The sequence below is a fragment of the Chiloscyllium plagiosum genome, unplaced genomic scaffold (assembly GCF_037043375.1).
Source record: "Chiloscyllium plagiosum isolate Xiang-an unplaced genomic scaffold, Cpla_swu_hap1 HiC_scaffold_9, whole genome shotgun sequence".
Classification (NCBI taxonomy): Eukaryota; Metazoa; Chordata; class Chondrichthyes; order Orectolobiformes; family Hemiscylliidae; genus Chiloscyllium; species Chiloscyllium plagiosum.
In genome coordinates, this window is record NW_028270147.1 from 71,483,925 (window position 1) to 71,772,282 (window position 288,358).

At 40.6% G+C, this 288,358-nt stretch overlaps 10 protein-coding genes and 1 pseudogene across 16 annotated transcripts; 5 read left to right on the forward strand and 6 right to left on the reverse strand.

The window, feature by feature from the left end:
- Positions 1-1,465: 1,465 nt before the first annotated feature.
- Positions 1,466-36,341, reverse strand: yipf1 (Yip1 domain family, member 1). Its single transcript, XM_043699628.2, has 10 exons — positions 36,092-36,341; positions 33,247-33,325; positions 22,039-22,202; positions 20,608-20,688; positions 19,796-19,883; positions 19,069-19,185; positions 14,036-14,202; positions 12,340-12,522; positions 6,431-6,540; positions 1,466-4,033 (listed from the first exon to the last, which is right to left on the reverse strand). The coding sequence occupies exons 2-9, from the start codon at positions 33,275-33,277 to the stop codon at positions 6,439-6,441; spliced, it is 933 nt and encodes a 310-aa protein (XP_043555563.1). The 5' UTR covers positions 33,278-33,325; positions 36,092-36,341; the 3' UTR covers positions 1,466-4,033; positions 6,431-6,438.
- Positions 36,342-36,489: 148 nt separating this feature from the next.
- Positions 36,490-93,922, forward strand: dio1 (iodothyronine deiodinase 1). 4 transcript variants are annotated; one of them, XM_087990772.1, is made up of 4 exons: positions 36,490-37,207; positions 40,495-40,638; positions 41,365-41,564; positions 91,175-93,922. In XM_087990772.1, the coding sequence occupies exons 1-4, from the start codon at positions 36,823-36,825 to the stop codon at positions 91,211-91,213; spliced, it is 768 nt and encodes a 255-aa protein (XP_087846898.1). In that variant the 5' UTR covers positions 36,490-36,822; the 3' UTR covers positions 91,214-93,922. The 4 variants fall into 4 exon arrangements, with proteins under 4 accessions (XP_087846898.1, XP_043555567.1, XP_087846899.1 ...); XM_043699632.2 differs by lacking the exon at positions 91,175-93,922 and adding an exon at positions 50,546-52,128; XM_087990773.1 differs by lacking the exon at positions 91,175-93,922 and adding an exon at positions 49,442-50,491.
- On the forward strand, positions 66,499-72,114 carry LOC122554071 (type I iodothyronine deiodinase-like; annotated as a pseudogene).
- Positions 93,917-100,444, reverse strand: hspb11 (heat shock protein, alpha-crystallin-related, b11). 2 transcript variants are annotated; one of them, XM_043699634.2, is made up of 5 exons: positions 100,293-100,444; positions 97,041-97,147; positions 96,427-96,495; positions 96,269-96,312; positions 93,917-94,165 (listed from the first exon to the last, which is right to left on the reverse strand). In XM_043699634.2, the coding sequence occupies exons 1-5, from the start codon at positions 100,385-100,387 to the stop codon at positions 94,061-94,063; spliced, it is 420 nt and encodes a 139-aa protein (XP_043555569.2). In that variant the 5' UTR covers positions 100,388-100,444; the 3' UTR covers positions 93,917-94,060. The 2 variants fall into 2 exon arrangements, with proteins under 2 accessions (XP_043555569.2, XP_043555568.2); XM_043699633.2 differs by having other exon boundaries at positions 93,917-94,168.
- A 28-nt stretch (positions 100,445-100,472) lies between these two features.
- lrrc42 (leucine rich repeat containing 42) lies at positions 100,473-130,577 on the forward strand. The gene is made up of 8 exons (XM_043699630.2): positions 100,473-100,621; positions 112,249-112,734; positions 116,138-116,269; positions 116,814-116,932; positions 119,418-119,506; positions 121,819-121,932; positions 123,350-123,425; positions 130,092-130,577. The coding sequence occupies exons 2-8, from the start codon at positions 112,268-112,270 to the stop codon at positions 130,343-130,345; spliced, it is 1,251 nt and encodes a 416-aa protein (XP_043555565.1). The 5' UTR covers positions 100,473-100,621; positions 112,249-112,267; the 3' UTR covers positions 130,346-130,577.
- A 3,222-nt stretch (positions 130,578-133,799) lies between these two features.
- On the reverse strand, positions 133,800-146,141 carry LOC122554072 (low-density lipoprotein receptor class A domain-containing protein 1-like). Its single transcript, XM_087990237.1, has 5 exons — positions 146,128-146,141; positions 145,298-145,319; positions 135,911-135,974; positions 135,641-135,787; positions 133,800-134,129 (listed from the first exon to the last, which is right to left on the reverse strand). Exons 1-5 carry the CDS (start codon positions 146,139-146,141, stop codon positions 133,966-133,968), a joined length of 411 nt encoding a protein of 136 aa, XP_087846363.1. The 3' UTR covers positions 133,800-133,965.
- tmem59 (transmembrane protein 59) lies at positions 145,621-186,333 on the reverse strand. Of its 2 annotated transcripts, XM_043699635.2 has the most exons (8): positions 186,130-186,333; positions 177,023-177,128; positions 174,072-174,166; positions 164,366-164,515; positions 161,964-162,045; positions 160,317-160,440; positions 149,903-150,020; positions 145,621-146,523 (listed from the first exon to the last, which is right to left on the reverse strand). In XM_043699635.2, exons 1-8 carry the CDS (start codon positions 186,316-186,318, stop codon positions 146,371-146,373), a joined length of 1,017 nt encoding a protein of 338 aa, XP_043555570.1. In that variant the 5' UTR covers positions 186,319-186,333; the 3' UTR covers positions 145,621-146,370. The 2 variants fall into 2 exon arrangements, with proteins under 2 accessions (XP_043555570.1, XP_043555571.1); XM_043699636.2 differs by lacking the exon at positions 164,366-164,515.
- A 291-nt stretch (positions 186,334-186,624) lies between these two features.
- On the forward strand, positions 186,625-196,576 carry tceanc2 (transcription elongation factor A (SII) N-terminal and central domain containing 2). Its single transcript, XM_043699637.2, has 4 exons — positions 186,625-186,772; positions 189,029-189,170; positions 190,501-190,694; positions 196,245-196,576. The coding sequence occupies exons 1-4, from the start codon at positions 186,626-186,628 to the stop codon at positions 196,431-196,433; spliced, it is 672 nt and encodes a 223-aa protein (XP_043555572.2). The 5' UTR covers position 186,625; the 3' UTR covers positions 196,434-196,576.
- A 30,100-nt stretch (positions 196,577-226,676) lies between these two features.
- On the reverse strand, positions 226,677-242,444 carry cdcp2 (CUB domain containing protein 2). The gene is made up of 6 exons (XM_087990238.1): positions 242,264-242,444; positions 237,583-237,930; positions 234,261-234,602; positions 231,640-231,993; positions 230,981-231,159; positions 226,677-228,619 (listed from the first exon to the last, which is right to left on the reverse strand). Exons 1-6 carry the CDS (start codon positions 242,442-242,444, stop codon positions 228,299-228,301), a joined length of 1,725 nt encoding a protein of 574 aa, XP_087846364.1. The 3' UTR covers positions 226,677-228,298.
- A 10,330-nt stretch (positions 242,445-252,774) lies between these two features.
- On the reverse strand, positions 252,775-268,356 carry LOC122554510 (NADH-cytochrome b5 reductase-like). Of its 2 annotated transcripts, none has more exons than XM_087990775.1 (7): positions 267,724-268,207; positions 262,056-262,232; positions 260,835-260,992; positions 257,887-257,974; positions 257,547-257,651; positions 256,724-256,927; positions 252,775-255,498 (listed from the first exon to the last, which is right to left on the reverse strand). In XM_087990775.1, the coding sequence occupies exons 2-7, from the start codon at positions 262,227-262,229 to the stop codon at positions 255,295-255,297; spliced, it is 933 nt and encodes a 310-aa protein (XP_087846901.1). In that variant the 5' UTR covers positions 262,230-262,232; positions 267,724-268,207; the 3' UTR covers positions 252,775-255,294. The 2 variants fall into 2 exon arrangements, with proteins under 2 accessions (XP_087846901.1, XP_043555577.2); XM_043699642.2 differs by lacking the exon at positions 267,724-268,207 and adding an exon at positions 268,242-268,356 and having other exon boundaries at positions 252,776-255,498.
- Positions 268,357-268,558: 202 nt separating this feature from the next.
- On the forward strand, positions 268,559-286,224 carry mrpl37 (mitochondrial ribosomal protein L37). The gene is made up of 7 exons (XM_043699640.2): positions 268,559-268,914; positions 275,223-275,406; positions 277,984-278,099; positions 279,840-280,025; positions 280,342-280,496; positions 281,504-281,710; positions 285,917-286,224. The coding sequence occupies exons 1-7, from the start codon at positions 268,590-268,592 to the stop codon at positions 285,992-285,994; spliced, it is 1,251 nt and encodes a 416-aa protein (XP_043555575.2). The 5' UTR covers positions 268,559-268,589; the 3' UTR covers positions 285,995-286,224.
- Positions 286,225-288,358: the final 2,134 nt, after the last annotated feature.

Sequence of the window (288,358 nt, forward strand, 5' to 3'; positions counted from 1 at the left end):
TATTGCATAATCTAATCCTTACAACATTGAGCACAAGTCTGAAGTTCAAATTCAGCTATGAATAATTGTGAATTAAATAATTGTACTCGTTTATGGGTTGACATGAGAAAATTGACCATGAGTGATGCTGTTCTTCCATCAACATACATTATATTCATTTGCTGGTGGGTTAAGAGGAGAATCTGCCAATTGGTCCTCCTTTCTAGAGTGTGGTTTACATGTAACTCCACTATCACACTTGATTTCCTTTTCAATGCTTTAATGTGCTACAAACATCACTGGCAAGGTCAGCATTTATTGTCAACCCCGACTTGCCCTTGAAAAAGTGGTGGTGAATTAGCTTTTTGAATTGCTGCAGTTGCTGTGTTAGAAGTAAACCCACAATGTTTCAGGTTTTGACCCAGCAACACTGAAAGAATAGTTCACATCAAGATACTGTGCTGCTGCATGGGAACTCGCAAGCAGTGGTGCTCCTTCTAAATGTGAGAGTTAATGGATTTAGAAGGTGCTACCAAAAAAAGCTTTATGTGTTTGCTGCAGTGTGTCTAGTAGATGATACACACTGCTGTCACTGTGTATCGATGATCCAGAATAAATGTGGTGAGTGTGGAATCAATCAAATAAGTTGTTCCATACTGGATGGTGTTGAGTTTCTTGAGTATTGTTGGAGCAGTGTTCATCTAGGCAAGCTGTTAGTATTCCATCACACTCTGGATTCTGTAGATGATGGACAAATCAGATGATGAGACTACTCACTGCAGAATTCCCAGCTTCTTGCTGTATTTATATTGCTAGTCTAGTCCAGTTAGGTTTCTGGGTCAGTGAGGGGGATATTCAGAAATGAGAATGCCATGAATGTAAAGTGACTATATTTGGTCCTGCTTGAAAGTCAAGGGGAGAATTTTTTTGGAATCAAACGATTTAGTTGTGAAGGCATCTATGAATAACCAATCAATAAACCTTCCATTAAATTGCATTAATTTCCACGTGTGAACCTGGGTACCTTTAGCAAACTATCTAATCTGGGCATCAGCCTCAAGCCTGCCCTGAACTGCTTTAAGTTTTACAATAGGACTATTGGGTAGTTACCATGACTAAGGGGTCCAGTTGATTGTATTCTTTGCTAGCCATGGAATGCTGCAGCCAACTGTCAATGGTCGATAGCAGAAATTCATGATTTGAGCAGAAGTCAGACACTGGACATATCAGACCAAGCAATACAGTTATCAAATGAGGTAGGAGAAATGAAAATAAATAAATAAATGAAAATAATTGTGTTTATTTAATTTCTTCCATGATTTTAAGGTGACCTAAAGAACGTCACAAGCAATAAAGTAATTTTGAACTGAAGTCACTGTTGTACAGTAAGTAGGACATGTGGCAGTGAAGTTGCACACAGCAAAATCCCACAATCTGTAGTATGAAAGTCATACCTTGATTGAGTGATAAGTAATAATGCTGAAGAGAATGCTGTTGATTTTTCTTACATTCACCTAAGATAGTTTAACATCGCAAGACATCATTCCTACAGTCCTGCCTTGGATTATCAGTCTAGAGTGGGACTTAACCCCACAATGTCATAGTTAACATTTCGTACTTTGAATTTTGAGCAGGATTTCTTCTCTTAAATGTTCCAGTTGCCCAAATAAATATTTAAGCATAACTAAAACCGAAAACACAAGACACTACTAGCACAATGGAAACAAAATGTCAGAAGCAATATGAAGTTCAACTTCTTCAGAAGTTGCCAATCAAGGATAAGTTTAAATTCTAAAACATTTAAGAGGGGTGTGGATCAGGTTCCTTTATCAGCAAGTGTAGATATATGAGACGAGGTCTGAGTCAAACTTGCACATCTATCTGGATCACAAGTACAGAATATAGATTTACAAATGAGTGACCTGCACTATGCTGGTTTGCTCCTTCTGATGGAGTAAACCAATCCCACTACACTATTCAAAAAGCAACACACAAAAACATTAGCCCATTTGTGGTATCTTACTGTATGTAAGTGGTCTGCCATGTTTCGAATCACAGTGGGGTTTGCTTAGAAGTGCGTAATTGCATTGTAACACGTTAGGATATCCTTCATCATAAAGCTTGGAAACAGACCCTTCGGTCGAACCAGTCCACACTGACCACAGTCCCATGTGCCTGTGCTTGGCCATATCCCTCCAAATCTCTCCTATTCATGAATTTATCCAAATGCCCTTTAAACTTTGTGATTGTAACTGTATCCACCACTTCCTCTGGCAGTTCATTACACACATGAACCACATTGTGTAAACAAGTTGCCCCTCATGCCCTCTTTAAATCTTTTCCCTCTCACCTTAAAAGTATGTCCCCTAGTTTCGAATTCCCCAACCCTAGGGAAAAGACCCTATATAAACATCAATAAAGTCACCCTCAGCCTCCTGCACTCCAGTGGAAAAAGGTCCCAGCCTTTCCAGTCTATTTTTATATCTCCAACCCTCCACTCTCAGCAACATCCTGGTAAATCTTTTCTAAACCTTCTCAGTTTAATAATACTTCTTACAACAAGGTGACCAGACTGCACACAGTATCTCTTCACTGTCTAGTTACCACCAATTTTGGTGTCATCTGCAAACTTAATAACAATGCGGCCTAGAGATAGAAGAGTAGCAACTAGAAACATTGAAAGGTACTCTATTATTTAGGTTTTCTAACTTCCACTGCCTTCAGCTTGAGCAAAAGCATCATAGAATCCCTACAGTGTGGAAAGAGGCCATTTGGCCCAGCAAGTCCATACAGATTCTCCAAAGAGCATCCCACCCAGACTCACCCCCTACCCTATCCCTGCCTTTCCCACAGCTGATCCACTTAGCTTACACATCCCTGGACACTATGGGTAATTTAGTATGGCCAATCCACCTAACCTGCACATCTTTGTGGAAGGAAACCCACACAGACATGGGAAGAACATGCAAACTCCACACAGACAGTCACCCCAAGGCTGGAATTCAACCTGGGTCCCTGGAGCTGTGAGGCAGCAGTACTAACTAACCACTAACTGTATCACCTGCAACTTTGAAAACAAAAAATTGTTTTCCTCAAAGATGGACAGTCTACATTTTCATTTGTTTCTTAGCATGTATTCTTACCCCATCTATTTTATTAATCCTTTGTTTCCTTTTGTTTTGCTCCAGGAGTTGTCCAGTGATGAGCATACTCATTATACAATGAAATAAAAGTCGCTCCTGCTCCTTGAGTCATGATTGGATTTTTGTTCATGGGTCCAGTGGACTGTGATTGGGAAATATATATATATTGTTAGCTCTGGAAGCCAGGATTCGGTCTGGAGCTATAAGAACAGGTGGACATTTTATAATTGGTTTGAAGCTATTAAGATTTCATAGATGATTAAGGGAACAGTTGAAGGACCTTGTCCCTAACACACAGCCTGTAATCTTACTGAACAGCCTCTTGTGCAGCACCTTGTTAAGACCTTCTGGAAATCTGAACAGATCACATCCACTGGTTCTCCTCTGTCTAATTTATATCTGAATTTAATCACCCTTTGTGAAATTCTATTTAAAATCTTGGAATATTATTATTCATTTAATTAATGTACATTCATGAAGATTAGCACTGAGTTTTGGATAAAGTTAGCTTTACAAAAATGTACTAATTAGCTAATATACAAATTTAGCACTAGATAAATCTCTATATTGACATTCAGTAATAGAGCACTGGATTTCTTTGCTAAGAAAGTGAACAATCAAACAAAATTTTTACCAAAATAATTACTGAAGTATTAGAGAAAATCACTTACAGTCAGTAACAAGTATATCTTTCATAAGATCATGAAAACATAGAACAGATAATCCAAGCAGTCACAATGAGAATAATCCCAAAATTTAATTGAGTCAGTTTGGATCTTTGCAACAATCAAGTGTCCCAGTGTCTGTTGAATAAACATCTTTGAAGATTTTTCTTTAATTATGTAACCCAAGTTGCAATGATTGGGAAGGCTCTTCAGACTGAACAATTGCCGAGTCATCAGTAAAATAATCTGCAAGCAAGCACAAGGAGTTTTTCACAAAGAATGCAGAGTGCTAACTTTTGAAGTTTTGAAGATTATGAATGAAATGATCGTAAATTGATTTAGGTGCATTTTCACAATGCCAAAGGGGGGAGGTCAGTTAATAATTTTTGAGTATGGGAACAAAAAATATCTTGAAGTTAAGTAATTAGAGATATGTTGATTTTTATAAGAAGGATAAAAGACTCGTAGAATATTTTAACAGATAAAGCCATTGCAACTGACTGCATTAATAGGTTAAATTGTTTAAGTTAAGAAGCATTTAGAAAAGTTTCTACAGAGAAATATAATTGAGGGATATGGTGAGAATCAATGTTATCAATTAAAATAAGATGAACTTATTAAGATGAAAAACGTTTTCTGTTTCAAACAAGTCTGAGATTGCATCACAATAAACTCATTTAAATATCAATGCTTCCATTAACAAAACTTTCTTTACTGCCTTTGTTTTTTTTAAATCAAATAAAAGAATGCAATGTCATGGAATAAAAGAGAAACAACTTCTAAATGTTGCTGTTTTCCTTGTGTGTCACTGTCTCACCAAAACTGAAGAGTAACGGTTGCTAAACAAACACAGACAACATTTATAAATGAACAAAGATTAAAATGTTTACAGGAGAAAACATCTTACAAAATAAATAACACTTCTGTAAATAACATTTTCGTAATGACAAATAAAATTTCATAATTTCTGACCACACCAAAAAACCCAGCTATTAAATTTCCAAACAGAGACAAGAATCTATTTATCTTAAAACTTTCCTGCCCTCACTTTACACTCAAAAGTCCTAACACTCACCTGAAGCTCTGCACACAATTTTGAAACAATTGATATACAAACTATGTCATTTGCAAATATTTTAAATATAATGTATTTTAAGTCTAGGTTAGGGACATAAGGGATTTTTCTGTTTCTGACATTACTAATGATCTTGGATGTATTTCTATAACCATGGCAATTTATTTTACATCAATTTGTCAGCTACTTTGGCAGCCCTAATGGGTTGTTATTTACTTAAAAGTATTTATGACTTGCAAGGTAGACCATTATGCTTTATGGTCTATTAGAAATTTCTATATTCAGGATTTTTTAAAGCTTGGGGGGAAATACACATAACTCAGAAGGAGACACTTTTTTAAAAAGTTTTATTTTGGTTTGGGCAGTTCTGTGAATGGATGGAGCTTGCACAAAGCAGTGCACCTGAGAAGGGGAATATATAGTAAAACTAGATTACCTTTCAGTAAGAAATTACTAACAGTCCCAAACCAGAAGTGTTAGGAGAAACCCATGAAGATATTAATTGAAGCTGAGTACGTTATAAGTGAACAGAATGGTTTATTCTGTAATTTGTTTTGATGAATAAATTTCTGTTTTATTGCTAAAACAAAATCTGCAACATTGCGTTGCTTATATTTCATTGATAGACCACCTGACTAAAACAAAATCGAAACAATCAGTTCAGGTTTCCATCTAGCATCTGCTGGAAAAGCTCAGGAGGTCTGGCAGCATCTGTAAAGAGAAATCAAAGTTAACATGCTTAAATGTCAACTATTTCTCTTCACGGATGCTGCCAGGCCTGCTGAGCTTTTTCAGCAACTTCTGTTCTTGTTTCTGATTGACAACATCCACAGTTCTTTCAGTTTTTATTCAGTCTAGGACCTGACTTGTTTAGTAATAACATCAGCTGGGATCATAACATCATTGTAACAGTTTAACTTAAAGAGAAAGAAAATAACTTTTGAGAAGTTACTTGCTTTTAAAAGAAAACTGAAAACACTGGTTAGTTTTAGAAACATGCTGTCCATGTAGAAAATCAAATTAATGACATTGAGACAACAATTTCTGTTTCAGGTTTTGTACTGTCCGGAAAGTGCTGAGGTAGGTTCATAGAGAACTAAATATCAACAGCTATTCCACTTTTGGGTGCATCAGATCAAAGCCCAATCTTGTCAATCTCTGACATTCACTGATGCATACTTTCCACAATGCATCACTGCAAAGTTTATGGACAGAAACTCTCACTGATATTTTTTCCACTTCCTCTAATCCAAAAACACTGAAGCCAATTAAATAGGATCTGCTAATTTCCTAGATGAAACAGCTAAACCAGCACAGACTTGGGTTCTCCTGTTGTGCATGAATCAATAACACAGTGCCTGCTTTAGTTAATCATTAAGTCATTAGACAGCGTTTATTACTTTTCTTCTAGATTAGTAATTACTAGCATTAAGGCAGAAATCTATCTGAAACGTGCTTGAAGTTAAAACAATTGCAATCAAATTGAGATGTCGGAATGATACTTTTTGGCCTGCGAAGTACCCAGTCTTAACCTCTTATCCCAGGGTCAGAGACTATGAAACACTCACCTGGCAGATTATGTTCTGTTGGAAGCCAAGGTAGTCCCATTTACAGTAACAGGGGTGGTTGTGGATATAAATGTAGTTTTGACTTGTTCCGGAGGATCAAAGAAATAAGCCTGGGGGACAGCAAGAAAACCATTTAAAATTACAGAAATTTAAATTTTTTGAAGTGTGGTTCACTAAGGCCTACTTTGCATTAGGAAGGAAAAATGTTTCAGCAGTTCTTTTACTGACTGCCTGATATTCCAAGGTCAGAAGTTACATGACACCAGGTGACAGTCCAACAGGTTTATTTGACATCCTAATCTTTTGGAGTACTGACCCTGAAGAAAAGCATACAGGCACAGAATTTATAGGCAGAGAGATCAATGGGCAGAGAGATCAAAAGATCGTACAAATGGTGAGTGGATTGTCAACAGGCTGAATAAGAAGTCTCTACTGGTGATCAAAAGTTTCAGTGTGTGTCAAGTGTCAATAGCTGAATAGTAAGTGAAGGGGATGACTTATACAGCAGAGAGAGATAAAATATAAAAAATTAAAAATAAGGTGGTGCTGGAGACAAACCGAATGGATGGAATAACATGACAGGCATAAAGGTTGCTTGCCGAGCATCTGACCAAAGTAACAGGTAATTCAAAACTGTACAGATTAATTAAGGTAGAGGGATCTTAACAAGTTATTACAGTGATGGTGTTAAACCAGAACAGTATGGTGGGGTTACATGTAACGCAACATGAATCCAAGATCACAGTTGAGCAGCCCTCATATGTACAGAACCTGGCTGTCAGCTCCTGCTCAGCGATTTTGTGTATCTCAAAGGCAGCCTTAGAGGACACTTACCCGAACATCGGAGGCTAATCGTCTTTGACCACTGACGTGTTCTCCAACTGGGGAGAAACATTCTTGTCTGGCCATTGTTGTGCAGTGTCCATTATCCACTGTCGTAGCGACTCTAGTCTCGCTGATACACCATGCCTCAGGGCATTCTTGAGGTAGACAACATTGGCTAAGTTACATGAGTATCTGCCATGTACATGGTAGGTGGTGTTCCCATGTGTGATGGTACTTTCCACATCGATGATTTGACATGCCTTGCAGAGGTTGCTGTGGCAGGGCTGTGTTTTGTTGCGGTTGATGTTGTCCTGAAGGCTGTGTAGCTTGCTGCAAATAATGGTCTGTTTAATGGTGAAAGATGGTTGTTCGAAGGTGAAAAGTGAGGGCATAGGGATGTCCCAGGCGAGATGTTCGATGGCAGTGATAACATTGTAAAGGCTGCAAAGAACTGGATGCCAAAGGGTATTCTCCTGGTCATGTCTAGCATCTGTCTTCTTCGTAGGATGTTGCGACCACAACAGCACACAGCCCTGCCACGACAACCACTGCAAGACATGTCAGAGCATTGACATGGATACTACATCACACATGGGAACACTTCCCACCATGTACATGGCAGATACTCATGTGCCTCAGCCAATGTTATCTATAACTTCTGTGCCTGAATGCTGTTCTTCACTTTACCTGACAAATGGGCAGCACGCTGAAAGCTTATAATTTCAAATAAATTTGTTGGGACTATAACCTGGTATCACGTAACTTCTGACCTTGTCCATCCTGTCCAAACTGGCACCTCCCATCATGACATTTTAAAGCATTCTCCAGCTATTAACTACATTTTGAAATGTAGTTACAGCTGTAAGGACAGGAAACAGACCGTAATTTGCAGACCATAAACTCACACAACAATCAATATGATAATGACAAGATAATCTGGTTATGTGATGTTGACTCTGGGATAAACATTGGCCAAGACACTGGGGCTAACTAGGTGAAAGTGAGGACTGCAGATGCTGGAGATCAGAGTCTAGATTCGAGTGGTGCTGGAAAAACACAACAGGTCAGGCAGCATCTGAGGAGCAGGAAAATTGATGTTGCCAGCAAAAGCCCTTCATCCAGCACCTAATCTAGACTGGGTCTAATTATCCAGCTCTTCAAAACAGTGCCATGAGATGTTTTAAATAACCCAAAAGAGCAGAAAGATACCCAATTTAACAGGTAATCCAAAAGATGATACCTCCAACAGAGAAGCAATCCCTCAATAGTACTGAGGAGTACCAGCTTTAAAATTTGTACTCTAACTGCTGAATGGAAATTGAAATCACAATCATCTAGAGGCAAGATGGCTACAAACTGAACCACAGCTGACACATATTGCATTCTTTAGAAAATGGAACAAAAGTATGAAAATAGAAACAGGCAAATTCTGAAAATATGAAATGAAAATGATACAGGATAAATGAGTTGTCATACAGTTCTAGCATTTGAAAAAAATTGTAGCTTCCATTCAAGAAACAGTATTAGCTTCCCCTTTGATGCAAGTCAGCTGAAACTGTGATATTAAAGAGTAACTTGCTCTGCTGACCTGCAGGAAATTGGACGTCCCGAGGCTAGCATGGAACTTAGATTGTAAGAAATTAAATTATCATCTCCTATTATCCAGAGCCATTTACATGGCCATTTCCTTGCCATTCAAAGCTATTTACATTTCATCCCTATTCTGAAATCAATAAGGACATTATAGTTGGAATTCTGACTACACTCTGGTTAAAAAAAATACAATTCACACCAGATTTGGCCATTAAGAGATGATTTAATTTCATTGTTTCTAAGGATGAAGTGGTCACTGCATTGTGTCTTGAATGGCATGTGACTGTGGGTGGATGGCTGGGTATTGTCTTGTGGGTATTACGTCTGTGATGTAAAGATTTTGTATAAATGAAGGACTGTTTCCTTTGCTTGGGGAGAGCTTTTGCCATGACCCTGTAAGCCCTGCGAGGTGTGTATTAAAGGTTCCTCCAGAAAGTTTGTACTGTACTCTACTTAATAAAATTTGGTTGTTGCTCACAGAAGTTGGTGTGTTGCAGTTGCATCAAGTGTGTAAGAATGTCAGGAAAAAGAAAAATTGGTGACAGCAGTGGGATTCCAACATGCACAGAGCTTCCAGGTGGATTGATTAAGCGATCACCTGAGTGTTGGTTGCGTGAGACGAATGGGCCCACAAGGTAAGATTCACCTAAACGTAACACTCAGTCGATCCCTCATCTCCTGGGTCTTGTGGTGGCGGAATCTTTGAGGTGACTCGCACACTTGCCCACCGAGTTGCTTTGCACAAGTCCTGGGTTTTAATGGGGGTTAGAGTCCCCTGGATTTTAACTGGGGCTAAAGTACCCTGGGTTTTAATGGGGGGTTAGAGTCCCCTGGGTTTAATTGGGGTTAGAGTCTCCTGGGTTTTAATTGGGGTTAAAGTCCCCTGGGTTTAATTGGTTTTCGAGTTCCCTGGGTTTTAATTGGGGTTAGAGTCTCCTGGGCAAAAGGGGTTTGGAGTTCGACAAACACGAGGTTTGAGGCTCCAGAGCATACAAAAAAAACTAGAAACCAGGAACTTCAAAGAAAAACAGCTAAACAAAATTTGATACTTCTTAAAGTTATCGCCTTTATCCTCCACACTTCCCCTCAGAAGTACTTTTAGGATAACGTGGCGTCACCGGGAAAAGGGGGAGAAAGTGGAGCTGGTCCACCCGGATCCTGACAGTAAAGTACACTGACTGCTAGGGAAGCTTTGCCTGGGTTTTTATTGGGAGAGTCTCAGTTTCTGGGCTGTGGACTCGACTCAGCGAGTCTTTCTTCTGGGGGAGGGAGTGGAATGGACTGCAGCGTAGTGTGGTCCAATGAGAGGGTTATTTTTTTTTTTAAAAGTGTAATTTCATCAAGAGGATGCGAAAAAAACGAGAAATGTTGAAATTAAGGTTATACTAATACTTGGATCGAAAAAGGAAGTTTCGATATAAATTATGCCATACTGAAAATGTTTGATATTTAAACATTTTGGTTTGTTAAAATATTGGTTCAGAAAATCCTTTTAAGCAACTGTTTTACGTTATTTGAATTAAGATCTCAATGTTGTTGTCTTCTTGCTGTTCCAGGTTTTTGAAATACTTTTCCTGACAGCTTTCACATTAGCCAAGTATTAATTTGTCAAAGGAAATAATTTCTGAATGACCTGAATGGGGTCCCCGAGTTTTTGATATTAGGACCATTAATTGTTGTTTAACGACTGAACTGATTGGACATTAAAATTCAGAAGTTTATGGATTGGATAAGACTTGATAATGTCATAAATAGTGAACAGAGTAACAGACTTCAAGACCACTGAGAAATGCTGAAATAGGCAGACACAATTTAGTGTACTTAAATGTGTGACTGTCTTTATACTGATAACCACCTTGACCAGGAAGGAATGAGAGAGGAAATGCAAAGATACTTTCAGCAGCTAACATCTTCTCTAGAGTTTCTCCATTCATAGGTAAAGCATACCTTCAGACCACCGCCAACACCTCCACAACCTGATCCAATGGATTCAATCAGCTCATGAGCATGAAAAGTGAAGAAGCTAACAACAGTGAAGAGGAGGTCGGTACGCTTTTTGTCAGTGGCCTTCCTACAGACATTAAACCACACTAGCTTCACCTTCTCTTTCGATCTTTTAAGGGATATGATGGTTCACTGATGAAACTAACATTGGACAGCAGAATGGGAGCAAAAGCAACAAAGAGTGCTGCATTCACCTAACCTGCTGCACTGCACACTCAGATGCGCTGGTATCCTCCATCTTAAGCACCTTCGCAAGGATGGAGATCTCATCAGTTTTGTTAAGTAGTTAACTACCTTTATCCAAGAATTCAGATTTCTCCATAAAGTGGTGTGCAAGGACAGACTGAATATTGTTTTCAGGTTGGTCTTTACTGAAGGAGAATTTGGATAACTGTCTTGTTTCCACTCGACTTGGAGGGGATGGAGTGGTCACTGAGGACTGTGGCTTTAAGAACTTTACTGGTGAACACTTTTTCAATGAGTGAGGATCCTGCAGATTCTACCTACTGCATGGACTAGTAATATTTTCTTGTTATAATAATTGTATGCTGGTGTCAATAACTTGCTTAAGTAATGGCAGTAAGATTCTTATGAAAGCTGGTCGTACCATCTAGGTGGTTATCATGGAATGATAAAAGGAGGGAATGTGATATTCTAGAGTTAACTTGCTCTGCTAATCTGCAGGAAATTGGACATCCCAGGGCTAGTGTGGAACTTACAAATAGATTGTAAGAAATTAAATTATCATCTCCTATTATCCAGAGCCATTTACATGGCCATTTCCTTGCCATTCAAAGCTAATTTACATTTCATCCCCTATTCAGAAATCAATAAGGACATTATGGTTGGAATTCTGACTACTCCCTGTGGTTAAAAAAAAATTCACACTAAATCTGGCCATTAAGGGATGATTTGCATTACATTGTTTCTGAGGATGAAGTTGTCACTGCATTGTGTCTTGAATGGCATGTGACTGTGGGTGGATGGCTGGGTGTTGTCTTGTGGGTATTACTGACTGTGACGTAAAGATTTTGTACAAAAGAAGGGCTGTTTCCTTTGCGTGGGGAGAGCTTTTGCCAAGACCCTGTGTGTAAAAGGTTCCTCCAGAAAGTTTGCACTGTACTCTGCTTAATAAAATGTGGTTGTTGTTCACAGAAGTTGGTGTGTTGCAGTTGCATCAAGTGTGTAAGAACCTCAGGAAAAATAACTTAACCGTACAAGTTACGTATTCTTTCTAGAGACTAAAACTGCGGCGCTGAAAAAGCACAGCTGGTCAGGCAGCATCCGAGGAGCAGGAGAGTCGACGTTTCAAGCATAAGCTCTTCATCAGGAATAAGAAAGACTAGAAATAATCCTAATTTACAATTTTACTGTCTTAATGTGAAACCGAATTTTAAAAAAGCACTTTACAAAGCTTGACTTCAGGTTTCATAACAATTTTTGTTTTAGAAATGTGAACATTTATTATTCAGTAGAACAACTCGTACCTTACAGCCAACTGCAAGCAGGGCATGAAGGATCAGAATTACTGCAATGGTGGCTATGGCAATTCTCTGGTTATCATCACGGACAGCTGGCCAAAAGGTCATCAATAGCACGGTGCCCGAGAGGCACATTGCAAGTACAATTGTGATCCAACGAACTACTTCGTTAGGAATAATCCACAGCACCTACAACGCAGAGAGAAGTTATTTGCTCACATCAGAACTGTCTTGAATCAATCACAAATTTAATTCTTTCTTCCTCTTTGCTACAGTTGATTAGATTTCTGAAACATTCATTCCAATTAAAGAGTTTGTAGCAACAACCAATATGAACTTAATTTTAAAAACCCTGGCCTTACATGCTGAATTGGGCAATGTGCCATTAGGCCTGACTTCTACCCACATAACTCCCATATGGTGTTAACATTCAAAGTTATTCAGATTCACAGACATCCTCATTTGCAAAATCCTTTGGGACAAAAAATTCTAACTTGGAGTAATTCAGAAATGCATTGACCTTCAAGAGATCTTCTGATCTATTTCCCACCTATTATCGATGCCAGCCTTTCGATCTTTCCTTTGATCTGTGCTGTTCCGCTCTGAGGTTGATTATGATTTCAGCACATTTTTAGGTTTGAAGCCAGCATTAAAATAACGATCAGTTTTAGTTCACATATTAAAGATACACTCAGCTTAGCCCAAGTTCAGTTTTTCCAAGAGTCTTTAAATTCTTCAACTATTGTTTAATACAGAACCTCAAATTGTACGTAAAAGTCCAATATTAGGGGACATAGTATCTTAAATTCAGCCAGCCCAAAACCACTGAGGTATCTAGCTGTTAAAATGTGCACAAGATCATCTAATACCGACATTTGTACTTCTCTTTCTGATCTGCCATTCTTTCACCTTTCTATTCCTCCCTTGCAGGAATTTAATATAAACAGCTTCCAATGCTGAAGATCATAGTTAAAACCAGACAATTCGACTATTTCACAGCACCCTAAAACCTCACGTCAACAGCTTTTTTGTGTTTGTACTTTATTTATATAATTTCCACACCTTTAAGTATTTCTATCCTATTCTTTTGAAGTTTCAAAGGAAAGATATAATTTCATTGGAGGCAGTTCAGAGAAGGTACACTAGGATGATCCCTGGTATTGAGGGGTTGTCTTATGAGCAAAGGCTAAAGAGGTTTGGACTCAATTCACTGGAGTTTAGAAAAACGAAAGATTATCTCACTGAAATATACAGTATTCTTGAGGGGTAATTGCTGAGAGGATGTTTCCACTTGTGGGAAAGTATAGGACCATAAAGTATATCTCAGAATTAAGGGCATCAACTTAAGACCAACATGAGGAATTTCTTCTCTTGGAGGGTTGCGAGTCTTTAGAACTCCTTCCCTTAGAGAGAATTATGGGGTCACAGGCCTTGTGTACACTTAAGACTGAGAAGATTGATTCTTCATCTGTTAGGGAATCAAGGTTTACAGGGTAAACTCAGCAAAGTGGACATGAGGAATGTTGGATCATTCATGATCCTATTGAACTGCACAGCAGGCTCGAGGGCTCGGTGACTTACTCCTGCACCTATTTGTTATGGTCAAATGTGTCAATCCACACATACTTATGTGTTCACACCCAGACTTATCTCCTATTTCCCAACTGAACTTCCTCTTTCATAGGAGGGAAGACACACTTACCGCAGTGGGAATGTAAATAAACAGCGAGTATCCATAAACGCACACTATCTCCAGGAATGAATATGAGACGATGTTCATCACTTTGTTATTTCTCCACATTAGAAAGCCCCAAAGGGCGAGAGGAATAAGCCAGGCATAGGTATAGATAGCTGTAGCTGCTATAGAAACTACAAAGAGAAGTGTAGTTACATTGTAACATTTACAAATTTATTATACTATTTATTATTTATTATACTATTTACTGAAATCCATGAGAAATTAAATACAACTCTTTTATAACACTAATAGTGACTTCACAATCTTTAGTTCTTGTTTCCTGCTTTTGCCATGTTGTGAATTTGATCTGAAATGAAGTAAAACTGAGTAACCAAGTAAAAACAAATTTGCAATTCTGTGGCTTTGTCTAGTCTGTGACCCGGAATGAATGCCTTCTTATTAAAAAATAGTCGCATTATATAATGGTGATTCCATATTTTATGACTGGGGAACACAGTTTGTATTAAACAATGAAACGTGTTTCACAATACATATTGGTTAAACAAAGAAAAAATAATGTACAGATTTTTCATATTTTTAATTTCACAATAACAGACTACTTTAATTTTGCTTCATGATAATGGAATTTAGGGATTTTTGGAAGAGGGGATTATGGATTTTTGCTCAGTTGGGTCTGGGCAAAGCTTGCTCAGTGTTCTTCCATTTAGGATTCTTACAGAATACACAACTGAACTGGAACAGAATACTCTAACACTACATCACGCAGTGTCATGCAGCTTATTTAATAGAGAAGAGTGTGTTGCAGGAAAAGGTCAGGCAGCATCCAAGGAGCAGAAGAATCCCCCCTCCCCACCACCCCCTTCCCATTCATCTCACAGCCCCGGCCCACAAGCCTCATTCCTGATAAAGGGCTTATGTGTTTTGGACATAAGCCCTTTATCAGGAATTAAGCTTGTGGGCTGGGGCTGTGTGATGAATGGGAAGGGGGTGGGGAGGGGGGAGTTTTCTGAGAAAGCGATAGGTGGATGAAGGCGAGGGATAAGGTGATAGGTCAGAGGGAGGAAGTGTTGGACAGGTCTAGAGGGCGGTGCCGAGTTGGAGGCTTGAGACTGGGATAATGTGAGGGGAGGGTAAATGAGGAAGCTGTTGAAATCCACATTTATCCCGTGTGGTTGCAGGGTTCCAAGATGGAATATGAGGCATTCTTCCTCCATGCATCACTTGGTAACGGTTTGGTGATGGAGGCGGCCCAGGACTTGCATGTCCTTGATGGAGTGGGAGGTGGAGTTGGTCTTCAGCCATGGGGTGGTGGGGTTGGTGGGTGCGGGTGTCCCAGAGATGTTCTCTGAAACAATCCGCAAGAAGGCGCCCTGTCTCCCAGATGTAGAGGAGACTACACCGGGTGCAACAGATGCAGTAAATGACATTGGTAGAGGTACAGGTAAATTTATGGTGGATGTGGAAGGATCCCTTGGGGCCTTGGACGGAGGTGAGGAGAGTGGTAGGGGCACAGATTTTACACTTTCTGCGGTGGCAGGGAAAGGTGCCAGGAGTGGGGTGTGGGCGTGGACCTGACAAGGGAGTCGCGGAGGGAATGGTCTTTCTGTAATGCTGATATGGGTGGGGAGTAAAACATATCTTTGGTGGTGGGGTCCGTTTGGGACTCCAGGCATCTTTCCCTGCCACTGCAGGAAGGGTAAAACCTGTGTCCACACCACTCTCCTCACTTCCGTCCAAGGCCCCAAGGGATCCTTCCACATCTGTCAGAAATTTACCTGTACCTCTATCAATGTCATCTACCATATGCGTTGCATCCAGTGTGGTCTCCTCTACACCAGGGAGACAGGATGTCTTCATGTTTCAGAGAACATCTCTGGGACACCCGCATCCACAAACCCCACCGCTCCGTCGCTGAACATTTCAACTCCCCCTCCCACTCCGTCAAGGACATGCAGGTACTGGGCCTCCTCCACCACCAAACTGTTACCACCTGATGTCAGGAGGAAAAACATCTCATATTCTGCAACCACGTGGGATAAATGTGGATTTCAACAGCTTCCTCATTTACCCTCCCCTCACATTATTCCAGTCCCAAGCCTCCAACTCGGCACCGCAAACTGGACTTGTCCATCACTTCCCCCTCTGACCTATCACCCTCTCCCTCACCTTCATCCACCTTTCGCTTTCTCAGCTACCTTATCCCAAATCCCACCCCCCCCCCTCCCATTTATCACGCAGCCCGGCCCAAAAGCCTCATTCTTGATGAAGAGCTTATGTCCAAAGCATCGATTCTCCTGCTCCTCAGATGCTGCCTGACCTGCTGTGCTTTTCCAGCAACACACTCTCGACTCTGATCTCCAGCATCTGCAGTTCTCACTTTCTCCTAGATCATTTAATAGTATTGACAAGTTGAAGATTATATTTTTTCTTTTCCCATGGCATATTTGAAAATGTGTTAGGTTAACATTTTTGTGTTAACTATTCTGGTATACATTAAAGGCAGAAAACTGCATGAATACCCCTTCACTGTTAAGTATATTTTATTGTTTATTTTCTTTACAGTAAATGGTAAGTAGGTCATCCACATTTGTAGATCAGCCATATATTACATAACTGAATGTAATAGAAGAGGAATTACATACCTACAATTAAACCAGATGTATCCTTGCTTCCAGCTAGCTTTAAATCTTGTTGAAAATAAAACTCTAAATTTATGAAACCTCTGCAGGAGTCAACTTGTGGAGGACAGTATTTTTCTTTTAGTTTCAGCAAGTAGTCCCTTTACTCACAATTTCTGTCATGATGATTGCAAATGGAAATCGAATTGTTTTGATTTTTAGTCCCCTTTCTTATCAGAAGAATTAACAGATGTGAGGGGCACAGTTCTACCTCAATTAGCAGGGATTTGTCAACCCTGGAGATTCCTTCAGGGTAATGAAAGTTCAGGCCAGGTCTTTCTGACTAACAACAAGGGTTAAAAGGGATAGGTGGACATATGGAGCTGAAGTCACAATGAAGAGCAGAGCTAACTTGGGGGACCGAATAGCCTATGGTCTACTCCGGTTCCTAATTACTACATTTGTATGCTTAGAAGAGCAATACAGCTTTAACCACTTAAGCGTTTGTTTCCTGTTATTTTTGAAAATAAAATGTAGAGGTTTACACCACAGAAAACAGTCAATAAAGTAATTGCACTTGGCTTGCTCTCTGAAAACCTATCAGTTAGCTCCAGCCCTCTACCCTTTCTCCTCGTGAGGCCTCTTCTGGAGTACTGTAGCCCTGCTGTGGATATTATTAAACTGGAGAGAGTTCAGAAAGGATTTACCAGGATGTTGCCAGGAATGGAGGGTTTGAGTTATACAGATAGGCTAGGATTCTTTTCACTGGAGTGTAGGAGGTTGAGGGGTGACCTTATAGAGATTTATAAGATCATGAGGGACATAGATAAGATGAATCGCAAAGGTGTTTCCCCTCAGGTAGAGGAGTTCAAAACTAGGGAGCTTTTTTTTAAAGTGAGAGGAGAAAGATTTTTTAAAAAAGACATGATGGGAAACTTTTTTACACAGAGAGTAGTGTGTGTGTGGAATTAACTGCCAAAGGAAGTGGTGGATGCAGGTAGTTACACAATTTAAAAAGACATCTGATAAGCACATAAATTGGTAAGATTTGGAAGGATATTGGCCAAACACAACCAAGTGAAACGAGTTTGCTTTGGGAATATGGTCAGCATGGACTAGTTAGACTGAAGGGTCTGTTTCCATGCTGTATGACTCTATGTGACGATACATCTCCAGATATCAATCCAAATCCCTGTTAAAAGCTGTTGATGATTCTACTTCCATCGATAAGGCATTTCATGTCTTACAGCACTCTCTATAGTGATAATCTTAAATTTATAGTCTCAAGCTGTAGATTCATATATCAATGCAAATTCTATTTACCTATTTATCTTAACAAATGTGCACAGACAGCTTTACCACCAAGTGTGCCAATAATATCCTTCAGATATTACTCGCTTAATTGCCCTACGTTTCAGCAGTAATCACATATCAAAAAGTACTGAGAAGATTGGAGGAGTCAATTCACTATCCTCACCAATATTTATCCCTCAATCAGTACAACAACATAGTGTCTTGTCAATATCACACTGCTGGGAGTTTGAAGTGTACAAATTGACTGCCTGCCATGTGTTCTACAGTACAACAGTGACTATACTTCCTGGTCTGTAAAGTGCTTTGAGATGTCTGATGGTCGTGAAAGGTATGGTATATTGTAAATGCAAATCTTTAGAATTGACTCTGATATGCTGTCAGACATCCTCAGTTTGAAACCAAAGTCCACAGTCAGGATATTGTCAGCACTGGAAAACAGTGCAAAGGATTAGGGAATCATGAAGTAGTGGGTGGGTTTTAAAAGCACGTAGATTATAGAAAGTCTGAAGATGGTAGAGAATTCCAAAGGTTCTTTGTGAACTGAGATTTATTTTCATTAAAACAGTGAAGATGCCAGAGGAGGGACAAGCATGCAGTACAGGACATGAGGCCTCACCTCCAGAAACAGAGCAGCCTTACCCTATCAGTTACTGCACTTTCCTCATGGTGATTTCAAAATGGAATTGGCAGTTGACAGAGATTGAGGAGCTGTCTTCTGCTCATGCTCTTAGCAGGAGATGCAGCTTGATGTATATGACCAGATAAAGAACTTTGCAAACAATTTTGTCACTACCACAAAGTTCTTTATCTCATCATGTGCATCAAGCTCCATCTCCTGCAAAGAGTGCGAGTATACAACAGCTCCTCATCCTCTACCAATTCCATTTTGAAATCATCATCAGGAAAGTGCACTAACCGCTTATGTGGGGTCGCTCCTTTGCCAGAAGAAATTCAGTACTAGCCCAATATGGAATTGTAGAGTTGGGGAATTAAAAGCACACAACAATGCTCGTTATCCAATAATTTGCTGATTTGTGCAGTGTAAATAATATTCCTCAATTAAATTATATTTTCATATGATTTAAGAAAGAATTTTCCATTTACCTTTATGGAACTCAGGGACATAGCGGTAACCACGCTGGCCATGGTGAGTCAAGAAATTTGCAAGATTGCCACTTATTGCTATTGCAAACACAAGTGTGGCACATATCCAGAAGGGACCTAATTAAGACATTTCAAAAACAAACTGTTATATCAATAAACGAGACAACACCTTTAGTCGAATGTGCTCTTCCATTTTTCTTAATCATAAATATTACAAAAGAACAATTCCCTTTAGATTTGAAACTTTCACCAACTGAATATTCATGAGCTTTGCTCCTCCTGTTGGTTATCACGATGCAAATACATTTTCAATTTCAGAATTTCCTGTTGGGAGGCTTAGGCAAAAGGCATGATAAAATAAACAAAAACAACTTGTAAATGAACTTAGTTTTTGGTCATGATTTCTGCTTTTCATGAAGTCATCCATGGATTTATCCTTCTTACCTCATCTAACTATATAAAGTTCTATTCTGTTCTTTTGAGCCTCTCCAATTTCCTTTCAAGAAGTGCAGTAATGTTCTTGCATCTGTGTTTTAATTTTATTTTCAGAAAATACACTGAGATTTATAGAACCCATATACATCCTTCATTCAAAGTTAGCATCTAAAACTTCTGCTTACACATTGTATATGTTAGGGAGATGAGATAGGTTTATTTTGAAAGTAGTAACAGGACATTCCGTATTCATGTGAATTGTTTTCTAATAACAATTACAATTCATACTTACCATAAAGATCTGGATTACTCCGAATATACAACCTCACAAAATTTTTGCCAGGCAATGGTAAAAGGGAACCTTTTATTCTGTCCAACACCTGTTAAGCAGAGAATAAAATTACCAATTCAACCTCCAGAAGTAGAAGCCATTCATCCGAAAACCGACTGACATATGTGGAGCTTCTAACTGGCTGTGCAGCTACGCAGCTTAGATGGGATATTGAACATCACCAGTTGCAAGTTTCGTTCCAAGTTATTCCAGACAGGGAAATAAACTGCCATTCCTTCAGTGTCACTGGGTCAAAATCCTCAAAGTCCCTCACCAGTGGCACTGTGGGATTACCAATACCAAATGGACTGTAAAGGTTCAAGAAGGCAGCTCAGTACAACCACCTTCTGAATGTCAACTAGGGATAGGCAATAAATGCTGGCTCATCCAGCAATGCCCCCTTTCCATAACTGAAATTAAAAATAGTTGATGCAAAGCATTTGGACTTAGTACTCTATGCAAGATTAAGAAACAAAAGACGCTAGGATTTCCTTCCCCAATCATTGCCTGTTTGAATGTGGACAGTGAGTAGGATGAGATAAGACTGTTCCACCACCAAACAACATTCTGCTGTCACTCACTGAGTGAAGATGGTAATTTTGAGAATGCACCAGAAAGTTGTTAACATCCATAGAACCAAGCAACAACACAAATCAGTGCTTACATTGGGCAGAATGGGAGAACAGGATGAGAGAATGTAATAGTTAAGATGTTGCCATTTTTATTATTTTTTTTATTAAAAGCACCTGCTGGAGAAACCAAAATGCAACTACCTGGTAGGTGTCTACATCAAAAAATGTTTGATAATAATCAAATGTCCAAAATGGTGCACTCTTCTTCTGTCCTGCAAGCAACTGTATATAAAAAAAGTAAAGACAAACTTGGTCACAAAGATTCTAATACATTATTGTCAAATTTTCTTTCCAAAATAAAACCCAGACAATTTAGTTCTGAGAAATGGCACATTTTTTCAAGTAAATGCAAATAGAGGAGCATATAGGAACACAGCTGAAGTCAGAACTTAAATTACATTTACCATTAATATCAGTAAACAATCAAAGTTTGTGCGAAGATTTGTAGCTCGGGTGCTCGTTGTTGTGGTTCTGTTCGCCGAGCTGGAAGTTTTTGTTGCAAACGTTTCGTCCCCTGGCTAGGCGACATCATCAGTGCTTGGGAGCCTCCTGCGAAGCGCTTCTTTGATGTTTCCTCCGGTGTTTATAGTGGTCTGTCCCTGCCGCTTCCTGTTGTCAGTTTCAGCTGTCCGCTGTAGTGGTTGGTATATTGGGTCCAGGTCGATGTGTTTGTTGATGGAGTTTGTGGATGAATGCCATGCCTCTAGGAATTCCCTGGCTGTTCTCTGTCTGGCTTGCCCTATGATAGTAGTGTTGTCCCAGTCGAATTCATGTTGCTTGTTGTCTGCGTGTGTGGCTACTAAGGATAGCTGGTCGTGTCGTTTCGTGGCTAGTTGATGTTCATGTATGCGGATTGTTAGCTGTCTTCCTGTTTGTCCTATATAGTGTTTTGTGCAGTCCTTGCATGGTATTATGTACACTATCATAGGGCAAGCCAGACAGAGAACAGCCAGGGAATTCCTAGAGGCATGGCATTCATCCACAACTCCATCAACAAACACATCGACCTGGACCCAATAAACCAACCACAACCACTACAGCGGACAGCTGAAACTGACAACCGGAAGCGGCAGGGACAGACCACTATAAACACTGGAGGAAACATCAAAGAAGCGCTTCGCAGGAGGCTCCCAAGCACTGATGATGTCGCCTAGCCAGGGGACGAAACGTTTGCAACAAAAACTTCCAGCTCGGCGAACAGAACCACAACATCAGTAAACAATATCATGATTCTTCTCAAAAAACCACAAAAAAACCGTGATTCATTTCTAATGTAATATTACAAGTAAAGAAATCAAACAGTGAGATGGATAGGTAAAGTGAAAGAAGACCACTTGGAAGCATTAAGAAGCATATAGGATAGTTGATGCATTTCTGGAGTAAGATTGCACAGATATTAAGGTGTACACATGAAATGATCAGTGAAAGGTTTTAAGGTATTTTAGGCCTAATATACTTGTTCTAAAATTCAAGTGTCTTTACCTTACAACCATTAGAATATAACTATTTCATATTTTGAGATATACAACATGAATTTAATTTTTGTATATTTGCCATTACAAAGTTACTCACCTCTGCTTTATCAGAGTCTTCATTCCCGAGCAAATCTTCATCCTCATCTCTTCCCAACTTGCCTGGTGGGCCTCTCTGATTTTTAGGTTTATCATTGGTGTCCGTTATGCTTATTGTGGTAGCATCTGGATTTGCTGCCAGCAGATTTGTGGCATCATCAAACTCTGTTCATTATAAACCATTTGGAAAATTAGACAATGATAAAGGCACAATACAATGCAAGTTGATGTTGTAAATTAATTAAGAAGTTCTATTACTTTTGAATTAATAAAGTTAGGAACATTGGGCTCTCCAAAAGTAAATACTGAATCAACAGAGGGAACCATCAGTGAATTTTTTTATTCACTGTCACTGTTCCATGCCTTAGAGTTTCCAACTTTCACCCATTTCACCAATAGCTGTCATAAACATGTAGTCCTGTTATAGATTTCATAACGCACTCTAATCTCCTTTTAAAAATGGACGTGGCTCCAAAGAAGGATCATGTCCACAGGGTTGAACAGAATCTCCATACAGCACAGAAGCAGAAATGGGCTATTTAGCCCATCAAGTCTGCTTTATAATTCAATGTGATCATGGCTCATTTATCAATCCTTAAATCCACTCTCTTGCCCTTTTCCCCATAATGCTTGATTTCCTTCCTAATTAAGTGTTTGCTTATTTAGGCCTTGAATATAATTACCCACCCTGAACAGCCCTCTGTGGTAAGGAATTCCACAGATTCACTATCCTCAAAAGAAAAAAAATTCCTCCTCATCTCTGACTTAAATATGTGACCCCTTATTCTCAGATTATGCCCTCTGGTTCTAGACTTGTCCACAAGGGGGAGCAACCATTCCTGTCAAGTCCCCAAAGAATCTTAGAGGTTTCAAAAAGGCCACCTATCATTCTGCTCTATTCCAACAGGTACAGGCATGGCCTATTCAACCTCTCCTCATAAGACAGTCCCTCCATACCTGGCATCAGTCTGGTGAACCTCCTCTAGACTGTCTGCAGTGCTCGTACATCTTTTCACAGATAAGGAGCCCAAAACTATTCACAGTATTCCAGCTGTGGTCAGAGTAGCGACTTGGTAAAAACAATGACTACAGATGCTGGAAACCAGATTCTAGATTAGAGTGGTGCTGGAAAAGCACAGCAGTTCAGGCAGTATCCGAGGAGCAAGAAAATCGACATTTCGGGCAAAAGCCCTTCATTAGGCAGAGTGCCTGCAGAGTGAAGAGATAAATGAGAGGAGGGTGGGGGTGGGGAGAAAGTAGCATAGAGTACAATAGGTGAATGGGGGTGGGGATGGAAGTGATAGGTCAGAGAGGAGGGTGGGGGAGGGTAGCAAAGAGTACAATAGGTGAATGGGGATGGGGATGAAGGTGATAGGTCAGAGAGGAGGGTGCAATGGATAGGTGCAAAGGAAGCTAGGCAGGTAGGACACGTCATGGGGACAATGCTGAGCTGGAAGTTTGGAACTGGGGTGAGGTGGGGGAAGGGGAAATGAGGAAACTGGTGAAGTCCACATTGATGCCCTGGGGTTGAAGTGTTCCGAAGTAGAAGATGAGGCATTCTTCCTCCAGGCGTCTGGTGGTGAGGGAACGGCGGTGAAGGAGGCCCAGGACCTCCATGTTCTCGTCTGAGTGGAGGGGGAGTTGAAATGTTGGGCCACAGGGCGGTGTGGTTGATTGGTGCGGGTGTCACAGAGATGTTCCTGAAGCACTCTGCTAGGAGGTGTCCAGTCTCCCCAATGTAGAGGAGACTGCATCGGGAGCAATGGATACAATATTGGTGGATGTGCAGGTAAAACTTTGATGGATGTGGAAGGCTCCTTTGGGGCCTTGGATGGAGGTGAGGGAGGAGGTGTGGGCACAGGTTTTGCAATTCCTGCGGTGGCATGGGATGGTGCCAGGACGGGAGGGTGGGTTGTTGGGGGGCGTGGACCCAACCAGGTAGTCACGGAGGGAATGGTCTTTGCAGAAGGCGGAAAGGGGTGGGGAGGGAAATATAACCCTGGTGGTGGGGTCAGTTTGGTGGTGGCGGAAATGTCGTTGGATGATTTGGTTTATGCGAAGGTTGGTAGGGTGGAAGGTGAGCACCGGGGGGGGGGGTTCTGTCCTTGTTACGGTTGGAGGGGTGGGGTCTGAGGGCGGAGGTGCGGGGTGTGGACGAGATGCGTTGGAGGGCATCTTTAACCATGAGGGAACGGAAATTGTGGTCTCTGAAGAAAGCGGCCATCTGGTGTATTCTGTGGTGGAACTGGTCCTCCTGGGAGTAGATACGGCGAAGGCGGAGGAATTGGGAGTACAGGATTGCATTTTTGCAGGAGGTAGGGTGGGAGATGGAGGTGTCCAGGAAGGGGAGGGAGGTGTCAGAGATGGTCCAGGTAAATTTAAGGTCAGGGTGGAATGTGTTGGTGAAGTTGATGAATTGCTCAACCTCCTCGCGGGAGCATGAGGTGGCATCAATGCAGTCATCAATGTAGCGGAGGAAGAGGTGGGGAGTGGTGCCAGTGTAACTACGGAAGATCAACTGTTCTACGTAGCCAACAAAGAGACAGGCATAGCTGGGGCCCAAAAGGGTGCCCATGGCTACCCCCTTGGTCTGGAGGAAGTGGGAGGATTCGAAGGAGAAATTGTTAAGGGTGAGGACCCGTTCAGCCAAACGAATGAGAGTGTCGGTGGAAGAGTACTGTTGGGGGCGTCAGGAGAGGAAGAAACGGAGGGCTTGGAGGCCCTGGTCATGGCAGATGGAGGTGTAGAGGGATTGGATATCCATGGTGAAGATGAGGCGTTGGGGGTCGGGGAAACGGAAGTCTTGGAGGAGATGGACGGCATGGGTGGTGTTTCGAACGTATGTGGGGAGTTCCTGGACTGGGGGAATAGGACAGTGTCGAGGTAGGTAGAGATGAGTTCAGTGGGGCAGGAGCATGCTGAGACAATGGGTCGGCCAGGGTGGTCAGGCTTGAGGATCTTGGGAAGGAGGTAGAACCAGGCAGTGCGGGGTTGGAAGCTGTGGGTGGGAGATCTCCTGAGGTGATGAGGTTCTGTATGGTCTGGGAGATGATGGTTTGGTGATTGGAGGGGGGGGGGGGTCATGGTTGAGGGGGCGGTAGGAGGAGGTGTCTTCGAGTTGGCATCTGGCTTCAGCAGTGTGGAGGTCAGTGCGCCAGACTACCACTGCACTCCTTTTATCTGCTGGCTTGACATTGTTTTTACCTTACAGAGTAGTGACTTATACGGTTTTAGCAAAATCTTCCTACTTTTACACTCCATTCCCTTTAAATGGCCAACGTTCCATTTGCTTCCTAATTACCCACTGAATTTGGATGCTAACTTTTTGAGATTCATGGACAAGGACTCCAAAATCCCTCTGTTTAGTAGCTTTCTGCAGTCTTTCTCTATTTAAATATTCTCTTCCTTTATTACTCCAGCCAAAGTGTATAATCTCACATTTCCTCATACTATATTCCATCTGCCAAATTATGTCCATTTGCCTCATTAGCAATAGCCTCTCTGGAGTTGTGTGTAGCTCTTCCCTGTCATTAAACCTTGAAGAATGGGAACCATTCAAGTTCATGATTGAGTCAGTTTTAAAAAATGTTTGTCTAAAAACGTACATAGAACTACACCAAGATCCAGGCTAATCCAATATTTAATATGGAATTTGCTTAAAAGAGCAGCCATTTTCCATTTTGAACTATAGTAAAGTCTGACTGGGAACATCCATTGTGTGCAAGATCTGAGATTTCAGAAGATCTGAGATCTCCAGGCCCTACACTCAGCTGAACTACTGTGAACAGCATGTGGGAGTTGAATTTTCTCTCTGACATTGGAAGTTACACAGGGCTGACCATAAATCCTCTTTGTTTTGCTGAAAAGGAATTGGCAGATCAGTAAAGAAAAGGTATTTCCACATGCTCTGTAAACTACTCCACCCACTGAGTTTATTACAAAGGCAATATTCAACTTCACAAGCCACCATAGCTGTTGAACACAACTTCTTATTCCAAACAACCAAGACTTCAATTGAGAGTTGCCACCTGCAACATCCTAACACATGACATGAATTTCACCTTTATAAATATATTTTATCCTCAGCTCCATTTCAATCTTGTACATATTTACCAAGTAATTTTATTACTTGTACTTAAGTAACAAACAACAATATTTTCCAATAAACTCACTTTCATCTTAAGACTAAAACTTTTTTAGAATTGAATCACTCATAAATTAAACAGAGGTTATGCACACATACATACATATTATCTCAAGAACCACTGAGGAAATGCCTTGTGTATGCTTTTGACAACTGGTGTTTTGTGTCTGGTATTGTACACATTGCAAAATGAGCCAATGCCAAATAGGGGAACCTTGATTATCCGAACGAGATAAGCGGGCACTATTTCGTTTGGATAATCAATTATTCAATTAATCAATTAAATGCCTTCCCTCTGGGGCTCGGAGTTTTTAAAAGTCTGCTCCCCCATTCAGGTGACTGCAGCAGCACACAGCGCACGAGACCCCGCCCCTGACCAATACCACCCCCACTCGCTCCTCAACCATCCAAAACCTCCCCCGCTCTCCCCCAACTGTCCAACACCTGCCCCGCCCCCTCAAAACCACCCATGCTCCCCAACCGTCCAACACCGCCCTCCCACCTCCCAAATCCGTCCAACACCGCTCCCAGCCTCCCAACCCCGTCCAACACTGCCCCCCCCACCCCCTCTCTGGGACAGCCGGACTGGACACCAACAATAAGATAGCTGCTGCTGCCGCCTTTGTGGGGTAAGTCTCCAAATAGCGCGCACACGTGCACACACAGCCACACACACAACTTATTGACAGGTTCCAACTCTGCCCTGTACAGGACAATGTTGTTCGGATTATCTGGGGAAGGGTGGGGGGGGCGTTTAGGGTACACCCCTCTGTAGAACTCCAGGTGTGGAGAGAGAGAGAAGAGAGAAGAGAGAAGAGAGAAGAGAGAAGAGAGAAGAGAGAAGAGAGAAGAGAGAAGAGAGAAGAGAAAGAAAAGGAGGTCAGTCACTTGGAGACGGTGCCTGTTTAATCGCTGTAAACAAAAGACGCGACCACTGTTGGAAACATGTCTTTGATGTAACATTTCTATCGGGACCTCGTGGTCTCCTTCAGATAATCCAATTTTCGGATAATTGGTATTCGGATAATCAAGGTTCCTCTGTATACTAAAAGCCGAGATACAGTCTGCTTTTAAAAGAGCCAAAGTTTGAACTGGACAGAAATTGGAAGTTGAAGTAAAAGTCAAAATTGTTTGCAACCAAAACAGCTGTTAACTTTGTTTATAAAAATACTAACAATAATAATTAAGATGGCAATTCTTCACGCGCGAGATTCTATCAGTCAAGAAAGTTTAAATTTTCAGATAAGAGGAGTTGAAGGGTCTGTTCCTGTGCTGTTCCATGAGGGTGAAACATAAACATGGAACAATTAAATACTATTGTTAAGCATGTAAGATTTCAAATGTTCAATAAGACAAACAGACAGGAATTCTTGAAAACTTTGGCTGAGTACTTTGAATTCACTCCAGAGTCAAAACAAGCAGCAGAAGCTAAATCAGAAACAGTCCAGGTTCTTTAGTACAAATAGAATAGAAAGAACTGAACATTGAACTGGAGTTGTCAAGCCAAAAAGGAGTCACAGAATTGCTACAGTGCAGAAGGAGGCTTTTTGGCCTATTGTGTCTGCACTGGTTTCATTACCTAGTGTCAATTTTCAACCTTTTCCCCATATCCCTACGTACTATTTCTATCGAAATGACATCCAGTGCTCTCTTGTATGGCTCAATTGAATCCACAACATTTCCAGGACATGCATTCCAATCTTTGCTATCTTAAAAGTATTTTGTCCCATCATCCTTGCTTTGTTTGCACATCACTTTAAGACTATGCTCTTGCTCTCTCTTTCTTTTACAAGCTGAAACACTTCTCCCATTTACTCTATTGAGCCTGCTCATGAATTTGAAACCTCTGTCAAATCTCCTTTCAGCCCTCTTCTTTCCAAGAGAACAATCCCAACTATCCTAATAACTGATATTTCTCACTCCTGGAATCATTCTTGTAAATCACTTCCGCACTCTCTCCAACGTGTTCACACCTTTTCCGAAACATGGCACCCATTACACAACTGTACACAACACTCCAGCTGAGAACTAGGGCAAGTTGAACATCATCTCCTTGCTCTTATACTCACTCTATGCCCCTTTTAATAAAGCCGAGAACACTGCATGCTTTATTAACTTCTCTCTCCATTTATCCAGCCATTTTCAGTGATCCGTGCACACCTAGATCCCCCTGCTCCTGCAACCCCTTTAGAATTGTACCCCCTATTTAATATTGTCTTTCAAAATTCTTTCTGATGAAAGCTCATTGCCACACAGTTCTTTGCACTGAGCCTCACGTAGCACCGGCCCACCCACTCTACCAACTTGTCAATGTTCTTTGAGTTCCACATTGCCTCCCTCACAATTTAGAGCTTGTCGAAGTTTTTGCCGGAAAGCAGAGTCAAAGTTTCAAACTCTGAAAGAAAAGAGTAGAGTAGTAGCTTTTTATTTCTACCACATACAAATTATACACTAAAAATGAGACAGCATTCCTCCTGGACTGAGGGTGCTACATGGACAGCACAAACTACACAATCGTATACGGCATAAAACACATAAGAAGTTCAAAAAACACAAGTTGCAGTGTAATAGAAGAATGATAAATAATAGAAATTTTTCTAGCAGCAATTCGAAGCCGTGCAAAGAATTTCAGATGGGAAAGAGTCCGATCATACGGTGTTAAGGAGCCTGATGGCTTTGGGGAAGAAAGTGTCACAGAGTCTGACTGTGAGAGACTGAATGCTCTGATATCTTCTGTCAGATGGCAGGAGGGAGAAGAGTTTAAGTGAGGGGTGTGTGGGGTCTTCCACAATGCTCTTAGCCTTTCGGATGCAGCATGTGGTGTAAATGTCTGTAATGGAGGCAAGAGACACCACGATGATCTTCTCAGCTGTCCTCACTATCCGTTGTAGGGTCTTACAATCCGAGATGGTGCAATTCCCGAACCATGGAGTGATGTAGCAGCTCAGGGTACTGTCAATGAACCCTCTGTAGAATGTGGTGGTGGGTGGGCTTTCCTCAGCCTGTGCAGAAAGTAGAGCAGAACAGACAAGAAAGAGAGAGAAAGGGATTTGCACCGATAAAAGCTAGAATTGGAGCTGCAAGTGAAGAGAGATAGACGTGAAAGGCAGTTGGAAGGGGGAGATGTGAATTCCTTCTTTACTACTTTCGAAGGAATCTCTGTAAAAGTATCTGGAGTTTGAAAGAAGTAAACAAATCATGGTCATCTAATAGGTGTGGTCTTTAAAAATTTAAAAGATTGACAAAAATGCAAATATAGGAGCAGGAATGGGCTACTTAGTCCCTTCAGTCATGCAATTCTAGATTATGATTGATCATCTACCTCAATGTCAATTTCCTGCATTTCCATATCCCTTGATGCCAGTAGGATCTAGAAATCCATTGATCTCTGTCTTGAACATATTGCCTCCACTGTCTTTTGGGATAGAGAATTCTAAAGATTCAGTGTCCTCTGAGGGAAGAAATGCCTCTTCATCTCATTCCTAAATAGCCAACCCCTTATGTAGAGATTGAGTTCCCTGGTTCCAGACTGTCAGCCGGGAACATAAAGGGCTGAATCATACACTTTTTGGCTAAGCCCAAATAATGCCAGTTTTACCAGGCGGCTTTACTAAGTTGCCTCACTAGCCCCAACAGCATCTGTCACAATCGATTCCAGCACTATCCTTCACACACTGTTTGCAGAACAACTTGCCACTCAGCGGATAGCCACCAAAATACCAACATCCCTTGCAATTCCACCACCTTTAAAAGAACATTATTCATCCAAAAGAGTACTGGCGCTCAGAAGCTGCTCCACTCAGTTAAGGATGTTTCCAGGAGATGTCAGGGAAGGAGAAGATGAAGCTACAATTTTCCAACAGGGACCCAAAGGTACTCGTTGAAGGGGTGGTGCGAAGGAGAAGAATCTTCTTCCTGGAGGACTGGCAGGGGAGGCCATGGCACCTGCCTCTGGCAGCCTGATCACACAGGTCATTGACATCTGTACAGAGCAGAAGAATGGCAGCAGTACCATAAGGTCAACAACATTCTCTGCTGCACCAGCACAAGTGCCAGACTCTTCTCTCCTCACTCACTCCATTTCTGCTACTCCATCTATCCCGATTAAGGCTAATGTTCTGCCACTTTCACTGTTGCCCGCAACATCTTCTCTCACCTGTTCTCCCACACCACTAATCCAGCAGGCCCTCTGTGCTGCCTACTCAGTCTATCAGAACTCCTCATTACCTTACCGCCACCTTCACCAGCACTAACAGTTGTACTGTCACTTTCATCTCACGTAACACCACCCTTATTACCACTCTTATTACAGAAGATAATCCATAATAGGGCAGAAAGGATGGATGAAATACACCATGCAAGAGAATTGTGGCCCATACAGAAGACCAGGACTTCTCCTGCATTGACATAGGACATGCATGTTTCCACTGCAACTCCCACCTTAACCCTGCTATCAGTGTCATCCATTGCACGTGGACTTCTAACCATTTGCTGCAACTCCTCCTCTCTCTTTTGTCTTGCAGGTACTGCCAACATGTCCATCATCTCCACGATGAGATGGCTGGCTCCCCCGACAGCCACGATCTGACCCCTGAGAACAAGAGCTCGAAGACCTCAAAGAAAACATTGTCAAGATGGTCTTTTGTACTCCCAACCAGCGTAGATACTGACATTTCAGAGAGATCACTAGGCTTAGGGAGAGCTGAACCATAATCAGGTGAGCACCTCACCAGCGATAGTTCTGAACGGTGATGGTGGTGGTGGTGGTGGGGGGGGAGCTGAGGGGGTTGGGGAGCGGATGGGAGGGCGGGGCGGCTTTGGAGGGGGCAGGCAGGGGCTCACGCGCGGTGCGCTACCAACTAGCCTCCTGAACAGGGAGCAGACTTCACAGAAAATCAATTAACCAAATAATCAATTATCCGAAATAAACAGTGCCTGCCCATCACGTTCAGATAATTGCAATTCCCCTGTAATAGGTTTAAGTCTGGGAAATGTACAGAATATGCTTCCAAATAAAAAGCAGCAATCAAGTATGTATATGTCTGTCAGATTCATTCTTCATTCTTTTCAGCTCTGAATGATAAAAAAAGCTACTGATAGAGAGTCCAGTAAATTTCCAAACTCTGGAAAAAAAATGGGAATCTTCCAATAAAACCTAAGGGAAAGATGCAATCATCAACTATCTGTGCATATCCATGGAGAAAAAAAATCTTGTATATTTATTCTCTTCTGTTTCCACAAAACCTTTCTGTAAAGCAAAAACTTCAGTTCCTGAAAGGTGGGAGGTCACAAAAACGTAGTTAGAATTTTACAAATTTCTAATGTACTGCAATTTCCTTCTAAAAATTAATAGAAAGGGAACTTTAAAGTCATCTGACTTTTCTTGTGGATTCAATTATGGTTAGAACCACACTGCACTTATCTCCAGAAGGATTGAAGATTTTTGAAATTTAATAAGTATTTCAATAGGGTTGAATAAAAACTCAATTGGAATGAATTCCCTGAAGGTATGACTAGTTCTTTATTACTTCATCAAACCTGGGAAGATTGCGAACCATTCAAGTTGATGGCAAAAATAGTTAATTAAAAAAAACTACTTCAGCTAAAATTAATAGATGGGAATATGCTCCAAACCTGGGCTAAACCAATAACTGATCTGGACACATGGCTTGACAGTTTAGGATAGCAACCAAGGGGAATTTTGAATGTCTGACTGGAAACAGATATTTTATGTAGAGATCTCAGGAGAACTTGTGAAGACAACTCCATCCATTGTTCTGAGTTAAGCCATCCCATGAGAGTTGGACTTTCTTCTTGACACCAGAAATTACAGAGAAGGTATTCAGAAAACCAAATAGTTTTCAAATATTTATGCCAGTGTAACCACTAAAGAAAAGGTACTTCACTCGAAACTGAAAATGCCCCACCTAAGGAGTCCAAAGGCAAACTCTTGAGTATTTGACTTGGGAAGCCATCTCAGCTCCTGAACACAACTTTTGAATTTCACCCCCACTTCAGAAAGCTAATACTCCAATTGTAAGCAATGAGCCTGAACAACATCTTAATGGAGTGAACTGAATTTCATAACTTAGTTTTATTCTCATCTTCATTTCATCATGTATTTAGTTAGTAATTTATCAGTTTTATTTGCAACATTATTTTGTATTAAACTAATCTTTAACTTTTTCATGACTGAAGCCTTGTTTTTCGTTAAAGTCACTCACAACCAAAATGGGCTATACATTCACACTCAAACTCTTAGCTCACTGACAAATTTGAGGCAGTGCCTTGCATGTTATGCATTAATAGTTAAATTCCTATTTCTCTTTAATATTTAGATGGATCAAACACAATGCATTTATCAACAATGAACATAAGTTAAGAAACCACAGGTTCCAATATTAGTTAAAATAGAGCTTAATCCATCTAAATACTAAATAGAAACAGGAATTTAACTACTTGTAAAGAATATGAAAAGTTAAAGATAGGAAGGGAAATTGATTAAATTATGGCTGAAATCAGGTGGTCAAAAATGAACTAAGTGACTACCAAAAAAATGGGTTAAGAGGTTTCCAGTTCTGCCAATCATTAAGTGAGCAATCCAAAAATCAATATTCCCTATTAGAAATATTTATGTATCAACTTATGCTTTAATTTACTTTAATCAATTCATAAACATTATTGTTAAAAGCTGGATTGGAAAATTGCCATTAAAAAACCAAACGTTTGTGTTGAAGAAGATGCATATAATGGCACATGTTTGGAATTGTTATTAATATAACACTGCAGTATTCTCCATTAATTCAGATGCTTTCAAGAAGAATTAAAAAGTTTGATAATGTTGATTCATACCATCTTCTGATCTTGATGAAAGTTCTAAAAATAACAAACTTAATTTTAAAAAATAGGAGTAAGGAAGGAGGAAAAGTAAAACTGTTTCCATGAAGAATAAATATAAATAGCTTCAGAAGATAATCATAAATGTGTAAGAGGTATTATCGTACAATGGTAAAAAACTGAAGCAAATATCATTGCATTCAAAACTCAATCATAAAGTTCAATTACCTTGAAATTGTAAATCATCTGCAGCTGCCATTTACTTGATTGACAGAACAATGAAATGATCAACACAAAGACTTTTTGTCTGAAAAATAAAAATAGTTCCAGTCCAAAAACAGATGACATCACATTCAAACCCTTATAAAATTTACCTGTAACACAAAGCATGGGAATATTTTGATATAAAATGTCCAAATTAATATGCATCAAAATCCAAAAGAAACATTACAAATTTTAAGTTAATAGAAAAATTGTTAGATAAATTGGCAAAAGTAAACAAATGGGTTTACATTATAACATACAGTATCGCTCCTATACAGTGTACAAGCTAATATTAATTTAAATGTACAGAAGTCTTGTTGATATCCTGATAACTAAAGAGATTAAGCACTCTTATACAATAGTTAAGCATGGAACACAATAGCATGGGTAATTTTCAATATTGGTTCCCCAAAGATGATTTAGGCTCAACTGAATTGATCAAAACATCCCTTGTTCTAACCTTTCATGGTGTCAGGTTAACCAATCTTTTTTATCACCCCTAGTTTGGGGAAAGGTAAATGTTTCCACCAGTGACGCTTACTAGAACTGTATGTACCTGAGATAGTAGATGAAATAAAGGTGCAACTGAGCTGTGATGTCTTGATTGTCAAATAGCCTTCCAATCTGAATTTATATCTCAATCACACATGATGAGCAAAATCATGAATAAGCCATGAATGCAAGTGGAACCAATGGGATTGTACTCCTGGCAAATGAGTCAAGACCCTTTCGAAAGCAAGGAAAATTAAGGTACTATTCAATATAAGAGGCCACCAGAATCTATCTATTCTAAGTTGATTACATTTTCCTATACCTTTTGAAACATTACTCTGGTTGGTGCTACGGCAATGACATAATAATTATAGGACATAAAAGCTTGGCTTAGATTTTTAATGGAAAAATAATATTAAGTTAGACTTCCAATCTACTAAAACATTATAGTTAGTTAAGATTTAAGTGAAATCTGTAATGTAACTGATACCTGCTTATTTTTCGTATTGTTACTCTGCTTATATCTGACAAATTATAGTATCTTCCATACAGAAGCTATCCTTTCATGATGTGCAAAGTCATGATTTGAAGGTTAGAATGTTAAGTTACTTAAGGCAAGGATGATAAATCAACAATGTGCTGTGAACAACAGCAGAGGGTCTTTTTTGATACTACTACAGATTGTCTCCTCATCAAGTCCATTGGTTTCAAATTATTAGCTCCACTGGGATGACCTGATCTTGAATGTACCTTAAAACTGATGGTCCTATCCCCGGGAAGTTACAAATTATTAGCTGTGTGTAGATAGCATCCTATCCAGATGCACCATAGCTTGGTATAGCAATTGCTCTTCCCAAAACTGCACAAAATTACAGAAAGTTCCCTCCACTGACTCCAACTACACTTTCCACTACCTTGGGAAAGCAGCCTGCCCAGTTATATTCTCTTCCACTGGGCAGAAGATACGAAGGTTTGAAAACATGTAACAGATTTATGAACGGACCTCTCATATATTAGATTTGTGCTTTCTCTGCAGCTGTAACACCTATATTCTGCATTGCGTTCTATTTCCCTGATCTACATACATAAGGTATGATTTGGCTGGTTATCACAAAACCCAGTTATCACTGTATCCCAGTACATGTGTCAATAAAATTTTTTTTAAAAAAGGTGCTGCCGTTGGGAGAACTGAATTTTGAGGGAATTAACAATAGTCAATGCTGGAGAAACTTGGCAGGTCTGGCAGCATCTGTGGTGACTTGAAACAGAGGTAACGTTTCAAGTCTGATAGGACTCTTCCACAGTGGCTACCAGACTTGTGGGGTTAATCCAGCATTTTAGCAAATATATTTTTAAATGTCAGATTTCCAAGCAGCGTAGCATTTAGCTCTTGGTAGACAAGCAGGAAGTTGGAAGAACACAGCATGCCTGGCAGCATCAGGAGGTGGAGAAGTCAACATTTCAGGTGTAGCCCTTCTTCAGGACTGGGGATGAGTGTAAGGGGAGCTGCAGATAACAAGTGGGGGTGGGGGCAGGATGGTGAGGTGGTGATGGGTGAACACAGGCAAAAGTGAGGACTGCAGATGCTGGAGATCAGAGTCGAGATTAGAGTGGTGCCGGAAAAGCACAGGTCAGGCAGCATCCGAGGAGCAGGAAAATAGACGTTTCGGGCAAAAGCCCTTCATCAGGAAGGTAGAGGGTACGACATGGTTGGTCGATAGAAGGCATGATAGTTGGAAAGCAGGGTCAATGAGAGGAAAGGAAGGGAGAAAGTCGGGTGATAGGGAAGGCGATTATTTGAAATTGGAGAACTTAGTGTTGAGTCCTCTGGGCTGTAGGCTGCCCAGGCGGAAGATGAGATGCTGTTCCTCCAATTTGCGATTTGGTTCCTTGTGGCAAAGGAGAATGGTCATGTCGGAAATGGAGTGGGAAGGGGAAATCAAACAGCCCTTACGGATTTTAAAAGAGCGGTTACTACGGTGATAATTTACTCACTTTCCCTGTTTATAATCATGGGAATGGTAAGGTTCCACTGTGTTGACATGGAGGGGGCACGCCCAGACCACCCCCACCCCAGTGTTTACATTGGCCGTTTAAATCCGGATCCAGGATGAGGGACCTAGTCCGGATCGGATTCGGAGCCGCACTGATCTTTCTTAAAGGCACTGTCAGACCCCACCGACAGATTATTTTTAAAAACTATGCGACCCTCTCCATCACTCTCTGCTGATTCATTTAATGTTTACTGTTGTTCTAACTTGATCAATGGAAGCTGACGGCTCGACTACAAATGTATAATGTGTCCAGTTTTACTCACTTCAGTTGTGTTTGGAACTCCACTCAATACATTGCCTTTATTTTTGTTTTCTCTGGATCGGATGATTTTCAGTTTACATCTCTTTTATACCCGAGGAGGCCCTCCCCGCCGACGTTTCCACCCACTGAGGAAATGATGTAATTTGAGGGTCTCACTGTCAGAGGAGGCGGCGCAGGCGCAACAAGTGGAGCAGACTCGCGCAGGCGCATCAAGTGGAGAGAGGGTGCGAGCAGACTCGCGCAAGCGCAGCAAGTGGTGAGAGCGGGCAGGCTCGCGCAGGCGTAGCAAGGGGAGGGCGAGCAGACTCGCGCAAGCGCAGCAAGAGAGAGGGAGCAGACACAACAAGAGGAGGGCGGGGTGGAGGTGAAGAGAGAAGAATGGAAGCGGGGTTTGGAGAGGGTCGGTAGAGCACACTAGATTAGATTACTTACAGTGTGGAAACAGGCCCTTCGGCCCAACAAGCCCACACCGACCCATTCCCCTACACCTAACACCTGACCTGCACATCTTTGGAGTGTGGGAGGAATGTGCAAACTCCACACAGTCAGTCGACTGAGGCGGGAATTGAACCCGGGTCTCTGGTGCTTGAGGCAAGCAGTGCTAACCACTGTGCCACCGTGCCACTCGTGCTGCAAGTGGAGGAGGAGCCCGGTGCAGGTCCATCGAGAGAGAGAGAGAGAGAGAGAGCGCGCGCGTAGGCGGAGCAATGCAGCGAAAGCAAGAGGAGAGGGATGGAGAGCAGGAGCAGTAGTTTCTCCGCAGTCATGGAGAAGCTAGCTGTGTATTTGTGGAAAGTGGTTAGCTGCCTAGCGTCATTGGTCCAGCTGCTTGTGGCTTGTCTTTGTGTGTCCGTTGGCAAAATCTTGATCTACCTCTTTCCCGAGATGGTGAAGAAGTTCGTGCTGAAAATGGGATTGAAAATCACCATGTCACAAAACCCCAAGTTCAAATATGAAGACTGGGGGCCAACGTTCTTCAGCTTTCGCTTTCTCAAAGTCGTAATGCAAATCTTAATCATGAATTGTGGAGATGATGCTTTCAAAGGTTATCCCGCTCCCAACACACGGGTCATCGATTTGGAGAATAAAGAACATAAACTACTCGATTTCGCGAAAGGTATACGCTATTAATTAAACTGTTAACACTCGGGCAACGGTAAGAATTAAAATTGCTAGCAGGAATAGGTTATGGGCTATGGGATTTATGGACTCTTTCTCCCCCCCCCCCCTTTGGTTTAAAATGTAACTGAATTCCTCGATGGTAAATCTCGAGATAGTTGTGAGAAAATCCGAAAATCTTTCCGATATCTTTGGGATACTTTAACGAACTTCTAGTTAAAATTTAAGCCAAGTAAATTCCGCTTTACATAGACCAACCGTAACTTATGTGTGTTCCATTGTTCCTTCTGAAGAATTTAGTTTTGTACAGACTCTACACGCAATACACGTTAAGGTAAATGTCGAATTTCTAAAATCAGAGTTTGTAATCAAATAGCAAGGCTGAACATTTTACACGTCGAGAATGTGTTTCTGGGAAAGTATAAGCGAGTAATTTTTTTGGAGAAGCTATATGTACTGGGTGCCTTTATTTCGCTTTGTCAGAGTTGCCAGGTCGGAGATTGTTAGCACAAATCTCAAAAGTAGCGCAAATGGATGAGAATGATTTTATTTATAAATAACCTCTATATGGTTCTTTAATTTGTGTCCTAAATTCGTGAAGTTAATTTGATTCTTGGAAAACAAATGCCATGGATATATTTGCCTAGAGATGAAAAAAAACTGCAGATCCAGCTTTTTAATGATATAGAGGTGCTGGTGTTGGACTGGGGTGGACAAAGTTAAAAGTCGCACAACCTGATGTTGAGATTTATAACTTTATTCTTTTAAAGCATAGAAAATAATGTTAGTATTAAAGTCCATAAAATCACCCAACTATTCATTTTCTGAACCAAATAAACCCGATTGTTTTGCAAGATAACATCAGTCTGAAAACAAGCAGTAACTTCATCAGGAGGCTTAATCTCAGTACATCATAGATGAGACCTTTTCCCCTACAGAATCCTCTTTGTCAGAAACAACTTTCTTGAGTCCTGTTTCAAACCACCTTCACTCATCTGCCCTCTGTCCTGAACATGAGCAACCACTCCTTCTTCTGAAAGTTGTTTTAGGATGTTTTCTTCTGAATTTCCATTGAACGTATGCACAATTTTGTATGTATATACTATTTTCATGATCAGTTCACTTCACAAACAGTGCTTTCCCCTATACTTCATTCACCATTTGACTAGTTGGGGTTTTGATTTATAAAGCATTGAAATATGATGAGCCTGTTTTTAATTTTAGTGAAATCTTGGTCATCTGTCACAGTAAAAACTAAACTGTTTCTCTTCAAACTCCTGTACCATCCAGAGCTGGCTTTGAAATCTGCAGTGCTTAATTTGCTTGTTTTAGACCGGAATTCAGTTAGTTTCTCAAGGAACCATCTAATGATTTTAATTGACCACTCTTGCAACTACACCCCTTAAAACCAACATATGTTAGGCACTCCTCTGATTGCACATTTATTTTTGGATATTCGCCTAAGTTGTAGAGAGAGCTTTCTCCAATCTCTAATGTTCTCCTTTTGATACCTTGTGCAGCAAATACAGAATTCAATGGTTTGTCTTGTTTACAAGCTCAAGGACTTTAAGTTTGAACTGGACTGTGTGCCTGCTGTTCTGACTTGATGCTATGTTGCTCTGTTAATGGGATACCAGAAGGTTAATGACCATTACATTAGATTAGATTACTTACAGCATGGAAACAGGCCCATCGGCCCAGAAAGTCCACACTGACCTGCCGAAGCGCAACCCACCCAGACCCATTCCCCTACGTTTACTCTTTCACCAAACACTACAGACAAATTAGCATGGCCAATTCACCTAACCTGCACACTTTTGGATTGTGGGAGGAAACCGGAGCACTCGGAGGAAACTCACGCAGACACGGGGAGAATGTGCAAACTCCACACACGGTTGCCCAGTGTGGGAAATAAACCCGGATCCATTACATTACATGCTGGCGTGCACAGATGTGAGCAGCCGAACAGTTGCCTTCAATGGTGTTTTGTTCTATATTTCTATCAAGTAGCTTTGCACCAGGTGAGTTTGATTTCAGCAGTGAGTAGGCGGCGCGTACACAAAGTTTGGATTTTTTTGTTAAAAGTTATGGTCACTCACTACTTGAGGATTTGTTTTTATGGCCGAAGTTTGCATGAGATTGACCTTTACGTGAATATATAAGGTAAATAGTTCACACAAGTGTGCCCCTCCCTATCTTCTATCTTGGGTAATAAGGTGGCACTGCCTTTGAGGAATGTCATTTGTAATAATACTAACATTGGGAAATTATGCCAATAAATAGGGTGAAATGTTTCACTAGCACTGAATGATCAAGCATGTAATACTATATATAGGGAGGCAGCATGTTCAACTTCATTGTCCTCCTAATGGCCCCCTGTTTTGTATATGATTACAATAAGCTGTGCATAGGTCACAATGCACAAATGCCTAGTGTTGCTGTTTGCAAAGGGCTGCTTGAAAGATCTGTCCCCAGTGTTGAACAGGATGCTCTATTCTGCAGGATCATGTTGTACCATCTGTCCCTTGTGGAAATAATTATGCAGAAGAATGCCTTTGACTGCAAGTGGTCTGTACATAACATTTTAGAAGCTCTGAGAAAAGGACATGGTGGATCCTGTCAAGTGCTTCCTTGAGCAGTCTGTCAAAAGTCATTTGACAGATGGCCTCATAACCAGATCTATAAAACAGACTGCTGTATGTCTGGAATCTCAACCCTCTTGCCCTTGAGGTGGCTGTGCTGGGGACAATAACTGTCATCCATTTCTAGGAATGTGCCTTTTGCAAAGCATGCCCAGGAAAAGACAGTGGTTTTTGCCAAGGTTCATCCCAAGTAATGCATGACTCTGCAGCATGAGCTGTTCTGAGGGGCTCAGATAAATATTAGCTGACCTGGAGAGCCATCAACTAGGTGAATGACCAAAGATGTTCTTTGGTCTGCCTGATGCTTGTTAATCTTTCACTGCCTATTACGTTACATGGTAAATGTTTGTGCATAATTCTGAGTACCCATCAGTAAATGTTTATCCACACTGATGGTCTTTGTTTAGTGTAGCTCAGCAACCTCTCTGTCACTAACCTTGGAACATGCTAAATGACCACTATATTTTTGTCAGAAACCACACAAGACCAGGTTATGGTCCAACACATTTATTTGAAATCATAAGCTTTTGGAGTGCTACTCCTTCATCAGGTTAAGGAACAGTTTATATTCTTGCTAAGTTGAACTTTAAATCTATCCATTGTATGTATCAACACTCATAGATTTTATTTTCTCTCTCTTTAGACAACAGACCACTGATCTTGAATTTTGGCAGCTGCTCCTGACCCCCATTTCTTTTCAAGTTTGCTGAGTTCAAGCAGCTTGTTGAAGAATTTACATCTGTAGCTGATTTCCTTATTGTCTACATACCAGAGGCTCATGCCACAGGTACAAAAAAACTTGTGAATTTGCTAATCCTTATCAAATTTTTATCTTTCATATTTACCCAAGACTAGGTAGTAAGTGATTCTACAATGACCCAGGTTCCAGTCCCAGACTGCTGGCTAGTCCATCACGGCTGAAGCTGATTTATGTAAGTCAGTCACCTATGACGAGATAGCATAGTAGGATTTTCCATCTGATTTAATAACAATTGAACCAGTTGGAAATTGCAAGTGTTAGATGTGTAAGGTTAGCTATTACTTCCTATTGACTAAATACTGCACACGAGAGATGAATTCCATGAGAAAATATAAAGCAAAGCCTGGTGTTACCTGTACCACTGCTTCCTTAATTGCTTTATAGACCCTTCAGTCCATGCCACCCATAATCCCAAGTTAAAGTACTCCCACCTGCCTGTGCTTGGCCCATATCCTTCCAAATATTTCTTATTCATGTATTTATCCAGATGTCCTTTAACACTATCAATCATTATGGTCTCCAGTGGAATGTACTCAGGCCTTTACCTAGATTTTGTTTAAACAGATTAAATGTAATATGTTTTGCTTTCTCTCTACGTAAATAGAGTCTGGTGTTTTGTCTTCTGTCAAGCTTGACTAGTTCTACTCATTCCCAATTTGAAAAGTTGCAGTTTTCCATATCATTTACAGCAAAATGACAGGTATGATACAATCTTTTCAATTTTTGCCCGAGTTTCTATTTTTTTATTTCTAGATGGCTGGGCTTTCAAAAACAACGTGGATATCAAACAGCATCAGAGTTTAAGTGAGCGATTGGATTCAGCAAGGCTATTGCTAAATGAGAAGGCACAATGTCCAGTGGTAGTGGACACTATGGATAATACATCTTGTGTCAAATATGCAGCTATGCCAGAAAGACTCTATGTGGTGCTCAATGGCAAAGTCATTTACAAGGTATCTGGTATTTTGACATTCATGATGAAATCCATGTCTATTTAAACATTTCACCTCATTTCTCTATTTTGAGTTGATATATTCTTTCTACTGAAACCTTGGAACACAATGATTAATTTCACTTTCAGCCATCTGCTTTTTCTGAAGAAGCCTATTCCTACTGGGTTACAATTCTGCATGTGCGTGGTTCTCCAATAATTCAGTTCAAAGCTGCCTTAATGTAATTACTGTACTCTGGTCTTGCTATGCTTTCAGTCTCTCTCTTCCTCAGTCATAGCATTATTTTCAATCTTTTTAAAAGAAATAGTATGCTCATAATGGTGTTTATTTACCGAACTCCCACGACTTTAAAAAAAAAAACAGCTTGGGACCTGGCTTGTTCTTTGCACCTATTGCTTGAATCAAGTATCATGTATTCAGACAAATGAGTTAGATTACGATAATATGTGGTAAATGGAAGAAAATAAATGAATTAACAGAACAAATAAATGTTCATCGGTATGATATTCTGACCGTTATGAAGACATATTACAAAGAGAGCAAAGCTGGTAATTAAATATTCTGGAGTGTGTGACTTTTTGAAAGGACAGGTAGGAAGGAAAGAATGATGGGGTAGATTTGTTAGTATGGAATTGAATAAGCATGCTAGCAAGAAATGATCTTAGAAAGTAAATTACAGAATCTGTAAGAGTGGAAATGAAAAATAAGGGGAAAATTGCAGTGCTGGGAGTAGTCTGTAGGGCCCTAACAGTAGCTCTACTGTTAGACAGAGAAAATAAATCTGAAGGTAATGAAGACATGTGAAAAAGATGTACATTAATCGTATGTGACCTTTCATGTGGATTGTGAAAATCAAACTGGCAGGGGTAGCCATAAGGAAGCATTCAGTGTATTCGGGAGAGTTTCTTAGAGCAACATGTTGTGAATCCAACCAGAATCAGGTCATTTTGAGTCTGGTAATATGTAATAAAGCAAATGAAGTAAATTACCTCAGAATAAAATATCTCTTAGGAAACGGTGACCATAATATGGTAAAGTTTTGCATTCAGTTTGAGAGTGAGAAACGTTTGGAAACAACCATGGCAAACGTAAATAAGATAATTTCAAAGGAATGAAGGCAGAGATTTAACAGAAAAGATGCTTGATGAACAATAGCAGATATTTAAGAAAACAGTTTGACTCAGTAAAGAGAAATCCCATTTAGGAAAAATGATACTAGGGAGGGAATAAACCAATTGAGGTTAGACATGTCGATGGACAGATAGTGTCGAGGAAGTCTGAATGCAACAGAGGGTTAACAAGCTAGGAGAGCAAAGAAACGAAAAATGTAATATAATGTGAGAATGTGTGAAGTTATGCACTTTGATAGGAAAAATAGAGGTGTAGACAATGTCTAAATTGGGAAAAGCTTTGGAAATCTGAAGCACAAAGGGTCTTGGGTTACTAGATCAGGATTCTCAAGGTTAACATGCAGGTTCACTTGGCAATTAGGAGACCAAATGCCATGTTAACATTCATTTTTGAGAGGGCTAGGATACAAGAGCAGTGTTGTACTGCTGAGACTGGAGAAGGCTGAGTACAAACTGTATTTAGAATATTGTTTTGGGTCACCAGTCTAAGGAAGAATGTGTAGCATTGGAGGGGGTCCAGAGGAGGTTTTCAAGAATGAAGGGCTTGTCCTATGAGGATAAATCTGGACCCTATGGAGTTTAGAAGGATGAGGGGCGATCTCATTGAATCTTACAGAATACTGAGTGACCTGGATAGAGTGGACATGCAAAAGATGTTTTTGCTAGTAGAAGACTCTAGAACCCAAGGGCACAACCTCAGACTGTAGAGCTGACCCTTCAAACTGACAGAAATTTCTACAGCCAGAGGGTGGTGAATCTGTGGAACAGGTTGCTGCTGAAGGTTGTGGAGGCCAAGTTGTTTAAGACAGGTTCTTCATTAGTAAATGCTCTGTTATTACATTCTTTATAATTGGTCACTGGAAAGATGTTAAAACCAATGTCAAGGAGATACAGTCTACTAGATTAGATGGAATTGCAGTTGACAAAGAGGAAGTTTTAGCAATTTTGTAAGATCTGACAACACAAGGCCCCTAGGCCGAATGGGATTTATCCTCTGATTCTTTGGGACGCCAGGGAGGAGATTGCAGAACCTTTGACTTAGATCTTTATCTAGTGCCAAAAGACTGGAGGATAGCAAATGTTGTTCCCTTGTTCAAGGAGGGGAGTCGGGACAACCCTGGTAATTATAAGCCAGTGTGCCTTACTTCAGTTGTGGGTAAGGTATTGGAAAAGGTTGTGAGAGAGAGGATTTATAATCATCTCAAAAGGAATAACTTGATTTGGGATAGTCAACAGGGTTTTGTGAAGTGTAGGTCGTGCCCAACTAACGTTTTGAGAAGGTGACAAAACAGGTTGAAGGTTGATGTGGTGTATATGGACTTTGGTAAGGTGTTTGATAAGGTTCTGCATGGTAGGCTATTGCACAAAATATGGAGTTTCATAATTGAAGCGAATTGGATCAGAAATTGGCTAGCTGAAAGAAGACTGGGTGGTGGTTGATGGAAAATGTTCATCCTGGAGCTCAGTTACCAGTGGTGTGCCACAAGGATCTGTTTTGGGGCTACTGCTGTTTGTCATTTTTATAAATGATCTGGATGTTGACGTACAAGGGTGTGTTAATAAATTTGCAGATGACACTAAGCTAGGCAGCATTGTGGATAGTGCCAAAGGATGTTGTGGGTTACAGAGGGACATAGATAATATGCAGAGCTGGCAAATGGAGTTTAATTGGGCAAAGTGAGGTAGTTCACTTCGGAAGAAGCAACAGGAATGCAGATGACTGGACTAATGGTAAAATTCTTGGCAGTGTAAATGAACAGAGAAATTTGTGTCCAGGTGCATAAATCCCTGAAATTTGCCACCCATGTTGATAGAGGTGTGTTGGTGTTTATCGGTAGGGGGATTGAGTTTCAGAGGCACATGGTCATGCTTCAGCTGTAGAAGACATTGGTAAGGCCACATCTGGAGTATTATGTACAGTTCTTGTCACCAAATCATAAGAAGGATGTGGAAGCTTTGGAAAGGGTTTAGAGGAGACTCACTAGGATGTCGCCTGGTATGGAAGGAAGGTCTTACAAGGAAAGGCTGCAGGAACTGAGGCTGTTTTTGTTGGAGAGAAGAAGGTTGAGAGGTGACTTAATCAAGATGTATAAGATAATCAGAGGGTTAGATTGGGTGGACAGTGAGAGCCTTTTTCCGAGGATGGTGAAGGCTAATGTGAAGGGCTGTTGCTTTAAATTGAGGGGTGATAGATTTAGGACAGATATCAAGCAATAGTAGGGGCATGGAACGGCCTGCCTAAACCATCAGTAGACTCGCTGACGTTAGGGGCATTTAAATGGGCATTGGACATACATATGGATAGTAATGAAACGGTGTTGGCTAGATGGGCATCAGATTAATTTCACAGGTCGGCGCAACATGGAAGGCCAAAGGGCCTGTACTACGCTGCAACGTTCCATGTTCTATGAATCGAGAGAGATGGCAGGAGAATGAAGTTGAGAAACATATCAGCCACGGTGGAGAAGGCCTAATTCTGCTCTTATATCTTATGGTCTTCTAGTTAACCAAGAAAGTTAAGGATTGTATCAAATTTGAAAGGAAAAAAATCAATGTTACAAAAGACTACTGATAAACTAGAGGATTGGGAAAGTTTTAAAAACCAACAAAAGATCGTCAAAAAAGGGAGAACATAACAGGGCAAATGAATAAGTAACAAAAACACAATAAGAGCTGCTTCAATTAGATAGAAAGGAAGAGAGACGCCAAAGTAAACAAAGGCTCCGAAGAAAAGGTGGTTGGGCAAATAATGGGGAACCAAAAAAATGACAAGTTGAATAGATAGCTTTTGCATCAGTCTTCATGATGGAGGATACCAATATCATTCAAAAAATACTAATCAAGGGGAAAAATGGGGAGAAAATTACTATCGGTGAGGAAAAGTACTGGGGAACCTAATGGGACTAAATGCCCATGTCCCTTGGACATCCTAGAATACTGAAGGCAATAGCTAAAGATTACATTCCTTTATTACTGTACACTCTTTCTTCTTCACTTGCCTTCCCATTTATTTTTGTCATCTACAGGCTTGACAAAACATTCATTTTCCCTTATTCATAGAGAGGAACCTCAATTATCTGAATTTCAGATAATCGGAAGATCTCAGGATCCCAATAGAAACATTATTATCAAAGAGGTGTCAGCAACACTGATCGCATCTTTTGTTTACAATGATTAAAAGTGAATTCGGCTTACTGAACTGCTGCCAAGAACAGTCCTGGACATTGATGGGAGCCCAGGCAACGTCTCCAAATGACTGATCTCCTGTCCCCACCCTCTTGTGGGGGTGTGCTGGGGGAGGGGTGGCAGGGGGCTGTTGCGCCGTGTGCTGCTGCCTAGTCTCCTGAACGGGGAGCGGACTTGGTAAGTGCTCACTCTGTCAATCCCCATTGAAGTGAAGCAACAGCAGGGAGAGACTTCAGCAATGCTGCGGGTCCCTTCCAAACAAGTGTCTGCTCCGAAACAAACCTTGAGACAGAGAGGGTGAGCAAGGCAGACAGCGAGAGAAAAAAGGAAACTTCAGAAAACCCCAAGCCCCAGAGGAGAGCCATTGAATCAGTTATCCGAATAATCAATTATCAGAACTGAATACTGCCTGCCCATCTCATTCGGATAATAGAGGTTCCTCTGCATATTGTAAAGCTACAGTGATATTGAATGCATTAGTAATCTTCTAAGAATCCTTAGATTCTACTAAGTCCTAGAGATTTGGAAAACTGCCAATGTAACGTCTTCATTCAAGAACGAAGACAAAAAGAAAGTACAGGCCAGTTAGCTTAATATCTGTTATTGGGAAAATTTTAAGAATCCATTATAAAGTGTGTAATAGAAATGCATCATAAACAAGCAGTTGTCATATTTCATGAAGGGTCAAAGTGTAGCGCTGGAAAAACAGCAGGTCAGGCAGCATCCAAGGAGCAGGAGAGCCGATGTTTCGGGCAACATCCCTTCATCAGGAATGTGGAGGGTGGAAGGGGGTTAAGAGATAAATAGGAGGACGGGGATGAGGGTTGGGCAAGGTAGCTGGAATGGCGATAGGTAAATGCAGATGGGGGGGTGATAACTGTAGGTCAGAGGGGAGGATGAAGCAGACAGGTAGGACAGTTCAAGAGGGTGCTGCCAAGTTGGAGGGTTGGATCTGGAATGAGGAGGGGTGCCAAGGAAACTGGTGAAGTCAGCATTAATGCCGTGTGGTTGGAGGGTGCCAAGGTGGAAGATGAGGTGTTCTTCTTCCAGTGTTCAGGTGGCTTGGATTTGGCAGTGGTGGAGGCCCAAGTCTTGCCTGTCCTTGGCGGAGTGGGACGGGGAGTTGAAGTTGTCAGCCACAGGGCGGTGGGATTATTTGGTGCATGTGTCCCAGAGATGTTTCCTGGAATGTTCATGAAGGGAAAATAATACATGACAAATGTATCAAAATTCTTTGAGGAGGTAACATTTAGGATTAATAAGGGTGAACTATTTGACCTAATATATTTAGATTCCCAAAATGGATTTAGTAGGGTATCGCCTATAAGGCTACAGATGAAGGTCCATGGTGTTGGTGTTGGCATGGACAGAGGATAGGCGAAGTAATAGAAAAGAGAATTGTGATAAGTGGGTATTATTATTATAATGGCAACTTGGAACTAAAGGATTTGCTAAATGGATCTATGCTGGGACAATTATTTACAATACATGAGGGAAATGAATGTCCTATTATTTTTGTCAGACATAAGTGGGGAGGCAAGTGGTGAGGAGAAGAAGGTAGGGATGAAGACAAGTTGAGTGAGTGGACAAAAACTTGGCAGATGGATTATAATGTAGAAATATGTGAAGTTATGCACCTTGGTAACAAGATGAGAAGAGTGTGTATTATTTAAATGGAGAAAGCACAGATATGGGATCCATCATGTAAGAATCACAAAGTTAAACATGTTTACTATGCAACAGGGCAGGCAAATGGAATGTTGGCCATTATTTCAAAGTGAGCAGAGTTTAAAAATAGGGAAGTCTTGCTCAAATTATGCAAAATACTAGTCAGTCTATACCTGGGATACTGTGAACAGTTTTGGTTCATTTAGCTAAGGAAATGGTATTGGAAATAATCTAGAGATGTTCACTAGGTTAATCCTAGGTTTGGAAGAATTTTCTTGCATTAGGTTGGGCATGTCCTATTTGGACTTGGAATGAGCGCTGACCTAAGATACTTAGGGGTGTTGACTGGGTAAGTGTGGTGAGGTTGCTTTCACCTTTATAGGAGTCTAAGACTAGAGGGTACAATCTCAGAAGGGAGTTGTCTGTTCTAGGACCAATGAAGAATTTCTTTTCTTGAGAGTTGTAATATGTGGAATTCTTTACCAGAGAACTATTGAAATTTGGTTATTAAGAATATTCAAAGCTGAGATAGACATATTTTTGAATTAGTCAGAGAGTGGTGCTGGAAAAGCAGCAGGTCAGGCAGCATCCAAGGAGCAGGATAATTGATGTTTTGGGCATAAGTTTCCTGATGAAGGGCTTATACGCAAAACATCGATTCTCCTGCTTCTTGGATGCTGCCTGGCCTGCTGTGCTTTTCCAGCACCACACTCTCAATGCTGATCTCCAGCATCTGCAGTCCTCACTTCCTCCTAGATGTTTAATTAGGAAGGCAATCCGGGGTTATGACGATAGGAAAGTGAAGTTGAGCATTACCAGATGAGTAATGATCCCATTGAATTGTGGAACAGACTTGATGGGCCAAATAGCCTATTTCTGCACCTATGCCAATGGTCTTAATTTGATTGCTGCTTTTTAAAATATCTAACCAATCAGGAGAAGATGTACAGAATGCCAGAGATGCTCATGAGGCCTGAGGTTTTGAGCTATGCAGATCAAAGCTGTTGGAATAATTTGAAGACAACTTGGGTAAATTTATAAGCAAATTTGTGGGTTTAATTTTCTGAATTATTGAATATTGTGCTAGAGATAATTCTGAAGAATTAATATTTGAAGTAAAGTAGAAATTTTGTTTCTTGTCTGAAGAGAAATTGAAATGGGGCAGCATGGTGGCTCAGTGGTTAGCACTGCTGCTTCAGTGCTAGGCACCTGGGTTAGATTTTAGCCTCAGGCGACTGTGCAAACTCCACACAGACTTTCTCCCTGTCTCTGCATGTGTTTCCTCCCACTATCCAAAGATGTGTAGGTTAGGTGAACTGGCCATGCTAATTTGCCCATAGTGTTCAGAATGTGTAGGTTATGTTCAATAGTCAGGAGTAAATGTCGAGTAATAGGGTAGGGGAATGGGTCTAGATGGGATACTCTTTGGAGGGTCGATGTGGACTTGTTGGGCCAAAGGGATTCAAAGAATGTGGTGCAGAGTTGTCTATTTTGTTTAAAATTGTTTCTACTCTGTTCTTTTCTCAATCAATGGTTAAAAAAGAATCAGTTCAACAGTTGCAACACAGATGAGAAACAGTGGAGATTTTATTGTAAAATTTTCCATTAAGTTGGCATTTGACCTTCAGCCCAGGTTCAGTAATATCAGTCTAATTAAACTATGAAATAAAATGTAAAACAGTGAATGACAAAAGGGCTGGTGGTAAAGCTTCCTTGTGGAACTAGATATTCCCCCACATAATGAGAATGAGAAACCTATCACTGAGTGGACACAGCTAAGTTTATGAATACTACTGACCATAACAATTGTTTTGATGCATCTGTATGCGAGAATACATTGTGGTATTATCACTAGACTAATAAGAGACCCAGGTTCAAATCCTGCCATTGCAGATGGTGGAATCTGAATTCAATAAAGATCTCTAAGTCTGTTAGAAAGTGAGGACTGCAGTTGCCTGATGAAGAGCTTGTGCTCGAAACACTGACTCTCCTGCTCCTTGGATGCTGCCTGACCAGCTGTGCTTTTCCAGCACCACACTCTTCGACACTTAAGAGTCTGATACCAACCATGAAAACATTGTCGATTGTCAGAAAAACCTATCTGGGTGACTATCCTCGTTTTGGAGAAGGAAATCTACCACCCTTGCCTGGTCTACATGCACCTGCAGACCCACAACAATGTGGTTGACTCTCAACTGCCCTATTGCCAATTAGGAATGGTCCTTAAATGCTGATACAGTATTTAATACAGCAATAAATAGTGACATCCTCACCTCATGAATAAAAAGGATGGTCACATTGCTGTTCCTGAAGGCAAGTACATGACTCATTGCTGATTGATTTTGATCCATTTTATTGTGGTTTTTACCTCCTTTTTTCAGTAGTAGTTTATAAATGCCTTCCACTCCTTTGGCAGGATAAGGAAGTAGGTCCCAAATCCAGCTCTAGCCGAATGCAATTAAACCCTTGTTGTTAATGTTATTGTATTCTGAAACACATGCTAGCCATCAATCTAATATGGCCCAACATAAGGACTGACCAGAACTAACCAAATTTATTAATATATCATTTGTTTTGATCATTTTTAATTTAGAATTTTATTGTGAAGGATAACATAAGCTTAAAGGAACATGGGGAAAAAAACGCAAGCAGTATTTTGGTTTGTTTTTTTATAGGAGAAAGTGAGGACTGCAGATGGGCTTATGCCCGAAACGTCAATTCTCCTGCTCCTCAGATGCTGCCTGGCCTGTTGTGTTTTTCCAGTACCACACTTTTCAACTTTGTGTTTTATACTCCTGACTCTGAATGGAGCAGAATAATCGCAGTTGTACAATCTCATGGATGAGAAAGTTAGAAAGGGAGAGTAGAGTATGTTATGAAGAAAGGGAGTAGAGTTTGTTAAACCTGGGTCACAAACAAAGTTGATGTATCATCGTCTTTGGCAGAGATTCTGTTAATTCATCCGCCTAACTAATTTTCTTTCTTTTTGTTTTTCAGGGTGGAAGGGGGTCTTGGGGATATCAACTTGAAGAAGTACGATTACTTTTACAAAATCTAAATAAAAACTCTGGTGGAACCACACTCAGCAGGAAGCTTTGAGATGGTTTTCATTGGCACTCTTAAATGCAAACAAATGATATAATACAAGCAAATCAAATAAGGGTCTTTCCATATTTATAATTTCCTTAAAACTCGCACAACACCAGGTTATAGTCCAACAGGTTTAATTGGAAGCACCAGCTTTCGGAGCGCCGCTCCTTCTGGTGATTGTGGAGGACACAATTGTAAGACACAGAATTTATAGTAAAAGTTTACTGTGTGGTGTAACTAAAATTATACATTGAAAAATACCTTGATTGTTTGTTAAGTCTCTCCCCTGTTGGAATGACCATGATTATTTCACTTCTTTCATATGTAAATCACAAAACGTTTTAAAAAGTTACATTCTCAGGTTAGCTGTAACAATTGCTGTCAGCCAGATGAGATGTTGAAGGTGTTAGCCCCCTGTGTTCTGTTGTGTGTGCCATAATGTTTAGACTGCTTCTAATCTAAGAAGAGTTAACAGAGTCTTACATGGATTCATGCAGTTTTTGAGCAAAGCTCAATGTAACTCTGCAAGTACAAATTCACCCCACAAGTGTGTGTGTGTGTGTGTGGGGGGGGGGGGGGGGTTGAGTGTCTGTGAGGAGAAAGTGTGTATGTGTGTAAGTGTAAAGGGGTCTAAATCTGAGATTGTGTATGTGTGTGTGGTGCAATGGTGGTCACCTGTAGTGTGACAAGAAGTTGAGGTCCTCCCTATGGGTACCGAACTTAGCTATCAGCCTCTGCTAGGCCACTTTTCACTGCTTCCTGTCCCGGTCAGACTTGGAGGATGGTCATTCCAAGGTCGAATGTCCTGGACCGCTGAAATGTTCCCCAACTGGGAGGAAACACTCCTGTCTGTTTGTTGTGCGGTGTCCATTCATCCATTGCCTTAGCCTCTGTTTGGTTTCACCAATGTACCATGCCTCACGGTATCCTTCCCTGCAGCACGTGAGATAGACGATGTTGGCTGAGTCACATGAGTACCTGCCACGTACATAGTGGGAGGTGTCCCTACGTGTAATGGTGGTATCCATGTCCACACTCTGACATGTCTTGCAGTGCCTACCGTGACAGGGTTGTATGGAGTTGTCCTGAAAGCTGGGCTGTTTGCTACAAACATTGATTTATTTGAGGTTTGGTGGTTGTTTAAGACATAGCAAAAGTTTACACTGTAATGGGGCGGGGAGGGGGGGAGGAAGGGGAAGGGCTTGGCGAGATGCTGATCCTCATTGATGATGTCTTGCAGTTTGTGAAGAACATGGCGTAGTTTTTCAGCTCCTACTGGACAACGAACGGTACCCTGTCGGTTGCAGCACAAGTCTTTCTCCTGAGGTGGTCATTACGGTTCCTTGCTGTGGCCCGTTGGAACTGGCGGTCGATGAGTTGAGCATCGTACCCCGTTCTTATGAGGGCATCCCTGAGTACTTCCTGAGTACAGACATACACACTCCCACCCTCTCACAGACTTATACCCTTTTTGTCTTCTTCTCCCCCCCCCCCCCCCGCTTCTTCCCCCCCCCCCCCCCCCCCCCCCCCCCCGCCGCTTCTCCTCCCCCCCTCGCTTCTCCTCCTCCCCCCCTTGCTTGCTTCTCCTCCCCCCCCCCTTGCTTCTCCTCCCCCCTCCTCGCTTCTCCCCCCCCCCCCCCCGCATTCCGTAAAGACCACTCCCTCCGTGACTCCCTCGTCAGATCCACACCCTCCACCAACCCAACCTCCACTCCCGGCACCTTCCCCTGCAACCGCAGGAGGTGCAAGACTTGCGCCCACACCTCCCCCCTCACCTCCCTCCAAGGCCCCAAAGGAAACTTCCATATCCGCCACAGATTCACCTGAACCTCCACACACATCATCTATTGCATCCTCTGCACCCGATGTGGCCTCCTCTATATTGGGGAGACAGGCCGGCTACTTGCGGACCGTTTCAGAGAACACCTCAGGGGCACCCGGACCAACCAACCCAACCACCCTGTGGCTCAACACTTCAACTCCCCCTCCCACTCCACCAAGGATATGCAGGTCTTTGGACTCCTCCATCGCCAGACCACAACAACACGACGGTTGGAGGAAGAGCGCCTCATCTTCCGCCTAGGAACCCTCCAACCACAAGGGATGAACTTGGATTTCACCAGTTTCCTCATTTCCCCTCCCCCCACCTTGTCTCCGTCAAATCCATCGAATTCAGCACCACCTTCCTAACCTGAAATCTTCTTCCTGACCTCTCCGCCCCCACCCCAGTCTGACCTATCACGCTCACCTTGACCTCTTTCCACCTATCACATTTCCGACGCCCCTCCCCCAAGTCCCTCCTCCCTACCTTTTATCTTAGCCTGCTGGACAAACTTTCCTCATTCCTGAAGAAGGGCTTATGCCTGAAACGTCGATTCTCCTGTTCCCTGGATGCTGCCTGACCTGCGCTTTTCCAGCAACACATTTTCAATAATTGTTACAGCCAACCTGCGAATGTAACTTTTTAAAAAGTTGGTCCACCCCATCCATGCTGACCAGATATCCCAACCCAATCTAGTCCCACCTGCTGCTACCTGGTCCATATCCCTCTAAACCCTGCCTTTTATGTACGCATCCAGATGCTTTTTAAATGTTACAATTGTACCAGCCTCCACCACTTCCTCTGGCAGCTCATTCCAAACACGTACCGCCCTTTGCATGAAAACGTTGCCCCTTGGGTCTCTTTTATATCTTTCCCCTCTCACTCTAACCCTATGCCCCCTAGTCCTGGACTACCTGACCCCAGTGAAAAGTCTTTGTCTATTTATCCTATCCTATCATAATTATGTAAACTTCTATAAGATCACCCATCAGCCTCATACGCTCCAGGGAAAACATCCCCAGCCTGTTCGGCCTCTCCCAATTGCTCAAATCCTCCAATTCTGGCAACATCCTTGTAAATCTTTTCTGAACCCTTTCAAGTTTCACAACATCTTTCCGAAGGAGACCAGAATTGCACGCAATATTCCAACAGTGGCCTAACCAATGTCCTGTACAACCGCAACATGACCTCCCAACTCCTGTACTCAATACTCTAACCAATAAAGGAAAGCATACCAAACGCCGCCTTCACTATCCTCTCTACCTGCGATTCCACTTTCAAACTCCAAATCTTGTGATTTACATATGAAAGAAGTAAAACTATCATGGTCATGAGAGATTTAACAAACAATCAAGGTATTTTTAATGTATAATTTCAGTTACATCACTCAGTAAACATTTGCTATGTCTTACAATTGTGTACTCCGCAACCACCTGATGTAGGAGCAGTGCTTCCAGTTAAACCTGTTGGACTATAACCTGCTGTTGTGATTTTTAACTTTGTACATCCTAGTCCAACACCAGCATCTCCAAATTATAACTTCCTTAGATTTAAGTTGTTAACTGTGATGTGATGATCTGAATATGGAAGAAAAACAACTTCGTGTAATGCTTATTTATTTTCATTTATTTCAGATAACTGAAAATTGTAATGTCATTATCCTTACAAATCATTGTAATCGCATTTGAAAGATAGGATTTTACATTCCACAATTTTTTTTTTGGGGGGGGGTTAATTGCACTAGCAGCGGCAGGGTAGAAGACAAATAAAAAAATACTGAACACTGTATGTAGTACTCTTAAAACATTCAGCAATGACAGTGTTAAAAACATTTGCCAAAGTGCAGCCTTTTTCCAAAATGAACAAGGTTCATGGATTCTTGCAAATTGTAGTCCTTAAATACTGTCCCTTGGTCTTGTTTTACTATGTAAATCAAAGGTTAGAGTGGGCTTTTCAGATTTATAAGTGACAGTCCATCTGTAATCCTTCCTATTCTCTTCTGTGTTCTTTTCAAGCAGATCAAAATGATTTTTGTTTTTTGTGGAAGCACATGTAGCAATCACTTAAACGTGGTAGCATTTTTATACTGAAAAATTTCCCAAATTAATCAGATTTGATAATAGACATTGGTTCGATCCACTTGTTCAGTTTACAGAACCATGTATTATATCCAAAAGGGATGTGTAGTTCATGTTCAGGAACTTAGTATAAAAATCAATGATCTCACTTTTAATGTTGCATCATTAGTGTGCAGTTATGATTTCTGTGCAGTTATATCTTCAATGAGTACCTAATATGATTATTTTAAGAGCTGGAAACTTTGTATTTCCAATGTGATTTCTTAACTCATTTAGTTCAGCATTAATTCTTCTAGTTGCAATATTTCTGATTTGTTACAGTAAACAGACAAGATATAAGGCAAGTACTCAAAAGGGTTATTAAGAATCAAAATTAGAGAATACTTGTACATTTGTTTTTGAAGTTATAAAAATAGCATAGTAAACAGCTTCACAAAATTGACTAATTTGACCAACTCTACAATGCAACAAGTGGCAAAATTATAGTTGTAGCAAGTATTACTGAAAAATAATTAAATAATCTTAATATCCTCGTTAGTGGGAATTAAATCAGATTGAACAAATTGGTAAAATTTAAATATTTAGCAGTATGCCACTTCAGACAGGATTGGGTAGTTATCACTTTTTTAATAATATTGAGGTTTTATTTTGGGTAAAGTATCACCAATATTTCCCATGAAAATATTAGTTCCTTGACAGGATTTAGTGAAATTGGTTGCACCATAATTATTGATATCTAATCCTTCCAGCTGGGAAAATAAGACAAGTATTTGTAGAATTTTAACAATGTTTAAAATTCTAAACAGCAAAGTAAATCAATTTTCGCTAAGATCTGAAGTATTGATATTCTCTGCTTTTCAACTTTCCAGCATGAAAATCATGTGAACTTAATATGTCACTTTGCCCTATTTGTCAAGATCTATAGCATATAGTCACAGTAGGTGCATGGTTTTAGCTATATTGTTTATGAAGCTTACAGTCAAAACCCAGGGAAAGCTGAGGGCTGATGTTCTGAAATGTAGCTAAAAGTGTGTAACTCTGGGAGGCAATGGCCTTTAGTATTATCGCTGGACTGTTGATCCAAAGACCCAGATGATGTTCTGGGAACGTGTGTTTGAATGCTGATGTGGCAGATAGTGGATTTTTAAATCAATTAAAAGAAAATTGGAATTAAGAGTCAAGTGATGATCATTAATCCAGTGTCGATTATTGTGAAAAGCCCATCTAGTTCACTAATGTCCTGTTCGAGAAGGAAACTGCTCTCCTTACCTGGTCTGGCCTACATGTGACTCCTGTTCCACAGCAATGTGGTTGACTCTTTGTGATGAAAGGGCTTGTGCTTGATTCTCCTGTTCCTCTACTGTCTGACCGGCTGTGCTTTTCCAGCACCTCACACTCTAGTCTGATCTCCAGCATCTGCAGTCCTCACTTTCTCCCTGAATCTTAAATGCAATTAGGGATGGGCAAAAAATGCTGCTGAGCCAGCGACATGTTCAAAAACAAGAATTAATAAACTAAGATGATGATTTACAATCTGTACTATTAAATGATTACGGCTTAACAAGTTTTTTGAAAGTTTTTACTCCCTTAAGCGGAAAAATACAATTTAACTAACTAATTCCCTTTCAGGTAATGGTCCACATGGTTTTAATATCCAAGTCATAACTAGAAGTAAATTGACATGCCTTCATTCTAAAGATTGAAAATTTCTCCCTGTATTGGTTCAAACGTCAGAATGACCATTAAATAAGGGCCGTGGAATGGTAGAATGATGTAAGAGACTGGACAGTAATAAAGCACTTTGCAAATACTGACAGTAGGTCCAGAAGTGACTTATGTCAGAGAATGATCACGTACCAGAGAAAGACCCTTCAACAGTGTAAGAGGAAGATCTTGCACTGGTTCTGATGGTTCATTCAGATGTTAACCAAGTACTTTCAGGAGTTAACAATGAAGATTGTAGAGACTTACAAAACCAAAATAATTTATTCACAACAATAACAATCCAACATGTATGGTTTATAACAAATATACTGCAGAAGTATGTACACTAGGTAAATTTTCTCAACATCAGTGTTCCATATAAAGTCTTGTTAATAGTGTGCAATGTAGACTCGGGCATCTTCCTCTGCACCTTCCACTGTAACCTTGTGCACTGACACAGTGATCAAAACCAGACTTTATGACTAATCATAGATGTGTAGCTCTAGTTCCATCCTGCTATATAGAGAATATAATTTGTTAATTCTCATTCCTTTTTTTAAAAAGGTAAGCACACTGCTAAGTTAAAATACAATTTTCTAGATTCTATGATGATATAATGTGATTCCTTAACTCATGTCACTGGACTCATAAGCCAGGATACCAGGCTTAATGTTCTGGGTTTGAATGGCACCTTGGCAGATTGTGAAATTTAAATTCAATAAAAAGCTAGCCTAATGGTAACCATGTAACCGCTGTCAATTGCTGACAGAAATTTGGTTCACTCATGGCCGTTTGAGAAGAAAATCTGTCCTTGACTGGTCCACAAGTGACTCTGGATCCACAGTAATATGGTTGACTCTTACATGCCCTCTGGGGAATTAGGAATGAGCATAAAATACTGTCCTAGTCAGTGTTGTTCACATCTCGAGCATGAATTCAACAATAAACACAGATTGTCCATATCTAGTTGCCCTTAAAGTACTGCAGCTAACCTGGATCACTGCAATCCATAGGGGTAAGTAAACCCACAGAAAGGGAGCACTAAATATTTAACAACTATAATAGTGAAGGAATGGCAACATTCGTTCTAAGTCAGGATAATTATGGTCTGGGAGAGAATTTGCAGGTGGTAGTGGTTCTCCCACGTGTTTGCTTTCCTTGGTATAAGTAGTAGAGGTTGCAGGTTTGGAACGTGCTATAAAAGGAGCTGCATTGCACCTTGTAGAAGGCACCCACTGGGTGGGATTGCCTTGCTCTTTATGTATAGGACATGTCTAGTAAATTTTCCACATATTTGGGTAAATGTCGGTGTTGTAGCTGAACTGGAACAGCTTAGCTACGGTGCGGCAAATTCTGAACTCTTCAATACTATTGCCAAAATGTTGTCCGGGCCCAGAACCTTTGCAGTATCCAGTGTCTCCAACCATTTCTAGATATCACGTGAAGTGAATCTACAGGTTTTTCCTTAAAAAATTTAAGATTTTTTACAAAATTACAAAAGTAATTCAAGCAAGTATAAACACCAATATAAAATTAAATACATAAGAAAAAAACAAGAAATAAATAATAACCAAAAAGAAAGAAAATAAAACCTAACTACTCGATCCTACAAACAACTAAAATGTAAAATAGAATATCATACATTCCTAGCAATAAACAACAAAATAATTAAATAACCAGATACATGCTCAAAATAGATTTACATCAAGTCATAATAAAACCCCTATTTATACGGATTCCTCCTCCCAGGGTTCCCCGAACCAGCCAGAACCATTACCACATCTAGACAAAAGCCCTGGACAGTATGGCAGACATACCTATGTCAATATAGGGCTGTCGTGTTTGATAAAATAATTTTGTTCTTTGGTGCACCATATTTGTGAGGAAGTCAAAGGAGATATATTCCATGATTAACCTGTGCCAGTTCGAAACTCCTGGAGGGCCTTCAGCTTCCCAATTCACTAAAATATTTTTCCTTGCACAAAAGGAAAGAGTGGTAAATAGTTTCTTCCTGTACACATCCAGGGAGGGAAAATCTGAAGGAGCCCAAAAGTAGGGACACAGAATCCAGTCTTATCTCCATACCCAAGATCTCTGTCAAGGCATTCGCTACTATTTCCCAATGCCTGCAGATCTTATGGCATGTCCATAGACAACGCATGAGAGCGCCAACTTCTATTTTACATTTAGGACACATTGGGGATGCTCCTGCCTTGATTTTGCAAGTCGTTCAGGTGCCATATGAGCCCTGTAGAGTTTCTTTAATTGAATAGCCTGAGTTCTATTACAAATAGAAATCTTTCTGGCATACTCCCAGATGTCCTCCCACATTCCTAAGCAGACTTTCAACCCTAATTCTTGATTCCAGGTTATAAATAATTGTTCCATGTCCTTCGATACCTTATATAATGAGTGATAAAGAGTACTGACTGAAGGGGGCTCCATCAGCCATAGCACTCTCCTTTCCCTATCCGATTTGTAGGGGTTAATTATCAGTGTGGTCTTCTTTTGTATATAGTCTCGTATTTGGAAATACCGAGAAAGGTCCCTGTTGGGCTCTCCAAACTTCTGGTGCAACTGCTCAAGGGACATCATGACCTCCCCATGGAACAGGTCTCCCAAGCAGGAGATACCTCTGGATTTTCAAGTTTTAAAAATAGCATCTATCATCCCTGGCTGAAATCCTGATGCACCCAGCATAGGCTTATAAGGGGAGGTTTTTTGCAGGTTACCCTCATCTTGTCGCATTATCCTCCAGGCTTTAATTGTATTTAATACAATAGGGTTTTTACAATAGTCCATAATAGCTCTCATCTTGTCCATAAATAAAATATTGATGAGGGGACATTTTGCTTGGGAGGTCTCAATATCTAACCAGATTGATTGTGGGTCACAAGAGACCCAATCAGCTACATAAGATAATAAAGAGCTCAATTGATACCTCCTAAAGTCTGGAAAGTCCAATCCTCCCCTTGCTTGTGGAAGCTGCAGCTTTTCTAATTTGATAAGGGGTTGTCTATGATTCCAAATAAAGGAGCCGAGCCAGCCGTAGAGATTACATAACACCAGTCTCAGCAGCATCGGGGGAGCATTCTCATAGGATGTAGAAGACGAGGTAGAATATTCATCTTAACTAGGGCTACTCTGCCTAACCAGGATATTGGGAGATCTCTCCAGCATTGAAGGTCCTGTCTTATTTTCTCTAATAAGTGCACAAAATTGGCTTTATACAGCTGACCAAATACTGGGGTGATAAAAATACCTAAGTACAAAAAACCTTCTAGTGACCACCGAAAGGGAAAGCAAGACCCATTCAGTAAATTTGATATATTGGCTAGACCTCCCAACGGCATGGCCTCAGATTTCACAAAATTGATTTTATAGCCTGAGAACATACCAAATAGATTGACCACTTGAATATCCGAGGCACGGATATCAAAGGATCACTTAAAAAGAGGAGGACATCATCTGTATATAGAGTGATTTTATGTTTGCCCGGTCCAACCCTCAGAGCCGTGATGTTAGGGTCAGTTCATATAGCTTCCGCTAATGGTTCAATTACTAGTGTGGGATATAGGTGAATTAATGTTATTTCTGCAATTATAAGTTCTGATACAGAGTAAATGAATTCACATTAGTTTGGGATTGTTTCGGCCGAGAGCTGAATTAGCAAGAATGAGGAAATATATAATCCATTAAAAATGATATGTCAGTATAAGACATGATTACAAAACAATGGTAGAAATACAGGCGCTAGATAAAATGCTGTGAAGAGAGGCCTGTATAAACAGTAGGTTTCCCACTTGTACAGAGACACAGGAACAAACCCCAATTAAAAGGGCTTAGTGATCAGATGCTGTGAGGAGCAGCGCAGATGGAGGGAGTAGATAATGGTAAGCAAAGGATGGGATGACGTCAAACAACCTTATGGGGGCCAGAGATAGGCACTTGTCACGGACAAGGCCGGATAAACAGAAGTTGTGGGATCAGTCTTAAGGAAATGAGTGACGTAAGCGGAGGACAATGAAATAAGAAAAAAATATGGGGATTCAAATTGTATAAATTTCGAGAGTTTGTTGGATTTGATGTGTATTTGTCATTGCCTTACCTGGCTTTAGACATTGCACCCACTTGCAAGTGTACAAATAAACGACACTACTGTTTCAGATTTTTGTCTCGGACTGAAATTATTGAAGTGAGTGAGCTTTGATTCTCACAATTGGGGGCTGTCCGGGATTTTCTTCCATCGCCGGGGGGAGTGGCTGGCCTTGGACACTGGGAAGACGCGTCCCGTTCCCCATTGAGGAGTAGTCTTGTGTCCCGGTTTGGTCTGCTCCCTTGGGCGACTGGTACGAATCCCACAAGAGAGACATCTGAATCAGACAGTGACGGGAGGTTGATAGACAATACGACAAAAAGGGGCCAGGCAACTCTGTGCACAGACCAAGGTAAGAAAATTGACTTTTAAGTATTGCCTTGGTGGCCGGGATTGAGTTTTAGTAGTTAATGAGGGTGTAACGAAGGAATTCAATATGGATTATGCTGTGGGTGAGGAAAAAGCCTCCGGGAAAACAAAGTAAGAAAAAGGCAATGGAAATGGAGGCGGGGTCCCTTACAACATACCTCCAGAAAGTCCTTTGGGCAGGATGTTGTGGAATTGGCAAAATAATACTTGTACAAGGGAGAAAGATGATTAAATATTGTTGCTTTGTATGGACTAAGGAATCCATTCTTCGTCCTGCTGTCTTCTGGCCAAAGTACAGATCGGACGAAGACTGGGTTTTTAAATATCTGAATTTATATGTCAATGTGCGAGAGAGAGAGAGAATGAAAAGAGCTGTACAGCTGGTAGGAAGTTTAACCCTTAGTGATTTGGTTTGAGTGAACATTTGTTTGTTGGTGATTGAATGTTTGTGTTTTATTCCCTGGAGCTTGAGTTCCAGGACTGTTTTGAATCTGATTTTTATTATGGAAACTTAACATGATTTCTTTTAAGGTTAGGGATTCTATCGAGATTATGAAGAAAAAAAAAAGAATGGTAACTCCTGTTCTTTTTACAGATCATGACTGCCTTACTATCAGTTTCTAACTAATCTCTTTTATCTTTACATAAAAGTGATTTATGGAGGACAGTTGAAGTTTCAGTTCAACATTAGATTGTAGTAAAAACAAAATTCTATGGTTAATATCTGTGACCTTGGATTCAGCCATTGTTCATGCATTAGAAGTTTTTTTTTAAACTTGAACAGACAAATTCTTTTAAGGCAGCTCTGATTATTTTACGACTTATAGTATTGTAATTGAGCAATGATTGGTCAGGACTATTTAAGAAAACTAATTTGGATTTAAATTAAAGAACTAAAACTGGGTAATTACAGTGAATTTCAAAATTGGGAACTGTATGCATTTTGCATTTTAAATATTAAATACTGAAGAAATTAATGTAAATATATAAATATATTTATAAGTTAGGAACCGGCTTTAAAGGTTAGTCAAGCATGAATTGATGAATTGGTGTTTGAAGTTATGGGGAGCTAGAAATATTGCAATATTTCTTTAAAAAAAAAGGGAAGAACGTAACGACTTATCCCCTTCGGGAGGTACCCATAGGGGACAAAGAGATTGGGTTTGTAAGTGCCCCCCTCACAAGTGGGGAGGTCAGAACATTTAAAAAGGAAATGAAGGTCCTGGTTGAGGATCCGGTGGGGTTGTCTGAACAAATTGATCAATTTCTGGGGCCCAGTCTGTATGCCTGGGCTGAGTTAATGTCTATTTTGAATATACTATTTACTGGGGAAGAAAGGGGACTTATACGAGGAGCTGCCATTAAAATATGGGACAGGGAACACCCGATTGGAAATGGGGATGCTGGACAGGGAGAGGTGAAGTTTCCCCTCAGAGACCCCCAGTGGGAAAACCAAAACCCGGAGCATAGAGAAGAAATGAGGGAATTGAAAGACCTGATTCTAAAAGGAATAAGAGAGGCAGTTCCGAAGTCACAGAATTTGACTAAAGCCTTTGAAGTTAGACAGGAGAAAGATGAGACTCCCTCAGCTTTCTTGCTAAGATTAAGGGACTCAATGCGGAAATATTCTGGAATGAACCCTGAGGACCCAGTGGCACAGGGTCTTTTGAAAGTACATTTTGTGACAAAAGCATGGCCAGACATACAGAGAAAGATATAGAAGATAGAAGGGTGGAGTGAAAAACCATTAGATGAATTGTTGAGAGAGGCACAGAAAGTGTTTGTAAAGAGGGAGAATGAGAGACAAAAAAGAAAAAGGGGAAAATGGAAGGGGGTAGTGGTTTCTATCCTTACTTCCCTGATAGTAGTAGTCGGGGTATTGGTGGCCATTGGCTGTTGTATCAAACCCTGTATACGAGGGCTCACCCAAAGACTGATTGAAACAGCCTTGATGAAACAGATGCCCCTAAGAGGGACTCAGACAGAGGAACTTTATCGACTAAATAATGAGGAGATGAGTGAAACCAAGATGGATGAAATCTCTGGAATGATGCTTGCGAATTTCGGGAACGATGTTTAAAAAAAAATGCAGAAGATAACAAATGGTAATTAAAAAGAAAAAGGGGAAATTGTGGGATATAGGTGAATTAATGTTATTTCTGCAATTATAAGTTCTGATATAGAGTAAATGAATTCACATTAGTTTGGGATTGTTTCGGCCGAGAGCTGAATTAGCAAGAATGAGGAAATATATAATCCGTTAAAAATGATATGTCAGCATGAGATGTGATTACAAAACAATGGTAGAAATACAGGCACTAGATAAAATGCTGTGAAGAGAGGCCTGTATAAACAGTAGGTTTCCCACTTGTACAGAGACACAGGAACAACCCCAATTTAAAGGGCTTAGTGATAAGATTCTGTGAGGGGCAGCGCAGATGGAGGGAGTAGATAATGGTAAGCAAAGGATGGGATGACGTCAAACAACCTTATGGGGGTCAGAGATAGGCATTTGTCACAGACAAGGCCGGATAAACAGAAGTTGTGGGATCAGTCTTAAGGAAATGAGTGACGTAAGCGGAGGAGGGGGCAAACAATGAAATAAGAAAAAAAATATGGGGATTCAAATTGTATAAATTTCGAGAGTTTGTTGGATTTGATGTGTATTTGTCATTGCCTTACCTGGCATTAGACATTGCACCCACTTGCAAGTGTACAAATAAACGACACTACTGTTTCAGATTTTTGTCTCGGACTGAAATTATTGAAGTGAGTGAGCTTTGATTCTCACACTAGCGTGAATAATAATGGTGAAAGAGGACATCCCTGATGACAACGCCTGCCAACACTAAAGCTATCCGAACCTAAACCATTGGTGATCACACCTGCTTTGGGATCATTATATAAAACTGACACCGAACCTTTCCAGTGTATAAAAAAGATATGGCCATTCTACCCGATGAAATGCCTTCTCTACATCCAAGGAGACAATTAAACCCGGTAGTTTTCCCTGTTGACAGGCTTGCATCATATTTAAGACCCTTCTAATATTATTAGTTGACCTGTGGCCCTTTATAAACCTCGTCTGGTCTTCTTTTATGATGTATGGTAAGACCCTCTCCAGTCTTAATGCTAACACTTTAGAAAGAATTTTGAAATCCACATTTATCAAGGATATGGATCTATATGATGAGCAATCTTCTGGATCTTTCCCTTTTTAAGAATAAGAGAGATATTTGCTTCTCTCAACGAAGGTGGGAGGCACCCCTGACTATGTGAATAATTGTACATATTTATGAGTGGCCCGGCCAGTTCCTCTATAAATTTTTTATAGAACTCAACCTGGAATCCGTCTGGTCCAAGCGCTTTGCCACTTTGAAGCTGTCTAACCGCGTTGAGTACTTCCTGGGTTGTCAGGAGGGCATTCAAGATCGACACCTGCTCTGAGGTTAAGCCCGGAAGGGCCAAATCTTTAAGGATTCCATCTTCTCAGTTCTATCCTCACAGTCCTGCGATTTATACAGTTCAAAATAGAACTTTCTAAAGATTGTATTGATCTTTTTACAATCACAAGTCAAGGTACCAGCACTTTCTCTAATGACGTAATGGCTTGAGAAGTCTTTTTCTTTCCAGTAAGGTATGCTAGGTATCTGCCAGGCTTGTTGCCATATTCAAATAATCTCTGCTTTGCAAATAATATTTCCCTCTTTGCTGTTTGGGTAAGTGTGGTATTTAAGGCTGCCCTAAGAGCTCTGATCCTTTGTAGCTTAGTAATGGAGGGCCTGTCAACATACACTGTCTCGGCTGCCTTCAAGTGAGCCTCGAGCAGGCGCTGTTGCTCTCCCTTTTCTCTTTTCCGGGTCGCAGAATAAGAGATGACCAGGCCTCGCGCATATGCCTTAGTGGTCTCCCATTTCATCGATGGGTTACTGGCTGTACCTGAATTAATTTCCCAGAAGGTTTTGAATTCCTGCGAAAAGTACTTTATAAATTTGCAATCCTTCAATAAGAAGGGATCCATACGCCAATATCGGGAGCCTATCCTATCATCCCTAATCCTCCAGGGTCTGGATTCGCTGCTCGAGAGCCAGATCGGACCTGACCCATGGGTCACTCAGCAGAAGTCTCCGATGCCGCGGCTCGTTGCTCTGCCCCTCCGAAGCGCTGCTCAAGTTTTTTGATTTCTCAGTCATGCTTCTGCAGCATGACCGAGATTCCCTCCCACCTGGACTGGGACTCCTCAATAAAAGCGTCGATCTTCTCTTGGAGTTTGGCGATGCCGGCGATCAGGCTCGCCTCTGCAGGTAAGTCCCCCCAGGTGGCCGCAGATGTCTCTGCCTGCTGTGGTAGGGGGTGGGGGAGGGGTCCCTGCCTGTTGCGAGCTGTGGGAGATTATGCCCTTAGTCATTTTAAAAACAACACCAAACTATCCAAGTTTGATGTAAAATGACTGATTACGCTGGGAAAAGGCTATTTTAAATGATTTAAAGGGTGGAGTGAAGACGGGTGCCCCACTTTGCCCGAGTCTTAGGCAGAGCACTACAGACTCAGACTTGCTGGGTCACAGCCATCTTGAATCATCTTGAATATGTATTCATGATGCCAAATGCATTAAATTTTGTTAAAGTTCATGAATAAGAACCGCTGTTCATTGCATTTTATTTTTTGGACACATACAGAACTAGGTAAAATAGCCTGTAGGAACAAATTACTGCAGATGCTGGAATCTGAACTGAAAACAACAAATGTTGGAGATTACAACAGGTCAGACAGCTTCCATGGAGAGAGATCCAGCCTGATGAAGACTCATCTAGACTCAAAATGTTAGCTTGCTCTTTCTCCATGGATGCTTTCTAGCATGCTATTATCTCCAGCATTTGTTGTTTTTCGGTAAAATATCCTGTTTATCACAGTAAATAATTTTCCTATTCAAATAAAGTGATTAAAATGCAGCAAAAAATCTTACCATTGTAACAGTGAATTTTCATTGAGCTAATTTTTATAAGATGAGCAAAACCTAGGATAAATTCTTGTGGGAACATTCCTGTTGTAATCCAAAATGTTTCCGTATTACTGTAAGCAGAAGTACAATGAGACTTAGCATTTTTGTTTATCCATTTTTTTTATGTCTTATTAGTGTCACAAATAGTCAGTCCTTGCAGAAGCCAAGATGGAAACAACTTGCATTTCTATCTCACCTTAACTGTGACAGAATAGAACATAGAACATAACAGTGCAGTACAGGCCCTTCAGCCCTCGATGTTGCACCGACCTGTGGAACCAATCTGAAGCCCATCTAACCTACACTATTCCATTCTCGTCCATTTGCCAGTGACCATTTAAATGCCCTTAAAGTTGGCAAGTCTACTATTGTTGCAGGCAGTGCATTCCATGCCCCTACTACTCTCTGAGTAAAGAAACTACCTCTGACATCTGTCCTATATCTATCACTCCTCAATTTAAAGCTATGTCCCTGTGCTAGCCACTGCCATCCTAGGAAAAAGACTCTTACTGTCCAACCTATCTAACCCTCTGATTATCTTATATGTCTCAATTAAGTCGCCTCTCAACCTTCTTCTTTCTAATGAAACAGCCTCAAGTCCCTCAGCCTTTACTGGTAACACCTTCCCTCCATACCAGGCAACATCTGAGTAAACCTCTTCTAAAACCTTTCCAAAGCATCCACATCCTTCCTATGATGCGGTGACCAGAACTGTACACAATACTCCAAAGGAGAGGGAGCAATAACAGGAGAGGGATGGAGAGCAGGAGCAGTAGTTTCTCCGCAGTCATGGAGAAGTGAGCTGTGTATTTGTGGAAAGTGGTTAGCTGCCTAGCGTCATTGGTCCAGCTGCTTGTGGCTTGTCTTTGTGTGTCCGTTGGCAAAATCTTGATCTACCTCTTTCCCGAGATGGTGAAGAAGTTTGTGTTGAAAATAGGATCGAAAAGCACAATGACACAAAACCCCATATTCTGTTTCCATGCTGTACATTTCTATGACTATGACTATGACTGGGGGTCAACGTTCTTCAGCTTTCGCTTTCTCAAAGTCGTAATGCAAAACTTAATCATGAATTGTGGAGATGATGCTTTCAGAGGTTATCCCGCTCCCAACACACGGGTCATCGATTTGGAGAATAAAGAACATAAACTATTCGATTTTGCAAAAGGTACCTAACGCTATTAATTAAACAGTTAACATTAATGTAATAGGTTCTGAGCTATGGGATTTATGGACTTCCCCCTTTTGGTTTAAAATGTAACTGAATTCCTTGATGGTAAATCTGGAGATGATTGTGAGAAAATCCGAAAATCTTTCAGATATTTTTGGGATACTTCAACGATCTTCCAGTTAAAATTTAAGCTTTACGTGGACCGAACATAACTTTTGTAAGTGTGTTCCATTGTTCCTTCTGAAGAATTTAGTTTTGTGCAGACTGTACATGCAATACACATTAACGTAAATATCGAATTTCTAAAATCAAAATTTGTAATCAGGTAGCAAGGCTGACCTTCTACACATTGAGAGTGCGGTGCTGGAAAAGTACAGCAGGTCAGGCAGCATCCGAGGAGCAGGAAAATCGATATTTCGGGTATAAGCCAAGTAATGTTTTTTGGAGAAGTTAAATGTGCTGTGTACCTTCATTTCGCTTTGTCAGAGTTGCCAGGTCGGAGATTGTTAGCACAAATCCCAAAAGTAGCGCAAATGGATGAAAGTGTTTTTATTTATAAATAACCTCTATATGGTTCTTTAATTTGTGTCCTAGCTTCGTGAAGTTAATCTAATTCTTGGAAATCAAATGCCATGGATATATTTGCCTAGAGACAAAAAAATTTCAGATCCAACTTTTTAATGATGTGGAGGTGCTGGCATTGGACTGGCGTGGTCAAAGTTAAAAGTTGCACAAACTGATGTTGAGATTTATAACTTTATTCTTTTGAAGCCAGGAACCCCATCTAGGACAAACATATAAATAGAAAGCAGGAGACAATAGCTTTGCTTCACTTGGAGGTTGCCACTGATGTCATCCGAGCCAGGTAATGAAACATCTGGATATCAAACCTACAGCTCAGCGAGCAAACTTACACCCTAAACACCCCAGATTGTTTTGCAAGTTAACATCAGTCTGAAAACAAGCAGTAACTTCATCAGGGGGCTGAAACTGAGCACATAGTAGATGAGACCGTCTCCCCTACAGAATCTTCTTTGTCAGAAACTTAACTTTCCTGAGTCTTGTTTTCAAACCACCTTCACTCATCTGCTCTCTGTCCTGAACATGAGCACCACTCCTTCTGAAAGTTGTTTTGGGATGGTTTTCTTCTGAATTTCCATTGAATGTATGCACAATTTTGTACATACATACTAGTTTCATGATCAGTTCACTTCACAAACAGTGCTTTCCCCTATACTTCGTTCACCATTTGACTAGTTGGAGTTTTGATTATAAACGATCGAAATATGATGAGCCTGTCTTTAATTTTGGTGAAATCTTGGTCACCTGTCACAGTAAAAGCTAAACTGTTTCTCTTCAAACTCATGTACCATCCAGAGCTGGCTTTGAAATCTGCAGTGCTTAATTTGCTTGTTTTAGACCGGAATTCAGTTAGTTTCTCAAGGAACTATCTAATGATTTTAATCGACCACTTTTGCAACTACACCCCTTAAAATCAACATATGTTAGGCACTCCTCTGATTGCATATTTATTTTTGGGTATTCGCTAAGTTGTAGAGAGAGCTTTCTCCAATCTCTAATGTTCTCCTTTTGATACCTTGTGCAGCAAATAGAGAATTCAATGGTTTGTCTTGTTTACAAGTTCAAGGACTTTAAGTTTAAACTGGACTGTGTGGCTATTGTTCTGACTTGATGCTATGTTGCTCTGTTAATGTGATACCATTAGGGTAATGACCATTACATTACATGCTGGCGTGCACAGAAATGAGCAGCCGAACAGTTGCCTTCAATGGTGTTTTGTTCTATATTTCTATCAAGTAGCTTTGCACCAGGTGAGTTTGATTTCAGCAGTGAGTAGGCGGCACGTACACAAAGTTTGGATTTTTTTGCTAAAAGTTATGGTCACTCACTACTTGAGGATTTGTTTTTATGGCCAAAGTTTGCATGAGATTGACCTTTACGTGAATATATAAGGTAAATAGTTCACACAAGTGTGCCCCTCCCTATCTTCTATCTTGGGTAATAAGGTGGCACTGCCTTTGAGGAATGTCATTTGTAATAATACTAACATTGGGAAATTATGCCAATAAATAGGGTGAAATGTTTCACTAGCACTGAATGATCAAGCATGTAATGCTATATATAGGGAGGCAGCATGTTCAACTTCATTGTCCTCCTAATGGCCCCCTGTTTTGTATATGATTACAATAAGCTGTGCATAGGTCACAATGCACAAATGCCTAGTGTTGCTGTTTGCAAAGGGCTGCTTGAAAGGTCTGTCCCCACTTTTGAACAGGATGCTCTATTCTGCAGGATCCTGTTGTACCATCTGTCCCTTGTGGAAATGATTATGCAGAAGAATGCCTTTGACTGCAAGTGGTCTGTACATAACATTTTAGAAGCTCTGAGAAAAGGACATGGTGGATCCTGTCAAGTGCTTCCTTGAGCAGTCTGTCAAAAGTCATTTGGTAGAAGGCCTCATAACCAGATCTATAAAACAGATGTATGTCTGGAATCTCAACCCTCTTATCCTTGAGGTGGCTGTGCTGGGGACAGTAACTGTCATCCATTTCTAGGAATGTGCCTTTTGCAAAGCATGCCCAGGAAAAGACAGTGGTTTTTGCCAAGGTTCATCCCAAGTAATGCATGACTCTGCAGCATGGGCTGTTCTGAGGGGCTCAGATAAATATTAGCTGACCTGGAGAGCCATCAACTAGGTGAATGACCAAAGATGTTCTTTGGTCTGCCTGATGCTTGTTAATCTTTCACTGCCTATTACATTACATGGTAAATGTTTGTGCATAATTCTGAGTACCCATCAGTAAATGTTTATCCACACTGATAGTCTTTGTTTAGTAAACTCAGCAACGTCTCTCTCATTGCATACTTTCAATGGAAATTCAGAAGAAAACCATCCCAAAACAACTTTCAGAAGGAGTGGTTGCTCATGTTCAGGACAGAGAGCAGATGAGTGAAGGTGGTTTGAAAACAGCAACCTTGGACATGCTAACTGACCATTATATTTTTTTGTCAGAAACCACATGAGACCAGGTTATAGTCCAACACATGTATTTGAAATCACAAGCTTTTGGAGTGCTACTCCTTCATCAGGTTGAGGAACAGTTTATATTCTTGATAAGTTGAATTTAACTCTATCTATTGTATGTATCAACACTCATGGATTTTATTTTCTCTCTCTCGAGACAACACACCACTGATCTTGAATTTTGGCAGCTGCTCCTGACCCCCATTTCTTTTCAAGTTTAGAGTCATAGAGTCATAGAGATGCACAGCATGGAAACAGACCCTTTGGTCCAACCCGTCCATGCCGACCAGACATCCCAACCCAATCTAGTCCCACCTGCCAGCACCCGGCCCATATCCCTCCAAACCCTTCCTATTCATATACCCATCCAAATGCCTCTTAAGTGTTGCAATTTTATCAGCCTCCACCACATCTTCTGGCAGCTCATTCCATACACATACCACCCTCTGCGTGAAAAAGTTGCCACTTAGGTCTCTTTTATATCTTTCCCCTCTCAACCTAAACCTATGCCCTCTAGTTCTGGATTTCCTGACCCCAGGGAAAAGACTTTGTCTATTTATCCTATCCATGCCCCTCATAATTTTGTAAAACTCTATAAGATCACCCCTCAGCCTCCGATGCTCCAGAGAAAACAGCCCCAGCCTGTTTAGGATCTCCCTGTAGCTCAGATCCTCCAACCCTGGCAACATCCTTGTAACTCTATTCTGAACCCTTTCAAGTTTCACAACATCTTTCCGATAGGAAGGAGACCAAAATTGCATGCAATATTCCAACAGTGGCCTAACCAATGTCCTGTACAGCTGCAACATGACCTCCCAACTCCTGTACTCAATACTCTGACCAATAAAGGAAAGCATACCAAATGCCTTCTTCACTATCCTATCCACCTGCACTCCAAGGTCTCTTTGTTCAGCAACACTGCCTAGGACCTTACCATTAAGTGTATAAGTCCTGCTAAGATTTGCTTTCCCAAAATGTAGCACCTCGCATTTACCTGAATTAAACTCCATCTGCCACTTCTCAGCCCATTGGCCCATCTGGTCCAGATCCTGTTGTAATCTGAGGTAACCCTCTTCGCTGTCCACTACACCTCCAATTTTGGTGTCATCTGTAAACTTACTAACTGTATCTCTTATGCTCGCATCCAAATCATTTATGTAAATGACAAAAAGTAAAGGGTTTGTTGAGTTCAAGCAGCTTGTTGAAGATTTTACATCTGTAGCTGATTTCTTTATTGTCTACACACTAGAGGCTCATGCCACAGGTACAAAAAAAACTTTTGAATTTGCTAATCCTTTTTTTATCTCCTATCTTTACCCAAGACTAGGTAGTAAATGAATCTATAATGCCCCAGGTTCCAGTCCCAGACTGCTGGCTAGTCCATCACGGCTGAAGCTGATTTATGTAAGTCAGTCACCTATGACGAGATAGCATAGTAGGATGTTCCGTCTGATTTAATAACAATTGAACCAGTTGGAAATTGCAAGTGTTAGATGTGTAAGGTTAGCTGTGACTTCCTATTGACTAAATACTGCACACGAGAGATAAATTCCGTGAGAAAATATAAAGCAAAGCATGGTGTTACCTGTACCACTGCTTCCTTAATTGCTTTATAGACCCTTCAGTCCAACCAGTCCATGCCACCCATAATCCCAAGTTAAAATACTCCCACCTGCCTGTGCTTGGCCCATATCCTTCCAAATATTTCTTATTCATGTATTTATCCAAATGTCTTTTGACACTATCAATCATTCTGGTCTCCAGTGGAATGTCCTCAGGCCTTTACCTAGATTTTTTTTATCAGATTAAATGCAATCTGTTTTGCTTTCTCTTTACGTAAATAGAGTCTGGTGTTTTGTTTTCTGTCAAGCTTGACTAATTCTACTCATTCCCAATTTGAAAAGTTGCAGTTTTCCATATCATTTACAGCAAAATGACAGGTATGATGCAATATTTTCAAATTTTGCCAAAGTTTCTATTTTTTTTTCTAGATGGCTGCGCTTTCAAAAACAATGTGGATGTCAAACAGCATCAGGATTTAAGTGAGCGATTGGTTGCAGCAAGGCTATTGCTAAAAGTGAAGGCACAATATCCAGTGGTAGTGGACATAACTTGTGTCAAATATGCAGCTATGCCAGAAAGACTGTATGTGGTGCTCAATGACAAAATAATTTACAAGGTATTGTGAGAAACGAAGCTCATTCACTTCAATAATTTCAGTCTGAGACAAGATCTGAAGCAGTAGTATAGTTTATTATGCGCTTGCAAGAGGGGTGTGGTGTCTATTTACAAAATAGTCACACATACACCGTGTTTAACGAGTATACAATATTTATATAATTCGTTCCTCTTCCCTCCTCCATTTGCTCCTCCCCTGTTTACATCTCCCACTTCTCTAAGACCAGCGCCCATTACTCTTGTTTATCTCTTGCCTTATTCAGCCTTGTCTGTGACAAAATGCTTATTTCTGGCCTCACAAGGCTGTTTGACCACATCCTGCTGTGGTCCATTGTTAGGTATACCCTCCTTCTCTACCGTCTGTTTCCCTTACTTGTAACATTTCCTCCCATTCCTCATCCATATTGAGCCTTATGACCTTTTAATTGAGGTTTGTTTTTGTTTTGCAGAAGTGGGAAACAGATGCTAATAACTACTGTTTGTATAAGCATATCTGGCTTAACCTATACCCGCACAGCACCTTATCTATTTGTCTGTAACATCTACCATTGTTTGCAGGCACATTTCATTCTTGTATGTACATTTTAGCTAATACAAAAACAATTATATATTTCCTTCACATAGTTTTCATTCTTGTTAACTCAGCTCTTGGCTGAAACAATTATACACTGGTGTGAGTTCGTTTACCTTGTATAAGCAATTTATGATTGCAGAAGTAACACTGATTTACCTATATCCCACAATTTCCCCCTTTTTCTTTAATTATCATTTGTTACCTTCTGCATTTTTCTTATATGTCGCTTCCAAATTGACGAGCATCTTACCAAAATTTCTTTTATTTTGGAAATTGGAGGTTACTTATTCCTTTATTGTTTAACAGGTAGAGCCCTTCTCTCCGATTGCTCTTTCGGGGCATTTGTTTCATTAAGGCTGTCTCAATCAGTCTTTGGGTGAGCATCAGGGTATGATGCAACAGCTAATGGCTACCAATACCCCGGTTACTACTATCAGGGAAATAAGGATGGAGTACACCACCCCCTTCCATTTTCCAAACCATGATTCAAGCCATCCCGTGAGAGATGTGTCTACTTCTGAATTCTCAGCCAGTTCCTCTACTAAGGCAGTCAATCCCCTTACGGCCCGAGTAATTGAATCATCAGGTGCAGTGTTATTAGGAATAAAGGTACAACAGCTTCCTCCTAACATCACACACACGCACACACCCTTTTTCCGCTAGGATCATATCAAGGGCCATTCTATTTTCCCGTACCATCCTACTTGTTGTGGTTCTGTTCGCCGAGCTGGGAATTTGTGTTGCAGACGTTTCGTCCCCTGTCTAGGTGACATCCTCAGTGCTTGGGAGCCTCCTGTGAAGCGCTTCTGTGATGTTTCCTCCGGCATTTATAGTGGTTTGTATCTGCCGCTTCCGGTTGTGAGTTCCAGCTGTCCGCTGCAGTGGTCGGTATATTGGGTCCAGGTCGATGTGCTTATTGATTGAATCTGTGGATGAGTGCCATGCCTCTAGGAATTCCCTGGCTGTTCTCTGTTTGGCTTGTCCTATAATAGTAGTACTATTACTATTATTATTATACTATTACTATTACTTCACAGGAGGCTCCCAAGCACTGAGGATGTCACCTAGACAACACAAATTCCCAGCTCGGCGAACAGAACCACAACGATGAGCACCCGAGCTACAAATCTTCTCACAAACTTTGAACATCCTACTTGTTCTGATATTCCTTTAACCACATCTCTTGTATAATTTATAAATCACTGTTGATTATAGCAAATGTAATTTATCCAATCTACATTTTTATTAATTGTTACCCATCAGAAGAGAGCTGACTCAAAGCCTGCTGCAATCTGGTTACGAGCCTTGAACTCATCAGGTACCCATCTTGGAACTCCTATAGAGTCTAGATAAATCCTGCCATCGAAAGAGGTGTCTAACAGTGATCTCTTATTCCTTCCCTTTTTCTCTACAATCTTTTCCTTCTCAAATGCCAGGGTAAATAGAATTGCCAATTGTACAATTGCACATATCCCTCTCCAATCCGGAGGTAGGGTGGGTCTCAATATTTTGCCTCCACAGTACCACCACAGATCCACTCGGGGAACCTTTAGTGCCTAGTAGTTCCCTCCCTTGTCCACTTTGGTGACATTCTTAATCTCTGTACATAATTTCAGCTCCCCCAAGTCTTTGGACCAATTTGTACCTCGTCTATGGACACACACGTGTGATTTCCGACTGCGGCTGAAAACGTAGGGGGGTGCTTTTAAGTCTTTCTTCTCCAGGGGAGGGAACATCCGAGATAGGGAGGTACAGTTCCTATCATTCCATGCAGTCTCATCCTGCTACAGGGCTATCATACATTTCATGCCTTTCCTGTCTCGCTTCCACCCGAGCGGAAAGGGAACCACCTGGGCCACTGGCCTACCGAGGCACATGCATAGCAATTGCTCTTGTTCAGACTTTTTACAGTATACTTTACCCATTCAACCCAGGCATTTGCATCCCCGTACCCAGTTTCTATTTCAGTTTCAAGTCCTTCACCTCTATAATTTTTACTACTTTAAGGTCATCGGGAGGGGTGAAAGGTTGTACCTTATTATCCAGTAGTTCTGTCCGTTTTCCCTGTCCTACGCTAATTCGAAAACAACAGCCCGAGAAATCCTTCCCGTTTGTTTTCATTCCTATCCCAAATGTTTCATCTAATTCTATATCATAGTTCCCCCCCCCCCACCTCCAGAGTTGCTTTGTGCCATGCGTTTTCCTTTATCGTTAGGTATATTGGGTTACGCTCTTTATCGGGACAATCGAGAGCTGATCGGAAGGGGGCCCGGTGTACTGTGACGAAATGATTATACCAAGTACCATCCCCGAGATATTCCCCAAAGGACCTAAGATGTATCTTTGAGCTGCTGTACTGTCTCTGATTATCTACATCCCCACATATGAAAATAATGTTTGACAAAATCCCAATACTAAGAGAGGTAGTATCATAACTCTAAGCATCCCAGCATTCTAAAAATCATGCTGAAGCACCAAAGGACTTAATATACAATCCTACAGAAATAATCCCATGCTCGCGTCGCCACTGTGTAATCAGTTACTCAAGGTCTCTTTAGCCTGAGTTTCAGTGGTTCTTCCGTTGATTCGGCTGTCCAGACGACTTCCTCAACTGGAGATTCCATTGGCCCTTTGATCCGAGTGTAGTGAATCCAACCTTTCCCCGCCATTCTTATCGCTGTTTCAGTGGTCAAAAGAGCTGAAAATGTGTTGCTGGAAAAGTGCAGCAGGTCAGGCAGCATCCAAGGAGCAGGAGAATCGACGTTTCGGGCATGAGCCCTTCTTCAGGAATCATGCCCAAAATGTCGATTCTCCTGCTCCTTTGATGCTGCCTGACCTGCTGCGCTCTTCCAGCAACACATTTTCAGCTCTGATCTCCAGCATCTGCAGTCCTCACTTTTTCCCAGTAGTCAAAAGAGCCTGGTACGGCCCTTCCCAGTCCGGTTGCAATTTAGTCTCTGTCCATGATTTTACTAAGACCCAATCTCCCGGTCGAATCGGATGAACAGCGAATTCAAGGGGCGGAGTCTGTGCCAATAAACCCTGTTTCCTGAGGAAAAACAAAGAGGAGGACAAGCCCAGTATATACTTCTTAAAGAACAAATCTTTAGTTTCTGGGATTGGCAGTGGCCAGAGATAGGAGCTTCCCGAGGACCCTTGTCAGTAGGTATTAAGGAATAAACCACCACTTCCTGTGGATTCAGGGCTGCTTCTTTAGTTACCTCATCAGCCAGTAATGTAGCTTTCCATTCTTTAACTAACAATGAATTAATGCAGTCATGTTTTAAATTAACCATGAATCAATATGACAGGTCACTGAGAATGTGTGAAGGGATCCTGCCAATTAATATTGATTCAGGCTAGCACAATCGATTTATTATAAGTGTTAATTATTAATTATCTATTATATAAATATAAAAATCATTATCTGTAATTCAGGGTGGAAATGCATCAAATGACCAAAACATTTTTAAAACTGTAATTGCGCAGTTCTGTTTGTTTACCAGTCACTTGTGACTTCTCATTCTGTTTCTGTAATTGTTTTGCTCGAGCACATTCATTTTTAAGACCCTCAACAGATTTCGTAGCACCATTTGCAGTTAATTCAATCCTCAATTTGGTGGCAGTATCTTGTCATGAGCACAAAACTGATTCTTCGTGCCTCTCATCACAAAACTGTCGCCATAATCCAATTAACTCTTTCGTTCCTGCTGCCTTGGGCTTAAATTTTAAGTTGAAACTTTATTGCTGGAACAGCACAGCAGGTCAGGCAGCATCCAGGGAACAGGAGATTCGACGTTTCGTGCACAGGCCTTTCTTCAGGAATGAGCAGAGAGTGTTCAGCAGGAGAAGATAAAAGGTAGGGAGGAGGGACTTGGAGGAGGGGCGTTGGAAATGTGATAGGTGGAAAGAGGTCAAGGTGAGGGTGATAGGTCGGAGTAGGATGGAGGCGGAGAGGTCAAGAAGAAGACTGCAGGTCAGGAAGGCGGTGCCGGGCTGGAGGGATCCGGCTGAGACAAGGTGGGGGGAGGGGGGATGAAGAAACTGGTGAAGTCCAAGTTCATCCCCTGCGGTTGGAGGGTTCCCAGTCGGAAGATAAGACGCTCCTCCTCCGACCGTCGGGTTGTTGTGGTTTGGCGGTGGATGAGTCCAATGACCTGCATATCCTCGGTGGAGTGGGAGGGGGAGTTGAAATGCTGTGCTACGGGTTGGTTGGGTTGGTTCGTCCGGGTGGCCCAGAGGTGCTCCCTGAATCGCTCCGCAAGTAGGCGGCCTGTCTCCCCAATATAGAGGAGGCCACACCGGCTGCAGCGGATGCAGTAGATGATGTGGGTGGAGGTGCAGGTGAATCCGTGGCGGACACGGAAGTTTCCTTTGGGGCCTTGGAGAGAAGTGAGGGGGGAGGTGTGGGCGCAAGTGTTGCACCTCCTGCGGTTGCAAGGGAAGGTACCGGGAGTGGAGGTTGGGTCGGTAGGGGGTGTAGATCTGACAAGGGAGTCGCGGAGGGAGTGGTCTCTACGGAAAGCTGATAGGGGAGGGGAGGGAAATATATCCTTGGTGCTGGGGTGTGTTTGGAGGTGGCGGAAGTGACGGCGGATGATGCGCTGTACATGGAGATTGGTGGGGTGGTAGGTGAGGACCAGTGGGGTTCTGTCCTGGTGGCAGTTGGAGGGGCGGGGCTCAAGGGCGGAGGAGCGGGAAGTGGAGGAGATGCGGTGGAGGGCACCGTCGACCACGTCGGGGGGGAAATTGCGGTCCTTGAAGAAGGAGGCCATCTGTGTTGTACGTATTTTGAACTGGTCCTCCTGGGAGCAGATGCGGCGGAGACGAAGGAACCGGGAGAATGGGCAGGATGGGAGGAGGTGTCCCAGACCATCCATAACCTCATCACCTCAGGGGACCTCCCATCCACCGCCTCCAACCTCATAGTCCCACAACCCCGCACCGCCCGTTTCTACCTCCTGCCCAAAATCCACAAACCTGACTGCCCCAGACGACCCATCATCTCATCCTGCTCCTGCCCAACCGAACTCATCTTGGCATACCTCGACACGGTCCTGTCCCCATTAGTCCAAGAACTCCCCACCTACGTTCGTGACACCACCCACGCCCTCCACCTCCTCCAGGATTTCCGCTTCCCCGGTCCCCAACGCCTCATCTTCACCATGGACATCCAGTCCCTGTACACCTCCATCCCCCATCACGAAGGACTCAAAGCACTCCGCTTCTTCCTTTCCCGCCGTACCACCCAGTACCCTTCCACCGACACCCTCCTTCGACTGACCGAACTGGTCCTCACCCTGAACAACTTTTCTTTCCAATCCTCCCACTTTCTCCAAACAAAAGGAGTAGCCATGGGCACCCGCATGGGCCCCAGCTATGCCTGCCTCTTCGTAGGGTATGTGGAACAATCCATCTTCCGCAACTACACTGGCCCCACCCCCCATCTTTTCCTTCGCTACATTGGTGACTGTGTCGGCGCTGCCTCGTGCTCCCACGAGGAGGTTGAACAGTTCATCCACTACACTAGCGCCTTCCACCCCAACCTCAAATTCACCTGGACAGTCTCGGACTCCTCCCTCCCCTTCCTAGACCTTTCTGTTTCTATCTCAGGCGACCGAATCAACACGGACATCTACTACAAACCAACCGACTCCCACAGCTACCTGGACTACACCTCCTCCCATCCTGCCCCCTGTAAAAACGCCATCCCATTCTCCCGGTTCCTTCGTCTCCGCCGCATCTGCTCCCAGGAGGACCAGTTCAAAATACGTACAACACAGATGGCCTCCTTCTTCAAGGACCGCAATTTCCCCCCCCCGACGTGATCGACGGTGCCCTCCACCGCATCTCCTCCACTTCCCGCTCCTCCGCCCTTGAGCCCCGCCCCTCCAACCGCCACCAGGACAGAACCCCACTGGTCCTCACCTACCACCCCACCAATCTCCATGTACAGCGCATCATCCGCCGTCACTTCCGCCACCTCCAAACACACCCCAGCACCAAGGATATATTTCCCTCCCCTCCCCTATCAGCTTTCCGTAGAGACCACTCCCTCCGCGACTCCCTTGTCAGATCCACACCCCCCACCGACCCAACCTCCACTCCCGGCACCTTCCCTTGCAACCGCAGGAGGTGCAACACTTGCGCCCACACCTCCCCCCTCACTTCTCTCCAAGGCCCCAAAGGAAACTTCCGTGTCCGCCACGGATTCACCTGCACCTCCACCCACATCATCTACTGCATCCGCTGCAGCCGGTGTGGCCTCCTCTATATTGGGGAGACAGGCCGCCTACTTGCGGAGCGATTCAGGGAGCACCTCTGGGCCACCCGGACGAACCAACCCAACCAACCTGTAGCACAGCATTTCAACTCCCCCTCCCACTCCACCGAGGATATGCAGGTCATTGGACTCATCCACCGCCAAACCACAACAACCCGACGGTCGGAGGAGGAGCGTCTTATCTTCCGACTGGGAACCCTCCAACTGCAGGGGATGAACTTGGACTTCACCAGTTTCTTCATCCCCCCTCCCCCCACCTTGTCTCAGCCGGATCCCTCCAGCCCGGCACCGCCTTCCTGACCTGCAGTCTTCTTCTTGACCTCTCCGCCTCCATCCTACTCCGACCTATCACCCTCACCTTGACCTCTTTCCACCTATCACATTTCCAACGCCCCTCCTCCAAGTCCCTCCTCCCTACCTTTTATCTTCTCCTGCTGAACACTCTCTGCTCATTCCTGAAGAAGGGCCTGTGCCCGAAACGTCGAATCTCCTGTTCCCTGGATGCTGCCTGACCTGCTGTGCTGTTCCAGCAATAAAGTTTCAACTTTGATCTCCAGCATCTGCAGACCTCACTTTCTCCTCTTAAATTTTAAGGATGACCTTGCTGCCCCTGTATCGACTAGGAAAACTACGTCCTCTTTATAAAGTCCCACCTTTAAATTTATCAAGGGTTCCTGGTGGGTCCCCGGGGGCAGGAACCCTTGACATCCCTATTTTTCATCAAGGTTCATAAACAGTACTGCCTTTACTTCCTTTTTCAGATCTGGACACTCTCTCTTAAAGTGACCCGTCCTTTCACAGTAACAACATCCCGCCTGTGGGGATTTCCACTTCGATCCTTGTTCCTGTCCACCAGACCCCTTAACATCTCCTCCCTGACCATTCCGGTTTCTTTCTCCTTTCAGTTTGTCCTTTTCTTTATTATCTCATCAACCATGGGATAGCATTATTTTTGTTTCTACTTCTCATGTTACATTGCCAGATCAATTGCTGAGCCGATTTAACCAATTGAACAGCTTTAGGGCCACCTAATGGCCATTCTTCATCACCCAATGTTTTGATTAGACCTTGAAAATTTGTTTTTTAAGAAATATTGCAATATTTCTTGCTCCCTATAACTTCAAATACCAATTCATCAATTTATGCTTGTCTAACTTTAAAGCATGTTCCTAACTTGTAAATATATATTTATATATTATAAATTCATTTATTCAGTATTCAATATTTACAATGTAAAATGCATACAATTCCCAACTTTGAAATCCACTATAATTACCCAGTTTTAGTTCCTTAATTTAAATCCAAAATTAGTTTTCTTAAGTAGTCCTGACTAATCATTGCTCAATTACAATGCTATAGGTCGTGAAATAATCAGAGCTGCCTTAAAAGGATTTGTCTGTTCAAGTTAAAAAAAAACTTCTAATGCATGAACAATGTCCGAATCCAAGGTCACAGATATTAACCATAGGATTTTTTTTATATTACAATCTAATGTTGAACAGAAACTTCACTGTCCTCCGTAAATCACTTTTATGTAAGGATAAAAGAGATTAGTTAGAAAACTGATCTCCTGTTAGAAAACCTGTAAAAAGAACAGGAGTTAACATTTCATTTCATAATCACTATAGCATCCTTAACCTTAAAAGAAATCATGTTAAATTTCCATAATAAAAATCAGATTCAAAATTGTCCTGGAACTCAAGTTCCAGGGAATAAAGCACAAACATTCAATCACCAACAAACAAATGTGCATTCAAACCAAATCACAAAGGGTTAAACTTTCCATTAGCTGTACAGCTCTTTTTTCTCTCTCGCACACTGTATCCCACAGACACTTTCTGAGTTCCCAACAACAACACCTCTAAGTGCTTCTCGCTTCACCCCTCTATCTTTTGAATATTTTTCTGGATGTCAGGCCATGATTTAGTTACAAAATATACTCTCAGTAGTCCTCCAGCTACTAGCCCTTCTGACTTGAAGCATAATCTGATTCCTCCTGACTGTAAGGCTGTTTTTCGTTGACATATAAATTCAAATATTTACAAACCCAGTCTTCGTCCAACCCGTACTTTGGCCAGAAAACAGTGGGACGAAGAATGGATTCCTTAGCCCATACAAAGCAACAATATTTAATCATCTTTTTCCTATCTCTTTCCCTTGTACAAGTATTATTTTTCCAATTCCACAACATCCTGCCCAACAGACTTTCTGGAGGTATGTTGTAAGGGACCCCGCCTCCATTTCCATTGCTTTTTTCTTTTGTTTTCCCGGAGGCTTTTTCCTTATCCATGGCACACCCCATATTGAGTTCCTTCATTAGTCCCTTATTCACGACTAAAACTCAATCCCGGCCACCAAGGCTGTACTTAGAAGTAAATTTTCTTACCTTGGCCTGTGCACAGAGTTGCCTGGCTCTTTTTGCCGTATTTTCTATTGACCTCCTTTCACTGTCTGATTCAGATGTCTCTCTTGTGGGATTCGTATCAGTCGCCCAAGGGAGTGGACCAAACCAGGACATGAGACCGCTCCTCAATCAGGAACGGGATGTGTCTTCCCAGTGTCCAGGGCTAGCCACTCCCCCCGGCATTGGAAGAATATCCCGGATGGCACCAATTGTGAGAAACGAAGCTCAGTCACTTCAATAATTTCAGTCTGAGACAAGATCTGAAGCAGTAGTATCGCTTATTACGCTCTTGCAAAAGGGGTGTGGTGTCTATTTACAAAATAGTCATACACACACCATGTTTAACGAGTACACAATATTTATATAATTCGTTCCTCTTCCCTCCTCCATTTGCTCCTTCCCTGTTTACATCTCCCACTTCTCTAAAACCGGCGCCCATTACTCTTGTTTATCTCTTGCCTTATCCGGCCTTGTCTGTGACAAAATGCTTATTTCTGGCCTCACAAGGCTGTTTGACCACATCCTGCTGTGGTCCATTGTTAGGTATATCCTCCTTCACTACCATCTGTTTCCCTTACTTGTAACATTTCCTCCCATTCCTCATCCATATTGAGCCTTATGACCTTTTAATTGAGGTTTGTTTTTGTTTTGCAGAAGTGGGAAACAGATGCTAATAACTACTGTTTGTATAAGCATATCTGGCTTAACCTATACCCGCACAGCACCTTATCTATTTGTCTGTAACATCTACCATTGTTTGCAGGCACATTTCATTCTTGTATGTACATTTTAGCTAATACAAAAACAATTATATATTTCCTTCACATAGTTTTCATTCTTGTTAACTCAGCTCTTGGCTGAAATAATTATACCTTGCATAAGCAATTTATGATTGCAGAAGTAACACTGCTTAAACTATATCCCATAGTATCTAGTATTTTGACATTCATAATGAAATCAATGTCTATTTAAATGTTTCACCTTATTTCTCTATTTTGAGTTGATATATTCTTTCTACTGAAACCTTGGAACACAATGATTAATTTCACTTTAAGCCATCTGCTTTTTCTGAAGAAGCCTATTCCTACTGGGTTACAATTCTGTATGTGCGTGGTTCTCCAATAATTCAGTTCAAAGCTGCCTTAATGTAATTACTTTACTCTGGTCTTGCTATGCTTTCAGTCTCTCTCTTCCCCAATCTTTTAAAAGAAATAGTATGCTCATAATGGTGTTTATTTATCGAACTCCCACGACTTTAAAAAAACAGCTTGGGACCTGGCTTATTCTTTGCACCTATTGCTTGAATCAAGTATCATGTATTCAGACAAATGAGTTAGATTACAATAATATGTGGTAAATGGAAGAAAGTAAATGAATTAACAGAACAAATAAATGTTCATGGGTATGATATTCTGACCATTATGAAGACACGTTACAAGGAGAGCAAAGCTGGTAATTAAATATTCTGGAGTGTGTGACTTTTGAAAGGACAGGTAGGAAGGAAAGAAAGAACAATGGGGTAGATTTGTCAGTATGGAATTGAATAAGTATGCAATCAAGAAATGATCTTAGAAAAGAAATTACAGAATCTGTATGAGTGGAAATGAAAAATAAGAAGGGGAAGATTGCAGCGCTGGGAGTAGTCTATAAGGCCCTAACAGTAGCTCTATTGTTGGACAGAAAATAAATCTGAAGGTAATGAAGACATGTGAAAAAGACATACTTTAATTATGGGTGACTTTTCATGTGGATTGTGAAAATCAAACTGGCAGGGGTAGCCATAAGAAAGCATTCAATGTATTCAGGAGAGTTTCTTAAAGCAACATGTTGTGAATCCAACCAGAGATCAGATCATTTTGGGTCTGGTAATATGTAATAAAGCAAATTTAGTAAATTACCTCAGAATAAAAGCTCTCTGAGGAAACAGTGACCATACTATGGTAAAGTTTTGCATTCAGTTTGAGAGTGAGAAACTTTTGGAAACAACTGTGTAAACTTAAAATAAGATAATTTCAAAGGAATGAAGGCAGAGATTTAACAGAAAAGATGCTTGATGAACAATAGCAGATGTTTAAGAAAACAGTTTGACTCTCAGTAAAGAGAAATCCCATTTAGGAAGAATGATACTAGGAAGGGAATAAACCAATTGAGGTTAGACATGTGGAGAGACAAATAGTGTTGAGGAAGTGGGGATGCAACAGAGGAGTTAACAAGCTAGGAGAGCAAAGAAACGAAAAATGTAATACAATGTGAGAATGTGTGAAGTTATGCACTTTGATAGGAAAAATAAAGGTGTAGACAATTTCTAAATTGGGAAAAGCTTTGGAAATCTGAAGCGCAAAGGGTCTTGGGTTACTGGATCAGGATTCTCTTAATGTTAACATGCAGGTTCACTTGGCAGTTAGGAGACCAAATGCCATGTTAACATTCATTTTTGAGAGGGCTAGAATACAAGAGCAGTGTTGTACTGCTGAGACTGTATAAGGCTGAGTACAAACTGCATTTAGAATATTGTTTTGGGTCGTCAGTCTAAGGAAGGATGTGTAGCATTGGAGAGGGTCCAGATGAGGTTTTCAAGAATGAAGGGCTTGTCCAATGAGGATAGGTCTGTACCCTATGGAGTTTAGAAGGATGAGGGGCGATCTCATTGAATCTTACAGAATACTGAGAGACCTGGATAGAGTGGACATGGAAAAGATGTTTTCGCTCGTAGAAGATTCTAGAACCCAAGGGCACAACCTCAGACTGAAGAGCTGACCCTTCAAACTGACATGAGGAGACATTTCTACAGCCAGAGGGTGGTGAATCTGTGGAACACATTGCTGCTGAAGGTTGTGGAGGCCAAGTTATTTAAGACAGATAGGTTCTTCTTTAGTAAATGCTCTGTTATTACATTCTTTATAATTGACTCTAACATTTTCCCAATCACCAATGTCAAGGAGATACAGGCTACTATATTAGATGGAATTGCAGTTGACAAAGAGGAGGTTTTAGAAATTTTGTAAGATCTGAAAACGTATAAGACCCCTAGGCCGGATGGGATTTATCCTCTGATTCTCTGGGATGCCATGGAGGAGATTGCAGAGCCTTTGACTTTGATCTTTATCTAGTGCCAAAAGACTGGAGGATAGCAAATGTTGTTCCCCTGTTCAAGAAGGGGAGTCGGGACAACCTTGGTAATTATAAGCCAGTGTGCCTTACTTCAGTTGTGGGTAAGGTATTGGAAAAGGTTGTGAGAGAGAGGATTTATAATCATCTCAAAAGGAATAACTTGATTAGAGATAGTCAACAGGGTTTTGTGAAGGGTAGGTCATGCCCAACTAACCTTTTGAGTTTTGAGAAGGTGACAAAACAGGTTGAAGGTAAAGCGGTTGATGTGGTGTATATGGACTTTGGTAAGGTGTTTGATAAGGTTCTGCATGGTAGGCTATTGCACAAAATACGGAGTTTCGTAATTGAAGGTGACTTAGCGAATTGGATCAGAAATTGGCTAGCTGAAAGAAGACTGGGTGGTGGTTGAGAAGTGTTCACCCTGGACTTCACTTACCAGTGGTGTGCGGCAAGGATCTGTTTTGGGGCTACTGCTGTTTGTCAGTTTTATAAATGATCTGGATATTGACGTAGAGGTGTGTTAATAAAGTTGCGGATGACACTAAGCTAGGCAGCGTTGTGGATAATGCCAAAGGATGTTGTGGTTACAGAGGGACATAGATAATATGCAGAGCTGGCAAATGGAGTTTAATGCAGCAAAGTGAGGTAGTTCACTTCGGAAGAAGTGACAGGAATGCAGATTACTGGACTAATGGTAAAATTCTTGGCAGTATAGATGAATAGAGATCTGTGTCCATGTGCATAAATCCCTGAAATTTGCCACCCATGTTGATAGAGGTGTGTTGGTGTTTATCGGTAGGGGGATTGAGTTTTGGAGGCACATGGTCATGCTTCAGCTGTAGAAGACATTGATAAGGCCACATCTGGAATATTATGTACAGTTCTTGTCACCACATCATAAGAAGGATGTGGAAGCTTTGGAAAGGGTTTAGAGGAGACTCACTAGGATGTCGCCTGATATGGAAGGAAGGTCTTACAAGGAAAGGCTGCAGGAACTGAGGCTGTTTTTGTTGGAGAGAAGAAGGTTGAGAGGTGACTTAATCAAGATGTATAAGATAATCAGAGGGTTAGATAGGGTGGACAGTGAGATCCTGTTTCCTTGGATGGTGAAGGCTAATATGAAGGGCTATAGCTTTAAATTGAGGGGTGATAGATTTAGGACAGATATGAAGGATAGTTTCTTAGGGAATAGTAGGGGCATGGGACAGCCTGCCTATAACAGTAGTAGACTCGCCGACGTTAAGGGCATTTAAATGGGCACTGGATATACATATGGATAATAATGGAACTGTATTGGCTAGATGGGCATCAGATTAATTTCACAGGTCGGCGCAACATGGAAGACCAAAGGGCCTGTACTATGCTGCAACGTTCCATGTTCAATGAATCAAGGGAGAAGGCAGGAGAATGGAGTTGAGATAGAAAGTTAAGGATTGTTTTTTCCCCTTTTCATTTTGATACAATGTTACAAAAGACTACTGGTAAACTAGAGGATTGGGAAAGTTTTAAAAACCAACAAAAGACCGTCAATAAAAGGGAGAAAATGAGCAGGGCAAACGAATAAGTAACAAAAAGAGCGGCTTCAATTAGATAGAAAGGAAGAGAGACGCCAAAGTAAACAAAGGTTCTGAAGAAAAGGAGGTTGAGGAAATAATGGGGAATGAAAAAAATGACAAGTTGAATAGATAGCTTTTGCATCAGTCTTCATGATGGAGGATACCAATATCATTCAAAAAATACTAAATCAAGGGGTAAAAATGTGGAGAAAATTACTATCAGTGAGGAAAAAGTACTGGGAAACCTAACGGGCCTAAATGCCCATGTCCCTTGGACATCCTAGAATACTGAAGGCAATGGCTAAAGATTACATGCCTTTATTACTGTACACTACTCACTTGCCTCCCCATATATTTTTGTCATCTACAAGCTTGACAAAACATTCATTTTCCCTCATTCATAGAGAGGAACCTTGATTATCCGAAATTCAGATAATCAGAAGATCTCAGGATCCCAATAGTAACATTATTAGCAAAGGTGTTAGCAACCCTGATCGCGTCTTTTGTTTACAATGATTAAAAGTGAATTCGGCTTACTGAACTGCTGCCAAGAACAGTCCTGGACATTGATGGGAGCCCAGGCACCGTCTCCAAATGACTGATCTCCTGCCCCCACCCTCTTTTGGGGGGTGGGGGTGCTGTTGCGCCGTGTGCTGCTGCCTAGTCTCCTGAATGGGGAGCGGACTTAGCAAGTGCTGACTCTGTCAATCCCCATTGAAGTGAAGCAACGGCAGGGAGAGACTTCACCAATGCTGCGGGTCCCTTCCAAACAAGTGTGTGTCTGCTCAGAAACAAACCTTAAGACAGAGAAAGGGAACAAGGCAGACAGCGAGCGGGAGCAAGTCAGACAGCGAGAGTAAAAAGGAAACTTCAGAAAACTCCAGACCCCAGAGGAGAGGCGTTGAATCAATTATGCAAATAATCAATTATCTTAACTGAATACTGCCTGCCCATCTCATTCAGATAGTAGAGGTTCCTCTGCATATTGTAAAGCTACAGTGATATTGAATGCATTTATAATCTTCTAAGAATCCTTAGATTCTACAAAATCCTAGAGATTTGGAAAACTGCCAATGTAACGTCTTCATTCAAGAACGAAGACAAAAAGAAAATATAGGACAGTTAGCTCAATATCTATCATTGGGAAAATTTTAAGAGTCAGTTATAAAGTGTGTAATAGAAATGCATCATAAACAAGCAGTCGTCATATTTCATGAAGGGTCAAAGTGTAGCGCTGGAAAAACAGCAGGTCAGGCAGCATCCAAGGAGCAGGAGAGTCTATGTTTCGGGCAAAAGCCCTTCATCAGGAATGTGGAGGGAGGAAGGGGGTTGAGAGATAAATAGGAGGAAGGGGATGAGGGTTGGGCAACATAGCTGGAATGGCGATAGGTAGATGCAGTTGGGGGGGTGATAACTGTAGGTCGGAGGGGAGGATGAAGCAGACAAGTAGGACAGTTCAAGAGGGCGGTGCCAAGTTGGAGGGTTGGATCTGGAATGAGGAGGAGCAGTAACGAAACTGGTGAAGTCGACATTGTGCCGTCTGGTTGGAGGGTGCGAAGATGGATGAGGTGTTCTTCTTCCAGTGTTCAGGTGGCTTGGTTTTGGCAGTGGTGGAGGTCCAGGTCTTGCCCGTCCTTGGCGGAGTGGGAGGGAGAGTTGAAGTTGTCAGTCACAGGGCGGTGGGGTTGTTTTGCGCATGTGTCCCAGAGATGTTTCCTGAAATGTTTATGCAAGGAAAATAATACCTGACAAATGTATTAGAATTTTGAGGTAACATTCAGGATTAATAAGGGTGAACTATTTGACCTAATATATTTAGATTCCCAAAAGGGATTCAGTAGGGTACCGCATTTAAGGCTACTTAAGATAAAGGTCCATGGTGTTAGTGTTGGCATGGACAGAGGATAGGCGAAGTAATAGAAAAGAGAATTGTGATAAGTGGGTATTACCATAATGGCAACTTGTAACTAAGGGTGTGCTAAATGGATCTATGCTGGGACAATTATTTAAATACATAGATTTAGATGCGGGAAATGAATGTCCTATTATTTTTGTCAGACCTAAGTGTGGAGGCAAGTGGTGAGGAGAAGAGGGTAGGGATGAAGACAAGTTGAGTGAGTGGATAAAAACTTGGCAGATGGATTACAATGTAGAAAAAATGTTATGCACCTTGGAAACAAGATGGGAAGAGTGAGTATTATTTAAATGGAGAAAGCTGCAGCACGGAGATATGGGGTCCATCATGTAAGAATCACAAAATTAAATGGAATGTTGGCTTTTTTTCAAAGGGAACGGAGTTAAAAATAGGGAAGTCTTGCTCAAATTATACAAAATACTAGCCAGTCCATACCTGGGATACTGTGAACAGTTTTGATTCATTTAGCTAAGGAAAAATACACTGGTATTGGAAATGTTCACTAGGTTGATCCTAGGTATGGAAGAATTTTCTTGAATTAGGTTGGGTGTGTCCTATTTGGAGTTAGAAGTTTGAGAGCTGACCTAAGATTATTAGGGGTGTTGACTGGGTAAGTGTGGTGAGGTTGCTTTCTCCTTTATAGGACTCTCGGACTAGAGGGTACAGTCTCAGTAGGGAGTTGTCCGTTCTAGGACCAATGAAGAATTTCTTTTCTTGAGAGTTGTGAATATGTCGAATTCTTTACCAGAAAACTATTGAAATTTGGTTATTAAGAATATTCAAAGCTGAGATAGACATTATTTTTATTAGTTCGACTGTGGCACTGGAAAAGCACAGTAGGTCAGGCAGCATCCGAGGAGCAGAAGAATTGATGTTTCGGGCATAAGTTTCCTGATGAAGGGCTTATGCTCAAAACATCGTTTCTCCTGCTCCTCGGATGTTGCCTGACCTGCTGTGCTTTTCTAGCACCACACTCTCAACTCTGATCGCCAGCATCTGCAGTCCTCACTTCCTCCTATATTTTTTAATTAGGAAGACAATCCGGGGTTATGACGACAGGAAAGTGAAGTTGCGCATTATCAGATGAGTAATGATACTATTGAATTGTGGAACAGACTTGATGGGCCAAATGGCTTATTTCTGCATCTGTATCAATGGTCTTAACTTGATTCCTGCTTTTTAAAATATCTAACAATCAGGAGAAGATGTACAGAATATCAGAGATGCTCATGAGGCCTAATAGGTTTTGAGCTATGCAGATCAAAGCTGTTGGAATAATTTGAAGATGACTTGGGTAAATTTATGAGTAAATTTGTGGGTTTAATTTTCTGAATTATTGAAGATATTGAATATTGTATGAGAAATTATTCTGAAGGATTAATGTTTGGAATAAGGTAGAAATTTTTTTCTTGTGTCTAAAGGAAAATTGAAATGTGGCAACATGGTGGCTCAGTGGTTAGCACTGCTGTTTCAACAGCACCAGGCACCCAGGTTCGATTCCAGCCTCAGGCGACTGTGCAAACTCCACACATTCTCCCTGTCTCTGTATGGGTTTCCTCCAGGTGCTCCAGTTTCCTCCCATAATCCAAAGATGTGCAGGTTAGGTGAATTGGTCATGCTAAATTGCCATAGTGTTCAGAATGTGTAGATTATGTGCAATAGTCAGAAGTAATGTCGAGTAATAGGGTAGGGGAATGGGTCTGGGTGGGATACTCTTCGGAGGGTCGGTATGGACTTGTTGGGTCAAAGGGCCTGTTTCCTCACTGGAAGGATTCAAAGAATGTGGTGCAGATTTGTATATTTTGTTAAAAATTGATCGAGAAAAGAATAGAGTGGAAACAATGGTTAAAAAAGAAAATCAGCTCAACAGTTGCAACATAGATCAGAAACAGTGGAGATTTTATTGTAAAATTTTGCATTAAATTGGCATATGACCTTCAGTCCAGGTTCAGTAATATCAGTCTAATTAAACTAAAATTTAAGTAAAATGTAAAACCATGGATGACAAAAGGGCTGGTGGTAAAGCCTCCTTGTGAAATTAGGTATTACCCCCACATAATGAGAATGAGAAACCTATCACTGAGTGGACACAGCTAAGTTTATGAATACTACTGACCATGACAATTGTTTTGATGCATCTGTATATGAGAATATTTAGTGGTATTATCACTAGACTAATAAGAGACCCAGATCAAATCTTGCCATGTCTGATGGTGGAATCTGAATTCAATAAAATTCTGAGTCTATTAGAAAGTGAGGACTACAGATGCCTGATGAAGAGCTTATGCTCAAAACATTGACTCTCCTGCTCCTTGGATGCTGCCTGACCAGCTGTACTTTTCCAGCACCACAATCTTCGACACTTAAGAGTCTGATACCAACCATGAAAACATTGTCGATTGTCAGAAAAACCTATCTGGGTGACTAATCTCGTTTTGGAGAAGGAAATCTACCACCCTTGCCTGGTCTACATGCACCTCCAGATCCACAACAATGTGGCTGACTCTCAACTGCCCTATTGCCAATTAGGAATGGTCCATAAATACAGATACAGTATTTAATACAGCAATAAATAGTGACATCCTCACCTCATGAATAAAAAAGATGGTAATTGGACTGATTAATATCATATCACATTGCAATTCCTGAAGGCATGTACATGGCTCTTTGTCTGCTGATTGATTTTGATCCATTTTGTTGTTTTTTTTTCTCCTTTTTTGTCAGTGGTGGTTTTTAAATGTCTTCCACTCCTTTGGCAGGGTAAGGAAGTAGGTCCCAAATTTAGCTCTAGGTCAAGTGGCAATTAAACCCCTGTTGTTAATGTTATTGTATTCTGAAGCACATGTTAGCCATCAATCTAGCCTGCCCCAACATAAGGACTGACCAAAACTAACTGAATTTATTGTTAATATATCATTTGTTTTGATCATTTTTAATTTAGAATTTTATTATAAAGGATAACATAAGCTTAAAGGAACAAGGGAAAAAAAACAAGCAGTATTTTCGTTTGTGTTTTATACTCCTGACTCTGAATGGAACAGGATAATTGCAGTTGTACAATCTCATGGATGATAATCTTAGAAATAAGCATAGGTATTTGTTCTGAAGAGAGGGAGTAGAGTTTGTAAATCTGGGTCACAAACAAAGTTGATGTTATCAATGTCTTTGGCAGAGAGATTCTGTTAATTCATCCGTCTGACTAATTGTTTCTTTTTTTTGTTTTTCAGGGTGGAAGGGGGCCTTGGGAATATCAACTTGAAGTATGATTACTTTTACAAAATCTAAATTAAAACTCTGGTGGAACCACTATCAGCAGGAAGCTTTGAGATGGTTTTCATTGGCACTCTTAAATGCAAACAAATGATATAATACAAGCAAATCAAATAAAGGTCTTTCCATATTTATAATTTCCTTAAAATTCGCACAACACCAGGTTATAGTCCAACAGGTTTAATTGGAAGCACCAGCTTTCTGAGCGCCGCTCCTTCATCAAATGGTTGTGGAGGACACAATTGTAATCCACAGAATTTATAGCAAAAGTTTACTGTGTGATGTAACTGAAATTATACATTAAGTCTCTCATCTGTGCCATAATGTTTAAATTGATTCTAATCTAAAAGAATGATTTAACAGAGTCTTGCATGGATTCATTTGAGCAAAGTACAATGTAACTCTGCAAGTACAAATTCACCCCACAAAAGCATGTGTGTGTGTGTCTGGGGTGGGGTATCGTGAGTGTTTGTGTAAAAGAGAGTCGATATGTTTGTATGTGAGTGTAAAGGGGTCTAAGTCTATGAGAGGATGCATGTGAGTGTGGGAGTGTGTGTGTCTGTACTCAGGGATGCCCTCATAAGAACGGAGCTCATCGACCACCAGTTCCAACGTGCCATAGCAAGGAACCGTAATGAGAATATCTCTTCTGTGTTCTTTTCAGGCAGATCAAAATGATTTTTTGTGGAAGCACATGCAATCACTTAGAAACGTGGTAGCATTTTTATACTGAAAAATTTCCCAAATTAATCAGATTTGAAAATCGACATTGGTTCGATCCACTTGTTCAGTTTACAGAACCATGTATTATATCCAAAAGGGATGTGTAGTTCATGTTCAGGAACTTAGTATAAAAATCAATAAACTCACTTTTAATGTTGCATCATTAGTGTGCAGTTATGATTTCTGTGCAGTTATGTCTTCAATGAGTACCTAATACGATTATTTTAAGAGCTGTAAACTTTGTATTTCCAATGTGATTTCTTAACTCATTTAGTTCATCATTAATTCTTCTAGTTGCAATATTTCTGATTTGTTACAGTAAACAGACAAGATATAAGGCAAGTACTCAAAAGGGTTATTAAGAATCAAAATTAGAGAATACTTGTACATTTGTTTTTGAAGTTATAAAAATAGCATAGTAAACAGCTTCACAAAATTGACTAATTTGACCAACTCTGTACAATGCAACAAGTGGCAAAATTATAGTTGTAGCAAGTATTACTGAAAAATAATTAAATAATCTTAATATCCTCGTTAGTGGGAATTAAATCAGATTGAACAAATTGGTAAAATTTAAATATTTAGCAGTATGCCACTTCAGACAGGATTGGGTAGTTATCACTTTTTTAATAATATTGAGGTTTTATTTTGGGTAAAGTATCACCAATATTTCCCATGAAAATATTAGTTCCTTGACCAGCATTTAGTGAAATTGGTTGCACCATAATTATTGATATCTAATCCTTCCAGCTGGGAAAATAAGACAAGTATTTGTAGAACCTTGACAATGTTTAAAATCCTAAACAGCAAAGTAAATCAATTCTCACTAAGATCTGAAGTATTGATATCCTCTGCTTTTCAACTTTCCAGCATGAAAATCATGTAAAATTAATATGTCACTTTGCCCTATTTGTCAAGATCTATAGCATATAGTCACAGTAGCTGCATGGTTTTAGCTATATTGTTTATGAAGCTTACAGTCAAAACCCAGGGAAAGCTGAGGGCTGATGTTCTGAAATGTAGCTAAGAGTATGTAACTCTGGGAGGCAATGGCCTTTAGTATTATCGCTAGACTGTTGATCCAAAGACCCAGATGATGTCCTGGGAACCTGATTTTGAATCCTGATGTGGCAATTAGTGGAATTTTAAATTAATTTTAAAAAACTCTGGAATTAAGAGTCAAGTGCTGATCATTAATCCATTGTCGATTATTGTGAAAAGCCCATCTGGTTCACTAATGTCCTGTTCGGGAAGGAAACTGCTCTCCTTACCTGGTCTGGCCTACATGTGACTCCTGTTCCACAGCAATGTGGTTGACTCTTCATGATGAAAGGGCTTGTGCTTGATTCTCCTGCTCCTCTGCTGCCTGACCGGCTCTGCTTTTCCAGCACTTCATACTCTAGTCTGATCTCCAGCATCTGCAGTCCTCACTTTCTCCCTGAATCTTAAATGCAATTAGGGATGGGCAATAAATGCTGCTGAGCCAGCGACACGTTCATCCCAAGAATTAATAAACTAAGATGATGTTTTACATTCTGTACTATTAAATGATTACTTTTCAACAAGTCTTTTGAAAGTTCTTATTCCATTAAGTGGAAAAATACAATTTAACTGTAACTAATTCCCTTTCAGGTAATGGTCCACATGGTTTTAATATCCAAGTCATAACTAGAAGTAAATTGACATGCCTTCATTCTAAAGGTTGAAAATTTCTCCCTGTATTGGTTCAAACGTCAGAATGACCATTAAATAAGGGCTGTGGAATGGTAGAATGATGTAAGAGACTGGACAGTAATAAAGCACTTTGCAAATACTGACAGTAGGTCCAGAAGTGACTTATGTCAGAGAATGATCACGTACCAGAGAAAGACCCTTCAACAGTGTAAGAGGAAGATCTTGCACTGGTTCTGATGGTTCATTCAGATGTTAACCAAGTACTTTCAGGAGTTAACAATGAAGATTGTAGAGACTTACAAAACCAAAATAATTTATTCACAACAATAACAATCCAACATGTATGGTTTATAACAAATATACTGCAGAAGTATGTACACTAGGTAAATTTTCTCAACATCAGTGTTCCATATAAAGTCTTGTTAATGATAGTGTGCAATGTAGAGTCAGGCATCTTCCTCTGCACCTTCCACTGTAACCTTGTGTACTGACACAAAGTGATCAAAACCAGACTTTATGACAAATCGTAGATGTGTAGCTCTAGTTCCATCCTGCTATATAGAGAATATAATTTGTTAATTCACATTCTTTTCTTTTTTAAAAGTTAGCACACTGCTAAGTCACAATACAATTTTCAAGATTATATCATCATAGAATGTGATTCCTTAACTCATTCACAGGATCTGGGCATCACAGGCTAGACCACCCATAAAGTGAGGCTGTAGTAATGTCACTGGACTCATATACCAGGATACCAGGCTTAATGTTCTGGGAATATGGTTTGAATGGCACCTTGGCAGATTGTGAAATTTAAATTCACTAAAAAGCTAGCCTAATGGTAACCATGTAACTGCTGTCAATTGTTGACAGCAATTAGTTTCACCAATGGCCATTTGAGAAAAAAAATCTGCTGTCCTTGACTGGTCCACAAGTGACTCTGGATCCACAGTAAAATGGTTGACTCTTAAATGCCCTCTGGGGAATTAGGAATGAGCAAAAAATACAGTTTTGCTCACATCTCAAGAATGAATTCAAAAATATACATGGATTGTCCATATCTAGTTGCCCTTAAAGTACTGCAGCTAACTTGGATCACTGGGTAAGTACACCCACAGAAAGGGAGTACTAAGTATTTAACATCTATAATAGTGAAGGAATGGCAACATTCGTTCTAAGTCAAGATAATTATGGTCTGGAAGAGAATTTGCAGGTGATGGTGGTTCTCCCACATGTTTGCTTTCCTTGATATAAGTAGTAGAGGTTGCAGGTTTAGAACATGCTATAAAAGGAGCCATGGTGAGTTGCTGCATTGCACCTTGTAGAAGGCACACACTGGGTGGGATTGCCTTGCTCTTTATGAATAGGACATATCTAGTCAATTTTCCACATATTTGGGGAAATGTCAGTGTTGTAGCTGAACTGGAACAACTTAGCTATGGTGCGGCAAATTCTGAACTCTTCAATACTATTGCCAAAATGTTGTCTGGGCCCAGAACCTTTGCAGTATCCAGTGTCTCCAACCATTTCTAGATATCACGTGAAGTGAATCGGATTGGCTGAAGACTGGCATCTGTGATGCTGGGGCCCAATGGAGGAGGCCAAGATGGAACATTCACTCAGTACGTCTGGTTGAAGATTACAGCGAATGCTTCTACCTTATCTTTTGCACTGATATGCTGGACTCTGCCATCGTTGAGGATGGGAATGTTCGTGGACACTCCTCCTCTGATGAATTGTTTAATTTTCCACTCATGATTTGATGTTGCAGGACGGCAGAGCTTAGATGTCATCCATTGCTTGTGGGATCGTTTTGTTCTGTCTATAATTAACTGCTTATGCACTTTGGTACACAAATAGTCTGTTTGATAGTTTCATCAGGTTGACAATTCATTTTTAGGTATGCCTGGTGCTGGTCCTGCACTCTCCTTTGAACCAGGGCTGATCCCCTATCTTGATGGTAATAGCTGAGTGGGGGTATGCTGGACCATGAAGTTGCATATTGTGTTAGAGCATGATTCTGCTGCTGTGATGGGCATAGCACTTTATGGATGGCCAGACTTGAGGTGCTAGATCTGTTCAAAGTCTGTCCCATTTAACTCAGTGGTAGTGCCACATAACACGATAATGGGGTTTCTCAATGTGAAGCAAAGGTAATGCTATGGAATGTCAAGGGACAATGGTTAGCTTATCTCTTGTTGGAGAAAATCGTTGCCTGACATTTGTATTGCATTGATGTTACCAATACAGCAAGAAACAGACCATTTCGTCAAATCAGTCTATGCTGGTATTTCTAATTAATTCAAGCCTCCACCCATTTTTGACCCGTGAATTGTTTTTGTTACTTTACTTACCGAACTAGGTTGCAGTGCACCTTGCACTCCCAAACTAATGAATATTATTTTGGACTAGCTGGTTAAATTTAGTAATGTGTATGCATACAACATTATTTGAATTGCCCCCATTTTCCAACGTGGGAAAGTGATTGTCCTTCACTCAGAAGCTTGCTGCAACAGCACCATAGAGATCAAGAAGTGCAGTGGATGGGGAAATCAAATCACTATAACACCACTCACTCCTACTTTGGGGAGGAACTGACCTATAATGATTTCATACAGACTAATATGTTACCTCAGCTTTTTGCAAAATTTACTTACTGTAAATTCCTCTACTTGAAGCTGTTCGTCAGAGCGCTCAAGTTCTGGGAAAAAGACAGCATCACAGGATGAAAACCATCAAATGAAATGGAACAGAAGCCATTATTTTCCACAACAATCTTGGTGATATCATCAAAATATTTGTTGAATACACTTACCGGTGTTAGTCATTGGTTCGAAATCTACAGGTTCTCCTGCTATACTTCTCTCAATACCAAGGCTGCGCACTGGAATAGCACATCAAAAAGATACTTATTACTTTTGGAATATTTATAATGATTGTGAGTAGCTGGTGAATTGCTTTATTCTTATAAACTTGGCAATATAGTTCAATGTTTACTCATGCATTTACACTGAAACATATCCACAAAATATATTTCAAACCCAAATATGTATTCATGATGCCAAATGCATAAAATTTTTTTCAAGTTCATGAGTAATTAAGAACTGCTGTTCATTGCATTTTATTCTTTGGACACATACAGAACTAGGTAAAATAGCCTGTAGGAACAAATTACTGCAGATGCTGGAATCTGAACTGAAAACACCAAATGTTGGAGATTACAACAGGTCAGACAGCTTCCATGGAGAGAGATCCAGCCTGATGAAGACTCATCTAGACTCAAAATGTTAGCTTGCTCTTTCTCCATGGATGCTTTCTAGCATGCTATTATCTCCAGCATTTGTTGTTTTTCGGTAAAATATCCTGTTTATCACAGTAAATAATTTGCCTATTCAAATAAAGTGATTAAAATGCAGCAAAAAATCTTACCATTGTAACAGTGAATTTTCATTGAGCTAATTTTTATGAGATTAGCAAAACTTAGGATAAATTCTTGTGGGAACATTCCTGTTGTAATCCAAAATGTTTCTGTATTACTGTAAGCAGAAGTACAATATGAGACTTAGCATTTTTGTTTATCCATTCTTTTCTATGTCTTATTAGTGTCACAAATAGTCAGTCCTTACAGAAGCCAAGATGGAAACAACTTGCATTTATATCTCACCTTAACTGTGACAGAATAGAACATAGAACATAACAGTGCAGTACAGGCCCATCGGCCCTCGATGTTGCGCCGACCTGTGGAACCAATCTGAAGCCCATCTAACCTATACTATTCCACTCTCATCCATATGCCAGTGACCATTTAAATGCCCTTAAAGTTGGCAAGTCTACTACTGTTGCAGGCAGTGCATTCCATGCCCCTACTCCTGAGTAAAAAATTACCTCTGACATCTGTCCTATATTTCTCACCTCTCAATGTAAAGCTTTGTCCCTGTGCTAGCCACTGCCATCTGAGGAAAAAGACTCTTACTGTCCAAACTATCTAATCCTGATTGTCGTATATGTCTCAATTAAGTCGCCTCTCAACCTTCTTCTCTCTGATGAAAACAACCTCAAGTCCGTCAGCCTTTCCTCCTAAGAACTTCCCTCCATACTACATCCAAGTAAATCTCCTCCGAACCCTTTCTAAAGCTTCCATATTCTTCCTATAATGCGGTGACCAGAACTGTACACAATATTCCAAATGTGGCCACACCAGAGCTTTATACAGCTGCAGCATGATCTCATGGTTCCGAAACTCAATCCCTCTACTAATAAAAGCAAACACAGCGTATGCCTTCTTAACAACCCTATCAACCGGAGTGGCAACTTTCAAGGATCTATGCACATGGACACCGAGATCTCTCTGCTCATCTACACTACCAAGAATCTTACCATTAGTCCAGTACTCTGCATTCCTGTTATTCCTTCCAAAGTGAAGCACCTCACACTGTGCCGCATTAAACTCCATTTGCCATTTCGCAGCCTAGCTCTGCAGCTTATTTATGTCTCTCTGTAACCTACAACATCCTTCATCACTATCCACAACTCTACCAAACTTAGTGTCATCTGCAAATTTACTAACCCATCCTTCTATGCCCTCATCCAGGTCATTTATATAAATTACAAACAACAGTGGACCCAAAACAGATCCTTGCAATACCCCACTAGTAAATGAACTCCAGGATGAATATTCCCATCAATCACCACCTTTCAGCTAGCCAATTTCTGATCCAAATTGCTAAATCACCCTCAATGCATGCCTCCGTATTTTGTGCAAAATCCTACCATGGAAAACCTTGTCAAACGCCTTACTGAAATCCATATACACCACATCAACTGCTTTATCCTCATCCACCCGTTTGGTCACCTTCTCAAAAAACTCTTAATAATGTTTGTGAGGCACGACCTATCCTTCACAAAACTGTGTTGACTATCCCTGATCAACTCATTAATCTCTAGATCATTATAAATCCTATCACTTATAACCCTTTCCAACACTTTACCCACAACCAAAGTAAGGCTCTCAAGTCTACAATTACCAGGGCTGGCTAAACTTCCCTTCCTGAACAAGGGAACAACATTTGCTATCATCCAATCTTCTGGCACTATTCCTGTAGACAATGACAACATAAAGATCAAAGCTAAAGGCTTGGCAATCTCCTCCCTAGCTTCCCAGAGAATCCTAGGATAAATCCCTTCTGGTCCAGGGGACTTATTTTTACATTTTCTAGAATTACTAACACTTCCTCCTTATTCACCTCCATCCCATGTCGTCAAGTTGCCTGTATCTCAATATTCTCCTCGACCACATTGTCTTTTTCTAGTGTGAACACTGACAAAAAGTATTCATTTAGTGCTTGCCCTAACTCCTCTGACTCCACGCGCAACTTCCCACTACTATGCTTGATTGGCCCTAATCTTACTCTGGTCATTCTTTTATTCCTGATATAGCTGCAGAAAGCCTTAGGCTTTTCCTTGATCCTATCTGCCAATGACTTCTCATGCCCCCTCCTGGCTCCTCTTAGCTCTCTCTTTAGGTCTTTCCTGGCTAACTTGCAACTCTCAAGCTGAGCCATCACATCTCATCCTAACATAAGCCTTCTTCTTCCTCTTGACAAGAGATTCAAATTCCTGAGTAAACCACAGCTCTCACGCTCGACAACAGGTCTTCCCTGCCTGACCGGTACATACTTATCAAGGACCCGCAGTTGCTGGTTCTTGAATAAGCTCCACATTTCAATTGTGCTCATCTCCTGCAATTGTGCCCATCTCCACATTTCAATTGTGCCCATTTTCTTCCTCATCCTATGCATCCTAAATCTTGTCTAATTGCATTGTAATTGCCTTTCCCTCAGCTATAACTCTTACCTTGCAGTATATACCTATCCCTTTCCATCACTAAAGTAAACATAGCAGAATATGGTCCAAAGCTTTAGATAGTTGGTAAGAAAAAAAAATTAGGCAAAGTTTCTTTTCCAGTTTTTGGCCTATAATGTGGCAATTCTTTGAATAAGCTTAGTTACATTTTCAATTTTGGTGCAATCTCTGTATTTAATCAAAGGTGGGGGGAAGGGGTGGCAGAAGAGAACAGGGGAGACACTGGCATTTGAAGAAGAGCAGGCAAATTATACCAAGTATCTTGACCAATATTTATCACTCACAAAAGCAGGTAGTCTGTAATTTCTATGTTTGTGGGAGCTTGTGGTGCGTACAGTTAGCTGCTGTATCTCCTACATTACAAGTGTGACTACACTTCTTGGACCTAATTAGCTGGAAAATGTTTTGAGACATCTGGTAGTTGTGAAATATAAATTAAAGCTCTTTTTATAATTGACTTTATTTTACAACCTCCAGCAAAGCAGGGGTGTTCGCTATTGAGCGTGGAATAAGTCCCAGTAAGCGATCTACTTCTCCGCCAAGAATTTTATCTCTTATCACCTTACACTGTTACTGCAATGAATTGATGCATTTTTATTGCACATTCCAGGCATGGAGCTAAAGTCATAGCGTCAGGCTGTCAAAGCAACCAATCACATTTTAAAAGAATGCTCACTAACAGTCCATTTTGATGGGATTTCTCACAGAGCAATGAGAACCTTGAAGTTTTCAACGTGAGGCACTATATCAATGCAGTGTGTTGTTATCTAGGGTGAAGACCCTGTTCGCCAGCCGCAGAGACAGATTGAAGGCCCTCACCCGTCCAGAATGTTCTCCGGCGGGTGTTTCTCATCCCCAGATGCCGCCAACACAACCTGCGTCCCCGCCACCATCAGACCGAAATCCCGTTTCATGTCCCGTCCCCGTTACCACAGCAACCCGCCACTTCCGGTCCTTCACATACGCCCCACACGCACAATCCGGAACTGACTTCCGGTCCTTCCCACAATCACCTTCCCTCAATTTTCTGTTTCATGGTTCCGTGCCCAGGAAGTGCTGGGAGAAGGAGGTTTGGTAAATTTGTCAGTTTTACAGCTCATTTGGAAATCTTTGTGACTGCAGTCGGGTGCTAGCAGTAACCAGTTAAGGTAAGTGTTTGGGGAATAAGTGGGGAGAAGTTTAGGGGAAAGGGATTGATTTTTTGTTTGTCCAACCACAGTTTTCTCCCCATCCCCGAATGCCTCATTTTCAGGATGTGGCATTTGAAGCCACTTGTGAGAGCTGGAAGAGTTATTACTGTAGAATGGGAAGAGCCCAGTGAGTTGCTGGGTTAATTGCTTTTGGACTCATCCAGATTCTGTATTGCCTATCCCTCTCCCAAATAGATATGAACGTTTGTTTTCAATACTGAAGATACTTTTGTGGTTAAGTTCAAAATTAACTTGATATGAGTTATAAGAAATTTAAGGATGTTAGTATTTTGTTTCATCATGTAATTAATTATATGGGATAGCAATAACTGAGATTATGCACATGAGGCAATATGTTCGTTGTGATGATTCACAACTGGTTTAATCAAAAATGGACACGAATATGTGACTTTTAAAACAAACTTCAGGGAATAAAGATTGTTTTGACTGCCTCCTAATAAACTATGTGTTCAGAATGTAGTTTAAGCCTGAAAAAATACACTGGATAATTACAATTGAATACGATTAAAGATTAGTGGGGTTTTTTTGCATAGTGATCTGAACATCATAAATGTTTTTGTTTAAACTCAATGTTTTTGTGATAAATTTTGGAAATTTATTTTTTTAAATAGTTCATAGTGACCACATCTGTAGCAACTGTTGATTGCTTGAGGAACTCTGGCTCATAGAATCGTCCCTTTGGCCCATTGAGTCTGCATTGACACATGAGAAACACCTGACCATCAACATAATCCCACTTGCCAGCTCTTGATCCATAGCCTTGAATATTATGACATTCCAAGAGCACATCCAAGTACTTCTTAAAGAATGTAGAACAATTGCCTCTACAACTCTCCCAGGCAGCACATTCCAGACTGTTACCAAAGACGTTTTTGCTTTCATTCCTCTGGCATCCCTACCTCCCCGCTCCTGCTCCTCATCTCAAACAGTGTCTCCTTGTCACTTCAAATAAGGGGGAAAATTGCTCCTTATCCACTGTGTCCATGCACCTCATAATCTTGTACATCTCGATCAGACTTTCCTTCAGTCTTCTCTGCTCCAATGAGAACAATGCAAGCCCATCAAACTTTTCTTCATAAGTTAAATTTTACATCCCAGGCAGCATCTGGTGAATCTCTAGTGCCCCAATAGTAGCTGTTTCCAGCATTCCTTAGCCAGATCCTGCCTTATTTTACTAAAATCTGCTCTCCCCCCAATCTAAAACTTTTTTTTGATGAACTGGAATCTGAACTCTGTAACACATCAGGGAGTAGGTGATATACCTGGCTGCTGTGTTTCAGGAGGCAGTCACACCCCTTAAATGAACTCCCTCAAATTCAGTCAGGGACAGGAGGATGTGACTGCAAATGAGGCTGGTAGAGGGATCCAGAATGTAATGATGAAGGTATCTCAGCACTTGAGCTATCTAACAGGTTTGCGATTCTTTCTTCATGTGGATGAGATTGCAGGCTGTAGGGAGGATGAGCAAACTGATCAAAACATTGTGGTACAGGGAGCCATTCAAGAGAGGGGGAGAAAAGAAAAATGTAGTTGTAATCGGGCTTAGTATATCCAGGGAAATAGATATTTCTCTGTGACCATGATCGAGAGTTGTGAAGGTTACATTGCCTGGCTGGCACCTAGGTTCAGGGTATTTCATCTGGGCCGGAGAAGAACTTGGAGTGGGAGGGAAATATCCAGTTGTCATGGATAGGTACCAACGATATAGGTAGAAAGATGTTCTGCTGAGGGAATATGAGCAGTTTAGGGGCTAAATTAAAAAGCAGAACCAGTTTAGTGGTTATAACATAGTGGATAAAATTAGAGAATTAAGCAATTTAAAAGTACTATCAGAAATTGGAGTCCCACAGGAAGAATTCCAGCACGAGGAACCATTATGAATATAATCGATGAATATGCAGTAACCTTTGGATTACTAGCTGAGCCAAGAGGAAATTGGCAGGGAGTCAACAAAATTAAAGAAATAAACACATGGCTGAAAGATTGGTTGGGAGAAACCGGTTCAAATGCATGAGACATTGAGACCAGGACTGGGGAAGGAGGGAGCTCTTCCAATGAGAAGGGCTTCACCTGAATCATGTTGGGACCAGTATCCTGGAGAATTGCATTACTAGGACTGTGGATAGGGCTTTAAACTATAAATATTGGGAGGGTAGGATCAGTTGCGTGGAAAATTATGGAAAACGTTAAAAGCAGCGAGGGCTCAGCAGTGATTATTAAAGTTTCCAGAACAAGTAATAGGACAGATAGTATAGAAAAGCTCAGGAATCTAATTTCAGTCATAGCAAATAAGAGGACAACTATGAGAAGCGGCAGTCAACGTAGGACTGAGGGTGTTGTACTTAAATAAACACTGTATATGAAACAAGGTAAATGAGCTTTTTGATTAGATTACATTACAGTATGGAAACAGGCCCTTCGGCCCAACAAGTCCACACCGACCCGCCGAAGCGCAACCCACCCATACCCCTACATTTACCCCTTACCTAACACTACGGGCAGTTTAACATGGCCAATTCACCTGACCTGCACATCTTTGGACTGTGGGAGGAAACCGGAGCACCCGGAGGAAACCCACACAGACACGGGGAGAACGTGCAAACTCCACACAGTCAGTCGCCTGAGTCGGGAATTGAACCCGGGTCTCTGGCGCTGTGAGGCAGCAGTGCTAACCACTGTGCCACCGTGCCGCCCACATTGTAGTGCAAACTGAAATTGACAGGTTTGATGTGGGTATCTCACAGATTTGGCTGCAAGGAGATCACGATTGGGAGCTAAATATCCAAGGATACTGCAGAGGGGGCAGGTTGATGTGTTACTAAGAAGTCAAATCAAATGATAAGACAACAAAAAGGATTGCTGAGGGCAGAGCGGTAGGTGTAATCAATATGGATTTCAGTAAGGTGTTCGGCAAGGTTCTCCATGGGAGACTGATTAGCAAGGTTAGATCTTATGGAATACAGGGAGAACTAGCCATTTGGATACAGAACTAGCTCAAAGGTAGAAGACAGAGGGTGGTGGTGGTGGAGGGTTGTTTTTCAGACTGGAGGCCTGTGACCAGTGGAGTGCCACAAGGATTGGTGCTGGGCCCTCTACTTTTTGTCATTTACATAAAATGATTTGGATGAGAGCATAAGAGGTACAGTTAGTAAGTTTGCAAATGACACCAAAATTGGAGGTGTAGAGGACAGCGAAGAGGATTACCTCAGATTACAACGGGATCTTGACCAGATGGGCCAATGGGCTGAGAAGTGGCAGATGAAGTTTAATTCCGATAAATGCGAGGTATTGCATTTTGGGAAAGTAAATCTTAGCAGGACTTATACACTTAATGCTAAGGTCCTAGGCAGTGTTGCTGAACAAAGAGACCTTGGAGTGCAGGTTCATAGCTCTTTGAAAGTGGAGTCGCAGGTAGATAGGATAGTGAAGAAGGCGTTTGGTATGCTTTCCTTTATTGGTCAGAGTATTGAATACAGGAGTTGGGAGGTCATGTTGTGGCTGTACAGCACATTGGTTAGTCCACTGTTGGAATATTGCGTGCAATTCTGGTCTCCTTCCTATCAGAAAGATGTTGTGAAACTTGAAAGGGTTCAGAAAAGATTGACAAGGATGTTGCCAGGGTTGGAGGATTTGAGCTATCGGGAGAGGCTGAACAGGCTGGGGCTGTTTTCCCTGGAGCGTCGGAGGCTAAGGGGTGACCTTATAGAGGTTTACAAACTTATGAGGGGCATGGATAGGGTAAATAGGCAAAGTCTTTTCACTGGGGTCAGGGAGTCTAGAACTAGAGGGCATTGGTTTAGGGTGAGAGGGGAAAGATTTAAAGAGCATCTTTTTCACACAGAAGGTGGTACGTGTATGGAATGAGCTGCCAGAGGAAGTGGTGCAGGCTGGTACAATTGCAACATTTATGAGCTATTTGGATGGGTATATGAATAGGAAGGGTTTGGAGGGATATGGGCTGGCAGGTGGGACTAGATTGGGTTGGGATATCTGGTCGGCATGGACGGGTTGGACCAAAGGGTCTGTTTCCATGCTGTACATCTCTATGACTCTAAGTAATATAGATTTGAAAGGCATAGAATCTGTGTGGATAGAACCTCAAAGGGGAAAAAAGACCCCAGTAGGAATTATGTTCTTGCAGTAGTCAGGATGTGGGGAAGAAAATAAATTAGGGAATAGAAAATGTATGTAAGAAAGGCACTATTACAATAATCATGAGGGATTTAAATATGCAGTTGGACTGGGAAGCTCAGATTGGTAGTGGATCTCAAGAAAAGGAATTTGTGGAATGTCTACAAGATGTTTTCTTTTTAGAGTAGCTTGTGGTAGAGCCCACTAGGGAACAGGCTTGGGAATGTGTCATGAGGCAGACATGGTTAGGGAGCTTAAGGTGAAGGGGAGCCTCTAGAGTTCAGAGAACATAACATGATAGAATTCACCCTGTAGTTTGAGAGGGGGAAGCTGGAATCAGATGTAATAGTATTAAAATTAAGTAAAGGTAACTGCAAAGACATGAGGGAGGAGCTGGTCAGAGTTGACTGTCGGGGAGCCCAGCAGGGAAGACAGTGCAGCAGCAATACCAGGGGTTTCTGGGAGTAATTTGGGAGGCACAGTAGAAATTCATCCCAAAGAAGAAGAAACATACTAAGGGGAGTACAAAGCAACCATGGCTGACAAATGAAGTCAGGGACAGCATAAAAGCAAAAGAGATAGTATACAATGAGTGAAGATTAATGGGAACCCAGAGGATTGTGAAGCTTTTAAAGTCAGCAAAGTATAACTAAAAAAACAGTAAAGGTGAAAAATGGGGGTAAACTAGCTAGAAGATTGCAGGAGATTTTTTTAGATACATAAAAGGTAAGAGAGAGGCAAGAGTGGACATTGGACCGCTGAAAAGTGAGGCTGGGGCTGTAGAAATGGCGGAGGAACTGAATAGGTACTTTACATCAATTTTCACAGTGGAAGAAACCAGCAGCATGCCAGACCTTCAAAGAGAGTCAGAGGGCAGAGGTGAGTGTAGTGGCCATCATTAAGGAGAAGATGCTGGGGAAGCTGAAAGGTCTGAAGGTGGACTAATCACAGAGACCAGATGGGACTACACCCTAAAATTCTGAAGGAAATTATTGAGGAGACTGTGGAAGCATTGGTAGTGATCTTTTAGGAATCACTGGTGTTAGGGAGAGTGCCAGAGGACTGGAAAATGACTAATATAACACCCCTGTTCAAAAAGAGAGGGAGGCAAAAGACTGGAAACTAGAGGCCAATTAGACTGACCTCGGTTGTTGGTAAGATTATAGAGTCCATTATTAAGGATGAGATTGCGAGTACTTGGAAGTGCATGGTAAAATATGGCTGAGTCAACATGACTCCCTCAAGGGGAGGTCATACCTGACAAATTTGTTAGAATTCTTTGCAGAGGTAATGAGCAAGTTAGACAAAGGAAAGCCAATGGACATGATCTATTTGGATTTCCAGTAGGCCATTGACAAGCTGCCACTGGCTAAGAATGCTCACCGTGCATGGGAAATTGTGTCTCTTGAAACTGATTGAGATTTTTGAGAACGTGACTAAGAAGATAGATGAGGGCAGGGTGATGGACGTTTCCGACATGGACTTTAGCTAAGCCTTCAACAAAGTTAGAATAGATCCTGGAATCCCTACAGTGTGAAAACAGGCCAATTGGCCCAACAAGTTGTTTTAAAAAATTCTCAAGGTCAGGTTCGTAGGAGAGTAGTCTGACACAGAACAAACGACCAAGAGGCGAGTCTGCTAGAATATGGGCATTTTATTCCCCGCAGCGTCGCCACAATGGGTCTGGCTTATACTCACTCTACATGTTACCGGAACTGGGAGCCGTCAGTTCTCGTAGAGCGGTTGCCAACAACCCACGCTCGGCGGTTAAACGTAACCCCGGAGCAGACTCTCCGAACTGGAGACTTTTCCAGCTGATATACTCTTTTCCAGATATAAACATTCATGTGAACAGCAGAGCAAGGCTAAAAAACACATTCCATTCTGGTTACATACAGATAAGAAGATTCACACGGGGAGGTGTGTAATAAGATTCACACGGGACTAAGCAACACCTCCATTCCGGTTAGATTCACACATGTATTGGGACATAATTTTTAACCGTTTCACCACATTCCACTGCTTGGAATTTTACACCACACAAGTGCACACTGACTCTTCAAAGAGCACCCCACCCAGATTTACCCCCCTACCCCTGTCCCTGTACCTCTATATTTCCCAATGGTTAACCCACCTAACCTAAACATCCCTGAACACTATGGGCAATTTAGTATGGCCAATTCACCTAACCAGCACATGTTTGGACTGCAGGAGGAAACTGGATCACCCAGAGGAAACCCACGCAGAAACAGACTGGTTAGTAAAGTTAGATTACATGGGATCCAGAGAGAGCTGGCCAATTAGATAGAAATTGGCTTGACAGTAGGAAATGGAGATTGGTGGGGGAGGATTGTTTCTTGGACTGGAGGCCTGTGACTAGTAGTATTCCAGAAGGATCAGTGCTAGAACCATTATTGTTTGTCATTTACATAAAACGATTTGGATGAGATTATAGGAGGCATGGTTAAGTTAGTTTGCAGATGACACCACAATAGGTAGTGTAGTGGATAGTGAAGAATGTAATCTCTGAATAAATAGGATCTTAATCAGCTGGGTTAATGGGCCATGGAGTGACAGATGGAGTTTAATTTAGATATGTGTTTCATTTTGGGAAGACAGAGAAGGGAAGCATTTGCACTATTAATGGTGGGGCCCTGGGGAGCGGTGTTGAATAGGGGTTCAGGGACACAGTTCTTTGAAAGTGGTGTCACAGATTGGTGAAGAAGGCATTTGGCACGCTTGCCTTCATTGGTCAAACACTTCAGTATAGGAGTTGTCATGTTGCAGCTGTACAGGACATTGGTGAGGCCACTTTTGGGGTACTGCATAGAGTGTGGTTACTCTGCTGTAGGAAAGATGTTGATAAACTGTAAAGAGTGCAGAAAAGATTTACAAGGATGTTACCGGACTGGAGGGTTTGAGTTGTAAGGAGAGGCCGGATTGGCTTGGACATTTTTCCCTGGAGTATAGGAGGCCACGGGGTGACCTTAAAAGTTTAGAAAATCTTTTATAAAGTCTTTTCCCAAGGGTAGGGCAGTCCAAAACTAGAGGCATAGGTTTAAGGTGAGAGGGGACAGATTTAAAAGGGACCTGAGGGACAGCTTTTTCACACACAGGGTGGTTTATATGTAGAATGAAGTAGTAGATGCAAGTACAGTTAAAAGACCTTTTGGACTGGTACATGAATAGGAAAGGTTTGGAGGGATATGGGCCAAAAGCTGGCAAATGGGACTAGTTTAGTTTGAGAAACATGGTCGGTGTGGACGAGTTGGGCCAAAGGGTCTATTCCTGTATGGTATGACTCCGTTACTCTGTAAGATGAGAGCCTGTGGTGTTAGGGGTAAGGTATTTGACATGGCAAGAGGATTAGCTGATTGGCACAAGTCAGAGAATGGTGATAAAGTGGGGATTTTTCAGGATGGCAATAGGATTTTAACTTGCCAAACATAGATTGGGACTGCCATAGTGTTAAGGGTTTAGATGGAGAGGAATTTAAGTGTGTACAAGAAAATTTTCCGATTCAGTATGTGGATGTACCTACCAGAGAAGGTGCAAAACTTGACCTACTCTTGGGAAATAAGGCAGGGCAGGTGACTGAGGTGTCAGTGGGGGAGCACTTTGAAGCCAGTGACCATAATTCTATTAGGTTTAAAATAGTGATATAAAAGGACAGACCAGATCTAAAAGTTGAAGTTCTAAATTGGAGAAAGGCCAATTTTGACAGTACTTGGCAAGAACTTTCAAAAGCTGATTGGGGGCAGATGTTCGCAGGTAAAGGGACGGCTGGAAAATGGGAAGCCTTCAGAAATGAGATAACGAGAATTCAGAGAAAGTATATTCCTGTCAGGGTGAAAGGAAAGGCTGGTAGGTATAGGGAATGCTGGATGACTGAAGAAGTTGAGGGTTTGGTTAAGAAAAAGAGGGAAGCATATGTCAGGTATAGACAGGATAGATCGAGTGAATCCTTAGAGTATAAAGGCAGGAGGAGTATACTTCAGAAGGAAATCAGGAGGGCAATAAGGGGACATGAGATAGCTTTGGCAAATAGAATTAAGGAGAATCCAAAGGGTTTTTACAAATACATTAAGGACAGAAGGGAACTAGGGAGAGAATAGGGCCGCTCAAAGATGAGCAAGACGGCCTTTATGTGGAGCCACAGAAAATGGGAGAGATACTAAATGAGTATTTTGCATCAATATTTACTGTGGAATAGGATATGGAAGATATGGAATGTAGGGGAATAGATGGTGACATCTTGAAAAATGTCCATATTACAAAGGAGGAAGTGCTGGATGTCTTGAAATGCATAAAGGTGGATAAATCCCCAGGACCTGATCAGGATACCCTAGAACTCTGTGGGAAGCTAGGGAAGTGATTGCTGGGCCTCTTGCTGAGATATGTGTATTATCGATAGTCACAGGTGAGGTGCCGGAAGACAGGAGGTTGGTTAACGTGGTGCCACTGTTTAAGAAGGGTGGTCAGGACAAGCCAGGGAACTATAGACCAGTTAGCCTGACGTTTGTGGTGGGCAAGTTGTTGGAGGGAATCCTGAGGGACAGGATGTGTGTGTATTTGGAAAGTCAAGGACTGATTAGGAATAGTCAACATGGTTTTGTGCGTGGGAAATCATATATCACAAATTTGACTACGTTTTTTGAAGAAATAACAGAAGATTGATGAGGGCAGAGCAGTAGATGTGATCTATATGACTTCAGTAAGGCGTTCGACAAGGTTTCCCATGAACACTGGTTAGCAAAGTTAGATCTCATGGAATACAGGGAGGACTAACCATTTGGATACAGAACTGGCTTAAAGGTGGGTGACAGAGGGTGGTGGTGGAGGGTTGTTTTTCAGACTGGAGGGCTGTGACCAGTGAAGTGCCACAAGGATCAGTGCTGGGCTCTCTACTTTTTGTTATTTACATAAATGATTTGGATGTGAGCATAAGAGGTACAGTTAGTAAGTTTGCAGATGACGCCAAAATTGGAGGTGTAGTGGACAGCAAAGAGGGTTACCTCAGATTACAACAGGATCTTGATCAGATGGGCCAATGAGTTGAGAAGTGGCAGATAGAGTTTAATTCCGTTAGATGCAAGGTGCTGCATTTCGGGAAAGCAAATCTTAGCAGGACTTATACACTTAATGCTAAGGTCCTAGGCAGTGTTGCTGAACAAAGAGACCTTGGAGTGGAGTCGCAGGTAGATAGGATAGTGAAGAAGGCGTTTGGTATGCTTTCCTTTATTGGTCAGAGTATTGAGTACAGGAGTTGGGAGGTCATGTTGCAGCTGTACAGGACATTGGTTGGTCCACTGTTGGAATATTGCTTGCAATTCTGGTCTGCTTCCTATCGGAAAGATGTTGTGAAACTTGAAAGGGTTCAGAATAGATTTACAAGGATATTGCCAGGGTTGGAGGATTTGAGCTACAGGGAGAGGCTGAACAGAAGCGTTTTCCCTGAAGCGTTGGAGGCTGAGGGGTGACCTTATAGAGGTTTACAAAATTATGAGGGGCATGGATTGGATAAATAGACAAGTCTTTTCCCTGGGGTCGGGGAGTCTAGACTAGAGAGCATAGGTTTAGGGTGAGCGGGGAAAGATATAAAAGAGACCTACGGGGCACCTTTTTCACACAGAGGGTGGCACGTGTATGGAATGAGCTGCCAGATGATGTTGTGGAGGCTGGTATAATTGCAACATTTAAGAGGCATTTGGATGGGTATATGAATAGGAAGGGTTTGGAGGGATATGGGCTGGGTGCTGGCAGGTGGGATAGATTGGTTTGGGATATCTGGTCGACATGGATGGGTTGGACCGAAGGGTCTGTTTCCATGCTGTACATCTCTATGACTCTAACCAGTAGAGTTTGGCAGAGGTCACAGTTGAGACCACAGCTATTAACATTATACATTAATAACCTGGACGAAGGAACCAAGAATTTTTATTTTATTCATTTACGGGATTTGGTTTCACTGGCCACACCAGCATTTATTACCCATCCATGGACAAAAGAGCTAAATTCCAGTGGTGAGGTGGGAGTGACAGCCCTTGACATCAAGGTAGCAAAACTGGAGTCAGTGGGATTTGGTGAGAGGCATTCTCCTCTGGTTGGAGTCGTAGCTGGCAACCTGAAGATGGTTGTGGTCACTGGTCAGTCATCTCAGCTCTAGGATATCACTGTAGGAGTTCCTCTGGGCAGTGTTCTCAGCCCAACCATTTTCAGCTGTTTCATTAATGACCTTCCCTCCATCATAAGGTCAGAAGTAGGGATGTTCGTCATGACTGCACAATGTTCAGCACCGTTTGCAACTTCTCAGCTACTGAAGCAGTCCATGTTCAAGTACAACCTGGACAATATCCTGGCTTGGGCTGACAGGTAACATTTGTGCCACACAAATGCCAGGCAATGACAATCTCCAATAAGAAGCAATCTAACCACTGCCCTTGACATTCAGTGGCATTACCATCACTGAATCCACTGTTATCAACATCCTGGGGTTACTGTTGACCAGTTGCTAGGAGAGCATTGTGGGTCTACCTACAAGACTTGGACTGGAGCGGTTTAAGAAGGCAGCTTGCCACCACCTCCTCAAAGGCAATTAGGGTTAGGCACTAAATGTTGGCTAGCCAGCATGCACACATGCCACAAATGAATTTTAAAAATCTAACCAGCACAATGTTCAATCAATTTTTGGACAAATGCCAAAATCTTTGCTTTGACATTAAATCTCTCTCTTCCCCGTTACATTATATTTAAAATCATCATCCTCTTGTACAAATGTCTTCGTAGATTTACTGATATTACCTCTGTATCTGCAGTCTGACATCCTGTTTTATGTTCAGCCTTCTTTGAACCCTCCAACGTACATACTATTGATGTCAGAGCCTTTATGTTGCAATGGTTATACTCTGGAACGTCCTCCCAAAAGCTCTTGACATTTCTAGTCTTTTAACACTTTGAAAAGCCATATGAAACCCATATTTTGTCCAAAGTTTCATTCATTTTTTCTAATCACTGTCTATGTGAGTTCACTGGTACTGATAAAGGAATGTGAGGAAGATGATAAAGGGCTCCAGTCTGTTATTCTCGTGAATACTTCCTGTATACATGTAAAACCAGACTGACAGAGGAATAGGAGATAACTGATTGGGTCATTGGAAAATTAAGGTACTGGATGGGAAGTTGTCTTGTTTGTACAGCTTTGAGATCAGTGTCAGACTGAATCAGAAGAACTCATTTTGTATGAAATTAATTGTTACCATTAACTTGACATCAAGAATAAAAGCCATGCGTATGAGTTTAAACCATACATCGAAAAAAGTAGTTGTTTTAAAATGTGTCCTGAATTATGGGTTTTTTAAAATATTTTTGCTTGAAGTTTTAATTGTTTTAAAAAAACATCAGATATGCCTTAATTTATTTAAGTTTATGGTTAGTTTTTCAGATTGTCCTCCAATGTCTTCACACACCAGTACAAGACCTGCATTTGAATTTGGACCTATCTATGTACGTGAAAAAGGACAATTGCGCCTGTTGAATGGTGCTCCAAACCTAAAGCCAAGCACTGAAAAATCCAAGTCACTGCGACTGTTTCAAAAGGGCTTCACTGTTAAACTGTGTATCGAGGATGGAGACAAGCCAAGCACTTGCAGGACTGATCACATTGTCTTTACATATACTAAGGAAGGCAGTCTTCGTTATTCTCCCAAGTCGCTTTTTGATGTGGTGCTTGGCTTTATAGCTGATAATATACAGCATGTTGACTCATTAATTGGCTTTCCAGAGCAGATTGCAGAAAAACTTTTTATTGCAGTAGAAGCGAGGAAAAAATTTATTGACCCTGACACAAGTACCAAGGCTCTATTTAAATTCAGTGAAGCTTACGGAAGTCTAGTGCTCCAGTCCCTGTGTTTACGAAACAGGTATAAACTATGTTATCTGATATGGCAATATTGAGAATTCTAGATTGTACAAGTCAGCACCATTCAGAAATTAATCTGAAACATTTCTGTTTACCTATATTTGCTAATCCTGCTGCATTTTCAACATCTTAAATAAATGGTTTACTGAAACATTATGATAGAAATAACACAAGCAATAATAATTCATAACATAGTTATTGATAATTCAAATAAAATGAATTATAAAATAATATAGGACTGCACAATCATGAACATTTCAGTACAAAAACACACAGTATGTTGCGAAATGCAAATCACATTAATTTACAGAATGAAAGTGAAAAATTTAATGCACCCTGTGTTTTGTATTAAAGTCCTTAGATCATACATTGTTGTGCAGACTTAATTAAATTCCCAATCATTTATAGTGCTGAAAGAAAATAAACATGCCGTTGAGGCTTTTCAGCTTGAACAAGAATGTCAAATTTCAAAGGGAACAGTATTTATACTGGAGAAAAGCTGTGGTGAGGCATTGCTCTCAGGAAAGTAGCAGGGAATAGTTGTTCCCAAGGTTTTATTTAAATTTAAAATGGCAAAACAAAACTGTTCTGATATTGTATCTATTCCAGTTTGATGGTTTTACATCTGTCCTGATCAATGCAGGCCAAAAGATTTATCAATATGTCTTTTTTAAATCAGTATTCAAGTTCTGTATAACCTAGTGATTATTTATACTGTTTGACTATTGTAAATTAGGGAATTGTGCTGCTTCATGTTCTATTTGTTTGTGTCTTATTTGCAGAATTGTCTTTTCTCCTTAGTTCTGTCACACATTTCCTTTTATGTGATGGTAGCAATGGGATATGGGATGTCTTTGTTTCAGCTAGTGTTACTTGTATTAATCTCTGGGTTCGAGTGCACATTGTCACAGAGGCAAATATTGACAAGTCAGCTACTACCTAGGGGCTGCCTCTGGAAGGTCTACAGATTTGGACACTTGTTAAAAATGGTCGTGTTTGTCTATAATGTGATTCCTCCAATTGCATTGAACAGGCTGATGTCATTCAATGTTTTACACACAAAGGTGATCACTTGGTAAAAAGCAATTCTGAGCTCTCCAGTGTTGAGGCAAAGATGCAAATTGATTTGTTGTTCCAAAGTAAACACATTAGTGCAAAGGGGTAGGAATAGGGCTAGATAGGAATGTTGGCAGGAAAGCTGGAGTTGGACAATGAAAGAGGAAATGGTTCAGGCACAATCAAACTATAATACCCTGAAAAAAGAGCAAACAAATCCAAAGGTGCCTGGGTGAGAAATGAGGGAGAAACTGAGTTAAAAAGAAAAGATGTTCTTATGCTCAAAATTGCCTGTAATATTTTTTCCGCCATGCAGATGTCCAAGGTCCATGTATGACAATAGCGTCCACTTCTAGAAGCCAATGTGTTGGCACGCTGATCAACATGGGCAGCACCTTCCAGCTGCCTTGCAGCTTAGAGGGAATGTTGCTTCTGCTCAATATCAGGGGGAAAAGATTTAACAGCAAAGCTGAATAGAAGGTTCAGAAAGGAGGCGAAAAGGGTAAATGGTGCAAACAATGAGAAATAGTTGTCAGTAACAGAAGAGGAAACTCTGTTGCTGGAAGGGTTTTATAAGGAGGAGGTATTGGATAAGCTGTAGTAGAGGTACTAGCAGTTATCTTTCAGTCTTCCCAAGATTTGCATGTGATGCCAGAGGACTGGAGAATTGCAAACATTTACCCTTGTTCAAAATAGGTTATAAAGATAGGCCCAACAAATTACAAACCAGTCAGTTTAACTTCTCTGGTGGGGAAACTTGTAGAAACAATAATTTGAGATGGAACTTGTACTCTCAGAAAAAGATGGGTTGATTTGGAAGCGTCAGCATGAATTTCTGAAGGGGAAAACATGTTTAACTAACTTGCTGAAGTCGTTTGAAGAAGTAACAGAAAGGGTTGATGAGGGTAATGCTGTTGATGTAGTCTACAAGGACATAAGGCTTTTGATACGATGCCATACACAGACTTGAGGAAGATAGCTCATTGAATAAAAGGATCAGTAACAACACAGATACAAAGTTGGCTGAGCAATAGGAAACATGGTAGAAAAATTGTAAACTGTGAAGGGGACAGTAAGAATTTCAAAAGGACGTTGACATATTGTAGAGTAAGCAGATGATATTCCATGTGGTCAAGTGAGAAACGATACATATTGGTACAAATTACATGGAGAGTCAGTATAAAATGAGAGGTATTATTCCAAAGAGTGAGCAGAGCAGAGGGACCTGGGTGTCTATTCACTTGTCATTGAAGATGGCAGGCTGCAAAGAGCTGTTAATCAAACATACAGTATTCTACACTTCATAAATAACAGTATAGAGTACAAGAGTAGGGAGGCTGTGCTGAATCTATATAGGACAGTGATTAGATTAGATTAGATTAGAGTAGATTAGATTCCCTACAGCGTGGAAACAGGCCCTTTGGCCCAACCAGTCCACACCGACCCTCCGAAGAGTAACCCACCCAGTCCCATTTCCCTCTGACTAATGCACCTAACACTATGGGCAATTTAACATGGCCAATTCACCTGACCTTCACATCTTTCAACTGTGGGAGGAAACTGGAGCACCCGGAGGAAACCCATGCAGACATGGGGAGAATGTGCAAACTCCACACAGACAGTTGTTGAGGCTGGATTTGAACCTTGGGACCCTGGTGCAGTGCTAAACACTGAGCCACTGTGCCGCCAACTGGAGTACCATACAGTTCTGGGTATCATACAACAAAAAGGATGTAAGTGCATTGGGGACAGCACAGAAGAGGTCTACACAAATGGTTCCACAGATGAGCAATTTCATTTATAAGCATAGATTGGAGAAGATAGGACTGTTTTCCTTGAAAAGGGGAAGACAGAGGGAAGATTTAATGGAAGTTTTCAAAATCATGAAGAGTTTGGACAGAGTAGATGGCAAAGAACTGTTAATGCTTGCAAGAGGAATGAGAACAAAAGGGAACAGATTTAAAATGATTTGCAACGGAAGCAAATACAACACAATAAAACTTTCAGGCAGTGAATGGTCTGGGCTGGAGGATTTCTATCTGAAAATGTGGTTGAGGCAGTTTTGATTGTAACATTCAAGAGAGCATTTGATGATTGTTTCTATTTAAATAATGTGCAAGGTCATGGAGAACTGGCAAGAATTTGACACCAAGTCAAAATGCTGAGAGAGCCAGTGCGTACTCAATGGTACAAATGGCCTCCCATCATTCTGTTATCTTTGTATTTACCAAATCTGTATCATAGCAGGCTTGGGAAGTGCTTGTTGCAATGAAGACATGAAAATCCCTTACCTCCATGGTCTCCAGATTCACTCCAGCATTTTAATAAAGTATCTTACGTTCTCACAGATTTTTGATGGTGTCAGAAAAATTGGAAGAAATCCAGTCTTTACGTGGTTTGATAAGCTTGGATCTGTCGAGCTGTAAACTGGGGGATGAACATGAGCTCCTAATACACTTAACATCTGAAACTTTAGCAAGGTACAGTATGGGATAGTATTTCGTTAAAAGTCCTTTAAGATATGTTTATCAATTCCATACAAACAAAGTTCTTATGGAAATGTCTCACAACTTGAGCAGGTCCAACCCTTTAGCTGCATACAAGACCAATAGTCCTAAGTGATTTGAGAGCTTCAGAGCAAAAACCAAGTGCAATAATCAATCATTTAATGCTAGCTATATGAAGATATTTCTAAAAGAATCATTTTAATCCAGTCACACAGACCAAGCAACATAATTCTGCTTCTGCTTTTATTTCTCATTTGCTGCGAGTAATATAGGAGTCATAAAATTACTTACGCAGGAGTCCGCAGCTTTGTAAAATTTTGTGATCGATTTCCCCTTCCCCAGCTTAATGGCCTGACTTCGTGAAAAAGTATTTTTAATGTCTTTCCTTGTAAACTTTGTTGCCTTGTGTGTTTGTGGTAGGGTTATTTTTGAACTGAATGATAATTTAAGTGGTTGTGGTAAAATTATTTTCTTCCTCACTTTACACACTGATCTTTGTTGCCTTTTCTTCGTCCAGTCTCACTTGCTTATTCCTTAAGGATAATGGCCTCTCAGACTCTGGTCTACAAAAAATGACTGCATCTGTTCGAGTAGTAAAGAAAGGTTTGGGGAATTTGGAAGTGCTAGATCTATCTGGTAAGTTTTTATGGACTTCCAAATTATTCTGGTTGACTTTCTGCATTTATACAACAGGAACTTTGTTGCATGGGTTGTTGGTATCGCTGACAAGCCCGGCATTTGTCTTCATCCTTAGTTGCTCTTGAACTGATTGAAATGGCTTACAGAGTCAGAGAGCAGTAAAGAGTCAACCACCTTGCTGTGGGTCTGGTGTAACATATAGGGCGGACCAGTTTTTACTTTCAGATTAATAAATTCACATTTCACTATCATGGTAGAATTCAACTGTATATCCCCAAATCCATTAGATTAGCAGCCCAGTGACATTATGCCACCAGCTACCCCTTTCATTTGCATATAGCTTTTCTCAAGGTACTTCAAAACCAATTAAGTACTTTTGAACTTAATGTTGTGGTTGCTACTATAAGGGCTTAGTTTAATGTCTCATCCAAAAGCCAGATATAATTGGTTTAATGTCTTGTCCAAAAGAGAGCACCTCAGCTCTCCACTGCAGTGTTGACCAAAACAATGCGCTCAAGGCTCTGCAGCAAGGCTTTAATCACAACCTACTTACTGAGAGGTGAGGATGCTACCAATGTGCAAAGGTTGACTCTTCAGCACAGATGGAGATAGTATTTCTAGTTGGATGCATTCTAAAAGAAAGGAATCAATACATTGTGGATTTAGACTGCAGTGGTAAGTCTCTGCACAAGTTTAAGGCACCATCCACAGTGGTAATATATCCTAATTGATGCTGTAATTCATCATAAAGTTAGGGAAGGCTGATCATTTTCAATAATTCAAGAACATCTGCATTGAAGAACTACAAGTTCAACATACAGTACACTAACCTTGGTGTCACCTCTGGCTAAGTTGGTAGCGCTTTCATCTCTGAATCAGAAAGTTGTGTTTTCAAATCCCAATCCAGGACTCAAGAATAAAAATCAAACTGAAATTCTAGCGCAGTACTGACGGAGTGCTGCACCACTGAAGATGCTGTCTTTTGGATCTGATGTTAAACTACGTATGCCCGTTCAGGTGGGCTAATTTGACAGTGTTTGTCCTGCTGTGTGTAAATTGCTGCCATGTTTCCTACATTACAATATTTATTCCTCAGTCAGCATCACATAAACAGAAATTTCTGGTCATTATCACATGATTGATTGTGGTACCTTGCTGTGTTAAATTGGCTGCCATATTTCCTCCATTACTTTCAAAGTTAAGTCATTAGTGTAATTTGTGAACAAAGCAGTCTGAACATTTATAGTTATAAAAGTTGCTATATAAATGCAAGTTTGTTAAAAATGTGGTATAATTTCTGTATGAGAGCACTATACAAACCAAAATTACACTGAAAAATCAGTATTACATTACGGTAACATAGTAACTACAGACCAATGATCAGACTTTCAGTCTCAAGATATGAATTCTGTACATTGAGTAACTTGTGAGTCAGCATTGGAAAGCACTATCATGAATGCTGCTATATATTAGAAAGTTAAAAATCACACAACACCAGGTTATAGTCCAACAGGTTGGACTATAACTTGGTGTTGTGTGATTTTTAACTTTGTACACCCCAGTCCAACACCGGCATCTCCGAAATCATATATTAGAAAAGTCCCACTGACTCAAAACCCTCAAATGTGTTGTTGGAGTTTGTCATCTTTTGAGTGTCACTAAGCTGGTCTCTTTTTTTCTAAAAGCTGTTCCTTTTCTCAAGGATACTGTGTCCTTGATTTTTTTCCAGAGGGATCATAAACAGGCCGGGCTCCGATTAAAACTAGTTTGGTACAGAGTTGAAAAGGATTTTGAGAAGCCTTATATGTAAACAGATGAGACTTCATGCCAAAGTGGTTATGTTTTACAAGTGACCTGTATAATGAAAGGGGAGTGGTCAGCTCTCTAGTTGAGCAGTTCAGTCCAGAACAAGTTGGGAGTTCAGCAGGGGACTGTGTGAACAAGCTGTCTCTCTTTCTGGCCTGTAAGCATCGGTTCCATTTCTTTTACTGTGTTTTAAGGGGGTTTGCTTATTGGGACTGTTGTTTATATTTGGAACAGCATAATTAAGTCTAGTTTGGATAGACTGAATTCTGTAGGGGTTCTTTATTCTGTTCTTTGTGTTTCATTGTATATTTTGTAAATAAATGTCCGTTTTAAAACCTGGTAGTCAACCTCGCTAACTTGGGGTAATTTTCACTGTATGCTTACCCAAAACAAATTGCAAAATTATGGTCTGGGCTGCCTGCTTAAGATTGTATTCTGTGGTCTGGTCTAGTCCATAACATGAGATTTAAGCTCAGCAACACCTTCTCAGGGATGGGTAATAAATACCATCATCCACAGCCCAAGAACAAATACAAAACACTGGGGTGTTGTCAATTGATTTCAAAAATTTAAACATTTCTTGGAATTAACCTACAATTTGTTCTGAGAGTTCTCACAGTAGGATCCTTAAACAAAAAAAAAAATATTACCTGTATTGTTGTTTCTTCTGCACCAGATAACTCCAGAATCAGTGAGCACGGTATGCGATATTTGTGCTGCTTTTCAAAACTGAGGGCTCTGGATATCTCGGGAACTGGTATTATGGTGAGGATGGATCGTAGTTTCCATATAATATACTGTTAATTTCATGATATCCATAACTGAAACTCTTATGTGGTATTTGATTTAAAAATATTGGAAATAAGCCACGGATTTCTAAGTGATATCTAACATGTTTAACAGCATTGCCTGTCTGGAATAATAACATTTTTAAAAATCAGCAACAATCAACAAACTTTTAAAATTGAATTAAATTCCCATATCAAGTGAATTGGTAAATACAATAGAACAAATCAAAATAAATCAGACTGCTCATAACCTTTTATGATTTATGTTCACCCACATTTCCCCTCCATCTTGTGGGCGGCATGGTGGCACTGTGGTTAGCACTGCTGCCTCAGAGCGCCAGAGACCCGGGTTCAATTCCCGCCTCAGGCGACTTACTGTGTGGAGTTTGCACATTCTCCCCGTGTCTGCGTGGGTTTCCTCCGGGTGCTCCGGTTTCCTCCCACAGTCAAAGATGTGCAGGTTAGGTGAATTGGCCATGCTAAATTGCCCGTAGTGTTAAGTAAGGAGTAGATGTAGGTGTATGGGTGGGTTGCGCTTCGGTGGGCAGTTTGGACTTGTTGGGCCGAAGGGCCTGTTTCCACACTGTAAGTAATCTAATCTAATCTTCAATCCTGCCTACATCCATCTCCTTTTTACTGCTTGAATCCATCTCTGCCTCACCTCATCTGTTGCTGAAACACTAATCCACGCATTTGTTACATCTGTTTCAGTGCTGTCCTAGAAGCAGGCTTCCCATTTCCACCACATAACCTCATCACAGAATCGCCTATCCTTTTTTGAAATTGCACTAGGTCATGTTGACCGATCAGCCCTATGCTTACTGATCTATGTTAGCTTCTGGTCTGGCAACATCTTAATTTTAAAATTAGTAATTTTCTCTTCATCCATACATGGCTTTAGCCATTCCTATCTTTGTAACCTTCTCCAACCCAACAACTCTCCTCACTCTTGGTGCCAGTTCTGGCATTTTTTGGTATCTCAGTTTTAATCACTCCACCAGCCCAGCTGCCCAAGGTCTCTGCTCTGGAATTCTACTTTTTCCTTGGTTTTGGATACTCCTTAAATCCTACCCCCTTTAATCAAACTTATGGTCATCAACCCTTGTATTTCTTAATATGTTTCAATACAAATCAATTGATTTCAATCAATCTTGATTGATAACACTCATGGAATCTTTTTCTAAGTTATTGATTTAAAAAAAGGACAAATATTGTGATTTTTGGTCATAATTTAATCTCTTCCTTTGACAGTTAAACTGCTCAAGTTTGAAACAGAGTTATGTAATTATTGTTTTCCAAATTTAATCTGGTCCCATTTGCCTGCATTTAGCCAATATCCCTCTAAACCTTTTCTATTCATGTAATTGTATCTACCACTTCCTTTTGGCAGTTCATTCCATATACACACCACCCGCTGTTTGAAAAGGTTGCCTTTTGGGTTCCTTTTAAATCTTTTCCCTCTCTCTTAAACTGCACTCTAGTTTTGAACTTCCCTACTGTAAGGAAAAGACCATTGCTATTCATGTTATCTATGCCCCTATGATTTTATAAACCTCTATAAGGTCACCACTCAACCTCCAGAGGAAAAAGAATCTCCCTGTTAGATTGCAACACTATAGTTATTTGTGTAAAATTTGTTCTGCTTTTGATGCCATATCACTGTCGTCCTTGTTTCACTGTCCTCCTTGTTTCACATTCCCTCCCTCTCTCTGCTTCTGAAAGGCACTGATTCTTGCAAGACAGTTTCACTTGCACCAACAATTATTTTTTTTAGTAACTTGCCTAAATAGCCAGCTTTCTTATTTAAGTCTCATGAATGTTGACTCTCTAGTCTACCCACTAGTACAAAACAGTACTTGTTGAACCTGAATCCATCCTTACTCACTGTCTAGACACAATTTGCAGTGAATTTTGTTTGATGCAGATCAGGAGCAGAACGTTTGACATTTTTATTCTTCCCATCTTCTCCTTTTCCACTAGTCATGTGATAATGTAACAGCAATGCCACAGCTACTGCCCTGCCACTGATCGGCTACCTCGATAAAATTTGGGGGGCCAAAATAGTCAGTGTAATGTTGAGTTATGTGTTGACTAATCAAATCAACAGAGCAAGCTGTTATCATTATTGTAATCCTGGGTACAGTTTTCTTCCAATAACCTAACATTCTGCATGCACCCCTGCTTAATATATCCAAACAACTGAGATTCCCCTCTAATTTTCCAAATTACATCATTCGATGGTGTAAAAACATTTCTCAATTATTTTAACTCTTTTTTTTAATGTAATAGCCCAATTGTTCATCAGTCCAAATGATTCAGAACAAGTTGTCGCTTTATCCTGCTGGGGAACCTCTGGAGGTGTTTAAGCATACCTGCTGCAGAACAGAAGGCTGGGCAGAGCAGGTACTGTGCATTTGGGGCATTCTGGTTTTCTCAACATGATTTTGACAAATAATGAGCTTGATTTTTAAAAGATGTAATTTGCAGATTCTTATGTTTAGTAGTTACAAGACCTAATTCCAACCCTCTCCTGATTAATAAAATGAAAGACTTCTTTTAATCTGCCCAAAAGGAATCCTGTGAAACTAAGTCTTTCTGGCTGTTAACCTACAGCACAAAATTACTGCCACATTGAATCAAATTTGACAAGTTCAGCCAAGTCATCTAACACTGTTGAGTTCAATTCTCAGCTTGATTTGTGGTACATTGTGTGGACAGAGCAGAGAGAACTTTACCCAGCATCTGGTGAGTACCAAACATGATTGTGGAGCTCTTCATGCTGGTACAAAACATCTTAAACAGAAAGTTCTTCATGCTCGAATGAAAACATGATTGGCGATGTTTCAATGGTTCTGTCAATAACACAGGAGGTCGGTGCTCTGAGTTGCTGAATTTGCCATTTGAACATGTTTTAATTGGACGCGTTCCAGGAATTTGCAGGATGAAGCTTTCCCAGCGATTGATCTTTTGCTGAAGTTGCTTCCGATTTGAGGGAGGGAGATTTTAACAATTATTTCTGCAGAATTGCACTTCCTGTCAAACCATCATAGAGTCTACAATGTAACGCTATGAACAAACATTGTGATTAAACTTGCCCTTTTTAACTGTACATTTAAGAAAATATATTCGTACTTGAGTGTTTTCACTTCCAAAATATAAATTAAAACCTTTATTCCATTTCCTCTGTGCTGTTTCACTACATTCAAGACAGAACTCACTTCCTGTAAATAATATAATGGTGCAGTCATAGTAGAATCTTCTGACTCTGGATGTGCAACATTGGAATTTATAAGGTCCCAATACATTAAGTTTTAAAATGGAATTCAATAAACCTGGTAATCAGTGGACCGGCAATGGAAAGATGACTATGAAAATCTGAATGCTATGTGGAAAACTCAACACAGAGAACTAGGTGCATTTTTAACTTTAAAAACTTTACAAGTGAAACAATAACCCCAACCCAGACTTTCTTTATCACCTTGTTGCTGCCCCCCAAGTGGCTGTTACAGATCTGGGATCACAGAAAATGACACAATGGGAAAAGGTTTGAGAAGCACTTGGTTAAGGTCTGCAATGAACAGCTAGATATTGTGATATAAGTAGGTTTAACCAAAGCATTCAAAAGTAAATTAGACTGTTAGCAAAAAGAGATAGAAAAGCAGAATGTAGAGCAGAATTTTGGGGAAAGGAGGAGGGTAGAACATTTTTAAGTGTTTTGCTCATTTTGTATACATGGAGTATACAAAAATAATGCCTTGTGTGTTGTGATAATTGTTTCTTTTGCCTATTTGTTGAAGTTTTGGCTTTTTTTGCACTTCAGGTGGTTTATCAATGGGAACGTGTGTCTGTTAGACGATGCGAGAATATTAGTGGCAGAACAGTGGCACAGCGATTCTGTAAGTATCTTGGAGGAAGTGTGCAACAGAGCCACTGACTTGGTAAATGAGAAGTCTTGTGAAACCAGTATAACCCTGAAATTCACCTAAGTCCTATTCAATTGGAATTTCTACTCAATTAGAACCTGCTTAAACAGTTCTGATTGAGTTTCTGTAAAGATTTGTAGCTCAGGTGCTGGTTGTCACCAAGCTGGGAAGTTATAGGGTATGTTCACCAAGCTGGGAAGTTGATTTGCCCTGTCTCGGTGACATCTTCAATGCTTTGGAGCCTCCTGTGAAGTGCTGCTGTACTGTGTCTTCTGGAATTTATTTGGTTCCGTTCCTGCTCCTTCCAGTTGCCAGTTCCGGTTGTTCGTTGTAGTGGCCGACTATTGGGTCTAGGTAAATGTGCTTGTTGATGGAGTCCGTGGCTGAGTGCCATGCTTCTAGAAATTCTCTGGCTGTCCTCTGTTTGGCTTGTCCTATGACCATTGTGTTGTCCCAGTCAAATTTGTGGTCCTTGTCATCTGTGTTTATGGCTACTAGGGACAGCTGTCAAACCAAATAAATGCCATAAGAGACAGTACAGCAGTGCTTCACAGGAGGCTCTAAAGCACTGAAGATGTCACCGAGACACAGGGCGAAATGTCTGCAAATCAACTTCCAGCTTGCTGAACATACCCACAACTCTGATAGTTCTGATATTTAACAGATTTGCATTGTTTAGGGGGTCTTGTGGTGACTTGGTAGTATCCCTACCTCTGAGCCAGGAGAGCTAGGTTCAAGTGCATTCTCTCCTAGAAGTGTGTCATAACAGCTTTGTGCGGCTTTGTTAAAAATAACTGCATCATCAGTTATATGCTTCCACATTACTATTTGAATTTTTGGGAACAGCTTTGGAACCAACAAGCTTCCACCTAAACCCCTTCTACCTTTCTTCTCACCATATATTTCAATTCTTTCTTGAAAAAAGTGTCTAATTGTTTATGCAACACATTTATACTGTCTGCCTCAATGGTGACAACTATGTAAATAATAAAATCAGTCTGACTAGTTTCACCCTCCTTCCAAATATTCTCTTTCTTCAGAAGAGAAAGGAAGAACTTCCATTAACAAGGACCTTACCATATCCCCAATACTTTACAACCATTGATATACTTTGCCTAATAAATTAGTAACTCCACAATCACAGCACTCATTTCAACAACAAAGTCCCATGGTTAGTCTTTTTTTGGTGATGTTGGTTGAAGGACATCAGGTGCACTCCTTGTTCTTCATATAACACTGAGGTTCATTACATCCCCTAAAGTGGCTAAATCATTGGTTTAACATCTCAATTAAAATACTCTTTGGAATTTCCATTAACAATATATTGAGGTTTTGTTATCAACTGCCTTCATAATCATGAAATATCCATGAAGATCTCATTCCTTCAAACTCCAGAGAATCCAAGCTTGGTTTCCTAAATCTTTCCTCATAAAACAATTCCTCCATCCCAGCGACTTAGTCTGGTGAACCTTCACTACGCTGTCTCTCTTTGGCAAGTGTTTCCTTCCTTATATAAGGAGGCTAGAACTGTAGAAAATACTCAGAGTATACTCTCACCAAGGCTCTATACAACTGCAAGGTATCTTTACTCTATACGCTAATCCCCTTGTGATGAAGGCTCAGAGTCCCATTTACTTTATTGATTGTTGTACCTGCAAGCAAACTTTCACTAAGTCAAGAACAAGGACACCAGGTGCCTTGGAACACTACTGTTTCTTAACCTCTGTGAGAGTGGAGGTGCAGGTAGACAGGGTAGTGAAGGCAGCATTTGGCATGCTTGCCTTCATTGGACAGAAGATTGAGTGTAGGAATTGGGATATCATATTGCAGCTGCATAGGACAAAGATGAGGCCACTTTTAGAATACTGCGTACAATTCCAGTCGCTCTTCTAAAGGAATGATGTTGTTAAACTTGAGAGGGTACAGAAAAGATTTACAAGGATGTTGCTGGGACTAGAGCGTTTGAATTATAGGGAGAGGCTGAATAGGCTGGGAGGTGACCTTTATAGCAGTTTATAAGATCATGAGGTACGTGGAGAGGGTGAAAAGCTGAGGTCTTTCTCAGAGGCTGGAAGAGTCCAAAACTAGAGGGCATGGGTTTAAGGTGAGAGGGAAATAATTTTAAAAGGACCTGAGGTATAACTTTTTCACACAGAAACTGGTGTATATGGAATGAGCTGCCAGAGGAAGTGATGGTGGTGGGTACAATTATAACATTTAAAAGGCATCAGGATCGGTACATGAGTAGGAATAGTTTGAGAGAGATATAGGCCAAATGCTCATAAATGGGACTATGTCTGATTGGGATATCTGGTCAGCGCAGACAAGTTGGACCGAAGGGTCTGTTTCATGCTGTGTAACGCTGGCCTGATTACTCTCAACATTTAAGAAATGTTCTTTGTTTTTTTTCCCCTACGAAACTGAATTCTTCTTTCTTACTTTTCTTTCATCTGCCATTTTCTTTCCCATTCACTTAGCCGGCCCAAGACTGCTTGAAGCCTCCTTTCACTTTCCTGACAGTTGACGTTCACAACTAGTTTTGTCATCTGCAAACTTTGGAACATTACATTTGGTTCATGCATACTTATATAAATTGTATGAGCTATTGTGGAACTAGCACTGATCCTTGTGTTACTCCACTAGAAATAGCCTACTAACCTGTGGGTGGCCTATTTATTTCATTTGTCTTCTTTGTCCTGTGTGGGAACTTATCAATACACTTCTGAAAATCCAAATCCACCACATCCACTGGTTCTCTTTTACCTATTCTATCGAACAGGTTTATCAAACATGATTTCCCTTTCATATATCCATCCATGTTGATTTTGCCTAATTTTACCATTATTTTCTAAGTGTCCATTTGTCAGGTCCTTAGGAATAGATTCTAATATTTTCCTGATTAGTCATGTCAAACTAACAGCTCTGTAGTTTTCCATTCTCCTACCCCAAGCATTATGAAATATAAAGGTTTTTTTTCCTAGTTTCCAATCTGCATGAATTCTTTCCAGAATCTACAAAACTTAGAAAGATAGTCACCAAATAGATCCATTATCCCTATAGCCACCACCTTCAACATTCTGGACCAGATGAGCTGCACCCGAGTGGATTGTCAGCCTTCAATCTAGTTAACTTTTCAAAAACCACCTTTTTATTGATACTAATTTTCCTCAAGTAGGGATTGACAAAATCCCTACTGTCTTTACCTAACATATGCTTCCTCTTTTTTCTTGATGAAAACCTCAATTATTCTAGTCATCCAGGATTCCATATACATACCAGCTTTGCCCTTCACCCTAACAGGAACATAATGTCTCTGGACTCTCATTATCTCATTTTTGAATGCTTCCCATTTTCCAGCTGACCCTTTACCTGCAAATATCTGCCCCCAATCAACTTTACCTAATTCTGTCAAAATTGGCCTTCTTCCAGTTTAGAACTTTAACTTTTAGATCCAATCTATACTTTTCCATGACTATTTTAAAACTAATATAATTATGGTCACTGGCCCCAAAGTGCTCCCCCACTGACACCTCAGTCACCTGTCCTGCCTTAATTCCCAAGCGTAGATCAGGTTTTGCACCTTCCCTAAAAGGTACATCCACATACTAAATCAAAAAAATTTCTTGTGCACACTTAACAAGCTGTTCTCCATTCAAACCCTTAACATTATGGCAGTCCCAGTCGTATGTTTGGAAAATTAAAATCCCCTACCATAGCCGCCCTATTATTCTCACAGATAACTGAGACCTCATTACAAATTTGTTTCAATTTCCTGCTGACTATTAGGGGGTATATAGTACAATCCCAATAAGGTGATCATCCCTTTCTTATTTCTCAGTTCCACCCAAATAACTTGCCTGTACAAATTCCCAGGAATATCCTCCCAAACTACAGCAGTAATGTTATCCTTAATCAAGAACGGCACTCCCCCACATCTCTTGCTCTCTTTTCTATCCTTCCTATAGTACCTTTACCCTGGAAGATTAAGCTGCCAGCCCTGTCCATCCTGGAGCCATGTCTCTGTAATAGCTACCATATCCCAATCCCATGTTCCCAACCATGCCCTGAGTTCATCTGCCTTCCCTGTTAGGCCTCTTGCATTGAAATAAATGCAGTTTAATTTGTCAGTCATACCTCATTCTCTGCTTTGTTCCTGCCTGCCCTGACTGTTTGACTTACTCCTTTTCCCAACTGTATGACTGTCAGACTGCTCTTTTTCCTCACTATCACCCTGGGTTGCCCCCTTTGCTAGTTTAAAGCCTTCCAAGTAGCTCTAGAACTTCTATTCCAGAAGAGATTCCAATGATTGATAAATGTGAACCCTTCTCCCCTGCACCAGCTCCTCAGCCTCACATTCATCTGCTCTATCCTCCTATTCCTATTCTCATTAGCTTGTGGCACCAGAAGTAGTCCAGATATTACTACCCTCATGGACCTCCTTTTTAAACTCCTGCCAAACTTTCTATATTGTCTCCTCAGAATCTCATCGTTCTCTCTTCCTATATCGTTAGTTCCAATGTGTACAACAACCTCCCACTGAACCATCTCGCGTTTGAGAATATTCTGCACCGCTGAGCTATCTTTGATCCTGGCACCAAGGAGGCAACACACCATTCTATGCCACGGAAGCATCTGTCTGTGCCTCTGACTAGAGCGACTCCTATCACAATTGAATGCTTGGAACCTGATGTGCCTTTTGTTATATTAGAATCAGTCTCATTACCAGAAATTTCCCCAAAAAGTCCATCGCCCCCTACATTTTTCAAAACAGCATACTTGTTTGAGATGGGGATAGCCATGGGAGACTACCTCAATGCTGAAAATGTGTTGCTGGAACAGCGCAGCAGGTCAGGCAGCATCCAGGGAACAGGAGAATCGACTTTTCGGGCATAAGCCCTTCTTCAGGAATGCTTCAGACTACTGCAATACCTGCCTCCCACTCCTACCTGACTGTACCTTCAGTTTATCTCCCTTCCTGCAACTGCCATCCATCTCATGTAAATTCCTTGTTGCTTCTAACTGGCAGTTCAGCCAATCCATGTGATCTTATAGGATTCTCAACCAAGCACACTTCTTACAGACATAATCATCAGTAATATGGAAATTCTCCCTCATCTCTAACATCTGACAGGAAAAGCGTATCGCTCTACTAAAGGCTATCTTTGCACCTTAACAATCTACAGTCCCAGAAAATAGCACAGTTTTATTACTCTTAAAAACACTGCTCCAGGCTAACTTAGTACCTATGATTTTTTTAGTTTAAGTTTAATCAAGGGACAGATCACAGTAAAAATGTATAATTAAAAAGGACTCACTATTATAGATTTGTAAAAAAAAAACTAGTCACTTAGCTGTTTCCCTGCTGTGATCGCCCAACATTGGTTTCTCCAAGGTCAGCTGTTTGTTTATTTTTCATAGATTAATTCCAATGTCCAGAGATACTTGAAATCAAATAGCTGAGGCAATAGGTTTCTTTCTCCATTGATTCACTTCCCACCACATGATTGCTGTCTTTGTCTCCCTTCCTCCTCTTTTAAAGTGCTGTTAGTTTGATTTTTTTTCCCCAAAGTTCCAAAACAATGCAACAGCTTATAAAACAGTACTTTGTAATCCTATAATGAGGAAATCCACTCCAACACTGAAAATACCTCAAAAAAAGGAGCAGCTCTTACAGCCACAATTTTTTCATGGCCTCCATCTTGGATTACCGAGAATCCTTCCAACAGTGATCACTCCTGACATCTTATCAGAAAATGACCCTCATTTTTAGCTTGTTACTAAACTTTAGCTACTATTCAGTGCCCATCATGAACCATTAATTGCAAGGTGAAATTTTATCAATCTTTGAGGTGATATAAAATGTTTTTATCATGTGTGTTAAAAAAGCTCCAGTTTAGCTAAACATTACCTCTGATCCCTGAATCAATGCTGATTGCCTTTTTAGCATGATCTTTCTTTCTGAAATATTAATCCACAGTGGTGTTTGTCTAAGAATTTCTTTGTAAATGGTGTTAAACTGTTGGTCTATAGTTTGTGTTTGTGCATTAGCAGAAATTGGTATATGGCTTTGCATTGCATAATGCTAATGAAGGTTAAGGCACCATGTACAATTTATCTCAGGTTTTGAAGATAGAAAGTTACATGCATGAAGCACATTAGCCTCTAATCCTGAATTCCCAATATAAACATGCCACACAGGCTTTGTGCTGAAAGCCTTCCAGTTATTAGTTAGTCTCTTTCACATCCATATATGGCATATCAACTTCAACTGTGTGTAGTTTTTAAAATTTGTCTATTCTCTCCCCTGAATGGCTTCTTTTTGAGAAACACATTTACAGGTACTTTCCATCTTCTAGAATCTCTATCCATTGTTCACATTTCAACCTCAGGAATGACTGTGAGTAGGAACTCGTCCAAATACACCTCCCCATTGAAGTATAATCTGTGTGGCAATCAATTATAGGAATTGAAGCTAATCTGTTTAGACTTTCCTCTCCACTGCCATTTCCAGTGAAAATAATGACTTTACTAACTCATCCATCTTCTATTGCACAGTGACACCACCTATTTAGTTTGTAAAATAACTTGCAACTCTTTGATTACATTCATGTAACTCTGATAACTTCACTTGTTTTGTAGATGGAGCAAACAAACTAATCAGTGTAGGAACTGATGGACTTTCAAATACTGTGCAAGTCAACGAACCAATCAGAATACAGTTTCACAAAAAACCCAATAAGGATCACAGTGTGCAGTCCACTGTAACCTCCACTCTAGGGGCCATGAAAAGAAGTGGTGGACAATCTGAAGTGACTGGTTGTTCTTCCCTTCCTGTGAAACGTAAGCATGCTGAGCTGACCTTGGATGACTGGGACATCTTGAACTGTTACTGAGAAGGACTCAGTAATTTTCACAAGTCATGTGAAAAAGAATTATGATTCCCTGGTTTAATGAGGCCTGGATGGTTGAACTACAATATAAAGGTTTTAACGTTCAGCCTTTGTCTAAGATGAAAAGTATCATGTTATTTTACACCATTTTTCATCTTGATTTCTGAATTTAACTGCACTTTGAGTTGGATGATAAATTGGAATCATGTAATAAATATTTTTAGATCACAAGAGATCTGACAGTTTCTCAATTACTATTTTTTATTTAGTCTCATTGGCTGTTTAAATTTTCATTTTATATAAATAATTTCCTGAGAATGACATGCCCGTTCAGTTTTCACATCTTCTGCAGACAGATGTCTGGCATCTAGAATGTTTTTCACTATGGTACAGGTAAAATCAGAGGGAAGATGGAGGAGGGAGGAATTGAATGTCTCTCATGAGGGTCTTTCCAATAAATGTTTGTTTATTGAGTATTTGTCTCATTGAAAGGATTGTCAAAAATGGTTATCACATGGTCCTCGATGCTAGGAAAATTGACCATATTTAGGAGAGGGTTCAGCCATAGACTGCAATAGATGATTTGAAATTCTTTATTTAACCTGGACACCATTAGGAAACCTACTGACTAGGGTGGCACGGTGGCTCAGTGGTTAGCACTGCAGCCTCACAGCACCAGGATCCCATGTTGGATTCCAGCCTTGGGTGACTGCCTGTGTGGAGTTTGCACGCTCTCCCCGTGTCTGCGTGGGTTTCCTCTCACAGTCCAGAAGTGTGCAGGTCAGATGAATTGGCCGTGCTAAATTGTCCATAGTGTTAGATGCATTAGTCAGAGGGAAATGGGTCTGTGTGGGTTACTCTTCGGAGGGTTGGTGTGGATTGGTTGGGCCGAAGGGCTTGTTTCCACACTGTAGGGAATCTAATCTAAAAAAACTCAATTTCATTCTGCCTTTTCAGAGTTTATTGAAAAGAAAACTATTGGAGTAATGACGTTTGTGTAGTAAGGAGTACAGCCTTTTTTCAGGACAGTGTAATTTGACTTCCAAAACATTACATTCAATTCTACCTGGCAATTGAGCAGGACCTGTTTTAAGGATTTTAAAAGGTCCCCCAGGACAGTTTGGGACTGAAGGTGAGAAACTGAAAGACTGTGCAAAAGCAAGAAAAGCAGGCTTCATTTTAGGCAGGGTTGTGGTTAGCTCCACTGCTTAAAAAAAACTGATCAGGTTCGATATGGCTGGGGATCAGGGAAGTCCGAGTGTTGTAGTGTTGAAGTCCTAGTCCTGGTATAATAGTTGTGTAATGAGGGGCCAGGGAATTCAGAGGAGCTGCAAAGGGCTCAAAAGAAGCCAGTGCACAGTTAACAGCTTAGTAGAGCAGAGATCAGGGATTGAAGGCTCACAAATAGTATTTGCTTTTGTACAAGTGAACCAGATTAAAACAAAAAGAGGCAGTACTGGCTTGATATCTCCAAATGCTTTTCAATAATGAGCTTTGGCTTAAGTGCTGGAGTGCAGTTTCCAGGAATCCAGAGAAAAGAAGGTGAACTACAAAACGAGCAATCATTGAGGGAGTCCATGATGGAACAGCTTTTACAGGAGTTTCAAAAGTCAGGTCATCAAAAGTGATGAACTGTAATCCTTCTGGTTTTGGTAACCCACTATTTCACTTAACCTCTGGTGGGACAAATGCAGGGTAAACAATAGCCTGTGATTTGAATAAATCAGGGCCAAACCTGCACAGCTAGTTTCTCAGCTGTCTTATGTGGACTGGAAGCAATCTGACATTTCCCTGTGTTTGTGAGGAGGCTCTCTATGCTGGGAGTTTTAAGCTCTTAAATTGGATAAATCTGGAGGTTTAAAGTCAGGTCTTTTAATGCCTACCTCATTTCTCAAGCTATCTTTCTGGATTACTGATTAGATTAGATTAGATTACTTAGTGTGGAAACAGGCCCTTCGGCCCAACATGTCCACACCGCCCCACCGAAGCGCAACCCACCCATTCCCCTACATTTACCCCTTACCTAACACTACGGGCAATTTAGCATGGTCAATTCACCTGACCTGCACATCTTTGGACTGTGGGAGGAAACCGGAGGAAACCCACGCAGACACGGGGAGAATGTGCAAACTCCACAGTCAGTCGCCTGAGGTGGGAATTGAACCCGGGTCTCTGGCGCTGTGAGGCAGCAGTGCTAACCACCATGCCGCCCACATTATGACCTCCAACTGTATACACTGTTGCCTGGCAGAACAATTATAATCTCACATACAGAAAACTTAAGTTTTTTTTAAACTACTGTTTCCCATCAAAAGACATTTCATGTAATGAATGTGTATTTCAAGGAAGCTTGACAATACAAGTAAAAAAAAGCACAGAATATGCAATTGTGAAATATAACAACAATAGGGGGAAAAAGGCACAAACCAATTACAGTTTAAGTAACATTGATTCTTGTTATGCTGGAGAGTTTGAACATAGATACCATTTTAATAGACAATAATGCTGCACAACTGTTTCACAAGAATGGGATGGATGCTTGCATCTGTGTAAGTTTGAGTCTGTAACAGCTTAAAATATAGTGTATGCAGTGAGATGCCGTAATTTCCAAAGCCATTTGCAGGTCAAAGATGCATTTTGTAGATAAAAGAAGCACAAAACAGAAATCTGCTGTCCTTGTTAAGCAATATGGGATTACTGATACTCAGGCTGTCATCACCCTTGGTGTTATGCTATTCCTTCCCACTTCTGACATCAGTTTGCAGGACAGGTGTACTCATCTGACCAATCCACACAGTGTTGTACATCATCCCTGCACAGTTCTCTGGGAATGCAGTTACAGTACTGAGAGACAACAGATTTGCAGCTCCAGTACTGTGGCCCACACGGAAGACAGTTGGACACTGAAATTAAAATTAGATCCAAAAATATAGCAATAGTTTGACATCAACCATATTTAAATCTTAACATAGAAAATGTGCTGCAGATGGTCAGGTGACATTTAGGGCTAGAAACAGTTGTTATGTTTAAGAACTATTAACTATATCAAATACTTGAGATTGCATATAGTACGGTTAGATATGCCATAAAACCTTAATTGGAGATAGTTGCAAGCTCATAAATGGGGGCACTCATGTTTTCCACACCAGTCTTACTCATGCAGCACCCCAAGGACATAAGCAGAAGGAAATACATTCTCCAGCTGCTAGTGTGTTAACTAACAACCTATCGAGAACGATCTTATTGCCATACCCCACATATACCTTCCCCAGCCAAAGTGCAGTGCCCTGAAACAACGTCCCTTTCCAGCTGTGTGGAAGAGTTTCTAATGCATCAGAAATATTGTTTAACTATTTTCTTAAAACGTTGCAACAAACTCAAAACACTTTTTTAAAAAATATCCCTAGGTTGTTATTGATTTACTGGATTCTGATAAGAATCAATGCTCACGTGGTCCTGATTCATCTGAGCAATCTCCACAGTTGTTGAACCCATTACACACTTGGTCAGTGTAAATCCATGAATTAGGATTGCCACATCTAAACACAAGATAGCTTGGTAGATTGTGCGGCAAGTCACCTGGCAAAAGAGTGGGGCATCAGCTAAAGTCATTTCAAAGGAAATTAAATACAAAAAGAAATATAACGATACCTACTGCACATTGCAGGTTCATGAGCATTGTCCAAACAATCCTTGATCCTGTGGCAAACTTGAGAAGATTGCAAACAGGTGACACGGTCATCACACAGGAATCCTGAATGATTATTTGCAGTTATACAAAATCTGTCTGGAAAGGGTATATTGAGTTTTAACAGTTTGATTCTCCAGTCACCACTTATCCTGCACACAACATTGTAAAGAGTCTTGAACTTTGATTATTTACCATTTCTCCCCACTCTGGCTCCAATTTCTACTGTGCTCTTTTGCTTATATTTTCTTTCCTATCACACTACCTTGCACTTCTGCTCTTGTATTTCTTTTCGATTTTTTAAAAGCCTCCCTTCAATTGAGCACACCCTCTCCTCCAACCGCCCCTACCTAGCCCAGGGTAAGCAGAATACAAAGTCCATGCAGCACAGGTTTACTCAGGTCAGTTAGAACTCAAGGAAACCATAGGAAGCTAAAGGCCTCAGAAGCACACTTTTTCATGCTGTTGACAGTTAGGGCTCAGAAGCTCAAGAGCCGTTTACAGCTTGTTGCAACCAGGAGATTGGAGTTTGGAGAAACCAGGGGCAGCCCCAGTTTAATAAATCTAGTTGTCCATGGAAGAGGGAGGGAACCATGCCAATGGTTTGCTGGAGCACAGCTTCATGAATCCAGTGAAATGTGACGCAAACCATTAGGTGTGCAGTCTAAAAAAAGAGTGGCTTGAGGAAAATCAAAAGGATAAATCTTTGAAAGAGTTGAAGTTACTTGTGAGGAAGGCAGTGTTCATGAGATTGAGAACTTCATGATATTTATCTTGGTTACATCTGCTATTTAATATGCCCAAATGACATGTTCTTCACAACAATTTGCCTGTTATTTCTTATTTGCTGTGTTAATTCTGGATGCCAGAAAGAGGTACATACTGTAGAATTTACTTTTTGACTATGTAGTAAAATTTGTATCAGTTTTTTAAACCAGTAGAATCTAATGGCTTTATTTTCTTACCAAGTACCCAAAATTTCAAGTTCCATCCATTCTAATCAAACTTAGGGATCTAGTCTGAGATTATAAATTACATTCAGGATTTCAGACAAATTAACGTAGCCTGAAAGCAAAATTTTGTTAATCAGTATAAACTATGAAATAATTATTAATTTGTGAATGGAACATGGCATTTTCCAGCATCACAAAGAGAAGTGCAATTTGCAGGAAATGAGTCATACTTCAGCTGACTGATTTAATTGCCTTGACCTGAGTTTTCAAATTTCCTTTGATCAGCTCTTGACACAATTCCTGTGACCAGTAGTCAATTGAAATTACAAATGTGGGCCCTGCTGTAGTTTATCCAATTTAGTCTAATTTGCATTGTTGCTGCTGGATTCAAATACAACTGAATAATAATCAAGAAATGGCAACGTGAATAAAATGCCAGGGTGTAATCACCAGAAATTCACCATGCCAAACTCAGGACATTACCAGTGTTGTGAGAAGGGAACTTCTTTGTACCAGTTAAAATACTACATGGATATAGTTAGACATAATATGGTTTATAGATACAACTCAATTTAAAAAAAAAATCCACAACCTTTAATATTGCTGGACAACAGATATCTGGGAGCAAATTGGAAAGCTCCACCTCATGAATCTAACCTTGAATATTTTTTGGAATGCCAAAGACCACAGCACATGCCAGAGCAGCAGCAGTAACTCCCAATAACAGCATCACAATAGAGATCCAGCAGCACTGCCTGGAGCACCAGCAACGAGGTGGATCACTCTGACTGCAATCCCAACAATCTGATGGGAGGGTGAAGGGAAAACAACATCATTTCATATCCTCCTGCAAAATCCATCCATCAACAAATTACAGAGTGCAACAAAATTAAAAGTAGCGCACATTTTCCATTCCCACACATTTACCTTTCTTGCTGTTGTTGGATGTCACAGAAAGTGTTGAACCAAAAGAAACGACATCAAAACTTCGCTATATGTTGATGGAATGGATAACAAAGAAAGAAACGTTAGTCAAGTGTATACTATCCTCCATTGAACATTGTGATATTAATCTGTCAATTCTCTTCAGTACCATGCTGGTATTTTCCGGGTATGTCTTATTAAATTTCATTTTTGCCAGTTCCTGCTGCACGATGTTAGTCTTTATTACTGGGAAGATTTTGGTTTGGAGAAATGATCCAGTGATGTCAGTTCTTTCAATACAAATCCGTTACTTAGATACTAAGTGTAACATAGATAAATAAAATAGATGGATGTAGTTTGTGCCAAGACTTTATCAAAGTCAATACTATAAATTTTGTTCAGTACAGCAGCACATAAATCATGAGCCTCTAGCATCTGCCAACAATGCTTCAAAGTTGAATAGAAATGGAACCTAGATTTAAGGAATAAGATAGAGCTGATAAAGTCTGAAAAACAAAAACTTACTAACAAGTTGATTTTTTTAAACTCTACCCCCTATATTTAATTTGGCCTATTTGGTTTCTCAAATGAATAAAAAATCCTGTGATGCTATTTTGAGGAGGAGTAAAGGCATTTTCCCTTTTGGTTATATTGTTTTAACCATCACCACCAAAACAAACATCTGGTCATTCTCATTACTGTTTACCAGAACCTGCTGTCTACAAATGGTTGCATGTACCTTATACATTATATCAGTGACAGCAATTCTAAAGGACTTTAATAACTAAAACCTCCCTCTTCAACTCTTCAACAGTAATCTCTACAAATAGTCAACTAGCATAGAGTCATAGAGATGTACAACATGGAAACAGACCCTTCGGTCCAACCTGTCCCTGCCGACCAAATATCCCAACCCAATCTAGTCCCACCTGCCGGCATCCAGCCCATATCCCTCCAAACCCTTCCTATTCATATACACATCCAATGCCTTTTAAATGTTGCAATTGTACTAGCCTGGCAGCTCATTCCATACACATACCACCCTCTGTGTGAAAAAGTTGCCCCTTAGGTCTCTTTTATATCTTTCCTCTCTCACCCTAAACCTATGCCCTCTAGTTCTGGACTTCCTGGCCCCAGAGAAAAGACTTGTGTATTTATCCTATCCATGCCCCTCATAATTTTGTAAACCTCTATAAGGTCACCCCTCAGCCTCCGAGGCTCCAGGGAAAACAGCCCCAGCCTGTTCAGCCTCTCCCTGTAACTCAAATCCTCCAACTCTGGCAACATCCTTGTAAATCTTTTCTGAACCCTTTCAAGTTTCACAACATCTTTCCGATAGGAAGGAGACCAGAATTGCATGCAATATTCGAACAGTGGCCTAACCAATGTCCTGTACAGTTGCAACATGACCTCCTAACCCATGTACTCAATACTCTGACCAATAAAGGAAAGCATACCAAACGCCTTCTTCACTACCCTATCTACGTGCGACTCTACTTTCAAGGAGCTATGAACCTCCACTCCAAGGTCTCTTTGTTCAGCAACACTCCCTAGGACCTTACCATTAAGTGTATAAGTCCTGCTAGGATTTGCTTTCCCAAAATGCAGCACCTCACATTTATCTGAATTAAACTTCATCTGCCACTTCTCAGCCCATTGGCCCATTGGGTCAAGATCCCGTTGTAATCTGAGGTAACCCTCTTCTCTGTCCACGACACCTCCAATTTTGTTGTCATCTGCAAACTCACTAACTGGAGCTCTTATGCTCGCATCCAAATCATTTATGTAAATGACAAAAAGTAGAGGGCCCAGCACCAATCCTTGTGGCACTCCACTGGTCACAGCCCTCCAGTCTGAAAAAACAACCCTCCACCAGCACCACCATCTGTCTTCTACCTTTGAGCCAGTTCTGTATCCAAATGTCTAGTTCTCCCTGTATTCCATGAGATCTAACCTTGCTAACCAGTCTCCCTTGGGGAACCTTGTCGAACGCCTTACTGAAGTCCATACAGATCACATCTGCTGCTCTGCCCTCATCAATCTTCTTTACTTCTTCAAAAAACTAAATCAAGTTTGTGAGACATTATTTCCCACAAAACCATGTTGACTATCCCTATTCAGTCCTTGCCTTTCCAAATATACGTACATCCTGTCCCTCAGGATTCTCTCCAACAACTTGCCTACCACTGATGTCAGGCTCACTGGCTTGTCCTTACCATCCTTCTAAAACAATGGCACCATGTTTGCCAACCTCCAGTCTTTTGGTACCTCACCTGTGACTATCGATGATACAAATATCTCAGCAAGAGGCCCAGCAATCACTTCTCCAGCTTCCCACAGAGTTCTAGGGTACACCTGATCAGGTCCTGGGGATTTATCCACCTTTATGTGTTTCAAGGCATCCAGCACTTCCTCCTCCATAATGTGGACATTTTGCAAGGTGTCACCATCTATTCCCTACAGTCTATATCATCCATATCTTTTTCCACGGTAAATACTGATGTAAAATACTTGTTTAGTATCTCCCCCATTTTCTGCGGCTCCACATAAAGGCCACCTTGCTGATCTTTGAGGGGCCCTATTCTCTCCCTAGTTACCCTTTTGTCCTTAATGTATTTGTAAAAACTCTTTGGATTCTCCTTAATTCTATTTGCCAAAGCTATCTCATGTCCCCTTTTTGCCTTCCTGATTTCCTTCTTAAGTATACTCCGACTGCCTTTATACTTTTCTAAGGATTCACTCGATCTATCCTGTGTATACCTTACATAGGCTTCCTTATTTTTCTTAACCAAACCATCAATTTCTTTAGTCATTCAGCATTCCCTATACCTACCAGCCTTTCCTTTCACCCTGACAGGAATATACTTTCTCTGGATTCTTGTTATCTCATTTCTGAAGGCTTCCCATTTTCCAGCCATCCCTTTACCTGCGAACATCTGCCCCAATCAGCTTTTGAAAGTTCTTGCCTAATACCATCAAAATTGGCCTTTCTCCAATTTAGAACTTCAACTTTTAGATCTGATCTATCCTTTTCCATCACTATTTTAAAACTAATAGAACTATAGTCGCTGGCCCCAAAGTGCTCCACCACTGACACCTCAGTCACCTGCCCTGCCTTATTTCCCAAGAGTAGGTCAAGTTTTGCACCTTCTCTAGTAGGTACATCCACACACTGAATCAGAAACTTTTCTTGTACACACTTAACAAATTCCTCTCCATCTGAACCCTTAACACTATGGCAGTCCCAGTCTACGTTTGGAAAGTTAAAATCCCCTACCATAATCACCCTATTATTATTTCTCAGTTCCACCCAAATAACTTCCCTGGATGTATTTACGGGAATATCCTCCCTCAGCACAGCTGTAATGGTATCCCTTATCAAAAACACCACTCCCCATCCTCTCTTGCCTCCCTTTCTATCCTTCCTGTAGCTTTTGTATCCTGGAACATTAAACTGCCAGTCCTGCCCATCCCTGAGCCATGTTTCTGTAATTACTATGATTTCCCAGTCCCATGTTCCTAACCATGCCCTGAGTTCATCTGCCTTCCCTGTTAGGCCCCTTGCATTGAAATAAATGCAGTTTAATTTATTAGCCCTACCTTGTCCCTGCCTGCCCTGACTGTTTTACTCGCTTCTGGAGCAGCTCTAGCAAATCTCCCTGCCAGTATATTAGACCCCTTCCAATTTAGGTGCAATCCGGCCTTCTTGTACAGGTCACATCTACCCCAAAAGAGATTCCAATGATCCAAAAATGTGAATCCTTCTCCCGTATACCAGCTCCTCAGCCATGTATTCATCTGCTCTATCCTCCTATTCCTGCCCTTGCTAGCTTGTAGCACTGGGAGTAATCCAGATATTACTACTCTCCAGGACCTCCTTTTTAAATTTCTGCCTCTCTGTAATCTCCCTTCAGAATCTCAACCTTTTCCTTTCCTATATCATTGGTTCCAATGTGGGCAATGACCTCTTGCTGGCCCCTCTCCCCCTTGAGAACATTCTGTACCCTCTCTGAGGCATCCTTGATCCTGGCACCAGGGAAGCAACACACCATTCTGATTTTTCACTGCTGGCCACAGAAACATCTGTCTATACCTCGGACTACAGAATCCCCTAACACAATTGATCTCTTGGAACCCAAAGTACCCCTCGTTGCATTAGAGCCAGTCTCAATACCAGAAACTTGGCTGTTCATGCTCCGTTCCCCTGAGAATCCATCACCCCCTACATTTTCCAAGACAGCATACCTGTTTGAAATGGATTGAGCCACGGAAGACTCCTGCACTAGCTGCCTACCTCTCATACCTTTCCTGGAGTTAATCCATCTATGTGCCTGTATCTGAGACTTTTCCCCCTTCCTATAACTGCCATCCATCACATACTGTTGCTGTTGCAAATTCCTCATTGCTTCTGTCTCTCCAACAGATCCATTCGATCTGATAAGATAATGAGCTCCATTGTATAATCCATGCACAATTGTTTCCTCAGGTATTAAAACGGGATTTCAACACCAAGGACATCTCCAAATACAACTGAAACATTTGTTGATAGACAGAGATGCCTTAAATTTATATACATTTTTTAAAAAATGGATACAATCACCAAGTTACGAAACCAATTCAACTACCTGCACTGTTACTGCTGACCTGCACAGATACTGCTTTTGCTGTTTTGAATTCATGTATGGCTGGACAGAGTGCGTCTGGTAAAATTAACAAATAGTGAAATTCACAACTAATCTTGGAGAAACCTGTTTGGGCAAAGTTCACAGCACGGAATCAGATAAGTCAATCATTGTTTTAAGTGTGTCCAACAGAAAGGCTGCAGTAGTGATTAGAGAGGGTTCTTTCTTGGTTAATGTTTTGAGAGATATGTCTCTTGATTAAACTTAAAATATAACCATAACTATTCATTTAACCTGGGGCAGTGTTTTGTAGAGGAATAAGACGTTGGTATTTTCTAGGAATGTAGATTGTGAAGGAGTAAAAATGGCCTTTAGTACAGTGATACGTACTTCTTGTCAGATGTGGGAGTTTAAAGAGAGTTCAAGGGTTACTGCGGATGATATCTGCCATAAATGCTGTTGGATGCGAATCTTATCCGATTGAATGGATCGGTTGGAGAGACAGTTAGAAGCAATGAGGAATTTGCAAGACAACAGTATGTGATGGATGGCAGTTGTAGGAAGGGGGGAAAAGTCTCAGATACAGTCACATAGATGGGTTAACTCCAGGAAAGACGCGAGGTAGGCACCTAGTGTAGGAGTCTTTTGTGGATATACCCATTTCAAATAGGTATGCTGTTTTGGAAAATGTAGGGGGTGATGGATTCTCAGGGGAACGTAGCACGAACAGCCAAGTTTCTGGTATTGAGACTTTCTCTAATGCAACGAGGGGTACTTTGGGTTCCAAGAGATCAATTGTTTTAGGGGATTCTGTAGTCTGAGGTACAGACAGACGTTTCTATGACCTGCAGCAAAAAAGCAGAATGGTGTGTTGCTTCCCTGGTGCCAGGATCAAGGATGTCTCAGAATGTTCGCACGGGGGAGAGGGGCCAGCAAGAGGTCATTGTCTACATTGGAACCAACGACACAGTAAGGGAAAAGGTTGAGATTCTGAAGGGAGATTACAGAGTTAGGCAGAAATTTAAAAAGGAGGTCCTGGAGAGTAGTAATATCTGGATTACTCCCAGTGCTACAAGCTAGTGAGGGCAGGAATAGGAGGACAGAGCAGATGAATACATGGTTGAGGAGCTGGTGTATGGGAGAAGAATTCACATTTTTGGATCAGTGGAATCTCTTTTGGAATAGATGCACCTAAATTGGAAGGGGACTAATATACTGGCAGGGAGATTTGCTAGAGCTGCTTGGGAGGATTTATCCTAGTGGGTGGGGGAGGGGTGGGGGGGGGGGGGGGGGTGGGTGGGAGCCAGGGGGATAGTGAGGAATGAGATCAATCTGAGACTGGTACAGTTGAGAACAGAAGCAAGTCAAACAAATCACAGAAAGAAGGGACAAGGTAGGACTAACTGCATTTATTTCAATACAAGGGGCCTAACGGGGAAGGCAGATGAACTCAGGGTGTGGTTAGGAACACAGGACTAGGTTATCACAGCAAATACAGAAACATGGCTCAGGAATGGGCAGGACTGGCAGCTTAATGTTCCAGGATACAAAAGCTACTGCAAGGATAGAAAGGGAGGCGAGAGAGGATGGGGAGTGGTGTTTTTGATAAGGGGGGCGGACAGGAGGAGAGAGAGCGAGTGAGGAACAGACAGAGATGGACATAGAGACAGGGGTACCGTGAGAGAGGGGGGGGACAGAGAGAGACAGGGACACAGCTGTGTCCTTCAACATTACAGCTGTGCTGAGGGAGGATATTCCCGTAAATTCATCCAGGGAAGTTATTTGGGTGGAACTGAGAAATAAGAAAGGGATGATTACCTTATTGGGATGGTATTATAGACCCCCTAATAGCCAGAGGGAAATTGAGAAACAAAATTGTAAGGAGATCTCAGCTATCTGTAAGAATAACAGGGTGGTTATGGTAGGGGATTTTAACTTTCCAAACATTGACTGGGACTGCCATAGTGTTAAAAGATTTCGGTCAGAGGAATTTGTTAAGTGCGTACAAGATAATTTTCTGATTCAGTATGTGGATGTACCTACTAGAGGTGCAAAACTTGACTTACTCTTGGGAAATAAGGCAGGGCAGGTGACTGGTGTCAGTGGGGGAGCACTTTGGGGCCAGCGACCATAATTCTATTAAATTTAAAATAGTGATGGAAGAGGATAGACTAGATCTAAAAGTTGAAGTTCTAAATTGGAGAAAGGCAAATTTTAAACAGTATTAGGCAAGAACTTTCAAAAGCTGATTGGGGGCAGATGTTCGCAGGTAAAGGGACAGCTGGAAAATGGGAAGCCTTCAGAAATGAGATAACGAGAATGCAGAGAAAGTATATTCCTGTCAGGGTGAAAGGAAAGGCTGGTAGGTATAGGGAATGCTGGATGACTAAAGAAATTGATGGTTTGGTTAAGAAAAAAGCATATGCAAGGTATAGATCGAGTGAATCCTTAGAAGAATATAAAGGAAGGAGGAGTATACTTAAGAGGGAAATCAGGAGGGCAAAAAGGGGACATGAGATAGCTTTGGTAAATAGAATTAAGGAGAATCCAAAGGGATTTTGCAAATATATTAAGGACAAAAGGGTAACTTGGGAGAGAATAGGGCCCTTCTTCATGGCTTATGCCTGAAACGTTGATTCTCCTGCTCCTTGGATGCTGCCTGACCTGCTGCGCTTTTCCAGCAACACATTTTTCAGCTCTTATCTCCAGCATCTGCAGTCCTCACTTTCTCCTAGAGAATAGGGCCCCTCAAAGATCAGCAAGGAAGCCTTTGTGTGGAGCCACAGAAAATGGGGAAGATACTAAATAAGTATTTTGAATCTGTATTTACTGTGGAAAAGGATATGTAAGATATAGACTGTAGGGAAATAGATGGTGACATAATTGCAAAATGTCCAGATTACAGAGGAGGAAGTGCTGGATGTCTTGAAACGGTTAAAGGTGGATAAATACCAAGGACCTGATCAGGTGTACCCGAAAGCTCTGTGGAAAGCTAGAGAAGTGATTGCTGGGCCTCTGGCTGAGATATCTGTATCATCGATAGTCATAGGTGAGGTATCAAAAGACTAGAGGTTGGCAAAACGTGGTGACACTGTTTAAGAAAGGTAGTAAGGACAAGCCAGGGAACTGTAGACCAGTGAGCCTGACCTCAGTGATGGGCAAGTTGTTGGAGGGAATCCTGAGGGACAGGGTGTATATGTATTTGGAAATACAAGGACTGAATAGGGATAGTCAACATGACTTTGTGCATGGGAAATCATGTCTTACAAACTAGATTTAGTTTTTTGAAAAAGTAACAAAGAAGATTGATGAGGGCAGAGCGGTAGATGCGATCTATATGGACTTTAGTAAGGTGTGCGACAAGGATCCCCACGGGAGACTGATTAGCAAGGTTAGATCTCATGGAATACAGGGAGAACTGGCCATTTGGATACAGAACTGGCTCAAAAGGTAGAAGACAGAAGGTGGTGGTGGAGGGTTGTTTTTCAGACTGGAGGGCTGTGACCAGTGGAGTGCCACAAGGATCAGTGCTGGGTCCTCTACTTTTTGTCATTTACATAAATGACTTGGATGAGAGCATAAGAGGTACAGTTAGTAAAGTTGCAGATAACACCAAAATAGGAGGTGTAGTGAACAGCGAAGAGGATTACCTCAGATTACAACAGGATCTTTACCAGATGGGCCAATGGGCTGAGAAGTGGCAGATGGAGTTTAATTCAGATAAATGCAAGGTGCTGCATTTTGGGGAAGTAAATCTTAGCAGGACTTATACACTTTGGTCCAACTTGTCCATGACCACCAACTATCCTAATTTAATCTAGTTCCATTGGCCAACACTTGGCCCATATCCCTCTAGATCACCTCCTATTCATGTACCCATCCAGATGCTTCTTCAAATTGTTGTAATTGTACCAGCCTCCACCACTTCCTCTGGCAGCTTATTCCATATGCACACTACCCTCAAACAAAAAGGATGCCTCTTAGGTCCCTCTTAAATCTTGCCCCTCTCATCTTAAACCTACGCCTTCTAGTTTTGGACTAGTCTATCCTGGAGAAAAGACCTCTGCTATTCATCCTGTTCCTGCCCCTCATGATTTTGTAAAATCTAAGATCACCCCTCTATAAAGATCCCAGGGAAAAATAGCCCTAGCTTATTCAGCTTCTCCCCATAGCTCAAACCCTTCAATCTAAGTAACTCTTTTCTAAAACCTTTCGAGTTCCACAACATCTTTGTGGAATTGAGTGCAATAATCCAATAGTGGCCTAACCAATATCTTGTTCAGCTGTAACATGACCTTCCAACTTCTTGAGCTATTTTCAAAGGGTTTTGAAATACATGCACAATAGACAGAATAGCCAATTCAAATAGGATTACTATTGTTATAATCTTAGGTAATCAGTTAGGCAGTGAAAAGATTAAGGCGCAAACAATTTACTAGAATGATTTAGCTAATACTGGTGTAATCAAGTGATTGCTAAAGTTAAATCGAACATTTAAAAAAAATTCAGAACCAGCAAGGGATTAGAAGAACGTTATGGTTAAAATAATCTGATCACCATAAACAAGATGAAGAGGAGATGCAAATTCTTCAATACTTTTCCATTCAGAGAAACTGGAGGCTAAAAGTGATTGGTAACTACGATGAATATAACATGGTTGCCTAAATTTAATCAATCAAAGGGTTAAAAAGAGTTTATTTCTAAATACTTTCATAAAGCGGCTTTCTCCTTAATATGCAATTAAAGTATATCTAGACTGTACACTTACTATTGAAGATCTTTTCCAATAGCTAATTATTCAGATACTGCAGAATTGTGAAAGGTAGCACATCAGCTTTATCCATTCCTCGGAGGCAGCAAATCTGACAACAGAATTTACTCAGTCTGATTTGTTGAACAGCAGCCAAATAATCCATCCTCATTCCATTCTATCCAATCATTTGCTGAGCGCACCACTCTCCAACATCCTACAGGTCACATTGCATTATTGCAAACAATACAAAGATCTGCAAACTTTGTTTTCATTTGGGAAAAATGTTCAAATATTTCACATTTTTAAAGAAGTAGAATAAACAGCATTGCATCACTTGATGAGGTGATTAAACCAATGTTTATTTTATAATTCCTTGAACAAAAAATGTTGTCCACAAAACCCATGAGGAAATTACATTTGGATCAAAACTACAAACAGTACTAGAGTTTGATTATAATAAAGATTTTATAAATCAAAGCAAAAAAATGTTTAACTTGAAGAAAACAATGGAAGTGCACTAAAAGAAAACACAGCTCAGTTGTAAAATAGCCACGAGGTTTATTATCAATGAGTTACTGAGAAATGGGAAAAACTTAAATTGCGTTCTGAGGTTACTGTGGCTCAATATTTACATAATGTGTGCACACAACTTTTTCATATATCCAAGAGCAAGGTATCCATGATGCAGGTACAGAAAAAGGAAAAGATGTTAATACATAAATTGATTAAAACTAGAGTTAAATATCCAGATTGTAGAAATAACAATCGTAAGAAGTGTTACAAGCAGTGACATTTAATCTGTACAAAGGAACAACCAGTGCGAACAAAAAGGGTCAGCTGCTTACAAGTTTTCAAACATGCAGACAAGTGTGTTGTGCAACACTAAGAGCTATTTAGAATCGACCCCTTTAATAAAACAGCTCAAATCTATGTCACCCTAAAGTTCCAATTATTGTTTGCATCCCAGGAATGTAACAAAAAACAATATTTATCTTAATTTTGAAATTTCACCTCAACTAGACATTTGGCAAAAACTACCACTTTAAAATTTCAGAACACAAGGAGAGTCCAAATTTCATCCACATTGTCTAAATCGTCGAGTGATCCAGGTTCACTTTAGTAGGTATGGGTCCTGCCATGTCCTTTTCATCCTTGGATTTGATGACAATCAATGAAGATGCTGGATATGGAGTTAGCTTCAATTCATTCATAAATTCCATGTCTCCATATATGCTTAGTTTCTGTAACGGAAATGCACACCTGATCACTGAAAACTTGTCACAGAGTCATAGAGCACAGATGTAGACCCTTCAGCCTAACCATATTGAAAATAATCCCAAACTAAATTAGTCCCTCCTGGCCCATCTCCCTCGAAACTCTTCCTATTCATGTATTTATTCAAATGTCTTTTAAATATTGTAACTGCATCCACATCCCCCCGCTTTCTCAGTATGATGTTGGGATTATGGAAGGAAGTCAGAGCAACCCAGAGGAAACCCACAAAGACACGAAGAACATGCAAACTCCCCACAGACAGACAATAGAGGGTGGAATCAAACCCGGGTCGCTAGAGCTGCGAGTCAGAATTGCTAATTACTGAGTCATCAGGCCACCCTAGAATGATGGAGTTGAGCAGACCAATGGCCTGCTTCTGTTTTGATGAGAATGGCAGCTTACTCTCGATCATTGACCACGTCCAAATCAAAGGAAGGTGATTTTTAATTTAATTTCCCTTTTTATGTAAAGCAGCATTTTAAATTTCTTCCTTAGCATTCATGAATGCTGAGATTCATCATGCTGAATATTTCCTTAGATTAGACCCACAGTCAGATGTACAGCATGGCAAAAGACCTTTGGTCTAACTCATCCATGCCAACCAGATATCCTAAATTAATTAGTCCCATTTGCCAGCATTTGGCCTAAATACTAAATGTTGCTATTGTACAAACCTCCACCACTTCCTCTGGCAGCTCATTTCATACATGCACCACCCTCTGTGTGAAAAAGTCACCCCTTAGATCCATTTTAAATTTTTACCCCCTCACCCTAAATCTATTCCCTCTAGTTCTGGACTCCCCTACCCCAGTGAAAAGACTTTGTCTATTTATCGTATCCACATTCCTCATTTTAAGTCTCTGTGAGATCATCCTCAGCCTCCGACACTCCAGAGAAAACAGCCCCAGCCTATTCAGCCTCTCCCTATAGCAAGTTTTGAGAAGATTTGTAGTTCAGCTCTTCCTATAGCTCAAATCCTCCAACCCTGGCAACATCCTTGTAAATCTTTTCTGAACCCTTTCAAGTTTCACAACATCCTTCCTATAGGAAGGAGACCAGAATTGCACACAATATTCCAACAGTGGCCTAATCAACGTCAAAAACACTATTTCAAAAGTGGCCAAACCAACATGTGCAGGACAGTTCCTGACAAACAGTCGAAATGGGGACACTTCTCAGTTTCCAGCACATCCATCCATTCTCACTACTCTGCAACCCATGAACACTGCATCATCTGCAAAATATGGCTCCACTAGACGTAATCAAACATTCAACCTCTGATTTGCTGACTCAATAAGTAATTGAACTACATTTATAGATTGATCCTTCTGCAATCCTGAAGGTCAAAAAGGCAAGATGGGAAGATTTATCTGTAGAAATTTTTAAAAGTCTGAAAGCCTGTATCCATATTGGTGCGTTAAGAAAACCTAGCTTTGAATGTTCCTTATAGTTTAACAATTAAACACAGCACATGCTATGACAACAGCAATGTAGAGAAAGTTTAAAAAGTTCTTTAAACCCAACTGTGTACAGGTACAAATCAGTACGAGCTCGCCACACATTAAGGATTTCCCATTCAAATAGTTAGGCCTTGGCAACTGGCTGCGTGAGAATCTCAGATAAGGTTGCTATCAATACTGAGCGTTAGAACTTGCCTTCACTGTGGAAGCTCAGACAAAGAATAAATGCCTAAGCAAGGTACCAGGGGCTATAAGCAGCTATACCTCAAAAATCACCCTCAACGCAAGCTTTTATCTACAACAGATGAGTAAATAAAATGAGAGAGAGAGAGGATATAAATTCATGCAAGCTTAAATGAAAATAATTAAAGCTAGCATGAATGCAAAGATGGCTGTCAAAATGGCCACGTGTGCCCGCACACAAGCCTGGTGATATCAGTAACTGGCATAAAACATCTCCCCTTCTCAAAAGGAAAAAAATTAATCTGCAAGAGCAGTCAATGTCACTATCTTCTATGCATTACATTTGGGTATACAAGTGCAGATAGTCCTATTGAGGCTCAGGTACTGTACAGGAGCATGTAATTCTCCACCAAATAACATGAAAGTAATGCCGGCACAGAGTAGTGCAGCTAGTTTGCTCTTCATGCTGGAAAAGCGAGAGACAGCAATTTTAGGATAAATTCGGACTTCAGGAAGCACTGAGTACATAAGTCTTTGTCCCCAGCTTCATCGAATTCCCAAGGGTTGGATCAACAAACTTTTTCCTAGTTGGAAGACAGCTTTGTTTTAGCACTGCCACGTGAAGTCTGTGCCTACATGCTCCTTGCGCCACCTCGGAGATAGTGTTCATATGAAACACAGCCTAAAATAAACAAATTAACACCTAACTAGATAGTAGAGATGACAACCTACTAATTTTTAGTCTTGATGGAAGAACTGAAAAGCAGGCAAAGTACTAATTTAAGGAGGAACCGAAATGGGATTTTTAAAATAATTTATTTCTGAAAATCAATGCAACATTTGAAGAGTCAGACAGACAGATAGCATAGCTTCAGAATGGGAATATCATCTAACTTATTTGAGTTTTTGAGGAAGCATGTGAAATGCCACCACCCTCAAATTTACCGATTCTCAGATGCTGCAGTCTGGTCTGGGATCATAAGTGTCACAAGATTCACTGCCGAGCCTCAATATACAATTTATACCAAGGGCATGGATGAAGGATGCCAAATTTACTGATACTAATATAGAAAAGTTAGTTACGAATAGGACATAACCAATCTATATCCCAATGCAGGCTCCTTGCAAACATTTGCCAGAGTATAATAGAGGGAAATGTGAAAATGGCATGAAGAATAGAAAAGCAGTATATCACTTAAATGGAATGGGGGGCGCTCACAAAACTGAAATACAGGAATCGGAAAATCCTATACGTGAACCCAAAACTTTACATGCAGATGCAGGTAATCGGGAGGGCAAATTTACATGCTAAGTGCAAGGAGAATGGAACAGAAAAAGGACATATTTGCTCAGGGTGCTGGAATTATTTTTTTGCCACTGGAACAGAGGCAAAATTTTAGGGGGACTAGAATTAGTGTTTAAAAAATAATGGATGTCCTATTTAAGATGGAAATTTTTTTTCCTCTCAATGTTGACAGCCACTGAATATTTTTAAGATAGTGGTGGTTCCTCTCAGTAGTCCAGTATCCAAGGTTATCTACAGTAAGCAAAATGGAGAGGAGGTCACAATCTGTCAAGCCATGATTTTATTAAATGGCAAAGACGACCAAATGGCAGATATATATATTGGTGAGCCCTGCATTCAAAGTGCAGTTATTTTCTTCAAATATGATAGCATTAGGGTGTTAAAGCTCAGTCTTACCTCTGATGGAATGTGCTGCTCCACAGCAGTGGCAGCAGTAGCACAACAGATCCACAACAATACTAGCACAGAGAGTACCAGGGTGGTGGTTAATATCCAGCGAGGGATTCCAGCATTCCTGAAATATCAATGATTTATTAGGAGGTCAATAATTCTGTACTTATAGCCCTTTGACTGGAGTTGATTAAACATCAGTGAACAAAAATGTTTGCAAATATATTGCTTTTTCTGTGCCTTCATTCCTTGCCTATGAACTAACAGCTCTTTATGACAAGGTTGAAGCAAGGAAACTGGTAAAGTGGCCACAGATCACCTCCTCTCCTTCCATTTTTGTCTCTGCTCAATGACACTGTTGGATTCCAGAAATTACATTGCCAACTTGGAAAGTAACCTCAGTCCCTGGTTGGCACATGACAAAGCACCACAACTTATCCATTGTAATGAGCCTGATGTTCACAGGAAAGAACTAAACCAACATCAAATTAAAAAAAAAATAACAAATTCAACAGGTAAAATGATATGATCCCCCACAACACATCAAGTTGATGAAAGCAGCCTTTCTTTCTGATAAAGACATAATTGTAAACATCTAAAATTATTTGTGCTAACACTTTTCTGAAAGTGTTCATTTGCTTTAGGTTAGTTTTATGGTCATTATGGATTATTGAATTGCTCTAGCTCAAATCTAAGCCCAGAGGGGATTTTAACAGTTACTGTAAAGAAGAATGCCTGGGATGGTTTCCTTGGTCAATACATTGAGGAATAGTCTACAGAACCTGCTAAAAGAAAGGGTTATAGACTCAAGATGTTTACTCTGCCTTTTCTCCAGATGCTGCCAGACCTGTTGAGTTTCTCCAGCAATTTGTTTTATTTGCAATTAAATATATATTTTGGTTCTGACTTCATAAGGAGGACGACGCAATGCCCTAAACATATCATTTCTAGTTAGAGTGATGAACTAAGGGGGAAAAAGAAATTTGGTATTTGTAGGGAAATGTTGTTACAGAAATTTATGAGATTAAAGGCCATTAAATTTCCAGGTGTCAGTAATCTACACCCTAGACTGGCCCTAAAATAATGGATGAATTGATGGTCATCATTTAAGATTCTATTGATTCTGGTATAGATTCAATGGATTAGAGGGCTGCTAATGTAACACCACTAGTTATAAAGAAAACAGGGAATTCCAGGCTTATTTTGGTGGGGGAGAAAAAAAGACTGAGAAAGCAAGAGAGCAAGACAGGAGGATGATGCAACAAGAGCTGGATGTCCGATAGGTGCAGCAGGCAGTGACAACAACAAAAAGCATCTGGACTTAGTGAGAGGATGGGTAGAGGAGCAGGGATGTCTTGCTGCTATTGTACAGATAGATAAGTGTGGCACTAGAAAAGCACTGGTCAGGCAGCATCTGAGAGCAGGAGAATCGATGTTTTGTGCCCTTTATCAGGAACATATGAGGGAGTTAAGGGGGTTGAGAGATAAATAGGAGGGAGGGTGGGGCAGGGTAACTGGGAAGGTAATAGGCAGATGCAGTTGGGGGGGGGGTGAGAGATGGTGATAGCTCGGAGTGGAGGGCGGAGTAGATAGGTGGGAAGGAAGGTGAACATATAGGACAGTTCAAGAGGGCAGTGCCACGTTGGATCAGTGGGGAGGGGTAGAGAAGAGTCAGAGAAATTATGAACTCAACATTGATGCCATGTGGTTGAAGGGTCCCAAGGCAGAAAATGAGGCATTTTTCCTCCAGGTGACAGGTGGCTAGGTTTTGGCAGTGGAGGCAGCCCAGGACTTGGCAGAGTGGGAGGGGGGAGTTGAAGAAGTCGTCAGCCACAGGGCAGTGGGATTGCACAGAGCCTTGGTGAGACCACGCGTAGAGTAGCGTATGCAGTTTTGTTCTCAGCTTCTGAAGATGGATATTCTGGCTATGTACAGAGAGTAACAAAGATTTACTAGACAGATTGATGGGATGGCTGTACTTGGGCATGGAGAGATTGGATTAATTGGGACAGAATTGCTGTGTGTATCTTGAAGGGCTAGCAGAGACAGTTCACAGAAGCCTGCAAGATTAAATGAAACTTAAAACAGGGTAAATGCATAAAAGATGTTCTTGATCACTGGTGAATCCAGAACCAGGGGCCACAGATTAAAGGATACTAGAGCAGCCATTTAAGACCAAGATGAGGAGAAATCTCTTCAACAATGGTAAACCTGTAGTTGAATCAAAAACACTGAACACTTTCAAAAAGCAGTTAGTCATAATGCTGAGGGCTAAAGGGATCAAGAGGGTATGAGGAAAACCAGGTACAGGATATGGAGTTGAATGATTAGCCAATGGATAATATTGAATAGCAAGCAGGCTTGAAGGACTAAATGGCCTGCTCCTATTTTCTAAATTGATAGGTTGGTAGTTGTTTAGACATGGAGGACTGAGATCCAAGATGGCGGCGACCCAGCAAGTCTGAGTCTGCAGTGCTCCTCCCAAGACTTGGGTCACCCACCCCCACCACACTTACCAAATCATTTATAATAGCTGTTTAATTTAATTAGTTGTTTAATATCAAATTTAAACAATCTATTCTTTAGTAAAAATGACTAAAGGGAAGGGAGCCCGCAGCTCTCAAGCAGGAACCCCACCCCCACCTTCTCCAGCTGCAGCTGAGGCATACACACCCGCCCCGGGGGACTGACCTCGTGGAGATGATCTCCAAACTGGGCGTGAAGATCGACGATTTCATCGAAGTATCCCGAAATCGATGGGACACACTCTCAGCCGCGCTGCAGAAGCACGACCGAGACATCCAGGAAATAGAGTGCCGAGTCGGAGGGCGGAGTTAAAGGTCGCGACCTCCGAAACTACAGCTCAATCGGCCGTGGATCAGGTCCGGACTCTCGAACAGCGAGTCCGGACCTTAGAGAATCACATTGACAACCTCAATAATCGAGGTCGCCGAAAAAATATTCGTTTGCTGGGCCTTCCCGAACGGGAAGAGGAAGGCTAGCTTACAGCGTTCCGAGAAGTGGCTGCTACAGCTTTTAAATTTGGAAGCTGGATCAGGCCAGGTAAGGGTCGCAATACGCGGGCCCGGCTCGAACCAGCGCCCACGCCCGGTCCTGTTCCGGCTGCAGAGCTACAAGGAGGCAGATACTCCTAGAAGCCTCTAGAAATCTTGGAAAAGATCCCCAAGCTATGATCTATAAAGGATCCAAGATCATGTTATTCCAGGACTTTTCCCCAGCTTTGGTCTGGAAGAGGAAGACATTTGACGAGGCGAAGCAGCGTTTAAGGGACTTCAATATTCAGTACTCCTTACGCTACCCAGCGACACTACGCTTTAACCATGAAGGATCCGTATATAACTTCGGATCGCCAGAAAAGGCTAAGGAATTCTTGGACTCTCTTAGATAAACTGTAAGAGATAATGGATGTCGGTTTGCCTTTCCCCCTGCTTTGGTTTATATCCTCCCCTTTTTTTTCCTCATATCTTACTGTTTAATATTATCATGGGGGGTGGGGAGAGGGATTTGATTTTCTTCCCCCCCCCCTTTTTCTTTTATTATTTTATGTATATATGTGGGATGCATGTGTGTGTGTGTTGGGGGGAGGTGGTTACCTTATTCAATTTTACCTCTGTCTTTAGGTTGTTTCTCCCTTGTTATTTTGTATTACTATATTTATATTTAATTATTATTTGTTGAGGTTGTAATTTTATAGTTATATGTTTATATATGGTATTAACATTACCAAATATATCCAGGTGTTGGTATGGGTGGGGGTAGGGTACTCACTGTTAACTCTAGCTTTGTATTATATCTGAATTCTCCTCATTTTATTGAGGAGCGCCTGGGTCAAGGGTGGGGCATTGGTTGGGAGAGGATATGATGGACTTTGAGAGAAGTGACACCCCCTGGGAACAAGGGGAAAAATCTCCACTTAGATACATTTTATATTTTTTTTATTTAGAAATATTTTTTTTATTGTATTGTTGTGAGTGTATTAGAGAGGCTTTATTTTTGTAAATTTTATATGCTCTACGCTCGGGATGTTCTGGATAGGGTTTCCCCTCCCGAGGGGTCTCGGATTTGCCCAGATGATTATGGTTGATCAGTCGGTTAAGTGGTACACCTGGAATGTCAGGGGGAGTAATTCGCCAGTCAAAAGGAAGAAAATATTATCAAATCTTAAGGAAGGAAGGAGTTGATATAGCTCTCCTACAGGAGACACACCTGTCGGATAAAGAACACTTGAAATTACGACAGGGTGGATTTGATCAGGCCTTTTTTTCTTCTTTTAGCTCAAAAAGCAGGGGAGTTGTTATTCTTGTTTGGAAGAATTTCCCTTTCAAAATTCTAAAGCAGATAAAAGACGAATCTGGACGATATATTTTGATTAAAGCCCTCATAAATGGAGAGGAATATAGGATTTTAAATTTGTACTGCCCCCCCGGCACATCCCATTAAATTTATAATGGAAGCCTTTTCAAAATTGATGGCTTTTGGTGCCCGTCATACAATCATAGGGGGAGACTTTAATTGTATTATGGATCTGGAAATAGATAGGATTCCCAAGAGTACTGCAGGAGTATCTCCCAGATCTAGACAATTGATGGATCTGAACAAAGAATTAGGATTAGTAGATGTATGGAGATGTCTTCATCCACAGGGTAGAGATTTTTCTTTCTACTCCAATCCACATAAATGTCATACCAGAATTGATATGTTTTTTGCCCCCTCGATTTTTTAAAATTCCATATCATCCTGTAAAATAGGTAGTATAGCAATTTCCGACCACACTGCTGTATATATGGAAACTAAGGCGAGGAACAATGGGACATCCCCTCAGCATTGGCGTATGGACCCCTTCCTAATGAAAGATAGTAAATTTGTAAAGTACTTCTCTCAAGAATTTAAAACTTTTTTAGAAATTAATTCAGGTACAGCTAGCAACCCATCAATGATGTGGGAGACCATCAAAGCTTACACGCGAGGTTTGATCATCTCCTACTCAGCGACCCAGAAGAAATTGAAGAGAGAACAACAGCGTCTGCTTGAAGTTTGTTTAAAAGCAGCTGAAACAGCATACACTGATAGACCTTCTATTATTAAATTGCAAAGGATTACGGCTCTTAGGACAGCTCTAAACACTACGCTTACTCAAACGGCTAAGAGGGAAATATTATTTGCAAAACAAAGGTTATATGAATATGGCGACAAACCGGGTAGATACTTAGCATTTCTTGCAAAGAAAAAAAAGGCACCTCAGACTATTATGTCTATCAAGGAAAGTACAGGTATTTTGACTCATGATCATAAAAAGATTAATGCGATCTTTAGAGAATTTTATTCTGAGTTATATAAATCGCAGGATTGTGAAGATAGGACGAGGAGGATGCAGTCAGTTTTTAAAAATTTGACCTTTCCAGGCCTAACTCCAGAACAGGTATCGGTCCTAAATGCTCCTCTAACAGTCCAAGAAATACTTGATGCAATTAGGCAACTTCAGAGTGGTAAGGCACTGGGCCCAGATGGTTTTCAAGCTGAATTCTATAAAGAATTTACAGGAATATTGGCGGGTCCACTTATGGACATGTATAACTATGCATATAGTCAGGGCTGTCTCCCGCCTTCGCTGGAAGAGGCAAATATTTCTCTTATCCTTAAAAAAGGAAAGGACCCAGAAGATTGTACATCATATAGACCAATATCCTTGCTAAATGTAGATTTTAAAATCCTTTCTAAAACGTTAGCACTGAGACTAGAAAGGATACTGCCACATATTATAAAGGAGAATCAGATGGGGTTTATTAAGGGCCGTAGATCATCCAATAATATTAGAAGGGTTTTGAATATGATTCAAGCCTGTCATCAGGGAAAAATACCAGGAGTAGTAGTTTCATTAGACACGGAAAAGGCATTTGATAGGGTTAAATGGTCATAATTGTTTTACACATTGGAAAGGTTTGGCATTGGACAGGTGTTTACCAAATAGGTCTCAACATTGGGATCATTATACAAAGCAGTTGTGGTTACCAATGGATTAGGCTCGGATAGCTTCAGTGTGGGTAGGGGCTGCCGTCAGGGATGTCCCCTCTCGCCATAGTTATTTACGCTAATAATTGAACCACTAGTAGATGCTATACGAGCTGATCCTAATATAACGGCCCAGAGGATTGGTACAGGTAAACAAAATTACCCTTTATGCAGTTGATGTTCTTCTATTCCTCAGTAATCCTCTGATGTTCGTACCTCGCCTAATCCAAGTTATTAATACATTTAGCACATTCTCAGGCTATAAAATTAATTTTTCAAAATCGGAGGCTATGCCAATGGGCGGCCTTGCTATGACACCCCACTTAGTGGACGGATCCCTTTTTCCCTTTCGTTGGTCCCTGGAGGGCTTCTTATATTTAGGCATTTTTATTACTCCAGTATTTGGTCAGTTGTAGAAGGCTAATTTTGTGCATTTACTGGAAAGGATAAGGCAGGACCTCCAGCGATGGGGAGACCTTCCAATTTCCTGGTTGGGTAGAATAGCGCTAATCAAAATGAATGTCCTGCCCAGTCTCTTATATCCTATGAGAATGCTTCCGGTGATGCTGCCGAGGACGGCTCTACGTAAATTATATGGCTGGCTGGGTTCCTTTATCTGGAAGGATAGACGGCCCCTCATTAAGCTGAAGAAGCTACAGCTTCCACTGACAAGGAGAGGATTGGACTTCCGAGATTTTAGGAAATATCAGTTAAGTTCCCTATTAAGTTACATAGCTGATTGATTGTGGATCAGACAAGACCCAATCTGGTTGGACATCGAGGCCTCTCAAGTAAAATACCCACTTATTAACCTTTTATTTTCAGACAAGAGGAAAATCATCACAGATCACTGTAAAAATCCTATAATACTAAACACAATTAAGGCTTGGAATATAATGCAGCAAAATGAGGGCAACTCACATAAAACATCCCTCTATGCACCGATAGTGGGAGCATGGGGATCCAACCGGGGTTTACGATCTGCTTAAAACATGGGATCAGGATTTGGGACTAGAAATCTCTATAGAAATGTGGAATGATATTTGGGAAAACGCTAGAAGAATTACTATCTGTAACAGAACCCAGGCTATCCAGCTGAAGATACTTCATAGGGCCCATATAGCACCGGTTCGATTGGCAAAATTTAAGGCAGGAGCATCTCCAATGTGTCCCAAATGCAAAATAGAGGTGGGCACTCTTGTACATTAGATTAGATTAGATTACTTACAGTGTGGAAACAGGCCCTTCGGCCCAGCAAGTCCACACCGACCCGCCGAAGCGCAACCCACCCATTCCCCTACATTTACCCCTTACCTAACACTACAGACAATTTAGCATGGCCAATTCACCTGACCTGCACATCTTTGGACTGTGGGAGGAAACCGGAGCACCCGGAGGAAACCCACGCAGACACGGGGAGAATGTGCAAACTCCACACAGTCACCTGAGTCGGGAATTGAACCCGGGTCTCTGGCGCTGTGAGGCAGCAGTGCTAACCACTGTGCCACCGTGCTGCCCACATTGTCGATGGCCCTGTCATAAGATCCGTAGATATTGGACTAAAGTAGCAAGTACCCTGACAGAAATTTTAGGAATGGAAATTAAAGTGGACCCTGTATCTCTCCTTTTGGGCTTTTTGAACTTTCCCTCCCTGGACACGTACAGGAAGAGACTATTTTCTATTCTTTCTTTCTGTGCAAGGAAAAATATTTTGGTGAACTGGGTGGCTGAGGGCCCCCCGGACTTTCAAATTGGCACAGATTAATTACGGAATGTATTCCCCTTGACTTCCTTACAAATATGGTGCACCGAAAGACCGAATTATTTTAAGAAATATGGCAGCCCTTCTTGAATTACATAAATACACATATTTCGGCTATCCTAACAAGGGTTTTTATTTAATTGAGATTACAAACCTGGCTGGTCCAGGGCCCCTTAGGAGAGGAATCCCGCACGAATACGGGTTTTATTACATCTGATGTTAACACATTCCGAGCATGTAAGAGACTTAAATCTACACTCTGGTTAGTTGTAGGTTAGATTAGTAGATAATTGAGTTTTGTTTCTGTTTTTCGGTTTTTTTTATTCTTTTGTTAAATTTTGGCTATTGTATATTTGATTAATTGTATATCAATGTTTACATTTGAGAGTTTTGTCTATTTTTGTAAACTTGTAAAAATGTTAAATTTCTAATAAAAATATCTATATAAAAAAAAAGACATGGAGGACTATCACCTACATTTTAAACACTCAGGCAGATTTTCCACTGGCCAGTCAGTTTGATTTGATTTGATTACTTAGATTTGATTACTTACAGTGTGGAAACAGGGCCTTCGGCCCAACAAGTCCACACCGACCCGCCGAAGCGCAACCCACCCATACCCCTACATTTACCCCTTTAACCTAACACTACGGGCAATTTAGCATGGCCAATTCACCTGACCTACACATCTTTGTGACTGTGGGAGGAAACCGGAGCACCCAGAGGAAACCCACGCAGACACGGGGAGAATGTGCAAACTCCACACAGTTGTATCTCAACATCTAGGAATTGTAGATAGGGACTCTGGAATTGCCATTGTGGCATACTCTTAAGAAACTGCCCTGGAAACTGAATTACCCACTACACAAGTCCTCCATGCTCGGATCCCTTTGAAAGTCTTCATTTAAATTGGAGACTTTTGATGGCTCCCATGAAAGAGTAAAACGGTTAAAGCATTGAATACTTAGTCTAACTCCCAACTAGTAACTATTCATCTAAATACCACACATCCCTCAACTACACCTCCTGAGACTCCATTCTCCCTCTACTCCAAGAGGCCAAACTCAACATCCCACTATCCAATGGATTCAAATCAGGCAGATCCTACTGCCAGACCCACCCCATGTCCATTCCATGACAGCAGCTTTCAGAGTGGTTGTCAAGACCTTAAAATATCAGAAGAATACAGCAGCAAAATGCTGTGAAAGGAGAAGTGGTCTCCTTCCTCTGACAGTTCTCTGCTACAAAACAACTGGCTCCATTAGTTTAGAAGGAGCCTCAAGTGGTATCGCATTTCAGAAATGCCAGGTTACCTTCTTTAATAGAAAGAGGTGTCAGAGTAACATTGCTACTCCCTGGAAAATCTAGCTCACTATTTTCAACCAAAGTTTGAACCTGTTATCATCCAACTCTGCTCCCCTCTTGATCCTGCAGGATCAAGAATTCTCAACTGATCAATTATAACAGAATTCTACAGCATTACAGATCAATACCATAGGAAAAAGGAATACGCTATCCTGTCCCTAAAACCCATTTCACCATTCAATGACGAAAAGGAACTAAACTTACAGAGCCACATTTATGACCAAAAGTATCTCAAAGCACTTCGCACACATGTACTTTTGATGTCTCACTATTGCAAGAGGAAAAAAATGCCAATTTGTCCTATTGATAAAATGCATATCACTAATAACTGATTTAACATCTATTCCCCATAATTAACATCAGGTTGTCTAGGTGGAGAAACGGATCGTCAATGTCTCTATTCTGTAAAGTGCTCAAGTATGGATAGTGCAAGCTACTAAGGCTTACTGATGAGACTTTCAATTTTCTACTTTCAAACATGGCATAAATTATCTTCCCTGTTACAGGATGCCTTAGCAAAGTGGCAAAATGTTACCAGACTAGTAATGCAGTGTGTTGGCTCTAATGATTCAGAGGCAAACTAAAATACAACCACAGCAGCAGGGGTAATTTAAATTCAATACATTAATAAACCTGAAAAAAGATTCGTATTTATGAAAGAACCAGATGTACATATGAAACCCACCCTGATTTACTGACACTGTTTGGAGAGGAAATCTACCATCCTTACATGTCTGGCCTACATGTGACTCCAGAACTACAGCAATTTGGTTTACTCTTGACTGTCCTCTGACATGGGCAAAAAAGTGAGTGAAGGGTTTTTGCCCAAAACAGATTTTCCTGCTCCTCAGATGCTTCCTGACCTGCTGTGTTTTTCCTGTACCACACTCTTGTCCTCTGAAATGGCCTATCACTTAACTCCTACAGAGAAAGTGCGCTGTGTAGCGTAACTGCGACAATTGCAATGACTCAAGGTGGTCACTCACCACTACCAAAGGCAATTAAGGAGGGGAATAAATGCTGGCCTTGCATTCAAATATTTGTTTCAAAAATAAAGTCTCAATTTAGATTGGTGATTGAGTGTAACTTGATTGATTTCAGGACATCCATTCTTACACTAGTATGCAAGTTGGAGAATCATCTTAACTATAGTTAGGCTGTATTTCTGCACACATTAAATAACTCACTATACAACTATTTTTGAATGGATGGAAGATGATTCATTCTCAATTTTGCCGAGGCACAATTCACCAAAACACCTACCTTGACAAACATTCCAAGACACTCTGGTACTCCTGTTCATGACCTTCTTTCATATACAAGCCAGTTCCATGTTCCTTTCTGAAAGTTTTGCGAGTATCATCATAAATAGCCTTGGCTATGTGATCTATTGATAAAGAACACAAAAGATAGTATTGTTGAGAATTTTGAAAAGCATTAGAAACTAACCAGATGTTAGTTTTCTGGGTGATGTTCAATTCCAACACAAGGAAATCTGTATAAAATGGTGCATTAGGAGGAGTAGTCAGGAAAACTCAGCATCAATGACTACAACAGCAGCTTGTAGACAGAAACAAATAGCAAGACATCAGAGCACTAAAGATGAATACAACAATAATAATTCAAACAATCCTGGAGAAAATAGTACAGAAAGATCATTTGTGGATATGAATACAGTCTTTCGAGTCCAAGGCAATTTGCTGCATCACAATTAAACAGCATGCATATGATACTCCAGGGAAAAAAAAATCCTTATTATTATGTTAATGAAGTAATTTGATGAAGTGGCAAAAGGGATTTCAGGAGGACAACTAAAATTTAGACAAAACAGATTTCAAGAGGTTTTAAAAAAAAAAAAAGATGGAAAAGTCAAGAACAGAACCTCCGTAGCAAGGATCTTAAATGAACTGAAGACTGAACTGTCCGTGGGGAGGCAAAGAGTATGAGAATTGGAGGAATAGACAAATCTGGGGGAATTACTGCAGGGCTTCAAGTCATACAGCATGAGGCGATAAACTATGAAGGATTTAAAACACAAAAGATCAAAAATTTGAAATTTGAAGTATTTATGGACTGCAAGCTAAAAATAGCAGATCTTTGGAACTCAGTGGGAACGGTGAACAAGCTGGAGAGAGAAGTCAGTAACCAAACTTGAATCACAAAATTGAATTCTAAGAGCAACACCAAGCATGAGCAGTCCTAGCAAGCTAGGCTGCACAGAAATGACAAATTGTTGAATAAAGTGTTGATTAGACTAAAGAAAACACAGAAAAAAAAATTAGATCAAAGATGATAAGGAGGATGGATACATTCAGTCAATAAAAATGTTACACCTGACTTGTAAAGGGGCCATCCCTATACCATGGGAGGGAAAGTAATCTATTCTGACAGATTCAAGAAAACAAAGTTACTGTAAAGTTGAGAATGAATTACAATAATATTGTAAGACAATTGAGGGGAAGAAGAGCTGGATAAATGGGTACAAGTTTACAGAGCTGTTTTTTTTTCGATGCAAGCATAATGACACCACTTGAAACGGGAGGATGACTACCCTGCCAAGATCAGTTATACCAGCACAGACCTGAATTCACACTTTGATATTCTGTTTCATAGGTTTTAAAGTTGGTAACATTCAGCTAAAGAGTCACTAATAAGTAAATCATTTTTAAAAAAAAACTCAACAGTGTTAAGTCCGTAATGCACCGATGGTAAGGATGCTACTCTGCTCAACTGGTGGTGGTAGCTGCGCTTCAGGTTTGAATACTGCTAGACATCCTACCTGGGTGATTATCTCAAATATCTGCTACCAAAGCAAATAAAGCAGGTTTGCTGACTACCTGAAAATTATCCCCTTTAACAAAGGCAGTCCTACAACAGGAATTTATCACAGTTGGTTAAAAAAAAGTTTACCTGACAGTGCCTGAGAAGTTTCTTTTGAATTTTCTGTTTGCAGTTCAAATTGTGGGACCATAAACTGCACATCTGGTTCAGACTGGAAGGAAAAGGCAAAGAATAAATATTTTAAAATTCGACAGTTTTAACTTGCAGGTAAAAACAGGGCAAAGTATTTGCAAATCATCCTGGACATCAAACCCATACTTGGATAGAAGAAATTCGGAATATTGGGCTGAGAAATAAAACAGATCATAAGTGCCAGTTTACTCAGATTCTACACCTTCACTAGGATGCTGATTCAAAAACTAAATATGACAATCAAACTAAACCAAGGACAAAGTTTTTCTACATACTAACCTCAAGATACAAGTTATCTAAACCAATTTTAATATTTTGAAAAACTACCTACATCTTGCCCTCCATCTTTTCTGCCTATAAAAAATTTAATAACTATACCTTTTTTCTCGAATTTTTTTTTAAAAAATGGAAGCTCCTTTCAAATTAGTCAAAGGGTGATAGATTAGTTTTATATTTTAAAACTCATTTCCAGCAAATTATCCAATTGCATCATACATATCTTTACGTAATTTGTTAAAAAGGCCATCTGCCTGGCTGATTCAATTCATATACTGTACATTGGTGTATCCCTTCTGTCAAATACACTTCAGGATGACCAAAGTAGTTGAAAACATTCTAGTTGTTCATTTAAACACTTCCCTTATCCAAAAGGATGATAAAAACACTTAAGAATTGTTCAAAGGAAATTTTATGCATATACATTCACATATATAAATCAAATGAAAGTGCAAATGATAGGATCACCGTGCAGTTTACGGCTGCTGACATAAATGATTTATTTCAACATTCAGTCATTTGTATCCAATTCATAGATCACAATCTTAAAACTTAAATCTTAAAGACTGCAGAAATATAGTATGAGACGTGGCTTCGGAGTTTAAATTTTAATTTCCATACAGCATCAGTAGTCAGTACATGCTGACAAATGCACATACGTAAATTATCCTCCAAGGACTGCAAAACACATGATAGCTTTGCCTGCTTGACAACTAATCAAAGGACTTTGCACTATTTACACCTACAGCTGATAACTTATCAAACATCAAGTTGCAAGTGTTATTCAAAGCCTTATAGATAAGAAGCTCCTGCTGTCAATCCCTAGTCCATGTAAAGATGATGACCTCAGCAAGGGGAGAATTGGGCAGTGACCTGATAGAATACACTGGACCGGAACCTTATTCCGGATAACCACTGGAGGAGGAAGAACAGTGTCCCTGTGCCATCTGCAAAATAAGGCTTGGTACGCTGTAAATCTGCAACAATTAGTGTATATCATTAATTATCTACTGGCATTTGGACAAGATAAGCAAGGATTGAAGGTACTATGTAAACATAAACACAGGAAACATTTGGCAAAGGACAGAAGCAAGCAGTTTTACAATGACATGCAATAATCAAAACTCTGACATACAATGCAAAAGTAGTAATTTTAATCAGATGCAACGATTATAAACTGACCAGATGTCATTCTGAAGGGTTTTATGTTCACTGTAGCTTAAAATGGCAGCTGATGAGTTTATGAACATTTAGTTACAGGTAAAGCTTGCTTGCTTCAAGGGACAGATTAAAAAGTAAGAGTATATAGCAGTTGGAAGGATTTCCAGATAATTTGGTGAACCTTCGTTTGAAAGCAAGATTTCAGTACATAAAAGTTTGCTAAGGCAATAGAACTTAGTGTTCAAAATTCTATTAATTTTTGTCCACTTGTTCATTTTTCTAACCATCTACACTCACTTTCTTCTAATTGCTTGATTATCATCCATAATGCCACCTATTTCAGAGTCATATAGCACGAAAGAGACTCTTCGATCCAACACCAGCCTGATACCCAAAACTGATCTAGTCTCATCTGCCAGCATTTGGCCCATATCCCTCTAAACTCTTCCTATTCATGTACCCATCCAGATGCCTCTTAAAATTATGTAATTGTACCCACCTCCGCCACCTTCTCTGACAACTTGGTCCATACACTCACCACCTTCTGTGTGAAAACATTGCCCCTCAGGTCTCTTAAATCTTTCCCCTATCATCTTAAACCTATGCCCACTAGTTTTGGACTCCCTACACTGCCTTGGTAACAACTTCCTTCTCAAAAAAGATGCAGTGAATGAAATCTTTCTGTCAGTTAAAAAAAAAATCCATAACAGCATGCATTAGAGAAACACAGAATCCACTAAGTAGAAAAAGATAAATCTGGCAAAAGGTTAACAGTTCTCTCCAAAGAATCAATCCACAGATGTGAGCTTCTTATTTCAGATAAGGCACACTTGCAGCACCATTTGCATTTATTCATGCACTAAATTTAATTAACAGCAAATGTTCGAGTGCAATACTGTTACCTGGAATACAACTACTTTGCCATCATCGGTTTGCAAATAGAAGGTCCATGAAGTGAAGAAGCTCTGAGCTGAATTCATCAAATCACTGTAGAAAGCAGACATTATGCTGATGGGGTAAACGAAGTGGATTTTTGGAACCATGGACATGAGCTGTGGGAAGATGATCATTTATAACTCAAAAGTGTAATAAAACTATCCCAAGTTAAAGTAGAATAAGGAAATTATATTTAGTGCTGTGACTCATTAACTTACAATTGCACAGGGATTGTCAATGAAATAGCTAACATGCATTTTGGATTAGATCTAGAGATCCTCAGAACTCGCATTAGGTTGGCATCAAATTCTCAGCTTCTGTAGCGGATACATTGCAGATACGATCTGAAAAGTTTTCACTATGTTGATATCTTTTAGTTCTATTACTCCAGTCCTCAACCATGAATCTTATTTTCTTACCCATTAGCTTTTGTTCAAAATTTTAAAGCCGTACAAGTTTCTGCAAACTTTAGATTAGATTAGATTACTTACAGTGTGGAAACAGGCCCTTCGGCCCAACAAGTCCACACCGACCTGCCGAAGCGCAACCCACCCATACCCCTACATTTACCCCTTACCTAACACTACGGGCAATTTAGCATGGCCAATTCACCTGGCCTGCACATCTTTGGACTGTGGGAGGAAACCGGAGCACCCGGAGGAAACCCACGCAGACACGGGGAGAACTTTTTTCACATTTAGTTGAAGTTTTCTGGAGGAAACTGCACATAATGAAATTAATTAGCCAGGAACAGACTGGATAGGATATTTTATAAATCCACCTGAATCTCTGCCATCAAAAGTGAAGAATCAGCCAACATAACCAAGGATAGCCTGCACCCATGGAACTGCCCAGCACTAGCACATTTCCTGGTCTTCTGAAGGCAAAACTTGAAACTTTAGCCCCATTTTAAGGCAGAAGGGAAGCCAGCAACTGCGCTCTTCCCCATGAAGTACAAACAGAAATAAGGTGCAGTTCCCACTTTTGGGAAAGTCTTTTAAACCTACAGGGCTCCCAATTACAGGAGCCAGGACAATTTGAGTACTCAGTCTTCTCTCGAACAGCAGATTCTTAAGGAATTATATCATCACTTACTGGGAGCAGCATCCAAATAAAGCAACATCTATATTGATTGCAATGGTCACCCAATCAGCAAGCATCAGCAATAAAGTTGAAGCTATCTGGCATTACACAATGAATGTTCTTTACCTTGTTAACCCACTACCCTTCCCTCCACATCTCATTGTTTACTGCATGCTCTTATCTGGTCAAAGCCATGCTACCTGAGCCTTTGTCACATAACCCTAAATTTAACTTTCTCCCTACTTGCTTATACCTTATGCACATTCTCATAAGTTCCCAACTGCAGATGCAAAAAAAAAAGTTATGGTGTCTTTTCCACTCAACAGTTGAGACAGGATGCAAGCTGGCAGACCAAATGCATTTGAGTGTATTGAATGAGGATTTACTGGCTCTCAATGAAAAGAGTCTTGTTCACAGAAGATACATGCATAGGCATATGTACATATTTGACATCAGCATTAAACAACAGATATCTGGTGACTGAAGTCTAGGCATGTGAAGCCTCGACGTGTGAAGCCATCAACATCCTCCAGCATCATATTTGACAATGTTGATAGATGGTAGTACAGAAATATTCTACGGTATTTGTCTTGCTGATGATGATCAGACCAAACATTACACAGATGTGTTCATTTGCAAAAGCTGTTCCTTAATATGGAATACCAGTGGAGTGCAGTCAATGTACAGCAACTCCGAGAACTTAGGCATGCAGGGCCAAGGAATTTTTCATCAGTCTGGCATGCAAGTAGACACCCTCTGAAGATGGCATGAAGGCACATCAAAAGCATAAAAAAAACAAAGATAACCTATGCAATCCCAAAGTTGATCTAGTGTATTATGTTGCCATAAACAGCTTCAGTAGCGAGCTGGTTTCTTTTTCCAGCAGTTTAACAGACCCATCTCTACTCAGATGGGACAAATGTCATGGTGAGATCAATAAGGATTTAAAATGGTCTCTTTTGCTCACAGCAATTCTTTTGCAGCTGTCAGACTAAGAAAATCACATCAATTAGAAATTTCCCAGTACTGAAACAACACTGGAATACAAGGTAGATATTTTCAGCCAGGATTTGCAATGTACCAACGGCAACATAGACAAATACTTTTACCACAATCTTCAGCAGGGAAATCATTTGATAATTTGTTACAACCATTTCAGTCACTCTTATTCTTTCACAGGGTCCGCTTGCGTGATGCTAGAGGACAGGGATGTCCTGTACTACATCAGAATCTTGATCTTTGTCTTTGCCAAAATGAATCAATAACTTTGTTCATCTCCTCCATTGTGGATGTGATGTCCAACTCTGCCATGACGAGTGAGCTTTCATGTTTCTAACTTCAGTGAGAATGTTCCCCACGAAGAGGGGCACAATTCAAGGTACTATTTGACTTCATGCAAGAAACAGGTGGAAAGATTAGTTCTCCTGCTTTTGTGCTCAGATCAGTTTACTTTGTTGATTGACCTCTTCTTTTCTGATTTTTTTTTTTCAGATGTCCCCCTAACATTACTTAGGTCAAAGGATACAAGAGGATTGAAGCTATCCTGATGAGGAACAAAATCATGCAATCTTTTCTAAGTGTTTAGACTTGGCTCACACACCACTTCAAGAAATAGGAAATAAAAGGAAAATGGTGTCAAATGTTCAAACATGGATTGCACTATGACTTCAAAATTTACTCTAGCTCAGATATCGCCATCAGCATGAATGGATTTACAAAAACCCTTAACATTCACTAGCAAGGTCATTTGTTAAACCAAATCTCCCTTTGTAAAAGGTAGCATTGAGCCCTTTTCCTGAATGCTGTATACCAAAAGGTGAAGGTACTCCCATCGTCTGTATTATAGGAGCTGCATCATTTGAAGTGTGAAGGAATGGCAATATATTTGTAAGTCAAGATGCTGCGCGACTTGCCAATGATAGCATCCTCAAGTACCTACTACACTTGTCCTTTTAGGTGGCAGTAGTCATGGGTTTGAGAAGTACTTTAAGCACCATAGACAAGTGATGATACAGAAAGAAGCCATCCAGTCAGTAGGTCTTCACAGGTCAGAGAAAAAAATTACTACTCACCCATTCTAATCCTACTGTAAAGACAGCACACTGGTTAGCACTGCTGCCTCAACACCAGGGACCCATGTTCAATTCCAGCCTCGGGTGACTGTGCAAACTCCACATAGACATTCTCCTTGTGTTTCCTACCTTTGAGGCCATATGGTCTGATTCCACATTGAATCAGAACAGAATCATGCAATCCCTACAATCATTTATCACAGCCCTGCAGGTCAAAACATGACAAGCACAGATCCAGGTACTTAAATGAACAACTGAAGATTTCTGCTTCACCAACAAACTTGACAGCAAATTCTAGATGAGCACCAATTGCTGGGCATAAATATTTTCTTCATGTCCCTGCTATCTTTCTACAAACCACTAGAGATATGTGCCCTGGTAACTGACCTCACCAGAAGAGTGAAGAGATCTTTGTGTACTTGGTTGGAGTCCCTCAATAATGCCACTCCTCAGTTTTAAGAGAAACAACTGTAGTCCAAGCAATTTTTTGCATCACCTACAATTTTCAAACCCTTGTAACATAGGAATAGGAATAGGCCACTTGACCCTTTCAATATGATTGTGGTTGATCATCCAACTTACTCCCCATATCCTTTGCTCCCTTTAGACTCAAGAAGTACATATACCTCCTTAAAAAACATTCAATGTTTTAGCCTCATCTACTGTGAGACAGGAACTCCACAGGATCACTACGCTTTAGGTGAAGGAACTTCTCCTTAGCTCAATGGCCTACTCAGTACCCAGTGACCGTAACCACTGGTTCTGAACCCAGTTTTGGGAATATCCTTCCATTGTTTATTCCATCTAGTCTTGATGGAATTTTTAAGTTTATAAAGATTTCCCTTCCTCATTCTTCAAAATTCCCATAAACATTGCCCTTAAAAAGTAGTAAATCTTTGTTGCACTCCCTTTATTGCCAGAACATTTTTCGCTCGTGAGACCAAAACAGCATGGAATATTCCAAGTGTGGTCTCAGTTTTTGCAATTACAGCAAAAACATGCCTGCGCCTGCACTCATCCTCATGCCACCTGCTGCACCTGCATGCTTATCTTCAGCAACTGGTGTACAAGGATTCTCCCTTTCCCAATCTATCACCGTTCAAATAATAAAAATTGGTCTTCCAGCTTTGCTAACAAATTGGATAACATCTTATTTACTCAGATTATACTTCATTTGCATTTGTCCAATCACACTACATTCTAAAACCTCATCCATATTCTTTCAAGGGAAATTGCATCCTCCTGTACCAAAGCAAACAGGATTGGACACAAAATTCCATGTGTGGCCCATCCAGCTTATTATTAAATATAGTGCCAGCATTATACCCTGCTTTTGTTTTATCTACCTCATCCAATGCTCATGCTTTACCTTCTTATTGGCTGGTCTTGTCATCTCCAAGGACATGTAAACATGCAATCCAAGATCTCATCATTCCTTTATCCCTTCGGTATCTTTGTGCATTACAGAGGGACCTCGATTATCTGAATACTGGATTATCCGAAGGAGATCGAGGTCCCGATAGAAGCTTTACATCAAAGAACAGTTTCAATCTTGATCGTATTTTTGTTTAGTGATTAAAAAAGATCTCCGCTTACTGAAATGCTACCGAGAACAGTCCTGGACATTGATGGGAGCCCAGGCACCATCTCCAACTGACTGACCACCCCCACCCCCGACACTCTCCCCCCACACACACACATACTTTCCCTGGAGTTCTACATAGGGTGAACCCTAAATCCCCCTTCCCCAGATATTCTCTCTAACATTGCCCTGTACAGGGCAAAGAGGTGGAACACGTCAAAGTTGTGTGCATGCGAGCGTGTGTGCGCGCACTCACGCACGCAATTTGGAGACTTACCCCACAAAGGCAGCAACAGTCTTATTGTTGGTGTCCACTCTGGCTGCCCCGGAGGGAGAGGGGGTGCTGACAGGGGCAGGGGTGTACAGGGGGCAGGGGGACACTGGTGCAGGATGACCAGGAGCACGCCACTGGCCGGGGTTGGGGTTACACAGGGGGGCTGTGCTGGATGGGGTTGGGGCTCGCGCGCAGTGTGCTGCAGTCTCCTGACCAGGGAGCAGACTTAACAGAAAACTGAGCCCCAGAGGAGAGGCATCGAATCGATTAATCAAATAATCAATTATCTGAATGAAATAGTGCCCACCGATCTTATTTGGATAATCCAGATTCCTCTGTACTTAGCTTTGTTCATCCTTCCCAGATGCATACCTCACGTTCTCTGGTCTGAATTCCATTTGCCACTTTTTACATTTCTACAATTGACAGCCATCCTCTTCACTAGGAAGATCATGTCCAATTTCAGTCATCTGTCAACTTTCCAGTCACACTGCCCAAACTTAAGTCCAACTCATGAATAAAACCAAACAGCAAGGGATCCAACACTAAGCCCTGCTAAACATCATTGGAAACTGCTTTCTACTTGCAAAAACATTAACTGTTATCCTTTGTTCTGCTTTTGTTACCAAACAATTCCTCTACAGCCCACAAGGTTTTATTTTGCTGACTAATTTAGATTAGATTAGATTACTTGCTGTGGAAACAGGCCCTTTGGCCCAACAAGTCCACACCGACCCTCTGAAGAACAACCCAACCAGATCCATTCCCCTGCATTTACCCCTTCAACTAACACTATGGGCAATTTAGCATGGCCAATTCACTTAACCGCACATTTTTTGGACTGTGGGAGGAAGCCAGAGCACCCGGAGGAAACCCACGCAGAGATGGGGAGAATGTGCAAACTCCGCACAGACAGTTGCCTGAGGCAGGAATTGAACCCTGGTCTCTGGCACGGTGAGGCAGCAGTGCTAACCACTGTGCCACCGTGCCACCCACTAATGGGTTCTTGTCAAATGCTAGCTTAAATCCATATCATCAACATCCATTGCACATCCTCTATATTACTTTGCTCCTATCTCAAAACTATTTTTTTGAGCAAGTTAACTTTTACTCAATGCTTTGCAACTATCGTGATTAATTCCGGCATTTTTAGTAACTGCTTAACCTCCAAGAACAGTTGTAATAATTTGCCCAGAAGATCCCATAATAAATTGCTCTATCCCTTGCACATAACATGATACCATGCTCAGAGCTGCAATTGATATACAAGATGTGGTGAAGGAAGGAATGATTGCCCCCCATCACACTCAGGATATGGGCTGGACAACAATTCAAACCAAAGGAGTAGCCATAGGCACCCGCATGGGCCCCAGCTATGCCTGCCTCTTCATAGGATACGTGGAATAGTCCATCTTCCGCAGCTACACTGGCACCACCCTCCACCTTTTCCTCCGCAACATCGATGACTGTATCGGTGCTGTCTCGTGCTCCCACAAGGAGGTTGAACAGTTCATCCACTTTACCAACACCTTCCACCCCAGACTTCAAATTCACTTGGACTGTCTCAGACTCCTCCCTCCCCTTCCTAGACCTCTCCATTTCTATCTCGGGTGACTGAATAAACACAGATGATATTTACTATAAACTGACCGACTCCCACAGCTACCTAGACTACACCTCCTCCCACCCTGCCCCCTGTAAAAACGCCATCCCATATTCCCAATACCTTCGTCTACGCCGCATCTGCTCCCAGGAGGACCAGTTCCAATACCGAACAACCCAGATGGCCTCCTTCTTCAAAGACCGCAATTCCCCCACCCCCCCCCCCCCCCAGACGTGATCCACGATGCTCTCCACCGCATCTCCTCCACTTCCCGCTCCTCCGCCCTTGAGCCTCCGCCCCTCCAATCGCCACCAGGACAGAACCCCACTGGTCCTCACCTACCACCCCACCAACCTTCATATACATCGTATTATCCGTCGTCATTTCTGCTACCTCCAAACAGCCCCACCACCAGGGATATATTTCCCTCCCCTCCCCTATCAGTGTTCCGAAAAGACCACTCCCTCCGTGACTCCCTCGTCAGGTCCACACCCCCCACCAACCCAACCTCCAATCCCGGCACCTTCCCCTGCCACCGAAAGAAATGCAAAACTTGCGCCCACACCTCTCCCCTTACTTCCCTTCAAGGCCCCAAGGGATCCTTCCATATCCGCCACAAATTCACCTGCACCTCCACACACATCATTTACTACATCCGCTGCACCCAATGTGGCCTCCTCTATATTGGGGAGACAGGCCGCCTACTTGCGGAACATTTCAGAGAACACCTCTGGGACACCCGGACCAACCAACCCAACCACCCCGTGGCTCAACACTTCAAGTCCCCCTCCACCAAGGACATGCAGGTCCTTGGACTCCTCCATTGCCAGACCATAGCAACACGTCATCTTCTGCCTAGGTACCCTCCAACCACAAGGGACTAACTCAGATTTCTCCAGTTTCCTCATTTCCCCTCCCCGTCTCAGTCCCAACCCTTGAACTCAGCACCACCTTCCTGACCTGCAATCGTCTTCCTGACCTCTCCGCCCCCACCCCACCCTATCACCCTCACCTTAACCTCCTTCCACCTATTGCATTTCCAACGCCCCTCCACCAAGTCCCTCCTCCCTATCTTTTATCTTAGCCTGCTTGGCACACTTTCCTCATTCCTGAAGAGCTCATGCCCAAAACGTCGCTTCTCCTGCTCCCTGGATGCTGCCTGACCTGCTGCGTTTTTCCAGCAACACTTTCAGTTCTGGACAACATTCATTACCCATCCTTAACTTGCCCTCAAGGTGGCAGTGGTGAGCTGACTTGAAAACTACAGTCTATTTGGTGTTAGTATATTCACAATGTTGTTATGGAGGGAGCTCCAAGGGTTCAATCAAGCAACGCTGAAGGAATAGCAATATATTTCTAAATTAGGACAGAGAGTGGCTTGCCATATTCTCATTTATCTTCTGCCCTTTTCATTTTAGACGATGGCGATTGTGGGTTTTGAAGTTAAAAATCACAACACCAGGTTATAGTCCAACAGGTTTAATTGGAAGCACACTAGCTTTGTGCGTCCAATTAAATCTGTTGGACTATAACCTGGTGTTGTGTGAATTTTAACTTTGTACACCCCAGTCCAGCACCAGCATCTCCAAATCGTGGGTTTTGAAGACTCTGTCCAAGGAACATTGAGGAATCCCGGCAATGCATTTTGTAGATAGTAAATACTATCTGCCGCTGGAGTCCTGGTGGTGGTGGTGGTGGTGGAACGAATGGAACCACATTCACAAACAATCAGATGGGCTGCTTAGTCTTGGGTCACGTTAAAGCTTCTGGAGTTTAATTGGAGCTGTACGCATTCAGATGTATTCCATCACAGTCCTGACTTGTATTTTGTAAATCTTGGGGTGTCAGGAGGCAAGTTAACCACTGTAAGATTCTCAGCCTCTAATGTGCATTGGCAGTTACATACTTAAGATGACTAGTCCAGTTCAGATTCTGGTCAATAGTAACTCCCAGGATGTTGATAGAGGGGGATTCAGTGATGGTGATGCCATTGAATGTCATTAAATGTTGGTTAGATTCTCTTTGTTGTGGTGGTCATTGCCTGGCATTTGTGGGGTGCAGAGGTTACTTGTGATTACCAGACAAAAACTGAATGTTCCCCAGAGAATGTTATAGTTTTCAAATGGTTTCACAATATGAAGTTGTGAATGGAACTGAGCAGTGCACAATTAGAATATATCCCCAGTTCTGATAGAGCGACAGTCATTCATAAGCAGCTGAAGATGTTGGGGGCTTGGATGCTATCTTGAAGGACCCTTGCAATGATGCTCTGGGGCTGAGATGACTTATCTCCATAAACAACCATCTTCCTTTGTACTAGTTACGACTCTAACCGATGGTGGGTCTTTCCATCGATTTCAGCTTTACTTGGGCTCCTTAACATCCCACTTAATCTAAACTCGCACTTCTTTTTAAGGACAGTCACTTTGCCTCATGTCTGGAATCCTGCATGCAGGGCCACCCTTTGCCTGTTTCCATTTCTCAGAATGAGCATATTTAATGACACATTTAAGGAAACAAAAATATTCATCTCGATAAATGTAGCTTTAAAATTTAAAGATAAAACTGTGGGAAAGCATAAACAATACCAGCCATAGGACATCATAATCAGATAACTTTCAAATCTGAAATGTGGTATGGAAATGATCTACTGGGATGTAGATTTATCTGTATGAGCATTCCACCATTCTTGTAACTGATTATTGGTTAATAACTACAAGTTTTGTTAGGGTGGGGAAGTTGCATTTGAGTTAACATAAGGTTATGTCAGACATCAGATCTATTTAGGTTTCTCTTGCAATAGTTCTATAAACTTGTTCGTTTCAGAACTTTCAATCCATAATTTCTCAGCCTTTCCCATTACATATGTAAATGCAAACATTGAAACGGTCAATAAAAATTTATTCACAGGTTCCATTAGGACTTCGTACACTTGTTATGCAGTCTTCTCTTTCCCAACTTGCTTCCAACCCTCCATTTTCACATTATAAATATTTCTAGTCTTCTATTAACTTTCATTATTCCAAATTGGTAACCAGTTTATTTCTCTTTCTCTTACCTGTTTTTGTCTCTGCTCAGCAAATGGCAGCTGGTTTTCACATCCCAGGTTGCAAGCAAATTGCTCACCTTGTTGTTTATATGCTTCTGCACAAGCTGAAAAGATAATGTAAATTGTAAAACAGAAGGCACTTATGTTTGGCCGAAGTTAGACTCAGATGACCTATGCAACAATATCATATGAATAAGTATGTGCACATTTATAGACAATGTAGGAACCTGATTACCATTTATGCTCAATATGGTAATGAAGCTACTCTTTACATTTAATTATCAGCAAGTACTGGTTTTGTTTCACAACGTAGTTTATTAAGTCAAGAGTTTGCCAAAACACACTCACAACTGTGCATTTAGATGTTTACCCTTCTAAAGCATTATTCGAATGAGATTTCAGCCCCATTTGTTCAAATGGTGCTGCTATTACATGATTTTCTTATAACATGGGATTGCATGAACTACTGTATTTATATCAGAACTAATTAAAAATTACAGCTATCCATACCAATAAAAGTACATTATCTTCAATGCATCGTTCCTGTAGTGCATTTATAGTAACATACTAAATAAACTCAACACCTACCTCTGTAATCTATAGTATTCTGAACAATTAAAATCAAACCTGCAGTGGAGGAAGAGGCACTGCATGATTCAGGAATATACTAAATTACTCAAAGAGCAACGAAAATTAATTCAAAATTAAGCAATGCAATCCAGTTTCCTGTTAACTTCCAGGTAAAGGGGTATACATTCAAAATAAACAAACATTGTATTTAAAAACAAAAAAATGTTAATGCATTAAAAAGTGAAGCAGCCTAATGCACCCATTAAAAACACTGGTAAAGTTACTTGTTAAGGACCATGTCTGACCCCCTCTAAAATATTTTAAGAATGTAGCCCAGAACCTAACCTTTCTAGCTGTTTTAAACAGATGTAAGGTGAACATTCCAGGAGTGACACAGCTGGTCAAATTCTATTTTGTTTAAAACTGAATCATTTATTTACACACTAACAAGAGAAAATTGAATTTAGAATAGCATAACAATTTGAAAACCCAACGGACATGAAAAAGCTACTTAAAGAGCTGTTCTGATTTCCTGCAATATCCCATAAACACACCCCTTGGCACAAAGGTAAACACGAACATGTTCTTACAGGAGAGATGTCAGAGCGAGCGAGAGCGAGAGAAAAAAAAGAGGATCAGCTTGGAGCTGCTTCTTTGAGTCCCCAGCTAAAAACTACCCCAAAACTAGAAAAACCCTGAAATGGGAGAACTGGCCACTCCCCTTTCATTATACAAGCGTTTTTAAAATAAAAACCTGAAAGCCTTTTGATTGGACTTAGGCAGCATCTGTTAGCCATTATTAAAGTAGCCAGTTCAGACAGTTCAGCACTTCTGCCTTTAATGACCCCTCAAAAAAAAAACAGAATAACCTTAAAGGAGTAGCATTGTCACACACAACTTCCAGATGTTGCCTTAAGTATTTGTTAAGCATGTAATATTGCTTTAGCAAACAAATCTTTTCAAAAAATTGTGTTGCTATGTTAAAACTTTGTTCTGACATTTTAAGTACTCTATTTCTGCATGGCCATAATTTCTCTACAAAACAAAATCGCGAGAAGCGCATCTAGTTTCAATAAAAGATTGCCCATTTTTATTTCAGTGAAACAAAATCATATTTTTAGTATGGTAAAAGCACAGATCTTGAAACTTCTCTCGAAACAGAGAAGTACCCTAAAACAGCCCAAATCCAATAATCCATTTAATTAATCAATGATACTGCAAAAGCCAATAACAGAAGCTCCGATAATGTGCGCATTTGGAAGACTTGAAGGTTTTCAATGCTTTCTGCCAAGCAACAGTTCCGAAATATCCAGAGCCAGCAAACAGGGCACTGTAACATATATATGTTTTTGCATCTATCACTAAAACTGCCCACATTTCAATATATTTTTAAAAAAAATCAACTTCATTATTGCCTCATTTCATCTGTTGCTCAAAACCTCATTACTGCTTTTATTATTTCCAAACTGGACTTTTTCAAAGCTGTGCTGGAGGAGAAAGTTTATAAAGAGTATACTGTACACAGAGGTCAGCCAAAACTTTCAGCCTAACTTTCACCAAGATTCTTACCCATCATTCCTACTGCTACTGTTATATAATGATACCAGGTTAATAAACAATTCTCATGCTGGTTTTCAAATGCCTCAATGAACACTATCCTACCCCTGTAACCTCATTTAAATTCTAATATCTTCAGATATCTGGAGTGTTCTAATGCTAGTATTGAACATCCTGGATTTCAACTGAAAAGCAGTTTACTATTGGTCAACCCCAGAATTCTTTCCTTAAAGAAAATCTTCCTGTATCTCTAGCTTCTCTTTTAAGAAATTTATGAAAATTTAATTATTTCTTGAATAAGCTTGTAGTCAGCTTCTCCAACTCTATACACCTGTGTCAAATGTTGATTGAAGGCATGGGACATTTTGTAATGCAAGGCATTTATATAAATAAGTACAGATTTCATGAAATGTAATGAAGAGCAGAATGTCTAATTTAACAGGTCATCGAGCCATACATTGCAGAAACATTCCTTCAGCCCATCGAATCTGCACTAATATAATTACTATGGCGCCAATCCCAATTACTTGCACTGGTCCCATATCCTTGAATATTATGATATTTCAAGTGTTCATCCAAATTTTTGTTCTGGAAGGTTTAAGTTTCTGACCTCCAATATCTTCCCAGGCAGTGCATTCCTGATTCCCACCATGCTCAGTGAAGGTGCCAGTCTTAAAACTGATTTTTGCAGTACAAATTTTAAGATGTGGGCTTAACTAGGTTCCTTTTACAATGTAAAATGTAACATGATTTATACATCAGTTTCTAGTTTGCCAAAATGTTCTATTGGATCACAGTGCATCCGTGACAAGCTACAGAGTTTAAAATCTTACCTGATTCACATTCGTTTTTGGTCTTGTTTAAGTCTGTGCCTTCATCAACAAATTGACAAATAGAGAAGAGTCTGCATCCTCTCTGGCAAGCATAGAGTTCCTCCTCCTGTAATTATGGAGGAAGGAAAATTATTAAAAAGTCACTTCTACTGGTACATCCAAACAGAGTCAAAGAGTCAGATGTACAGCGTGGAAACAGATCCTTCGGTCCAACCCATCCATGCCAACCAGATATCCCAACCCAATCTAGTCCCACATGCCAGCACCCGGCCCATATCCCTCTAAACCCTTCCTATTCTTATACCCATCCAAATACCTCTTAAATGTTGCAATTGTACCAGCCTCCACCACTTCCTCTGGCAGCTCATTTCATATGTGCACCACCCTCTGTGTGAAAACGTTGCCCCATAGGTCTCATATATCTTTCCCCTCTCACCCTAAATCTATGCCCTCTAGTTCTAGACTCCCCGACCCCAGGGAAAAGACTTTGCCTATTTACCCTATCCATGCTGCTCAAATTTTGTAAACCACTATAAAGGTCACCCCTCAGCCTCCGATGCTCCAGGGAAAACAGCCCCAACCTGTTCAGCTTCTCCCTATAGCTCAAATCCTCCAAACCTGGCAACTTCCTTGTAAATCTTTTCTGAACCCTTTCAACCTTCACAACATCTTTCTGATAGGAAGGAGACCAGAATTGCACGCAATATTCCAACAGTGGCCTAACCAATGTCCTGTACAGCCACAACATGACCTCCCAACTCCTGTACTCAATACTCTTGACCAATAAAGGAAAGCATACCAAACGCCTTCTTCACTATCCTATCTATCTGCGACTCCACTTTCAAGGAGCTATAAACCTGCACTCCAAGGTCTCTTTGTTCAGCCACACTTCCTCGGACCTTAGCATTAAGTGTATAAGTCCTGCTAAGATTTGCTTTCCCAAATTGCAGCACCTCGCATTTATCTGAATTAAACTCCACCTGCCACTTCTCAGCCCATTGGCCCATCTGGTAAAGATCCTGTTGTAATCTGAAGTAACCCTCTTCGCTGTCCACTACACCTCCAATTTTGGTGTCATCTGCAAACTAACTGTACCTCATACTCACATCCGAATCATTTTATGTAAACGACAAGGAGAAGACCCAGCACGGATCCTTGTGGCACTCCACTGGTCACAGGCCTCCAGTCTGAAAAACAAGTCTCCACCACCAATCTCTGTCTTCTACCTTTGAGCCAGTTCTGTATCCAAATAGCTAGTTCTCCCTGTATTCCGTGAGATATAACCTTGCTAATCAGTCTCCCATGGGGAATCTTATCAAATATCTTACTGAAGTCCATATAGATCACTTCGACCGCTCTGCCCTCAATCCTCTGTTACTTACTCAAAAACTCAAATCAAGTTGTGAAACACGATTTCCCACGCACAAAGCCATGTTGACCATCCTTAAATCAATCCTTACCTTTCCAAATAAATATACATCCAGTCCCTCATGATTCCCTGCAACAACTTGCCCACCACCGACACCAGGCTCACTGGTCTTTAGTTCTCTGGCTTATGCTTACCACCCTTCTTAAACAGTGGCACCATGTTAGCCAACCTCGTGTCTTCCGGCACCTAACCTGTGATTAATTGACAATACACATCTCAGCAAGAGATTCAGCAATCACTTCTCTAGCTTCCCAGAGTTCTAGGGTACTCCTTATCAGGTCCTGGGGAGACTTCCAGCACTTCGTCCTCTGTAATATGGACATGCTGCAAGATGTCACCATCTATTTCCCTACAGTCTATATCTTCCATATCCTTTTCCACACTAAATACTGATGCAAAATACTTGTTTAGTATCTCCCCCATTTTCTGCAGCTCCACACAAAGTCACCTTGCTGATCTTTGAGGGGCCCTATTCTCTCCCTAGTTAGCCTTTTGTCCTTAATGTATTTGTAAAAACTCTTTGGATTCTCCTTAATTCTATTTGCCAAAGCTATCTCATGTCCCCTTTTTGCCCTCCTGATTTCCTTAAGTATATTCCTACTTCCTTAATACTCTAAGGATTCACTCGATCTATCCTCTGTATACCTTACACATGCTTCCTTTTTTCTTAACCAAAGCCTTAATCTCTTTAATCATCCAGCATTCCCTATACCTACCAGCCTTTCCTTTCTCCCCAAAAGGAATAGACTCTCTCTGAATTCTTGTTATCTCATTTCTGAAGGCTTCCCATTTTCCAGCCGTCCCTTTACCTGTGAACATCTGCCCCCCCGTCAGCTTTCTAAAGTTCTAGTGCTATCAGTAACTGTTTGTATGCATTTTTACAGCATATTTTTTCTTATATTGACTTTGAACAATTGAAAATTTAAGATTCACTTTTGTGCAAAAGCAAAATGCAACACTTTTATTACTACCAACGGCAGAGGGGAACAAAGAAAATACAAATACTGAAATTGCATCAAACAGACAACATCTGAAAACATTGAAATGTTTCCTGTGTTCCAGTGAAGGCAAGACTCATTTAACTCAATTTAATGCCTTTCAAAGACTAGCAAAGCAAAGAAGGACATAAACCTACAACCTGCTGACAAGAAATGCATGAATTACATTTGAAATACAAAAACAGCTTAGTCAATTTTTATCATCTCAAATCTGTCCAGATACAAAAAAAATTCATGAATTCTGAGGAGCAGGGTCATGCATTTTTTTTCTCTCAAATACAAACCTTGCAAGTATTTTGTTTAAGTTTTAAAAATGCTGGTATTGTACACAGCATAAATGTGGGGCATTGAAATTTTTTAAAAAATTGGCAAGGACTCGTCTCAAATTTTAACTTCAAACAGAACTACATACAGAAAGTATTAGCGAGAAGAAAGCAAAACCTAGTCATAGTCATATCAGAGAGACAGGTCATAAATCAATACAGTTTAATCCAAAAAAAAAAACACACAAAAGTACTATTTCAAACATGAAGGGTCACTAGGGAGTATTAGACAAACCACAGATGTGCATTTTGGCTATACTGTTGACAAGTCACATCGGCTGGCAGAGGAATCTCACTAAAGGAACTATAAAAGGTGGCTTCACTTGGGTGAAATACAGAACCGCATAGGGTGGTCTGAATCATGACAAGCTTGACAGTGAACTCAACTAGAAAAACTGCAATAAAGTGTGCAGCTATAATTCTTTATAGAAAAAGGAAAGGAAAGAAAAGGAAGGAATAATATAACCAGACAGCAGACAAGAACAAAGATAAAGATCAACTAAAATGGAATAAAGGTGGAGAGAATTAACAATTTCACATTGGTCTAGGAATAACTGAATGAACCATTTTTAATGAAGTTCTAGAAAATAACTTTGTTCCAATTATTTCCTGGAACCTCAAAATTTAAGGACAGATAAATGCAGATCAACATTATCTCAAGAGCAAATCAGGGACAGGCAACAAATATGATAGCCAACTCCCAAGGTTTAAAAGAACAAAACTTCACTCGCAGAAAGTGTTTTGTGGGGTTTAGGACACACAGGTAAAGTTAAATTTCTGTATCAGGAAATTCTTGATCCTGACACTAAGAGCTTGAAACAGGAAGATACTCAATTCTTCAACAGTGCCCCTGATCTTGAGCACTACACCATGATATTTCTTAACTGTTAAAAATCACAAAAATTGCATTTGCAGGTTCTAACGTTGATATTTATGGCTGTATTATACATTTTCAAGGGCAAAGATCTTTTGGATATTGTCTGTAGTAGAACTGACGAGGTTTCTACTGCTAAACAATTACTGGGAGGTATGTAAAATTTCTTTTAAAAAAAGATAGAGCTAGTTTGTATATTATGATTTCTTACTTCCAATCAAACAAATAGGTACTTAGAATTTGAACAATAAGAACCCAAGAAACAAACAAGTAGACAAATGGATTCCAAGCCTGCTCGCAGCACATTTAGATATCATATTCCTGCACACTTCTCATGTCCCTAGATTCCCTCAGTTTGTAAACCGGTCAACATTCCCAACTGAACCAATCTAACGACCCAGAACTAACTCAAAAGACAAGTACTTGCACATTAAAGTTGAGAGAGACTCTGGTGTTCCTGTACAGGGGTAGAGGAAGTTAAGTGAAATTCTACTTTGTACCTGTAGTTGGTGAATAATTTAAAACACCCACCAACATTATAGCCCCTTTTTGTGACCTTGTTGCGTGAACATGCACTATCTGACCTCCTCAGTTTACATTCAACCTAACTTTGTTAACAAACTTCAATACATTATTCTTGGTTTCTCTGTAAGGAGCTACAGAACCAGCACTGCTTATATAGCCTGTTGACCTGAAAATTCCAGGTGGTTCCCCACTCCTGTCTGTTAAGCAATCCTTCATCAGTTTTAATTCACAGGCGCAACTTCAGATGTTAGCATCAGTCTACTAACCTTGCACTTCTAATGCCTGCAAGGATGCCTTAATTGTACTAGTTCCCTTTTGTATTCTAAAAAAAAAGTGTACCCCTACGAGATTTATCTTAAAAAAACTATTACAACTGGAGTCACTGGACCCAAAAATGCTGACTGTTTTCTCCACAGCTGCTGCTAGATCTGCGAGCTTCTCCAGCAATTCTGGTTTTTGTTTCAGATTTCCAACATCCTCAGCTCTTTATGTGGCAAAAGTCACATGTACTGGCCAGAAGTCAGTACAATAAGTGTATATCAAGCATACTCCACCGTAAGAACACAGTTTCTAATTGTAGCCTTGACTTTTCTTGACCCTGTGCATAATTCCAGCCAGAAATTATGGGACCAGGTTTTGACTATGGGACACAGTGAAACCATCTGCAGCCAGATCTATTTCACACAGAAATCTGAAATTACAAAATCAAGATAATACAGAAACATGGACTGATTCACCGACATCTCCTTTGCTTAGGGCAGAACAATTATACTGCTTCACAATCATGCTACCTTAACAACAGCCATTACAACCAACAACCAACTGACTGAGCACTTAGGTGGGCATCCTAACTGAGTTCGTCTGATTTACCTGAAGTTTCAAAAGTCAAAAAATGATTCAAGAGTTATAAATGCAATGAAATGTGTTAAAAGGATAGGCAAAATCTTTGGTCTATTGTTATAGATCTTGGTGATACATGCAATTGTCACAAATATCAGATTACTCAAACTCATTGCCCACAAAGCTCAAATTTATTACATTTGCACAATTATATTGGAATACAATAAACCAAATTTCCTCTAGGAGCTCCAATAGAGATCATTTATCTCTAACTTTTTTCTAATCCAATCCACCAAAAACAAGGTTATATAGAAACACTAGAGTGTGTCTGAAGGGTCTCAGACTGTATTAAAGTTTAGTAAATTATGCAACATGTCATGCTGTTTAGAAGCACTGCTTCCTTCTGCACACTATAGGCGCTGATGTTTTTAAAAGGACTATCCTAATTGTTGCACTGAAGAGATTTCACAATTGCCAATATACTTGTATGTCAATCTTGAGGAAGGGTCTTCACACTGATACTTCAACTGCTACCTCACCTCTCTCAGTATTTATTTCCAAACTTTAAGCAACTACAGAATTTCTCTTTTCTTTACTATCATACTTGCACAGAAATTTTAAAATCGAAGCTATCTTTTAAAATCTCCTACTTCAGCAATGACTTCCAGTTCTGGCAGCCAATACCACACATGGACCTTAGAGGTCTGTGCAGAAGAAAAATTATAGAGGGAAGGGCTACGGTAAACCTAACTTTTGAATGATCCAATGGGCTTGGTAGTGTCACTGGACTAGTTATCCAGAACCCCAGTTAAGATGATATGGGTTTGAATATCACCAAAAGACATACTGAATTAATCTTCTTAAATTGAAACAGGAATTAAAAAGCTAGTCAGTCAATTGCTGCATACAAACACTCATCTGTTTCATTAAAATCCTTAAAAAGGAAGTCAGCCATCCTTACTTCACTGGCCTTTGTGACTCCAGATCAATAGCAAGTACAAGGATATTATCAGGACTGGAAAATTTGAGTTACAGCGATAGGCTGGATAAGCTGGGACATTTTGCACTAGTGCATAGGTGGTGGCTGAGGAATGACCTTAGAGGTTTATAAAATCATGAGGGGCATAGATAAGAATAGCAATGGTCTTTTCCCCAGGGGTTGGGGAATTCAAAAGTAAAGGGCGTAATTTTAAGGAGAGAAGAGAAATATTTAAACAGGGACCTGAGGGGCAACTTGCATATGGAATGGACTACCAAAGGAAGTGGTAGGTGCAGGTGCAGTTACAACATTTAAAAACATTTGGATAGGTACATGAACAGGAAAGATTGAGAGAGAGATATGGGCTGAAAATGTGTTGCTGGAAAAGCACAGCAGGTCAGGCAGCATCCAGGGAACAGGAGAATCGACGTTTCGGGCAGAGAGATATAGACCAAAATGTAGACAAGCGACAGTAATTCAGTTTGGGAGAGTTGGTTAGTATGGGTAAGTTGGACTGAAAAGTCTGTTTCCATGCTGTATGTATGACTATAACTCTGTGGTTGACTCTTAAATAGCACTCCAAGCAATTAGGAATTGGCAATCAATGCTGGCCTAACTCGCACTCCATAATCCTTAAATCATGCAAGAATTTAAATTTAACTACCATTCACAAGAAAAAAAAGTGTTCAAAAACAATGCTGTTAAACTTGAAAATACTGACATTTACAGCTCAGGTGTGACATAGACAACTTATTTGCATAATTTACTTCCTAACAGCAATGGAAGGATTTCTCATGGGTTGCAATGGTTCAACCTATGTTTCTCATCAACCTGTTCAGAGATGTTATTATACACCTCTGGAGGAGTTGGGACTTAAGCCCAAGTCTCAAGTTCAAAGTTAGGGACACTACCACTGCAGCACACGAGAGCCCCGATAAAAGGTTCAAGGCACAGGCTCACTGCTTCTATGACTAAGACTGTCAGCATCTGACAGCCAATTATGCCTTGGGCAATAAATGCCAGCAACACCCATTTTCCATGAAAAATTATTGAAAAAAAATAGATTACGTGATGGCATTATCAGATGCTTACTTAACCATGATCATGTCATGTTTCCTCCCCAAACTCAAATCAGTAGTCTGACAGACTTAAATCCAACATTTTCCTTTGCAACCAGTCTCCAAATCAAGCTGAGAAACCCTCCGATATTTAAAAAAACTTCCCTGGCCATCATGGTGGTCATTCACACATGATTGCATTCCAATTCCTAAACCCAAAGAGGTTAGGCCACATCAGCTTAATATACCAAGAGTACTGGTTGAACATAGTTACTCGAATTACAGTAAGTAAAATAACTCAATCAATCACAATATATTTTACAATTACTTTAATTGCATATTTTGTTAATCCAACCAGTTCTCAAACTCTAAACTTGCAAGATAATGTAATTCAGACATCCACTGATAGCTGTCGAATAGTGTGGCGCTGGAAAAGCACAGCAGGTCAGGCAGCATCCGAGAAGCAGGAGAGTCAATGTTTCCGACATAGGCCCTTCATCAGGAATGTTCTTTTTTGGGGGGGCGGTTGGATGGGTAAAGCATTAAGTAGAAGCAGATGGGAGAGTGGTTGGATGGGTTAGATAGGTTGGAGCAGATAGGTGAAGAGAAGGATGATAGGCAGTTCAAGAGGCCGAGTTGAATAGTTGTATCTGGAATGAGGTGGGGAAAGGGAAGATAAGGAAACTGGTGAAGTCAACGTTGGTACTGTATCATTGGAGGGTCCCAAGGCAGAAGACGAAGCATTCTTCCTCCAGCTGTCACATGGCTTGGATTTGGCAGTAAGGGCAGCCCAGGTCTTCCATGTCCTTTGCAGAGTGGGAGGGGGAAATGAAGTGGTCAGTCACACTTAGGTTTATTGGCGAGTGTGTCCCAGAGACATTCCCTGAAACAGCCCTGTGGCCGACCAATTAAACTCACCCTCCTACTGACATGACATGCAAGTTCTGGGCAGCTTCTCCACCACCAAATCCAAGCCACCAGACAACTGGAGGAAAAACACCTTATCTTCTGCCTTGACACCTTCCAACCACACAGCTACATCATCAACTTCACCAGTTTCCTTACCTTCCCTCACCCCACCAATTCAGCACCACCCTTTTGAACTCTTAACCGTCAATCTTCCTTCCCATCTATCCAATCTACCCTCCCCTCCAACCCATCACCCCCCACTTACATCTACCTATCACCTTCCCCCACCTCCAGTAATTTATCTCAGCTCCCCCACCCCCTCATTCCTAGTGAAGGGAATGTGCCCTAAACATAACTTCCCTGCTCCTTGGATGCTGCCTAACCTGCTGTACTTTTCCAGCACCACACTTTGACTCTAATCTCCAGCATCTGCAGTGCCCACTTTCTCTCATCCACTGATACCTCACAATGCAAAGGCATGACAAAGTGGTGACTGAGAACCTGATCACTGTACAAGGCAAAGCATGGGTAACCACATTTTTGCATATATTTTGACCTTTTCAAAACAAATAAACAATTCTTATTTCAGACAAAAAAACCTGCAGTGTTCGTCAGTTAAATGAGAAAAATCTTGTCACGAATTGGTCATTAACATGCTTCACAAAAATATCAACAGTGCAAGTTATGAATAAGTGGAGAGTGGCTGTTATAGTCACAAAAACCATATACCGTAACACGGATCGAAAACATTCGAGTAAACGAAAGCCAAAGCAACTGTCAAGAGGCCAGAGCAGAGAGAGGAAAAAAAAACGATGCCACGCGAACATTTTATGAAAAGCCTTCACTGCAATGTTAAAGCATTTTTAAAAAAAGTTCTTGTCCCTCGAGTAGTACAATAACTTTTTGATCACTCAGCGTTAATTATTACCCTGGGCAACTAGTCGCCCTTTTTTTTTCTGAAACGCCCTAGGATCCGTCAACTCAGTTCAAAAGCTCCAACAAATAAACTGCAGATTTCAAACTGTCTGGATCACACAAGCACTCCATGACACGAAACACGAACCCAAGATGACTAATAATTAGAAATATTAACAAAAGGATCAGCCTCGTTAAAAAAAAAATAAACACAGGCCTCTGTTCCTACCCCTTGCCTGCCGGCCGGTCTGCCCTACCTTCGGGTAAGTGTGCAAGCTGTAAGTCATCTCGCAGCTTTTTTGACACGACGCAGTGTCACCCAAAACCGCTTCGAAGGCATCGGAAGCCAGTGACAAAGTGGAGAAGAAACATAACGCGATTCCCAAGTATAGCAGAAAACTAAGGGCAGGAGCTCTACAAACAACCCCTCCAGCTACCTCCGCCATCTTCAGTCTGTTTGTTATGATCCAACCCTCAACGCACATGCGCTCTCCAACCACCCTCAGTGACCTCAACCCTTATTGTCAGGTCTTTGTTTTAAAATTTATATTAGCCCTCCTTTGACCGAGATGGAGTCGAATTCCATGGCCAAGGCTGGTTTTTGGAGCCGGTGTTATGAATAGATGACTCCGTTTTTGGAAAAAAATTGTTTTCCCTTTAGAAAAAAACCCCGCCGGAAGTCGCCTCTGGTTTCGCGCAGGGGACGCTGGGATGCGTAGTTTACCCCGGCGATTGCGGCCTGCGGCTCCCAGCATGCACTGGGTGGGCCGGTTTGTCTCTGAGTCCAGGAGTGGGGTGCTGTTGCTGCTGATGGATCACTCTGTGGGAAAGGGCAAGGATCAAGGCCCAGTGCAGCACGGCGCCAAGGTTTACCGCCAGGTCACTCTCGAGTCTTTAAAGGTACATTCCTGGTCTCTTTTGGGGCCGTTGAATTATATGGTTTATTGCAAGGCCAGGCTTTGTTTGCCAGCTGGTCTCCCTCATTTCCTAGCGATCCCTTGCTGCTCGGGGGAAGAGAAGGCACGTTTTTCAGGATAAGTGAAAGACTGGAGATGGGAGAGATTTTGTTACAGTCGCAGGTCGATGTCTGTTTCATCACACAAAAAAAAACCCACCCACGTTGGTGGAGAAACTCAGCAAATCTGCAGCATCTTTGGAGAGAGAAAAACAGAGTTAACTCTTCTGGTCCAGTTCTGAAGAAGTCACACTGGACCTGAAACGTTGACTCAGTTTTCTCTCCACAGATGCTGCCAGACCTTCTGAGTTTCTCCACCAACTTCTGTTTTTGTTTCAGATATCCAGCATCCACAATTTTTAAAATTTTGTTTTATTTTATATTTTCCACAGTGCCAAACTACTGCCCTAGCGCCACCCTCCCTTTTCTCCCCCTCCAAAGTGCTTGAATTGTTCTCATCCTCCAAATCTATGCCCGTCCATTTCTGGAGTTCCATGTTTTAATTCTTCTGCTCAAGTTTCCACCTTTAACACATGAGCAAATGACATCCTTTGCGAATGACAAAGGGGAAACTTTCCCTCTTGGTCTTTATCAGATTCTCCCTAACTTTGACTGCATGGTTGGCTGCACCATCCTCCTCTAATGCTACTTAACTCATCCAGTTGGGTAGGATTATATTCACCTGATTATGTTCTTATCTATCTAACCACAGCCAGAGAATCATCTGTTCTGGAAATACCCCTTCTCTATTTCTCTGCTCCATCACTTAGCTGTTGAACTCACCCCTCCTCCAGTTATCTGTGTGAGGTTAAATCAGACTTCTCTAACGTTGGTGTAGTTTTTAATCTCAAGATAAGCTCTTAACTGTGTGTGTTGGCCATCACAGTAAGATTCCCATTTTTATGTCCATTACATTGATTTTACAGGAGAGGATTAAATAGCTTTGAAATATGAATTTTGAGGAAAGTTCGAAGGATCTGCTGGACAGAGAAAACAACGTAAGATGAAGAATTACATTTGTTGAACATAATTAGGGAAAGTTAGAGAATTTCCAGAGGCACATTTTGAGACAAAAAGGACCAATAAGTGATATGGGGAGACTTCCAAGAAAGAAGAGTAAGGAAGAAAATATTAGTGTTGGATGGCTTGAGATGATGACAAATGGAAAAAAAAGTAAAAATTATGGAAAGATTACAATGATCTACAGTCCTGTCTTTGGACAAAAGGAACATGCTGATAATGAAAATTGCCCCCAACGCTCCTGCCCAAGCTCATCTGCTGCTAAAAGTCTTGCCTCTGCCTATGTTTTCATTTAGATTTGATTATCCCGATGCATCCCTGAAAAAAAACCCAGATTCCACCCTCTGTGAGTCAGAAAGTGTGGTGCTGGAAAAGCACTGCCAGTCAGGCAGCATCTGAGGAGCATAAGTCCTGAGACTCATCCAAGACTAGGTTGGCCATGCCCTCTGCTAACTTGGCTCCTGGTCAAGTTATGTCTTCAGGTTTAAAATTCCTCACTCTCTTTATGACCTCTCTCCTCCCCGTCTCTATAATCTCTGCTTGCCCCTCAACCCTCCAAGATATCTGCATATCTAATACTTGCCTCATGAGGGTGTCCAATTTTAATTACGCTACCATTGGTTCGTGTGCTTTCAGCTGTAAACTCTGAAATTCTCTCCTTTTAAGCTCTCTATTTGTTTTCTCATTTAAACTACTCCTTAAAACTTAACTCTGACCAAGGTTTTGACCATCTGCACAAATATAATACACCGTTAAAATTAAAGACATTTACTTTTTGTTTAGCTGATGTACCATTTGCCTGTTGCTTAATGTTGAATTACGTTGCTTCTACTTTGCTTGTTAAAGCAAAAGTCTTTGTACAAAATGAAATCTTGTCTTTCAGTTCTCATTTATATTTTGAGACATTTGTTACTTTAAAAAATTCAGTTTTTAGCGTTATCATAACAAGTCTAAATGCTGTTCTTGTTTTAAAGCATGTGTATAACTTCGGACAATCTGCATTTTTGTCAGCGTTCACATTTTTGCAATTTTAATCGATAATATTCATGGCTTTATATCGGCAAGTATGTTTGATTGATTTCTTCCAAAACCTCAAACACCGCAGATTTATTGCATGACTTTGATCTTTATGCTGAAATAGTTTTTGGGTCATGACTAATTTTTTTTTATTCTCAAAATAGAGAGTTGTGGTGATTGAAGATATTAAGAGATACAAGACTATTTTGGAACTGCCTAGTCAAACAAAGGAAAACTTAATGGAAGCATTAAATGAATTAAAGAAGAAAATACCTTCACAAGAAGTATTGCTCTCAACTAAAATAGGTAAAACTTTTAACTGCACAGTTCTTACTTTGAAGATTGTAATTTTGCTTCTAACAAAAGCTTTTAAAATCCTGATATTATTATAAGTTGCGTTTTGCAACTTTCTAATGATCTCTAATGGAATAGTGTTCTGTTCCTCATGACTTTCAAATTCAATATTTTGAAGTGTGGCTCTTTCCACTGAACCATTTGAGAGATTTAAACTGGGTTGATGGATTTTCTGACACTTCTGATGTCATCGTTTGAGGAATATGTACAGTTTCAGAATTTTCCAATTTCTACTTGCTGTTTTTCCTCTTCCTAAGGGACGTATGTCCTAGTATTTTGATTCAAGTTACTGATGCAAACATATGTTTCATGTTCTAGTTAGAAATGTATTAATCAGTGATGCCATAGATCTTTCTAAACATCATATTGGAAAAAGCATAAAGTAAAAAATAAATGTCATCACAAATGGACATGAATTCAACATTTTTTGGATTTTGTCATTTTAAGAAAATGCAGGAAATACTGAAAATTAGGGAACATTTGTGGAGAGAGAAACAAAAGAATCTCTGCTGAGCAAGATGTATAAGATTCAGTAGGAGATACAAGGGACCCAAATGTAGAAATTGTCTTAAAAAGAACAGGCAAAAGGTTGACAAAAATAACTAATTTCTCTTCCGAAGTTTGAAGCACAGAAAAAGAATTTCAAAATCTTTGAGTCATATCATGTAATAAGATTGAAATGGTAATAAACATGTAGTGACCAATGCAAAATTAGACCTGTGGAGTTCCTTAATAGCTCAATGAAATTATATATTGCGTGGTGTGGAAGCTGAATTGCACTTAACAGCAAGTTGCCACATTTGATCTTGAGATCAGTACTATTCTGGCTCAAATCTCAACAGTGCTATATTTGGTATTAGTTTGTCCCTCCTGGATGGAAGTACCTGTAATAGAAATCTGCTAAATTAGTTAAAATCAGTTAAAACATTTCTTCTATTCTGTTCTTTCAAACTGAGAGCTTATTGGCAAAACAAACTTGCTTCTGTCTTTGTGTTCTGAGGAAGGTTCACTGGACCTGAAATGTTTCTCTCCACAAATGCTGCCAGACCTGATGAGTTTTTCAAGCAGTTTTTGAATTCCTGTATCCACCGTTCTTTCAGTTTTTATTTGCTTCTCTCTTTGAGGTTTTCATCTTGAAAAGATCAAGAGTGTGACCCTTTTTCTACAGAAGGTCCAATGGTTGTGATTGTTTGCAGTGAGCAATAGCTAATTTTTGACTAGAAATGGAATCATCATTTGTCTGAGTAAAATCCTGTTTACACTTACTTCCTGGATTTCTCAGGACACACCGTAAACAAGATGCGTAAAAATTCGGACCCTGAAGTGGCCACGCTTGCTCAGTCCATTTACACAACGTGGAAAACTTTCATGAAAGAAAATAGAAATAAGCAATCCATTGAGGTGCGATGTGATCCTAAAACAGAGAGTCTTAGGAGTAATGCTCGAAAACTGTTATCTGAAGCCTTGGAACTGAAGGTAATTTAAAAAATAAAACTTTATACTGAGAATAAAACAAGATTGTTATAGTATTATTATTTTCACATTTGTAAAAGTTTGCATGAAGTAAAAGAAATCCAGTAATGTCACAAACAAAATGTATGTTTATTGTCCATGTTCAGTATGTTTTGTATGAAAAAGGTGCGTTGTTTCTAACTCTTGGAATGTATCTCCCAATGTAATAATCAAACAAGGAGCTTTTGAGGGTTTGAAAATGGAAGTTCATACATTTATCTTAAGTGCAACATCTCATATATCTGTTTTTTTCTCTCTCTCTCACACACTCACACTCACTCACACACACTCACTCACTCACTCACACAAAGATACAGGACGTGGTAATATACTGATCCCAGTTATCCCAGTCACTGATTTATGATCTCAGATCTCATTAGGCAGGTCAGGAGTGTCTTGGACTGTTTCAGTACTTTAAGGTTGAAGTGGCTGGTTAGTTCAGTTGTTCAGAGCATGGTGCTAATAACAGCAAGATTATGGGTTTGATCCCTGTACAAGCCAAGTTACTTTTGGGCAGTCTGGTGGCTCAGTGATTAACACTGCTATCTCACAGCACCTGGGTTTGATTCCAGCCTTTGGTCACTGTTTATGTGGAGTTTGCATGTTCTCTTGGTGCTCCAGTTTCCTCCCACAGTCCTAAAGATGTGCAGGTTAGGTGGATTGGCCATGCTAAAAAAATTATCCCTCATGCTTAGGGATGTGTAGGGCTGGCTGCATTAGGTAGGGTAAACATAGGATTACAGTGAGAGCTAGGGCTTGGTGGGATGCTGTTCAGAGGGTTGGTGCAAATTCAGTGAGCTGAATGGCCTCCTTCTGCACAGGAGAATGATTTATGATTCTGTGATAAGTGAAGGCCTTGTAAAGTATTCACAGCAGATAGTGATGTTTCTTATAGTTAAATTTCTGGAAAGTTGATTCTCAGGTGAGCCTGAAAATGGAGCATGTATGGTGGTTTCCTCTCTGGGAAATCTTGTTTTCACAATATTATTGTTTATTACCTTGGCTGCTTGATGACTTGAAGCTTGCTTGTTGGTATGGTTTTCTGGCCAACTAAACTATTTTGATCTGGAAATGTGTTGCTGGAAAAGCGCAGCAGGACAGGCAGCATCCAGGGAACAGGAGAATCGACGTTTCGGGCATAAGCCCTTCTTCAGGAATGAGGAAAGTTTGTCCAGCAGGCTAAGATAAAAGGTAGGGAGGAGGGACTTGGGGTAGGGGCGTCGGAAATGTGATAGGTGGAAAGAGGTCAAGGTGAGGGTGATAGGTCAGACTTGGGTGGGGGCGGAGAGGTCGGGAAGAAGATTGCAGGTTAGGAAGGCGGTGCTGAATTCGATGGATTTGACTGAGACAGGGTGGGGGGAGGGGAAATGAGGAAACTGGTGAAATCCGAGTTCATCCCTTGTGGTTGGACGGTTCCTAGGCGGAAGATGAGGCGTTCTTCCTCCAACCGTCGTTTTGTTGTGGTCTGACGATGGAGGAGTCCAAAGACCTGCATATCCTTGATGGAGTGGGAATTGAAATGTTGAGCTACAGGGTGGTTGGGTTGGTTGGTCCGGGTGTCCCAGAGGTGTTCTCTGAAACGCTCCACAAGTAGCCGGCCTGTCTCCCCAATATAGAGGAGGCCACATCGGGTGCAGAGGATGCAATAGATGATGTGTATGGAGGTGCAGGTGAATCTGTGGCGGATATGGAAGTTTCCTTTGGGGCCTTGGAGGGAGGTGAGGGGGGAGGTGTGGGCGCAAGTCTTGCACCTCCTGCGGTTGCAGGGGAAGGTGCCGGGAGTGGAGGTTGGGTTGGTGGGGGGTGTGGATCTGACGAGGGAGTCACGGAGGGAGTGGTCTTTACGGAATGCTGATAAGGGAGGGGAGGGAAATATATCCTTGGTGGTGGGGTCCGTTTGGAGGTGGCGGAAATGACGGCGGATGATGCGCTGTACATGGAGATTGGTGGGGTGGTAGGTGAGGACCAGTGGGGTTCTGTCCTGGTGGCGGTTGGAGGGGCGGGCCTCAAGGGCGGAGGAGTGGGAAGTGGAAGAGATGCGGTGGAGGGCATCGTCGACCACGTCGGGGGGGAAATTGCGGTCCTTGAAGAAGGAGGCCATCTGGGTTGTGCGTTTTTAGAACTGGTCCTCCTGGGAGCAGATGCGGCGGAGTCGAAGGAATTGGGAGAATGGGATGGCGTTTTTACAGGGGGTAGGATGGGAGGAGGTGTAGTCCAGGTAGCTGTGGGAGTCGGTCGGTTTGTAGTAGATGTCCGTGTTGATTCGGTCGCCTGAGATAGAGATAGAAAGGTCGAGGGAGGGAGGAATCTGAGACTGTCCAGGTGAATTTGAGGTCGGGGTGGAAGGTGTTGGTGAAGTGGATGAACTGTTCAACCTCCTCGTGGGAGCACGAGGCGGCGCCGATACAGTCATCGATGTAGCGGAGGAAAAGTTGGGGGGTGGGGCCAGTGTAGTTGCGGAAGATGGATTGTTCCACATATCCTACGAAGAGGCAGGCATAGCTGGGGCCCATGCGGGTGCCCATGGCTACTCCTTTCGTTTGGAGGAAGTGGGAGGATTGGAAAGAGAAGTTGTTCAGGGTGAGGACCAGTTCAGTCAGTCGAAGGAGGGTGTCAGTGGAAGGGTACTGGTCGGTACGGCGGGAAAGAAAGAAGCGGAGGGCTTTGAGTCCTTCGTGATGGGGGATGGAGGTGTACAGGGACTGGATGTCCATGCTGAAAATAAGGCGTTGGGGACCGGGGAAGCGAAAATCATGGAGCAGGTGGAGGGCATGGGTGGTGTCCCGAACATAGGTGGGGAGTTCTTGGACTAAGGGGGACAGGACGATGTCAAGGTATGCGGAGATGAGTTAGGTGGGGCAGGAGCAGGCGGAGACAATGGGTCGGCCGGGGCAGTCAGGTTTGTGGATTTTGGGCAGGAGGTAGTAGTGGGCGGTGCGGGGTTGTGGGACTATGAGGTTGGAGGCGGTGGATGGGAGATCCCCCGAGGTGATGAGGTTATGGACGGTCTGGGAGATGGTTTGGTGGTGGGGGGTGGGGTCATGGTCAAGGGGGCAGTAGGAGGAGGTATCTGCGAGCTGGCGTTTGGCCTCAGCGGTGTAGAGGTCGGTGCGCCAAACTACTACCGCGCCTCCCTTGTCTGCTGGTTTGTTAGTGAGGTTGGGGTTGCAACGGAGTGAGTGGAGGGCTGCGCGTTCCGAGGGTGAGAGATTGGAGTGGGTGAGAGGGGTGGGGGAGTTCAGGTGGCGGTTAATTTCACGGCGGCAGTTAGCTATGAAGAGGTCGAGGGCAGGTAGGAGGCCAGCACGGGGTGTCCAGGTGGATGGGGTGTGTTGGAGGCGGGAGAAGGGGTCGTCAGAGGGTGGGCGAGAGTCTTGGTTAAAGAAGTAGGCACGGAGGCGAAGGCGGCGGAAGAATTGTTCGATGTCACGCCGCGTGTTGAACTCATTAATCCGGGAGCGTAGGGGAATGAAGGTGAGGCCTCTGCTGAGGACTGATCTTTCATCCTCAGAGAGGGGTAGGTCTGGAGGGATAGTGAAAACACGGCAGGGCTGGGAGCTAGGACCAGGTCTGGGGCTGGGGCTGGGTGTGGGGGCGGGGTTAGGTCTGGGGGCGGGGACGGGGATCGGCGTGGGGGAGGAGTTAGGCGTGGTGATGGCGATAGGTGAAGGGGCGGGGTTAGACGTGGTGACGGAAATAGGCGTGTGGGACACCCGGACCAACCACCCTGTAGCTCAACATTTCAATTCCCCCTCCCACTCCACCAAGGATATGCAGGTCTTTGGACTCCTCCATCGTCAGACCATAACAGAACGACGGTTGGAGGAAGAACGCCTCATCTTCCGCCTAGGAACTCTCCAACCACAAGGGATGAACTCGGATTTCACCAGTTTCCTCATTTCCCCTCCCCCCACCCTGTCTCAGTCAAATCCATCGAATTCAGCACCGCCTTCCTAACCTGCAATCTTCTTCCCGACCTCTCCGCCCCCACCCTAGTCTGACCTATCACCCTCACCTTGACCTCTTTCCACCTATCACATTTCCGACGCCCCTACCCTAAGTCCCTCCTCCCTACCTTTTATCTTAGCCTGCTGGACAAACTTTCCTCATTCCTGAAGAAGGGTTTATGCCCGAAACGTCGATTCTCCTGTTCCCTAGATGCTGCCTGACCTGCTGCGCTTTTCCAGCAACACATTTCCAGCTCTGATCTCCAGCATCTGCAGACCTCACTTTCTCCCTAAACTATTTTGATGGCTTACGTGGAACTACCTGTAAAACAACTTTTAGCTGATTCTTAAAAGCAGACAAGAATATGGCTGCCTCATCAGATGTTTTTTTTTAAAGAACTTCAAAATCCCTTCCAAATTAAAGAGTGATGTTCACTTTGTACATCCTGTATTGTGGATTAACATCTCTAAGAGTTTTAGAGAGTAATGTCACAGCTTTAGAAAGGCCCATCCAATCTGACAAGATACTTTTTGATTGGTTTCAGGGAAAGGCATTGATCTGCAATCCTGCAAGACTTTTTGTTGCTTACATTTGAGGGGAATTATTTCAATATGCAAAAGAATTGCAGCTGTCTTTTTTCCAGTTTTTGTGTCCAGTTTTAAAAACATAAAAATAGTTTGAAGTTCAGAATAGGAAATGTCAGTACTGGGTATGACAGTAAAATAATTGGAAAATGAAAACTGTATAGTGGCATCCCATTCATTTCCAACACGTTCACCAAGTGTGTGTGGAGTCTAAGTCGTTCAATGGTGATATTGCACTTCACTAGCTTCAAGGCTGCTTAACACTAGGACAAGAAATACGTAAAAACCTCCTGAGTTCAGGGAAACAGCACACGAGATATTTTGCTTTGAAAGCTCTGGGCAAGCTTATATTTATTTGCCAGCCTTAGTTTCTTTTTAAGACATTAAGAGTCAGCTATATAGTCTGGGATTGATGTCAAGGCTCCGTTTCAAGGGATGTTGGCATATTCTATTGTGAAAGAGACCCAGGGAAATGCTTCAGAAACCCACCACAATTAAAATCAACTAATGAATAAGTCTGGTGGAAAAAATTGTGAGGAATGATTAAATTACCAGATTCTATTTCTAAAAACCCATCTGGTTAACTGGCTGCCTTTATTCTTGGAAATCTGCTGTCCTTAATTGGACTAGCCTACGTGTGAATCCTTGTCACATATTTGCTATTTGTAATGGAGATCCGGGAGATATTTTTCAGTAGAGGTCGCAAAAGCAACCTGTGAGTGAGAGAAGAGAACCTTAATCAGAATTAGCATTTCTTTCACATCACTTTATAAAGGGCACAATCATTTTTGACATGTATAGATGGACTTGTTTTGTTCTTTCTAGTCATTGACTGTGCTATAAGCTCTTCTTGGTTTGTAATCATTATTTCGGGTACTTTGTGAATATGTAGCTTTTAGCATTTAAAGGCATAATGTCATTTGTTACTTATTTTTTACCACTCATTATAAATTCATAAATACACTGTTTAATTTTTCTACAGAATGATGACCTGCTGATTGAAAATATAGAGCGAGAGATTTTTCATCAGTGTTCTCGTTTGATCAACATCCCCTACCGACGGACAGTACGAACTCTGGTCTTTACTTTAAAACAGAAGTCTGAAGTCCGAGAACAAGTTAAAACCTACAGACTGCCAGTGAAACAGCTCATTGAAAACCACAAGAAATGATTCATTCTGGGTTGTTAAAGAATTATGCATAAACTTAAAAATTGTGAACTTTTTAAACTGTGGCCTTTTTTTATTTAAATCATAAGAATATGAATATGTCAAATGTGTGATCTTTATTAATAAATTCCTGGTTTTTGTACACAGCTGTTGGAGAATTCTTTTGGTTTGTTTGTGACTCACTGTCTATAATTGCATAATGACAAAGTTGCCAATGAATGCAAAATTTGCTTTGCCAGAGTCTCCTGAGAGAATATTTTTGGGCCAGTGATAATTAGTTGGGCAGATTAAACTGGCTGCTTCATTGTAACTTAAATGTATTTTAAAAAATTTTTTAAGGTATTTGGTGCATTTGACTGAACCTGTTCTGTCACATTATTAAGTTCGGGTTCTTCATGATACTGCAAAGATATAATCATGCTTCTTAAGGTGTGTAGACTAATTTTGGCTTCAGTTTTTGATCATTAGATTTATTTATTCCTGCAGCAAGGCTATTGTTGGCTCTATCAGCATTTATTGCCAATCCTTTGCCCAAACATAGTGGTGAGATGCCTTCTTGAACCGTGGGTTGTAGGGATACCCTCTGTTGTTAAGCTATTCCATGATTTTGACCAGCAATAGGGAAGAACAAAATTGATAAAAGCAGTGCAATTGGCATGAAAACCTTGGTTATGGAAAGAAACATTATCCAAGATTTAGCTGGTATATTCTTAACCCCTATCTGAAAAGTGTGCATTCATCCAAAAATGGATTAGACTGAGCTGCAATGTCCTCCACAATAATGTACAAAAGGCTGATAACTATCTGAAGCACCACATCTATACATTCTTAAGGAAAAGGCAAACAGGACAAGATGATTGCAGCTTTGATGGTTTCATAGCATTATTCCATCTACCATACTTGCCATATTTTTCAGTCTACCTTTTACAAAATTTATGTACAGTAGTTGCTTCTTGAACCAGTTTACTTTTGGCCATGCCACGCCATTGTTGTCCATTCCTAGTTGCTCTGAAAAAGTAGGTTTGGACCTTGCGAGGTCCTTTCAATGGTACTTCCACAATAGTACTGGCTTGGGAAACCTAGGTCTTTGATCCAGTGACAAAGAGGCAGTGGTGATTACATATTCAAATCAGGATGGTAGGGAATTGAAAGCAACATTTCCAGCCTTGCTAGAAAGTATCTTACCTTTTAAATGCTAAGTTGCAATAATACTTTTTGACTTTGTAATAAAATTCATTGATTTCTTTTGTTACCTAGTGATGATTTACAGTGAATTATTAATGAGGAGCTGAGTTGAAATAATTTTCAATCACACACTGAGTTCACTGGTTTACCAAAAATTGAGTGACATCTAATTGAAGGACAAAGATAACTGTCCTTACCTGGTTTTGCCACATATTGAACATTGTAGCATAATTGTTTTCTTCAGCTTAATTTTGGGAGCACTAACAAGGGAACTGTACTACTATGGAAATTCAGTTTGTGGGCAGGTTAGATACTATGTATATTTTACAGCAGTTAAAATCTTATCTTATTCTATCATTCCTATGATTGATAGAGTAGCTTATCAACCCTTATTAAATCCACTAGATCTTTGTTAACTGGTTTTTAAAAATGTGTGGAGGTGGTTTCATGAGATGTGTGCATTGCAGGCTAAGCCAACATTTATTACAAATCCCTAATCACCTGGAGAACAGTTAAACATCAGCCATATAGCTGTGAGTCTAACATTACATGTAGACTAGACCAAACCAGATAAAGGCAACAGATTTTGTTCCCTAAAAGACATTGATGAACCAGTTTGGGTTTTTTTTTTGTGGCATTTGCTGGTGTTTCTATTAGTCAAGCTTTTAAGTCCAGACTTTTATTAAATTCAAATTCACCATCTACAGTGGTGAGATTCAAATCCATGTCTTCAAACGTTAGCCTGGATTCTGGATTGCTAGTCCAGTAACACCCCCACTCCAGGCTATGGCCAAACTTTAATATAATAAATAACATGAAAGATCCTTAATTTCTGGAAATACATTTGCTCGCTGAGCTGGAAGGTTTGTTTTCAGTAGTTTTGTCATCACACTAAGGAACATCAGTGAGCCTTCAGTGAAGCATTGGTGGTATGGTCCACTTTATATGTTTAGGTTTCCTTGGATTGATAATGTCATTTCCTGTTCTTTTTCTCAGGAGGTGGTAAATGGGATCTAAATCAGTGTTTGTTGATAGAGTTCCGTTTGGAATGCCATGCTTCTCGGAATTCTCATGCGTGCCTCTGTTTGGCTTGTCCTAAGATGGATGTGTTGTCGCAGTCAAAGTGGTGTCCTTCCTCATCTGTATGCAAATATACTAATGGCAGTATATTTTTTTTTGTGGCTAGTTGATGTGCAAGTATCCTGGTGAGTAGTTTTCTGCCTGTTTGTCCAATGTAGTGTTTGTTACAGTTCTTGCAAGGTATTTTGTAAATGACATTAGTTTTGCTTGTTGTCTGTATAAGGTCTTTCAAGTCCAGAACCGCAACTTGAGCTACAAATCTTCTCAAAACTTGCTAACATCTATGGGCGCAATGCGCTAAAACTGATAATGGGAAACCAATGTCATCCGACAGAGCACCACCCACAAAGAGCTGTACTTCCTGCACGAATGTCTAAGGAAACCGGTACGACCTAAATGTCTTAAATTTAAACCTCACCTTAACACCCCACTAGCCAAAAGAATAGCAGAGCAAAATGGCTGCAAAATGCTTAGAGAAATGATTAATGATGCCCACAACAGACTCTGTGAATACAACCAAGAAATTTTGCACCAAAAAACTTTACTCATTATTGCAACAGACCATGAATGAACAGACACAGTACAAGCCATAGATACTAGACAGCAACAAACACAGAAAATGGAAAAAACTAGACCTGCAGTAAAAAAACTAGACAAACTTACACAAAGTAACAACACGAAAGCTTAAAAAACGTATCTGTCCGACCCATAACTTCTGTAAATTCTACTTCATTTAACAATATATTAGTTCTTAAAAACCATGCCCATCTTGATAACCATGCATCTTGCCTTTTTTTCCCTACTCTATTTTGAAACCTTTAGCTTTGCTTATTTGCGTCTTGAATGTTGATTGATGATTTAATAAAAAAAATTCATTGGATGTGGGTGTAGCTGGCTAGGCCAGCATTCATTGCCCATTCCTAATTGCCCAGAGGGCAGTTGAGTGAACCATATTGCTGTGGATCTGGAGTCACACGTAGACCAGACCAGGTAAGGGTGACAGTTTCCTTCCCTAAAGGGCATTGATGAATCAGTTGGAGTTTTCCTCTGACAATGGTTTCGTGGTCATCATTAGACTTTTAATGGATTCAAATTCCACCATCTGCTATGGCCACATTAAAACCCCAGGCCCACAGAACATGACCAGGGTTGCTGAATTAATAGTCCAGCAGTAATACCACTAGGCCGCTGCTTTCCCTTGCTTCTCTTGATGCAGAATGTTGCTCATTAAGTGTACCGAGCTGTTTTGGCGCAATGTTGCTTTGCTTAACTCCTTTGTTTTCCTTTATGGTTTACAGGTTAGGTGTGGCAGACGAGTGAAAACATTTAAAATCCAATAAAAACCTTTCTCAGTGCTTGAAGGACATATCTTAAGTTACTTCTCTTAAAGCATTTGGCATGGAAAGTGAGGTGATGCATATGCCTTGTATAATTCATGTCCTTTGTATATGTTGCATACTTACATCAATACACATTTAACAATGGCTGATAGACTATTATATGATCCCAGCCTTGCTACATTGTGTCACTCAAAGTAAATATTGTTTATTTCAAACCCTCATTTTATATCCACTTTTATTTGATCAAATTTGTAGTCCTATTCTAACACTGAAATCACTTATTCCCGCATTCCATTGGATTTCAAGTGGTCAAGTGATGGGAGAATAGAAAAAAGACTTGTATTCATGAAGCACCTTTCACAATCACCAGCCATCTTAAAGTGCTTTACCTTTTGAAGAAAAGTTGCTGTTGTAATGTGTAGAAAATATAACCAACGGTTTGCATACTTTCAGCTCCTACAAACTGCAATGTGATAGCAGATACTTTTAAAAAAATGTTAATTGAGATTGTTGATTAAAATTTGATCAGAATATCCAAAATAATTCCCCTAGTCTTCTTTTAAATGTCACTGTGAGAGCTTTTACAACCACCTGAGAAGACAAGTGGAGCCTCAGTCAAATGTCTCATCTGAAATGTAGGATCTCTGACAGTGCACCAGTCCCTCCCTCACTTCTGCACCACAGTCAAACAGGGTTTATTGCACTGAAGCCCTAGAGTAGGACAAAAAGATTTCTACCAAATATCCTTGCTTTTATCTTAAATACTTTTAAAATAATTAATACCAACTGACTTTCAGACATTGGTTGGATAAAGAATTGTAGTAAAGAATATCTGAAAGTCTGAATGTTCAATTAATGCTGGTAAAGCTTACTGGTTCTCCAATAAGTTGTAGCTTTGACTAGTGAGACATAGATTCATTCCTACATTGTGCAAATGACAGATTTTGAAAGTAACTTAGAGGGTAAATTGCTTTCAGTGTAATGCACTTCTCACCTTTCCCAAAAAAAATTACTTCTGCTCTTCACAAAGGGCTCAATTTGAACTGAACGCCCCCCCCCTCCCCACTCCTCAACTGCTGCAACTGAGTGCGTTAGCCCACAGATTATGGAAAAATAACTATTTCACACTGACCTCAGGTGAAAACCTGCCCATGTTCAACATCAACGTTCTTCTGTTTCCAAGCTCTGCACCATCTCCCAAGATTAAATGGCCTGAAGAAAGGTCACAGGACTCCAAACATTAACTCTTTTTCTCATAGATACTGACAGATCTGCTGAGTTTTTCCAGCAATTAATGGTTTTTTGTTTCTGTCAAATGACTTCTTTGGTCTTCTGCCAAGGCTTTACTTTTAATAAAAGGATGAAGAGAGACAAGATAAGTTTATTTGGCCAAATATCATTCATTGATTTGAATGAACCAACAATGTTTTGCTTAAAATAACTATGACTTCCATTCTTATACTTCACTTTCCAACGTTGAAAGGTACAAAAATAGAATACTGCTGATACTGGTAAAACTAAAATAAGGCTTGAAATAAGGGTCTACAATTTTTAAAAAATGACAAGCAACACCAATTTTAGGAAAAGGTGGTTACCCAGAGAAGTACATTGACCACAGGGCATTTTCCTGGATGGTGAAAGTGAGTACTGCAGATGCTGGAGATTAGAGTCAAGAGTGTGGTGCTGGAAAAGCACAGCAGGTCAGGCAGTATCCGAGGAGCAGGAAAACCGGTGTTTCAGGCAAAAGCCCTTCCTGATGAAAGGCTTTTGGCCAGAACATAATTTTCCCAGATGGTCATTTAAAATATCTCCCAATGTCCCCCATCAACAAGTACAACTTCTGGGTGGATCCAAGATGGCGGCGACCCAGCAAGTCTGAGTCTACAGTGCTCCTCCAAGACTTGGGCAAAGTGGTCACCCACCCCCACCACACTCACCAAATCATTTAAAATAGCTTTTACTTAATGTAATTAGTTGATAGTATTGAATTTAAACAATTTAATCTCCAGTAAAAATGACAAAAGGGAAGGGAGCACGCAGCTCTCAGCAAGCAGAAACCCCTCCCCCACCTTCTCCAGCTGCAGCAGAGGCGTCCGCAGCAGCCCCGGGGGACTTACCTACAATGGCGAGCCTTGTGGAAATTATCTCCAAACAGTATGCGAAGATCGACGCTTTTATTGAAGAATCCCGAAGCCGATGGGACTCATTCTCGGCCGCGCTGCAAAAGCACAGCCAAGACATTAAGGAAATCAAGCGCCGAGTCAGAGGGGTGGAGCTAAAGGCCGCGACCTCCGAAATTACAGCACAATTGGCCGTGGATTGGGTCCAGACTCTCGAACACCGAGTCCGGACCTTAGAGAATCACATTGACGACCTCGAGAATCAAGGTCATCGAAAAAATATTCGTTTGCTGGGCCTTCCCGAACGGGAAGAGGAAGGCCAGCTTACAAGGTTCCTTGAACAGTGGCTTCCACAGCTTTTAAATCTGGAGGCTGGATCAGGCCAGGTAAGGAATGGGCCTACCGGGTTGCAATACGCGGGCCTGGCTCGAACCAGCACCCCCGCCCGGTCCTGTTCTGGCTGCAGAGCTATAAGGAGGCAGATACTCTTAGAAGCTTCTAGAAATCTTGGAAAAGATCCCCAAGCCATGATCTATAAAGGATCCAAGATCATGTTATTCCAGGAGTTTTCCCCAGCTCTGGTCCGAAAGAGGAAGGTGTTCGATGAGGCGAAGAAGTGTTTAAGGGACTTAAATATTCAGTACTCCTGCGCTACCCAGCGCGCTACGCTTTAACCATGAAGGATTCGTGTATAACTTCGGATCGCCGGAAAAGGCCAATAAATTTTGGGACTCTCTTAGATAAATTGTAAGAGATAATTGATGTTGGTTTGCTTTCCCCCCACTCCGGTTTACATCCCTTTTTTTTATATATTCATCCTTTTTTTTACCTTACTGTTTAATATTATCTTGGGGGGTGGGGAGTGGGATTTATTTATTTGTTCTCTACTTAACGATTTTCTCCCTCGCTTTTTTTTATTATTCTATATATATGTATATAGGCAGGGGGGTCTAGTTAATGTTGGTGGGGGGAGGTGGTTACCTTATTCTATTTTACCTCTGTCTCTAGGAGCGGGGTTGTTTTCCCTTATTATTTTATATTATTATATTTAATTATTACTTGTTGAGGTTGTAATTTTATAGTTATATATGTTTATACATGGTATTAACATTACCAAATATATCCAGGTGTTGGTGTGGGTGGGGGGGTGGGGGTAGGGTGCTCACTGTTAACTGTAGCTCTGTAGCATATTTGAATTTTCCTCATCCTATTGAGGAGTGCCTGGGTCAAGGGTGGGGCACTGGTTGGGAGAAGATACGATGGACCTTTGGAAAGGAAGTGATACCCCCTGGGAACAAGGGGGAAAATCTCCATTTAAATATGTTTTTTTTAATTTAGAAATAGTTTTTTATTATACTGTTGTGAGTGTATTAGAGACGCTTTATTTTTGTGAATTTTATATGCTCTATGCTTGGGATGTTGTGGATAGGGTTTCCCCTCCCGAGGGGTCTCGGATTTGCCCGGATGATTATGGTTGATCAGTCGGTTAAGTGGTGCACCTGGAATGTCAAGGGGAGTAATTCGCCAGTCAAAAGGAAGAAAATATTATCAAACCTCAAGAAAGAAAGGGTTGATATAGCTCTCCTACAAGAGACACACTTATTGGATAAAGAACACTTGAAATTACGACAGGGTGGATTTGATCAGGCCTTTTTTTCTTCTTTTAGCTCAAAAAGCAGGGGAGTTATTATTCTTATTCGGAAGAATTTCCCTTTCAAAATTCTAAATCAGATAAAAGACAAATCTGGACGATATATTCTGATTAAAGCCCTTATAAATGGAGAGGAATATAGGATTTTAAATTTGTATTGCCCCCCGGCACATCCTTTTAAATTTATAAAGGAAGCCTTCTCAAAATTGATGGCTCTTGGTGCCCATCATACAATTATAGGGGGAGACTTTAATTGTATTATGGATCCGGAAATAGATAGGATTCCCAAGAGTACTGCAGGAGTATCTCCCAGATCTAGACAATTGGTGGATCTGAACAAAGAATTAGGATTAGTAGATGTATGGAGATGTCTTCATCCATAGGGCAGAGATTTTCCAATCCACATAAATGCCATACCAGAATCGATATGTTTTTTGCCCCCTCGATTTTTTAAAATTCCATTTCATCCTGTAAAATAGGCAGTATAGCACTTTCCGATCACGCTGCTGTATATATGGAAATCGAGGAACAATGAGACATCCTCCCGGCATTGGCGTATGGACCCATTCCTGATGAAAGATAGTAAATTTGTAAGGTACTTCTCTCAAGAATTTAAAAATTTTTTAAAAATTAATTTAGGTACGGCTAGCAACCCATCAATGATGTGGGAGACCATCAAAGCTTACGCGCAAGGTTTGATCATCTCATACTCAGTGACCAGAAAAAATTAAAGGGAGAACAACAGCGTCTGCTTGAAGCTCGCTTAAAAGCGGCTGAAACACCATACACTGACAGACCTTCTATTATCAAATTGCGAAGGATTACGGCCCTTAGGACAGCTCTAAACACCACGCTTACCCAAACGGCTAAGAGGGAAATATTATTTGCAGAACAAAGGTTATATGAATTTGGCGATAAACCGGTAGATACTTAGCATTTCTTGCAAAGAAAAAGAAGGCCCCTCAAATTATCACGTCTATCAAGGAAAGTACGGGTATTTTGACTCATGATCATAAAAAGATTAACGCAATCTTTAGAAAATTTTATTCTGATTTATATAAATCGCAGGATTGTGAAGACAGGACTAGGAGGATGCAATCATTTTTAAAAAATTTGACCTTTCCGGACCTAACTCCAGAACAGGTATCGGTCTTGATTGTTCTCCTAACAATCCAAGAAATAATTGACGCAATCAGGCAACTTCAGAGTGGTAAGGCACCTGGCCCAGATGGCTTTCAAGCTGAATTCTATAAAGAATTTACAGGAATATTGGCTGGTCCACTTATGGAGATGTGTAACTACTCATACAGTCAGGGCTGTCTCCCGCCTTCATTGAAAGAGGCAAATATCTCTCTTATCCTTAAAAAAGGAAAGGACCCAGAAGTCTGCGCGTCATACAGACCAATATCCTTGCTAAATGTAGATTTTAAAATCCTCTTCAAAACATTAGCATTGAGGCTAGAAAGGGTATTGCCACATATTATAAATGAAGATCAGACAGGGTTTATTAAGGGCCGCAGATCATCCAATAATGTTAGAAGGGTTTTGAATATGATTCAAGCCTGCCATCAGGGAAAGATACCAGGAGTGGTAGTCTCATTAGACGCGGAAAAGGCATTCGATAGGGTTGAATGGTCATATTTGTTTTACACATTGGAAAGGTTTGGCGTTGGAAAGGTATTTACCAAATGGGTCTCAATATTGTATAGTGATCCCAAAGCAGTTGTGATTACCAATGGATTAGGCTCGGATAGCTTCAGTGTGGATAGGGGCTGCCGTCAGGGATGTCATCTCTCTTCATTGCTATTTACGCTAATATTTGAGCCACTAGCAGAAGCTATACGGGCTGACCCTAATATAACGGCCCCGAGGATTGGTACAGGTAAACATAAAATTACCCTTTATGCAGATGATGTTCTCCTATTCCTCAGTAATCCTCTGATGTCCGTGCCTCGCTTAATCCAAGTTATTAATACATTCAGTGCATTCTTAGGCTATAAAATTAATTTCTCAAAATCAGAGGCTATGCCAATGGGTGGCCTTGCTATGATATCCCACTTAGTAGACGGATCCCACTTTCCCTTTTGGTGGTCCCTGGAGGGTTTCTTATATTTAGGCATTTTTACTGCCCCAGTATTTGGTCAGTTATACAAGGCTAACTTTGTGCATTTACTGGAAAGGATAAGGCAGGACCTCCAGCGATGGGGAGACCTTCCAATTTCCTGGCGAGGGAGAATAGCACTAATTAAAATTAATGTCCTGCCCCGTCTCCTATACCCTATGAGAATGCTTCCGGTGATGCTGCCGAGGCTGGCACTTTGTAAATTATATGGCTGGTTGGGTTCCTTTATCTGGAATCATAGACAGCCCCTCATTAAGCTGAAGAAGCTACAACTTCCACAGGCAAGAGGAGGATTGGATTTCCCAGATTTTGGGAAATATCAGTTAAGTTCCCTATTAAGTTACATAGCTGATTGGGTCTTGTCTGACCCACAAACAATCTGGCTGGACATCGAGGCTTCTCAAGTAAAATGCCCACTTATTAACCTTTTATTTTCAGACAAGAGGAAAATCATTACAGATCACTGTAAAAACCCTATAATACTAAACACAATTAAAGCTTGGAATATATTGCGGCAAAATGAGGGCAACTCACATAAAACATCCCCCCTATGCTCTGATAGTGGGAGCATGGGGATTTCAACCGGGGTTAACAGATGCCACTTTCAAACTCTGGAGACCCAGGGGTATCTCTCGTTTCGGGGATCTATTTAAAGAGGGGGTCCTGATGTCTTTTGAACAGCTGCGTCAGAAATTCGGATTACCTAATGGAGACCTCTTTCGATACTTCCAAATTCGAGATTACATACAGAAGAAGACTACATTACTAGATGGTCTTTATAAATCAGATAGAGAATGCAGAGTGCTACAGCCAATGGGGGTATCTTCCGTCAGTACTATTTATCATTTACTACGATGAAGTATTGGGAGATATGGACAATCTGCTCAAAACATGGGATCAGGATTTGGGACTAGAAATCTCTATAGAAATGTGGAATGACATTTGGGAAAATGCCAGAAGAATCACCATCTGCAACAGAACTATCCAGCTATCCAGCTGAAGATACTTCATAGGGCCCATATAGCACCGAATCGATTGGCAAAATTTAAGGCAGGAGCATCTCCAATGTGTCCCAAATGTAAAATAGAGGTGGGCACTCTTGTACATTGCCTATGGACCTGTCATAAGATCCATAGATATTGGACTAAAGTAGCAAGTGCTCAGACAGAAATCTTAGGAACGGAAATTAGAGTGGACCCTGTATCTCTCCTTTTGGGCTTTTCGAACTTACCCTCCCTGGATATGCACGGGAAGAGATTATTTTCTATTCTCTCTTTCTGTGCAAGGAAAAATATTTTGGTAAACTGGGTGGCTGAGGCCCCCCTGGACTTTCAAATTGGCACAGATTAATCATGGAATGTATTCACCTTGACTTCCTTACAAATATGGTGCACCAGAAGACCAAATTATTCCATAAAATATGGCAGCCCTTCTTGAATTATATAAATACAGATATTTCGGCTGTCCTAACAAGGGCTTTTATTTAACTGAGATTGCGAACCTGGCTGGTCTGTGGCCCCTTGGGAGAGGAATCCCGCACGAATACGGGTTTTGTTACACTTGATGTTAACACATTCCGAGCATGTATCTCACTACCCAATTTCTGTGTTATCCATCATTTTTTTTCTTTCTCTTATTTGAATAATGTAAGAGATTTAATTATACACTCTGGTTAGTTGTAGGTTAGATTAGTAGTTAGTTGAGTTTTGTTTTTTTCTCTCGGTATTTTTCTTTTGTTACATTTTGGTTATTATTTATTTAAGATTTAATTGTATGTCAATGTTTATGCTTGGGATTTTTTTTATTTTTGTAAACTAGTAAAAATGTTAAATTTTCAATAAAAATATCTATATTAAAAAAACAAGTATAACATCTGCTTTGTGCGAAACTGCTACGTAGGTGTAGTAGTTTCCTGCTTCATACTGTATTGGTCAAAGCTCATGGGTAAATTAAAATTAGTCAGAACTCTTGTTTTGATCACTTTTTCATGACTCCTATTTGAAAGCTCATGTGTGAACATTAGGTCAAATAACTTTATTAGGTTTTGATTTAGATGTGAACGATGGCCACACAGATGAGATATTTGGTTCCTGTATTAAAATTAAAAAGAGGTAATAATGGACTAAATAAATGAGAAAAACTGACAAATGGGTATCAAGTATAAGGTCATCCAATGTGGATCCAAAAAGGAATATGTCAGAGTACTGTCTAAAAGCCGAAAAGCTAGAGGCATCAATGGTCCATAGACACTTGGTTATCTATGTGCATAAATCATTAAAACATCATGGACAGGTATAAACAAAAAGAGACATATGGTATTTATCTGAAGGACTATACATAAATCCCTGATTAAATACCTGGACTATTGTGTTCAATATTGGGCATTATATTTTAGGAATATTTTGGATTGTCAAATTTTTACAAGATTCAAGGGGGAACCAATACAGAAAACCAATGACTGGTCATTATGGAGTCAAGTATCAGAAATATAGGCTAAACATTAGAGCCAGGCTTTTCAGGAGTGGAATTAGGATACATTTTGACATGCAAATGGTGGTAGAATTTCATAACTGTGTTCATTGCAAATGGCATTTGATGCTGGGTCAGTTTTTCAAAATCCAGGATTTATGGATTTTTATTAGCCAAAGGCAAGAAAGGTATATGGATTTAGGTTGCAAATCAGCCACAATCCGGTTGAAAGACAGACCAGGCTTAAAGAGTTAAATGGCCAAGACATGTTCCTATGAAAATTCACTTAATGTCTAAACATACTAAATATCAGGCATGTTGTTTCTTTTGGGGAAATGGATGGGGGTGGGGTGCGTAGGAAATCCTCTTTGAGTTTCCTTGGAAATTGGTTATTTGTCATCATGCTACTCTTACACTCACATTCTCCAGCAGGGGTCAGTGGATGACAATTACAGTCTGGGTACATGCAGGAAGTATAACTACGTGGGCAACGTACAATGTAAGTGTACAGCAGCATAAGTTAGAGGTTTTAAGAAAGAAAGGAAACAAATGAAAAGTTAAATTAAAATATTTCATAATGGAGAGATATTTAATTTTCTTCATATTGATTTATACCTGCAGCATTGTGCTAAAAAAGTATGCAGGTACCCCCAGCAAATTTGCTCACTTGAGTTACCACTGACACCAATAGCTGGGTCATATGAGCCGAATTGTTGATGACCACATCCCCACAAACTCTATGCAGAGCTTGCAATCACATGAGACCAACAGAGAACCCATGTCTGTGGTACAAGGATGTCTGCAAAGGGGACCTTGGATTGATCAGGATTGGACTGGATGCATGGGAAGTCCTCATGACTGACTGAAATGCCTGCAGACAATCATAAGGAAGGGAATGGAAAAAGCAGAGGATTGAAGAAATGACAAGATCATGGCAAACATCTGCCAGTTTTGAGCCAATACTATTGACTGTGTCAGCTGAATGAGGAATAGCCACTCATGAATGGGCCTCTGCAGCTACAACAAACAATGTTCAATCCAGAAATGATATATTCCTTGAAAGCAGTCCATCATCTTTTGAGATAGAAAGGTACTACCAACATTAGTTTTGATAATTGAAGGATATGTTAGAGTTTGATACCAATAGATGTTAGACATGGTAAAAATATAAGTAATTGAATTAAAGTTTATCAATCAATGTCAGTCCCTGTTTGATGTGTCAGATTGTGACATGGTAATGGTAAACTAAGTATCCTGAGCTCAATTAAAGCAATGAGGCATTTATTTTTGTTACTAACGACCTTATCTGTGTCTCTATAGTCAAACCCATCGTTTTCTATAACCAGAACTTGGTCTCTGTATTAGACATTATCACCATCTTCTTATTGCATTGCCTTTACCAAGATTAAACAAAGTTAAAAATCACATAACACCAGGTTATAGTCCAACAGGTTTATTTGGAAGAAACCTCTCTCCCACACACATACACACACCGACTCTCACTCTCTGTCTTCCTTCCCCCTTCCAAACACACGCACAGACACATGCACATAAGTCTATGGGGTGAATTTGCATTTGCAGATACATTCTATTTTGTTCAAAAAACACGCAATCTGTAGGCAGTCAGTCCATGTGATATTTTTTACATTTCTACTTTGGAAATAGAATCAGAATGACTCAAGGTTGGAATACAGACAGACTCTAACCTCACACCTTTAGTGCATTGTCTGAGCTGCGATGTCAGTTTTTTTTAATAAAACTTTAAGTTATCTCGGGAATGTGACTTGAAAGAAGTTCTGGAATTGAAATGCATCGAAACTTGCAATCCATTCTAAGTGATTAAGACTTTTTAAAATATAGATATTTTTATTGAAGAAGAAGATTTTTAAGATTTTTTACAAAAATAATACAAACTAGTATATTTCACTTTACAATATAACAACACCACCAATATGAAACTTTTAAAAACTAACTACTAATCTATTATACAGACAACCAAAATATAAAATAGAGTATCATACATTACTAACAATAAACAAATAGGTAAATAAATAACTAAATACATACTCAAAATAGATTTATATCAAGTCATAACAAAACCTGTATTTATACGGGATTTCACCTCCCGGGGCCCCCGAACCAGCCAGAACCAATACCACTGCTAAACAAAGGCCCTAGACAATATGGCCAAGATACCTATGTCAGTATTGTTCAAAAAGGGCTGCCATGTTCTATAAAATAATTCCATTTTTTGGTGCACCATATTTGTAAGGAAGTGAAGGGGGATATATTCCATGACTAATGTGTAGCAGTTTGAAAGTCCTCGGCGACCTTCGGATACCCAATTTACTAAAATATTTTTCCTCACACAAAAGGAAAGGATAGTGGATAATTTCCTCCCGTTTACATCCAAAGAGGGGAAATTTGCGGAGCCCAAGAGTAGGGACACTGGGTCCAATCCAATCTCCATACCCAAAATCTTTGTCAATGCATTCACTACTCTGTCCCAATACCTACGGATCTTATGGCATGTCCACAGACAATGCGTGAGAGTACCAACTTTGATCTTGCATTTAGGACACATTGGGGATGCTCCTGCCTTGAACTTTGCAAGTCGTTCAGGTGCCATGTGAGCCCTGTGAAATATCTTCAATTGAGTAAGCTGAGTTCTGTTATAGATAGAGATCTTCCTGGCATTTTCCTAGGCATCCTCCCACATTTCTAAGGAGATTTCCAATTCTAATTCTTGACTCCAGGTTTTATATAACCGTTCCGTGTCCTTCGATACCTTATTGCATAGTAGGTGGGAGAGAGTACTGTCCGAGGGTGGACCCATCTGCCGAAGCACTCTCCTTTCCCTATCCGATTTATAAGGATTGATTATCAGTGTGGTCTTCTTTTGTATAAAGTCTCGTATTTGAAAATACCGAAAGAGGTCCCTGCTGGGTAGCCCAAATTTCCGGCGCAGTTGTTCAAAGGACATCATGACCTCCCCATCGAACAGATCTCCTAAACAGGAGATACCTCTGGACTGGTCAGCCCTGGCTGGAATCCTAATGTTCCCACTATACGGGTATAAGGGGAGGTTTTTTTGTAGGTTACTCTCATCTTGTCACATTATCCTCCAGGCTTTGATTATATTTAATACAATAGGGTTTTTATAATAATCCGTAATAACTCTCATCTTGTCCATAAATAATAGATTGATGAGGGGACATTTTGCTTCGGAGGCCTCAATATCTAACCAGATTGATTGTGGATCATAAGAGACTCAAACAACTATTTTTAAGATAATAGTGAGCTCAGTTGGTACCTCCTAAACTCCGGAAAGTTCAGCCCTCCACTTACTTGTGGAAGCTGCAGCTTTTCTAATTTGGTAAGGGGCCAAATAAAGGATCCGAGCCAACCATAAAGCTTACGCAGTGCCTGTTTCAGCAGCATCAAGGGGAGCATTCTCATGGGGTATAAAAGACGAGGTAAAATATTCATCTTAACTAAGGCTACTCTGCCTAACCAAGATATAGGGAGATCTTCCCAGCATTGAAGGTCCTGTCTTATTTTCTCTAATAAGTGTGTGTAATTGGCTTTATATAGCTGACCAAATACTGGAGTGATGAAAATACCTAAGTACAGAAAACCTCCTAGTGACCACCAAAAGGGAAAACAGGATCCATCCGGAAAATTGGGTATACTGGCAAGACCTCCCAACGGCATGGCCTCCGATTTCATAAAATTGATTTTGTAGCCTGAGAACATACCAAATAAATTGATCATTTGAAATAGTCGGGGCCCAGATGTCAAAGAATCACTTAAGAAAAGGAGGACATTATCCGCATAGAGAGTAATTTTGTGCTTGCCCGGTCCAACCTCTGGAGCCATTATGTTAGGGTCAGTTCGTATAGTTTCCGCCAGCAGCTCGATCACTAGCGTAAATAATAATGGTGAGAGAGGACATCCCTGACGACAGCCTCTGCCGATGCTAAAGCCATCCAAGCTTAAGCCATTGGTGATCACCGCTGCTTTGGGATCATTATATAATACTGAGGCCCATTTAGCAAAGACCTCTCCAACGCAGAAACGTTCCAGTGTATAAAAAAGATATGGCCATCCTACCCGATCGAATGCCTTCTCTGCATCAAGGGAGACAACTAAACTTGGTATCGCTCTCTGCTGGCAAACATGTACCATATTTAAGACTCTTCTAATGTTATTAGTTGATCTACGACCCTTTATAAACCCTGTCTGGTCTTCTTTTATAATGAATGGTAAGACCCTCTCCAGTCTTAATGCTAACATTTTTGAGAGAATTTTGAATCCATATTTAACAAGGATATGGGTCTATATGAGGAGCAGTCTTCTGGGGTCTTTCCCTTGTTAAGAATGAGAGAACTATTTGCTTCTCTCAGCAAAGGCGGGAGGCAGCCCTGACTATATGAATAGTCATACATATTTATAAGTGGCCCGGCCAATTCCCCTATAAATTATTTATAAAATTCAGCCTGGAATCCATCTGGTCTAGGTGCTTTGCCACTCTGAAGCTGCCTCACCGCTTCCTGTACTTCCTGAGTTGTCGGGGGGGCATTCAAGAACAACACCTGCTCCGAGGTTAGGCCTGGGAGGGCCACATTTTTAAAAAAAGACTCCATCTTCTTTGTTCTGTCCTCATTGTCCTGCGACTTATACAATTCAAAATAGTACTTCCTAAAGGCTGCACTGATCTTTTTATGATTATAAGTCCGGGTACCAATACTCTCTAATAGATGTAATGGCTTGGGAAGCCTTTTTCTTTCTGCCAAGGTACGTTAGATACCTGCCAGGCTTGTCACCGTATTTATATAGTCTCTGCTTCGCAAATAATATCTCCCTCTTTGCTGTTTGACTAAGTGCAGTATTCAAGGTTGCCCTAAGGGCTGTGATCTGCTGTGGTTTAGTAATGGAGGGTCTATCAACATACACTGTCTCAGCTGCCATTAGGCGAGCCTCGAGCAGACGCTGTTCCTCTCCCTTTTGTCTTTTCCGGGTCGCAGAATGTGAGATGACCAGGCCTTGCGCATATGCCTTTGCAGTCTCCCACATCGTCGAGGGGTTACTGGCCGTGCCTGAGTTGATATCCCAGAAGGTTTTAAATTTCTGTGAAAAATATTTTATGAACTTGTCATCCTTCAATAAAAAAGGGTCCATACATCAATGTCGGGGACCTATCCCATCATCAACAGTCTTAAACTCCATATATACTGCAGCATGGTCAGAAATAGTTATATTACCTATTTTACAGGACACTATAGAGTTCAAAAGGGTCGAGGGGACAAAAAGCATATTGATTCTGGTGTGGCACTTGTGTGGGTTAGAATAGAAAGTAAAGTGTCTGCCCTCGGATGGAGACACCTCCACACATCTACCAGCCCCAACTTCCTATTCAGATCTGCCAGCTGCCTAGATCGCAAAGATATGCCCACAGAGTTCCTAGATATCCTGTCCGTCTCTGGGTCAATGATACGATTAAAATCTCCCCCTATGACCCCGAGAGCTTAGAGAACAACTTAGAGAACACTTCCATGACAAATTTAAAAGGATGTGCCGGGGGGGGGCAATAAAGATTCAAAATCACATACTCCTCTCCATATATTAGGGCTTTAATCAATATATACCGTCCAAACCCAACTGGCTTAGCATTTGGAAGAGAAGATTCTTCCGAATAAGAATAGCTACTCCCCTACATTTTGAGCTGCAAGATGAAAAGAGCGCCTGACCAAACCCACCCTGTTGTAGCTTTGAGTGTTCCTTATCAAGTAGATGTGTCTCCTGTAAGAGAGCTACGTCAAATCTTTCTTTTTTTAAGACTTGATAGTTTTTTTTTCCATTTGATTGGCGAGTGGCTCCCCTTGACATTCCAGGTGTACCACCTAAACGAATAGCTAGCCATGATCATCCAGGCAAGCCCGAGACCCCCCAAGAGGAAGAACCCCAGCCAAAAGACATTGAATACAGACCAGAAACAATTCACATATAAAAAAACTCTTTAAAACAATTAAATCAAAACAACTAAGACCTACTCCTAAATAAAAATAACATAAACTATATTTAGAGGGAGATTTTCCCCCTTGCTCACAGGGTTCACTACTACCTTCCAATAACCCCGCCATAACCTCTTCCAGCTAGGGCCCTGCCCTTGGCCCAGGCATTCCAAAGTAAAATAAGTAAATTCCAGTATCTCATAAAATAGAAGTTAAAAGTGGGTGATCCCCCAACCCCCCCACACTATCACCTAGATATACTTAACAAAACAGCACGGGGGGGATCCAAGATGGCGGCAACCCAGTAAGACTGAGTCTATAGTGCTCCTCCCAAGACTTGGGCACAGTGGGTCACCTACCCCCTACCAAGCTCACCAAATCATTTATAATAGTTTTGTAATTTAATTAGTTGTGTAATATTACATTTAAACAATTTAATCCTAAGTTAAAATGACTAAAGGGAAGGGAGCCCGCAGCTCTCAGCAAGCAGGAACCCCTCCCCCACCCTCTCCAGCTGCAGCAGATGCGTCCACAGCCGCCCCGGGGGACTTACCTACAGTAACAAGCCTTGCAGAAATGCTTTCCAAGCTTGACTCGAAGATCGATACTTTTATTGTCGAATCCAGAAATCGTTGGGAGTCGCTCTCGGCCGCGCTGCAGAAGCACGACCGAGAGATTGAAGAAATTCAACGCCGAGTCGGAGGGGCAGAGCTAAAGGCCGCGACCTCCGAGACAACCGCTCAATCGGCCGTGGATCAGGTCCGGACTCTCAAGCAGTGAGTCCGGACCTTGGAAAATCATATTGACGACCTCGATAATTGAGGTCGCCGAAAAAATATTCATTTGCTGGGCCTTCCCGAACGGGAAGAGGAAGGCCAGCTTACAGCATTCCTGGAGCAGTGGCTGCCACAACTTTTAAATCTGCAAGCTGGATCAGGCCAGGTAAGGGTGGAATGGGCCTACCGGGTCGCAATACGCGGGCCCGGCTCGAACCAGCGCCCGCGCCCGGTCCTGTTCCGGCTGCAGAGCTACAAGGAGAGGCAGATACTCCTAGAAGCCTCTAGAAATCTCGGAAAAGACCCCCAAGCTATGATCTACAAAGGATCCAAGATCATGCTATTTCAGGACTTTTCCCCGGCTCTGGTTCGAAAGAGGCAGGCATTCGACGAGGTGAAGAAGCGTTTAAGGGACTTAAATGTTCAGTACTCCTTACGCTACCCAGCGATGTTACGCTTTAACCATGAAGGATCCGTATATAACTTTGGATCACCAGAAAAGGCTAAGGAATTCTTGGACTCTCTTAGATAAACTGTAGGACATAATGGATGCTGGTCTGCCTTTCCCCTCCGCTTTGGTTTATGTCCCCTCCTTTTTTTTTCTTTCTCTTACCTTACTGCTTAATATTATCATGGGGGGTGGGGAGAGGGATTTGATTTTCTCCCCCCCTCCCTTGGAGTTGTTTTCTGTTATTATTTTATGTATATATGAGGGATGTATGTATATGTGTGTGTATGTGTGTATATATGTGTGTATATATATATATATGTATGTATGTATGCGTATATGTATATGTATATATGTATGTGTATATGTATATATATGTATATGTATATGTGTATGTATGTATATATATATATATATATATATATAAGCTGGGGGATTTGGTTAATGTTGGTGGGGGGAGGTGGTTACCTTATTCAATTTTACCTCTGTCTTTAGGAGCGGGGTTGTTTTCATTTCGTTATTTTGTATTATCATATTTAATTATTATTTGTTGAAGTGGTAATTTTATAGTTATATGTTTATATATGGTATTAACATTATCAAATATACCCAGGTGTTGGTATGGGTGGGGGTGGGGTGCTCACTGTTAACTCTAGCTTTGTATTATATTTGAATTCTCCTCATTTTATTGAGGAGTGCCTGGGTCAAGGGTGGGGCATTGGTTGGGAGAGGATATGAGGGACTTTTGGAGAGGAAGTGACGCCCCCTGGGAACAAGGGGGAAAGTCTCCACTTAGATACGTTTTATATTTTTTTTATTTAGAAATAGTTTTTTACTGTATTGTTGTTTGTGTATTAAAGAGGCTTTATTTTTGTAAATTTTACATGTTCCACGCTCGGGATGTTCTGGATAGGGTTCCCCCTCCCGAGGGGTCTCGGATTGGCCCAGAGGATTATGGTTGATCAGTCGGTTAAGTGGTGCACCTGGAATGTCAAGGGGAGTAATTCGCCACTCAAAAGGAAGAAAATATTATCAAATCTTAAGAAGGAAAGAGTTGATATAGCTCTCCTACAGGAGACACACCTGTCAGATAAAGAACACTTGAAATTACGAAGGGCGGATTTGATCAGGCCTTTTTTTCTTCTTTTAGCTCAAAAAGCAGGGGAGTTGTTATTCTTGTTCGGAAGAATTTCCCTTTCAAAATCCTAAAGCAGATAAAAGACGAATCTGGACGATATATCTTGATTAAAGCCCTCATAAATGGAGAGGAATATGGGATTTTAAATTTGTACTGCCCCCCGGCACACCCCTTTAAATTTATAACGGAAGCCTTTTCAAAATTGATGGCTTTTGATGCCCGTCATATAATTATAGGGGGAGACTTTAATTGTATTATGGATCCGGAAATAGATAGGATTCCCAAGAGTACTGCAGGAGTATCTCCCAGATCTAGACAATTGATGGATCTGAACAAAGAATTAGGATTAGTAGATGTATGGAGATGTCTTCATCCACAGGGTAGAGATTTTTCTTTCTACTCTAATCCACATAAATGTCATACCAGAATTGATATGTTTTTTGCCCCCTCGATTTTTTAAAATTCCATATCATCCTGTAAAATAGGTAATATAGCAATTTCTGACCACGCTGCTGTATATATGGAAACTAAGGCGAGGAACAGTGGGACATCCCCTCGGCATTGGCGTATGGACCCCTTCCTAATGAAAGATAGTAAATTTATAAAGTACTTCTCTCAAGAATTTAAAGCTTTTTTAGAAATTAATTCAGGTACAGCTAGCAACCCGTCAATGATGTGGGAGACCATCAAAGCTTACACGCGAGGCTTGATCATCTCCTACTCAGCGACCCAGAAGAAATTAAAGGGAGAACAACAGCGTCTGCTTGAAGCCCGCTTAAAAGCGGCTGAAACAGCATACACTGATAGACCTTCTATTATTAAATTGCAAAGGATTACAGCTCTTCGGACAGCTCTAAACACTACACTTACTCAAACGGCTAAGAGGGAAATATTATTTGCAAAGCAAAGGTTATATGAATATGGCGACAAACCGGGTAGATACTTAGCATTTCTTGCAAAGAAAAAAAAGGCCCCTCAGACTATTATATCTATCAAGGAAAATACGGGTATTTTGACTCATGATCATAAAAAGATTAATGCGACCTTTAGAGAATTCTATTCTGAGTTATATAAATCACAGAATTGTGAAGATAGGACGAAGAGGATGTAGTCATTTTTTAAAAATTTGACTTTTCCAGACCTAACTCCGGAACAAGTATCGGTCCTAAATGCTCCTCTTACACCCCAAGAAATAGTTGATGCAATTAGGCATCTTCAAAATGGTAAGGCGCCGGGCCCAGATGGCTTTCAAGCTGAATTCTATAAAGAATTTACAGAAATACTGGCTGGTCCACATATGGACATGTATAATTATGCATATAGTCAGGGCTGTCTCCCGCCTTCGCTGAAAGAGGCAAATATCTCTCTTATCCTTAAAAAAGGAAAGGACCCAGAAGATTGTGCATCATACAGACCAATATCCTTGCTAAATGTAGATTTTAAAATCCTCTCTAAAACGTTAGCACTGAGACTAGAAAGGATACTGCCACATATTATAAAGGAGGATCAAACGGGGTTTATTAAGGGCCGTAGATCATCCAATAATGTTAGAAGGGCTCTGAATATGATTCAAGCTTGTCATCAGGGAAAGATACCAGGAGTAGTAGTTTCATTAGACGTGGAAAAGGCATTTGATAGGGTCGAATGGTCATATTTGTTTTACACATTGGAGAGGTTTGGCGTTGGACAGGTGTTTACCAAATGGGTCTCAACATTGTATAGTGATCCCAAAGCAGTTGTGGTTACCAATGGATTAGGCTTGGATAGCTTCAGTGTGGGTAGGGGCTGCCGTCAGGGATGTCCCCTCTCGCCATAGTTATTCACGCTAATAATTGAACCACTAGCAGAAGCTATACGAGCTGATCCTAATATAGTGGCCCCAAGGATTGGTACAGGTAAACATAAAATTACCCTTTATGCAGATGATGTTCTTCTATTCCTCAGTAACCCTTTGATGTCCATACCTCGCTTAATCCAAGTTATTAATACATTTAGTGCATTCTCAGGCTATAAAATTAATTTTTCAAAATCGGAGGCTATGCCAATGGGTGGCCTTGCTGTGATACCCCGCTTAGCGGACGGTTCCCTTTTTCCCTTTCGCTGGTCCCTGGAGGGTTTCTTATATTTAGGCATTTTTATTACTCCAGTATTTGGTCAGTTGTATAAGGCTAATTTTGTGTATTTATTGGAAAGGATAAGGCAGGACCTCCAGCGATGGGGAGACCTACCAATTTCCTGGTTGGGTAGAATAGCATTAATCAAAATGAATATCCTGCCCCGTCTCCTATATCCTATGAGAATGCTTCCGGTGATGCTGCCGAGGACGGCTTTATGTAAATTATACGGCTGGCTGAGTTCCTTTATCTGGAATCATAGGCGGCCCCTCATTAAGCTGAAGAAGCTACAGCTTCCACAGGCAAGGGGTGGATTGGACTTCCCAGACTTTAGGAAATATCAGTTAAGTTCCCTATTAAGTTACATAGCTGATTGGATCTTGTCTGATCCACAATCAATCTGGTTGGATATCGAGGCTTCTCAAGTAAAATACCCACTTATTAACCTTTTATTCTCAGAAAAGAGGAAAATCATTACAGATCACTGTAAAAACCCTTTAATACTAAATACAATCAAGGCTTGGAATATAATGCGGCAAAATGAGGGTAATTCACATAAAACATCCCCCTATGCACCGATAGTGGGAGCATGGGGATTCCAACCGGGGTTAACAGATGCCACTTTTAAACTCTGGAGATCCAGGGGTATCTCATGTCTAGGGGATTTATTTAAAGATGGGGTCCTGATGTCTTTCGGACAGCTGAGTCAGAAATTCGGATTACCCAATGGAGACCTCTTTCGATACTTCCAAATTCGAGATTATATACAGAAGAAGACTACGTTATTAGATAGTCTTTATAAATCCGATAGAGAATGTAGTGTCCTACGACCAGTGGGGGTATCTTCCGTCAGTAATATTTATCATTTATTACATGATGAAGTATCGGGAGATATGGATAATCTGCTTAAAACATGGGATCAGGATCTGGGACTAGAAATCTCCACAGAAACGTGGAATGATATCTGGGAAAATGCTAGAAGAATTACTATTTGTAACAAAACCCAGGCTATCCAGCTGAAGATACTTCATAGGGCCCATATAGCACCGGTTCGATTGGCAAAATTTAAGGCAGGAGCATCTCCAATGTGTCCTAAATGCAAAATAGAGGTGGGCACTCTTGTACATTGCTTATGGACCTGTCAAAAGATCCGTAGATATTGGACTAAAGTAGCAAGTACCCTGACAGAAATTTTAGGAACGGAAATAAAAGTGGACCCTGTATCTCTCCTCTTGGGCTTTTCGAACTTTCCCTCCCTGGACACGTACGGGAAGAGACTATTTTCTATTCTTTCTTTCTGTGCAAGGAAAAATATTTTGGTGAACTGGGCGGCGGAGGGCCCCCCTGGACTTTCAAATTGGCACAGACTAATTATGGAATGTATTCCCCTTGACTTCCTTACAAATATGGTGCACCGAAAGACCGAATTATTTTATAAAATATGGCAGCCCTTTTTGAATTACATAAATACAGATATTTCGGCTATCCTAACAAGGGCTTTTATTTAATTGAGATTACAAACCTGGCTGGTCCGAGGCCCCTCGGGGGAGGAATCCCGCACGAATACAGGTTTTATTATATCTGATGTTAACACATCCCGAGCATGTAAGAGACTTAAATATACACCCTGGTTAGTTGTAGGTTACATTAGTAGATAGTTGAGTTTTGTTTGTTTTTTTTTTCTTTTCGGTTTTTTTTGTTGTTTTGTTTTTTTTTGTCAAATTTTGGCTATTGTATATTTGAGCTAATTGTATATCAATGTTTATATCTGAGAGTTTTGTTTATTTTTGTAAACTTGTAAAAATGTTAAATTTCTAATAAAAATATCTATTAAAAAAAAACTGCACAAGATAAAAGTATATAAGATTACAAAATTACAATCCCAGCAAGTATTAAGCAACTAAATAAGAAAATAAAAACACTACAAGACATCCCTCAATAATCAGATAAACCACACAAGCTATAGATAAGAGACTGAAGAAAGAATAAGGAACGAGCCCCTCCACCCCCAAAGGGAGGATGGAGGAAAGAAAGAGGAAGAAAGAAAGAAGGAAAGACAAAGGGGAGCAAAATAAAGTTGTTGTCCATACAATTCAAGTCCTGCAGTCTATTTTAGAGCGTCCAGGAATTCTTTTACTTTTTCTGGTGATCCAATGTTTTATGCAGATCCTCCATGACTGAAATGCGGCGTTGCCGGATGTCGCATGGAATATTGAATATTTAAGTCTCTCAGATGCTTCTTCATCAAATACCCTCCACTTGCAGACCACAACCAGAGAAAAGTCCTGAAACAACATTATCTTGGAGCCCTTGCACATCATGGCATGGGAATCCTTCCCCAAGACTCTGGAGGCCTCCAGCAGCATTTGTTTTTCCCTATAATGTTGAAGTTGGACTAGGACTGGGAGGGGGCGCTGGTCTGACCCAGGCCTGTGTACAGCAATCAGGTGGGCCCGCTCAACCCGTACCCGGCCCAGCTCCAACTCCAATTTCAGCAGCTGTGGGAGCCATTGCTTCAGGAAATCCACAAGCTGGTCTTCCTCCTCCCATTCGGGAAGGCCCAGCAATCGAGGTCGTCGATATGTTCCTCCAGGGTCTGGACTCACCGCTCCAGAGCCCGGACCTGACCCACAGATGACTCAGCAACAGTGTCCGAGGCCGAGGCCTGTTGCTCCGCCCCTCCGATACGCTGCCCAAGTTTCCTGATCTCTCGGTCATGCTTCTGCAGCATGACTGAGATTGACTCTCCCACCTGGACCGGGTCTCGTCAATGTACGCCCGATCTTCTCTCGGAGTTTAACGAGCCTTTGCCCTTAGTCATTTTTTAAAAAGCACCAAACTGTTAATGTTTGATGCAAAATGGCTAAAGGTGCTGGGTAAAAACTATTTTAAATAGTTTAACAGGTGAAGTGAGGGTAGGCACCCCACTCTGCCTGAGTCTTGGGCAGAGCTCTGCAGACTCAGACCTACTGGGTCACCACCATCTTGGATCTCCCCAGTGATTAGGACTTAACAGCAATTTGGGTTTGTTCAATACATCGTATCAGTAGTATGACACTTTGATCTTTTATATAAATTCTGTGTCCCATAATCCTGCCCCACTAGCTACCTGATGAAGGAACAACGCTCCAAAAGCTTGTACTTCCAAATAAACCCGTTGGACTATAACCTAGTGTTGTGTGATTTTTTACTTTGTTCACCCCAGTCCAACACCAGCACCTCCATGTCAAGAATAGACAGACAGCAGGGATCAAACCTGATCTATGTAACTCAGCACCAGGGTGAAACATCAACCGAGTCACTGGTGACCTATCGACTTTGAATGAAATGTTGAACAAAATAGTTCTGCATAAAAAGTGACTCAAATATCAATATGTCACTGACTGTGGACCCTTCACTTCAAATTATTATTGCTTTGCTGCAGCCTACTAATTAAGGTGGAGAAGACCAGAGATCATATATTTAAGTTATAAAAGTGTAGAGGTAGGTCATCTATTATGCACTGCTGCAGTAACAGTAGCATTGTCATATCGGCACCATTACTGAAGTCAGGCCACTGTAGACAAATGTGAACAGGCAAATATATTAAATTATCACAATGGAAAAGACCAGCAGGTCCACTGAGCCAATCCTGACACCGGCATTGGCATGGGCATTGTACAGACACCCATACCCACACGCACACATTCACCCCTCTACCCCTGGCACTGATCTTATAATCTGCTGGTAGAGAAAAAAGGTTTAAGATGTCCAAGAACAATAAAAAAAACTCTTAGTTAATCAACACAAGATCATGAGATCACATAAGTCATACATGTAGTCAGAGAGTTATTGCAGCACGAAGGAAGAGGCTATTCAGCCTGTTGGTGCTTGATATTTTACCTACCTTTTATGATGTGACCTGTTGAGATCTTATTGAATGGTGGAAAAAGCTTGAAGGGCCTGATAGCCGACTCCAAAGTCTTATGTTTCTATGTTGACTATTCTCTGGCAGATGTGGAACTATCCAGCATCTAATCTACCTATACTTTCATAACTTAAATACATGACCTCTGATCTTCCTCAACCTAATTAGCTGAAATAGTGCCTCGGAAGGAAAAATATCAAACAATGTAATCATTTTTTATATCTTTCAAAATATCTCCAAAACAATACATTTCTAAAGGGAAGACACCCACCATTTAAATCTTTCAGAATAGTTTTAATCTTTCAATTTGAATAATTGTCATAGCCTTCTTCAGAATTTCCCAGAACTTCTGGATAGTCCACGAAAGAGAAGATCCAAACTGAATGCAGCATTCCGAACACGGTTTAGCCAGGAGAAGACAAATTGCTTTACATTGAATAGTTCTATCTCGGCAACCAAATATTCGATTTGCTTAGTTACATTTTCTCAACTCTTGCCATGATGTTTTGGAGAGTTATGAGCAATTATAACTGAGTTTAATTAGGAATCGTGCATTGTGAAAGCACACTTGGTTTCTATCCTGCTCCCCCCCCCCCCCAATACACTCTACGTGTTTAATTACATTAAAGAATAATTGTCAGATTCTGGTTTAATCACCAAACTTATTTAAATTTGTTCTACTGCAGAGTTCTGACATTGACAAATTGTGTGCTATCAGAAACTTTGCACACTTACACAGATGGCATTGCGATAGTGACTTCATATCAATAATGATCATGGACTTCACTTTGAATGATTCTGGATACCTGGCTACTTTTTAAAGGTCAGTGAAAGATATTGGAACTTGTTTTAAAAACAAAGCATCTCTTTAAAGTCACAAGTCTTGTGGTAACTGCTTGTTTACTGTGGACCTGCTGCCTGAGTTTAAGACTGTCGGGTTGCAGATTCGGCTTTGGGGGTCATTTGGATTTTCCAATTGGTGGCCAACCTAAGGAAGGAAGAGAGATTCCTGGCCCAGCTCTTCTGTTTTTGAAAAATTCCTTGTTGTGGACTCAGTGTGGTAGCTAGAGTCCCAGTCTAGTTTGAACACAGATTGCCTTCATGGAATCCTCAATATTGTTTCCTGAACAAGACGTATCAGCAAAGATCCTAGAGATATCTGCCTGTCATCAGTCTTTGCATGCAAAAATGTTTGATAGCCACATTTGAACAGTTCACATCTTATCCTCTTTCTGCCATCAAGAACTAAGACAAATTCGACCAATGCATTTTCTCCCCAAACTGCAAAGAGAGAACCTTTTTAAAAAATTTTCTTTATTCAGTGTGTGTCTGAGTGTTTATTTGGGTTATGTTTATGAAGATGTGGGTGTTCTATACCTTTAAGAGAGTTAAAAGCGAGAAGAACTACCTGACACAGCACCGATAGTTCTGAATAAGGTAACAACGTAACACTGGGTCAAAAACTATATTAGCTGGTTGCCTGGAAATGACAAGACAGATTTGAATTAAGCCAATCAATTTAAATTATACCCTGAAAAATATCAAATTACAATCAAGTTTGAATTTAGTTTATTGGCAATCTTAAAAGCCGATGACACAATCCGATGCTTTGGGGGTATAAGACCAGAAAAAAATTGAACAGTTGGGAGGAGAACCACCAAGCCAACGACATCTGCAGATTGCCCAGAGAATAGTTCTCTTAAAGGTACCTTTATTGTGACCTATGAAGCATAATCCCTAAGAAGACGACGACACAGGAAGATCCAAATAGAAGATTCAACAGCTGGCTGGTTTTTGAAACTTGAATTTCTGGTAACTCTTAATCGGGGCTTTTATCAGACTGATATTATAGAAGGAAAGGTAAAATATAGGTTAGAGGAAGGAGTTGTAAATAGTTGTGAGTTAATTATTCTCTGTTATACTTTAAGAAATAAAGTTGTTAATTTTTACTTTAAATAGATCTTGGCCTCTCGAATTGTCACAGATTACTGCACTGTGTTGCTGGTTTAAATTAAGCAGGACGGTTTACCCCATGTCGTAACAGTTATTTAGAGGGGTAAAATTTTATATTTTCATATTACAAACTAAATTCATTAACCAGTTTTGCATCATCATTTAATAATTTTGTTTAAAGTAAATAAATAATGTTGTGCTCATTAAAGAAAGTTGATGGATCTTTTGTTTTAAAACTACATTCGAGAAATGGATTATATCGGGACCCAAGTAACACAATTATGTTGTGACCTGTGGATTACTGGAACTAATGAAAAATAGTTCACTTTCCAATCATGGTCATAGCAACATTCATAAAGATATTAAAAAGCATTGGCCCAGGAACAATTAGAGTCATAGAGATGTACAGCATGGAAACAGACCCTTCGGTCCAACCCGTCCATGCCAACCAGATATCCCAACCAATCTAGTTCCACCTGCCAGCACCTGGCCCATATCCCTCCAGACCCTTCCTATTCATATACACATCCAAATGCCTCCTAAATGCTGCAATTGTACCAGCCTCCACCACATCCTCTGGCAGCTCATTCCATACACATACCACCCTCTGTGTGAAAAGGTTGCCCCTTAGGTCTCTTTTATATCTTTCCCCTCTCAACCTAAACCTATACCCTCTAGTTCTGGACTCCCCGGCCCCAGGGAAAAGACTTTGCCTATTTATCCTATCCATGCCCCTCATAATTTTGTAAACCTCTATAAGGTCACCCCTCAGCCTCCGACGCTCCAGGGAAAACAGCCCCAGCCTGTTCAGACTCTCCCTGTAGCTCAGATCCTCCAACCCTGGCAACATCCTTGTAAATCTTTTCTGAACCCTTTCAAAATTTCACAACATCTTTCCGATAGGAAGGAGATCAGAATTGCGCGATAGGAAGGAGATCAGAATTGCGCAGTATTCCAACAGTGGCCTAACCAATGTCCTGTACAACCGCAACATGACCTCCCAACTCCTGTACTCAACACTCTGACCAATAAAGGAAAGCATACCAAACGCCTTCTTCACTATCCTATCTAACTGCGACTCCACTTTCAAGGAGCTATGAACCTGCACTCCAAGGTCTCTTTGTTCAGCAACACTCCCTAGGACCTTAGCATTAAGTGTATAAGTCCTGCTAAGATTTGCTTTCCCAAAATGCAGCACCTCGCCATTATCTGAAATAAACTCCATCTGCCACTTCTCAGCCCATTGGCCCATGTGGTCAAGATCCTGTTGTAATCTGAGGTAACCCTCTTCGTTGTCCACTACACCTCCAATTCTGGTATCATCTGCAAATTTATTAACTGTACCTCTTATGCTCACATCCAAATCATTTATGTAAATGACAAAAAGTAGAAGGCCCAGCACTGATCCTTGTGGCACTCCACTGGGCATAGGCCTCCAGTCTGAAAAACAACCTGCCACCACCACCCTCTGTCTTCTACCTTTGAGCCAGTTCTGTATCCAAATGGCTAGTCCTCCCTGTATTCCATGAGATCTAACCTTGCTAATCAGTCTCCCATGGGGAACCTTGTTGAACGCCTTACTGAAGTCCATATAGATCATATCTACTGCTCTGCCCTCATCAATCTTCTTTGTTACTTCTTCAAAAAACTCAATCAAGTTTGTGAGACATGATCTCCCACGCACAAAGCCATGTTGACTATGCCGAATCAGTCCTTCCCTTTCCAAATACATGTATATCCTGTCCCTCAGGATTCCCTCCAACAACTTGCCCACCACCGAGGTCAGGCTCACCAGTCTATAGTTCCCTGGCTTGTCTTTACAGTCCCTCTTAAATAATTCCTGCAGGACACCCCTGATAACCAACTTCCAAACATATTTATGTACATTAAACTACAATTTTCTGCCTATATGAATGGAAATAATTTCTAATCCATGCCAGGTTTTATGAACCTGGTGTTTCTTGTCTCTGACTTACAACTTTATATTTTCATATTCCAAAATCAGCACCACACCAGCATCTTTCCAAACTGAGAGAATGATCCCAGAACCCAATAAGCTGTTAAGGATAAGGTCAAGGCTCTTTCAAGTCAGTTCCCATGTCATTTATTTAAGATGCTTTATTTTGAGATATCTTCCTCTCTATTGTAAAACTATCAATTTTCGTTTACAATGCAAGTCACATCTGATTGTTGGATAACATCCAGAGGAATGTGAACTGACGTAAAATAATCATTGAACACCTTTGCCACAGCTGAAATTCCAATCCATTTTGTCCTGAAGTGTCTGTCAGTAATACTAAGAAGTCCTAAATAGTCATTCAAAAAACTTTATCATTACTTCTGTAATTATCAATGATTTTCCTTCCCATTGTTCTCTAAACTGCTCTAATCGTTACTTCTGTTACCATTGATTGTGCCGTGATACTTATCTCTATTTCCTTGTCAGCTATTTAACTTCATCAATGTTTTGCCATATTCTTAAAATGTCCAATATTTAGATTCTCTAATGATGCATAGAGCAGTAACTCAATCAATTTATTTCTAATATTACTTGTATTTGTATAAAAATATTTTAACAGTCTAATTGTTAGCGGAATAAAGGTCATTTTTTTCTTTTAGCACCATCTATTTACAAACAATTATTTCACCTGTATTAAGTTAATACTATTAATGCCCCCAATATCAGATCTTTTAAAAATCTATTCAGCAATTTAGTGTGATCATATCACAAGTTTAATTCTGATATTCTATGGCCCCAGCTCAAGATATTATTGAGTATATTGGCCTCACTGAGAATGTGACTATCACATGATTGTACGAGAACAGTGCTGTTCAAAAAGTGCACCTTCCCCAAATAACATCACTTTTTATGATGTGTGTATTTCCTTGACAGGTTCATTTAAGACAAGCTACATCCAATGTAGAAAATTAGAGTAAATAGAGGAAGTAAAGATAAACTTTTTCCAAACATGGAAATGACAATAACCAGCGGTCACAGATTTAAGATGATGAAAAGAACTGGGGCAACATGAGGAAAAACCTTTTTATTAACAAAATGAGTACTTTGAATTTGGAATTGTACCGCTTAATAGGGTGATGGAACACAATAGCTTTCAGGAAGGAATTTGATAAATACTTTAAAAGAAATTGCAGGGAAATAGGGAAAGAACTAGGAGTGGGACTAAATGGCTTGTGCTTTGAAAGAACCAGCACAAACATGATTAGCTGCACTAACCTATAATAGGAAAATTAACACAACAAGAATTTCACAGAGACAAAAAAACTGCAGATGCTGCAATCCAAAGTAGACAAATAGGGGGCTGGAAGAACACAGCAAGTTAGGCAGCATTCAGAGATGGAGAAGTCACTGTTTCGAATATTAACTGCTCTTTAGGGTTAATTTCACAGAAACTGGGATTTATCGCTGCACCGAGTTTCCTGCTAATGAGGCATTAAAAAAGACTTTACAAAATGGCCACCCTCCAAAAAGCCAGGTCTCCAAACTGATTAATACACCATTACAACTGGAAACATACAATTATCTCATGTCCTTATAGCAGGACCAGCCCTATGATAGCAATCAACATGAGAATTCCAGCCAAAACACAAATACCAATGAAGACAATGTCACTGGTATCTTGCATTCTGGAAAGGTCTGATCCATCTACCACCTTCAACTCATCAGAGTTGGAATCCTCAAGATTGACAGCTTGCTGTTGGAGCTGATACAGTTCTGTATCTGTAATGATGTCATACGAAGCTGCTTTTCTCTTGAGGTCGCATTGCACTTCATATTCCTGGCTATCTTCCCGTGTTCCATTAGAAACCTTTATGTACAAAATATTCACAAAGATGGTGACATTTCCTCTTCTCTGCAAAGGCAAGAGAAAACAGATTAGTAATGTCTATTGCACATGGATTAACTCTGAAAGACATAGAGACAAAGAAACAAGCTTCTTGTGTTTGGGAATTTGGAGAAGATTTGTAGCTCAGGGTGGATTAGGTTGTAAATTTGCTTACTGAACTGGTAGATTTGTTCTCAGACAGACATTTTGTCACCATGCCAGGTAACATCATCAGTGAGCCTCCAGTGAAGCCTTGCTGTTCTGTCCGGCTTGATATTTATCTGTTTCAGTTTGTTGTGGTAAGTGATATCATTTCTGGTTCTTCCTTGAGAGGTTGGTAAATGGGGTACAAATCTGTGTTGGAAATGTGTTGCTGGAAAAGCGCAGCAGGTCAGGCAGCATCCAGGGAACAGGAGAATCGACGTTTCGGGCATAAGCCCTTCTTCAGGAACCTGTGTGTTTGTTAATGGAGTTCAGAGTTGAATACCAGGCTTCTAGGAATTCCTGTGCATGTCTTTGTTTAGCCTGTCCCAGGATGGATGTATTGTCCCATCGAACTGGTGTCCCTCTTAATCTGTGTGTATGGATACCAGTGGCTAGTTTTGGTGGCTAGTTGGCACTCATGTATCCTGATGGCTAACTTCCTGCCCATTTGTCCAATGTAATGTTTGGTGCAGTCCTTGCAGGGTATTTTGTATATGATGTTTGTTCTCCTGGTTGTTGGTATGGGGTCCTCTAAATTCATCAGCTGCTGTCTCAGTGTGTTGGCAGGTTTGTAGTGTACCATGATACCTAGGTTCTAGATTAGAGTGGTGCTGGAAAAGCACAGCAGTTCAGGCAGCATCCGAGGTGCAGGAAAATCGACGTTTCAGGCAAAAGCCCTTCATCATGATACCTAGGGGCTGGAGTAGTCTGGTCTTCATTTCAGAGATGTCTTTGAAGATCACATTGAAACAGCTCCTGATGAATTTAAAGGACCCATACCAACAACCAACAGAACGAACATTATATACCAAATACTCTGCAAGGACTGCACCAAACACTACTTTGGACAAACGGGCAGGAAGCTAGCTACCAGGATACATGAGAACCAACTACCCACCAAAAGACATGACCAACTATCACTGGTATCCATACACACAGATGAAGAGGGACACCAGTTCAACTGGGACAATACATCCATGTTGAGACAGGCTAAACAAAGATACACGCGGGAGTTCCTCGAGGCCTGGCATTCAAACTGGAAATCCATTAACAAACATATCGATTTGGACCCCATTTAGCAACCTCTCAGAAACAGAACAGGAAATGGTATCACCCACCACAACAGATCAAGACAGATAACTATCAAGCGGAACAGAATACCAAGGTTTCATTGCAGGCTCACTGATGATGTTACGTAGCATGGTGACAAAACATCTGAGAACAAATCTACCAGCTCAGTGAGCAAACTTACACCCCGAAGCTTCTTGAGTATTGTTGGAGCTTTTGGAACATTTAAAATTCATATACCTGGATGGTATATGAATAGGAATAGTTTGAGGGATAGGGCCTAATGTTGGCAAATGGGAGTAGGTCATACTGGGATATCTGGTCAGCATGAACTCACCCAGGCAAATGGGGAATATTCTATCATACTTTTGAATTGTGCTTTGTAGATGGTGGTCAGTCTTTGGGCAGTCAGGAGGTGAGTTATTCGCCACAGTATTCCTAGCCTCTGTTCTGCTCTTGAAGCCACTGTGATTATATAGCGAGCCCAGTTGAGTTTCTGGTCAATGGCAACCTCCAGGATATTGATAGTAAGGAACTCAGTGATGGTAACGCCATTGAGTGTCAAGGATCGGTAATTAGATTGTATCTTATTGGAGATGATCATTCCCTGGCATTTGTGTGATGCACATTCATGAGGGGTATAGATAAGGTGATTAGTCAAGGTCTTTTTCTTAGGGTAAGGGAGTCCAAAACTAGAGGGCATTGGTTTAAGGTGAGAGGGGAAATATTTAAAAAAGGACCTGAGGTGTAACCTTTACATGCAGAGGTCTGTGTGTGTATGGAACAAGCTGCAGAGGAACTGGTAGAAGTGGGTACAATTACAACATTTAAAAAGCATCTGAATTGGTATATGAAAAGGGAAGGTTTAAAGAGATATGGGTCAAATGCTGGCAAATGGGATGTCAGATTGGGATGTCTGGTTGGCATAAACAAGTTGGACTGAAGGATCTGTTCCATGTTGTATGATTCTATGACGCTAAATGTCACTTGACACTTGTTAGTCCAAGCTTGCATACTGTCTAGATCTGGTTGCATTTAAACATGAACTGCTTCAGTATCTGAGGAGTTGCAAATAGTGCTGTACATTGTGCAATCATTCAGCAAACATCCAAGTACCTGGGTCTTTGTTCCACATGCATCAAATCGTGAGATTATCTTGTATGCAGAGCCAAAAGCCTGGGCAGTACAGCCCTGGTTTCCTAGATAAATGTTGCTTCGACTGAGTAAAGGAACAGCCTGTACAGCAATCTGAATCTGGAAATCTGTTCTCGTGCAGCTGATGTTCATGGGAACGACTGAAACAAATAAAATAAGTAAAGCTTAGTTAAACCTCAATAGTTCTGGCTGCATTGATTACACAGAATAATTCACAGAATGCTGTACAGCACCTGTTGACTCAGTGGCAAATACACTTTCCAGTGTGATACTCGGTTTGTGAGTCAGTTGGCAAATTGCCTGCTCCGAATTATCAATATTGATGATGCTGGTAGTTAGATTGGAACAGCAGATAATGGAGCCTCTATATAATGGGTTTTCATATGTCACAATGGAGTGTCAGTCTTAAATTTTGTACTCGAGTCTCAGGAGTGGAACTTCTACCCAAAGTCTTCTAACTTAGAGTTGATATGCTATTCTATCAGAAGTGTTAGTCCATAACTGAAACTACCATTCCCACCAATGATGCTACCTTTGTCCATTAGATATCTCATTGGATAAATTACCACCCAGATTCCACACATCCAATAACTCCTTGCCATGATGAGCCCTCTACTTACCACCATTGTATGATACATGGAAGCCACGAGAGGCTGTATTCCTATCAGCAGATAACACAAATAAAAGTCGGTTCCCATTGGACAGGAGTGAAGAGGGTGAGTTCCGACCACACCATTTCCCTAGCAATGTATCAGTCTCACTTTCTCCATCAAAAACTGCAAGAAAATCATAGTCACAGGCGTCTGTCAGGCTATCCCTGTCCTCCAACTCAAAATCATTTACGTGAACATTAATCCTGTAACCAAGAGGTTGCTGGATTGTCCAGTGACAGTTGATGTTATTCGGGTAAATGTTTGGATAGCGTGGGCTAGAGAAATTCCCTTTAATGGCCGTGAATATTTGCTGACATTCACCTGGGAAAAATGAGACACAAAGTATCAATATTAGCTCTTAAAAATATGATTACAAATAACTGGGCATTTGTAAAGTTAATTACTAAACAAAATGGCTTCTGCCTAGAATTGACAGTGATTCATCATGAATCTGTGAATGTGAAGAAATTGTTTTTCAAGTTGGCTATGTTGGTTGATAAGCTTTGCATTCCTCAAATCAAGGGAATGTTAAAGACTGGAAATGTAACATTTCCAGAACTCCTGATGTCACCCTATGGGTAACAAATCACAGATTGGTGCAGTCAATTATCTGTCCTAACATAGTCTCAAAATTCCTCAGATTCCAGTAGTGAAACCAAGATTTCATTCATCTCTATTGGACCCCCGCTGCCTCCTCAGATACTTGGCTTCCTCCTATACTGACTCTTATAGAGTCTGCAATGACAGAGGTAACCAAATTAGCATGGGACAAGTAGACAAGAGCATAACTTTGCACAGGCCTGTGGCACTCAACTGAGTAGAAGGCCATCTATCCCATTCTTTACCCATCACACACTAACCCTCTTCCTACAACTGATCATAGTTCTATCAGTCCACTAAGCTGGAGAGAAATCCTGAAAATTTTGTTAGAACATACATGTAGGGACTTTGAGAGTCCAGACTGCCAGATCTGCATTGCATTAGTGGAGCTTATATCCACACTTGTTGATATCCTCTAGCAAAGTAGCATGCTTGAGACAGGTAACTTCATCTGTTGCTCAAATGTTTGGGATACCTTCTGTCCTCAGGTTAATTTGAGCCAGATTGGACACCTTTCAGAGCTGGAAAAGGCAGCATTTCAACAATCTTGATTTTGAAATATATCAAACAATGATTTGATCATGATAACCATTATCACACAGGATTATTTTGACGTGCCCTATTTCAACACTAAGCTTACACTGTGGTCATATCATTATTGGGTGTGCTTGAAATTACACTGGAAATCAATTTAAGATTATTAGTTAGGCTCCAAGTAGGATTCAATTGTACATGTTTGAATGTACATATATTCACACACAGGATCCTGTTCTTTGCAGGCCAAGACAATTTGTTCATACATTTCACCTTTTCACTGAGGAAAGAATTATGGTGACTGCCAGTTTCTGCTGCATTCTCCATAACAATACTTTATCCAATCATAGTCTACCTGGTCTAATTTTAATAAACTAGCTAGGACTAGTAGTTAACAGTTCCTGCTGCATCTCCATGTTAACACTGCTCAATTAATCAGTATCCTCTTCTCATGCTGTGTAAATTGATGTTACCTTTCTAAGCTTGGCTTCTTGTGTCATAGGCAAGACAAAATCTTCAACTTCCTTTATCTTTTCAGCAATATTTGAGTATTTACTCTGGTATCCAAATGTTTGCTATTTTACTTATCCCTCCTAGTTCAATTTTATAATTAAGCCTATTGTAAATGTATTGTATAGTGTGTTATTTAATAACACTAATCTAAGAGACCAGATGTCTGTCTTTTAGATCCTTCAACCTGAGACTCCATCAGCCTGTTTTGGAATATAAAAGATTCCAAAGTAGTATAATCAAGGAGAGCAGGAGCGGTATCCCTGTTGTCATGGCTAATATTTATGTCTCATTCAACACCACAAAAAACAGATTATCTGTTCATTAGGATACTGATATTGTGACAGTTTAGTGAGTGCATATTGCCTGCTTTGTTTCTTGCATTATAACAGTGACAGTTCAAAAGTACTTAGTTAGCTGTAAAATGCTTTATAACATCCAATGGTTCAAAAAAAAACTCCATCAACTCAAGTCTGTCTTTATTTTTCTTTCTATCTGCAGATTTTGACTGAGGTAGTCAAAATTAGCCACAGTTTTTTAAGCTAAAGAAAGAAATTCCCATTCCTGAATTTAGTCTGGGTAGTCCTGATGGGAACAGCACATCCAAATGTCAAGGGATCAGCACTCACTATTGTACATGTTACTAAATTAAAGACACAATGTTAAAAGCACATCTTCTTGTTTGACATAGACCACATATTATGAATGATCAATTGAGTATCAAAGAATAGTTAACATTATTGAACAAAAATGTAATAATATTTCTATAGTCAAAGATTATGACTTCCAATGGGGAATAATTTCGAACTTAATCAGGCTGGTTGATGAAACTGGTAAACACAAGGAAAATCTGAAAAGGCTGTCATTAAAAAAGTAGATGGTTTTTTTTTCAGAACAATGTCAACTTATACTATCTTTTATTGAAACTTGGTTACATATCTTACCTGAAAAGTAAAATGCTTTGAAGCCCTTTGCACCAATATTGAAATCTGATTTAAAGACAACCAGGAGTTCACTGCTGCTGGAAATAATGTCCGGAGGCTTTGATCCACCACAATAGTGACCCCAGTGTCTGTCTTTCATGCTGGATCCATCAAATAAGGCAACGTAGTCAAAGCTACAGTCCTCATTGTTTTCCAGGTGAAAGTCATAGAAGATCAGATTGACCACTGATTGATTGGAGACTCGAATAATCCAGTGACATTCTGCATTATTGGGGTAATTATCTGGGTACTCAGGGCTAGACAGCACTCCAGACAGACCTGTTAGCACTCCCCCACATATATCTGAAAAAAAGCTTGATTTGAAACTTCAGTTTAAATTGAAAGGTTTGATGCCCTTGCTTTTCAAATTATTTAATAAATATATGTTTCCCTTATGTAAGTCATTTCCCACACATTTCGTCAAAATCTTAATGCTGCTCCAATGCTCCCATTTTGCCATTTTCTGAGAGGTATACAACATCAAATTGATTTTCACTTCTACTCGCTATTGGGCGAAGGACTGACCAAAAACAGGAGGAAGCATGCATGAAATTGTACCAACCTACAACTTGTGGATATATTCTAGCAAAGTAGCATGTTTGAGACAGCTAACTTCATCTGTTATTCAGAATTTCATTCATTTTTATTGGACCCTCGCTACCCCATCAGATCCTTGGCTTCCTCCTATATTGACTCTCACTTACAACACCCAGTTAATGTATTGCTTTTTCGAAGAGTCCAATATTACTGATTCTAGTGTCAATCACACTGTAGTGTTTAAAGACTTTGACTGAAAAACACAAGATCTGTGTCTGTGTGGGAAGGTTATCAAGCAATAACAACTTGCATTTATGTATCAACAGTAATATTGTGAAATATCCGAAGGCCTTGAATATTAGTGATTATCCAACAGAATATGTCACTGAGCTGTGCAAGGAAATATCATGATAGTTGACCAAATGTTTGGTGAAAGAGGTGGGTTTTAAGTAACATTTCAGAGGAGAGGGACAAGCTACTTCTTGTTGAGACAATTGAATGTGCAAGCACCAAAGAGTAGTAATTAAAATTGGGGATACTCAAGAGACTGTAATTGGAGAAGTTCAGAAATCTAAGCGGTTTTTGGGCTGGAGGATATAATAGAAGTAAGAAGGAAGTGGCACGATTTGAAAACAAGAATTAAAATTTTTAAATTGAAGCATTGCTGAACTGGAAGCCAATATAGATCAATTAGCACATGAATATAGAGGATTTAGTGAGAGTTGAGATAAAGGCAGCAAAAATTTTGGATGAGCTAAAAATTACAGAGGATGCAAGATGGGAGACTGGCTAGGAGATCATTGGCATAATTGAGCTCGAAGGTAACACAGGCATGGATAAGAGTTTTAGAAACTGATAAACTAAGGCAGGATAGATAATACAATAAGTAATTATTTGAACAAAACTATTACTCGTTCCAATTTGTTATTATTTTGTTTTTTACCTTAGGCTTTCTTTCAGGCAGTCTTTTCAACATTGGGATGTGTTAGAATTCTATTTTTTATGTGAGTAATTAATTTGAAATTATTCATTTTTAACTAAGACTCTAAATACATCAGCCTCAAAATATTCAAAGACTTGGTTTCCACTACCTTTACATGAAGAGAGTTCCAAAGACTCATGACCATCTATGAGAAATATATGTTGCCTAATTTCTGTTCTAATAGGGCAATCTCTTACTTTTAAGCAGTGTTAAGAAGAAACATCTCCTCCATATTTTTTCTGTCACCTCTTACTCTTCTTATCTCCAGCTGATGCAAGTCTAGTCTTCCTCACCTTTGTTCATAAGACAACTGATGGTATGCTCTGCAAGATTTATTTCTGCATCCTTCAGCTCAAAACAATTTCTGCTCACATTGACATTGCAAGTATAAGCTGACAAGTAGACCTTGATGAATGACAGGATTAACATCTCATTCATTAACCAAAGAGATTTAGGGATAAAGAAATAAACAGAAAAGGAATTGAGATAGAGAAGGAATTAAACAGGGTGAATTCAATGCCAAATCAAGTTGAGAAAGAGAAATAAAGGACAGGATTTTTCAGATGGCAAAGTTTCCCACTCACCACCATGAGGAACATTCATTGGCTGGAGATGGGCCTTTTGCTTGAGTATGGGCATCTGTCCCTCACTCAGGCTGAAGACCCACTTCAGAGTACTGTCAACCATCAGATTTATTCCATAACTCCAGAAGTGCCAGTGACAGCAGTGGCCAGGGCTGGGACTATGAGTTGTTCCTGGATTCTAAATCCAGGACTGAAAAATGTATTGCTGGAAAAGCGCAGCAGGTCAGGCAGCATCAAAGGAGCAGGAGAATCAATGTTTCGGGCAAAAGCCCTTCTTCGGGCATAAGCCATTTTTCAGCTCTGATCTCCAGCATCTGCAGTCCTCACTTTCTGCTTCTAAATCCAGGATCCAAGACCTAGTATTTGAGGAGGTCTTACAATGGGGGAGTGAGTTAGCGTGAATTGCCAGCGTGATCCTGTAAAATTCTGTCCAAAACTAAAAGTATGCTTGAAAGGAGAAACAAGAGAGACAAAGAAAACACAAGAAAAAAAACATAAAATTTAACATTTTAAAATCATCTGTAGTAATTCAGAACCTGAGAGATTAAAACTGACTACTTTTGACTGTTCACTTTTTGGCAAAAGAGACTGATTGTTAAGTCATTCTTAATTATCAAGTTCTTAAAAGATTAATTACATTATTAATTATATGCCAACTTTGTAGATACAGTAATTTTAAATCAACCTGTTCAGACATATTATGACACCGCTCTGGAGCAGTGGGACTTCAACCTGAGCCCTGTAGCTCAGATGTAGGAACATCTTTACTGTGCTACAAGATTCTCAGACTTAACTTAGTATATCAAGATTAATGGGCGAGTATAATGCAAGTCCATCATTTTAATGAAATTCAAGTGGAGATTAAAAATGAGAAGGCGTTTTTAGGAAGGCAACAGAAGGGTAGAACAAATTGACAAGTAACCTATGATGATTTGTCATTCCACATTCCTCTTCCTCATCCAATGTATACATGAATAATAGTGTGTATAAGTCAAATGCTATTAATTTAACAGGAAATTCTAAGCCATTATTGCTCCAATGTTTTCTGTTAAAGCACCACCCAGCAAAATCAGAATTCAATTACATCACATTGTATCAAAGTCAATAATTGTTCATCAATTAAGCATTCGATTAAATTTTAAAAGTAAACTTTATAAAATGGGATACAGATTAATCAAACCTTTGCGGTATGAAGCAGAGAATCCATGGCTGACAACATGTTTATCTGAGCGGAAAATGATTGACATCACATGCCAAGAAGACGTGAAGTGGGGAGGGAAGACTTTTCCACAAAATGTGCCCAGAAGATTTCCCTCATCCTCAGGCATTCCATTATAGATTTTAATGTAATCATATTCACAATAAGTGTGAAATTCAAGGTCAAAATACTGGAAGTTGAGCAAAATTGAGGAGCCCTCTGTAACAACAATGAGCCATGTACATTTAGTGTCATATGGATAATATCCTGGGAAGTTAGGGCTGGAGAAATTCCCATTCGCTGCTGATAGAATGCCGCCACATTTAACTCCTAATGGAAAAGAAAGCAAAAAAAAAACGCTTTTCTGTAACATTTGCATTAATGCTTTAAGAATGTTCATTGTTTCACAACTATGGACAAAAGTTTAATAGTTCAAGACACAATGTAGCAGTTGGTGTGATAATGAGCCATTTAGGAAGGCTGCGGATTTCATCCCTTTTAAAGAAACAGGAATAGGCTGTTCAGCCTATCAGCCACTTAAGCCATGGCTGATTGGACACGTAGCCACACTATCCCCATAACCATTTATGCCACGGGTAATCAGAAATCTATCAAAAATACATACTCAGTTAAATATTAAACATCCAACATACTCATTCTAAGCATCCACAGCCAGGGTACAGAACTTCAAAGATTCACACTTTTCTGCATAAGACAAATTCTCATCTCAAATTTAAATGGCATTCCCCCTCACTTTTAAATTGTGCCCCTTGGTTCCAATCTCCCTGACCAAGGGAACCATCTTTCCTGCATCTAAAATAAAACAAAGAACTATGGATGATGGAGTTTTGAAACAAAAACAGAAATTGCTTGTGAAACTCAGATGGTCTGAATGGATTCATGGGGAGAAAATTGAGTTAACGTTTCAAGCAAGTCTAGTGATTTATCATCAATACTAAATTTTGCCAGCAATTTATTTTTGTTTCCTACATCTATTAGAGAATCTAATAGGGCAGCACTGCTGCCTCACAGCACCAGGGACCCAGGTTCGATTCCAGCTTTGGGCAACTGTCTGTGTGGAGTTTTGACATTCTCCCTGTGTCTGCGTGGGTTTCCTCTGGGTGCTCCGGTTTCCTCCCACAATCCAAAAATGTGCAGGTTAGGTGAATTGGCCATGCTATATTTTCCATAGTGTGAGGTGCATTAGTCAGGGGTAAATATGAGGAAAGGGTCTGAGTGGGTCACTCTTCAGAGGGTCTGTTTCCATACTGTAGGGAATCTAATCTCTAATCTAATCTATCTCTTTATATAAATTGTAGATTTCCAAGAGATCACCACTCGTTCATCAAAATATTAGATAATACAGGTCCAGTTTACCCAATCTCTCTTCAGAGCACATTTCCGCAATCCCTGAAACAAGCCTGTTGAATTTCACTTCGCTCCCTATATGATAATAATATCTTGCCTGAGGTAAGGAGATACAAACTGCACACAGCAGTCCCGGTGTAGTCGAACCAAGCTTCTATACAATTGAAGCAAGAATTCACTACTTCTGTACTCCTATTGCAATAATACTATTAGCCTATGTTGAGTTACCTGATCTCAGCTATGAGACTGTTATCTTCCAATTGGACATAAGAAAGAACTTTATTTTTAAATTGCCATTCAAGGCCAACCAAGTACATTGTTTCAGAAAGGACAAAGACATAAAACTCAACAATAGATTGAAAATCACCAGATTTTCATTTTCATCAAAATTACATGTTTTAAAATTACTGTTTTGACAAAGCAGTGAACATCATAACCTGGATAGTCAGTATGTATTGTCTGAAATTTGTACTTTTGTCTCCATTAGCCCTCAGTTCACTGGAAATCAACTTCAATCACACTTTTTTCTTATCAAGTTTGAAAATAATCTCTTAACATCAAGGCAGGAAAGATAGCATTTTATCTTTTGAAACCCGAGGAATCTATATATAACAATTTCAAACACACAGGCAACGTATGTTTTACCTGGTCTGGCTGTGACTCTACAGATAATCCACAATAGCAAGACACCCGTGGCAAATTGCACTACACAATTGTGCATCGCTGAACATATAAAGACAACTAAAAACCCAAACTAGAAAGGCAAAATTATATAATTCTTTACAGCAACATATGAAGTAATACACAATGGTTGTAGAATTAATAGTGGCATTAATAATTCACTTGTAGTCTGCATTAGTAACTTGATCCATCTCTGGTTCCTTTCATTAAATATTAATAAACTAGGCCCACTGTCCTCAGCCTCCACACTGCACTATACAACTTGTTGTACAATCTTTGGAACAATGTCATAAATATTTAATTTACTCAAGTCATAAATTTTCTCTTGTAAGTTTAAGGATAATCCTAGCTTCATTAAATACTTTATGGAAATAGTTATAATTAACATTCAAAATTGATTAATTTAACAGGTGCTGGACCAGTTCAAAATTGGCAAGTACAAAAGTCCCAAAATGACTTATAGGTTTAATGACTGTAATTAGAAATGCATTGACATCAGGTCAACGAGACCCCACTCTATCTCCGACTTCTCTTCGTCATAACTTCTCTTTTAAATCAAATATTCACTTGTGCATTTTGAATAACGATTTTTGAAAATCTTTGCAATATTCAATTGAATTTTCTTCTATTGTGGCAATAACTTCACCTTATCAGTCTGGGTAACCCCAAAAAGTATGCATGTGTTAGTATTCAGGAAACTATATTATCAGACACAGCAATGAGGATCTTCATAGTTGAACACTTGCCAACACTCGATATCTAAGCTCAAACATGAAGAATAGCTACTTAGACATGGTCCCAGTCAACAGCTGGTGCCCATGGTGCATTATCCCCTCAGGCCTATTCAGCCATTCACTAACACCATGGCCAATCTGATTACTTTCGAATCCTGATAAGTCTCCACCTTCTTGCTTATCAAAAATCTATCTACCTCTATTTGAAATATATTCAACGACTCTGCTTCCATTGCCTTTTAACAAAGGGAGTTGCAAAGACTGAACACCCTCTGTGAAGAAAGGTTTTCTCCATTTCTGTCTTAATTTGATGATCCTTTTTTTTGTAAAACAGTGACAGTTACTAGTTCTAGATTCTCCGACAAGTGGAAAACTCCATTCAACATCTACCCTGTCAAGATGCCTGAGGATCTTATCTGTTTCAATCAACTTGTGTTTTACTCTTTTAAATTTTAGCGGATGCAAGTCAAGCCTGCCCAATTTTCCTCATAATACCACTTGTCCCTTCCAGCTGTTGTATGAGGAAAGGATGAAGTCTTCTTTATCCTCTAATCATTAATGATAAAATGACTCCTTATTAACCTAGTTTTAATCACTCTATATTCTCTATTCCATATAAGTGGAATAAAATGGTACACTGCAATTTCCCCAATATAGATAAATAACAAATATATTGATAAAATGAATGTGCATATTTTAAATGTTATTACAATCTGTCTCATTTTTTTAACTGTTCATGTTTTGACCAGACTTTATGTCAGATAGTGGGAAGTCGGGGTTGTTTTGCTGCTCCTCAAATCAATTATACATTGTTGCACTAAAATATAAGAGTATGATACATCTGGCCAATGATTTTGTTAATCTGATGATACACTGAGTTCAAGCAAGCAGTGTGAGACTTTGGATATTAATGGAAGTGTAGGTGGATGGGTTGGTGAAGAGGAGAGCAGACCGTCAAAGACAGTCATACCACCTTATCAAGCCAATCTGGACCAAGATAGCCGTCTTTGACAAAGTTGTGCCCAGAGTAACATGATGGCTCAGTATTTAACACTGCTCCCTCACAGCTCCAGGGACCTGTGTTTGATTCCAGCCTCAGATGACTTTATGAATGGAGTTAGCACATTCTCCTTCTGTCTGTGGAGTTTTCTCTGGGTGCTTTCTTTTCCTCCCAGTCCAAAATGTGCAGGCTATGTCGATTGGCCATGCTAAATTGCCCATAGTATCCAGGGATGTGTAAGTTGGTTGATTAGCCATGGGAAATGCAGCGTTATGGGGGTGGGTCTGAGTGAGATGCTCTTTGTAGGGTTGGTATGGTCTGCTTCTATACTATAGTGATTTGATGAAGGTGAAAGATCTTTTCCAATCTGCATTTACTTTCCATTTACTCTATGCTATCTCACACACACAGGCCACCAGTCACTCTAACTCAGCCACTACGCATGCCTCTTACCAAGATTCATGACTACAACTCTCACTATTGCATACATCATAATCATACAATACTCTCACCCATCCCATCCTCCCAAACTACTAAACCTTCCTCACCTCTGTATTTCACTCACTCAGGACATTAGGGCTCAGTGGTTAGCACTGCTGCCTCACAACACTAGGGTCCCAGGTTCGATTCTGGCCTCTATCTGTGTGGAGTTTGCACATTCTCCCCGTGTCTGCGTGGGTTTCCCCTGGGTGCTCCGGTCTCCTCCCACAGTCCAAAAATGTGCAGGTCGGGTGAATTGGCCATGCTAAATTGCCCATAGTGTTAGGTGCATTAGTCAGAGGGAAATGGGTCTGGGTGGGTTACTCTTCGGAGGGTCGGTATGGACTTGTTGGGCCAAAGGGCCTGTTTCAACACTGTAAGGAATCTAATCTAATCTCACCACCTGTACTGCTCGTACTACCATTAAGGACTCCTTCAATTACTTCCATCATATTCACCCCTTCCTTTCTCTCACTGCAGGAAGTACACACTGGGTCTAGAGGGTCAAAACTGGCTGGTGGTGGTGGGGGACCCAAGGTGGTGACAGACACAAGGCTCCTCAGATCATCTGAGGAGAACATTTTCAAGCTGTCTGGAGAAGAATGCAACCATTCCCATCATAAAACTGTAAGTGGGTGGATTGGAGGAAAGTTGGGGGTCAGGATTTAGATTTTTAACACTTCAGCCTTACATTTGACCCAAACATATCTGTTTTGGGGGGTTAAAATTCTCTCCAGTATTCAGAGAATATAGAAGAGGCAGATTTACCATGTTATCATTTGGAACGTGTTTTAATTTTGAAAGTCGGGTGAAATGACTGAGTTGGGAAATAGCATGAGGGAGAGAGCAGATAGAAAGGCATTATCAAAAATGTTGAGAGGCTGAAGGTAACCAAACTTTGACAAATTCAAACAAAAGTGTAAAGAAAATGTTAACTCTGTTTTCTCTTCACAGATGCCACCAAACAAGCTGAGTTTCTCCAGCAATTTCTGTTTTTGTGTATTTCAGATGTCCAGCATCTGAATTATTTAATTCAAGAAAAAGAAAAGCCAGAATGGCAATAATAGGGCTATGATTGTGTGAGAATGGGTTAGTTGCATTGAAAGCATACAATAGAACCTGGGGGTTGGGGGTGAGTAATGTAAGAAGGTATTCGTGTTCTAAAATAATTAAACTCAGCACAGCCAACCCACTTTCCCCAACTCATTTTCACTCACTCATCCCCATTATAACTTATCTTCTTTTCTTCCTTACTATCTCAATCACTTGCTTTGTCTGACCATTTTTTGTCTCAATCTCTGGGATTCCTCTCTACCTATCCACTCATTCATTTTTCCCCCACTCCCTGTCATCAGCATACATACCACCTTTTCCTACCTGCTATCACTTCAGAAGAAGGGTCATTGGATTTGAAACATCAACTCTGTTTTCTCTCCACACATGCTGCCAGACCTGCTGAGTTTCTCCAACAATTTGTTTTTTTGTGTTACTTTTTAAGTTACTTGAGGAGTGCACAAAGATGTGTTATCCACATTGTTTTCAGGATAGCAGTTGACATGGTATAGTCTAACATAATTGGTAAAGGGCAGGTTTATATGGTATATATTAGATTAGATTATCTACAGTGTGGAAACAGGCCCTTCGGCCCAACAAGTCCACACTGACCCTCCGAAGAGAAAACCACCCCCCCTATATTTATCCCTGACTAATCCACCTAATGCTACGGGCAATTTAGCATGGTCAATTCACCTAATCTGCACATCTTTGGACTGTGGGAGGAAACCGAAGCACCCGGAGGAAACCCATGCAGACACAGGGAGAATGTGCAAACTCCACACAGACAGTTGCCAGAGGCGGGAAATGAACCCGGGTCCTTGGCGCTGTGAGGCAGCAGTGCTAACCACTGAGCCACCGTGCTGCCCCTGCTAAACATTGCCGAAGGTAACAGCACAGGGCCCACTCTAACTCGTATTCTGAATGATTTGAAGAATAGAACACCGTCAAAGTTTGTATCTGCCCTAATTTAGTGCCTGTTCTATAAGAACAACCATGTGTGAAGATTCAAAGAAATCAATCTAGTGAGTAGATGGCAAGATGGCAGACAAAACTTCAACATGAATCAGTGTATACTAAAGATATTAAGGATGTCACACTTTAGAGTTACTGACAATTGGTCTATGGATAAATTTTAGTGTAATTTATATTAAAAAGACAACATAAAATTAAAGTTCGCTTACGAGGATTAATTCATAATACAGTTTCTGAGATAATAGTTCAAATCATTAGGTCCAGCTGAAGCATCTTCTATGATGGTATTTCTCACATTCCCATTAAGTTGAGATATCAGGATTTATTAACACATCCCAGAAACGAAATTTAGTAATTACATTTGCCAGATTGGGCCTATGTTAACATGTGGCACTTGCTGAAGTCTAGCAGATGTCACAACCACCTACCATAATGATTAGTTAAGATATTGGCCAATGGGAAGCTACATATCCTACTTGACAACAACTCCCCTGCCAACACACAAAGGCTACTTATATACCACCATGAGGGATGAAAGTCAAGCAGCCTTTAGCTTTAGAGAATAGCTAAATTACCAGGAATCTCAAGGTAACAAACAAAATATCTAACATTTTCAGGATCATTAATTAAACAGCTAATTTCAAAGAATGGCTGCCTGTTTAATTTTCACTAACAGTGCCTGTAATGCAGCAAATAACTGTGAGGAGAGTCCTTGCCAGAAATTCAGAATCACAGAGAACTACGACTGCCATCATTATCAAACTTCTAGTTTGTTCACTAAGGATAAAAACTCTTCTGAGGTTAACAATACTACAGCTGTTCACTGTCATAATATTACAGTATTATGGAGTACTGAAGCAAACCCATTAGCCTGGGCTGGTACTTTGGTAGTTCTACTCTCCTACCCTTTTCCCTACAGCAGTGCAAGTGTTTCACTTTCTTCAAACATTTATTCAACTCCTTTCTGAATGTTATTGCAGAATCTGCTTCCACCATATTGGCAGGCAATACATTCTAGGTCACAGAAACTTGCTACAATAAGGAACCTTTCCTCATGTCAGTGAGTCACACAGCACAGAAACATATACTTTGGTCCAACTCATCCATGCTGAACATGGTTTCCCAAATTAAACTAAACCCGGCCCATATCCCTCTAAAACGCTCCTATTCATGTACCTGTCCAAATGTCTTTTAAATGTTGTAATTGTACTTGCATTTACCACTTCCTCTGGCAGTTCATTCCACATATGAACCACCCACTGTATGAAAAGGTTGCCCCTCAGGTCCCTTTTTAAATGTTCCCCTTTCACCTTAAAATTATGCCCTCTAATTTTGAAGCCCTAACCTAGGGAAAGACCTTTGGTCTTCACCTTCTTGATAAACCTCTAATCAGGTCAACCCAGATTCTTTTGCAAATTACAGGTGTCATTTGATTACTAACCTCTTTGCCAGTGATGAATTTCATTTTATTTACATTGTCAAAATTGTTAAATTTTTGAATACCTCTGTTGACCACCTCCTTAACCTTCTCCCCTCTGAGATTTGAACTTACATTTGTTCACAATCACTGATCTAGTAAAGAAACTGTACAAGGAAAAGATCTTTTTTAGCATGTATTTCCTTCTTGTCCTCTTGTTTACACTGCATGTACATTTTAGCACTGCCTTCAGATATAGTAGCATGATAGAAAATGGGATGCTGGTCAATCTTCTCCAGGCAGAGAACATGACCTTGAAAGATGAGTCTATTCCTTGCATTCAGTACAGATAGTAACAAATATAAATGCAACCAAGGCTGCCATTTAATTTTGGTTTCAGCTCTCTGGCTTTCACAATGCTTATCCTTATCATTGGAGAAGGTTCAGGGCTGTAATGGTGGCATTTGTAACTTTTGAACAATTATAGAGACGCGGTTTCAGTACTCCAATCTGTACGATGCATCCATCCGATAGTGTGTATAGGAAGATTTTGGAATATAGGGAACTATAATAGCTTGGAGAAAAATTAGAGTCCATTGTACTTTAATAGCACAGAAACATATTCACTACATATTCCTAATTGAGGTGATATCATTGCTGCTTTTAGGATTCTGAAGAGACTGGGTAAATTAGACCATGATGAATTGTTTCATTGTGTCCAAAATAGTAGAAATACAGGACACAAACTGTATTGAAAGAGATGGGGAAGTAATTTCAAAATGAATCAATAGGAAGGCTTTTTAGTATGTGAGTGATATATTTATGGAAAAGGGCCCCTAAGGACGCAGTGGAAACAGATACTGCTGATTAATTCAATGCAATTTAGATGGATCTATGTTTTGAGTAATATTTTGGGATATATTATATGACTAACTTGAGATGTGACATATGGTAGACAGTATACTTTAGAAGGAACAGGTGATATTGAGTTCCCAATGCTTTCTACCAGTAGAGGTTTTCCTCAACTCCTGTCTGGGTCCATTGTAGACTAATTAATAGAGCTTGATTGCTATAATTAGTCAAAATTTCCTTCATTATTGTATTTTGCTACTATTAGGATTGTGGAAGATGAACTAGGTGAATTATAATGCATTTTCATTTTTCAATTTCTATGTGGGACTGGAGTTATGCACAAGGCAGACTGATAGAAATAACTTACATTAGATTGAATTACATTAGATTAGATTACTTACAGTGTGGAAACAGGCCCTTCAGCCCAACAAGTCCACACCGACCCGCCGAAGCGCACCCACCCAGACCCATTCCCCTACATTTACCGCTAACAAACTCCATATAATGACAACTTTTATAATGCCAGCCCACAAATTTCCAGCTTTACAGAATTCAGTTCCACAGTGTGCCATGATAGGAATGATACTCATAACCTCAGAATTGCTAGGCCTGTAACATATCCATCACACTGTTAGTATCTAGTTCTGTTAATACCATTCTAAATATCCAGGAGCAAAAGGTTACAAATCCACAGGTGTTGGGAATTCATTAGTTAGCTTGTATTAGAATGTAAGTTACCATAGCGTATTAAAATATATAAAAGAGGGCTTTTGTGGCACAGTGGTAATGTCCTACCTCTGAACCAAAAGGCCTGGGTTCATTTCACATGCTCCACAACCCTGTCATATCATCTTTGAACAGGCTGAATCAAAAATATCTATTAAAATGTAAATTTCTAGAAGTACTAATATGTATAAAACTGGTGTTTTTTGGCACAATGGTAGTGGCACCTTCTAGCTCAAAAGGTGCAATTCCTACATGTTCCAGAGGTGTGTTATTTAACGTCCAACCTGTTTTATTTAAATTCTAATTTATAATTACCTTAATTCGGTTCAATTTTGGTTTTGGCGTTTTTTGCCATAAGAGGATTAGAAGTTATAATGGTCTTGGAGTACAATGGTAATGTCCCTACTTCTGGATCTGGGTTCAAGTCTCATGCATAATGGAGCTATGTCATAAAATATCCAAACATGTTGACTAAAACATATTCAAACATATCTAAAGAAAGGCCAGCTAGAAGGAGAGGGGAATGTATTTGAAAGGGGTAGCAAGCTCTGTGTGAAAAAATAAAGATGCTTTTCCAAAGTATATTCGTCACTGAATGTGCTTCATAAATATGCCTGATAAGTTTAATGCACATCACTGGATCCAGCATAGATATAGGATATAGAAGTAAACAGTTTCCTTTTAATCCTGCTGTAGGTAAAATTGGTTATAAGCAGTTGTATAGTTCTTTCCTTTGTCTATGTAAGTCTACTGAAAATAGTTGATTTGCATACTTCTATCTATAATGTACAATGGGAATGCAGCCTAACAACTGTGGTAAGGACAAATGAGATCATTGGCTGTGCTGCTTTTAATGAACATCCCTATTCTGGAAAGGCAAAATCTGCCATACTTTATCCCGTGATGGTATTCTGTTGCTGCCTAGATTGCAAGGTTGGTGTTCAAAGCAACAGATTTGCTGAATAACAGAACTAAAATGCCTGCCACTCCCAACGTGTGTGTGTGTGTGTGTTTAATTTGAAGGTTATTCAATGATAACTATTTTCAGGAAAATCAATGTCAATAAGTCAGGAATGACTAACAGCCTACAACCAGTCAGAGGACTGTGTAACAAAGTATAATGTAGAGTGAGCAGATCACCTTCTGGCAATCAGCAGAAAAATGCTTCTCTTCTGAGTTCCAGTAATTTTGCCATGGTCATTTATCCTGCTGTGTGAAGCAATCAAATGCCAATACATGGATTACTGGAAAGCGGATACTCATATCAACTGTCACTACCAATTAGTGAAACATCCTAAAATAAGATATATTATATATATATACACACACACATATATATAGATTTGGACTAGCTGCAACTGCTAACAGTTCAAACCTGAAAACAAACCTCATGGTTTAGGTCATTTTTTTTAAGTCTAACTACACATATTTTTATGAAGTTACTGTGCATTTTAGTTGCAAGAGAACACTTATATATTACAGCTTCTTGGCATGCTTTAGCAATATGGATTACAGCTGATTTCTTGGTTTTGAGATTCATTTGGGTTAAGGAAAGTGGCAGTTTTGCCTACTAATGTTTCTTTGGTTGGATTTGCTGCCTTTGCCTATCTATTTGTGGATTGTGCATATCAATCTATATCTCTGCAAGAACTGTTCTTCCAGAAGAAAAGGCAGTTGAAAGGAGATCTGAATGAGGCTTTCAAAATCATGAACAGTTCAGTCAGAGTAGATAGGGAAAAGTTGTTTCTACTTGTAAAAGAAACAAGAACAAGAGGGATGTGCAAAGTATGTGCAAAGGTGATATGAGAAAAAAACTTTTTCACTCAATGGGTTGTTAAGGTCTGGAATGTACTGCTTGGAAATGTGGAAGACAGCTTCATTTGAGGTGTTCAAGGGGGCATTAGATGGTTTTTTGGATAGTGATGCAGGGATATCAGGAAAAGATAGGAGAGAAAGATAAATAAAAGAGCCAAGTTAGAAAATAGAGCCAGTGCAGGCATGATGGACCAAATGGTCTCTTTTTGCATAGTGACAATTCTGTGACTCTTCTTTTTGGGCTGTTGGAGCTGGTTTCTCTAGTGGCTAGGTACAGCACGTATGAGATTTACACCTGAAGAATAAGTCTAGTCATGTCTCTATTGGTCTATTTGGGTGTCTTTAAAGCTAAACATGGAGGTATAGTCAGGATAGGTTTGGAAAGTTATGTTTCTCATTGAAGTCCCTCTAGTAATTATTAGTTTTAGAGGAGTAAAATTTATGGAGTTTACTTTTCTGTTGCGTGTACAATTTTGAGCGAGCTGTCATGCATTTTGTTGCAGGTGGTGATATGCTGCAAAATCACCAGCTTTTACCCAAACTAGAACAAATTGTGCATGTAGAAATAAAAACAAATGAACATATCTGCAGTCTAGGAGGTGCACACTTGTCCAAAACATGCTGATTTTACACTTATCCATACCTAAGAAGATAAACAGATGTGCAGAGCTTTAAATTCAGGCCATCACTGAAAAATAAAACCTTTTTTCTAGTTCAGTATTGGATGGAAGTTCCATCTGGGTTGCATTTAGACAAAATGTCTCTTGTCTTTGACAAACTTTACTGTGACAAAATAATGAATGAACTGATAGCTGATTAAACATTAAATCTTTTCAGCTTTTGTTCTTGTGCCAAAAATATCTGGCAGGCTCCAATGTTTTGTTTCTGAACCCCCTGAAAATGTCTTTTTAATTTTGTACCAGTTATACTTGGCATTAATTCTAATTGGCATAAAGGTAACTTTCCAATAAATGTGGATTCCTATTAATGAATATGCTTTCTATTATAACTAAATTACATAGTAAATAATCATTTGTTTTTCATCTTATTCAAGCTGATTGCAAACTACAAAACAATTAAGGATAACTATCAGCTGATAAATATCTGATTCATAGACTCATGATTCTCAGTTCACACACACCAGTACTTTTGTCAAATTTGTCCTTCCTTCTGAAGTTCGTGAATTTTGCTTCAGTACAAAAGTTCAAAAGAACACCAGTACTCCCCTGTCATCTCACTCATAACCTTTCTTTGTATAAGAATCTCGATCCTAAAGTCTTACTTTACTTGATGACACACATTTGAGTTAAGTCTGGTTCTGCGCACAAGTAGAAAATCAATGATCACAAAAAGGCAGCTCATTTTACACACCTCTCAACTTTCATGTTCATTCACTTTAATGGAAATAAAATTGGGACACATTTCAAAATGGACTGCCAATTTGTAATCATCCATTCTACACTGTAGAGGAGAAAAGCAGGGAGGTAGACAGAGAAGGAGGAAGGCAGGAAATGAGACAATCATTGTCTATTTGATTTTGGGATATTGTAGCATCCCAACTGTGACCTGGTTAAGATCAATGATTGATCCTGTAGACATGCTACTCCGAATAACCCATTCAGCAATACTTGTTTATCAAATGTTTGAATTCTTGTGACAGTGCCAGTATCCTAATCCTTTTGATGAATGTTTTTCTTAATTATTCAGGACTTATGTGTGAAATAAGAGATGAAAATCAGAAAATCATTATTTGTTTGTGCTGCGTACATATCAACTACAGTTATTTTAAATTGAAATGACAAATATCAATTCATCTTATAAGTGGAACCAAACTCAAACTACTAAACAGAAAAGGGTAAGTGCAGAGGAACATCTCTCAATATGTACTTGCCAGTTCACAATTATCCTAACAGTTATACATTTCTTGATACTACTTCAGTGGCTTTGGACAGGCAAGTGATACTGAAAGAAAAATACAAAAGGTAAAGACACTATTAAATGTTATGACTGATTTTGATTTGTTCCACAGACTTAAACAAACTTTGCCTTCCAAAGAGAAACAAACTTGGAAGGAGATCTCAGCTATCTGTAAGAATAATAGGGTAGTTATGGTAGAGGATTTTAACTTTCCAAACATGGACTGCCATATTGTTAAAGGTTTAGATGGAGAGGAATTTCTTAAGTGTGTACAAGACAATTTTCTGATTCAGTATGTAGATGTACCTACCAGAGAAGGTGCAAACCTTGACCTACTCTTGGGAAATAAGGCAGGGCAGGTGACTGAAGTGTCAGTGGGGGAGCACTTTGGGGCCAGCGACCATAATTCTATTCGTTTTAAAATAGTGATGGAAAAGGATAGACCATATCTAAAAGTTGAAGTTCTAAATTGGAGAAAGGCCAATTTTGACGGTATTAGGCAAGAACTTTTGAAAGCTGATTGGGGGCAGATGTTCGCAGATAAAGGGAAGGCTGGAAAATGGGAAGCCTTCAGAAATGAGATAACAAGAATCCAGAGAAAGTATATTCCTGTCAGAGTGAAAGGGAAGGCTGGTAGGTAAAGTGAATGCTGGATGAGGATTTGGTTAAGAAAAAGAAGGAAGCATATGTCAGGTATAGACATGATAGATTGAGTGAGTCCTTAGAAGAGTATAAAGAAAGTAGGAGTATACTTAAGATGGAAATCGGGGACATGAGATAGCTTTGGCAAATAGAATTAAGGAGAATCCAAAGGATTTTTACAAATATATTAAGGACAAAAGGGTAACTAGGGAGAGAATAGGGCTCCTCAAAGATCAGCAAGGCGGCCTTTGTGTGGAGCCACTAAATGAATATTTTGCATCAGTATTTACTGTGGAAAAGGATATGGAAGATATAGCCTGTAGGGAAATAGATGGTGACATCTTACAAAATGTCCAGATTAGAGGAGGAAGTGCTGGGTGTCTTGAAATGGTTAAAAGTGGATAAATCCCCAGGACCTGATCAGGTGTACCTGAGAACTCTGTGGGAAGCTAGAGAAGTGATTGCTGGGCCTCTTGCTGAGATATTTGTATCATCGATAGTCACAGGTGAGGTACCGGAAGACTGGAGTTTGGCAAAAGTGTGCCACTGTTTAAGGAGGGTGGTAAAGACAAGCCAGGGAACTATAGACCGGTGAGCCTGACCTCGGTGGTGGGCAAGTTGTAGGGAAATAGATGGTGACATCTTGCAAAATGTCCAGATTAGAGGAGGAAGTGCTGGATGTCTTGAAACGGTTAAAAGTGGATAAATCCCCAGGACCTGATCAGGTGTACCCGAGAACTCTGTGAGAAGCTAGAGAAGTGATTGCTGAGCCTCTTGCTGAGATATTTGTATCATCGATAGTCACAGGTAAGGTACCGGAAGACTGGAGGTTGGCAAATGTGTGCCACTGTTTAAGGAGGGCGGTAAAGACAAGTCAGGGAACTATAGACCGGAGAGCCTGACGTCAGTGGTGGGCAAGTTGTTGGAGTGAATCCTGAGGGACAGGATGTACATGTATTTGGAAATTCAAGGACTGATTCGGGATAGTCAACATGGCTTTGTGCATGGGAAATAATGTCTCACAAACTTGATTGAGTTTTTTGAAGAAATAACAAAGAAGATTGATGAGAGCAGGGCAGTAGATGTGATCTATATGGACTTCAGTAAGGCGTTCAACAAGGTTCCCCATGGGAGACTGATTAGTAAGGTTAGATCTCATGGAATACAGGGAGAACTAGCCATTTGGATACAGAACTGGCTCAAAGGTAGAAGACAGAGGGTGGTGGTGGAGGGTTGTTTTTCAGACTGGAGGCCAGTGACCAGTGGAGTGCCACAAGGATCGGTGCTGGATGCTCTACTTTTTGTCATTTACATAAATGATTTGGATGTGGGCATAAGAGGTACAGTTAATAAGTTTGCAGATGACACCAAAATTGGAGGTGTAGTGGACAGCGAAGAGGGTTACCTCCGATTACAACAGGATCTTGACCAGATGGGCCAATGGGCTGAGAAGTGGCAGATGGAGTTTAATTCAGATAAATGCGAGGTGCTGCATTTTGGGAAAGCAAATCTTAGCAGGACTTATACACTTAATGCTAAGGTCCTAGGCAGTGTTGCTGAAGAAAGAGACCTTGGAGTGCAGGTTCATAGCTCATTGAAAGTGGAAACGCAGGTGGATAAGATAGTGAAGAAGGCATTTGGTATGCTTTCCTTTATTGGTCAGAGTATTGAGGATAGGAGTTGGGAGGTCATGTTGCGGCTGTACAGGACATTGGTTAGGCCATTGTTGGAATATTGCGTGCAATTCTGGTCTCCTTCCTATCGGAAAGATGTTGTAAAACTTGTAAGGGTTCAGAAAAGATTTACAAGGATGTTGCCAGGGTTAGAGGATCAGAGCTACAGGGAGAGGCTGAACAGGCTGGGGCTATTTTCCCTGGAACGTCGGAGGCTGAGGGGTGACCTTGTAGAGGTTTACAAAATTATGAGGGGCATGGATAGGATAAATAGATAAAGTCTTTTCCCTGGGGTCGGGGAGTCCAGAACTAGAGGGCATAAGTTTAGGGTGTGAGAGGGGAAAGATATAAAAGAGACCTAAGGGGCAACTTTTTCACGCGGAGGGTGGTACGTGTATGGAACGAGCTGCCAGAGGATGTGGTGGAGGCTGGTACAATTGCAACATTTAAGAGGCATCTTGGGTGGGTATATGAATAGGAAGGGTTTAGAGGGATATGGGCCGGGTGCTGGCAGCTGGGACTAGATTGGGTTGGGATGTCTGGTCGGAATGGACGGGTTGGACCGAAGGGTCTGTTTCCATGCTGTACATCTCTATGACTCTATAAATATATACTGTTTGAGATATCAACGGCATCAGTGGTATGAGGAGTAAATTTCTAGTTTCTGCTTCTAGTACTAGACCAAACAACTGCAAAATACATATTTAATGACTGTAGTTGGAATGCACGCATTGAGTTCAGATAAATACAAATTAAAAGCAGATGTACTAAAAAAGGCTAACAGCACAAACTCATATTAGAGTGAGGATTGTTTTGTTTAATTATTTTTGAATTGTTGTTACCAACAAGGTTGTCAAAACAAAAGCTTCAATTTCCTTCTTGTCATGACCATAGTGGGAAATAGTGCACTGGAAATCAAAACCCACTGTTCCACAGGTTGTCATGAAATATGACCAATTTAAAATGCTTGTGACCACTATCAAAGAAAAAGAAACTCACTTAGGTTTCATTAATGAACAAGAAAATGAAAATACTTATTTATTAGAATACATAAGAAAATAAACTCAAGCCAGCAAGTACCCTCCATATTGAAATCTTTGTAGATGTTTACCAGTCCACTGCAACTGAAAGTGTTACATTTTTAATGTCTTTTTTTCTCCTTAAACTTCAAATTAAGATATAAATTAAGTCCCAGTAAACAGATTGGCTATTTTTCCCAAGGACATTGAGATTGGAGCTGGAGATGGTGGGTGTATCAGAAACACTTTACAATGGTTCTAAAGAAGCTATGTAATTTTAAACTAAGTTTCATACTGGCACATGTCCAGAGCATTAAGTGACCATAAATTGGAATGAATGGCCTTAATCTCTCAGAAAATAAAATAATTAGTGAAAAATACAATTGCCACTTAGGCAGTTAGGGCACACTACTCCAAATGTTCTGCCAGCATGGAGATCCTTCCTTACCCTGGAAGCGACGAACATCAACAAAATAACAGATGAAAATCCTGTTTTCAGTAATGATGTCCTTATCTTCATTGGTGGAAAAATTATACATTGAACAGGACAATGAAAGAATTTTAGGAGATAGTTTAAAAGCTTACAAATTTAGAAATATATTTCAATGAAATACATTATCTCTAAACAAAAACCCTGCACCATTAAACATTGACCCATCACTGGGCACTAAACAGTTTAAAACTCCAGGCTTGTAAGGATGTGCCATTTCACAGGAGAGCACCATGTCCCTGTTTCATGATCACATGCCACAGTGGTTCAAGCAAGCTTTCATAATATCTAATCTCTCTTGTCCTTATATAACAACTACTACCCCTTTCAGACGTCTTGCATAATAGATATCAAAAAAACTGCAGTGAGCCAGTGCAACAGTTTCTACAGCATTACTGTACTGCAGCAGTAAGAAAAGTTCAAACCTGTTTAATAGCATAAAAACAGTGTCAAAGTTGCACTGCCACTGTAGGTCCAGGTTTGATTTCTATGGTCTATGGTGAGTTATCTGATATGAAATGGAGCAGTGATGTACATGCTTCAGATAACTTCGTAGTGATGTGAGGGGAAAAAAAACCTGGCAGATAACTAATGCTTCTCCTTGTGATTATCATCCTGTAACGTTCACTAAAATAGATCCATTTTGATTGTGAGACCTTCTGAATCCTCTGTTCAGCAGCTTTGTTTTCCAGTGGCTATCACACAGGGTCTTCTTCCAATTTTAGGATTCAGCTGTATTTAATTGAGTCACAGACTAAGTCTTGGAGTGGATTCTTCCAATAATAGTGGAGGTTGTTGTGTATTAAAGAAGTAGTAAGTTTTTATGCCAATGGGTATTAAGTTATTAATTGTCTAAAATATAAACTGCAAATCTTCCGTGATGCCCATATGATTGAGGTAGTTGAGGATGTCTTCATTAAAGGTTATGGATCCACAAACCACAACAAATGGTTTCTGTCTGCATGAATTAACAAAATCCTTCACCATATCTTCATTTATACGTCCACGGTAAGATTTTTCTTGATAACTCCAGGGAAGAGTTTCCAGATCGCACTCCTAAAATAATTTAGGTTATCAATAATTAATATAAATGTAGGTGAGGCTTGTGTTTGATAACTGGGTTGCTTGTATTCCCATTACAGCAGCAATTTTATTTCTTAGGCAATTGCTTGTTTTTAATTGGAAAGAAATTGTCAAAAGCAGATTGTTTCCAACTATCAACTACTTCTTCAGTCACAAACCAGAAGAAATATGGTGATATTTTTATATCTGTTGATGATTGTAAAATTGAAGAAGCTACTGTCATTAATTGTCTCTTATTGAGGATGCTCTTTGTTAGTTGGACCAAAATATTTCTCATTGTCCCTAGTTTGACTGACGTGACTAGTAAATATGCAAAATATTTCTTTCTGCTTCCTTTTATATATTTCCCCTTTTTCTCACTTTTTTTTTGTTCCCTTCATCACTTTAATTTCTCTCTTCCAGATTTGTTTTGCTGTCTCACTTGCATATTTTCTTACTCTTTCACTTGTTTCTAATGTTTTATCTCCTCCACTTTTGTGTCTGTTTTTACCTCTTCCACTGTCCTCGTCTCTACTCCATATTCACCCATAATGTTTGTAATTCTGTTTCACTTCATTCACTTGTGTCTTATTATTTTTCTTTCTCGCTTTTATTTGTTTCTTTCCCCTTGCCAACTTTTTTCACTGTATTTTTCTCTCTTTCAGCCAATTCTTATTTCTAGTATTCTCCCATTCCTCACTCATTTGTTTCATTCTCCCTCTCCCCTTTGGGTTTCTATCTCTCCTGTTCCTCCTTCACTTGTTTTGCTCTTTTCCTGCTTCATGACTGGTCATTTTTACCCCATCCTTCTCCTTATTCGTACATTTATTCTTATTGTCCTGCTTTTCATTTTTTGTTATGCCCCTTTTCTTCATATTACTTTAGGAAAGTGGACAAAAGGATGCATGTGTTAAAGATGCCTTTAGAGTAGGTGTAGACACAAAGGAGGCAGAAGTGATAATATCTAAATTCTAAATTTTACTTCATTTGCTATGTGTGACAATTCTTCAGTGTAATACGTTGCTGATCATGCTCGATGATACCACTGCTGTTAGACATCTAAAGATACTGTTGACATAGCATCACCTTTAAAGTGACTTCAGAAAAGAGAAAATCCAGAACACAGAGTTTAGATTATTGTGGAGAATTTTCTTCAGGTCAATGGAGAGAATCACATTTTGCCACCAGCTGCAAAGTCTGTGCTAAGGTGTCATCTTACCTGACTCAGAACAAACAATGTTTTCACATTCCAGTAAGCAGCCAGTTCCTGAACTTGAGACTTCATGTAGATATCTTGGAAAGTCCTGAAGCAGCCCACCAAAGTAACAAAAGTTTCGTCCTCTTCATTTGCTACAATATATTGGATCAGAGGTATCATTGGAGCTATACCTGTCCCTGAGGCAAACAGCAATAGCTGCTCATACTGCCAAATATAAAGTAAATGGTGTCAATATACCGTAAACCATTGATCATTACATTTTGTACAATTTATCTATGGTTCTAAACTGTCAATGTTAAAGTAAGAAATCTTTCAGTCTTAGTTAACGCTTGCAGATTAATAATTAGAGAGACAATATTATTATTCCTTTACAACAGTTTATATATGGATTAAACTAAAGTTGTGATTGTGGTTTTGGACCACAGGGCTGCTCCCTCATTATAGAAAGACAACTGGTGGTGGTCTAACATTAGGGTGCCACACCTCAGGTGAGGGGAGAAGTTAAGAAGGAGACTCCTTCATGGTAACCTCAGTCCACTGAACCCATGCTGTTGGTATCACTCTGCACTGCAAACCGGCCATCGAGCCAAATGAGCTAACTGACCACTCTACTGTTAACTTTAGTAAGAAAATACATTATTGTAATTAAGAAGTCTCACAGATTACACTGTAATTTCTTTAGGAATGATGGGGAGCCAAAAAAAACTATAATTTCTGTTTCTCACTAATCAAAACAACCTTTGATTTATATTATTGTGTATTATCAAATTTTGCGATTATTACAACAATTCCAAAATGCAAATACTCTCGCTGAGTGATTGACCTGATTTGGTTTGTATGGCAAACCTCCAAAAGGACCCCGCCAGCACACACTATCCCACTCCTTCAAGGTCTTCACATACTGAGACATTAATCCGTCTTCATAAATCTGTCGTAAAGACAAAGTGAAACCGTTGATGTGCATAATACATAATTGCATTTTTAAGACTACCTAAAATGCTTCACACATTGAATTACTTTTAGAGTGTTATAAGTTACAGATGAAACATAGTAAATATTAAAATTTAGCACTGTAGATTTATCTGTTACCTGATTAATTGCTCAATTACAGTACAGTAACAAAAGTGCAACATTCTGACTAAAGCACAGCAAAAACACAATACCTTTATCAGAACCTCAAAGTAACCTTTTGCATCCAAGGGGTTCACTGGAGTGTACGCTCTCTGAATTTCTATATCATTGACAACTCCCCTTTCAATAAATCAGAAAGATTGAAATCAGTTAAATTATAATCTTTGGCTAATAAATGTATGTTCATTAATATTGGACACACTTTAAAATTCCATTTGCGAGATGGGAAAATCTATTAAATCCAACAGTTTTTGAGCACATGGGCAGGATGTTCCATTCGGTAGAAGGATCAGATTTTTTTCCTTTTCTTTCCTTCACTGCTACTGCTCTGCCTCATTGTCAAGGCATCAAGATGTAGTTCAATGGACTGGTTATTGGTCATTTTGAATAATTGGTAACAAGTTCCTTCCAGTCATTAAGGTTAATACAGCTGCATTGCAGTGTCTCTGAAATAATAAAGTTGGCCATTTTAAAGTTGAGAAAACAGGACCTGGTAGGGGATATGCTTTTTGGCCACAGTGTCCAGTCCATTCAAGTTGATTTTGCAGAGGTATTACCCGAATACTTGTGAAGTTTCTTTTCAAGAAGTCACTAGCGATTGATTGTTTAGCGGTCTTTCTATTGATTACAGAGAACGCACTGTTGATGGATCTTTTCTTGTGCTGTTATTTATCACCGCTGTAGAGTCTTGCAGTGTAGGAGCGTGATCATGACAGCTGCTCAGTACACTAGTTGACTTGCAAGAAATCTTTTGTTCAAATACTTGCTGCCATTATTGTCGAAAGTTGAGATGGCACAGCTGGTTTGGTGGTGGATCTTTTTATCAATTATGGCCTCATGATAGAGGTAATTGCCAAGGCATGGGATGTACTCAAAGTATATCTGTATGGCCCTATTCTGCTGCCCCTTCTCAAAAGGTTCACCTCCTTCTCCTTCCCCCATCTGAAGCCAAAGTTGGAACAACAGTTTCTTTTTCTTTCAGCACAATCTATTCCAGTGTGTCTCTCCTTCAACATATGTGAGACGTAGAATAGGAGGATGACATAGTTGGATCTGACCCAGATCCATTGTGAGAATGTCCTTGTAAAGAAATAGAATCAGAGTTAACCAAACAGGAATAAAGTCACCAAGTCAAGGAGCATCCAAAGCAATTTTCATTTGTCTGCAGAATATAGAGCAGATCACCACCTTGACAGAGGCTTATACTCTCCAACAACCCTTTGAGTGATGCTATTGAAGGTCTTTACCACCAATAATAGCAAAGCTAGGATGTGGTGCCAGAAATAGTGCAGTGCAAAAAGTCCTCAATGTAAGAACAGGATAAGGAAGAATCAATGTCTCACTGGCTGTGAAAGTAGAAAAAGGCTGCAGCAGCAAGATGCAGCACAATCTTCACTTGCTCATGGCAGATGATACCCAGCATCCTTCCTCTTTGCAGAATCTTCTCTGTTTGGCTACACATGTTTTGTCCAAATAATCATCGCTGTGGCATGGTTCTCATCTCCAAGTTGTATACAGGCTCCTCATACTTCTTTGGTTTCTCCTCCTTCTCCGATTATTCAAAGTTCTGACTCAAAATATTTAGAATAATGTTGTTTTTAAGTGTAATAACTATAAATATGTCTTCTGCTTGCTCTTCATTTAGCCTTTGCATGGAATCAGACCTCAGCCATAGTAACTTCAAGTATTCCCTGCTAGCCCCATTTTTTACTCAATTCATTTGCAGCAAACCACCCTTCCTTTCCTCAATCTCATGCGTCCTATAAACATTCAAGGTCAGATACTTGGTCATCCCTTTAACCTCAGCATCTCTCATGGCCCCTCCTTTTATGCCCATATCTCAATTACTGATAAAATGATCCCTGACCCCCATTCTCCCCCAATTCCACTACTTTTACCATTTCTACATGATAGAAACTCTCCTGTAGTTGATCATCCACTGGAACTGGGGCTGTCATCAAGAGCACTACTATAACGAAAACAGTCCAGTAAAATGATCTGAAACTCAGCATACAATCTAGATTAAATTAAATTAGCTCCAAACATCTCACCACTGGAACAGCTACCATTATAATCAGATTAAAATAAACTCTTCCTTCTATCGCCTTGAGGATCAGTTATAGTTTGATGATATTAATAGGTATCAATCAACAGCGAGAAAAACAGAAAGTCTACATTTGAAAAAGGCAGCCAATAACTTATAAGAGAGTCACAAACCATAAATTTCATTGCAACAAACAAACTAGTTGGTAAAATGTTGTGAAATTTTAATATACCTAAAACTATATGCTTGCAAGAGTTAAAATCAGGTGCAGCAGCTCTGGTTATAGCTGCCTTCTATTACAAACTGATAACTCTGGTAACTGTAGCATTCTTTAAAGGAATTTTCAAATCCAAGGCTTGAGTGCAAAAATCAAAGCCGACATTCTAGTGCCAAGACCATATTACACTATTGGAGATGTTCTCCTTTGCATGAGAGACTAAATTAAGATCCTGTTTAGATGACATAAAAGATCCCATTGCATTATTTTGAAAAATAGAAAAATTATTGACAGTATACTGGCTAATAATTATATCCTAGTCGAAAAGTGTGGTGCTAGAAAAACACAGCTGGTCAGGCAGCATCCAAGGAGCAGGAGAGTCGATGTTTCGAGCATAAGCTCTTCATCAGCTTTTTCCAGCACCACACTTTTCAACTCTGATCTCCAGCATCAGCGGTCCTCACTCTCTCCTAATAATTAAGTCCCAATCAACATCGAAAGAAACTTCTGATCAATATCAAAATGCTGTGTGCAAACTAGCTGTAGTATTTCCTCTATAACAACAGTGACTACATTTCAAAAGAATTTTACCAGCCATCTATGATGTTCACCAGATGTGAAACCTTCCATATAAATTTAAATCGTTTTCAATCTTTTCCACAAATTGTTCCGAACATCTAATACCTTAAATATTCATAAATACTTTGCAGATATCTTACCTAGCTACAATGTGTTGTCCGACAGTTAACCCAAGACAGCAGTCACTGGGCAGCTGGAATCTATACAGGTAAGTGTCGGCTGTCAGCTGTTCCACAGACTCTATCTGAAAAGCACTCCATTTCTCAGGTCCAATTATTTGCAAGTCATTTTGTGTTGGCTGAAACAAGACATGAAATAAGATATTTCTAATTAATAATGGCCAATGTCATTAGATTTCTGTTCTGTTTGGATAGTTCAAAACTGAAACAAGGAAAATTAAGATCTATAAATCCATTCATTTGTGCACAAATTAAGATGGTTTTGAGATAATTACCATAATCCAGTGTTTGGATTTCACCTTCTTGCCATCCATGTCATAGTTATTCTAATCTGTCAAAGTAAATGTTCTTCTATACTTAAAAAATGATCCTGATGAGTATTATCATCAAAGTGGAATGTTTCTTTTTAAACAGTATGATCTTATAACAACATTCTGTGCAACTGAAAGTTTGTTATGATTGTTGGATTAATAGAAGCACTTTCAGTTCCAAAATATTTTACTATTGATTGTCCCAAATACTAAAAAAATGTCTACTACATAAACTTGTCATTGTCTTAGAATGTGTGCTTTATACCAGGTTTTGAACTTGTATTTGGACATGCATTGACCCTTTTTGCAGGGTCAGTACCACTGAACTCTACTCCCTGTCTGACCTGTTCCAGGATCAATATTTTGTACTCTCATCTGGGATTGGTCCAAACAATAGTGCAACCGCTAACCTGCCCCATGACCCCATAACCTCTCCAATGATCGAGCCACCAAAGAATTTTGAAATTGTTGGTTTTAAATCTTGTCAAATCCCCATTATATTCAGTTTGTATCCTTTTTTCATGTTGGCCATAATTTGGATAACCAGGTTTTTCACAACTTATCAAGGGCCTGACTTATATTCAAATGATATATATTAAAGTTAGTAACTATACTCAGGTGCACAATATACAAATCGTTTTATTTTCGATGCAAGGATTGAAGGAGTGTCAATCTTCTGCACTAATATTCTTACTTTCTCTTCAACAGGTGCTAACTTTCATTGGGTTCTAAATTTATAGTGCGGTCTAATAGCCAAATGAGAATTCGTCGCAGGTGACTCAGACAACTCACAACAGGTTATCACACTATGTGGAATTAATATCAAACCTGATCCAGATTTCATCAGGCACACACATTTCATTAAGGCTACCTCAGAGCTCTGACTCAAAAAACTTTGGTCTCCTTTTGCTTTTGCCTGTTTCCATTCGTTGAGTTCCCGCTCATAAATATCGAATACACATGGTTTACATCCACTACCACAACACTGGGAAGGCAAAGGCTCTTGGGGTCGAAGAGAAAGCCATTCATCCTCACTGTAAGCCATCACCTGCAAAATACAATATTAAAAAAACTGACAGTGTGTAGCTCTTATTGTTAACTTTTTCAGCGCAAAAACGTGAATATTCATTACAGATCTTACAAATTATATCTTGTATTTTCAACAGTAGAGAATTTTGAAGACAATTTTCAAGTTAAGGCTACAACCAAAGAGAACACTGAATTACATTACAAAATTTATTTTTAGACTTTGTAGTCATTTACCAATACATTTTAACGCAGAGGTATACTGAAGTAATTGTGCAAACTCAATAAATATTCACTGTCTTTACTGGAACTGGTAGTGGTTAGATAAGCCTATTATCACACCCTCAGTCACATGTTGAAAAATGCAGGCCAAATCGATAAGCATTTCTACCACACAAATGCTAAATAATGACCATCTCAAACAAGAGAGAATCTAACCTTCTCACTTTGACATTCAATGGGATTACGATCACTGAATCCCCCACTATCAACAACCTGGGAGTTACCACTGACCAGAAGCAGAACTGGACCAGCCATAGTGTAGCTATAAGAGCAAGTTAGAGACTAAAAATTCTAGGAGCAGGTAACTTCTTTTTCCTGCATTGCCTGTTAATGGGGCACAAATCAGGAGTGTGATTCTCTACTTGTCTGGATGAGTACAGCTCCAACAACACTCAAGTAGCTTGATGCCACTGAGGACAAAGCAACTGGTTTGATTGGTAACCTATCCATCAACATTAATTTCCTTCCTATTGATGAACAGTAGCAATGATGTGTATCACAAACAAGATGCAGTGCAGGAACTCCCCAAGATTCACTGACAGCATTATCCAAATGCACAACTTCTACTACATTGAGCAGTAGATACATGTATACTACCACCATAATTTCCATACAGGAGACACAATCCTACTTTGGAATTGTATAACTGTTCCTTCATATTGTTGGGTCAAAATGCTGGAACTCCCTTCCTCATAGCATTGTGGGTGTCCCTGTACCACAAAGAGTTCAGGTAGGCCACTCACAACCATCTATCAAGGACAATTAATGAATTTTTTAACAATTCATTTTAAAAATCAATGTTAGCTATAAAAATACCCACATAAGAACATTTTCCTCGCACAAGTTCCAGGTTCAGGTTTTAATGAGGTACTAAAAACTGACACAAAGGTTAACTGCAACCTATCCAATTTCAGCTTACTGTTATAAGACATCAATTAGTTATCTTTCCGTGTAATTTTCAGAAAAAAAATGTTGTTGTGTTTCTTTGCTGATCTCTTTTGCTAGTTTGCCTCAGTATTTCACAACTGAGTACTTATGAAAGAACCATTGGCACAGCAGTGAATTAAGAAATTAACCTACTTGTATTTATATATTTTTACTGTAAGAAAATATCCCAAGGCACAGTGGCACTACTAAGCAAAATATGACTGTGAGACGCATAAGCAGATACTAGGACAAATGCCAAAAAGCTTGATAAAAGATTTTAAAGAGTATTTTGAAAGAGGTAAGTGAGGTATAGAAATGAAGAGATTTATGAGGATAGAATTCCAGGGCTAAGAGCCTGAGCAATCAAAAGCATTGCCACCATAGAGTCATAGAGATTACAGCACAGAAACAGACCCTTCAGTCAAACTCATCCATGCTGACCAGATATCCCAACCCAATCTAGTCCCACCTGCCCGTACCTGGCCCATATCCCTCCAAACCCTTCCTATTCATATACCCATCCAAGATGCCTCTTAAATGTTGCAATTGCACTTGCCTCCACCACTTCCTCTGGCAGCTCATTCCAAACATGTACCACTCTCTGCGTGAAGAAGTTGTCCCTTAGGTATCTTTTATATCTTTCCCCTCTCACTCTAAACCTATACTGTCCCACCCCAGGGAAAATACTTTTGTCTGTTTATCTTATCCATGTCCCTATGCCCCTCATGATTTTATAAACCTCGATAAGGTCACCCTTCAGCCTCCAACACACCAGGGAAAACAGCCCTAGCCTATTCAACCTCTCCCCATAGCTCAAATCCTCCAAACCTGGCAATATCCTTGTCAATCTTTTCTGAACCCTTTCAAGTTTCACAACATCTGTCCGATAGGAAGGAGACCAGAATTGCACGCAATATTTCAACAGTGACCTAACCAACATTCTGTACAGTTGCAACATTACCTCCCAACCCGTGTACTCAATACTCTGACCAATAAAGGAAAGCATACCAAACGCCTTCTTCACTATCCTATCTACCTGCGACTCCACTTTCAAGGAGCTATGAACCTGCACTCCAAGATCTCTCTGTTCAGCAACACTTCCTAGGAGCTTACCATTAAATGTATAAGTCCTTCTAAGATTTGCTTTCCCAAAATGCAGCACCTCACATTTATCTAAATTAAACTTCATCTGCCACTTCTCAGCTCATTGTACCATCTGATCAAGATCCCATTGTAATCTGATGTAACCTTCTTCGCTGTCCATTACACCTTCAATTTTAGTGTCATCAGCAAACTTACGAACTATACCTCTTACGCTCACTTCCAAATCATTTATGTAAATCACGAAAAGTAGCGGACCCAGCCCTGATCCTTGTGGCACTCCACTGGTCACAGGCCTCCAGTCTGAAAAACAACCCTTCACCATCACCCTCTGTCTTCTACCTTTGAGCCAGTTCTGTATCCAAATGGCGAGTTCTCCCTGTATTCCATGAGATCTAACCTTGCTCACTAATCCCCCATGGGGAACCTTGTCGAATGTCTTACTGAAGTTCATATAGATCGCATCTACTGCTCTGCCCTCATCAATCCTCTGTTAATTCTTCAAAAAACTCAATCAAGTTTGTAAGACATGATTTCCCATGCACCAATGATGAAGAAATTAAAAATTGGAGATGCTCAAGAAGTCAGAACTAGAGGAGTACAAATATCACAGAGCATTGAGAGGCTGAAGGAGATAGGGACATTATGGAAGGATTTGAAAACAAGAATGTAAATTTTACAATTGAGGCATCTGGGAGCTAATGTCAAACAACAGTTACACAGTTAGTAGTAAATAGAACTAAGTGTGAATTATGACATAGACAGCAGAGCCTTATGGATGTGTGAGAAAATAAGGCTGATGAGAAGAGGATTGCAGCTTCTGAAACATGGTTCTAACGAACAGTCCTTAGAATCAGGGCTGACAGAGCAAAAAGCCAATGAATTTGTCCACAGGAAAACAGGGACCCTCAGCATTTCATAGGCTTGAAGAAGTTGAGCTGAGAACATAATATCATCAGAAAAGGTGCAGTCAGAGTCTGTTTTTGGCAAAAATAGAAGATGAGTATCAGGAAAGCACCATGAACAATGGCAGGCAAACATGACAGGCTGGTCAGAAGTACTTTTGAATTGTCAAGTCTAAAACAGTAAATGCATGGAGGAAGGTTTCAACAGCAGGTGAACGCGGATAGACACAGAGTAAGATTGTATTATGAAGGTACAACAGGGGGTCAAGAACATTTGGCCTTGGATCTTCAGGTGGCCATCCTCCAACGTGGACTTCGGGATACTCAACAAGGTGGAATCGCTGACCAGAGGCTGATAGCCAACTTCAATACCCATGAGGATGGCCTCAACTGGGATCTTGGGCTCATGTCACACTACAGATGATCCCACTACACTATACACTCTCACACAATCACACTCACGCAGGCAGTCTCTCTCACACACGCACTCTCAGACACACACACCCTCTCTCACAGGCATATACTCCCATCACACTTGCATTGTCTGAGCTGAGATGACACCTTCTTTGATAAAACCTTAAGTTATGTGTCTTGAAAGAAGGTCGTGCCTCACAAACCTTATTGAATTCTTTGAGAAAGTGACTAAGGAGGTGGACGAGGGGAAAGCAGTAGATGTGGTGTATATGGATTTTAGTAAGGCGTTTGATAAGGTTCCCCATGGTAGACTACTGCAAAAAATACGGAGGTATGGCATTGAGGGTGAGTTGGAGGTTTGGATTAGGGGTTGGCTGGCAGGAAGAAGACAGAGGGTAGTAGTTGATGGCAAAGGTTCATCTTGGAGTGCCGTCACTAGTGGTGTTCCGCAAGGATCTGTTTTGGGACCATTGCTGTTTGTCATTTTTATAAATGACCTGGAGGAGGGGTGAGAAGGTTGGGTGAGCAAGTTTGCGGATGATACGAAAGTCGGAGGAGTTGTAAGACAGTGAGGAAGGACGTGGCAGGTTACAGCGGGATATAGATAAGCTGCAGAACTGGGCAGAAAGGTGGCAAATGGAGTTCAATGTAGCTAAGTGTGAGGTGATTCACTTTGGTAAGAGTAACCAAAAGATGGGGTACTGGGCTAATGGACGGATACTTGGTAGTGTGGATGAGCAGAGGGATCTTGGTGTCCATGTACACAGATCTTTGAAAGTTGCCACCCAGGTAAATAGTGCGGTAAAGAAGGCATATGGCGTACTGGCTTTTATTGGTAGAGGAATTGAGTTCCGGAGTACTGAGGTCATGTTGCAGTTGTATAAGACTCTGGTGCGGCCGCATCTGGAGTATTGTGTGCAGTTTTGGTCGCCATACTATAGAAAGGATGTGGAGGCATTGGAACGGGTGCAGAGAAGGTTTACCAGGATGTTGCCTGGTATGGTAGAAAGATCGTATGAGGAAAGGCTGAGGCACTTGGGGTTGTTTTCATTGGAGAAAAGAAGGTTTAGGGGTGACTTGATAGAGGTGTACAAGATGATTAGGGGTTTAGATAGGGTTGACAGTGAGAATCTTTTTCCACGTATGGAGTCAGCTATTACAAGGGGGCATAGCTTTAAATTAAGGGGGGGTAGGTATAGGACAGATGTTAGGGGTAGGTTCTTTACTCAGCGAGTCGTGAGTTCATGGAATGCCCTGCCAGTAGCAGTAGTGGACTCTCCCTCATTATGGGCATTTAAGCGGGCATTGGATAGGCATATGGAGGATAGTGGGCTAGTGTAGGTTAGGTGGGCTTGGATTGGTGCAACATCGAGGGCCGACTGACCTGTACTGCGCTGTATTCTTCTATGTTCTATGTTCTGGGATTTGGCAAATCAAATGAATCAAAACCTGCAACCCATTCTAAGTGATTAAGATTTAACAGCAATCAAGGTTTGTTCAATACATCACATCAGTTGCATCACACTTTGATATTTTACTATAAATTCTGTGTCCTATGATCCTGCCCCACTAGCTACCTGATGAAGGAGTTTCTGAAAGTTTCTACTTCCAAATAAACCTGTTGAGTGATTTTTAACTTTATCCACCCCAGTCCAACACTGGCACCTTTGCATCAGTCTAATAGGATTGATAGTACATCTTGAGGTCAAATATGACACCAAGCCTTCAACCAATTTGGTTCAGTAGCAGATAGATGCCATATAGAGTCAGTGGTTAGGGGAAATCAGCATTTTAGAGTACAGAAATAAAAAAAACTGGATCAGTAAAAGTGAATCTTCACTGGTTCACGAGTGTTATTTAGTGAACAAAACTGGTGTTCATTACCGTGTTTTAACAATGTGTGACATCTGTTCAAATTAATGTGTCGACTCTCAAACTATCGAGCAAGCTTGTCATCATCACCTTCTGAAAGCCAATTGGAGATGGGCAATAAATGTCAGCAACACCAATGACTCAACAATAAAAAAAAGAAATTGCTGGCAAAGCTCAGCAGGTCTGACAGCATCTGTGGGAAGAAAGCAGGTTTATTTGGAAATACTAGCTTTCAGAGCGCTGCTCCTTCATCAGGTTACCACCACCTCGGTGTTTGCAAACTGGCAGCCGTGTTTGAAATCAGACAGAACAAGTGATCATTCTTCGAAAGGTTCGTTGGCCTGTGGCACGCATGGGATGTCCCAAGAACATGAAGGACTCTTGACAAAAGCGCATTCCTTCAATGTCTCCTTTGCGAAAATTACTCAGCAAAACATCTGAGCCTCAAAGGACCGAAACTGGTACTTTAATGATACAAAGCCTACGGAGAGAAAAAGTAAATCGTTATTTTAAAGTAAGGCAGAGCTCACTAATGAAGTGGTCTCAACTGGCACAGTGGTTGGACTGCAAATCCCATTTGAGGTGCTCGGTCTAGGCTCAGGATACGGTGTACCAACAACCAGGACAATCCCAACACCTCCAACCGTCGCCGCTGGTCCCGCCCACTAGACAGGTTCTTCTCTCATTGGTGAAACGTGGCGATTCTTTCTATCTCTTTGGCCATTTCCAATGTCAATCAAACCTAACAGTTGCGGTCAAAGTTTAATTCCCGTCATGCCTTTCGGAACCTTGTTGTCACAGTAACGCGAACCGGCCTGACTTTTCTCCTGAAGCCTCGGATTAACCAGCAGATTTCTTTTATTTTTAAATTCGTCGCTATGTGGTGCCGGGCTTCGGGTGTCCGAGCGGTAAATTTAGTCCCTGCCTTGTCAGGCTGCCGTACCCTCCATGTCGCCGCTGGGTTATCCGCCCAAGCCCAGCGACCGCAGAAAATGCCGGAGCCGGTAGAAATCCCCGGACTGGAGCCTATCACTTATTGGGACAGAATGCACTACGTGCCGGGCCTAGCCGACCCCAAATGCCCACCCTGGGACAGAGGATGGGAAGACCCGTGGCATCGCCGGGGTCCCAAATATGAGGAAATGCCGCTGTACAAGGAGAAGCCGTGTTTCACGTTTCACCAGAGAACTAAGATGTTGGAGGGTAAGGACAGGGCTGTTTGGCTACAAGAACACGATAGGTGGGAGCAAGAGTCAGCTATATCGTCTGTCATTACAGCCATGGCTGGGTTTGGGTTTTAACTCTGCTTTCCTGGTCATTTCCTATATCCCGCGTTCTCTGAGACACGAAAAATATATGTCTGCCCCAGCCTTTAACATACTAAACAATGGAAACTTCACTAACTTCAAGGAAAGATAATTGCTAATGTTCACAACACTGAGTGAAGAAGCTTCTCCTCATTTCAGTCCTAAATAATCGATTCTCATGTATGGAAATACGAATAGGGTACATAAGTATGTCATTCAAACCTGCTACACCACTTAGTAAGATCATGGTTGACTTGTTTACGTTTTGAAATACATTCCCATCAATTGATTCCCTTGCTGAACAATCCCAGATCTGCCTTGAGTGTCCAGTGATTCTGAGGAAGGGGTTCCAAAGTGCCTCAATTCTGAGGGAAAGATTTTATCTTTAGATTAGATTACTTACAGTGTGGAAACAGCCCCTTCGGCCCAACAAGTCCACACCGACCCAGACCCATTCCCCTACATTTACCCTTACACCAAACACTACGGGAAACTTAACATGGCCAATTTACCTAACCTGCACATTTTTGGACTGTGGGAGGAAACTGGAGCACCCGGAGGAAACCCACGCAGACATGGGGAGAATGTGCAAACTCCACACACAGAGTTGCCTGAGGCAGGAATTGAACCTGGGTCTCTGGTGCTGTGAGCCACCGTGCCACCCAACTTTCTCCTTGACTCTGTTCAAAAAGAGTGATCCCTAGTTCTGTACTCACCCACAAGAGGAAACATTCTTTCCATATTCACCTTGTCAAGACTGTTCAGGATCTTATATACTTTAACCAAGTCACTCCTCCATTATTTAAACTCCAGTGGAAACAAGCCTATTCTGTCCAACCTCTCCTCTTAAAGTCAACTTACTCAATTCAAGTACTAAGCTAGTAAACTTCCTCTGAATTGCTTCCAGCTGATTATCATCCTTCCTTAAATAAGGAGAACAAAAACTGCAGACAATATTCAACATGAGGTTACCAGTGCCCTGCACAACTGAAGCATAACATCATTATTTTTATGTACAATTCCTCATTCTGTGACTGTGCCCCTGCATTTTAGATTCCCTGACCAGCAAAAGCAATCACTCAGCATTTACCCTGTCATGGCCTTTCAGAATTGTGTAATTTTGAATGAGATCCCCCCTCATACTTTTGAACTTCAGAGAATATAGACCTAATTTGTTCAGGCTGTCTCTCCAAACCAACGGATTCATTTAGTGAACATTTTCAGTACTTCCTCCAGCATGTAATTTCTTGTCCCTCCTTAACCAGTTCCTCAATGGGACAGCTTTTACTGCTGTGATTAGTTCAAGTTTCACTGCCCTGAGTGGCCATTTAGTACAGTTTGTGAAGCAAAGATTGGAGTCCAGCTTACCCCACTGAGTCGCAGATAGTTCCCCTCCTCTTTGATCAAGAGGCCCTCTTTATGATGCAATCTATGAACTTTGAGGGGAAAAAGGGACCAATTGAGAGATTGAATATGTTGAAGTTGTCTATTTCTGATTATGCAAAATACGGTGAATATTGGTTCAGAATTAGAGGCTTCAAATAGAATTGAATGTAAGACTAACCAATGACATTCTTCTCAGTACCCTATTCCAAGCTCTAAAGTTTGTCATAGCTTGCAGTCCCTCCATCTATGTACAGGGCAAACAAAATGATGCAAATTGGTGAGACATTATCACTTAGACTGTTTGTCTCCACAACACAGCTCACATCCAGTGATGCCAACCCCCATTTCATAAAGCGTGAGACCAACCCTAGGTCAAGAAACTTCGTATGAATTCATGAGAAGCTCATGTTTTCAACTTGAATCAACATGGATTCACAGATGTTTTACAAACGTCAATCTCAAATTAGTCAGGACTGTATACAAAAACAAAATTTAAAGATTCTCAAAATGATTTTTAAAAAAACCTTTCCTGTTATTTTTGGTAAGATCATGGCTGGACTTAAGAGAAGAGGTTCACATGCCTCGTTTTGCAGCAAAAAACACTGAATGTAGAACATATGTTGGTGGACCTGGATAGTGAGCGGGGAATATTCATCTGCATAAGATTGCATTTGTGTATTTCAGTCTATTAGATTAATATAGCTCTGAAATTACTTTGGCTGCAAATATTAATTTTTAATTTTTTTAATAATTAGCATGCACATGCTCATTATATTTGTTATTTTTAAATGTACTTGTGGATAACTTGTTAGCTTATGAGTATTTATCTGCATTAATTATTGCTGCATTTATGTATCTCTATCACTTGTAAATGCAACTGTATGAAACTTTGTACCCTAAATCATCTGTAGTTTAATATTTTTAAAAATTTATCCACAGTTCTATTTCCCATATTTTTTTTCCCAAAATGTTTGATTCATTTCTGTTTTATACATTGCGACTTTGGGGAAGATTTGTAGCTTAGGTTGTGGATCAGGTCATAGGTTTGGTCGCTGAGCTGGCAGATTTGTTCTCTAATGTTTCATCACTACGCTCAGTAATATCATCAGTGAGCCTCCGATGGAGCGCTGGTGTTCTGTCCTGCTTGCTATTTATTTGTCTTCATTTGTTGTGGTGGGTAATATCACTTCCAATTCTGTTTCTGAGAGGTTGGTAAATGGGGTCCAACTTGATATGTTTGTTAATGGAGTTCCAGTTTGAATGCCAGACCTCTAGGAATTCTTGTGCGTGTCTTTGTTTAACCTGTCCCAGGATGGATGTATTGTCCCTGTCGGACTTGTGTCCCTCTTTGCCTATGTGTGTGGATACTAGTGATAGTCATGTCTTTTGGTGACTAGTTGCTGCTCATGTGTCCTGGTTGCTAGTTTCCTGTCCATTTGTCCAATGGAATGTTTGTTGCAGTCCTTGCAGGGTATTATGTATATAATGTTCGTTCTGCTGGTTGGTCGTACAGAGTCCTTTAAATTCATCAGGAGCTGTTTCAGTAAGGTGGTAGGTTTGTGGGTGATAATGATGTCTTGGGACCAGAGTAGTCTGGTCGTCATCTCTGAGATGTCTTTACTGTATGGCAGGGTGGATAGAGTCTCTGGGCATGTTGTGTCTTCTTGTTTAGGTCTGTTGTGTGGGAATTGGGAAGAGTGCTTATTGGCTACCCATTGTTCCTGAATATGTTGTATAGGTGTTTTTCCTTGGCTTCTCATAATTCCTGGATGATGCAGTGTGTTGTGGCTCATTTAAATAATGTCCTGCTGCAGCTCCTTCTGTGCGTATTGGGATGATCCCTCCTGTATTTGAATATCTGGTCAGTGCATGTGGCTTTCCTGTAAGTGCTGGTCTGCACCTCACTATTGGCTTTTCATTCTGCTCTGATGTCCAGGAAGGGGAGTTTGTTGTTGTTCTATTCCTCTTTGGTGAACATTTTACCGGTAAGGATGTTGTTCATGTGTTTGTGGATTTCTTTTAATTTGTTACGTTTCGTGATGACAAAGGCGTCATCCACATAGTGGACCCAAAGCTTGGGCTGGATCCTGGGAAGAGCTTTTCGTTCTAACTTCTGTGTTACTGCTGCTGCTGCTAAGAGTCCTGATATTGGTGATCCATAGGCATCCTGTTGATTTGTTTGTAGATATTGCTATTGAAGGTGAAGTGGGTTGTGAGGCACAGATCTACTAGTTTGAGGATGCTGTTCTTGCTGGTGGAGTTGGTGCTGTCAGGTGAGGTTATTAAAGTTTCCACAATAAATAATAGGACAGGGTATTGAAAGAGTCAGGGATATAATTTCAGACACAGCAGATAAGTGGTCATCTATGAGAAGAGGGGTGATCAAGGCAGGATTGAGTGTGTGGTACTTAAGTGTAGTATATGAAACAAAGGTAAATGAGCTTGCAGCTCAATTTTGTGGGTATGATGTGGATATCACAGGGACACAGTTGTTAGGGGAATCAGGGCTCAGAACTAAATGTTCAAGGATACATGTCCTATTGAAAGAACAGGCAAATGGGCAGAAGAGGGTGGAAATGAAATTAAATTGATAGTAAGAAATGATAATGGTTCAGAAAGCATAGAATCTGTATTGGAAGAGTTGAGGAACTGCAAAGAAAAGAGTATCCTGGGAGTTGTGTGAAAGTCTCTTAGCAATAGTCAGGGTATGGGGCAGAAAATAAATTAGGAGATAGAAAAGGCTTGTAAGAAAAGCACTATTATAATAATCATGGGGGACTTCAATATGCAAGTTGGTAGTAGATTCCAAGAAAAGAAATTCATGGAATGTCTACGAGATTGTGGCTTGTGGCAGAGCTCACTAGGGAACAGACAGTTTTGGATTTAGTGATGTGTAATGAGGCAGACTTGATTAGGGAGCTTAAGGTGATGGAATCTGAGAAGTAATAACCAAAATATGACAGAATTCACCTTGCAGTTTACGAGGGTGAAGCTAGAATCAGATTAACAAGGTAACAATAAAGACATGATGGCCAAAAATTGTTGTAAGGGGAGACGAGTGAGGAAGACAGTGGAGCAGCAATTGCAGACGTTTCTGGGAGTGATTTGGGAGGCACAACATAGTTTCATTCCTAGAAAGAAGAAATGCACTAAGGGAGAACGAGACAATTATGGCTGACAAGGGACAGCATAAAAGCAGAAGAAAACGTGTAGGACAGTGGTTGTGCAACTTTTGGAATATTGAATGCAATTCTGGTCTACCTCCTATTGGAAGGATGTTGTGAAACGTGAAAAGGTTCAGAAAAGATTTACAAGGATGTTGCCAGGGTTGGAGAATTTTGAACATAGGGCGAGGCTGAATAAGCTGGGGCTGTTTTGCCTGGAGTGTGAGACTGAGGGATGACCTTTATAGAGGTTTATAAAATCATGATGGGCATGAATAGGAAACATAGACCTGGGGTGGAGGAGTACAAAACTAGAGAACATAGGTTTAGGATGAGAAGGGAAAGATTTAAAAGGGACATAAAGGACAACTTTTCCACACAGTGGGAGGTGCGTGTATGGAACAAGCTGCCAGAGGAAGTGGTGGTGGTTGGTGCAAATACAACATCTAAAAGGCATCTGGATGGGTACATGACTAGGAAGGGTTTGGAGGGATATGGGCCAAGTGCAGACAAATGGGACTAGATTAGGTTAGGATATCTGGTCAGCATGGACGAGTTGGATCGACATGTTTGTTTCCAAGCTGTCCATCTCTGAGTCTATGTCCTGGTGTTTGAATGATTGACATTTAACCACCTCAACCATCTGTTCTGCTAGGCATGACTCCAAGGGAAACTCTCCAGGAAGCGTTTTCCCTTGAACCCATTGACTCCAGGTTTACTAGGTCTTTTTGATGCCATACTTGGTTTAATGCTGCGTTGATGTCAAGGGCAGTCACTTTCACATCATTTCTGAAGTTCAGCTCATTCATCCACATTTGAACCAAGGCTATAATGCTAACACAGCAGCAACCAAGTATTTCCTTTGCAGGTGCACTTGACAGCGCTGCTGAGGTCCCCTTCCATCAGTTTGCTGATTATCATTGTAAACTATAGGGTAGCAATTGGCTGGGTTGGATTTGCCCTGCCTTTTGTGTACCTACCTGGCAATTTTCTTCATTGTCAGGTGGATGCTAGAGATGTAGCTAGACTGGAAGAACTTGGCTAGGGTCACTACTAGTTCTGAACAGAAGTCTTCATTTACATTGCATGAATGTTTTCAGACCCTATAGACTTTGTGCATCCAGTGTCAGCCACTTATTAATAACGTGAAGTGAATCAAATTGTTTGAAGGACCACAGGAAGGGCCAAGATGAATCATTTACTGGATACTTTTGGCTAAAGATGGTTGCAAATAAATTTCAATCTTGTTTTTTTGCACTGGTGTGTTGGGGCTCAGTTTTGAAGATCTTAGCAAGGTGTTCTAATGGTTGCTTGATTATCCATCAGCATGCATGACTGGATGTGGCAAAAGTGCAGAGCTTAGATCCGATCTAAGGATTGCTTCCTTAGTGTGCCTACTGCTTTCCATTCGATTTTGCTGTAAACATTTTGTACTTTCAGACTTAGGCTACCATGTAGCTTTGTGAAGCAATCTTTTAAATTCTTATGAATTCTGTTTCTAATTTGTCTGTAAAAAAGCTTTTATTCAATAATTGACAGTGAACAATACTGTGGGAAATTTATTAGTATATATCAATGAAATCATTCTTGCTAACTGAAATAGTGTGGCTTTTTTTAAAATTTGCACTTATTAGGATTTATTTTTTATTTCCAGGTGTTAAACAAGCTCTTTGGCTGACCAAATCTAAATTAATAGAGGGTCTTCCTAAGCAGATACTAAGGATAGCTGCAGATTCTGCAAATTATATTGAGGACCAGGATGAGAGGGTTAAGGCAGCTATCAGTCATGCTCGTTTTTGGAGCACCACTGAAATTCGTCCTAAAAGAAATCGGTTTTGGTAAGCAGAAATATATTGTCATTAACATTAAAGCTGGAATTTTAGATGTGTAGTTCTTGAGAAATTCTACATGGTCAATGGTAAAAATGATGGAATTCTTACCAAAAATGAAAGAGATATTCCTGATAGTATTTGAAACTTTCCAGTCTGAAGAGGCAGCACTTTCAAGGAAGGAAAACATAATACTTGCTGTAATATGTTTGTAGTGTAGGATAAAGTGGATGGTTGGTGGAACTTCTAGACCATACGAGAAATCTAGAAATTGAGTCTAACATAATAGTATTGCATTAAAAACCCTTCACTTTCTGCAGTTTCCCTGCAGAAAGTGAAGGGTTTTTAATGTAATACTATTTGTAGTCTGATATTGAATTCTTAACAAGATTTATTTGTTAAAAGGCTGCCAACTTTGTATTAACTGGTACATTAATTTATCATGTTTTGTTATGTAAAGTCCATAGGTAAAGCCTGAGATATGGCATGACTACAGGCTGAATTTGTATTTAAAATGTTATGTTTAAAATCGTTTTGCACTATATTTGATCCTAGCCAAGATGACAGTTAAATATAATGCAATATTCTTAGTGGGCGGCACAGTGGTTAGCACTGCTGCCTCACAGCGCCAGAGACCCGGGTTCAATTTCCGCCTCAGGCGACTGACTGTGTGGAGTTTGCACATTCTCCCCGTGTCTGCATGGGTTTCCTCCCACAGTCCAAAAATGTGCGGGTTAGGTGAATTGGCTATGCTAAATTGCCCGTAGTGTTAGGTGAAGGGGTAAATGTAGGGGAATGGGTCTGGGGCGTTGCGCTTCGGTGTGGACTTGTTGGGCCGAAGGACCTGTTTCCACACTAATCTAATCTTAAATTTGAGCTGCTTTTATATTGTTATTGTGTTGGTGGCCATTTTGTTAAATTAATTTCATTGGATTTTTTTAAACCAGTTACCAGGAAAGACTTGCTTTTACTTACGGATATATCTCCATTTTGCAGTAAAATACTGTTCCAGTGATGTGATCCTGGATATGCCCTGATTCTATTTACAAATCATTACCATGTTCTTATGTTGTAACCTTAGACATCACTGGTAAAGACAGTCTGTGCATATGCTGAATATGTGGAGACACGTTTCTAACCAATATGCAGTGACACCAACTAACTTTTTCAACAGATCCAATGCCAATTTAAAGCATTGATGACTTAAATCTGATGCTTTGCTAGTTCATGCTGCAGAGCATGATTGCCCATTTGGTTTAGGTCCATTATCTCAATAATGGTACCAGTTAGGAATCAGTAAACTATATTCCTGATCACTTTGTCTGGGTGCTAAATTAATTAATTTCATATTGAACTGGAAAAATAGGAAGCAACTACATTTAGTAACAATACAGTAATACACAGCTCACACAACGTAAGGAATACAAGACACTGTGTAGTCTCCATCCTCCTTTCTGACTCAGTCACATCTCTTATTTCCTTCCATCCCTGAATCATGATTCTGCCTTTCCCTTTGTTCTTTCATGCTGTTCTTTCCTTGGTTTCCATCATGAGAGTCTGGTGCACATGCATAGATATTCCTGATGCCTTTCCACACAACAGTTATAAGAGCAGAAGGAAGCAGAAACAGTGTTTTCCCTCCTCTTCCTTTCCTGGTTATTGGCTGGGTGGCTGTGCCCTAACATAATTCCTTATGGGTTTTAAAATTGAAGAATAGTAGAGTTAGATATCAATCTTTTTACATCAACCCAGCCCATATTGAAAGAAAAATAATGTTTATACAGCACTTTAAAAGTAAATAATTAACTGTAAAATGGTAACAGTTTTAATATGGAAACCCTGGCAGCAAATTTGCACAAACAGCAATGAGTTAATCAATCATCAGATAACGTTTTAATTAAATGATAAATATTTGCCTGAACACTAAGAATATTCTTCTTTGAATTGTGGCAGTCGATATGAAACTGTTTAATATCTCAGCCAAAAAAGGCACCCTCCAGTAAATAACACTTCCTGTTCTGCAATTGAGTGTCAGCCTAGATTTTGTGCTCAACATTTTGGTGTGGGACTTGAACCCCATAGTCTTCTCAGACCAAAGTGTGCACTGCTAAACCATGGCTAACAGCTGGTGAAATAAGCTCTTGACGCACTTGTAATCTAAGAGAAATGTTTTCTCAGTCTTGACCTAGTTGTTAGCAAAACCCATGGCACAGACTTTTTAAACTCCCTCTGAAAGATTGCATACTTGTAACATAAATTGAATATTTCACATCCAGTTTTATTGGGAATAATTATTCTGAGTTCAGTATTCTGCAGAGAAAGCTTCAGATCTTCATCTAGTTGGATAGATATTTTCTTATGACTGGAGCAGGTCAGACTTGAATTTTGCCCCTTGTCTATAATTAGGAACACTACCATTGCACCACAAAAAAATTAGTGAAAACTCAACAGCTTTATATAATCTGAGGAGAAACCAGCATGGATCTAGTTGGATATATTGATCTTAGAATGTATAACAACATTTAATAAGGATACTGTACCTTACTCCTCTCCATTTTCTGTCTAACCTTTGTGTTTCATTTTCAGCCCTGTATTGCTGCAGAACCTCTTACACTTATGCAGGATCTTGCAGCCCCGATTTCCTGCACTTGGAAACAGGACACTGGCTGAAAATTACCGTGTGACTGCAATGTGGGAGAGAGGTTTGCCAATGTGACTTCTGTTTAAGTAGTAATGTGTAAAAATGTCTTTGTCCTTTCTCTTCAATGGTAAAAGCCATGAATACTCTATACTAGGTCGCACAAATGTAACACTCATTGGCTTAATTTCTAATAAAATAATTGTTTTGCCCGTTTGTGGAAACTTCCAACAATATATAATCATAGAATCTTAAGCACAGAGTGTTTGGTTCTTTGGCCGAGGCTTCATACAAGAAGCAATTTGCACACACCAACTTCCGCAAACACAAAGTTTATTGAAGCTTGTAGAAGTTAGGTGACCGCTCTGACACTCTTCACTGGTTGTGCGAAGTCAAGTCAAAATGAGGCCTCTTCCTCTTCCCCATATCCTACCACTGTACTTGGGGTAGTGTGTGGTTGAGGTCATCCTCGGAGATAACGTAAATGTCAATGCCCTAATCCTGGGAATAATTAGACTCAGTGATTCCCCAAGATAATGCAAGTATGTTATGCCCTAGCTTTGGGGGATGGCTCTGAAAGCATTTCTGAATGGAAGGGACTGAATGAGAGTTTAATTTGATGATAGCAGGAGAGTAGTAGTAAGTGGCTGGCTAAATAAAGTGAGTCATCCACACCCACTTCCAAAATGTTCAGCTACTGGAGAAAGACAGAACAATTTAATGCAATGTTAAAAGATTAATGTCCAGAGAGATGGTACAATTTAATCTTTTAAAATTACACAAGGAGGCTATATGCTTGTCATAGGTCTTTGAAACATCTCTCAATTTAGTCATAAAAACTTCTGACTTAGACATTTTAAAGTACATCTCCAGTTGCCTTTCAGAGTGGCAAGAATATCTGCTTTTATCCATTCTTTCAGGTTGTTTGTTCCATGTCGTAATGTGTGGATAAAGATTCCTTTTCATTTTCCCTCTCGTCTACTGTAACATGCAAGGGAAATTTGTTGGAAACACATCTTTGATGTAACGTTTCCTTTGGGACCTGGCGATCTCCTTCGGATAATCCGCTTTTCGGATAATCGAGTTTCCTCTGTTGTTTTGAGCATCAACTGTTGCACAGTTGGCGGCACCTTTGCCTCTGGATTGCAAACATGTGGATTCAGCTTCACTCCAGTTTAGTACTAGGGAAGAACTGCAGTTGCAAAGGTGCTACCTTAATTGAGGCTTCATCTGCATGCTTGAGTGGATGTAAATGATCCTCATTTGCAGTTAGTGTCTTTTAAAAAGTCTGTCTGAAACCAGCCTATGAATTATCACATTAATGTGACATAAGCCTGTCTTTATAACGCAACAGTAATTGTAATTATTAGTGATGTTCCAAAATGTAAATAAATGCCAGTACATTTGGTTGATCTTCTAATAAGATTAATGTTTTCATGCTGAATTTACATTTTGCAGTTCAACCAAAAATAAGCAATTTAACTCAAAGAAAAAGTGGGTTTGAACTTTACATTCGTCTGTAGCGCTTGTGGTCACTTAATAAAAAAAAAAATCAAGCAACTGAAAAAAAATTACTTTTTGCTCAGGTTGAAGTTGTCAGCAAATGGTTAACTGGAAATGATCAAAACTGCATCCATCTTGTTTCAGATGTCTATGTATTCTGTTCATTTTGCATATTATTTTTGTACTCCTCTTTCAAATGCACATGATTGAGAGGGGATAGTATTTAACTACAGACCTTCTGATAAGCAAATGGAACATAGTGGTTAGCACATGGATTGATGACTGTTAAATTTCTTTGCAGAATCTGACCTTTTCCGGATTAGTGGTTTAAATGGAATCCTCCTGAGTAGTAAGCAACCTTTACCAACAGGAGCAGGAAAAGAAGAGATATTAAGCACTGAAAGTTATGTCCTTCCAACCTTCTATCCCATCTCTCCTAACATTGACTTGCAACAAACTAATATCTATGAAATACATAATGATACAGGTAAGTTTTTGATACATTAGCTATTATGCAGCTTAACACCACTCATTTTTGGAATTGGCAAAACACTGAGCACCCTTTCTTTTTGTTGATTGATTGAAGGGACTAAATGGAAGGAATGAAATATCTCATGGTGCTGAAAAAGATATGGTTAATCAAATCAATTAGTTCAATTGAATGAAATATTGTTTGTGACATGAATTTTTATATCAAGCATTCCAAAGTCAATGTGGTTTACATATAAGAGTTTTTTGAGGAGGATTAGGACTTCTACATTACTCTTACCCATTTACAATTTTTATTAATTGTGTTGGTACAGGCTTCCGTGGTGGGTACCCTTTTCCTCACGCGCACACACTGTATTTTACAGAGTGTTCTGCTCATACAGCTAGGTTCAAACCTGAGCCACTGAGGGCCAAGATGATCATGTTCACATTTGCAAATGCTTTTGCAAGGGCCAAGCTGCTATATGGTGTAAGTATTTACTTCATTTGGTAACTAATGAAGTAGCAATTCCATTTAACTTCAACTCAGTGTCATTGGTATTAGACAATATTGTAGAACAAGCACTTTGCAAATTTGTTTCTCTAACTCTTTCCAAAGAAATGAGAGTTGCAAAAGCTATAGAGACACCAAGAACCCCTATATTGACAAGCACTCAGTGTTAACACTAAAGAGGGACGAAATTCTGAAATGTGTTCAGAACAATTGTCTCAGTCTGCTTAATGGATTTATTTTTTTGCATCTACTAACAACTGGCTGTAGGAACAGGCTGTGATTGGATGAAACCCTTGGCCTTGGATAAAAAGGAAAACAGTGATTCAGAAAAGTATTCCCAGTGGGACAAAAATAGAATTGGATTTTTCCAAAAGTACATGCATAATTTATCCTAACATAGTTCTAATGCACTGAGCAGATCAAGCATTGTATATGTATATATATTTATATTCAGTTGCTAATGGTGTAATATTTTAAAGGGAACTTTGAAGCAAATGCCTGCCTTCTCTTTTCACATAAATGAATATAGCTGAAAGTCCAGAATCCTGTTTATTGCACTGATTGTTTGAGGTAAATGTGGACAACACCAGCAGGTGGGGAGTTAAGGTTGGCAAATGTGAAAAGTGAGAGTTAGTCCTGACTCAGAAATAAAATTCATTATAAGCAGGAAACAAATAACCAGTCTGCAACAATTTTTTACTGAATTCTGTAAAATCTGGAAAATCAGTCATTGCAATGTCTGTACATTCCTTTACAAATTGGTGACTGCTCAATAGCCTGATCTACTTTTTTTGTAATGTTTTATGACAATTAATCAATTCCCAGTAACTTGAAACTGGAGACTTTCCTCCATCATCTTTAACCATAGATTATAATTGCTGCTGTGTTACTGAAGCTTGGACTGGCATGATACCACAAGGTGCAACTGCAAGTGCACACACTCCAATTAGATAAACATCTTGATTTATTGTTTTATTTCACAGGAAGAGCCAAAGGTGCTGGATAATCCTATCACAGTACAATGCATTGCCACAAATGGAAGGATGTTCCAATTCCTGGTATTGCAGTTAAATACCACAGATCTGCAATCATCAAATGATGGTGTAAAAAACCTAATTTGGCTAGATCAAGATCAGCTACTATATGACTATGCAAAGTGCCTCCCGGTAATCAGAAAGAAAATGATACAGGTGAGTACAGTTTGAACTTTGGCAAATTGTTCCTTAAAAGGCAGTGACATATTTTGTATCAGTAGTTCCCTGCCTGCATGTTGATGTCTGCATCTACAGAGAGTCTTCCTGTTGGGCTGCTCAGTTAATGTTGACAAATGAGTTCCTGTGTCACACCCTATTCCACATATTACATCATTGACTGAGTTTATTTCACTACAATGACTGTGATCAACTGAGACCAGAAACAAACTAATTGTACATGACACTAGGTAACTTAGCTCAATTTTATTGGTCCAATAAATGTGGACTCTAAGTAAGGCTCGAAGTAAGCTTTTTTTGTTGCTAGCATAGTATTACCCAGTAGGAGAAAGTGAGGTCTGCAGATGCTGGAGATCAAAGTTGAAACTTTATTGCTGGAACAGCACAGCAGGTCAGGCAGCATCCAGGGAACAGGAGATTCGACGTTTCGGGCACAGGCCCTTCTTCAGGAATGAGCAGAGAGTGTTCAGCAGGAGAAGATAAAAGGTAGGGAGGAGGGGCGTTGGAAATGTGATAGGTGGAAAGAGGTCAAGGTGAGGGTGATAGGTCGGAGTAGGATGGAGGCGGAGAGGTCAAGAAGAAGACTGCAGGTCAGGAAGGCGGTGCCGGGCTGGAGGGATCCGGCTGAGACTGGTGAAGTCCAAGTTCATCCCCTGCGGTTGGAGGGTTCCCAGTCGGAAGATAAGACCCTCCTCCGACCGTCGGGTTGTTGTGGTTTGGCGGTGGATGAGTCCAATGACCTGCATATCCTCGGTGGAGTGGGAGGGGGAGTTGAAATGCTGTGCTACAGGTTGGTTGGGTTGGTTCGTCCGGGTGGCCCAGAGGTGCTCTCTGAATCGCTCCGCAAGTAGGCGGCCATTACCCAGTAGGCAAGTTTCACAGTAAATGAATTGGATTGTTTTAACAATGAACAAAAGTTATCTCCAATATTTTATTCATTTAAAGTTTATGGACATCACTGTCCAAGTTCAATATTTATTACCCATCCTAAATTGTCCTGGAGAACGTAATGGGGACCTGTTGTCTTGAATACAACATGTGGCTTGCTAGGTTCTTTCAGAAGATAATAAAAAGGCAATCATATTGCTGTGGGTCTGAGGTTACAGGAGGGCCAGACTGGTTAAAGATGAGGGTAAAACAAGTATTTTACAACACTAGTGGTTTCACAGTTAACATTCCCACTACCAGTTTTTAAGTAGTGTTTCCAATTAGATAAATTAAACTCCCAGCTACCATGGTGGTGGGATTTAAACTCAGTTGAAAGTTTATGCAATTCAGCCTCTGAATTGCGAGTCTCAATTGTATGGTGCAGGAAGCTAATCAGCTCACCTCTTTACTGGATTTCTGAGCACTGTAATTTTCCCTGTAAGCCTGCACATTGTTTCTATTTAAATCCACCAAATCCTTGTTATGAGGTTGGGGATTCATTTTACACCATTGTACCGTCCTTTACTGTAGACAATCAATAGGGACCTGTCAATTAGAGGGAAAATAGAATTGTATTTGGGGCTGACCTCAAGGGAACCCACAACATTAGGAGTGACCGTAATCATTCCAATGCCCTCAAACACTCTATTGAAACTGCCTCCATTACATTCCAGGCAGTGTGTTCTGTAGCCCTACTTACTGTGGACAAAAATTGCTTTCTTGCCTCACATTTTGCTTCTGTTTCTCAACCTGTTTACAAGTTGGATCGGTTTCTCCCAACCCACTCTGTCAGACCCCTCATGATTATGGTGAAAGAATGTGAAGGTTTATGAGAATGGTTACAAGTCACTTATATTTTGGGCAAAAAAATTATGGCTGTGGCACTTTACTAATTGTGTTGCCATCCTGGCAATGCCCCCATACCCATCTGGCACCCTCTCAGCATCCTAACCTTATGTACTTACCATTTGATAATAGTTGCCAAAGATCCAGAATTACAGTCAGCCACTAAGTTCCAACACACAGCAGGGAGTGTAGTTAGCTTTTCCCAACAGTTCTGCACAGAGAACAAGCTGCCTGAGTGGAGTATGGCTCCACAATTCTGAAGGAGCCTGTTTGTCTTCCACAAAAGAACAAGAGTGGCAATCTGCACAAGATCAGCACTCCTTGGAAACTCTAGCTCCTTATGTATTCAGCTTGTTCTCAACTGTACTTACTACCTGACAACTGTTATAAGCACATATTTTTAAAATTTGTCACCTAGACAGCTCTGGATTCGTTTACCTTCACTGTGCACAAACCATTTCGTCTTGAAAGACAGCACACTGTTTGGCTCCTGTTTATTGCTGACAACCTTTGGTTTCAGGTTATCAGGCCCAACTCTGTTCTTGTCCCATTCAAATCCACTCCCTGCAAGTTAATTATTTTTACTCTAGATTGATCACTGTCATTTTCTACCAATATCCTAGATCTTATGATACACTGATCACTTCCCACTTCCCCTAGATGTTTTCCAACAAGGAGAAGGAAAGTCATTCAAGTCACACTGGGGAATTGATACATACTGCTGTAGAAAATTGTCCTAAACGCTTAGAGGTGGTTCAGTGGTTATCACTGCTGCCTCACAGCACCAGGGTCCCAGGTTCAATTCCAGCCTCGGGCAACTGTGTGGAGTTTGCACATTCTTCCAGTGTCTCTGTGGGATTCCTCCCACAATACAAAGATGTACAGGTCAGGTGAATCAGCCATGCTAAATTGCCCATAGGTTAGGTGCGTTAGGCAGAGGGAGAAGGGTCTGGTTGAGTTACTCTTTGGAGGGGTAGTATGGACTTGTTGGGCTGAAGAGCCTGTTTCCACACTGTAGGTAATCTAATCAAAATCTAAACAATCTAGGACTGCTTGTCCATCACTGTCCTTCACAGTACCACAGTCCCTGATAATTAAAGTCCTGCTTTATTCTCTGATATTTACACCTCTTGTAATTTTCTTCCCCCAGCTGGCTTGTATATGCTACTGAACAATGTATTGAACTTCCTTATTGTTTTGCTCTAGCTCAGCCAAATCATGTCTGTCCTTGAATTCTCAATCCACTGCAGTGCTCTCCTTAACCAAAAATGGCATCTTCTCTTGGTTTTTATTTAAAACCAGTTTCCAAACCTTGTAATCAAGAATATTTAGCACTATGGTCTCTTCCTCCTTAGGCCAAGTCTCAGTTACTGCCATATTATAATACCATTAGGCAATCTTGTACCTCTAACTCGGGAATTTGTGCTGCAGACGTTTCGTCCCCTGTCTAGGTGACATCCTCAGTGCTTCCGGTTGTCAGTTCCAGCTGTCCGCTGCAGTGGTCGGTATATTGGGTCCAGGTTGATGTGTTTGTTGATGGTATCTGTGGATGAGTGCCATGCCTCTAGGAACTCCCTGGCTGTTCTCTGTTTGGCTTGTCCTATAATAGTGTTGTCCCAGTCGAACTCATGTTGCTTGTCATCTGCGTGTGTCGCTACTAAGGATAGCTGGTCGTGTCATTTCATGGCTAGTTGGCGTTTATGGATACGGATCGTTAGCTGTCTTCCTATTTGTCCTATGTAGTGTTTTGTGCAGTCCTTGCACGTTGACCGGGACCCAATATACCGGCCACTGCAGCGGACAGCTGGAACTGACAACCGGAAGCAGCAGAGACAAACCACTATAAATGCCAAAGGAAACATCACAGAAGACTCCCAAGCACTGAGGATGTTACCTAGACAGGGGACGAAACGTCTGCAACACAAATTCCCAGCTTGGCGAACAGAATCACAACGACGAGCACCCGAGCTATAAATCTTCTCACAAACTTTGAACCTCTAACTCCCTAGTCTTAGTAACTATTCTATTCATTCACATAGATGAAATGTAACCTCATATTAGACTTCATTACTTTGTAATATTCTGTCCGGGTTCACACACCCTAACAACACAAGCAAAGCTTGCTCGCTCTTCCTCTTCCCCCCCTCCCCCCAAAAGGAAGTCAGCACCTATACTATTGAAGCAGAACCAGAATTATCTCCCCAGAGACTGTTCTGGTGTTCCAGGAATCTAAAGCTCTCCCTCCTGAACCACCTTTGCATTTGCGCATTCGTCTGTCTGACCTTCTATTTCTGTACTCACTTGGAATGCTCATTAATTTGGTCTAATAACAACCCCATGAATGTAATTTAGAAAAAAATATACAGTAGCCGATCAGCTTGTGTTCAGAGACTGAAGGTTTCTTTTCCCTAGGTTCCTGCGGGGCTGTCTGGATATTGTCCAGAGACATTCAGTAAGTTCCTTGCCATGTACTTGCATGGTGCTGTGTAGAACCACATGGACAACAGAGCAGTGCTATCGCAAAGAGTTGTTACATACCTGGTGGTATCAGGAAAACAAAGGATCTTCGTTGGATACCAGAAATGGTACAAACTGTAAACATATATAAAGTCATTGTTATTTCCAATTGAAGCAAATGTATTATGTTCAGAAGTATTATTCGATTCATAATTAGGAATTTATATGAATAATACTACTTCATTAAAAATATTTTTTCACAATCTGTTTAATGCTCATCTGTATTATACCCAATTTCAAAGAAAGCATGTACACTACAGAAATTATGCACCAATCAAGTGTCAAAATGCACTTTTTTTGTCCTTTTAAGTAAATGATTTGAATGAGAATTTAGGAAGCATGGTTAGTAAGTTTGCGGATGACACTAAAATTGGTGGTATAGTATTCAGTGAAGAAGGTTATCTGAAATTACAAATGGATCTTGATCAATGGGCCAAAGACTGGCAGCTGGAGTTTAATTTGGATAAATGTGAAGTTTTTTTCCATTTTGGTAAGGCGAACAAGGGCAGAATTTATACAGTTAATGGTAGGCCCTGGGGAAAGCTGTTGAAGAGAGACACCCAAGGATTCGGACACAATTCATAATTTGCATCCTGCATACAGAGTAGTTAAGGTGTTTAGCACACTTGCCTTCCTCAAGTATGAGTTGCGACATCATGTGCAGTTGTACAAAATGTTGGGTGAGCAATAATGTATACAATTCTCTTTGCCCTGCCAAAGGATGGATGTTACCGGTACTGGAGGGGGCGAGTTAAAAAAAATAGCCTGGGACCTTTTCCACTGGAGCAAAGAAGGTTGGGTGTAACCATATAGAGGTTTATAAATTATGAGGGGCACAGATAAGGTGAAAAAGAAAGGTCTTTTCCCTAAGGTGGATATTTTTAAGGTGAGAGGAGAAAGATTTAAAAAGGACATGAGGTACAATTTAAAAAAAACACTGGTTAGTGTGTGGAATGAATTGCCAGATGAAGTGGTGGATGTAGGTATCCGTTAGTGTTTAGAGACATTTGGATAAGTAAATGAATAAGTAATGATTTGGAGGAGCCACTGTTGGATTGGGGTGGACAAAGTTAAAAATCATAACACAAGATTATAGTTCAGCAGGTGGTTGTGGAGCAGGATTGTAAGACACAATTTAAAGCAAAAAGTTACAGTGTCACGTAGCTGAAATATATTAAAGTTAGATTAAGTCTTGCACCTTTTCGAATGGTTTTGCTAGTTTCAGTTCATTTAAAAGGAGTTCTGGGATTTACATATTAAGTCACATTCTCAAAATAACTTCAGGTTTTCTAACAAAATGTGTAATCTCAGGTCAGACAACGCATTAAAGGTGTGAGGTTAAAGTCTGTGTCCCAATTTTGAGTCAGAGTGGGATTTACAGAATCTTACATGGATTGACTGTAGGTTATGCAGTTTTTGAGCAAAATGAAATATAATTCTGCAAATACAGATTCACCCCATAAACTTGTGTGCACATGCAGGAGTGACTGTGTGTGTGAGAGATGATGTGTAGGCCTGTGAGAGGGTGCGTGTGTGGGAGTGTATGGGGGTACATGTGGGAGTGTATAATGCAGTGGGATCACTAGTATAATGTGACATGAACCCAAGGTCCCGGTTGAGGCCATCCGCATGGGTGCCAAACTTGGCTATCAGCCTCTGTTCAGCCACTCTGCATTGTTGCTTGTCCCGAAGTCCACCTTGGAAGATGGTCACCCAAAGGTCCGAGGCAGAATATCCCAGACCGTTGAAGTGTTCCCTGACTGGAAGGGAACACCCTTGCCTGATGATTGTTGTGTGGTATCCATTCATTCGTTGTCATAGTGTCTGCTTGGTCTCACCAATGTCTCTTGCCTCAGGATATCCTTGCCTGCAGCGACAACTCAAAGTGGCCAAGCAGAGGCTGGTAACCATGAGGAAGGCCTCAACCAGGGCCTTGGATTCATGTCACACTTTTGGTGACCTCACTAAACACACACACCCTTCTCATAAACAAGCTCTCTCTCGTACGTGCACACATACATCCCCACACACCCTCACAGACTTACAACCTATCATATTCACACCCAGACTTTATCAAGCTCTCATACACAAGTTTATGAGTTGAATCTGATTTGCTGAATTATATTTTGTGCTCAAAAAAATGTATATCCTACATCAATCCATATAAGATTCAGTAAATCCCACTTTAGAAATACAACCAGTCTGTCTCAAGATAGGGACACAGAGACTTTAACCTCACACCTTTAATACATTGTCTAAGCTGAGATCAAACATTTTGTTAGAAAACCTGAAGTTATCTTGAGAATGTGACTTAAAAGGGATTCTGGGATTTACATA

Excerpts from the sequence above, each read along its gene's own strand:
- lrrc42 (XM_043699630.2), top strand. The coding sequence starts at position 112,268 with ATGTCTTCACACACCAGTACAAGACCTGCATTTGAATTTGGACCTATC. Across the intron at positions 116,270-116,813 it reads ACATCTGAAACTTTAGCAAG|TCTCACTTGCTTATTCCTTA; the intron begins GTACAGTATGGG and ends TTCTTCGTCCAG. Across the intron at positions 116,933-119,417 it reads GGAAGTGCTAGATCTATCTG|ATAACTCCAGAATCAGTGAG; the intron begins GTAAGTTTTTAT and ends CTTCTGCACCAG.
- LOC122554072 (XM_087990237.1), bottom strand. Across the intron at positions 135,975-145,297 it reads ATTGGAAAAGATCTTCAATA|CGAAGTTTTGATGTCGTTTC; the intron begins GTAAGTGTACAG and ends ATCAACATATAG. Across the intron at positions 135,788-135,910 it reads ATCCAACAACAGCAAGAAAG|ATTGTTGGGATTGCAGTCAG; the intron begins GTAAATGTGTGG and ends CCCTCCCATCAG.
- yipf1 (XM_043699628.2), bottom strand. The coding sequence starts at position 33,277 with ATGGCAGCTGCAGATGATTTACAATTTCAAG. Across the intron at positions 22,203-33,246 it reads AGATGATTTACAATTTCAAG|AGTTTGATGATGCCACAAAT; the intron begins GTAATTGAACTT and ends TATAATGAACAG. Across the intron at positions 14,203-19,068 it reads TGTCCCTGAGTTCCATAAAG|TTTCTATAGCAGCTACAGCT; the intron begins GTAAATGGAAAA and ends TTCTCTTTGTAG.
- cdcp2 (XM_087990238.1), bottom strand. The coding sequence starts at position 242,444 with ATGTTCTCCTCAGATGATCTGAGGAGCCTTGTGTCTGTCACCACCTTG. Across the intron at positions 234,603-237,582 it reads CTCTGCTTCATACCGCAAAG|ATATATGTGGGGGAGTGCTA; the intron begins GTTTGATTAATC and ends GCTTTTTTTCAG. Across the intron at positions 228,620-230,980 it reads CATGTGGAACAAAGACCCAG|AGAAGAGGAAATGTCACCAT; the intron begins GTACTTGGATGT and ends TTGCCTTTGCAG.
- LOC122554510 (XM_087990775.1), bottom strand. The coding sequence starts at position 262,229 with ATGGCTTACAGTGAGGATGAATGGCTTTCTCTTCGACCCCAAGAGCCT. Across the intron at positions 260,993-262,055 it reads TTTTGAGTCAGAGCTCTGAG|CCAACACAAAATGACTTGCA; the intron begins GTAGCCTTAATG and ends GTCTTGTTTCAG. Across the intron at positions 257,652-257,886 it reads ACTTTGAGGTTCTGATAAAG|ATTTATGAAGACGGATTAAT; the intron begins GTATTGTGTTTT and ends TCTTTACGACAG.
- tmem59 (XM_043699635.2), bottom strand. The coding sequence starts at position 186,318 with ATGGCGGAGGTAGCTGGAGGGGTTGTTTGTAGAGCTCCTGCCCTTAGT. Across the intron at positions 160,441-161,963 it reads AACTTCTCAGGCACTGTCAG|ATCACATAGCCAAGGCTATT; the intron begins GTAAACTTTTTT and ends CTTTATCAATAG. Across the intron at positions 150,021-160,316 it reads GTCTTGGAATGTTTGTCAAG|GAATGCTGGAATCCCTCGCT; the intron begins GTAGGTGTTTTG and ends TTGATATTTCAG.
- tceanc2 (XM_043699637.2), top strand. The coding sequence starts at position 186,626 with ATGCACTGGGTGGGCCGGTTTGTCTCTGAGTCCAGGAGTGGGGTGCTG. Across the intron at positions 189,171-190,500 it reads ATTGCTCTCAACTAAAATAG|GACACACCGTAAACAAGATG; the intron begins GTAAAACTTTTA and ends TGGATTTCTCAG. Across the intron at positions 190,695-196,244 it reads CTGAAGCCTTGGAACTGAAG|AATGATGACCTGCTGATTGA; the intron begins GTAATTTAAAAA and ends ATTTTTCTACAG.
- hspb11 (XM_043699633.2), bottom strand. The coding sequence starts at position 100,387 with ATGAAACGGGATTTCGGTCTGATGGTGGCGGGGACGCAGGTTGTGTTG. Across the intron at positions 97,148-100,292 it reads CCGGAGAACATTCTGGACGG|TAATACAGAAACATTTTGGA; the intron begins GTGAGGGCCTTC and ends TTCTGCTTACAG. Across the intron at positions 96,313-96,426 it reads CGAACCAATGACTAACACCG|AACTTGAGCGCTCTGACGAA; the intron begins GTAAGTGTATTC and ends TCTTTTTCCCAG.
- mrpl37 (XM_043699640.2), top strand. The coding sequence starts at position 268,590 with ATGTGGTGCCGGGCTTCGGGTGTCCGAGCGGTAAATTTAGTCCCTGCC. Across the intron at positions 268,915-275,222 it reads GAGAACTAAGATGTTGGAGG|GTGTTAAACAAGCTCTTTGG; the intron begins GTAAGGACAGGG and ends TTTTATTTCCAG. Across the intron at positions 280,497-281,503 it reads GGGCCAAGCTGCTATATGGT|GAAGAGCCAAAGGTGCTGGA; the intron begins GTAAGTATTTAC and ends TTTATTTCACAG.